General features: G+C 40.0%; 2 protein-coding genes across 5 annotated transcripts; one reads left to right on the top strand and one right to left on the bottom strand.

Annotated features, from left to right (window-relative positions):
• Positions 1 to 28,152: 28,152 nt before the first annotated feature.
• On the top strand, positions 28,153 to 149,870 carry FYB2 (FYN binding protein 2). The gene is made up of 20 exons (XM_059135254.1): positions 28,153 to 28,543; positions 55,901 to 56,642; positions 59,727 to 59,894; positions 63,054 to 63,087; positions 94,466 to 94,566; positions 104,852 to 104,886; positions 107,469 to 107,500; positions 112,037 to 112,145; positions 114,708 to 114,867; positions 121,796 to 121,910; positions 121,999 to 122,039; positions 123,766 to 123,829; positions 124,854 to 124,952; positions 129,441 to 129,469; positions 131,609 to 131,669; positions 142,781 to 142,867; positions 145,785 to 145,866; positions 149,149 to 149,305; positions 149,430 to 149,463; positions 149,701 to 149,870. The coding sequence occupies exons 1-20, from the start codon at positions 28,307 to 28,309 to the stop codon at positions 149,720 to 149,722; spliced, it is 2,409 nt and encodes an 802-aa protein (XP_058991237.1). The 5' UTR covers positions 28,153 to 28,306; the 3' UTR covers positions 149,723 to 149,870.
• An 11,870-nt stretch (positions 149,871 to 161,740) lies between these two features.
• On the bottom strand, positions 161,741 to 234,469 carry PRKAA2 (protein kinase AMP-activated catalytic subunit alpha 2). 4 transcript variants are annotated; one of them, XM_059135255.1, is made up of 9 exons: positions 234,285 to 234,469; positions 205,211 to 205,352; positions 186,962 to 187,055; positions 185,764 to 185,908; positions 184,017 to 184,104; positions 182,430 to 182,654; positions 172,632 to 173,136; positions 170,892 to 171,018; positions 161,741 to 169,454 (listed from the first exon to the last, which is right to left on the bottom strand). In XM_059135255.1, exons 1-9 carry the CDS (start codon positions 234,376 to 234,378, stop codon positions 169,216 to 169,218), a joined length of 1,659 nt encoding a protein of 552 aa, XP_058991238.1. In that variant the 5' UTR covers positions 234,379 to 234,469; the 3' UTR covers positions 161,741 to 169,215. The 4 variants fall into 4 exon arrangements, with proteins under 4 accessions (XP_058991238.1, XP_058991239.1, XP_058991240.1 ...); XM_059135256.1 differs by lacking the exon at positions 234,285 to 234,469 and adding an exon at positions 229,931 to 230,123; XM_059135257.1 differs by lacking the exon at positions 234,285 to 234,469 and adding an exon at positions 218,021 to 218,089.
• Between the last annotated feature and the right edge of the window lie 4,899 nt (positions 234,470 to 239,368).

Genomic DNA, 239,368 nt, shown 5'->3' with positions numbered 1-239,368 from the left:
AAAGCATGGGAGAGCTCCCCACCCCCAGGCCCAATGAGGGATTATCTGGCCCCAAATGTCAATAGTGTCAAAGTTGGAGAACACCACCCCACAAAAAAGCTGGTCTGCTTTCCCCTGATGCCTGGGATTCTGGGGAATTCATTTTCTTCTTTTTACATGTGGATAACATCATCTTTTTTCCCAGACCAGCTCCTTCTTGAGATTTCCCTGATGGCTTTTCTCTTCACCCAAGACTATAGTGGCCTTCCTTAACCACTGCTCACCTCTCTCATTCTGCACCCCTCAACATGGTCCCTTAAATTCTGTCCTATTTCCTCTGCAATGTTTTTCCTCCAAAGCTTCCCTCCTTCATTCTTACCCTTGGATCCATTTCATAGCCTGGGGTCTTCCTGAAACTATCACGACAGACTCCTAGTGGGCCTCTGTTTTTCTCCTCAGACTAGATCTGCCTGTGCATTACCACTGGACTCATCATCAAGAAGACAGCTCCTGACAACCTAAATCTCCTGCTCGGAAACCTTCAGTGGCTCCCCCATCATCTATCAAATTAGAAGTCCAAATTCCTCCACACATGGATCCAAAGCTATCCTTGCAACCTTCATGAACCATCACCCTCAAATTATTCCTGACATTCTTGGCTAGATTCTCCTGACCTTCCTCACACTTTCTCACTGCTGTGACTGTGCATGCTCGATCCTTACCTGGACTACCTTTACCCATCCTCTCGTACCCTTCTGCCAAGTGTCTTCTCAAATAGCATGCCCACCACGGATCCTTGGCTGATGGTCCCATCTGGAAAGTAACTCCATGTTATCTTTGAATCTTGCAAATATATACCAGCATTTTCCAGCTTTGACTCATACTATGTTTTTCTAGGAGCATGGGGTACATCTCAGTAATGAAAGTTTCTCTAGGGAAAATCCTGTGTCTGATCCTTCTCTGTAATCACCCATATCACTTAACACTGAATCTTTAATAAGAAATAGTATTCGATTGAGTGAACCTGTGAATCAACTAAAGAGAGTTTACTATTCATAATACTTTCAGGTATATTTTCTCATTTAATCTTCAAAATAATCTTGTGAGATAAATATTATCCTCAAGAGAATCCTGACAGAGAGATAGTGATTAAGAGGGAAAATGGAAACAAGGTAGATAGAGTATCAAACCCTGTACCTGACACTTTACATGGTTTTTTCAATAATCTTTTTCAATCTATTTAATCTTCACAGTGATCTTCCAAGGCCCATAGTCATGGTGCTATTTTAAAAATGAGGATATTGAGTTCAGCCTGCTGTCACACAGCTGGTGAATCTCAGAGTCACAGATTGATAATCTTTCCAACTTCAAAACCTGAGACCATTTTGGGGTCTGGTCACAGAACGACCATGTGGCATATCAGGACAGGGCTTGGGTCTTCCAGCTTTAGGTCCTGTTCTCTGTCCATTATGCCTCAGCTCTGAGAATGAGTATCATTTCCCCGGGGATGAAGAAAGCAACCCAGAGTGAATGGAGGGATAACCACAGAATAGAAGCAAGAGAGAAGCTAATTCAAATGGGATCGTGTCATGCCTCTATGACTCTGTGTGTGTGTGTGTCTGTGATCATGATGATCTTCTGCCCTTTCGCTGGAGAAACCTACAAAATATTCAACACGACATCAGGCACAATGTCTGCAGACAATGAGTGAGCAGCCCCAGTCCATTGGCTTTCCTTCCCCGACCTCCTCTCTCCATCCTTGGTGAGACCCAATGTCTGTGATGTTTGTTTTCCTTCCTGATCCTTTCATCAGGCCAGGCCGGGGCTGCAGCCAGCAGACAGCGGTGGGTTTTCAGCTGGAAACGAAGTGGGGCTGGTTTAAGTAATTGATCTCAAGAGAGGCTTTATAAGGGGTGGGCTAATGCGTGCCTCCTGCTTCCCACTTCATGTCCACGCTCTGCATTTGCATTTAAGGGGTGGGATGAGAAGGAGCCATCGTCGGGCTCATTAGCATAGAAATGCAAGATCTTTTCTCAGGTTGGAAGCAGCTCACGCCAAATCTGGGTGGTCCTTTGGGAAATTCACGAGTGTCCATTTTACACCTGAGCCAGTTCTCCAGGCTCCATGGTTGGATCCGCTTCCTTCTCTGTGATGCCTTTCCCCCGAGCACAGTGTGAGCCGTACCTCACCTCCATTCCCCCTGCACCCTGGCCACAGCTCCCACCTGGAATTTCTTCCCCCGCCCCAAAGATTTCATTTATTTATTTGACAGAGAGAAATCACAAGTAGGCAGAGAGGCAGGCAGAGAGAAGGGGGAAGCCGGCTCCCTGCTGAGCAGAGAGGCCAATTCGGGGCTCTATCCCAGGACCCTGAGATCTTGACCTAAGCCCAAGGCAGAGGCTTATCCCTCTGAACCACCCAGGCACCCCCGACCTGGGATTTCTGTGAACGCCTGGAGACAGGGCTGTGCTGGCCCAGAGTCCGTGTGCAGCAGATGTACAGGTCTGGGAACGGAGCTAGCTTTCCACAGCAGGCCGACCCCACGTGCTCCAGGAGCAGGCAGTGAGGGACTGCCATGTGTGCACAGATAGTAGAGACAATTCAACGCTCCATTCCTGCCAGCATCCCACTGAGGGATCAAGATAATTTCTGTTCCCCCAGCGCACTGGGAGCTTCAGGAGGACAGGGGCTGGTTTTAAATAACTTGTACCCCAGGGCTGGCACTACTAGATATTCCATACTTGGGTTTTACGAAGCCCAGTAGGAAAACTACAGCTTTCACGTACAGCATACCTGGATTGAAATCCAAATGCCACCATCGATCAACTGTGCCACTTCGGACATTCTGCCTTAATTACCCCTCCTGTATAATGGGCTTGATGGTTTCATACATACAAACATAACAAATATTTATATATTGCACACACATCATACCTAACAAATATTCACCATGGATGCCGTTTCTCTTTGTAATCAATCCCCTTACTTCCTGCCCTTTCTGTCACGGCCTGTACTCCATAAACACCCTCCTGGGGACATTCAGGAGCCTGTTCTCAGCTGGTACTCATGGCGCTGAGAAATTGGTAATGGAGAGAGGGTTGCTGAGAGACAGACGCAGTAGACATTCATGTGTGCCATTTCCCTATATATTTGAGGCATCTTTATGCTATCTAGCCAGGTATCTACTGCTTAACTGACGCTTCATAAAGATATTGTGACCTCTCAGCCTCAGACCACCAGTGACCAAGTGGACTGGTCCATCAGAACATAAGCGCTGGGGGGCTGACCAAGCCCATCTCATTCACCATCACGTAACGAAGTAGCTGCACATTCTAAGCAATCAGCTATTACATTGGCTCCACTGGGGGTTGGGGTTAGGTACAGGGAAGGGCACTAAATGCCCAGAGATGAAGAGAATGCAGCCCGGCACCCCCGTCACAGTGCATGCCCCAGACTGAGTACCATGGAGATCAGCAGGGACCACGTGGGGAACATCCAGAAACAGCTGCTTCCTGCAGTTTGGGCTTTGAAGGAGGCAGGGGCAGGTAGAAGTGTCTGCAGACAGAGGAAGGGAAAAAACAGCATGAGCAAAACCACGAAGATGCAAAAGGGACACCATCAGTCATCTGGTGAGCAAAAGGACAAAGACCAGGTTGGTTGGTTGGTTGGTTGGTTGCTTTTTTTTTTTTTTTTTTTTTTTTGGCCAAGATGATTTCAGTTCATTCCATTGCTGAGGATGTGGAGGAGCTGCTGAACAGACTGAGGCAGCAGAGCCCCATGATCCGCCTGTACTTGGCACTCTGTGGGGCACACTCTGGGGCAGGATGGAGAGGAAACAGAGAACCCAGCTTGGAGACGACTCCCAGATGCTGGAACTCCATGCACCAGACACGGAGGGGAAACGCTGGAGGACAGAAGGGAACAGTGGGAATCAGAAGCTCCCCCGTCAGGCCTGGGATCCGTGTGCTGGCCTCACCAGGATCACACCACATGACCTTGGTACGGTCATTTGACTTCTCCGGGCCTCAGTGTCCACACCTGCTGGCCGGCTCTTCTCCACTGCCCCCTGTAGGCTGAAATCCTGTGCACAGAGAGCCCCATCTAAGCCGCTCCCTCTAGAGCTGCAGCACTAGGAAACAAACAGATAGCTATTTCCAAACCAGGCAAGTCTCTCTTAATACTTTTATTCAGGACTTGTCTTCCCAGGAGACACTCCGGGCTGTCAGTCTGTAATTAGACTTTCTCCCGCTCGGAAAGCCGGGCTGTGCGGAGCAAGAGACGGAGCCGGATTAGCCCACTGTAAACAAATGTGGTCAGTCCCCTTCTCGCTGGTCTTGGTTCCAGCTGAGTGGATTTCTGCAGCTCCTGGGTGAATGTTAATGCCTCCAACGCAAACGGTTGCAAGAAAAGAATCGCGTGTGCCTCCCTATCTCGAGAACGCTTCGCGAGCATCTCTGTGATGCAGCGTGGGGCACGGGGGCAGCCAGCAGCGCTAAGAACTTAAAGGGCCTAAGGCAGGAGATGGGCACCTGTGTTTCAAGGGAAGCTCAGCCACTAATTTCCTTTGTAACCTTGCAAGAGTCACTTCAGCTCTCTGAGCCTCAGGTATCTCAACTGTAAAATGAGGCTGAGAACACCTGCCTCGCAGGCCTGCTGGAAAGTGTAATTGAGATAATGTCCATGAGAGCTTTTGGTAAAGCTCTGCAGGCACGGGGTCAGGGTCAAGGATGGCAGACTCAGCTTTCCAGCGCCAGGGGGCAGGGAGTCGGGGGAGGTACAGAGCAAGCGGGAGGACCAGGTTCCAAATCGTCATCAGCATCAGAGTCCTAGAGGATGGGGACAGGGGAGCAGAATCAATGCCCCCCTGAACTGCCCTCTGATGAAGATTGCCCTGAAATCAGATGCAGGTCCACCCCACCCCACCCCTCCCCCGCCGTGGGAGCAGAAGAAAGAGTGCTACCGCTTATGAGCATTTGCTCTTCCCGTAATCTTGACAGTGGCTTTAGAAGATAATGCTTATATCCACTCCACAGATGAGGAGGCTGAGACCAGAAAAAGAAGATGGGAGGGAGAGAAGGTTTGAGGCCAAGTTGCTCTGACATTTAGCCTGCCGAGGCTCCCTGTTTCTCAAATTATAAGCAGATTAGAATCGGCTTTAAATGGGGGACAGATATGTTGTAGGTCATTACCAAACATGAAACAATTGGGGGATCATCACGAATGTTTTCACAGAGCATCAAGGAGGATGAGTCCATGTCATGAACCATAAGCATCACGAAGGCAGGGGCTGTACTTGCTGCCAGAGCCCAGGACCAGCAACACTGCTGGGAACAGAGCAAGCACTCTATAAATACTTGTTAAATGAAGACACCACCTCTCTGAGACTTACTGTCATCCCCTGGGCTTTTCTGGGTGATCACAACAGTAAGAAAGGAAAGCAAGTCCTTCATATAAATTGCCTGCAGATTCTGTATGCATTTGTTCCACTGGCGTTTCCATTTCTACTGCTGTGTAACAAACCACCACAAAACTCAGTGGCTAGAAACACCATGGGTTTATTATTTCTCAGGATTCTGCAGGAGGTCACTTACGGATGGGGCTGCATTCAGCCGAGAGCTCAGCTGGGGCTGGAAAATGCATGCGATGGCGTCTCATCACACAGTAGTCTAGTCGAGGCTTCTTCCCAGCCTATCCGCTGACTTCCCAGAAAGAATGCTTATGCTTTCATCACACTTGCTAACATCCCATTGGCAAAGCAAGTCACATGACCAAGCCCAGATCAGTGTGGGAGGGGACTGCACAGGGTGTACAGATCTGGAAGTAAGGTTCATAGAGATCAGTTTGACATATGGATCTTCATGAGCTACACTTAGTAATTAACTTAAATACGTATAGCAGTTAGAAAGGTGCCTGGCACTTAGTTTGTACTCCTGAGGTATTAGGGATAGCTAAACCTGATTAATACCTAATTATAGTATATTATCATAATTATTATTGAGTTCCTTACTGGGACTGCCTTTATTTTTTGGAAAATGAAACGAGAGCCCCGTGTTAGGGATGCTTTGGTGTACCCTTCAAACTCTGAGCATATTAACCCTCTGTATTTCTGAAGCTCCACAACTGTGTTTGAGCAGCTGGGTCGGCAATGAAAATGAAGATGAATCCCTCTTTCTCCTCTTCCCCTGAGCCCTTCATTTTTACATGGTTTCCCTAAACCTGGGTATACTTTTAGCTTGTTCCTAAAAGTGCTGTTGGAACGTAAAGGAGGATTACTCATCTCTGGAAGAATCCATTCACTCACTCAGCATTTTCCTAAGCCCATCATGGTAATCTCCTTCCCTTTTCCAGGGATACATTTGGAGGCGGATGTGGGATCCAGTTCTGGCAGACGAGATGTGGATGAGCTGCAAATCTGTTGGGTAACTTCTGAGGAAGGATGCCTCCCTTGATCCAAAGAAAAAGGTATGTCTTGTGTCCCTTCCTACTTTTGGACATGGTTGCCTGAGGGTATAACACTTGGAGATACCTTTTATACCTGTTGTCATATCATGACAAGAATATGCTCTGGATAACCCTCTATTCCCAGAGGGAAAGAGACCCATGAACTGAAAAACTCAGCCAGCTTAGAGACCTTCAACTTGAAACAGAATTGTTTCATCAGACCCAGACTCACTCTCACTGTCACAGCTTGAAGCAGAGCTCCGTAGCTGACCTCAGAAAACTGTCGAGTTTGGGGATGGCTCTTATGTAGCATTATGTAACAACAGCTAACCAATACAGCGTTGTATCCCCCAGTCTGCTGTCAACTGAGCTGCAGCATCAAAGGTGTACGCCCAGGACCACCCTAGTATGGAAGGCAACGTAAGAGAAATTTTGAGAGAGATTGCCCTTGGCCTTTAGGAACCAGAGCAGCCTTGCAAGCAAGGTTGAGTAAGAGCCATGGAGTGGTGTGGTTGGGACCAGGAAGTTAAAATACTAGATTGAGTCTACCCTAATTGCTGAAACTAACCAAAAAGCTACGAATCCACCAATAAGATGTAAGAAACTCTATCTAAACATCTTAGCTGAAGGCAGTGACATAAAAATAGGTAAAACTCTATATCTGGTTTATACCCTTCATCCCAATTGTTCAGTAATTCTGCTCCACTTAGAAATTCTCTCTCTCTAAAAATCGGTGTTGCCTTTAACAGGGCAATGCCAGTCTAGGCTCTTTGCTCTAGACCATAACTAAAATTATGGACCTTCATCTCAATATAGCTCCCTTTTTGTTTCCATTGTATTTCCTTGTTTTGTATCAGTCTGTTGCTCATATACCTCGCTTTTGCAAGAGAAATTTTTCAAAGGATGTTTGACTCTATACATAATTTAAACCTTGTCTTATAGAAACTTTCAAGGAATATTAGGACTTTATTCAAGTGTGATCAAAACACTGTTACTGCTAAAATTAAAATGATTCATGACAGCGGTAGCAGCTACCATGTCCTGAGCACTTTCTACAAGCCTAGCTCTATAGAGGTGCTCTGTGTGCCATTTATCCAGTCTCATACCCATCAATTAGGTGGGTATGATTATCCCATGTTCTTCCAGTAATAATACAGCAGAATATGTCTGGCTCTGCCTCTACATTGGACATTGAATGGAGCCCTTTGCATGCCTTGTCTCAATGCCTTCCTACAACCCCGTCCTCTGGAATGGTAATTTTCCCATTTGTTAGAAGAGAAGGTTGATCCAGTGGGTGAAGGAGCTTTCTCACACCACCCAGTCAAGATGTCATAGTGTCAGGATCTGAACTGGTCTGCCATTTTCTAGACCCCTGTTCTTTCTGCTTCATGATTGTCTCCTAGACACAGAAGCCATGTTGCTATTCCTGCTACACCGACCTTTTGTCCCCAGTTGAGACTGGCTTGTGCATCTACTCCATAGATCTTTTCTAGCACCAAAAAGTTGGAAGGCAAGATTTGAGTGGCATCCCATGTAGATGAAATCTGGTGACCCCAGGGCAAAGGCAAACACAAAAAGAAAGGAAAAGCCCAATGACTTTTAGTTTATGTCTAACTAGCAGCCCCCTCACTTAGCCACACTGCCCCTCACCGCCCCAGCCTCCAGGCAGAGGGGCCCCTACCCTACTAATGGTAAGCCTTTGGGGAGAAGCCAATGGGTGTTAGCCAAAGAAACACAGACATTATTCTTTCATTCACAAAATTTAGAGTTTACAAGTACCTCATATCTATTTTGCATCCACTGTGTATGTCCTTGTATATAGTCTTGCAGCCACTCTGTGAAATAAACATCATCATGCCCAAAATATTGGCATAGCTCAGATTTCAAATTCAGCTCTCCTTTATTAGAGTTCAAGAATATGCCAGGGAACTTTCTGGACATTTTCTAGTATAAGACCTCATTTAAATCTCACCAAGCACCTATCAAGTCGAGATTATTATTCTCATCTTGAAGAACAGCAAATTAAGGATTTGGGTGACGGTGTGACACATTCACCGCTGCCCTTACAATCAGTGTGTTTGAGCCCAGGCCATCATTCAACAGACCTGTACTCAGTCCACAGCACGAGGACATGGCCGGCAGGCTCTGACTGGCAGCCTGGCTTCCACTGAGCTCTGCTGTGCTGATGGCTTGAGTCTGTCTGTCTCACTGTCATATGTGGAAGTAGATGACTTGTCTGTAGTTGACAGGACTTCTGAGCAAGAGGGAGCTGTATGTGAGGAACTGTATCCAAGGAGATTGATGACACCTCAGGCAGATTAGGTGGCAAGACCCTGAACATTGAGCCCGAACCTAACACCATCATGGGGTGAGACCTTGCGGGATATTGGGAGGTGCTGGGTCAAATTAGTAAAGAATTACATTAAAAATGTAAATAATTTGTTGCCAGTGGGCAGAACTGTGCCATGGCTGTTTTTAAACATAGTCCAACTTGTTGATAGACTTTCCTTAGGAGTAGAAAGAGTCTCTGTCCCCTCCCACCAAATCTGGACTCTGGAACTGCTTGACCGATGGACTACGATGAAGGGGGGGGGTTAGTTTCAGGGCGAAGATTTTTTTTTTTAAGTTTTTTTTTTAATTTATTTGACAGACAGAGATCACAAACAGACAGAGAGGCAGGCAGAGGGAGAGAGGGGGAGGCAGGCTCCCTGCTGAGCAGAGAGCCCGATGCAGGGCTCGATCCTAGGACCCTGAGATCATGACCTGAGCCACCCAGGTACCCACTGAGCCACCCAGGCGCCCCACAGGGCTAGGATTTAATGAATGGACAGTTTTCATTTCCTGTCTTTTGGGTCACCTACCCTTCAATTTAGCTGCCACACAGTGAGGAAACCCAAGCCACACTGTCGGGAGACCCACATGGAGGGGAGCAGACAGGCAGCTTTTCGAGAGCTGGGAGTGAGCTGTCTGGAAAGAGGTCTCCAGATCAGCCAACCCGGCCGGCACAGCATGGAATGGGGGTCTTGGCTGATCCCTAACCAAACTGCAGATTCATAAACAAAATAAATGATTGTTATAGTTCTACACCACTGTGTTTTGGGGTGCTTAGATACACAGCAATGGACAATTGGAATAGAGATGAGCCTGATTATCTGTGGAGTCTCTGCTATATGCCAAGGTCATACCGGTGACAATCACTTTGCATTCTTAGAGCAATGCACTTAGACGAAGAAACCAATGATCAGGAGGGATACAAGATTCACTTGAGATGCTGTGTCTAGTGAGTGGCTTAACATGGATCTGAATTCAATCTGGATAAATTCTCCAGTCCCCTGAACCATGGGGCAGCGAGGTAGAGACAACCCCTCTCTAGCCCCCGAACACCTTCAAGGACCTAAGTATAAAACAAGTGTACAGCCCATTCTGTTTTTAGGCTGCATGATGCTTATTTGGGAATAGTAAATGTATCCAGGTTTGAATTCCTGGCACAATTCCAAGGAGTGCCCCCCCCCACCCCAGGGTAGGGGATCAGCTAAGCAACTGTCCGGCTGGGCTCATCACTTAACTTCCCTGATCCTCAGTTTCCCCGTCTATAAGATAAGGACACAAATGCCATCAGCCTCATAGGGTTGTTGCAAGGATTGAATGAGGACATATTGGTAAATGACTTAATACAGTACCTTGCCCCAAATAGATAACTCAAGACATCCTATATTCCTAATATTGAGGACTCAGAGAGAAGGCTTTTCTTCACACATTCCTTCTGACCCTAAAGAGAGAGCTCCGTAGGGTCGTGATGAGACAGATGCATCCCACCCCTGAGCCTCATTTATTTTAACCTCCTCGAAGGCTTAGCCCTTGTGCCTCCACTCCTGCAGCCCCTCCGGCCAAGAATAAAGCTCAAACCACAGCCCGTACACTTTGCTCACAAATTCCTCCTTCACGACTGACTGAGCCCCGATACTGGAAAGAAACATTCTGTTGAATCATGTAAATCCCCACTCATCTCCAAATTGGGTGCTGGAGTGCCTCGGGGAAGTGATTTTACAACCTCACTGACTTCAGCCAAGGTAGACTCCAATTGCTCTTGCAAGATAATTCAGCCTGCGTCTGGCAACAAGACCATGCAGGGGCTTCGTCCCTTCTCCCCTGAACTGAAGGGGAACAGTTTCTTCCTTAGGGAGGCAGAAGAGGGAGATCTTAAACCTGCCCCCGCCAGTCCCCCTCTGAAGCCCTCTCCAGATGGCACAGGTGAAATTCAGAGACTCATCACTCGCTCACCCTCTCACTTGAACAAAGGATCTTGGATACCGGCAGGGGTGGGGAGGGCCATCTTGAGAGATGGCATCTGCACTATGAGGTCAAGTTTGCCTGCGCTTTCCCTGACAACCTCCTGGATTTCAGAGGCAGGGTACTGCTGTGATTCAGCTATCCTGACGTCCCCACGTGGGAAAATGCTTTCCAGTTGCTGTGCCTCTGGGGAGAACTGTACTCTTTTCTTGTACCCCTGCCTTTTTTTTTTTTTTTTAAATTTTTATTTTCAAATCTAGGCCTTGCAATAGATCATTCCACCCACAGCCAATGGAGCTGCACATAGTACACACCCAGCCCTGTCTATCCCAAGATGCCGTGACTGTGTGGCCACAGACGGCACAATTCCTCGGGCTGGTTTGCAAGATAACTGTCCTTCCAGTGGCCCAAATCCCACTGCAAATATTAGAAAAACAGGTCAGCAGTAATCATAATCATTGTCATAAAAATCACTATCTGTTTTTGAAAGCTCCATCTCCAAGGGCTTAATAACCACTATGTTATGTGTTTGTTGCTTCAGCTTCAAAAGGTAGATCTTATCGTCTGTATTTCATGTATGCAGAAAGAGGCTCAATAACCAAGTTATTTGTCGAAGGCCATACAGCTAATATGTGGCAGAATTAGAATGTTTTTACTGAGGGATAATTGACATACAACATTGTATTAGTTTTAAGTGTGCAACATAGTGAGTCAATATTCATATACATTATGGGATCAATGCACAGTTGTTAAAATATTATTGACTGTATCTTTGATGCTGTGCAGTATATCCCCATGACTTATTTATCTCATAACTGTAAGTCTGTGCCTCTTAATCTCATCCACCTATGTCACCCAGCCTTCCCATCCTTCTCCCCTCCAGTAACCACCAACCTGTTCTCTGTATCTAGAAGTCTGTTTCTGGTTTTGTTTATTTATTTGGTTTTTTTAGATATCACATAGACGTGAAATCATATGATTTTTGTCTTTCTCTGTCTGCCTTATTTCACTTAGCAGAATACCCTCTAGGTCCATCTATCTTGAAACAAATGGCAAGATTTCGTACCTTTTTATGGCTAAGTTATGTTCCATTGTGTATATATTCTCCATCTTCTTTGTCCATTCATCTGCCAGTGAATACTTGCTTTGCTTCCATATCTTGGCTCTTGTAAATAATGCTACAATGACCAGAGGGGTGCATATGACTTTTTGAGTTCATGTTTTCGTGTTCTTTGGAAAAATACTTAGAAGTAGAATTGCTCGCTCATATGGTAATTCTATTGTTTTTATTTTTTGAGGAACTGCCAGGCTGTTTTCCACAGTGGCTACACCAGTGTACAAGGCTCCCTTTTTTGCCACATCCTCTCCAACATTGTTAGTTCTTGTGGTTTTGAACAGGGATGAGTTTATTTCTCATTGTGGTTTTGATTTGCATTTCCCTGCATCTGTTGGCCATCTGGATGTCTTCTCTGGCAAAGACAGAGTCAGAATTTCGGGTCTTCCATTGTTGACCATTGATAACTATCTGGGGAAGGTTTTCTGATGGCTGTCCACACTCCAGAAGAACATGCTATCCAGACTGGTTGAGCCTTCCTCAGCCACGCTCAGCAGAAAGATCTCCAGCCATGGTTCACTTTCTCCATGTCCAGAGACGGTTCGGAACAGGCTCTGTCCTTACCAGCAGATGGTATCCATCATCTGTCTTGTAACCCCCAGCTCACTTTCTGGTGTGCTTGGGGACCAATGACCTCACCAAACCCAAATGACTACTATTTTGGCCCAGACTGCATTCCACCTGCTTTCTAGGTCCTGCTCGCAAGACTATAGGTGGATCAGAAGAATTTGTGAGAGGATTGACCCATGATAGAGACTCCCAGGAGCTTCAAGGGACCAGAATCCACAGACACTCACAAATCATTCACAATGTCTTATGAAGAGCATACATGATTTCCAGTGTCTTCCTTGCCCACTGTCCTCTTCTAAAGGCAGTGGCCCTGCCCGCACACAGCATGACCCCTGAGCTGCCATGTTTAGCATTTGACTCCTTGGTAGCTCCCAACTGTGCTAAGTGTGGACACGTGACCCAGGGCCAGCTATAATGTGCCCAATATGAAAAGTTCTGTCCAGAGAGAGGTGAGCCGGCCAATCAGATTTCTATTCAGGGAAACTGAATGGAAAGATGTAAGGAAATTACAGTTATTTGTAGCAGAAACCAAGGCTGGCTGGATGCCCAGAGAAAAGCTATCAGGTAGAATAGAGACCCTAAATAAATTAATATGATATATAGATTAAAATTATAACAATATGAAAACACAAGTAAGCAGAAGCTCTGAGGAAGACCAAGGACATGTGAGGAAACCAGTTGTTGGTGGGAAGAGAAAAAAAGGTAGCACTTGCATAGAGCTAAGTACTGAGATGGAGATGCGCTGATCCTTTCTGCCCTGGATCCAGATGCCTTGACTGGGAGTCCTGGCCACACTCTGGTTCCTGCTCTTGGACTCCCTGTATAGCTCCTTCTCATTTATTGCCAAGGGCATCCTTATGGTGACACCTGTCCCTCCTCCTTCCTTCTAATGCTGTCTATATAAGTCTCTTTTCATTATTGCTAAGAGAGGGTTACTAAGACTTCCATCTCTGCACACTTGTAGTTGTGTGGGGGAATAGGCTTATTTGTATGTTATGGACTCTGACCTTCATGGATACTACACCGTATCCACAGGCATTTGGGGTAACATAAGAGGCTACAGGTGTGGCCTGCCAGTAGTCAAGTGGCGAGGGGGTGATGCTGGGTAGTTTTCTTGGTTTTGTCTTGGCTTCCAATGTATGCGTTTGTTCCTGGTTTTTTCATTCTACTTTTACTTTTGGTGCTTTCACATTTGATACCATCTGATAAGCTCCTTTCTAAAACATGAAAAGTCAGAGCCCTGATGGAAAACAGAATTCCCCTCAGGTGACTCAAAAGGAGAGACTTGAACACGGGTCTTCTCATGGAGGTCTGGACGAGGTGGATGCAACGACCAAGGGATGTTGAGGTGCCCAGAGATTAGCAAGAGCAGGACATCATTATTGTCCAGACGGTTGGAGGAATGGAGAGGAAAGATAAAGACTGGAGCCCAGGGGGCTTTCCTTCTAGGACCGTCGGCTTTGTTCCCGTGGCAGAGTGCTGACTTGACCCCCCGCGGTCTGGCACTCCCCGAGATGCCCGTCGTTCATCCTGGGCCCAAACCCTCACGCTTCAACATCTCCAGATACTAGCTGAGCCTCTGGACTTGATCAGCTCCTGTCGTTCTGCTTTCCACACCATCAGGGAAAGGGTGTCTAAGAGGTTACTGCAGCTGGCAGAGAGCTTGGGGTATGTGTGTTCTCGTTCCTGCTCTCCGCTGCTTTGTTCCCCGTCCTTGAGAAAACACTTCTCAGCTCGGTGAAGTGCCCAGTTCTCTGGAGAACACGCACCTCCTCAGAGGGCCTGCCTGTATCCACACTAAGGGGTTCAGCGACACAACGTCCCCACACAGGGGGACCTCTCTGTCCCCCACTCCTCATTCCTGCCGTGGCTGCCACAGAGTAAATCTTCAGGAATCCAGACCCACGGATGCAGAATTTCTGAAGATGTAGACTCAGACTCAGTTTGAATTTATTTGTTGCAGTCTTTAGGCAAAGCAGAACAGATGAGATTATAAAGCTAATATTTATTGACCGGCCCTGACAGGCTAGGTGCTCGTGTATACCATTTCATTTCATCTTGATGTTCATTCTGTGAGATGAGTACTGTAGAAATGGAATAGCAGAGAGGTTAATTTGCCCAAACTCTCATATTTAATGCTCCACAGAGGCAAGATTCAGGCTTGGGCTCTCTGGAGCCAAGCCCCTCCAAGCCCCTCACTCATCCCATTATATCATACTGCTGTTTGGCAAAAAAAAAAAAAAAAAAGAAAAAAAGAAAAATATATATATATAAAATTAAAAAGGTGCTGATCGTTGGACTGGTTGGGGAGGACTCAAAGGCTCTTTCTCATACAGCAACCTGGCTTATTAAAGCTCCATCGTATCATATGTCTGCGGAGCTGAAAATCATAAAACTGTACTTCCTAGGGGCGCCTGGGTGGCTCAGTGGGTTAAAGCCTCTGCCTTCGGCTCGGGCATGATCCCAGGGTTCTGGGATTGAGCCCCATATCAGACTCTCTGCTTAGCAGGGAGCCTGTTTCCTCCTCTCTCTCTCTGCCTCCCTCTCTGCCTACTTGTGGTCTCTGTCTGTCAAATAAACAAAATAAAATCTTAAAAAAAAAAACAAAAAACTATACTTCCTAAAATAATTTTATAATGTTCATCATTCAGTTGTTTGGACAAGATTATTCTGACTCACCTCCCTTGTGCTGGGGAAAGAATAAGGATTCACGTTTACTGTGTTAGCACGCACACACACACACACACACACACCCTTCTCCAGCCACCTCCCCCACACCTATCAAATTCCACTGCCTCCAGGCAAATATCTCCTGCCCACCAGGGCCAGAATTCACATCCTCTGATTTGAGTTTTAAAGACAGAGATTTACACAGGATTACAATCTTTTTTGGGGGGGGGGGGGTTGTGGTTGCTTCCAATTTCCATTGTCTGAATCATAGCCATGGAATAAATTGAATCTTTTTCTAACATAGAATATATTACTCTTGAAATAGTAGGAAATGTTTATAATTGCCTTTTATTGGACTCACAAATAATTTATAAGTTGGTCCAGTTTGAAAAAAATATATATATCTTGGTCTTTTATTTCTTTGGCTTCTTCCTTGAGGCTAGAAGCAACCTCTAAAAATAGCTGTTTGTGCGGGATGGGCCTAGCGCTCCGCCTGGTGGCCATTGTTTGGCATTGCGGGCTCGGTAACCGGGCCTGAAGCTGCAGACCTAGCGTTTGAATAATTCTCTCTCCCCTAAGTACACAGAGAAATTTGATTTATTCTTCACAGTCATGTCTGCATTACAGAGCACTTCTCCTTAGAAAGTCCATCTGCTTTGAGGATAAGTAAATGATCAATCCCTCATATACATTATCATGCAGTGAACATTTCTGTGAGTTAGTAACAGCTTCTGTGGTTCTACCAAATGTCAGGGAGGCTGGGGGTTTCTTCTTCCCTTAAGAAGATACTGAGAAAAAAAATACAAATTGATCTTTACATAAGCAGGGTAGCTACTTACTAAGGGTATTAAAGAAACACGAATGTGTGTAGCGTGGGGGTGCGGCAGCGGAAGGGGGAGCAGAAGAAAGAGAAGCCCATGGAAATGCCTTGCTTAGCTTAGAATCCTGGCTCCACTTACAAGCTGTGGCAGGCAGCATGCTAAGATGCCCCTCCATGAGGGACACCCTCGCTGTTCCCCTGGGCACACTGGAAGGCTATCTCCCAGACCCTCTTGCAGCTAGGAACTGTGTGACTGAGTTCTGTGGGAAGGGATGGACCTTGCTCCTAAAGCAGCTTTAGTCATTTTTCCTACACTTCCCATCTCTGTGTCCACACCACTGGAAACAAAGTAATCCAAGATGTCACAGTCACACCAGAGAAGAGAGCCAAATCCATGACTCATCACATAAAGGACACTTGTCCAGGAGAGTCTCCCGCTTCTCTTCAAACTATGAAGTGAGTGAGAATATACTTGTATCTGCTAAGCCACTGAGATGTAAGGGCCATTCGTTACAGCAACCAGTGTTAATTACCCTATTAAAGCAAGTCTTAGCCACAGTTTCCTCACCTGAAAACAGGGACGTGCAGATTTGGTGAAACAATGTATGTGAAAACATTTGGCTAACTTGGGATTGATAAATGCTGGTCAAAGCAATTGGGTCTCACAGAAGCAACATTTTCATTCTGAAAAAATATTTTTATTGATATCCCGCAGGTTCCTGATGCACGAGAAAGAAGGCCCGACTCCAACTGGCAAACCAAATGGAGATTTCATAGGCTCCCAGAGCTGGAAACTTCAGGGGTAGGTTAAACCACAGGGCTGGTTGAATCCAGCCAGCAGCTTGAGGACCCAGGTCCTTTCCATGGTTCAACTCCTTCTTCTTCTGCCTGGTAAGTTTCATTCTAAACCTGACTCCTGTAATGGTCAAAGATGGTTGTCAGTAGCCCCTGCTACTACTACTGTATTTTCCTAGCTTACTCTGGGAGCAAGAAGACATCTCATCCCACTACTCTAAAGAAGAATCTTCTGATTTCTCTGATTCCGCTGGTTTGGATTACACGCTCACCCTGGAATCAATTACTTTGTTGGGTGGAAAACATGCTGATAACCTGCCTATTAGGACCCATGCCTAGAGCCGGAGCTGGGATCAGCTTTCCTTGAATCACATAATCTGTTGGGGAAAGAATGAGAGCATGCTTTTTTTTTTTTTTTTTAAGGATGTTTTTAAGCAGAGGAAAGAAGGAGTAGGGGGACATGAACATTAGATAAGCTTCCAAACCTGTGGTTGCAATGGTTATATTTATTTCCTTAAGGCAAAAAACAAGTTGTACCGGAGCTTGGTGTTACTTGATCACTTTCAGCAATCCAACCTTTCAGAAATCTGTAAGTTAACTGGACATTATGGTTTTCAACTCCCTAACGTCTGACGTTGAGTTCCCTAAAATATCCTCAGATATTGACTTCTTGAAATATACTCAGATATTGACTTCCTGTCTTTCTTGACAGTGCAGTGTTAAAAAAGAAAAAAAAAAGTCTCTTAAGAATAATTTGCTTTCTCCCTCTTCTTTCTTTCCCTCTCTTTGTTTCTTTGTGAGTCCCTTCGATTTCGTGCAAGCATTTTAGAAAGCGTAAGATGCTATACAATTGGGAGGGATTATTTTTTTCGTCGGCTCTTCATACCTAAAGTGAATCATACGATACATAATCATAAAATAATGAGACAGATTTCAAAACCAACTACGTAGCTGTTTGAATGTGTGCTGCTCTTCTGAGCAGTCACCTAAAGATACACTTTTCGTATTTCAGCGATGCAGCTGTAGCTCAAATAGTATTGATTACACCTCAATTTTAACCAAAAAAGTGCAGCGACTTGATCGACCCATGCTATGTAACCAATTCAGTTCTCAGTCCCTTCTAAGACCTTCAACAAAATGAATCTATCTTCCAAGCAAAGATTTGTCTTTTCAAATGACATAGCTTGGGATCAGAAGATAATTGTTACTGGAGGATTGCACACCTATTCTGAATAATCAGTAAAGAGTGAATACTGAGGAGAGCACGTGAGATTTACATGGTGGTTCTGCTCAGGCCATCGCCTACCCTGACCTCCTCCTGGGTTTGTGTCAGATCTGTGTCTCATTCAAGACCCAGCTCATCTCTCCTCTCCAAAATTGTTCTTAATCCTTTGCTGCCACAATAAAAGGACTTTGTTGCTCTTTCTTTTCTGATCTTGTTGCTTAAAAAAAAAAAGTCCATATCACTCTTACTTTTTCTCTTATACTATTTTCATTGATCATATCTGCTTGGCCTAGGACAGATTCTCCACAGATCCATTGTTCACCCCAGCCCAGCAATTTTCTGTGTGGCAGGACGACCTGACCCCTGTAGGCTGCATGGCTCAGGCTCCTGGGTCAGCTGGCTGTGCCTGGATTTGGCCAGTGGGAGACACTGGAAGGAGACTGAAGGACGGGAGGAAGGGAGACGACTGAATATTTCGTCCCTTCTCAAGAAGCCCCAGGAGCTAGATGTGCTCATGGCTTGTTCTCTCCTCCAGTGGTTCTAATCTCCTCTAGGTGGTCCCAGCTTCTGGGCTTTGGTGATACCACCTCTGCTTTGTCCCTCCAACCTAGTGGCTTCCAGTTGTTGCTAGTCCTCCAATTGTTGTGGCAACTGTTTCCTCACAGTTGGAGGAACTGTTCCTTACTCTTGGTTCCTTACTTGGTTCCTTACTCCTCCATCCCTGATGAGACCAAGCCTCTGCACTAAATCCCTTCTGTTTCAAATGTTTAGAGTGATTTCTGTGGTCCTGACTGGACCCTGACTAACACATCAGCTCTTCTCCCCCACGTAACAGTAGAGGATGGTTGATTTCAGGTATGATCGATCCGTAGGGATAGAGAGCCATGTTTACATGTCATACGCAGTTTTTATATGTCTGCTTTCTGAGATATTTTCATGACTCGTCCTGTCTATCTCTTTTTTCCTCCCATGGATAAAACTATCTTTTCCCAAGCTCTATCCACTTTTCCTAGCTGGATTTCCCAACCTCAGAGCCCTGGTCCAAGTTTCCCCATACTCGAGTCCTACATGGCATCTGCATTACTGACAGATGGTGAAGACATTGGGTCCAGAGTGAAATCATCAAGATTAGAGCAGTTGCAGAATCCAAAAGCCGAGGTTGTTGGCTGCTACCCACAGGACAATGGTGAAGGATTCATTATCTTTCCACTCTTCAGGTCTGATATATGACTTAAGCCAGAGCCAGGCCAATTTACAATTATTCCCAGAGCCCAGTGCAATTTGCAGATAAAAGGAGGATTCACATTTGTGGCCAAAGTGGAAGATGTGAGTATTGGACCGGGTGCTAAAATGCTCCCCAGTGCGTAAGGCTAGCCCACAGCCTGATGGTCTCCACATTGCTGCCCAGAGCATTACTTTATTTCCACAATCTGGACGCCAGGTGAATACAAAATAGCATTTGGAACGGATCTAGGAATGGCTGGGGGTTAAAGTTTCTGCTCCAGTGAAGAAGATGGTCTTCACTGAAGAGGATGGTCCGCCCAGCTTTCTGCCTCCTCCCGCCCCACGCATCTCTCCCCTCACCTTGACTCCTCCTGGCCTTGGCCATAAATGAGGTTGAGCAGCTATTGAGAAGACTCTTAGCACTAATGCAGGAAAAGGAAAATAAGACAATTTCTTGAAATCTCACCTGAGAGGTAACACATTTATTGTGCTTTGTACTGCGTTCGATACAGAGGATTAGAGTAAGTAAGAACCAACTCTTGCTCTGCTGTCTACTGCTGAGAGACAAACACAGACAGAGGGACAAAGGCAGGTTGATGGGCTGACCCAAAACCCAGATGATCTTCATGACTTTAACATCTCTGAGTCTCAGCTTTCTCATCTCTAAAGGAGGATTTAGCCTGCCTCACAGACTGTTGTGAGTGCAACATGAGCTTAAGCACAGAAAGTTCTTCATACCTTGTCTGATGCAATGTGAACCCAAGGACACTGATGTCCTCATGAGAGGCCCCCTCGATGATGGTGGTAGTGAGACTCCACCAATTGCTTCATGGGCTCTGGACATTGCAAGGAGGAACCAGGGCTGGAAAGAAAGACCACGGGGATATCCAGTAGTGACTGTGGCTGACAGCCTGCTTGGTGGGCACGTAGGGAACCCCTTTTGAACATCCTCAGAACTCCTGGGAGCATGAGGAATTTATAAAGCATTCAGAGATATTATCGCATGGACCTAAACTGGACTAGTCGTGTGGTCACGGTCGGGTTACGAGATCAATGATGCAGGAATTATGAGAACAGAGGCTTGAGTAAATCACCTGGCCTGCAATTGTCAGGAAAGGCTCAAAGCCAACTATGACCTGCACCAGTTCTGAAAGGTTCGGGGGAACGCATGGGTGGATGGCAGGCATGTCAGGGCACAGCATTCCAGCCCGAGGAAATGGGAGAGGCAAGTTTCCAGAGGCAAGAAATGGCAGTGCGAGCCCAAGAACGGAGAACTTCAGTATGGCAGGTGTGTAGGGAGTCAAGTGACAGGGGCTAAGGCTGGAGAAGCTCCACGGGGCTAACCAAGTCTGAAGAGCCTTGCGAGTCCTGGGACAGAGTCTGGGCTTTTCGCTGTGGCATGAGAGAGTCAGAGGAGGTTTTTAGTGGTAGAGAACACGGTCAGATTTGTGTTGGGAAAGATCTCTCTCGGGTAACACTAAGAAGGCCGATTTGGTGTCAAGTGGGAGATGGGAGGCAGGGCACCCCAAGCCTCAATGGAGGCTCCTAGAGGCAACAGGGAAGCAAAGTGATCGAACAGAGGTTTCAGAGTAGTCTGGTCACTTCCTGAGGTGAAGCTAAACTAGAATTGCCTTGATGGAAAGAACTATACCTCTTCTGTGCCAGAGGTCAGGTGCCCCACAGAACGGGCGGGGAGTAAAGATTTGCTGAAGATCCCGGGATGAAACATTGCCGGCTGCATTTGGGAGGTGACATTGAAGGACTGATGGGGGTTGGGAAAGTCCAAGGTTCGTTTGGGGAAATGGATGAGCTTGGTTTAGGAGATCAAGTCGTTGGTTCAGTTTTGGTTGTGCTCGAGTCCGAAGCGTCTCTGGAAACCGCATGTGAGCGGTCCAGCGGTAGTTCTGCGGACACACACCGTGAGTCCTCACCACAGAGAACACGTCCTAGCTCAACGCACTGAATACGTACTCGATAAATACTCGTTGGCTCAGCGAATGAGTGAACGGGTCTGGAGTTTAGGAAGGACCTAGACTCCTTGAACACCTTCTACAGAGCAGGGACCCTTGTCCTACTATTTCCTGCCATTTTCCTTTGTAGTACTCACAGGTGTGAACGATCATGCAAGGGCTCACCGGTGTAATGCCTGACTAACTGTTTCCCTAACTGAACTCGTTAGCTACGTCTTGGCCTAACCGAGCCCATGATAGAGATTAGGTGAACAGTTGTCGAATCAGTGAAGGGCTAGGTGCATGGACGTGTGCATGGGCAGGATGGAGACAGAAGCCGAGGGAATCTATGGGGCACGACAAGCTGGTGACGGGATCAGGCGTGGGGCTTCTGCGTTCCAAGTGACGTGTTCGTTCCAGTCGTCTTCAAATGTCACATCCCCCGTCCACCTCTTCCACGCGCCACATCCCCAGAGTCCAACCTGGAGGCAGTTCTCTCGAGTCCCTCTCTGAGCGGCTGTTCTGTCATCAGTGAAAGGGGGATTTATTGCATACCCTTCCCCACTTTACTAGACGGCCGGGAGCATTAATGAGCTCATTCCGTTCAACAAATGTTTACGTAGGTGGTTAAATGCCACAGTGATAAATACCTTAGAATAAAGTCCTTGACCTCCACACTCCACCCCACTTGGCTTGGAACAGCATCCTCTGCTCTGGGAGGCAGTGGGAAAGAAGATCTCTTTGACACTCACCACCTTCCTTCCCTGGAAGCCCTTCATTTCAATACAAAAGACCCTCACTCATTCTGCAGCAGGAACAAGGGCCAAATGGCCTGTCCCGTCCAGCAGTCCAGCACTGTATTCAGAGCTGACCGAGATCTGTCCCTCCGGGGCCGTGCTAGTGGGGCCTGGCTCCCTGCAAGCTGTTGCCCCGGCTCCTGGCAGCTTGCAGCCTGAGCTGCTGGACACTCTGGTAATGGGGCTCGCAAGCACAGAAAGTAGACCCTTAAAGCCCAAAAGGATGCACAGCCCCAATGCCTGCTGTTGGGTCAATGAAGGGTCTGGGACAGCGACTCCTGCAAACAGAGACCATGTTTCTTAAAATTTTTATCTCCCTGAAGGGCCCCCTTAGACTTTATTGTTGATGGCAGCTCTTTGCACAAGCTGTTCTCTCCCTCTGGCCTACCCTACCTCCGAGGACTTCAGGACGAAGATCCAGCCTTGTTCCCATGATGAAGCCTCTCTTTACCATCTGGGCAGACACAGACACCTCCTCTTCTATGGACAGGAAAGCGGGGACCCATCCAGGCTTTACCGAGTGTCAGTTAGGTGTCGATGACTCTGTGTGATTCTTCATATACCTTCTACCTGTTTCATACACAGAACCATCGGCAAGGTGGAGTTTGCTGGCCCCATTTTACAGATTGGAAAGCTGAGGGTCAAAGACACAAGTTGCTTGGTCAAAGATATACCTACTGAATGGTGGAGCCAGGATTGGTCAAAAATCATAGATACACAGTGTTGACACAGCTCTTTCTCTGTATTTCTAATTGGGCGCTAATTGTGTGGTTTAGTGAGGGTCTCGGGGCAAAGATCCTCTTCTGAGGTTGCTGCCAAAGGGGAAGAGGAGAAGTAGACAATTGAGCAGATCTTGGCGGAACATTCATTCCTTCTTCCACAGCCCATGGACAAGAACATGATCACAGAGCCAAGTCTAATCACAATGGAGGTTGGAAAACAGAGTCTTATCATATACCCAAGAACTGGGACTTGATGAGCACAAAGCATTTTTCGTCCATCTAACCTCCATTAATAAAACAGCCTCCAGAAGCCTGGTGAGGAGAGGTAGTGGTGCCTCGGTGAGCCTGAGGCTCCCATCAGCTCTCCTCCATCTTGTCAGCCCTGTGGAGTCTCTCAGGAACCCGTGCTGTGGCCAGGCTGACCTCAGAGGCTGCTGTTCTCCCTCTGTCTTCATCTAAAAGTCCATCCTAAAAGTGGGCCAAGCTACTTCCTTTTTCACTCTGCCAGAGCTGAGGTTAAATGTCTTATTATATTAGATTTTACCAAAGATCAGCGAATGATATGTGAGGAACAGACAGAGTAAGCTATAGTTGCTAATTTGCTTATTATTTTAGGATTTTTTAAAAAAGATTTTATTCATTTATTTGAGAGAGAGAGCCTGCATGATCAGGGATCAGGGGGCAGGGGGTGAGGGAGAGGCAGACTCCCCACTGAGCAGGGAACTGGACCTAGGACTCGATCCCAGGACCCCGGGATCATAACCTGAGCCAAAGGTAGATGCTTAACCGACTGAACCACCCAGGCGCCCGCACTAGTTTGCTTATCTTTTTTAATAGAGTCTATGCATCCTCAGCTTGAATCTTCCGTAAGACCTCCTACCTGCCACATTCCTGTCCTTTAGCCCAGCTGAGAGACCCCTGACCCCGACTACACAGGAATGCCCACACATGTGTCTTAAGCCCACAAAGCATAGGCATGATGTTTACAAGGGAGCAGTTAGAGAAGGGGATATACCCCTGGGTGAAGGAAAGAAGCTGTGCCTCCCTTACTCCTTGCAAGGAAAGTGGTTCTAACTCTTCTCCTTAAATAGACCTTTCAGACACATAGGAAATCAGCTCCCCAAATCAGGATTCACAAGTCACATGCCAGTTGGCCTGGAGATTTCCTGGGGAGACCTACCTATCCTCTGTCCTAGTACTCTGAGCCCCCAAGCACTGCAGTCATATAGTATTTCTGTGCCTTCAAATCTTTACCCAAGAAAACAAGATCCAAAGACAGAGAGAGAGAGATCCCTGCTTGAACTTCCCATCTGAGGACCCACTTTTCTGAATGATGGGACGTGAAAGTGGTTGATCTTGGGGATGATCCCATACTTTCAGGCAAGCCCCGTCTCCTTCCTACAGGGGAGTGGCCTTCCTTCAATCTCAACAAGATAAGCACATCAGAAAACATCTTAATAATTCATCTGAGTGACACATACATAATGTAATGGCTTTAGTGGAAAAGCCGGTTCCCTTACAAGAAACTGAAGTGTTGCTACAACCCCAGCTCCAGACACAGGACCTGGCACAGAGTAGGTGCTCAGATCCTTGGTTCAAAGGCTGTTAAAAGGAAAGCAGCTTGCCTTGGTCATGTTTGCTTAGCATCCTTTAAGAGAGCTCTTACTAAATCACAATACTCGATTAATACGATTACTTAGACAAGCACAGAATTGAGATGGGAGCTTCCTTCAAGGTGAAAGAAGAACCAGCTGGACTATAGTTTTCATAAGCTGGTAAAAAGGAAAGAGACCCTTTCTTGAGCTCACATACCTCCTGAGATAATTTTAGGCATTTTATCCTTAAATAATTTGCCTTCCAGTAGCTGTATGCCTTGCAGTAATCATTCCTTGTCTCTGTGCTGTTTTTCCACCCCTTCCTAACCTTCCTATCCGCTCTGTCCTGTGTGAGGCTATCCCTTTCAATTTCAACAATCCTACTGTACTTGACCTTGTGTTTCCCACTCCCTCAAGTCCTTCCGGGGGCAGCACGGCGTGGAGGAAGGAGCAGTAGATGAGGGCAGGGCAGATTGGAGCCGAGAATCAGACCCGTACTCTTCATGGCCAGGGCGTCTGCCTTGGCCATCCACCTTGACCGTCCTGAGCTCCCTCGTCTCCATTCATCAGCTAGGGCTACATCGGTGATCTCACCCCGTGGGCATGAGGAGTACAGGAAAATACGTGCAGACCAGGTACCTTGTCACACGACAGACTCTCCATAAATTTAAGTTCCTCTCCTCCTTCCTTCTCCTTTTGAAAAGAGTCAGGAGATAAATTGTACATAGATAAATTACATGTTACACTGGAAATGCTCAGAAATGATCAATGTAACCAATAATAATTTTAATATTAATAATAGGTTACTTCGGCAGCGCTGCCCTAATTCTGACCATCAATCTACGTGCTTCAGCTCTGCCATCACAATAGCACGTAGTGGTCACAATTTACCCTAGAAAGAGCTGAGTGCCCCTAATTTCCCATTTCCAGATATGTTTTTTTTTTTAAGATTTTATTTATTTATTTGACCGATCACAAGTAGGCAGAGAGGCAGGCAGAGAGAGGAAGGGAAGCAGGTTCCCTGCTGAGCAGAGAGCCCAATGCAGGGCTCAATCCCAGGACTCTGGGATCATGACCTGAGCCAAAGGCAGAGGCTTTAACCCACTAAGCCACTCGGGCGCCCCCAGGTATCTTTTAATCCTCCTTTTCTACATCAGAGTATTCTGCTACAAACCATTACTTGTGGGGCAAAGTGTAGGCACTGTTTTTGCCAAGAAATGAGTGACACACATGAATGGGAATACTGCAAAGCCACAAGCAGTACCTGAAACCCAGTGTAAGGTTGGGAAGCATCAAGAATGTGCTGGAAACACAGATTTCTCTGGCTCAGCGGACTAAGCAAGCGGACCTCATTGGAGAGGATGGCACACCATCGCCATTCCCAGAAGCAAACTGAAACCAGGCCCTTGAAAGACAGAAATGCCTAGAAGTGTCTGCTGAGTTTCAGCCCAAGGATCTGCTAAGCTTTCTGCCGACTTCTTTCAAACTTGAGTTTGGGGAAAACGGCTAGAAGAAACCTTCAGGCTTCTAGATTTGTGTGTTTATTATTCTGTATTTCTCAAACATGTAAATGGGGCGGGGATGGGCTCCGGAGTCAGACCGCCTGGGCTGGAATATTTGTCCTTACGCTTGCTAACTGCATTTCCCAAAATCAGTGATGAACTCTGATGCGCCTCTGTTGTCTCAGCTGGACAAGGGGTGTCATGAGGACAGCGCGAGGAGGCTGGGGCATGGTCCTCGGGGCCGTAGACAAGTCAGTCGGCCATTTCCTGTCCATGATGAAGTGGGGGGCACGGGCAGAGTCCTCCTGGTCTGAAGCCAGAGGCAGGCCACCAAAGCCCCTTGTGTCTATAGTAGGATCTTTCTCTTCTTTATTCAATTCAATTCTTTTTTCCTATGGTATAATGAGATCTGTCTAAACTTAGACCGAACCCCTGATCTCACAGCCAGAGCCCCCCACCACGTCTGTACCTTGTAACTGCCTTTCCTGTCCCCATCCTCCCATGACATGTGTCTGAGCTCCTGCATCGAGCTGGAGGCAAGGACCTGCTACCAAGGGGTGGGGACCATGAGCAGAATGGGATCCTTAGAGGGCAATAAAACAAAGCGACATCTGTACCCTCAAGCATAGCATGTGCATGGGGACAGTGACACAGCCACCATGAACTGAGGACAGAGGGAGGGGGGGAGGGGAATGGGCATTGTTGGTGCCTATTTCATGCTCAGCGTGGTAGAGAGACTCACATGGCCCATGAATCCTTGGGCCAACACTGCCAACCCTCTTACCTGGTTTTGCAGATAAGGAATGTACATCATCTCAGAGATGGCTGTTAACATCCCCAAGGCCAACAGTGAGGGGGAAACAGAGTCTAGCACGTAGACTCATGAGGTACGAACAGGAGATCCTATGAGGTTCCATGAGTCACGGTTCTTAGGCCTGCTTGTAAAACTCTCCAAACAACTACCAATATCTGGCGTCTCCTACATCCTACCCCCTACCATTGGAGCTTGTCCTGAACCAAACCCAAATAGCACAGAGCTCATGGTCCCTCCAGGTGCAAGGAGGTGAGAACCCTCCCAACCCACTCTCCGCCCCCAACCCATCCTCCCCTTCAACCTCCACTTTTGTAGGCCTGTCTGAAGCCATCGGGGGAGCCCCTGAGTAGAAGCAAAGGCAATTTGACAGCCCCCATGGCCAGCTGCTGTGGGGAGGAGGTGCCTCATTCTTTGGAGAGCTTCCACCATCATTGATAGCAGTTGCAGGACCTCCTTGCCTTGAACTGCAGTGAGAAGGGTGTGAGAGGCAGAGCTAGAGTCTTCAGCCTGTGCTGCGTGGAGCTCTAGGGCCTCCGATCTGACTGTGAGGACAGCAGCAGCGCGGGTCAAAGAGAGTCACGAAGTCAATACAGTGAGGTGTGCTGACCGTAGACGTCTCCAACCGAGTGTCACATCATGGCTCAGAAAAGAATGGAAAGGAGCAGCGCGATCACCCCCATAGTAAGAGTGATTCTCATTTTGAGAAATTTGTATTTTACAGATTTTAGGATCTGGGTATGCATGTGTCTGTGCATCCGGTCATGATGCAGAAAATTTCTCTTCTTGCAAGTCATTAATTATTAAAACAAACCTGCAAAGCTTACTTAAAATCCATATTTCCAGGTCCTAGAATAGAACTGATTCTTATCTGCCCTGGGAGCTTGGAACCTGTATTTTTCCTAGATCCCCAGGTCCCGGTGGTGATCAGCCAGGTATCTATGAGAAATACCTGTGAGAGGTCATGGGTCCACAGATGGGCTTTCCTCACCTGCCTTCTACCTCCTCTTCTCAGACAGCTTCCCACTTGAGCTGAGCCCTAACAAGGTGGGAGAAGTCACAGAGACCTGGCCTAGAGCAGCTCAGGCTGGTGCCCTGCTGGCTTCCAGTCCCAGGACAGCCCTGAGCTCTTAAGAACTGGGAAATGAGGCTTGGGTTTCCAGCACCAACTGTCCAAAACACAAAAGCAAAAAAACCAAAACAAAAAAACCCTTCCCCGACAACCCCCACCCCCAACACCTGCACCAGAAAAACAAAACTACTTTACAGTCAGCCAGACCTAGGTTCAGGCCCTGATTCTGGGGACCACAGGCAGGTTATAGGATTTCTATGAGCCCCAGTGTCCTCACCATTTAAACGGGAATAATAGCTTCTCCCAAGTGTGTGGCAGGATTTAATATAAGAACATGTCCACAGGCTTAGATAGGGTCAGCCCCCAGACAGGTGCTGTGTTATAGCAGCTCCCTTTCTGGCCCCCACTGTACTGTCCTGCAAGCTTAGGGACGCTCTGTCCCCTGTGGGAGCCTTGGGTGAAGTTAAGTAGCCATCTGAGGGGCGGGGCGGGGCCAAGGCTGTTATTCACGGAGATTACATTGTCCAGCCTGAGCATTTTGTTCTAACAGGAGTCCTGCCACCCGCTTCTTCAGCAGCTCCCCCGTGCCTCAGGCACAAAGTAAACTCCTCCAGAGAGTGACTGTTGGACCAGCCTGGGGTAGAGCCGCTTGCTGCAAAGGGCGGGTTTGGTGGGTCCTAGGTGAGAGAGGACCCCTTCCCTGCTGCAGCTGTCCGGCAAAGTTTGGCAGATGGAGTGTGGACGGTGCCCAGCCAGTGCTGGGAAAGCTCCAGTCCCCAGAGAGGGAGGAGCCGCTCCCCAGGTGGGGCAGGTGGGGCACCTGAGCTCAGGTGTGTCCCGGGCTCTGGGAGGTGATTGCTCCCTGGCTAGTGCCAACAAACCAAAGCGGACTCTTGGCCCCAGGATACAGCTCTGGGAAACTGCTTTTGTCTCACAGACTCTGCCTCGGAGGAAGGCCATGGAAGGGGTAAGGCGGGTCAGTTCCATCTCCGCTTTCTCTGTGTCCTTTCTAGAGCCTGCCCACGGCTGTGGGAAAGGGCTGCCTCTGCCTCCTGGAGAGGAGCAAACACATGTGCTGCTTGTGCAGTGCAAGGTGGTTCGCCCTGGCCTTGCTCCAGGGTGAGGGGACTTGGGGGGTGGAGCGTGAACGGTGTGCCCCCTGCCACCTCCGGGGGTGAGGGAGCTAGGGCCTCTGGGGAGTGGTGGCATGAGGGGTCCTAACTCTCACTGCCCTTCCCCCACTGGGTTTCAAACCTATCCCCCCAGCCTGGGGCTATGTGCCTGTTGGATTTTCTCTGTTTGTTTGCCCTTGTGGGCCCTGCTGGTCCCCCTGGTGATCAGCGGGTTTCCTGGTCAGAGGGCCGGGCTGCCCCGTGCTCTTTGGTGGCTGTGGCTTTACCGTGAGCTCTGTTCCTCATTAGCTGTGTGGTCTGGGGCAAGCGAGTTCCTCCTCCTGCGTCCCCTGTGTTCCTCACTCATAAAATAGGATGACTATTAGAGTAACTAGTTGGTGAGATTATTGGAAGTGCTTGTAAAATTAGAGATGACCCTGGGCTGGTGCCCAGCGCCAAGCCAGGTGGACCCGCGTTCCTGCACGGCGGTGCGCTGTTGGCGTGGTTGCAGAATTCCTCAGCAGAATGCCCTCCTCTCTTTCCTTCTCCAAGTCTCTACTCCCCTCTTTTCCCTTCTTCAAATTCCATTTCTTTCCAAGGTGGGGGGCAGGGAAGTGTTTTTTTCATATGTTCTTTATTAGACATTTGGAGTCAAGTCGTTTTCTCCCATGAATCATCTGGATTCCCTTCCCCGAGGTTTGGTTTGAAGTTGGGGGGTGGGGGAGGGACACATCTCCTCTGTCAGCCATCAGGAAACAGCTCCCTTTTGTCCCGCCCGGGGCAGGAGACCCGTCTCTCTGGCTGATCAGTCCAATCAGCTGAGTTTGGAGAAGAAGGAGCAAGGGCACGCTGGTATTCCATCTCCCTTCTGAATTCTCTCCCCCTAACCTGTGGCTCAGCAACGGCTGAGAAACTCCTCCTTGATGTGGAAATGTCAGGCTGAATGGAGTTAGTGTGGTCGTAAGAAAGAGAAGGTGACATATTTTGCCCTCTCTGATCTACTGAGGTGTGCACTGGCATCCGTTGGAGTCTATCTACATATTAGCACAGTTAGATCAATACCATTGGCCCCATTTTGGTGGTGGTTGCTGTTTGGTTTTTGCCAAGAGAGGAAACTGATGGTCAGAATGTCACTTACCCCGCATCCTACAGCGAGTTGGTAGCAGTGCTGGAACAGGAGGGGGGCTGGTCAATAACAAATATGGAGTGCCAGCTGTAAGCCAGGGATCGCAGGCCAGGATTCCAACAGGCCAGCCAGTGAAATGTTAGGCAATTGAGAAAAAAAAGTACAAAAGGGCATGTTAGCTAATGTCGTGATGCAACTTTTTCTGCTCATGCAAAGGAAAAAAATATCAGAGCAATATGGGTCATTTCTCATCTTGGAGGATTTTGTTTTGTTTTTAAGAAGTTGACAAAATATTCATCAGTGCCACCTGTGTGTACCGAGCCCCTGCACTGTCAGGTGTTGGTGGATGAAGCCGTGAGCCAACCAAAAATGCTGCCTTTATAAAACCTATTCTAGCAGAGGAAACTACAACAAATATATATATTTATTTTTTAAATCATACACATATATATTAAATATATATTTAAATATACATAAATATATGTCATATATAACACATTATATATAGCATACATTATGTAATATATAATATACATTACACAACACACATTATACATAAAATACATATTATGCACATATAATAGGTGAAATGGCAGTGATTACAATGTAGAAATGGAAAGCAGGGAAGGGTTTAAGGATGTTGAGAGAGCAGGCAAGGCTATTTTATTTGTTTAAAGATTTATTTGTTTTAGAGAGAGCGTGTACACGAGTAGGGGGAGGGGATGAGGGAGAGAGAATCTCCAGCAGAACCCCCAACCCCCAACTGAGTACAGATCCCAATGGGGGGATCCTGAAATCATGACCTGAGGTGAAATCAAGAGTCAGATGCTTAACCCACTAAGCCCCCCAGGTTCTCCCAGGGTAAGGCCATTCATTGTAAATGGGATCGTTTTGAGAAAGGCATCCACAGGTGACATTTGAGCAGAAACTGAAGGTAGTAAGGGAGTTGGCCATGTGGGTGTCTTAGGGGAAAACTTTCTACAGAGAGAGAACAGTAAATGCAAAGGCCCTGAGAAGCTTGTCAGTGTGTTCAGGGGTAGCAAAATGTCCTGAATGGCTGGCCTGGAGGAAGCAGAGAGTGGTCAGATCATGCAGGGCCCCGGCACTTCTGCCTTTCCTCTGGGAGCGGAAGCTCTGTCTGAATGTTGTGAGTGCTGTAATGGAATGGTCCAGCTTGGATTTTCAAAGGATCACCTGGTTGTTGTTTTGAAAATAGATGAGAGGGAGAACAAGAGCAGACTCTGGCTGACTTGTGAGGAGGTGATAGCCCTCCTCCAAGCAAGAGGGCGTGGTGATGCAAGCCAGGGTTTTCGCAGTAAAGGTGACCAGAAATGCTCATGTTGGGGGTACAGCACCAACGTAGGGTCAGAAGAATTTACTGATGGAGTGGATAAAAAAATGTGGGGGGTGGGCGGGGAAAGAGGACTCGTCCATGACTTCAAGATGCAAAGCCTGAGCCCCTGGAAGAATCTGAGTGAGTTGACTTAGGATGGAACCTGTTTGCAAGATGTCCAAGAGTTCGTTTTACTTTTCCACAAAATTGTGGGATATGGAGAAATGACTGTTGCTTTGGGCAGCTCAGTTTGGGAGTGGTTTCTTCTGCGTCAATAGATATCTGAACGATGAGATATCCTTCGCTGTTTTTAGTCCTAAAAAAAGTATCCTTCTCCCCCATAGGTAGAAGTCTCGAGAGAATTCTGTAAGAATGTGCTTTATTATACAGTTTAGGCATCCAGACAGAAAGGTTGAGGAGTCTTCTCCAGAGCTGTCATGAAAGGATGCCTCGGTGATCTCCCCCAGCCACAGAGATTTGTACTTATGCACGGGGTCTTGGCAAGAGAAACGCTTGCACAGCACTTTTTGTTTTTGTTTTTAAAATATTTTACTTATTTATTTGACAGACAGAGATCACAAGTAGGCAGAGAAGCAGGCAGAGAGAGAGGAGGAAGCAGGCTCCCTGCGGAGCAGAGAGCCCGATGCGGGGCTCAATCCCAAGACCCTGGGATCATGACCTGAGCCAAAGGCAGAGGCTTTAACCCACTGAGCCACCCAGACACACCTACAAGAGCATTTTGTTTTTTGGGGTTTTTTTTGTTTTTTGTTTTTGTTTTTTTAAAGATTTTATTTATCAGAGAGAGAGAGGGGGAGAGAGCGAGCACAGGCAGACAGAATGGCAGGCAGAGGCAGAGGGAGAAGCAGACTCCCTGCTGAGCAAGGAGCCTGATGTGGGACTCGATCCCAGGACACTGGGATCATGACCTGAGCCGAAGGCAGCTGCTTAACCAACTGAGCCACCCAGGCGTCCCTACAACAGCATTTTGAACTGGGAATGCTTTTCAGTCAGGATGCTTACCAAATGGCACTTGAGTCTTGATGAATGAGCCTTGAAGTTGTAGTTGAAAGACCTGTATTGATGTTTACCTCTGCCTCTTACTAGTCAAGTGATTTCAAGCAAGTCCTTGAATAATAAAAGGTAGGATCTGGGAGATTTCTCAAAGCCCAAGCAGACTAACAACTCCCATTTCAGAGATGGGGAAGCTTGGGGCCCACGGGGAAACGTGGCCACACCCGTGGTGACCGCTTCCTCACTGTGCCACACATACAGTGAATGCCCCATGACTGTTCTCCTTGGTTTTGAGGCATCAGTCACAGCAGCCATCTAGTCACTCCAGTCTTGCAAGAGAGAATGTCAAGAAAACAGACAATTTGGGTACTAAATGAAAAGCGGAGTGATGAAGATATCTAAGTTTTGACAGGAAGCACTCAAAATGGATGCTTAACCCAAAGTGGGGATCATCCCAGGCTCATTAGAAAAATTGGTGAGAGATGGAGGAAGGAGAGATGGGGAGGAGGGAAGGGGACATGAGAGGGTGGATAGATAGGGAGAGGGAGGGAGACAGAGACAGGGAGACACAAAGACAGGGAGAGACAGAGACAGAGAACAGAGCCAGAGCCAAATTCCCAGAGGGCCAGATATCCAAAGACTGAATAGCATGTTCTCTTTGTCCTCTAAGCCAAGAGCGCCCGGAAGGGTCTTCACCTCCAGGATGGGAAGAGTGAACTAAATGTCACCCTTGACGTTTCCTTGCCCTCTGACATTCTGGCACCACGGGGCTTTTTCAGAGTCAAGGGTGGCTTATTTTTGACAGAACTGAGTCTAGAACCCAGTTCTGAATGCCTGTAGAACTCCTTCGCAAGCCCTCAAGTGCAACTTCAGCGGGGTTTTATTTTGTTTTTTTGTTTTTTGTTTTTTTCCTGGATCATCTGATTTTTAATGAGTAAGTCACAAGACAGGGTATGTGTTAAGAGAAGAAAAGAAAAAAGAAAAGTGGCCCAGCCCATGGAGAGGGATAGTACTGGAAAGGACTGTCTCCTATTAAGAGCTTGTTCTGGGGAGAGCAGAGTGCACTGGGGATTAAGATCAGATTGCCAGGGTGAGGTTTCTTGTGAGTTCCAGAAGAATCTCTGCAAAGGGGAATAGGGAAGCTCACTCCGCCATTCACAGTTCTGCAAGACTGGCCCCATCACTTCTGTCTATGCACTCCATCCTCCTGCCCCTCCCCCGGCCCCTTGTGCCCCAGTCTGGCATCTCCCCATGTACACATTTCTTTCCAGAATGCTGATTTCTACTCTAAGACTCTACACAGCTAACACCTCCCTGAGAAACCTGCCCCAGACCCTTGGTCACAGATGGTCTCTCCTCACCTTGCAAGAGCTCAGCCCTTGAAGCAGACCCCATCCAGGTCTGGACTAGGAGCTCCCAGAGAGCAGGGATAGGTTTTACTCACAGACGCAGCAAGGCACGGACCCCGAGCAGCCTGACTGGTCTCCTTTTCTGGCTCTGCCATTTACTAGCTGTTTGGCCTCGAGCAAGTTACTGAATCGCTCTGTGGCCCCATTACCTCACTTGTAAAGGGACATAATGGTATTGACTTCTTAGCGGTCAACTAGGTTTAAATAAGTTAATACATACCAAGAGCTTGAACAGCTCCCAAAGGCAGGTGATTCTACACACTAAAATATTAGTTATCATCGTAATGAACTGCTGTGTCTTGAATTGCGTCCCATCCTCCAAAATCCATACCTCGAAATCCTAACCCTTAGTATTTCAGAAGTGAGCTTATTTGGAGATTGGGTCTTTACAGAGGTAAGTGAAATTGAGGTTATTAGGGCAGGCCTCCTCCAATATGGCTGCTGTCCTTATAATAGGAAGAGTATGGACATAGAGAAAGACCCAAAGGGAAGTCAGGGAGGAATCCATACAAGCCATGGAGAGAGGCCTGGCAGGCCTTCTCTCGAAGCCCTCAGAAGGAACCAACCCTGCCCACAGCAGGGTCTGGGCCTTCTTCTAGTCTCCAAAACTGTGAGGCAGTCAATTTCTGTCTCTCCAGCCGTGTAGCCTGGTGCACCTTGTTAGGGCAGACCCACCACACTCCTACATGGAGCTTCTCAGCTAATTAACTAAGAGGTAATGAGGATACTCTGTAGCCTCCCCTTACCAATCTGGGAGGTGTTTTGCACCATGTTGTTATTTTGACCGCTCTGTAAACAGCAGCTGTGCTTAGCTCTGCGGAGAAGAAATCTGAGAAGTATTTATTACCACTCGGCATGGGAAATGGACGGCAGGGCTCCGGGGACCATGGTCACGATTCCTCCCTGATCACTGACTCGTGGATTGGGTTTTTCTCGTCTGTAAAAATCTCAAGTGGCAGACTCTGGGGATGGTTTTTAAAGATTAACCCTAACCTTCTCTGAGGAAGCACCAAATACAAAAAAGTTACAAATACTGTGCTTCAGAAACAATAAGCAATTTTGGGATCCTAATACTGGAAAAACTCAGTTTTTCTTATTGCTCTTCCCTATTGCTATGAATACTACTGTTTCCATCTCCACTTCATCACTGAGACAGAATCAGGAATTGAACTCCTACTTGACTCCAGAGACCCAACTGTTTACCTAGTATTGGTGCAGGACCCACCAATGTATGCATTATTTCATTTAAACCTCACAGGACACATGAGCTAGAGATGATCCTCATTTTAGAGGAAGAAACAAGTTCTTTAGGGTTGCATGATTTCATCATCATTATTAATGGTAGCAGCTGACCCTGATTGCTTCTGTATGTTAGGCATAATTCTAAGGGCTTTATATGTATTAACTCACAGCAGTACTAGAGTAAGCACTGCTGTTGGAGGGTGTGTAGTTTGCTGAAGGACACACAGCCAGTCGGTGACGACCCTGGGATTCCAGACCAGAGCTGGAGGTTTCAAGGATGCTTTCTGCAAGGGTTCCTCTTTCCCCAGAACCTCCTGGATATTGGTATCATGCTGCCGAAAGTACAGAGCTAGCTAAAAACGGAGAGGCACCTAAGGCACCAAAGCTATTAAACCCAAGAACGCAATTTGCCTCTGAGTGTCCGCTTGGGAGGATAAAACAACCCACAGGTAGAATGACCTAGTCAAACCGTTCTTGCTGTCCCTCAAGACTCTTTTTCATAAAAAGCGCCCTCCCTTCATGCCATGAATTCACAATAAAAACCTATGAGAACTCTCCCAGCAGAAAATCAGAGCCTGGCATCACCCTTCACATGAAAGGTCACTTGAAGTCTCGCTATAGCTGTTGGGCACCTTCCCAGTCAACACTGTGAGCTACCAACAGGTGAAGCTACCATCAGGGACTATAAACCTCCCATAGCTTTACTGTTGCTGTGGAAGTACTTAACTGACTTTTAGCTTCACAAGACTGATGTGGAAAAACATATTCAAATTCTAGACTCCCTGTTGGGAACGTTTGCCATAAAACTCTGTGTTCTGCCCCAACCCAGGAAGGCAGTATGGGCTGGGGTGGGGGGCGCTGTGAAGAATCCCACGTCTTGCCCTTCCATACCCCCAGCACTGGGCGAGATAGGGTCCTATCCTCGCAGGGGAAACTGTGTAGTACAGGTGAGGTCATGGACAGGGCTTCCACAATTTCAAGTTTAGGCTCCACGTCTTGGGATACGAACCATCAGATCAGATTTCCTGCGTGAAATGTTAGATTGCCAATACATGGGTGTATCTTATTAAGATCATTCAAAGGTTTACAGGAAAGGCCTTTATCTCATTCAGTTCTCCCACCAGACAGGTTGGAAAAGTCCTGTTTCAGGAACCAGTCTTGGCAGGTTGTCCCTGTGACTTGGGGCAAGTCTCCAGAATCTTCATCTGTAAGACGATGGGTGGAATCAGAGGGTCATCAAGCACCACTCTGAGCGCTGACGTTAAAAGATTTTATACCTGGAGATGTATGGCTCATGCGGAGGTCAAGAAAATGAGTGGTGCTTGTTCTATTTGCTGGTAAACCCAAGGTTTTACTCCAGGTAGAATTTGAGACAACTTTTGGCTTAATTGTCTCCATGTTTGTTTATGCTTCTCTGGCTAGTGAGTTCAAAATGGAGTCTGATGGTCCTGAGTGTCTAAGAGCCTCAAGTCAAGCATTTGGTTCAAATTCTAGCTCCTTGACTTTCAAGCCATGTGTTGAGTCACGAATGGAGAGCCCTGAGTAAGCATAAGGAAGCAGAACGCCCTCCAGCTCCCATTAGGCTGTTAAAGTGTGTGTGTGTGTGTACACGAATGTGTGTGTGCACAAGAGCAACCTTTAGGTTAAATCACGGAGATTAGGTGTTGCTAGGTTACAACAAAACCAAACCTAACCTAACCACTATATGCTGCAAAGTTTTGTTTACAGAGCAAGTATGTTAGTTTCCTATTGCTCCTGTGAAAAATGACCACAAAGTCATTTGTAAGTAGCTTAAAGCACCACAAATTCATTCTCTTACAGTTTGGGAGGTTAGGAGTCTCCAGAAGGTCCGTAGCGCTGCGCTCTTGGAGGCTGTTGGGAGGAATCGTTTTCCTTGACTTTTTCAGTTCAGAAGTCACTCACATTCATGGGTCTGTGACCCCTTCCCCAGCAGCAGAGCACCATCTCTTCTCTCTCACTTCTGCTTCCATCCTTACATCTTCTAAGACTCTGATCTGCACCCCCCCTTCCTTATAATTACACTGTCCCCACTTGGTGCTCCAGGAGAGTCTCCCCATGTTGAGAGCTTTAATGCTATCACATTTCCAGATCTCCTTTACCATATAAGGTAATCTACCCCGTGTTCTGGGGATTAGGGCAAGGACATCTTCGGGAGAAGGCATTATTTAGCCTCCCACATTTGTAGACTATCATGACCATCATTCACCCCAAAGCTATCTTATTTTTCAGAGAGTGTGCCACATTTGTTTAAAAAAAAAAAAAAGGTATGTAAATAGCTAATTTCTTCCATTTCAGATCATAAATTCCATAGGAAGAGACCATGCTTATTAGTCACTGTTCTCTCTGGTGATGTCTTGAATTGTTAACAACAATGATGACAATGGATAGCACTGTAGGGGCTAGGCCCTGTGCTTAGCTCTTCCTATGAATAATATAATTTAATCTGCATAGGGGTGCCTGGGTGGCTCAGTGGGTTAAGCATCTGACTTTGGCTCAGGCCATGATCTCGGGGTCCTGGGATCAAGCCCCACATTGGGCTCCCTGCTCAGTGGGGAGTCTGCTTCTTCCTCCGTCTCTGTGCTCTCTCCCTCTCTCTCAAATATATAAATCTTTAAAAAAAAAATTTTAGTCTGCACAGGGGTCTGGCAAGGAGATGAAACATTACTGTTCCTGTTTTCAGGTGGAGAGATTAAGCCTATGTAGGTTTAAGGCCACACAAATATGAAGTGATCAGTCCAGTGGGCTCTCTGACCCCAGAGAGCTTTCATTTAACAGGCAACGCACTTGAGGCCTAGGAAGTAAAACATGATTTAGCCCTCCCTCAGATGGCTGAGTTTAAAAGGAAAGATGTACAAAAATAATATGGTGTGATAACTTTAATGTAATATGTGGATAATAATGTCCGTATGTTCAAGTAACTGGCAGAGCTGAGAGGAAGAATGTTATTAGAATGTTTTCACTCAGCTTGGGTGAGTCAGAGAAGACTTTCACAAGGGAGATCATTTTCTCTCCCAGTTTTAAAAGATGAAAAGTGGGGCTCTGGGTGATTCAGCCATTAAGTGTCTGCCTTCAGCTCAGGTTATGATCCCAGGATCCTGGAATCGAGCCCCGCATTGGGCTCCTTACTCTGTGGGAAGCCTGCTTCTCCCCCTCCCCCTCTCCCTGCTTGTGTTCCCTCTCTTGCTGCATCTCTGTCTGTCAAATAAATGAATAAAATCTTGAAAAAAATAATAAAAGATGAAAAGTGTTCACCAAGCAATAGACAATGGGGAGGGCAAGGCATTCCAGGCATAGAGAATAGTACATGGGAAGAAACCTACGGGGGGAAACAGCAGGGCATGTGTGGGGCCACAGGGACGGGACAGAAGAGAGACGTGGAGGGTCCCGTGCCTCTGCTGAGGACTGCATGCTCCACACAGTGCTGGACAGGTACAGGGGTGCAGAGTGGCTGGCAGGAAAGATACACTTGGGGCAAACTTCACTAAGCCCTTCTCTTCCTCATGTGGCTCATGAGCCTGTGGGTATGTGGTTAGAGAATTGCTTAATTCCAAAGTTTGAGATAATTTCACAGAATCGTTATAATGAGCCCTGCTTTAAACCACTCCCCTCCCTCTCCCTTCCCCCCACCAAATCCTGGCTCCGGTGAGATTTACTCATCCATTCATTAATTATGTATCATTTGAGTACTCTCCATGTGGTAGGTGCTGTGTGAGGCACTGCAATCCAAACTCCTTCTCTTTGGTAAACCAGTTCCAAGGGTTAACCAAGCTTCCCATCTGGAAAATTCTTGTGCTGTCCGGCATTTATACATATTTAAGATAATGTCTTCAATCTGTGTTGGATTCTGTTTTTGTTTTTGTTTTTCTTGTGTTTTTTCTTTTTCTGGTCAAAGTTTTGTCATATTTGATATCTGTGAGAACCTTGTGAGGTAGACAGGACAAATACAATTATTTATATTTGAAATGTTACCGAAAAAAGAATTGGATTTTATATCTTCAATTCATCAACAAAGATTTTCACTAATGTTCTCAGGTCATGATAAGTTCTGCAAGAAATAATTTCTGTACAGTTGTATAAGATTGAGGTTAATGAATTTCACATATGCATGTTTGTGTAAAATTGCTGCTTCCTCTGACAGGTCACAAGCTAAACTCAGCGATTTCTAATCCTTACCACAAGTTTTCAAAACCAGACGGTATCCCATTCTATAAATGAGCAAATTGAGGCTCTGAGAAGCTGGATGGGCTCTCCAAGATCACAGAGTGACATAGCAGATATTCAGATCCTGAGTTGATTCCAGTATTATTTCTATTTTCATTTTAGCCTCAGTGAGCCAAAGGCTTATACACTCTTCTTGAGGACCCAAGGTTACACATCTTACAAATAAGAAAGCTAGAGTACCTCTTCATTTTTCTTTCTTCTCTCAAAGCTAAGTAATCGCCCATGTTTTTTTTTTTTTATTCTTTTTGCCAGCATCCTGATGTTAAAGCCTTATTATTTCTTCTTGTCACTTCACACAGAGAAACCTCATTTAATGTTCCATGAAGCCTTGCAGTCTCATCAGCAGAGCCTGACTCAGTCTGCCCTTCAAGTATTTTGGCTGTTTGCAGCAAGCTAGTAACGAGCTAAGTAACAAAGTCTGAACTGACACCCATAAGATCAATTCAAGACCATATACATCTCATTGCCTTTGTCATTTTTTTTTTTTCCTTGCTGGGGTCCCCTTTGGTATTTTCCAGATTTAGCTGACAATAAGCTAAGAGAAGCCTCCAGGAGTGAGTGCAAAATTGGGTGCATGAGTTAAAGGACAGCAGAACTAAATGCATAAAAGGGTGGACCCTGTGTTGCTGTCCATTGTTTTGAACTAGTATTGTTGACTTTGCTGAGTACAAGGTGGGAAAATGGGGTGGGTAATAAGGGAGAGAGGGCAATTTCATAGGATCATTTCACAAAATGAGTAGGACCAAGCAGTAGATTGGAATGTAAGCTCCAAGAAGGTCTATAGATACTGTGTGTCAGAAGAAGAGGAAGGCCAAAATGGAAGTATCTCCATTATTGGAAACCAAAATGGCCACCTCTCAGAACAGATACAATCTGTTCTGTATACAAAAGATTGTATCTGTTCTTTCCCATCTGAACCCACCAGACCAATTAATTCTGTGCATATTTCCTAAGTGTGTCCCCCTGTCACAGATAAGCATTTCATCATTGTCAGAATCACCTTGATAATCAGGATCATCATCTTTATCCTTGTCCCTCTCCTCCTTTTTCTCCTCCTCCTTTGTCTCCTTATCCATATCCCAATGGTCCTCATCAAAATTCCATTACTGTGGGCCTCCTTCGTGCCAGGCACCTGGCCGGCACGATGTCATGGCAGTCCTAGGATGTGAAGAGTTGTGTGCCCATTTTATTCATCAGGAAATAGCGGACAGTGAACTGAAATAGTTTTGTGAAGGAGACAGAGTCCGAATTCATAGGGCTAGGATTCCGATCTAAGACTTTTCAACCCCGGAACTGAAGTTCTTAATCCCATTGCCACACTTGAAGTAGCTCTTAGTCTAGGGAGGAAGGGAAATCATAAAATACAGGAGAAATGCAGGGCATCTTGGAGCACAGGGGAATCACCACCTCTTCTGCATATCTGATGGATGGTTTCCTCAAGGAGTTGCAACCGAGCCCGGTCAAGCAAGACAAACATTTTTCATACAATGAAAAGGGAGATGAGCACTCAAGGCAGTGGGTGAAATGTGTGCAAAGGCACGGAGGCATACATTCCTCCAACAAATACTTCCTGTTTCCTCTGCTCCAGGCACCATGTTAGGAAACCCGAGGATGAGCAGAAGACAGAAGAGTGCATCCAGTGTGGGACATGAACTAGGGGGGATAAAATGGAAGCTTCAAGAGCCAGTGGACAGTATCTAGAAGAATGATGGGAGGAAAAACAGCTATTAATAATGTTTCTGTATGATGGTTTATGATGCACCTTCACTTGCCTAGATCGTGACCTATTACATAGTAGGCAGTCAATTAGTTACTGAATGAATAATCTCTGTTGACCTTTATTTTTTTTTTAAAGATTTTATTTATTTATTTGTCATAGAGAGAGAAGCGAGAGAAAGCACAGGCAGACAGAGAGGTAGGCAGAGGCAGAGGGAGATGCAGGCTCCCTGCCAAGAAGGAGCCCGATGTGGGACTCGATCCCAGGACACTAGGATCATGACCTGAGCTGAAGGCAGCCGCTTAACCAGCTGAGCCACCCAGGTGTCCCTCTGTTGACCTTTAAAACAACAGATTTGCTTATAATTCCTTGAGGATGGAGAACACTCGCTCATCCCATCACCACTTGAATCTACAGTGGGACTCCTGAGTCCCACAACTCCAGGGGAAGCAGGTCACATGGTTGTCCATGTGACCACAGTGTGACTAGTGTCCCTTCATACAGCATGGGGGAGCAGAGTCAGATCTGGTTTAGGAGATTAACATTTGTGGACTGAATAAGCCACTGAATGAAGACGGCAGGAAGGATGGCGAACAGAGATCGCTGTTAGCAGTTAACTGTGCTGTGAATCAGCATCTTTTCCCCGCTGGGTGGAGAAGAGACCCACAGCGCCTGCCTCAACACCCCAGGTAGTGAGAGCAGGAGCCAAAGGGGACCCGGGGCTTTCTTGGTCAGTGCTTTTATACCACAGCACAAAGTTTCTCTGGGACTTCCATCAGTTCATGGTTCCCTCCAAGAGACGGAGGGGGCTGCTTTCCTGGGAAACAGCTGGACTGCAGAGGGTGGTCTTGGCCCCACACAGCTGGCAGCCTCCCAAGACTATGGTGACAGCAACGGTGATCTGGTTCCAGATGCTCAGAGACAGCATGCTACTGACTGGTGCTGTAAAGCTCTCTCACAAGTGGCTCTGGCTTCTCTTGTTCTTTGAGTAAAGAAGATTCTGAAGTTTAGTGAGTGGATTAGCCTAATACTTATTCAGAAAGCACAAAGACTTTTGAGCCTCAATTTTGGCTGAATAAATTTTGTCATAAAGATAAAAAGGTCTTGCCTCCCAAACGCTCTTCGGCTACATTTTTTTGACTGTTGGCAGGCAACAACTGAGGCTGTGTTGGTGTATTCGTAGGAGCTAGGGGAGTGAGGTCAGAAGGTCTAGTGGGTCAGCTAATACGCTCCCTAGCTATAGGCAAGCACCTGGGCCCCCCAGCTTTAATGTCGTCGTCTGTGAAAGGAAGCCACTCACTTCTCCATTGCCCATGGAAAAAGAGTAGACAAAATGGTGCATGAAAAAGGACTAACCCAATGTGGTAATTAATACAGAGCTTCAATTTTGGAATCAGACCTCATTTTAAAAAGTCCAAATTTACCTATAGTAATGATGCAACTTCAACTAGAAACAATAACAACAATAATAATGAGAGTCATGGTAGTCAGCTAGCATTTGTAGAAAATATACTATATACCAAGCACTGTGCTAAATAAAGCTTAACACGGTTTGCCCAAATACACAGGCAACAGTAGTATAAATGTTGTTACTGTTGCCATGTTATTGACAAGAGCTGAGGTAAGGCAAGTATGGCTTAGTCTCCTGGTTAAACGTGAGAAGGCCAGGATCTGAACACTGACTCTGAAGTCTACAGCATGGTTTATTAAGCTCTAAGCTAAACTGCTTGCTCTCCAGGCCTCCGTTTTCTTACCTATAAAATGGGGCTAGTAACACCTGCCTGGCCAGGCTGTTAGGACAATCTGAGCTTCTGTCCGGAAAGCACAGATTACAGCAGTACAAGCTCAGTGAATGGGGTGGTGGGTGTGGTAGGGGGAGGCTGATGATCCGTAACAATGATGACAAGGGTCCTCCACACTCAGAGATGATGTCCATTACTTGTATTGGACAAGGAAGGTGCTGAACAGACAAGAGACCAGACAGAAGCTGCTTTCTCTTATTTGAAAAACAAAAATGAGGGCCATCTGGGGGGCTCAGTCATTTAAGCATCCAGTTCTTGATCTTAGCTTAGGTCTTGACCCCAGGGTCCTGAGTCCAAGCCCTGCACTGGGCTCCAGGCTGGACGTGGAACCTATGTAAAAGAAAGAAAAACATCTAACACCTGTAAAACTGTCCCACTTGCCTTTAGGATGGTGTCTTTGAATTCTTTAATTGTTGCTTCATGCAACTGGGACTTCAACATGAAAAGCAAACCTAAGAAATTAAAATGGCCCTACTGGCTAAGGGGTTTCCATCATAAGCTGGAGGGGGGTGAAGGCAGTAAAGTAGCTCAACAAAGTTCTCCAGCCCTTCACTTTCCAGCTTTCAGTAAATTGCACTTTAAATAAAACTGTCATGAACCCCAAGGACACCAAGTGGCCATTCCGTCTGGAGCCCGAGAGGGAAGCCCCTTCAAATGACACTCTGTATGCAACTTATTCTAACTTGCTGGCAGCAGGTTTCGAGGGAAGCCTCTTGGTTCTTGCCCCAAGTGACAGTGCCCAACGAGCAGAAGGGAACGTGATGGGAGGCCAGTCATGGGGAGCTCGAAGATGGGCCCATGTGCAGAGATCATCCATTCTGACCTGAGGACCTGATCTCTATCTGCTAACCAGTCCAACAGGAGCCCTTTTGCTGGGAGCCATGTTTTGAACTTAGCATCTGAGAATGTATAACCCAGCTTTCCTCAGAGACCCTTACCCCCACCATAAAATGCCATTGGTCAGCAGCGTTTTCAAATCTTAAAGAAATATGGGACCCACTGTGGTTTTTTGTTTGTTTTTGAGATATTGAGGATTTTCTATATACCCACTTCCCTTTTATTTCCACTGTGCTTGAGGGTTTAGTGTCTTGATTGAGGGAATTTGGAAGATGCAGAATACCGATTCCTAATTCACCCTCTCCCTCTACATTCTGTGACAGTGTTTTGAACCAGAAAATGTGAATGTGTGTTGAAAAGTCTTTTTATTTATTTATTTATTTATTTATTTATTTATTTGACAGAGAGAGGTCACAAGTAGGCAGAGAGGCAGGCAGAGAGGGAGAAGGAAGCAGGCTTCCCACTGAGCAGAGAGCCCGATGCGGGGCTTGATCCTAGGACCCTGAGATCATGACCTGAGCTGAAGACAGAGGCTCAACCCTCTGAGCCACCCAGGTGCCCCGAAAGGTCTTTTTTTAATGGCTTGCAGGGCCTTTCAGGTGGAGCCCGATTCTCTCCCTCCCCATGTCACCATCTAGCCACAGGCCCACTCGGGAAGGCCATACTTGCCACCCTTTCTCACAAATTTTCTCACAAATGTCTCCTATCTGTCGTGCACCCCCACTTGTTTTCCACATCTGGCTTTCTCCGGGAAGGTCTCAGTGCCCCCCAAGCCCAGTTCGGTTTCCCCCACTGCCTGCACCCAGTGCTGTCCCGTCACAGCCGTTATTGTGTTTCCCTGTCTGGCTTTTCCGTAGGACTGTGGACCCCATCATGGCAAGGCCTATACATCTCACTCATTTACATGACCCATGGTAGGCACAGCACATGATTGCTGGATCCATTTGGGAATGAGTGAATGAAGATTTGTTCCTGGAGAAGAGGCGTGCCATAGCAGAGTTCATTTTAATGTCCCTAACCCCTGTCCTCGGTGCCACTCGAAGCCACTTGGGCGTCATATTATCCACCTGGATGAGGCCACGGGGAATCCTTTCTGCGGCTTCTCTTTAAACCTAAAGTTACTCCAAATAAAGAGGTTTATTCCAAACAACAACGACAATAAAAAAAATAACAAAACAGAACCACCCAGGCCTTGGGCATCAGGGCTGAGTTCCCTAACATTAGCTCAGACACTCATTAGCCATACAGAATGTTGATGCAAAAGGAGCCAACCTTTTTACAAATTTTAAAGCAAAAGGAACAAAGGTGTATTTGAACCCAAGTTAGGATAGCCCAGGATACTCAATCTTCACAAAGAAGAAGCTCCAAGGAAGGAACATTTGGCGCAAGGTTATTGATGTGTCTTGTTTTTGTTTGTTTTTACATGAAGAGTTACAAATCATCCTGACCAAAGATATTCCAGAAAGTTACAGACTTGATGCTTTCAGCATGTGCAAGGCTATATAACTTTAATCCTCTGGGAATCAGGGAGCTTTTCTCTGTATGTTTGGAATGTTTCTTTTTGGTTATTTTTTTAACGAAGCAGATGTACAATGTGAGTCAGGGCAGAAATAGAACCCACGCTTTGAGGTTTGGCAGAATCATTTTAACCTTGGTAAATATTCGAATATTTTCTTACTAAGAGTAAATGTTCATTCTGGGGCCCGTGAGCTCTGCAAAGATAAGTGTGTTCTTCTACCTGCCTTCAAAGAATTCACAGACTGTTGGGGAAGATGGGGCATCTACTTGAGTAATTGCAGTCGGACCCGGGAAGTGGTGAGAGGCATGAGGCTATTAAGAGATACGCTGTTGAGGTGCTGTAAGACATGTTTCCCAATCGATTCCTTGGACCAGGTGCTCAGCTGACCATACAGTAGGTCCTCCAGGTGATTCATGAAATAGAGACTCCCCGGAGATTCTCCTTCAAGGGGGCAGGTTCAGAAATCCACAGGACATTCCAAGGCACAGACAGACCTAAGAATATTACCAAATGAGGTCTGAGAAGGGTGACATTTTAGGCTACAGCAGAGACTAGCCAGGGAAGAAGTATTGAGGCCCAGGGACTCATTTGGTGGAACCAGCGATCTTCTAGAGACGGGGAACCAGAAGAGGCAAGTGGGTGAGAGACAGGATGGTGATCCAAGAGTTGGGTCCTTGAATTTGATGTGCTGGAGATGGTCCACTTATCGGTAATGACAAAGACTAAGATGGATGCATGTTGAATGGCGGCTGAGATGGGGAGAGACAAGATCATTAGGAATGAAGCCATCCAGTTGGGAAGGTTATCTAAATGGATTCTAAATCTGCTTACTGTCCTGGGAGTGGTACTAGATGGAAAGGAGTGTAATGGGCACTAAAAACTTCAGTAAATGAAGGATAGTGGCCAGGAATATGAAAGACCTCTTCAACAGGGAGAAGTGGGTTGGTGGGTATACCATTAGTAGGAGTTGGTGTCTGTGAAGAGGAAATGATGCAGAAGCCACAGCGAGGAGCTAAGAGAACACTTCATCACCCCTCCCCGCCAACACCCTGGCTCAGAGATAGAGTAGTGTAGAAGACAAAAGCCATGCTTGGGAGAGCATCAGGGGAAGCTGGGTCTTGAGAGGCGGTGTGAGTTTGAGTTAGAGCAAAGAGGTGGAGAACATTAGCAATTTTGCTAACCACTGACTGAGTTCCAGATAGCTACATGGAAGTGTTGCGAGCTGAGGGAAGGGTGAGAAATGGGCTTCATTGGGGGCATTAAAGAGGCCTGTGGGAGATGGGGCCCTTTGTTAATGGACTAACTTGGCTTTCTGGTGATGACCAGGGTACAGAGATGGGAGGCATGGTGGCTGTTGCTTTAGGGAAACAGGAGTCCTTGGTTCACCAGTGCCACTAGTAAGAAGTGGGGGCTTCAGGCAGCTCTAACAGTAATGCAGGGGGTGCTGTGGGGAGGGGGGCTTGGTGGTTTCATTAGGACCACGCAGGACACAGGGGCTTGCTCAGAAAGTCAGCAGTGGGCATCGTCACAGTTGAACAAGGAGGGATTTTACAGGTAGCCCGGGGAGCTCTGGCTCTTTCCTTCCTGACATGCAGGGTGGAGGTCACCACTAGAGGAGAAGCAGGCTTACCAAGAACACCTGTCGGGGGCCAGACGCTCATGAGGCTTTGAGAGGCCTGGGAACTGAAACCTGACAGTCCCGGTGGTGGGCATCATTAGTCCCATTTTACAGATGCGGAGAGATTCAGTAGTTTGCTCGAAGTCAACATCTGGCAGAGCTGGGACTCCTGCCCATATGTAAACTGAAGGATGGAAAGTACTAATTTGGTCTGATAGGAAATGGGGCGGGAAATAACTGATTCTTACACCTTTACAATGGAAGCTTTTAACGTTTCTGTCCTGAGTTTGTTCAGAGGGCGAGTGGGAGATTCAGACAGTCCTTCTCTGCTCTCTTGTTCCTACCCCTTCCTTGGGGGCTTTGGAATTAATCACTGGTACCAGGAACATAGGCCGTTTTGCCATCATTATAGCTCTTGTAGTGGTGAAGGTTGGATCGAAGCTCTTTTATTCATAAAGGATGACTCAGATGCTCTTCTTAATCGACTTTTCTTTCTTTCCATCTTAGGAAAGGTTTGACAGCTATTACTGCCTCTTTTTCTGAGCTCCTAATTTCTTAGCTTCTGCTGCCTTTCTCTGGGCTTTGGGTTTTGAGTCTGCATTTTTCCTTAAGGCTCTTTCAGTTGCTTATCAGGAGAAGAATGTGCAGTGTATGGTAAACTCTGGCCATTGAGGCTGCCATTGTCCCTCCCTCCGGGAAGGCAATATTCAGCAATTTGCAGACATTCAGAGATGAGTCACTTTTTTTTTTTTTCTTAAATCAAGAAAAATGCATCAAAACAGTGTCTTCTCTCTTTGGAACTTATTTTGTGTATATTTTATGACGGAGACTGCCAAGACAGGAAACTCCAGGGAGCGTGTAGCAGCTTTCTGTACTCTTTTTGAACCCCGGAGTCAGAACGTGGGATTCTCATTTGCAGATCTATTTTGAAAGGGTGTAGCACGGAACTGTATTTTGTTGCCTGGTTCTGCATCTTCATATCACCTTTAAATTATGTTACGTCAGAACTACCTTGAAAATGCAAGACACACAGTCACGACGTCCTAGAACGTTAAGAAATTTTTAAGATCCCATTAAAGCCATGCGTTATTAGATCCAATGTTTTGCTCATCTCTGTATAAATAACAAAATGTCTTGAGAGAGTGAATCACTTTTTGGATTTGCTTATTTATTTATTTATTATGGAGAGAGTGTTTTAAAGGCAAATGCAGATTGGTTCCTAGAATTATTGTTTGTTAAGAAATATGATTAGAAGTACATTTGTTATATCATTTCTAACGTAAGTGTGACATAGGCAAAATTGATTATGAAATGTCTCTGAGATAACAGAAGAGTTGTAAATTAGACGTTAATTTATAAATAAGGCATATTAGCAGAAGAGGGAAGAACAGTTCTACAGCCAAACAGACTCGGATTCAGATTCCTAACTTCTAAGTCTGTAAACTAGGGAAAGTTTCTCAATTTCTGTGTATCTATCTGCCCATCTGTGAAATGGGGCAATAGCAATAGCTCTGTAGGGTTATTGTAGAGATTATACAGAAGAGTCGTTTAATAAGGATGATAGGGATAGGAGAAAAAGTGTAATTATCAATTCTCTGAAACTGGCAAAGTAGAAAAAGACTTCCCAGGAAGCTAATAGCACAGTATGTATATTCTTTTGATCAAATATTAGTTTGTCTCTAAAAAAAAAAAAATTAGCAAAAAAAATTCTAAAGACAACAACAAATTCTTGGCTTTAAGGAGTCCAGAATAGAGCATGGTTGTGAACCCAGATTGTGTGAGTTTGAATCCCAGCTTTGACCATTCCGTACTGTGAACTTGGACAGGTTTTGTGGGCTTTCAGTGCCTCAATATTCTGGTCTGTATCTTAGGAAAACATTGGGCTAGACATAAGGCTTAAATGAGTTAAGTGCTTAGAATAGAGCCTGGCACATGGTAATGTCATATTAAGTGTGTGTGTGTGTGTACTAGACATAAATGCCTACTTTTGTTATAGTTTCTTAGATTTGTTTAAAATAAATATTGAATGAGAGACATGTGTCTGCTGGAGTCTTGTCCCCTACTTGGGCTAAATATATTCATGTAAATATAATAATACTGCATTTAAAGAACCGACATTCAGGCTTGTAACTGTCTCACACTGGCCTCCTGATGTGTCTAAAATAGCATTATCTTTGTACTCTTGGCTGGTTGCTACCTCCTTGGTCAATTTCCATATCAAAGAGATAAACCCATTGTGTTTCCAGGACACCCCTATCTTTTATCTCCGGTTGTTCCCACAACATCTCTGAGATTGTTTTGGCCTTTGCCTCCCTGATGAGGTATTTATTTGAAGTGCTCCCAGTCTAGATCTCAAGTGCCCGTGCTGTCTTCAGGGCTATTTTCAGGGTCATCTTCTAACATTACAGCAACTGGAGAATTTGTTTCTGTGAGCCTTCTAAGCTGCTCTTAGCTAAAAAAACACACACAAACAAAACAAAACAAAACCAAAAAATTTTGTGTAGTTACAGCTCATGAATTACATAAACCTGCTAATTTTTTAAGTGTTCATTCACCAATTAATTCACCAAACATTTTGTGAGGCCCAGCGCTAGTAATGGGGGTACGAAAATAAATAAGGCACTGTCCCCATCTTGAAGGGCTACTGAAGGATTTGTCTGTCAAGGATTCATTCTTTCACCAAATTTTTACTGAGCACCTACTATGGGCCAAATATGCTTCCAGGCACTGGTGCTAAGGCACTGAACAGTCCTGACAAGGCTCCTGTCCTCTGGGAGCTTACAACCTATGGAGGGAGATGAGCTGTAGGTCGGGGGCTGATAGGTGCTATGAGGAAAAACCAGAATGTATTGTTCAGTGTTTTTTGTTGGAGACAGCCAAATCTGGTGTTGCCAGTTTGAGCAGAAAGGGGTTTATGATAGGTTTATTTTAGGAATTTCCAGAGGGGCTGGGGAGGAGCTCATATGCTGTGGGTTAGGGAGAAGTCTCAGGTGTATGTGGGATTATTCCAGTAGGAACACATTTGGGCTGCTGCCCTCTGCCCAGCACAGGAGCATCTGTAGCTGCTTTCCCGAGATCTGCTCTCCTGTGAGCCGCAATCCCCTCCACCGCTCACCCCCCACTCCTCCCTGGATGCCTCTGCTTGGCAGAGTTCTAGCCAAAAGAGCTCCTGGGAAGTGTAGTTCTTAGCGTTCCAGGATCTGGCTTAGGGGAAGATTCACTAGAAAGAAAAATTAATTAAAACCTTGCATTGACCCCGAATCCCATTCTAATTATCCTCTCTCTTTCTTTGGTCATGCCAGCTTCCTAAAAGCAAAAAAGTCAGTCATTTATTTTCCCCTCCCCTCCCATCACTTCTGGGGGCCCCTGCACTTAGGCTGCTGCAGTGACATTCTTTGGCCATGTCCCTGTAACGGTTTCCATCTTGACCAAGTCCACCAGACATCTTTCCGTCTTTATATTCCTTTTTTTTTTTTTTTTTTTTTTAAGATTTTATTTAACTATTTGACAGAGAGAGTCAGAGAGCACAAGCAGGGCGAACAGTGGGGAGAGAGAGGGAGAAGTGCACTCCCTGCCCAGCTGGGAGCCTGATGCGGGGCTCGATCCCAGGACCCTGGGATCAGGACCTGAGCCGAAGGCAGATGCCTAACCATCCGAGCCACCCAGGCGCCCCTCCATCTTTATCTTCTTAGAACCTCTCTGCTATACCACTGCTGGGCACTCATTTCTCATTAATACTGTCCACCCCATCTCTTATTCTCTTGATTAACTCTGACCTCTTTGTGTCTGCTCAGACTTTTTTCTTGCCCTCTGCTATTGTCCCTTGGCTCTGATGCCAGGACCGATTCTCCTAAGTGATCCCATCTAGCCCTGTGGTCTCGACAACCACCTAGAATAGCCAGAGTTAAAGTTAGTGGGCACCTATTATTGCCTTCTGATTGCTTTATGTGTACTTAATAACTGAATCCTCCTAACAGTTGTATTCATTGCCAGCATTGTTCTGCTGTACCAAGTGACCACAAATTGAGTAGTTTAAAACAGAACAAGGTTATCATCCTACAGTTGCAGAAGCCAGATGTCTAAAATCAAGACATTGACAGGACAGCATTCCTTCTGGGGGCTCTAGGGAAGAATCTGTTTCCTTGCCTTTTCCAGCTCCTGGAGGTTACCTGCATTATGGCTTCTGGACCTTTCCTCCATCTTCCAAAGCAGCACACAGCATGTTCAACCCCCATTCCCTCATCTCTGTTTCATTGACCCACCTCCTTGTCTCTTGCATCCCACTTATAAGGGCCCTTCTGATTATATTGGGCCTACCCAGGTCGTCCAGGATCATCTCCCCATCTGAAGATTCTTCGCTTAATTATGCCTACAGAGTCCCTTCTGGCTTACAAGGTGACATTAAATTTCAGGGATTAGGATGTGGCCTTCTTAAAGGGGCCATCATTCTACCTACCACAACAACCCTATGAGGTAGGGTATAATTACTATCCCAGAGAAGGCAACAAATGCAGAGATGTTAGGTCACTTGCTCAGTGTCCTAAAGACAATCAACGGCAGGATTGGAATTTAAACTTAGGCAGCTGGACTCCAGGGTTCATATTTTTAAGCTTCATGCTCACCAAGAAATGAATAACTACCAATTTAAATTTCTAACCCCCCAAAGATTACATACATAACTAACTACCTGTTAGATGGCTTCCCTAAGAAGGTAAACCACATCCAGAACTGGGCTGATCATCTTTCCCCAGTACTGTTGTCTTCTTTCTGTCCTTAGGCTTAGTTTCAGGTACCAACATCCATCTTCTCTCCCAATTTAGAAACCCGGGAATCATCCTGGAATCCTCCCTCCCCTCTCTGGGTCTGGCTCATACCACCCCCTGCACATTTCTCTTCTCCATTCCTGCCAACACTGCCCAAGTCCCATCTTTCATCATTTGTACTTGGCCCTTCGAGTTGTCTCCTAATGTGTTCCTAGTCTCTAAAATGCATGAAGCGTAAACCAAAGTCTGTCCTAGCCCTGTGTCAAACTCATCAGTAGCTCTGCATCACCTCTGACGATTAAGCCCAATTACTTTATGAAGACTTGCCCTTGACTTTCTTCTCCAGCCTTCCACTCCGAACACTGGGGCTTTAGCAACATGGGCTTGCTTATTCCGGTCTACACGATGCTGCTTCAAACTGCCAAGCCTTCTCTGTTTCGGCTCTTCTTGATGTTGGGGTCACCTTTCCTGCCACCTTCACTTGCCTGCCTCTTCCAGCTGAGTCATCTTTAGGGAGCCTTCTTTGCACCCCCACTGGCATCATGACCCATTCTCCATGTTCTCACAGATGTCACACTGTGTGTCTGATAACTGTCTCTCCTATAGGAAAGTGATCAGGTTGTGTCTTCTCCTTTGTTCCACTAGCTCTGGAAGTTCAGGAACACCTAATCATCGTGGTAGCCCTCATACCTAGACATAGTGGGAAACCAATGAACACTTTGAGGTGACGTGAGTTAAACTGTGAATAAGCAGGAAAGAGCTAATTCCAGAATTTGGGAGAGAGATGGGCTTTCCACGCAGAAGAAATAGTACACTCAAAAGCCCAGGCATGAAAAAGCAGAATGGGTGGGAGAACGTGGCTACTTCAATGAGGTCAGAAGGAAGGAAGCATGTTGGGGAAGGACCGGCTATCATGGCCAAAATGAACAGAGTTGGGATTTGGAAGGGCATTATGTGTAAGCAAAAGAGTTTACATGGATGTGAAAGCTTTGGGGAAGCCACACTGAAGAACTTCGAACAAGGGACATACCTGATCAGACGTATGTTTTTTTATCCACTTTGTCTAATAGCTGGGGAAGTAGTGGATTGGAGGGACGCAGAGTAGAAGCAGACAGACAACGAGGAGACTATGGGTCATTGCAATGCATGAGGAGGACTCAGAGGCAGGGACCATGGCATGAAGAGGAGACAGGTTAGTGGGCAACTTAAGAGCTGACATCTGTGGGGCACCTGAATGGTTCACTTGGCTAAATGACCTTACCATCATTATATTCCTTTCAATTATCCTTACATTCCCTTAAAAATATTAACTGCTGACCACATCACACCTTTGTGATGGCTGCTGTAAAAATACTATGTTACGAGAAGGTAGAGCAGTTGGAATACTATGTACTATGTAGGAACACATAGGAATACCATGTAGGAGTAATGTAAGATGGTACAGCTGTTATGGGAAACAGTATGGTGGTTGCTCAAAAAAAATGAACATGGAATTACCACATGACTCAGTAATTCTACTTCTGGGCAAACACCCAAAAGCATTGGAAGCAGGGTTTCAAAGAAAAATTTGCATATCCATCTTCATAAGAGTGTTATTTAAAGTACCTAAAAGGTGGAAGCAAGACAAGCCTCCACCAACAGATGAATGAATAAGCAAATTGTGGTAGATTAGATAGATAGATCTAATAGAAATATAGGTAAATATATACAAATACTATTATTCAGCGTTAAAAAGCAGAAAATTTTGCCACATGCTACAACATGAATGAAACTTGAGGACAGTATCCTAAGAAAAATAAGCCAGACACAAAAAGATAATTATTGTATGATTCCATTTATATGAGGTACTTGGAGTAGTCAAAATCATAGAGGCAGAGGGGCACCTGGGTGGCTCAGTTGTTAAGCCACTGCCTTCAGTTCAGGTCATGATCCCAGGGTCCTGGGATTGAGCCCCACATCGGGCTCCCTACTCAGTGGGGAGTCTGCTTCTCCCTCTCCCACTCCCCCTGCTTGTGTTCCCTTTCTTGCTGTCTCTCTCTCTCTCTGTCAAATAAATAAATAGAATCTTTAAAAAAAAATCATAGAGACAGAAAGTAGAACAGTGGTTGCTGGCGGTAGACCGTAGGAAGAGTGGAGAATTATTGTGTAATGGCTGTGGAGGTTTTTTTTTTTTGCAAGACAAAATGTTTTCTGGATATTTGCAACAATGTGAGTGCCCTTAACACCACTGAATTGTATGCATAAAATGGTCAAGATGGTGAATTTTAGATTATGTGCAACTTAACCACACAAAACCACAGTTTTAAAAGTACGGACACTGAGGTATGCATAGCTCTTTCCTTGATCCTTATAATAACCTTGAATGGTTAGAATGGTCCCATTTTATAGTGAGGAAAATAAGGCTCGGGGAAGTAAAGTGAATTGCCCAAGGCACATAACTAGAAAATGGGGAAACAGAGCCTCATGCTTGGATCTCCTGTTTCCGTGCCCAATGCTGGCTTCCCTCACATCAGGGGAGAGAAAGGATAGTTGAATTAATTTGACCTCTGGTTGAAATACATGCAAGAAATCAAGACTTAGCTATTTATGGAGGGAAAAATACTAGAATGCGTGTGTGTGTGTGTGTGTGTGTGTGCGCGCGTGTGTGTTGGAGGGAGGGAGGGCAGGCAGGCGGACTGGGAGAGAGAGCATATAAGACAGCTCCCAGACACCTGCCTCATGCTTCTTCAATTTCCCTCCCTCCCTGGATCTTCAGAAGGCAGGTGTGAGTCAACTGTAAACACGGTGAGAAAAGGTCACCCGGCATTCCCTCAGATGACAAAATGAGAAGTGACTGGTGTGGATTGTCTGTCTACATGAAACTCAGCCCTGTAAGATGACCAGGAGAAGACAGTGGCTCTCTTCGAAATGGCTCCATTAGCTGTCCTCTCACACCCTACTTCCACCCCTGCCTAGCTCCTGGGGAGATGAAAGATGACAAAATGTGCTTATAAAACTAAATCAGACCTAGTAAGAGAAAAGGGGAGCAGCAGGAGCAGCTCTGAGAAGGAGTCAGGCACAATCCTACTTGCCCAGACCACGAACTCCCCGTGTAAGTCCGAGCACATCCTTCCTCAGCCCCAAGGGTTGGGCTGCTATTCCTACCACCATTTTCCATTACTGGATTCATACTAAATTTAGAAGGTAGAGCACACTCTCCCAAGGGGAGTAAAAAATACAAAAAGGATCAGCTAGCCTTTTCAAAATAGCTCTAGTTCATCACGGGTTTACTGGCATTGTGATGGACACTTCACGTATATTAGCCCTAACCTTTCTACTACTTGAAAACTTTTTATCATGAGACTATACTGAGAGGTATTATCATATTGCCCAGAGTATTTGCCTAGAGGATAAAGAACAGAGTTGGTGTTTGTCTAGTTCCAAAGTTAAATTCAACAGCCAAGTTATATAGAGCTATGGAAGCATGAGGAGACAGGGAAGAAGTTAGCTCTACCTATCAACCCCTGGGAAAATCTGCATGGAGAAAGGTGGGCACCAAGGTTGCATGAAACCAATCAACAAGGAGACAGAGGGTGCATTTTGTGAAGTAAGTACACTTAAGCAAAGTCAGGTTGGTGGAGAATACAGATTCCTAGAAAATGGTAAATAATCCTATTTGGTTTAAGAGTAGTTGTGTTGGGCTGTGGTTGGAGACCAGAACTCCACAAGATGATGAAGAACTTTGAATGCTGTACTAAGAGGGTTAAAACTTACTTTTTTTAAAGATACTAATACATTTATTTTTTAAATATTGTTGTTATGTTACAACAAAATTTAAAAAATAAATGTATTAGCGTATTATTGTATATTATTGTAATATATATATGTGTATAGTGTAATATTGTATAGTAATGTATATTAGTCACCATACAACACATCATTTGTTTTTGATGTAGTGTTCTGTGATTCATTGTTTGCATGTAACACCCAGTGCTCCATGCAATCCGTGCCCTCCTTAATGCCCATCACTGGGCTTACCCATCCCCCCACATCCCCTTCCCTCTAAAACCCTCAGTGTGTTTTTCAGAGTCCACAGTCTCTCATGGTTTGTCTCTCCCTCTGATTTCCCTCACTTCACTTTTCCTTTCCTTCTCCTAATGTCCTCCATGCTGTTCCTTGTGTAGAACTTACTTGTGTAGGCAACAAGTCACAACCAAAAATTTGTATCAAGGGATTTATCTACAATGATCAATATTTATAAGTTTATAAGTATTTTTATAAGTATTTGTTACATGTTATGAAGAAGTTAAACATATCAGAAGTGTTTATTTTTGTTGTATCTTACATAGGCCATTGCATCACCAGCTGACAGCACCTACCGGGTGAGTGATGGATGGTTTTGTACCCGCGTTGAGAACCCCTTACATGCACAGTGACGTCAACTAACCACACCGGTTCAGCTGGCCTTTTCAAAATAGCTCTAGTTCATCATGGGCTTACTGGCATTGTGATGGACACTTCACGTATATTAGCCCTAACCCTTCTACTACTTGAAAACTTTTTATCATGAGAATAATGAGACATTTTTTTTGTTTGTTTTCTCTGATGCTTTAGGAAGGGTTAAGAAACTTCAAGGAACTTCGAGCCAAATTTCAAAAGTTTGACATGCCATTGCCTCCAGGACCTATTAAATTCTCAGCAGGTGTTTCTCAAAAGGGTAACATTGGAAACACACAGTCAACAAGAATTTTGGCCAATGGGAAATCCCTCTCATCCAGCCACAGTTTGCTCCCATTATGTTCTAGTGCTGAATCCCAGCTTCTTAAAGACCAGGAAACGAAGCTGGCCCAGAGAAGTGAGATTCAGAAATGTTCGAATTCCCCAGGATCTCTGGAAAGGTCCTCTGGTCCTGCAGTAAATTCCCAGAAAAGTTCTCCACTGTTAGACAGGAACCCGTCAAATGCTGAGATAACCAACAAGAGGAGAGTCACCATGAATGAAAGCTTCAAAGATAAGCTCTGGAACTGGGAGAAGTTTTCATCTCAGAAAAGTGAGTCGTCTTCAGCCTCTCTCCTTGCCAGGTGTGCTTGCAGGATCTGCCACGCGGAGGAGCAGAAAAGCAGAGGGCTTCTTCCAAAGGAGCCCAGGATAATGCTGGAAATAAAAGGAACACAGACCTTGCCTTCCCAGAGGCATTTAGTGGCTCAAAGAGAATCACTTACCTTTCCTGAAGATCCCACTTTTCTACTTTTTCAACATGGCAAGAAGAGCCTAGAAAACCCTCTTCCTGAGAAGAGCCCGGTGAGGGGCTCCTGCCAGCTTGTCTATGAGAGTGAACTTTCCAGTCAGGCCCCAGGTGAGATGTACTCCCTGTGGTCCCAGGGGAGGGGCCACTACATTCTTCTAATTTAGACCCTGCTAATGGTCATGTATGATCTGGGTGAATTTTGCTCCAAATGCCAGGGCAGGTTTGGGTAAAGTGCTTACTCTCCTGGAATTCTATTGAAAGGCAATTTGGGCAAGCTTGGGTTTGAATCCTAGCTCCGATTCTCACAACATGAATGAACTTGGGCAGTCTATATCGTACAGCCTGTTCTGCTGTCCTATAAATCGGATGTATCACCAATCTGCCCCAGCTTGGTAAACAGCACAGCCATCCTCCTAGTTGCTCAGGCCAAACACCTAGGAGCCATGCTCTATCCCTCTCTCCCCCTCACTTTTTGCATCCACTCCATCAGCAAGCTCCTGGTTCTACCACCAGAATATGTTCTGTATCCCTCCTCTTTGGTCCATTTCTGCCCTCTGTCCTATCTATACCGCTGTCATCTCTTACCTGGACCACAGTGGTGCAGCTGGTTTCTTTGCTTCCAGCCTCTTGCCCCTTCCTCCTGGCAGTCACAGTGATCCTCTAAAGCACAAATTAGATCACACCACCCCCCCTGCTCAAATTCAACCCAAGCCATCTTACACCAGCTGATGCCATTTGGCCCTTCCTACCTCTCTTACCCTCTCTATCACATTGGCCTTCTTGCTTTTCCTTAGATAAACCAAGCTAGTTCCACCCCAGGACCTTTGTACTTGCTGATCACTCTGCCTGGCACATGTTTTCCCCAGGTCTTTGATATCTCTCTCCCTCACTTCATCATGGCCTCTGTTGAGGGTCACCCGTGATGAGTGGAATTTGTAAGTCGCCAGCTAAAATAACCACCCCACCCCCCTGAGTCTCTGTCTCTTTATGTTGCTTTAGTTTTTTTCTTTACAGCCCATCCTTACCCAGTATATTGTTACATATCTGTTTGTTTACCTCAGTAAAATGTAAGTTACATAAGGATAAAAACTGCCTTCTTTATCACCATAAAAGCACCTAAAAGACCAAAGCCAGGTTCAATAGGTCCTCAAAAACTATTTATTAAAAATACCTGATTGAATGGTTGGACAGATGGGTGGGAGGAGGGATCTCCTGCTTACAACCATGTATGGTTTCTCTCTGTATTTGGAACAGAATCTAAACCACTGACTACTGATTTCACGGCTCTGCACATTCTGGGCCCTGCTTAGGCATCTTACTTACTGCTTCCTGTCTCTTCCTGCTCCCGAGTGGACACACTTGGTTTCTTGATATTCCATGAAGAGACCTTGTTACACTCAGAACATTTCCATTAGCTCTTCCTCTTCCTAGAAACTTCCTCTCTGAGCTTTCTGTAGCCATGTTTAGGTCTAAATTCACATGACTTTCTCAGATAATCCTTCCCTAACCTCTTTATCTAAACCCACTGCTTCACCATCTGCAGGTGACAGTGTTTCCTATCAGCCTGTTTTCTTTCTTTCATGGAACTGACAGGTCTCTGTAATTATCTGGTTTGTGTGTGTGTTTCTCATCAATCGCCTGCTATTAGCATGAACATTCCTGAGGGCAGGGCTCTATCTGTTCTTTTGTTTGTTGGTTCTTGTTCTTAACTCTATACCCAGCTTCTAGACCAACGCCTGGACTTGAGTAGATACATTGTTACCAAGGAAGGGATAGGAGAGAAGGATGAATGGGAGGAAGGAAAGAAGGCTGGATTGCCTGCCTGACAGAGCTGTTGAGTGGATTAAATGAGATGACCCATGTCCATCTCTTGGCACAGCACCTGGTAAAAAAAATTAGGAACCAAATTAGTAAGGGACCATTCATTTTCACTATATTTTCTCCTTAATTTGACAAAGACTGGAATTTCTGACATCAGGACTTCTAATTAAAGCCTAAGAAGAGAGGAGCTTAGTCCTGACTACTGTAACCCCTGCTGGAGAGGCAAGAAGGAAGCTTCCCTCCCTGCCTCTCTCCCCCATTCTGGCTCCCACAGGGCAGCAGGGCTCTGAGGAATTTGAACTGAGGAACTTGTAAAACACTGGCCAGTATCTTTATTTTTGATCTGGATGGTCCATGCAGTATTACATGAACCCCAAATCAAGGCGTTTGGATCATATAAGGTTTTGTGCTATTTTCTGTGTAAGAGGCAGATATGATTTTCATATATAATATTGGAATTTCTGTTGGAGTTTAGCTTCTGAGTACAGAAGGACGAAATGTATGAAACTGAGACTGTCCTGGAAAATTCCAGGACACAAAACCGCAAAACCCACATGTGCCATGTACCTCAAAGTTAGCCTTAAAGCTTGTCCCAGGCTATGAGTCCTGGAAACCAGAGATCAACTCATCCTGCTCTTCAGATCCCCCATGTAATTTGTATGTTCTCAGTGCTTAAAGCATCCTTTTGGGGGATAGTCACCATCCCTTTTCTCGGAAGTAGGCACTGTGCTTGATGCTGGCAGCCATCACTCAATGGGAGGATGGATTCACCCCTCCAATATGCCACAACCCTGATAGAGAGGTGTTCATGATACATCGTCATGGGGGTACCAAACAGAGAGTGATTAATTCTCCTCTTGAGTTTGAGAATGAAAGCTTCCCAGAGGAGGTGTCTTTGGAGCAGGGCCTTAAAGAATGAGTCTAAGACAGAAGTGAGGGGACATTCCAGAACCAAGAAGGGCATGAACAAAGTCTTAGATATACGATGGCTTTTTAAATCCAATTTGGAGAACTGAGAAGCCATTGGTGTGAGTGAAAGATATTTGGGTTTAAGGTTGGGAAAGTAGGATGGTAAAGTGTGGTAAGAGAAGGATCTGGAAATGTGGATTGGGGTCACGTAATATTTACATGCCAGAGGCTGGAGTACATACATGGATGTCATGCCAAGGAAGCCAGGCTTCAGCCTCTGGGCAGCAGACTGGTGACATGATCAGCTTTGTGTTTTGATCAGGGCACTTTGGCCAGTAGGAGGATAATAGATTAGAGGGGAGAGAGATTGAGGCAGGCACTGGTCAGTTTCATCTGAGAAATCACAAAATGGAAATAGTAATAACATGTTTTTGTTTTTGTTTTTGTTTTTTTCTTATCCAGACTCAGAGAAACAGTCTGTTGATAAGCATCAACAACTTCTCAAAACGAAACCACTGCCTTCCATCGAATCCCTGGGGCCTCCTCCCCCAAAGCCTCCGAAACCCCCAGTTGTGAATCTCCAGGCCTTCCAGAAGCAGGCAGCTACAATTTCTAAGACCCACACAGAAGGTAAGGAAATGCACCAGCCAGCCAGCGTGAGTCACAGCCCCAATGCCCATGTCCCCACTATTACCTCCCTCTCCGCGTCAACTCCCAGGTGATAATGCCCAACTGCTTTTCCACGGGACCGGACATCCATCACTGGTTATTTCACATAGAGGCTGTGGCAGCTTGCCCGTGAAATGACAAATCTGCGGGAATTGGCCCCTTATCGCTCCCGGGCCAGCCTGCTTCCCCTGAGAGCATTGCATTTGATCATTGGGAATCTGTCCAAGAGGAAGAAAAAGAAAAGTAGTCGAGCAGGGAGCAGGCAGCTTTTGTGTTTCCTACAAAGCCTGTGTTGTCAACACAATTGGTGCAGTAGAAGAGGGGAGGGAGTGGAAAGGGAGGAAAGGCAGTGTGAACTTGACCTGTGATCTTAATGCGGGTCCCTCAGGTCTCTGTGACTGGCCTTTAGTAATTAGTTGAAGGGCCCCCACCCCCACCCTCACTGGTCCTTTCCAGAAACTAAAGCTTCCTTGCAAGCTTCCTTTTTCTGTGTTCTTTTTGTGTCTTCCTCTGCAACTAACTTCCTTTCCAGAAACTAAAGCTTCCTTGCAAGTCCTTTTTCTGCGTTTTTTTTGTGATTTCCTCTGCAACACCTTCTCGTTCCCTCTCCACCCGCACTGTGGACACTTCAGATGCCTTTGCTTATGTTTGCTCTAATGAGACATGAGGGGAGCACACACTTTGGGGTCCTATGTAAGTGCTAACATTGATCTTACTGGGCCCACGAGTGCCAGCAGATGGTATGCTCAGAGAGCTAAGGCCATCTTGCATTGTTCTTTTTTTTATTTTTTTTTTAAGATTTTATTTATTTATTTTACAGACAGCGATCACAAGTAGGCAGAGAGGCAGGCAGAGAGGGGAGGGGAAGCAGGCTCCCCACTGATCAGAGAGCCTGATGTGGGGCTCAATCCCAGGACCCTGAGATCATGACCTGAGTCTAAGGCATAGGCTTAACCCACTGAGCCACCCAGGCGCCCCTGCATTGTTCCTTTGACCGCTTCGAACAACCTCATGGTTGTTACATTTCTTGAACTCACTTGGTGGTTCTCACACTTCAGCCTGCACCAAAATCACCTAGAGGACTTGTCAAAACACAGATCCCAGGACCCCATTCCCAGAGTTTCTGATTTATTTGGTCTGGATTGGCTGCGTAAGAATTTGCCTTTTTAACAATTTCCCCAGGGGGATGCTGATGCTCTCTGGTCCAGGGACCACACTTGAAGAACCACTGCTGCAGAACATCTAAAGTCTTATCCTAAAAGAAATTCTATATAATGAAATAGAGTTCTGGCTGCCACCTTGTGTCCCCTTGTGCATGCACCTAATCTCAGTTGGTTTGACCGAGACCCCTGAGTGCCAACTCTAGGCCCATTTCCGCTCCACCAAGATAAGAGAAACTATCATGAACCAGGAGAAACTCACCAGACTGTAAACCCAGGTGCGCATTGGTAGAAAAGGAACAGCTGGCTGGAAGAAGATGGCTCATAGAATGGTTACAGCAGATGATAAAACCTTAGTTCTCTCTTTCATTTAAAGATTTTACTTATATATTTGTGTGAGAGAGAGAGAGAGCATGAGAGAGCATGAGTGGGGCGGGGCAGGGGCAGAAGGAGAAGCAGACTCCCCACTGGACAGGGAGCCTGATGAGAGACTCAATCCCAGGACCCTGGAATCATGATCTGAGCTGAAGGCAGATGCTTAACCGACTGAGCCACCCAGGGACCCAAACCTTAGTTCTCCTTATGGAAGTTAGGGGTAAACAGTATCTCTGGTATTGAAGAAGTGAGTAAGTTCACAAACCAGGGAACCATGATCCTTTCCCACAACCCGAAAGTCTAGGCATCGGGGGCAGCGAACGCTTTCACCATCACAGGCCATGCTGAGAGGAAGCAGCTGACAGGAATGCTACCAGTGTCTTAAACCAGCTTAGTGCAGGAGTCCGACTAGTCAGAGAAGACCGGCTGAAGCTCTGGCCACACAATGCATGGATGGGACCACACCACTTGCTACCAGAGAGGAAGAGGGGGATAAGGAGGAAGAGGAAGAAGTTCCAGATCTTGTGGAGAATTTTGACAAAGCTTCCAAGAGTAAAGCAAACAGAATTAAGTCAATTTCTGAAGAAGATGGAACTTGAAGAGGTGACTAGAGCTGTTGTTTTATATGATGACTGCTTTTTAAAATTTTGTTAATGGATCTGGTGGACTCTAGAGCTCTAGTATTTTTAAGCTCACCCCCTTGGACACAGCAGCACTTTCCAGTTTTTGCTTAGACACTATTCATTCTTTGCAGCTCATTAAACTGAAGAAGCCTGGGAAGTTTGAAACAAGGTTCATGAAGTTCTTTACCTGGTTTTAAAAAAAAGAAGAAGAGAAGAAAAAGAAAAGAAAATGAAAGAGCTCTCTTATAAGTATACTTGAATAATAGTTTGGACACCTCCCTAATGGGGAAGACTAAGTATGATTTTTATAAACATTAAATAATTCAGACCTTAAACCCTCTTTCTGGAAGCGAAGAAGATTGTCAGAGAACATAGAACAAAGCACCAAGTCTTCTGTCATAAAATGGCCTTTATAAATCCTAGCCTCTCCCCTCCCCCACTAGCTATTTAAGTTTGCACATGTTACTTACTGAGCCTCATTGTCCTTATCTGTAAAACGGGGGTGAGAGTAACACTCCTCTCTCAGGATTTTTGTGAGCATAAATGAGATGAGTCACGGAAAGGGTTTAAACAGTGCTGGGCACACCAAGGAAGTGCTCAGTAAATGCACGGTGATCAGTTATCCTTATGGAAAGCTTGTGTTGAGCAGCTATGCTGTCCTTGCCCTGGACCCTGTGATGGACACAAGAGTTAAAGAGAGAACCCCCACATCAGTTCTGGTGCTCCAGAAGGTCAAAGTCTAATCCGAAAGCTCAAGCTTGTCTTCATAATGAAGCACCATATGGTGTGGGTGAGCGCTGCACTTCAGGAAGGATGGAGGGTCTCCTAGGTGCCGGGGTGGGCGGCACCAGTGAGTTACCACTCCTCATTTTGTCTCTGGGGTCTGGGCATTGCACAAACAAAGGCTGCTTTCATCAGGCTGCCGCCTACACCCCTTTTCACTCTACCTTTTGCTCTTGCAGCAGCTGTGGAAGAGGGCTGCCTGCCTCCAGAGAGGTGAGTACCTTTTTATTTGTCGTGGGGGAGCACAGCGCGTGGAGCATTGACAGGCTGCTTAGCCAGCCTGAGAGCAGGCAAAAAGCCCAAGCCAGGTGTCTGGGTATCTCAGAAGGGTTGCCGGAAGAACAGATTTATAAGCAACAAACTGCAACTTTTGTTTTAGAGGCGAGATTAAATAAACTCCATTTAACTGCTGTGCTGACATTAAGTTGCAAAGATGGTCCTCTGAGGTACTTTTATTTATTATACAGCTGGGTTTGGTAAATTGAAACATCAGCTTCCATAGTAATAAATCGAATTAGAGGCTACAGAATGCCGTGGGCAGCTGGCGTGACATTAGAACTTGATAATGGGACAAAGGACCTTCTGTTTTTGCTGTACTTGTTCTGAGAATTTTGCCATGGAATCATCAGTCCGTTAATTCACTCAACCAAATACTATCTCTTGAGCCCTTTGATGTGTCATGCATTGAACTGGCTACTTTTTACACATTTTCTTACTTTCTTTTCTCAAGGCTGGAAAGTTGCTGCTGCTGTCCTTATTTTGTAACTACAGACTTGGGCTCAGAAAGTCTGGCCACTTGCAGAACCATGATTCCAACCCAAGTATCCCTAAACTATTTTTTTCTTTTGGCTATAAGGGAAACATAAGATTGTGTAAGTTTGAGATATACAAGGTGTTAGTTTGTTGCCTTTACAAATCACAGTATGATTACTACAGTAGTGTTAGCTAACCCCTTGATCACCTCACATAATTCTCATTTTTTTGTGTGTGTTGAGAACAGTTAAGATCTAATCTCTTAGCAAACTTAAAATTTATAATACATTATATTTTTTACCATAATCACTCTTTGTACATTGGATCTCCAGAATTTACTTATCTACTATTACTTAAACAATCTCTCTCCAGTTCACCCACCCCTCAGCTCCTGGTAACTATGATTGACTCTGTTTTTATAAGGTTTGGTTTTTTAGATTTTGTGTATAAGTGATACCATACAGTAATTGTTTTTCTCTGTCTGACTTATCTCACTTAGCGTAATGCCCCCAAGGTCCACCCATATCATCACAGATGGCAGGATTTTCTTCTTTCTTGTGGCCAAATAACTTTCTATTATATATATACTTCACAACTTCTTTATTCATTCATCTGTTGATGGTCGCTTAGGCTGTTTCCATATCTTGGCTCTTGTGAATAATGCTGTCATATTAACATGAGTGTAGTGGTCTCTCTTTGAGATGCTGATTTCATTTTCTTCAGATACATACCCAGGAGTGCTGGGTCATGCGACAGTTCAATTCTTAATGGAACCTCTCTACTCTTTTCTGTAATGACTGTACTAACAGGTATGACCAAACTGTTTTGATTGTATCATGTCCCTTCCCTCAGAAAGATATTCCTCTTCTCAAGAAGGTCAGCCTTCAAAGAAGTAAACATAAAAACAAATAATCCTATTATTTACTAAATTTTTATAATAGTAGAGTGTGTTTAGTTTTCTAATAGAGGAAATATTGTGCAAATAGGGGAGTGATCGCCTGTCCTTGGATAGGCCAGTGAAGTGTTGATAGAAAATGTATCTGTTATCTTTTGCTACAATCATACCACATAATAAGCAACAAAATAGCAATAGCACACAGCAGGAGTGTGGGGTCTGCTGGGCTGAGCTCTGCTGGTATTGCTAGAATGTTGCAGGATGCCAAACTTTACCTATAGGGAGGCAGGGATCCAGGCAGGAAACATTTGCAGGGAGTACCAAGGATAGACACGGGCTGGGTGACATAGGGAGGGGCGCTGTAGGCAGAGGTGGGAGGTGTAAGGAAGCAGGTCCCAACAGGGAAAATCAGAAATAGCTAAGTAGACTTGGTGTGGAAACAGTGGTATGAATGGAGATAAAAGCTATCACGGAGGAAGACAGGAACCAAATCTTGGAGGTTCTTGTCTAACAAGGACTAGATACGATAATCTTGTTCCCCAAGGGACTGACCGTGTGGTGTTGGGCATGGTTCATGTGTCCCAGGATCTCCTAGTTTAGTCACCCATTCAGAAGAATAAAATGACAGCACAGCGTGGGTCACTGAAGCCACATGCTATGTGCATTTATGTGAAAGAGAAGATTTAGACAGCTAAGACAATGATTTGCACTGTTTACTTAATGAGCATGGGCCCCCCAGGGTGACAGTTTCAGTAGACACTATAATTCTGCTGTACTCTGAGCCAGTCTCGGTTCCGTCAGGACACACATTCTGTGAGCCTCTCAGCATGACTACTTGTGTGCTATGATTGTAGTGTATGACTAGATGGGTCTTCTTCCTACCATTTGGCTCTGAACTAAGCTGACCTCTTCTCTGGCCCTTTATTCAAAAATAGCCGTCTGTCTCCACATGGAGGACAAAATTGCTTGACAGGCAAGTATTGGGAAACAGTGATGAGTCTCCAGTGTGACAGCTTCTTCCTAAGGGTTGTGGAAGGGCAGTTGGAATGTTGTGTCATTTCACACTGGCTCTAGAACCTAATCGTCATTGGAAATGAGGTTCGTTGTACCTCAGATTTGATATGGACCGTAGTGTTGTCAGAGTACAAAGCAAAACAGACCAAGGGGGACCCGGGATACTTAGGGGTGGCTTCATGGAGGATGAAAGATCTTCAGATGTCTTCTGTGTGAGGTGTCTGAATTAGTAGTTTTACTTATTCCCTTTTGTGAGACTATACGGTAGGTGAGGGCAGGACATGGTTCCTGGAAAGAACCATATTCCTGACTTATCATTGGTTAATGGATGATGGATGGACCAATGGATGTTCAGCGCAGAGACAGACCATGACTGAAAGCAAGGTGGTAGTAAGAAAGTGGAGGACAAACAGACACAAAGTATTCTGATGTGGAAGAATAAGAGAGAAGGTTGGATCCTAATGTTAATTAGGTGCCATGCTGAGTAGTTAGGACCATGAGCTTGCATGAGGTAGTTTAAATGAGTAAATGCCATGATACTGAGCAGCCTTAGAAACAACTTCCATGGAAACCAGTGCTTGTTTGGAAAGAACATCTCCTGTGTTCATGGTATTAATCTTCAGTACAGATACCAGATTAGAAACAGAATACATCAGGTCTGGAGGGGGACCTGGCAATTATTAACAAGTCTGGTGTTTTTTCATCTGAGCCCTACCACTTCACACCTATGTAACCTTGGGCAAATGCCTTAACCACTGCAAACCTTAGTTTCTACTTACATAAAATGGGAGGCTGATAGGACCTAACTCATATAGTCGTGGTGATGTTAAATGCAACAGTGATTGTAAAGGGTCGAGTGCACAACTGAGCATCTGCAAAGTGTTCCGTAAAGCTTGCTTAGCTTCCTATAACCCCTCTAAAGGCAGGGATCCATGATCAGAACCTTAATCTCTTCTAAAATCCTTGAAGAAGGAGCTCATTCCCTGAACAATAAGAGATATGAGGTTGGATCCTAAAGTTAATTAGGTACCATGCTGAGGAGTTGGGCCTATAGCTTGTAATGTTGAGTTAGCTTAAACAAGTAATGTATTTGTCCTTTTGGGGTAGATTTTATTCATTCAACATTTTTTTTAATTTAAATTCAATTAGCCAACACACAGTATATCATTAGTTTCAGAGGCAGTGTTCAACAATTCATCAGATATGTATTCAACGTGTATTTACTGACAGTGTACTATATGTTAAGGCCTCTTATGTACACTGAGAATATAGCAGGGCACACATGCACACTTATGGGCACACATGCATTTGTTTTATCTATTCAAATGTCCCAATTGAACTGGGACCAAAAACTGGCATCCCTACCCCAGACTTCCAGCTATCTGTCCAAGATCTGCTCATTGGTTGAGTAGACAGGATCTTTACCCTTCCTTACCTGGTGGCTCTTAAAACATCTAGGGACTGCATTGTGTTAAATAAAACTGTCATCATTTTCAACCACTATTCCCCAAATATGTTATATGTTTTTGCCATATTTTTATGGATATATGTTTTTAATCATCTTGTCAGAAATTCAGTGCATTTACAGTAGCCACTTTCACCTTTGAACCTCTTCATATCCTCTATTAAATATGAGAAGCAGCATTGTGTCCTGCAACCAGTACAGGTCTGGAGTCAGACTCCCATAGAGCCAGACCTCCTCCTCTATGCCTATGACCACTCAGAGCATTGATATACACATCTGTGAAGTGGACACAATAGTACTTCCTTGATTGTCATGAAGACGAAATGAGATAAATTGCATAAAGCATGTAGTATACAGAAGATGCTCGGTGAGTCTTGGTGTCCTCAACCCTTGACCTCTCCATCCCTTGTTATCTCTGGAATAAATATCTTGTTAGTTCCCAACAGTGCAATGACTCTTTGGAGATTCTTCTTTGTCATCACTCTTTCATGCAAACCATGCTGGCTGGCATCCCTCTTGAATAAGCAGCCCCTACTTGTGTGAGCAAAGCAGGTTAGTCCCAGGGCAGCAATTAGCGCTGGGTCTCTGTCAGTACTTAGCAGAGTCGGCTAATATTTTATTCATTAGCTATAAATATGGCTTTTCTCCCATTAAGCAATGTCAGAGGCTAGTCCTGACTCAGGAAATCTCTGACTCAGACACTAAGGAGAGAAGAACCTTATTTTAGAAGAGAAGACTCCTACGGATTCTCAGACAAGGATTCTTGGGTGGGTTCCAGGAGTCCACCATTTTCTCTTCTGAACTTTTTAATTTTGGGTCTCATCTTAATGACAGTCTTTAAAAGATAATATAAGTTTATTTTGAGTCTTTCAGATGATCTCACTCGACTCAATATTTTGGGACACGCTTTTGTATTTGTGTTTTGATATTTCTACCTCCTGCAGAAGGAAAAACACAGATGCCTCCCCGGGCTGGGTGGATTTTGTGACTCTGTGTAGAACCCATATTAGACAACGGGAAGGAGAGATCCTATGGAAATGGGAAGAAATGCCTTACCTAAAGCATTCAATTAAAATATTGATAATAGGGGTGACTGGGTGACTCAGTGGGTTAAAGCCTCTGCCTTCAGCCCAGGTCATGATCCCAGAGTCCTGGGATCGAGCCCCACATTGGGCTCTCTGCTCAGCAGGGAGCCTGCTTTTCCCCTCTCTCTCTGCCTGCCTCTCTGCCTACTTGTGATCTCTCTCTGTCAAATAAATTTTTAAAAAATCTAAAAAATATATTGATAATAGCAGAACAACAATACTTGGTAAAACAAAATGCATCTCTTATCTTCACTTGAATGGTGGTAAGTGCTATAAAGAGAGTGTTTTAAAGAGCCTTCAAATAGTAACTGGGGATGGGGAGTGGCATAAAGGACGTGTCAGATGATCAGGCCTGAGGTCATGACTTGTGATTTGAGACCTGCATGATGAGGCCTCAGTCATGAAAGGTCTAAGAGATGGACATTCCAGAAGAGGGACCAGCTGGAGCAGCGTCTCAGGGGAGAACAGTATTGGCACACTGAGGTAACTAGAAAGGAGGGGGGACAATAGCTAAGCACAGTGCACTGACGGAATGGGATTGTACTGAGAGCTGTGGAATCTGAAGGCTGCTCTCTAGATATGTTGGGAAACCACAGGAGTTTTAAACCAGGGAGTGACGTGAGATGACATTTATTTTGTAAAGATCACTTTGGAGGCTGCATAAAAAAAATTAGTGTGGAAACAGGTAGAGACAGCTTTAGAAGCCACTGCAACAACAGAACAGTAACAATAAATATAGTGATCTGCACTCGTATTGATGGTGTTCTACGCACTTTAAATATAGGGCTCCATTTATGGCAATCCTAAGAGATAGAGGGTATTGTAATTTTATAGATGAGGAAACTGAGTCACAAAAAGGTTTAATCTCTTGATATGGACAAGGTGGTAGAAATAGAGGGGGTTTTCTTGTTGTTGTTTAGAAAAAGAAGGGACTCAGGTTGTATTTTGGAGGGCATGCAGTGATTGTGGGATCAGCTGTGGAGAATGAGACAGGTGGCAAGAGAGGACTATAACGCCCTTTCCAGGCGCTTTGCTGTTTCCATCATTGTGGGCTTCTGCACGTGTGGAATGTTTGATACATGGTCAGTGCTCAGTATAAGACTGAAGCTCCCCGAAAACTATTTGGGATTGTTTTTTTACTTAAAACAAGCATGTCTTACATGTGCATGTAGGACCAGAAGCTCTTAGGACTAGTTTTTAATTTGTTTGGACCAACAGCATTCTTTCATAAATGGCTACATTTCAGGTAGTCAAGACTGGTATAGACCAGCTCTGATTGACCAACAGCAAAACAGGTTCCTCATGATGGTATCTGGGAGGTGAAGGTGGGCCATCACATCCCAGTGTGCTAAACTCAATCACTACGGGGCAAGAAGGAAGACTGGGGATTTTTTTAAGCGTGTGCCTTATAAAGGTTTAGACTCAGAATATTCAGGTGGCTTCAGCTCAAGCCACTTCAGTAAATTCTTATTACCCCTTTTGAATTGGCTTCCAGAAACACAACAAGGCTACTGTTTGGCCTGTCTTTCCAAGGGCAGTGGCGGCTAGAATGGTACATTTATTTGGGGGGTTTCTTTCATATTTTCAAGGATTTTTCCTTCAAAAAGTTACCTTCCTTTAAAAAGTTCACCTAAGTTTCTGTGTGTTGAATACTTACCATAGACAAAGGCTTGTTCCCTATACTTAATGTCCCTCTCTCATTTTCCAACTCCCAACCACAACCACTCCATGAAGTTGGTGGCTAGTGGATGCTCTGACCACAGAGTCAGGTTAAGGAACCCAACCTGATGCCTCTGTGCCATCACTCTTGTAGAGTCTGACCTGGTCAGTGTGGCTCCAGAGCTTCACTTCTCACCCCCCACTGCAGACTGCCTTCCTGAGGATTCATGTTGGGGCTTTGCCTACAACAAAGGCGGCCAGGGTTTACCAGACTCCTGGTCTGCTCTGCAAGTTGAGCCGAGACATTCTCCAGGCAGGTATTCTTGAATACCTCTCCTGCCGTAGGATTTCCTTTTCTGTCTGCAGAGAGATCTGTGTGAGGGAGCCTGGCCAGGTTGGAGCTAAAGCATCGAAGCATTTGGAGCCAATTCTCAGCTTTTCTCTTTTGTTGCATTCACATGACAAGCTGGAAAGACTCATGAGTTAGGAAGAAACCAGGCAGTAATGTTGCAGAATTGGAGCCCCTTTTGGTACATAGGTTTGTTCAGAAAGGTTGACTGGAAACTAATCTTTGACTATGGGCACCGGCTAGGCATTGCTTGGCACTTTCCATCTGTTAGACTCATTTTAGTCCCATGATCATCTTTGGAGGGCAAAATTAATATTCCCATTTTGTAGAGGAAAAAGCAAGGGCGCAGAGACTTTTCATGACTTGCCTTAAAGTATACGATAGTACAGAGCTAATTGAGGATGTGAACTCAGGACTGAATGTTTGTAAGAATTTGCAACTGCACCGTCCTATCTCAGAATTTTCCCAACATGAGCGATTTGGGGAGGTTATCTGTTAGATTTTAAATTCCATGATTGTCTGTCTCTCTCACCTTTCTCAGTTACCAGAAAGTAGATGTGCAAATAGTAATTATTTAATGACGAAGTAAGTAATGGACCAATGGAGTGACAGATTGAGGGAGAAGGATAGACAAATAAAATGATACCACCTTCCATGAACTTTTATATAAATAAAGCATTTCTAGGCTCTGTCATCTGTATATGTTGCATTGAGCTACCTGTCCAGTATCATGTCCTTCTAATATGAAACAAAGGCAAATAATCAGGACAATCTGAGCTCTTCATTTGCCCTTGTGTGTCACGGAAGGACTCTTGCCTTGTAAAGATGTGGACTCCCCTGAGAGCTTCTCTGTCCTCTGTTCCTCCTCAGTCTGGCATTCAACTCCGAGTGAGCCTGCCACGAAGCTCATCCTTATTATTCTAGCCGTCCCGGAAGGCACTCCCCTCTCGTGCTCCATTCTGTAGTTATTTACTCAAACTAATCACTGAGCACTTCGCCTCCATTTTACATTCAGAATTAAAATTCAGGAACCCCAAACTCCATACCAGGGCCAAGAGGGCCCTACAGGTTCTGGCTACTCCTACAGGTTCTGGCTACTCCTACAGGTTCTGGCTACTCCTACAGGTTCTGGCTACTCTGTGCTCTCTCCCCGGTTCACCGCCTTCAGCCCCCTGGCTGGTCTTTTGGCCTCTCCTCAAACACAGCAAGCATGTTCCTACCAAGCACACATGTTGGCTGCTTCCTGGGAAGGAAGGAGAGTCATCTCCTCCCAGACCTTTAGCTGATGGTTTCTTCTCATCGTGCAGGATTCGTTCAGTCCGTGAGCTAGTCAGTGAACGTTTATTGAGTCCAGCTACGTGCCAGACATGGTTCTAGATGCTGATAAAGCGAAGTCTCTGCCCTCGTGAATATACCTTTTAGTTGGGAAGAAAGACAGAGAAGCAAATAATGATAAAATGCAAGGCAATGGTAAATGCTTACATGTCTACTTCCTCAACCACACCCGTGTCTCCTGTCCCAAGGCACCATCTGTTCCATGCAAAAGGCCTGCTTAGCTCTTCTGTTAGTACTTACTAACGCTTCGAGTAATAATTATTCTGGCTTCTTTTCTTGGTTATTCTACACCATGAGAGTCTTGAGTTCAAGGACCTTGTCTATTATTTGCTTTTATATAATGGCACAGTACTTGGCACTGAGGAGCAGCTCAGTGAAAATGTTCATGATGTGATATCATCTGTCTGTGTAGGAGTTTTTAGTGTCAGCGTGAGTGTCAGAGGGGGTTCTAGACAACTGGGAGCCTATAGCGTGCCAGGCATTGTATTTGTCACCAGGGGCCCAGCATTGAATGATCCATAAGATTGCAGAGCAAAAGAAAAAAAATTAGGGGCACCTGGGTGACTCAGTCGATTAAGTGGCTGCCTTCAGCCAAGGTCATGATCCCGGGGTCCTGGGATCAAGCCCTGCATTGGGTTCCTTGCTCAGCAGGAGCCTGCTTCTCCCTCTCCCTCTGCCTGCCATTCCCCCTGCTTGTTCTCTCTCTCTCAGATAAATAACATCCTTTTAAAAAAGAAAATTAGAGTAACAAGATTTAAAGATGAGGACAACTACTAAGTATAATATAAAGCAAAAGGTTATATAGTTACAGATGGTAGGGAAGAGGGCTATTTGGAAAAGGAAGTAGAAGGATTTTCTTGAAGGCATCCTATAAGGGGAGACCTCATGGTTGAAAAAGAGCTTGGCATACAGAGTCATTCCAGGTGGCAGGAAGAGCCTTTGCAAAGTCCTCGAGGTAGGAGAGAGTGTGGCATCCTTGCAAGACAGATGGGAGGCCAGTGTGGTCAGAGTGTCATGGGGGAGGAGAAGAATGGTTGGACAGGAGTTTGGAGAGGTTGCTTGAAATAAGATAATGAAGGGGAGGCTCTTGATGGTTTTGCTGCTGTTTTTCATTAAGAGTCATAGGAAGGGCGTGCCTGGGTGGCTCAGTCAGTTAAGCATCCGACTCTTGATCTCAGCTCAGATCTTGATCTCAGGGTCATGAGATGGAGTCCTGTGCTGGGCTCCATGCTGGGCATGAAGCCTGCTTTAAAAAAAAAAAAAAAAAAAAAAGAATCCTAGGAAGCCTCAGAAGACTTAAGCAGCATTGTGACAAGGTTCAGATCCTCTTTTTAAAAGATCATGCTGACCACTTTGTAGAGAGGTAGACAATAGATTATAGAAGGAACAAAGAGAATGACACTTACTTTGTATTTTAAAGAAGTCAAAGTTGGTGAAGAGGCCATTGGTGGTAAGGATCTGACAAGCAGAAGAGTCACATATATGGAAACTAAGGGTCAGGAGGCACTCTGGTGTGTTCAGGAACCATCACCTGACATGTTTAGAATGGATGGTGGCAGGGTGAGTGTGAGGCAGTGCAGCACGGAATAGTTCATTAAATGTTGGCTGAATTAGATGGCACTTTGTGTACCTAACTGCGTATGATTATGTACAATCTGTTTTTGTTACTTCCCAGCTTCTCGGGTGTCCCCCACCCCAACCTTCCTGTCTAAATTAGAAATTCTTTGAAAGCAGGGAGAGGATCTGCCACCTCTTACCAGCTGCGTAACTGAAGTTTGCTTAAATGGAATGCTTTTGCAACCCTTGAGAATTAGAAGATCCAGGGAGTATGTTGTAAAGGGTTAAGAACAGAAACTTTGGATCAGATAACCTCAGATTCCTATTTTGAGCTCTGCACACAAGCTGTGTGATCTTAGGAAAGTAATTTAATATCTCTGAGTCTCCCATTTCCTCACATGGGGGATGGTGCCATCAATAAATCCTACCTCCTAGGATTGTTGTGAGGGTTGAGATAAATATCTTTAACTCCACAGCATGCCCGGCAGTGTTGTCAACACTTGATAAATGGCCACTCTTCGTTGTTTGTTGGGAGGAGTGGGGTTTGTCTGTAACAAGGTCTAGTGCACAGAAGGACTGGAGTCTGCAGACAGGGCTCCAACTTGAAGTCTGCTGCTAGCTCTGAAGATGACCTGCTCTCCCTCTCGGTGAAACAGGTGGGGTTGGATATTGTGGCCACCTCAAAGAGACACCCTGAAATTTGACATGCTGATATGTTACAAGCTGACCTTACTACTGAAAATGAGGGCTTAAGGTTATTTTTTTTCAGGCTACAGAAGTGGCCAGTATTTAAGACTCTGCTTTAGCGGTGGCATTACAGAAGTCAGAGTGCTTTAAGAAAGTCATGCATGCCTAAGGGGCTCCTGGATGGCTCAGCTGGTTGGGCGGCAAACTCTTGATTCAGCTCAGGGTCATGAGATCGAGCCCGGCATTGGGCTCTATGTTCAGCAGGGAGGCAGCTTCAGGATTCTCTCTCTCTTCCTCTCCATCTGCCCCTCCCCTGCTCATGCGTGCTCACTCATTCTCTCAAATAAATTAAAAAAAAAAAAAAAAAAAACGGAAAGAAATAACATTTAATTTGCACACCTTGTGGCCAGTCAGGTTAACACGTAGAATTATCACAGGCATCATAGTTTTGTGGCCCTTTATAGGAAGAATGAGGTTCTATATTCATAGATTAAAAACAAGTACCTAGTCTCTAGAGTGATGTTGGGGGCATTGAATTTGTTGTTTGTTGCAGCTGCTATTGAAACCAAAGGAGAATTAGGAAGGTCATCATTAGTAAGGTTGAGCTTACACACACACACGCATATATATGTAACTCTACAGACACACATATGTATATATTGACGTTTAAACCACATGTATCAGGGTGCCTGGGTGGCTCAGTGGGTTAAGCCTCTGTCTTGGGCTCAGGTCACGATCCCAGGGTCCTGGGATCAAGCCCTACATCGGGCTCTCTGCTCAGTGTGGAGCCTGCTTCCCCCTCTCTCTGCCTGCCCCTCTGCCTACTTGTGTTCTCTCTCTCTGTTGAATAAATAAATAAATCTTAAAAAAACAAAACAAAAACACATGCATCATATACAGAGCTATGTATGCACAAGCGTGCTTGTGTGTGTTCTGTTGAAATGGAGGAAGTGGTCGAGGTAGGGACAGTTGAGCACCAGTGGTAGGAGTGTGGAGTAGTAGAGTAGTAGAAGAGGAAACGTAGAGGACAGGGTTTCAACAGCTTGTGAAAGAAGAGTGTCCTTAAAAATGTATCGTGTATTTTTGTGAACCTGGTATAAACACATTCCGAGATCCGTTGTAGCATCTAGTCCTAGTCTTTTTTAAAAAGTCTCATCCGCAGTCACTTAACTCAAGAGGAGGAGTTCTTAAGGTGAAGCCCTGTGGGCAGAGTAGTCTTACCAAAAGTTATTTATTGGAGATGGAACTTGCCCAGTTTGGGATGTTGAAATAATTGACAAGTCAGATGGTCTTCTACTTCCCTGTCACCAGGCACCAGCGGAATGTCACATAGAGCCATGCCTGGCTAAGCTACTCCTGTTCTTATCTGCAAAATGGATAGCCCACTGAAAGGAGAAGTGAAAGAAGCTGGGCTTTCTACTTTGCTTTACCTCCCTAATAAAATAAATACAAAAGTGCACCTAACAGGCTTTGCTGTTCAAGTCTCAGCTTTTCCACCTAATAGAAGCTCTTCTTTAGATTTTCCAGAGCCTTCTTGGTCTAGAAATTTTCATCTTACCCTCTTGTCCTGTGGCCACAGGAGAAGATGAGACAGAATATGTCTCATTGAGATTGTTGTCAGGCATTGACCACATGTTAATGGAGTTATTCCTACACTAAACCACAGTGAGCCAATGAAGAAATTAAGGTTCTGGGATCTTAAATGACTGCCTGAGACCCACACAGCCAGTAAGAGAGGATGTGATGAGTCTAAGTACGGCCCCTAACACATGGCAAACCTTCCACAATTGTAGCTAATAGTGTGGTGGATCCTTTCACCATTCCACTGAGTGATCAGATGTTGGAATGAGCTGTGTGAGTGGCTTCTCGAGAGCTTACAGCCTCATGGAGTTTGACTAGATTATTTTCCAAAAGAAGGCTGTGGTCTAGGGGTTGACATGGCAAGTGGAAACAACTATCAGAGGAGGTCACAGCCCATGATTTAACCAGAGACCCCCACTGTTCAAAAATTGATTTTGAAAATAGGATTCCAAGAATAATTCAAACATAATTGGAAAATTTCTTTTGTAAATCATCTGTGACACTAAGTCTGCATTTACAGAGCTACTGGTTCTTCTCGAACATACATAACATTGAAGATATCATTAAGAGACAATGTAATACTTAAGTTATTAGAGGTTTTCTATGAGAAAGTCAGAAAAGAGAGAAAGTTGATGCTCTATTATATATATAATAAATATAATAAAAAATATATAATAAATATAATAAAAAGAACTTTCAAAAAAAACTTTTTCAGTTTGGTATAATTGACATGTAATGTTACATCATTTTCAGGTATGCATCATAATGATTATTTGTATATATATTATAAAATGGTCATAATAAGTATTAACATCTGTTACTATACAGTTACAATTTTCTTCTTGTGATGAGATCTTCTAAGCTCTACTATCTTAGCAACTTTCAGAGATTTAATATAGTATTAACTGTAATCAATATGGTGTACATTATGTCCCTATGATTTTATTTATAACTGGAAGTATGTACCTTTGGCCATCACCCTTCACCCATTTCTCCAAACTCCACCCTACACCTTTGTCAACCATCATTCTGTTGTTCTCCATATCTATGAGTTGGGAACTTGCTTTCTTTTCTTTTCTTTTTTTTTAGATGACACATATAAGTGAGATCAGATGGTGTTCGCCTTTCTATATCTGCTTGTTTCACCTAACATAATGCTCTTAAGGTCCATCTGTGTTGTTACAAATGGCAAGGTTTCTTTTTTTATGGCTGAATGGGTGTGTATGTTTGTATTCATTGTATATATATGTACCACATTTTCTTAACCATCTATCAGGACATTCAGGTTGCTTCTCTATCTTTGCCGTTGTAAATAATGGTACAATGAGCATGAGGGTGTTCGTATATCTTTTTGAGTTAATGCTTTCTGGTCCTTCAGATAAGAACTCAGAAGTGGAGGCACCTGGGTGGCTCAGTGGGTTAAGCCTCTGCCTTCAGCTCAGGTCATGATCTCAGGGTCCTGGGATTGAGCCCCGCATCAGGCTCTCTGCTCAGCGGAGAGCCTGCTTCCTCCTCTCCCTCTCTGCCTGCCTCTCTGCCTACTTGTGATCTCTGTCTATCAAATAAATAAATAAAATCGTAAAAAAAAAAAAAAACTCAGAAGTGAAATTGCTGGATCATATGGTTGTTTTATTTTTAATTGTGGAACCTCCATTTTGTTTTCTGTAACAACTACATCAATTTACATTCTCATGTAACAGCTCACAAGTGTTCCCTTTTCTCCACATTACATTAACATTTTTAGTTTTTGTCTTTTGGTAGTAGTTATTCTAACTTATATGAGATGATATCTCTTTGTGGTTTTGATTTGCATTTCCCTGATTAGTGATGTTAAGCATCTTTTGAAGTACCTATTGGCCATCTCTATGTCTTCTCTGGGAAAAAAGTCTATTCAGATAGTATGCCCATTTCTTTTTTTTTTTTTTTTTGACTTAATACTTAAATGATTTATTAATGCCTATGAAAGCCAAATACCCACATGTAATATAATAGGAGGATCAGTTTTTTGTTAGTTCAAATAAAGAAGAGTGATGGAGAATTGAATTACCACCAGAAACACAGCAATTTTGGCTTAACAAACTCAACAGAATCTGTGTCATGGTAGTCAATACTATATCTGGGTTTTTAAAAAAAATGTTTTATTGTTTTATAAACATATAATGTATTATTAGCTTCAGGGGAACAGGTCTGTGACTATATCTGGTTGTTTTTTTTTTTTAATTTTTAATTTTTTATAAACATATATTTTTATCCCCAGGGGTACAGGTTTGTGAATCACCAGGTTTACACACTTCACAGCACTCACCAAAGCACACACCCTCCCCAATATCCATAATCCCACCCCCTTTCCCCAACCCCCCTCCCCCCAGCAACCCTCAGTTTGTTTTGTGAGATTAAGTATGCCCATTTCTTAATTGGATGGTTTAGCGGTTTTAGTTACTGAGTTGTAGAAGTTCTTTATATATTTTGGATCATGACCTCTTATCATAGATCTGATTTGTAAATATTCTCTCCCATTAGTAGGTTGCTTTTTTTATTTTGTTGATGGTTTTCTTCACTGTGCAAGATTTATCTTTTCAGAGAATCAGATCTTACATTTGTTGGTTTCTTCTGTTGTCTTTTAATTTCATTTATTTCTTCTTTGATCTTTGTAATTTCCTTCCTTCTACTGACTTTGAGCTTCATTTGTCTTTTTTTTCTAGTGCCTTGAGGGTTAGTGTTGGGTTGTTCATCTGAGATTTTTCTTGTTTCTTGAGGTAGGCATTTATCTCTATGAACTTTCCTCTTAAAACTGCTTTTGCTGCATCCCATAAGTTTACGTATGTTGTAGTTCCATTCTCATGTCCCTCAAGGTATTTTTTGATTTCTCTTTTCATCTGTGACAAGTAACATGTTGTTTAATCTCTATAAAAATATATTCATGAGTTTTCTGGTTTTCTTTTTGCAATATCTGCTTTTATGCCATTGTAGTCCAAAAAGATCCTTGATATGATTTCAATATTCTTTAATTTGTTAAGACTTGTTTTGTGGCTTAACATGTGATCTATCCTGGAGACTGTTCTATTCACAATTGAGAAAAATGTATATTCTGCTGCTTTTGAGTGGAATGTTCTTATATATCAGTTAAGTCCATCTGGTCTAATGTGTCATTTAAGGCCAATGTTTCCTTATTGATTTTCTCTTTGAATGATCTATCCATTGGTGGAATTGGGTTATCAAATTCCCTTACTAGTATTATATTACTGTCTGTTTCTTCCTGTAGGTCTGTTAATGTATGCTATCTATATTAAGGTGCTCCTGTGTTGGGTGCATAAATATTTACAAATGTTGTTATCTTCTTATTAGATTGGCCCCTTTATCATTATGTAATGCTTTGTCTCTTATTACAGTCTTTGTTTTAAAGTCTGTTTTTTCTAATGTAAGTATAGCTACCCCAACTTTCTTTTGGTTTTCAATTGCATGGACTATCTTTTTCCAACACTTCACTTTCAGTCTGTGTGTCCTTAAATCAGAAGATCAGTCTCTTGTAGGTAGCATATAGGTGGGTGTTCTTTTCTCATTCATTCAGCCACTCTTTGTCTTTTGATTAGAGAATTTCACTCATTTACATTTAAATAATTATTGATAAGTTTTTCTTGCCATTTTGTTAATTGTTTTTTCAGTGTTCTATAGTTTCCCTTTTTCCTTTACTCCTCTTCTTTCTCTTTCCTTTTGTGGTTTGAAGACTTTCTTTAGAGGTATGTTTAGATTTCCTCATTTTTTTTTTTTTTTTTTGTATATACAAGAGGTTTTTGCTTTGTAGTTACCATAAGGCTTACATATAGCAATTTAGATTTATAAATTGTTTTAGATTGTTTTTAACATTCATGTTGGCTTTATGTGATTAATCCACTACCTTATTATATATTTATCTTTACCATATAGTTACCTTTACCTATACTTTTATATATTTTCTTGTTACTAATTAGTGCCCTTCCTTTTCACATGAAGAAGTTCCTTTAACATTTTTGGTAAAGTTGGTTAGGTGGTGATGAACTCTTTTACCTTTTGCTGGTTTGGAAAATTCTATCTCCCCTTCAGTTCTTAACATTAACTTTGCCAGGTGGAATATTCTTGGTTGAAGTTTTTTTCTTCTAGCACTTTGAATAAATCATGCCATTCTGTTCTGGCCTACAAAGTTTCTACTGAAGAAATCTCATAGTTTTATGTGTGTTTCCTTGTATGTAACAAATTGTTTTTTTCTTCCTGTTTGCAGCATTCTCTTTTTCCTTAATTTTCAACATATTAATTATAATGTGTCTTTGTGTGAGTCTCTTTGAGCTTATTTCATTTGGAATTCTCTAGTCTTCCTAGGGGTGTGTGTGTGTGTGTGTGTGTGTGTGTGTATGTGTGTGTTCTCCAGGTTAGAGAATTTTTCAGTAATTATTTCTTTCTGACCCTTTCTCTCTTTTCTCCTGGGAACCCTATAATGTGAACATTAGTCAGCTTGATGTTGTCCTATTAGTCCTTTAAGCTTTCTTCACTTTTTTCCATTCTTTTTATTTTTTACTTCTCTGAGTGAGCGAGTTCTAGTGTCTTGTTTTTGAGGTCACTGATCCTTTGTCTTGCTTCATCTGCTCTGCTCTTGAACCCCTTTACTATACTTTTCAGCTCAGTTGTGTTCTTCAACTTTGTGACTTCCATTGGTACTATTTACATTTTCTCCTTGTTGGAGTTCTTCCTGAGTTCATCCATTCTTCTCCTAAGTTCAGTAAACATCTTTATGACCATTACTTTGAACTTTTTATTAGTTAGATTGTTTATCTCTATTCCATGAAGGTTTTTTCCCATGGTTTTATCTTATGAGGTTGTTTTGTTTTTTTTGTTTTTTGTTGTTGTTTTTTTAGAACATATTCCTCTGTTCCTTCATTTTGCTTGACTCTCTGTTTTGGTTTCTGTATAGTAGATGAAACAGTCACCTCAACCAGTCTTGAAGGAGTGGCCTTGTGTAGGAAATAAACCTTATCATTCATGGCCCTAGCTCTTGGTATTCTCAAACTTTTCTGATCATCCAAGTAGCCTATTATATGTTTATATTTTTAATAGCTCCCAGTAGTGAGGCTATGCCAAGAACTGTCAGTGTCCCAAAGGAGAGAGCCTCAGTTAGCACCCAGATTTAGGCTGATTAGGAGCCAGACCCTCTGGCAGAAGTTTTCAGAGTATGCGAATATCTGCAGTCTTGTGTGACTACATACATAATGCCCCACTGGCTACCAGAGCTGGGCAATCTGAATGTGTTCCCTGGGTGACAGTCAGAACAGTCCGGGCTCCAGATGGGTGTATAAGCTCCTTTCTGGAAGACGCATGTGAGTAGTAGCAAGGCAGAGGGAGAGTACAAAGATGTTAGCCACTGACCTATGTTCCCTGAGAGCCCTTCAATAGGCCTCTAGATATATGGCACACCTGAGGACTGTCCTTCAGGGTGAAACTCCAGGATAAACAAATGGGCCTCTTTTAGAGAATGACTGAGGTTGTGTTTCAATCTGATGTTTATATAATACTCTAGGGGTGACAGCCTGCCAAGAACTGTCTCTCCAATTGTTCAGCTCTGTGGGACACAGGTACTAAGCCCCTCTGGCTGCCTGAATCAGGTGATCAAGGAGCATTTTCTGGATAGCATCCACAAAAACCATGGCACTAGACTAAAAACCAGGGCATCAGGTATGTGTAATAGCTCCCCTCTGAGAGATACTCACATGCCTGGAGCACAGCAGAGCAAGACTAAGAAGATAGTACCCACCCTCCAAGGTTTTTGGAAGGGATCACAGTCACCCATTAGATGTATGTCAAAACATTTTTTTTTAATATTATAATTTCTGTCTTCCAATATAATAATATTACTAGCACACTTTATTGGAATGCTTGTGTGCAGAGAGCAAATATTTCATTCAATATCCACATTACACTTTAAATTAGATTTTATTATTACTGTTTTATAGAGTAGGAAACTGAGATTAAGGTATTTATTCAGTACTTTATAATTAGAAAGTAGAAGAGCTAAGATTCAAGTTTATATCTGTCTGACCCCAAGTTCTAAGTTTGTCTATAATCCTGTGCTGTCTCCCAATAATGTCTATAGTCCTGGAGACAGACTATAGACAGAAATTTTAATAAATGTGGAAACAAAAAATTGACAGAAAGATTTATTTAAATCACAGTTATTTCTTCTCTACAATCCAAGTTCTTTATATTGACCCAGGCTGTATTAAATCACAGCAGATTTCAGATCTGGTTTTAATGGACCAGGAAAAGGATAAAAGATATTCTCAAGTATAAAAAAGGAGGTTTAAATACATCCACAATATCTTTTTTCATTTTTAACATTAATCCTGGGACTACCCCTCTGTAAAGACAATTGATTTGAAAGATGCTTTCTTTTATATTCAGTTGAAATTCTTTTTGATCATCTAAAGTCAGATACTTATTCATTTCTGACAAAAGTAGTCCAAGAAATTGATTAGACATATTCTTTCAATTTTTCCACAAATTGTTTCTTATTAATAAAGTTAATTTACCATAGACCTGATGAGATTGTTAGGTCATTGGAGCATGAGATACATGGCATAGTCTATAATTTAAGAAAGTTTTTCTCGATTACTTTATGATAGGGGAGGGAAACAAAATAGAGGAGAAATTACTGATGCATTAGAGTTCATAATTTTTCCTTTTCAGCAAAATGAACTATTCATACATCTTTAGAGAATATGATTAAAAAAAAATCTGAAAATACCCAAGCTGGTCAAATGAGGGAAAACAATTGGATAGAATGTGGTTGTAATAATAAATGGGGAAGGGGGGGACAATAAAAGAGAGAACGCCAGCCTCTTCATTATCTGTAACTGCAAGTAGACAAATATACCAATAAATGGATAAAATCAGGAAGAATACCAAAATACTAAGACCTCACTTGTGTTAAGGTAGAAAGATCACAGGTGATTCTTTTCTTTTCTCTCCTATGCGCCACATTTAGTGAAGTAGTGATTTTCCATTTGCTACAAATACAAATGAAGTCCCCTTCATTTCACTCCCTAAATTCATTCTCCTCCTTCCCAGCAGCAAATTGTAATATGGATATAAGAATGTGTCCATTTAGTGTATATCTTATACTTTAACTACAAATTCATATTTGTTAATAATACAGTATTTTACATTCTTTAATAAATGGCATCTTATTAACCTATTATATGATTTTTCCCAGAGCTGTGTTTTCATATTCTATCTGCATTGATGCATGAGTCTAGTTTATTCAGTATAATTGCATATTGTAGACATTCCATCATATGAACATAATACATTTCATGGGTTCCTTTACCAAGGGACATTCCAGTTGTTTTGAATGGTCACCCTTTCAAATGATGCTATAATAATCATCTCATATATGTGTAACCAGGTTTCCCTAGGTTATTTTCTTAGAAATAACTCCTAAACAATAGTAAACAACTTCAGTTTTACTCTATATTGAAAAACTATATTCCAAAATGGTCATGCCAGTTTATGTTCTCCAGCTAGTGTGAAGTTCCAGTTTCTCAGTGTTCTTGCCAAATGAGATATTATTTTCAAACTTTGGGATTCTTAAATTGGTGGGTGTGAACTAATTCTCATTGTCTTCATTCCACTTCCCTGCTTACTACATGGTTGTGAATTTATTTTTAATTTTTTTGGTGTGAATTTATTTTTATGAGCTATTCAAAATTTCTCTCCTGTGGTATCTGTAATATCCATTTGTCCAATTTTCTATGAGTTTCTTTTTTTCCTATAGCAGAAGTTTCGAGTGGAGCTGAGATATTAACTCTTTGTTAGAGATATTAACTCTTTGTTAGAGTTCACAATTAAGATATTTGTTGGAGATTAATCTAGTTAAGAAAGTTTTCACTTTTAACATTAATCCTATCTTATTTTTAAACTTCTACAAGTTAGTCATTTTTACAGTTGATATGTACTTATATTTACCAAGAGCTTTATTAATTTATTTCTTTTTTTAATTAAAATATCATGAATACACAGTGTCTTATTAGTTTCAGGTACACAATATACTGATTCAACAATTCTATGTTATTCACTCACCATACTGTTATTACAATATTATTAACTATATTTCCTGTGCTGTACTTTTCATCTCCATGACCTATTTATTTATAACAGGAAGTTTGTACCTCTTAATCCCTTTCACCTGTTTAACCCATTCTCCTGCCAACCATCCCTCTGGTAACCACCAGTTCTCTGTATTTATGAGTCCATTTCCTCTTTGCTTGACATTTGTTTGTTTTTTAGATGCCACACTTAAGTGAAATCATATGGTATTTGTCTTTGTCTTTGACTTATTGCATTTAGCATTATACCCTCTGGGTCCATCCATGTTGCCACAAATGGCAAGATTGCATTCCTTTTTTATAGGTAAGTAATGTTCCATTGTGTATGTATACCACTTGTTCTTTATCCATTCATCTACTGATCACACTTGAGCTGCTTTCATGACTCGGTTATTTTAAATAATACTGCAATAAACATAAGGGTGTGTATACCTTTTCAAATTAGTGTTTTCATTTTCCTTGAGTAAATACCTAGTGGTGGAATTACTGGATTGTCTGGGAATTCTATTTTTAATTTTTTGAAGGAACTCCATACCTTTTTCCACATTGATCATACCAATTTACATTTCTACGAACAGTATATGAGGTTTCCTTTTTCTCTACATCCTTGCAAACACTTGTTATTTCTTGACTTTTTGGTTCTAGCCATTCTGACAGGTGTAAAGTAATATATTATCATGGTTTTATTTATTTTTTTTTTAATTTTTTTTTTATTTTATTTTTTATAAACATATATTTTTATCCCCAGGGGTACAGGTCTGTGAATCACCAGGTTTACACACTTCACAGCACTCACCAAATCACATACCCTCCCCAATGTCCATAATCCCACCCCCTTCTCCCAAACCCCCTCCCCCCGGCAACCCTCAGTTTGTTTTGTGAGATTAAGAGTCACTTATGGTTTGTCTCCCTCCCAATCCCATCTTGTTTCATTTATTCTTCTTCTACCCACTTAAGCCTCCATGTTGTATCACCACTTCCTCATATCAGGGAGATCATATGCTTGACTTATTTCGCTAAGCATGATACGCTCTAGTTCCATCCATGTTGTTGCAAATGGCAAGATTTCATTTCTTTTGATGGCTGCATAGTATTCCATTGTGTATATATACCACATCTTCTTGATCCATTCATCTGTTGATGGACATCTAGGTTCTTTCCATAGTTTGGCTATTGTGGACATTGCTGCTATAAACATTCGGGTGCATGTGCCCCTTTGGATCACTACATTTGTATCTTTAGGGTAAATACCCAATAGTGCAATTGCTGGGTCATAGGGCAGTTCTATTTTCAACATTTTGAGGAACCTCCATGCTGTTTTCCAGAGTGGCTGCACCAGCTTGCATTCCCACCAACAGTGTAGGAGGGTTCCCCTTTCTCCGCATCCTCGCCAGCATCTGTCATTTCCTGACTTGTTGATTTTAGCCATTCTGACTGGTGTGAGGTGATATCTCATTGTGGTTTTGATTTGTATTTCCCTGATGCCGAGTGATATGGAGCACTTTTTCATGTGTCTGTTCGCCATCTGGATGTCTTCTTTGCAGAAATGTCTGTTCATGTCCTCTGCCCATTTCTTGATTGGATTATTTGTTCTTTGGGTGTTGAGTTTGCTAAGTTCTTTATAGATTCTGGACACTAGTCCTTTATCTGATATGTCATTTGCAAATATCTTCTCCCATTCTGTCAGTTGTCTTTTGATTTTGTTAACTGTTTCCTTTGCTGTGCAAAAGCTTTTGATCTTGATGAAATCCCAGTAGTTCATTTTTTCCCTTGCTTCCCTTGCCTTTTGCGTTGTTCCTAGGAAGATGTTGCTGTGGCAGAGGTCGAAGAGGTTGCTACCCGTGTTCTCCTCAAGGATTTTGATGGATTCCTTTCGTACATTGAGGTCCTTCATCCATTTTGAGTCTATTTTTGTGTGTGGTGTAAGGGAATGGTCCAATTTCATTTTTCTGCATGTGGCTGTCCAATTTTCCCAGCACCATTTATTGAAAAGGCTGTCTTTTTTCCATTGGACATTCTTTCCTGCTTTGTCGAAGATTAGTTGACCATAGATTTGAGGGTCTATTTCTGGGCTCTCTATTCTGTTCCATTGATCTATGTGTCTGTTTTTGTGCCAGTACCATGCTGTCTTGATGATGACAGCTTTGTAATAGAGCCTGAAGTCCGGAATTGTGATGCCACCAACGTTGGCTTTCTTTTTCAATATCCCTTTGGCTATTCGAGGTCTTTTCTGGTTCCATATAAATTTTAGCATTATTTGTTCCATTTCTTTGAAAAAGATGGATGGTACTTTGATAGGAATTGCATTAAATGTGTAGATTGCTTTAGGTAGCATAGACATTTTCACAATATTTATTCTTCCAATCCAGGAGCATGGAACATTTTTCCATTTCTTTGTGTCTTCCTCAATTTCTTTCATGAGTACTTTATAGTTTTCTGAGTATAGATTCTGTGTCTCTTTGGTTAGGTTTATTCCTATTATCATGGTTTTAATTTGCATTTCCCTGATGATGAGTGATGTGGAACATCTTTTCATATGTCTGTTGACCATCTGTATGTCTTCTCTGAAAAAATGTCTATCCAGGTTTTTGGCCTATTTTTTTAAAAAAAACTTTATTTATTTGTTTGAGAGAGAGAGAGAGTACAAATGAGAGAGCAGAAGCAGGGGGACCAGCAGCAGGACTCTATCCCAGGACCCCTGAATCATGACCTATTCTAAGGAGAAGTGATTAACCAACTGAGCCACCCAGGCACCCCTCTCTGCCCAATTTTAAATTGGATTATTTTTTCAGTGTTGATGTGTATAAGCTTTTTATATATTTTGGATATTAACCCTTATCAGATGTATCATTTGCAAATATCTTCTCTCAGCCTTTTTAAAAAAATTTATTTATTTTCAGCATAACAGTATCATTATTTTTTCACCACACCCAGTGCTCCATGCAATCCATGCCCTCCATAATACCCACCACCTGGTACCCTGACCTCCCACCTCCCCCACTTCAAACCCCTCAGATTATTTTTCAGAGTCCATAGTCTCTCATGATTCACCTCCCCTTCCAATTTACCCCAACCCCCTTCTCTCTAACTCCCCATGTCCTCCATGCTTTTTGTTATGCTTCACAAATAAGTGAACCATATGATAATTGACTCTCTCTGCTTGACTTATTTCACTCAGCATAATCTCTTCTAGTCCCGTCCATGTTGCTACAAAATTTGGGTATTCGTCCTTTCTGATGGAGGCATAATACTCCATAGTATATATGGACCACATCTTCCTTATCCATTCATCTGTTGAAGGGCATCTTGGTTCTTTCCACAGTTTGGCGACTGTGGCCATTGCTGCTATAACCATTGGGGTACAGATAGCCCTTCTTTTCACTACATCTGTATCTTTGGGGTAAATACCCAGGAGTGCAATGGCAGGGTCATAGGGAAGTTCTTTTTTTTTTTTTTTTTAATTTATTTATTTGACAGACATAGATCAGAGAGTGAGGAGGAAGCAGGCTCCCTGCTGAGCACAGAGCTTGATGCGGGACTCGATCCCAGGACCCTGGGATCATGACCTGAGCCAAAGGCAGAGGCTTAACCCACTGAGCCACTTAGGCGCCCCGGGAAGTTCTATTTTTAATTTCTTGAGAAATCTCCACACTGTTCTCCAAAGAGGCTGCACCAACTTGCATTCCCACCAACAGGGTAAGAGGGTTCCCCTTTCTCCACATCCTCTCCAACACATGTTGTTTCCTGTCTTGCTAATTTTGGCCATTCTAACTGGTGTAAGGTGATATCTCAATGTAGTTTTAATTTGAATCTCCCTGATGGCTAGTGATGATGAACATTTTTTCATGTGTCTGATAGCCATTTGTATGTCTTTATGGGAGAAGTGTCTGTCCATATCTTCTGCCCATTTTTTGATATGATTGTCTGTTTTGTGTGTGTTGAGTTTGAGGAGTTCATTATAGATCCTGGATATCAGCCTTTTGTCTGTACTGTCATTTGCAAATATCTTCTCCCATTCCGTGGGTTGCCTCTTTGTTTTCTTGACTGTTTCCTTTGCTGTGCAGAAACTTTTGATTTTGATGAAGTCCCAAAAGTTCATCTTCGCCTTTGTTTCCTTTGCCTTTGGATACATATCTTGAAAGAAGTTGCTGTGGCTGATATCGAAGAGATTACTGCCTATGTTCTCCTCTAGGATTATGGTGGATTCCTGTCTCACATTGAGGTCTTTTATCCATTTTGAGTTTATCTTTGTGTATGGTGTAAGAGAATGGTCGAGTTTCATTCTTCTACATATAGCTGCCCAGTTTTCCCAGCACCATTTATTGAAGAGACTTTTTTCCACTGTATATTTTTTCCTGTTTTGTCAAAGATTATTTGACCATAGAGTTGAGGGTCCATATCTGGGCTCTCTACTCTGTTCCACTGGTCTATGTGTCTGTTTTTATGCCAGTACCAAGCTGTCTTGGTGATCACAGCTTTGTAGTAAAGCTTGGAAGACCATTCCATGCTCTTGGATCGGAAGAATAAACATTGTTAAAATGTCTATACTGCCTAGAGCAATCTATACTTTTAATGCTATTCCAATCAAAATTCCACCGGTATTCTTCAAAGAGCTGGAGCAAATAATCCTAAAATTTGTATGGAATCAGAAGAGACCCCGAATCGCTAAGGAAATGTTGAAAAACAAAAATAAAACTGGGGGCATCATGTTACCTGATTTCTCTCAGCCTTTTTGTTTTGTTGATGGTTTCCTTTGTTGTGCAAAAGCATTTTATTTTGATGCAGCAACATAGTTTACTTTTGCTTTTCTCTTACCTGAGGAGACCTATCCATAAATATATCACTAAGGCCAATATCAAAGGGATACTGTCCATGTTTTCTTCTAGGAGTTTTATGGTTTCAGGTCTCACATTTAGGTCTTTAATCCATTTGAGTTTATTTTTGTGTATGTTGTGAGCAAGTTGTCCAGTTTCAGTCTTTTGTATGCAGCTGTCCAGTTTTCCCAGCACCATTTGTTAAATAGATTATCTTTTCCCCATTGTATATTCTTGCCTCCTTTATCCTAGATTAACTGACTATGTAAGCATTGGTTTATTTCTGGACTTTCTATCTTGTTCTCTTGATCTAGGTGTCTAATTTTGTGCCAGCACCACATTTTCTCGATTATTACAGCTTTATTGTATATCTTGAAATTGGGGATTGTGATACCTTTAGCTTTATTCTTGTTAAGATTGCTTTGACTATTTGAGGTCTGTTATGATTCCATATAAATTTTATCATTTACATATTTTACGTGCTATAAATATTTTACCTGCATTATATTAATTTATAAACAATTATTCTAATTCTATGAAAAACACTATTGGTCTTTTGATAGAGATTGCATTGAATCTAGATTGCTTTGCATAGTATGAACATTTTAATAATATAAATTCTGCCAACCTATGAGCATAGTATATCTTTCCATTTGTCTCATCTTCTATCTTTTTCATCAGTGTTTTATAGTTTTCAGGTACAGGTCTTCATCTCCTTGGTTGAATTTATTTCTAGGCTTATTCTTTTTGGTACAATTGTAAATGGAATTATTGATTTCTCTTTCTGCTATGCCATTATTAGTGTCTAGAAATGCAAAAGATATCTGTATACTCATTTTGTATCCTGCAACTTCACTGGCCCATTTATCAGTTTGAATAGTTTTTTGGTGGAGTTTTCGGGGTTTTCTATATATAGTATCATATCCTCTGCAAATAATTACAGTTTTAGTCCTTTGTTACCAATTTAGATTGCCTTTTATTTCTTTTTCTTACCTGATTGCTATGGTTAGGATTTCCAGTATTGTGTTGAATAAACGTAGTTAAAGAAGACATCTTTGTCTTCTTCCTGATCTTAGAGGAAAAGTTTCAGTTTTTCACTTTTGAAAATACTGTTAGCTGTTTTTCATATGTGGCCTTTATATGTTTGGGTCTCTTAACCCGAGATTTTTTTTTGTCGTAAATAGATGTATGGGTTTTTTTTTTCTTATTTTTTTGATGTATTCTGTCAAATGCCCTTTTATTTTGCTTCTGTTGAAATGATCATAAGGTTTTTATCCTTTCTCTTATTAAGGTGATGTATCATACTGATTGATTTCCAAATATTGAACCACACTTGCATCCTGGAATAAATCCTACTTGATCTTGATTTTTTTTTTAAGTGTATCGTTCAATTTGGTTTGTAAGTATTTTGTTGAGTATTTTTGGTATATCAGAAATATGGGCCTATAGTTTTCTTTTTTTGTAGTGTCTTTGTTTGGTTTTGGTATCAGAGTCATGCTGACTTCATAGAATGAAATTGGAAGTTTGCTTTCTCTTCTGTGTTTTTGTTATAGCTTGAGAAAAATAGATATTAACTCTTCTTTAAATATTTTGTAGAATTTACCCTGAAACTATCTGATCTTAGACTTTTGTTTGTTGGGAGTTTTTATTTATTTATTTATTTATTTATTGACAGACAGAGATCTACAAGTAGGCAGAGAGGCAGAAAGAGAGAGAGAGGAGGAAGCAGGCTCCTCTCTGAGCAGAGAGCCCGATGTGGGGCTCAATTCCAGGACCCTGGGATCATGACCCAAGCCAAAGGCAGAGGCTTTAACCCACTGAGCCACCCAGGTGCCCCTGTTGGGACTTTTTTGATTACTGATTCGATATTGATTACTGATTACTAGTAATCAGCCTGTTCAACTTTTGTAATTCATCCTAATTTATATCTCTAGGACCTTATCCATTCCTTCTAGTTGTCCAATTTTTTGTCATAAAATTGTTCATAATGGTCTCTTATCATCCTTTGTATTTCTGTACTGTCAGATTTTACTCCTCCATTTCTGATTATATTTACTTAACTCCTCCAGTTTTCTTGTGAAACTTGGCTAAAGGCTTATCAATTTTGTTTATCATTTTGAAGAACTGGCTTCTTGTTTCATCAGTCTTTTTTATTGTGTTTGTTTGTTTGTCTCAAGTTCATTTATTTCTGCTCTAATCTTTATTATTTCCTTCCTTCTATTAGCTTTGTGCTTTGTTTGTTGTTTTCCTACCGTTTCCAGGTGTAAAGTTAGGTCATTTATTTCAGATTTTTCTTGTTTCTAGAGGTAGGCCTCTATTGCTGCAACCTAAAGATTTTGGACCATTGTGTTTCATTTCCATTTATCGCTGTGTATTTTTTAAATTTTTTCCTTTATTTCTTGTTTGACTCATTCAGTGTTTAGTAGCATATTACATAGCCTCCTATAGTTGTGTTCCTTCCAGATTTTTTCTTAAAATTGATTTGTAGTTTTATGTTGTTGTGGTTCAAAAAGATTCTTGGTATGATTTCAGTTTTCTTAAATTTATTGAGACTTCTTTTGTAGCCCACTGTGATCTGTCCTAGAGAATGGTCCATGTGCACTTGAAAAGAGTGTGTATTCTCCTCTTGTTGGGTGAATATTCCGTATATATCTTTTAGGTCCATTAGGTCTAATATGTGCTTCAAAACTACTATTTCCTTGTTGATTTTCTGTCTGTAGGATTTATCCATTGATGCAAGTGGGTGCTGAAGTCCCCTAATATTGTATTACTCTCAATTTCTACATTTAAGTCTGTTAATATTTGCTTTATTTATTTAAGTGCTCCAATGTTGGGTGCACAGATTATTTTTTATTGTCTTAAATTTTAATTCCAGTATAGTTAACATACAATGTTATATTGCATAGATATTTATAATTGTTATATCTTCTTGTTGGGTTGATCCTCTATCATTATGTAGTGCCTTTCTTTGTCTTTTGCTAGTCTTTGTTTTAAAGTTTATTTTGTCTCATATAAGTATTGTGGCCCTGGCTTCTTTTTTTTTCTCCACTTTCATTTAAATGGTATTTGTTTTCTAGACCTTCACTTTCAGCCTGTATGTGGCTTTAGAACTGAAATGAATCTCTTATAGGCAGTATATACATGGGTTTATTTCTATATCCATTCAGTCAACCTGTGTCTTTTGATCAAAGCATTTGGTCTATTTACATTTAAAGTAATTATTGATAGGTATGTACTTACTGTCATTGTGTTAATTGGTTTCTGTGTGTATGTGTAATTCTTTGTTCCCTATTTCTTCTCTTACTCTTCTCCTGCGGTTTGATGTCTTTATTTAGTTTGATGTCTTTATTAAAATTTATTTAGTTTATTTATTAAATTAAACTTAATCTAATTCAATTTACTTGAATTCCTTTCTTTTTTATGCATTAAAGGTTTTTTTTTTATTAGTGGTTACCATTGGGTTCATATATAACATCTTATGTATATATAAGTCTTTATTAAGTTGATGGTCACTGAAGTTTAAACACATTCTAAAAGCACTAAATTTTTACTCCCATTCCATGTTTTTTGTATATGATATCGTATTTTACATCTATTTTGTGTATTCTTGATTATTATTTGTAGATATAATTGATTTTACTACTTTTGTGTTTTAATCTCCATATTGGCTTTATCAGTGATTAATCTACTACCTTCACTCTATGTTGCTTTTATCTGTGAACTTTTTTCCATTAACGATTTTGTTCTATTCATGGCCTTTTCTTTGCTCTGAAAGTATTCCCTTAAATATTTCTTATAAATCTGGTTTAGTGGTGACAAACTTTAACTTTTGTTTGAGAAATTTTTGCCTCTCCTATTCTGAATGAGAACCTTGATGGGTATGTTATTTTTGGTTGCAGAATTTTTTTTTCTTCAGTAGTTAGATATATCATCTCATTTTTTTTGTCCTTTAAAATACCTGCTGGAAAATCAGCTAATAACCATATGGGGTTTCCCTTGTATGTAAATCTTTTCTCTTGTTGCCTTTAAAATTCTCTCTTTATCATCGCTTTTTGCCACTTTAATTATTATGTGTCTTGGTGTAGACTTCCTTGGGTTAATTTTGCTAGAGTCTCTCTTTGCCTTCTGGATCTGGATTTCTGTATACTTCCCCAGATTTAGGAAGTTTGCAGCTATTATTTCTTCAAATCAGTTTTTGCCTCTCTTTTTCTCTTTCCTACTCCTTCTGGGACCCCTGTAATGTGAATGTTTTTGTAATAGATTATGGCAGTGAGTTTCCTTAATCTATTCTCATTCTTAATTTTTTTTTCTTTTTGCCATGCAGCTTGGGTGCTTTCTATCCACCCTCTCTTACAGATTGCTGATCTTTTCTTCTATGTCCTCTAATCTGTTGTGGATTTCCTCTCATGTATTTTTTAAGGAGGTGAAGGACAGAGGGAGCGGGAGAGAGGGAATCCTAAGTAGGCTCTGTGCCCAGTGTGAAGTCCACTGTGGGGCTCAGTCTCACAATCCTGAGATCATGACCTGAGCTGAAATCAAGAGTCAGACATTTAAGCAACTGAAACACCCAGATGTCCCTCCTCTCATATATTTCTCATGCAGTTCAGTTATTGAATTCTTCATCTTTGACTGGTTCTTTTTTTATATATATTTTACCTCTTTATTGAAGTTCTCACTGAGACCATCCACTCTTTTCTCAAGTCCAGTGAATGTCTTTATGACCATTACTTTGAATTCTTTATCCGATATACTGTTTATCTCAGTTTCATTTAGCTCTTTTATTGTGATTTTTGTCTTATTCTTATATCTGAGACATATTTCTCTGTCTCATTTTATCTAGCTTCCTCTATTTGCTTCTGTATATTAAGGAAGTCAGCTACATCTCCCGGTCTTAAAAGTAGTGGCCTTGTGTACAACAGGTCCAATCATGTCCTGTAGGACAATCCTTCTGGGTCACAAGAACCAGGCATTCCAGGGGTGCCCCCCTTATGGGATGTGTGGGCCTCACTGTTGTATCTGAGCTGTGATTGCCTTCAAACCAGCTTGTTGAAATGACCCACTTTCCCTATTGTGAGCACACCCCCAAGGTTTGGTCACTGAGCTGTTGAGAGCCCTGTCTGTCTTCCCCACTGTTAACTTCTCTTTTAATATTTTGCATCTCTTCATTTCTCCATGCTACATTCTGGGTGTCTTCCTTAGATCTAAGTAATTCCCATATTCTCTCTTCTGCTGTGTCTAATCTCTTTTTCAACCTCTACATTAAATTTCTTTATTATAAGAACTAATGATTTTTGTACTCCTTTCTCTTGTCCCTAAATCTATGTTCTTTTTTCACATTCTTGAAAGTGTTTTTTGTTTGTTTGTTTTGTTTTTTACCTAATGGATTTCATTCTTTGAACATTTAAAAAATAGTTATTTTAAAGTCACTTTCATGTCATTCTGTTACTGAATCCTTTCATTCTGTTATATCATCTGACTATGTGTGGTAGCTCATCTCTATGTGGTTTGCTTTCCTTTTTTTACTATAAGCTTGTTTTAAGTGGAAATTGTTTCTTTTGCCTACTGTACATGTCTTGGGTTGTAGAAGCAGCTTTACAGAATGATTTCAGATTTACTTTACAGTGGTTAGATTACAAGCACCATTTTGTCTCTGTGTCTCTGAAATACACAGTGTATATTTAGAGCCTCACCTATACTTGGCTTTCAAGTTCCCGATTTCTCATGGGTGATTCTTTTAGCTCCAGCAATCATACATGTATACTAAGCTTCCCTGTTATTCCCTGGGAAAGTGTACACATATCTTTTACAGTTTGTTTTACAGATCAAATGGCATTTTATGACTCTGAACTTTATGCTGATAGCTTGGTTCTAGCTTCCCATTCAGATGAGGCCTGTGGCTCAGAATTAACTCCTGACTCAAAGTAAATCCTCAACCATCCAGTCATTAAGATTTTTCTTTATCTGTCTCACTTTTCCTTTGCATGTAATTCTTACTTACATGTTTAGTTTTGTTTTCCTCCCTATATCTGGCACCTGGAGATTTTATTGATTTCTAGATGAGTTATGTATTTTTCATATAATTCTTTGTGTTGTTGTATTTTTCAGAATTTCTATATGTTTAGAGTAGGGGCAATGTCTTCCATATCTGTTTAAATCACCATATTTGTCAGATATATTACTTCTCTAATGAAGAAAAAATACAAAAAGTTTTAAAATATGTTTAAAGCAATGTTTTATTTTAAGTAACCTTTTTCTCCATGCTTCTCAGTGCTGAATTTGAAGAGCCACATAATTATGAGGCAACAATTTCATATCTGAAACACTCTGGCAACTCCATTAACCTGTGCACCGCAAAAGAAATTGCTGATTGTAAGTCTGCTAAGCCAATTAATATTGTAACCCTGTGTGGAATGAAAATGTGGCAAAAATGGTATTTTCCCTCTAGCTAACTATAAGTTTAAAAATTCAAAGCCATGCTGCTCTACCATCTCATTTCTTTTTTTTTTTTTCCCCTGCCTGGTCTCTTAAAAATATAAATAAATCCAGTTGGGCATCAATGCTATCTCACAACTCCTAGTGCTGCCTTCTCTCTACCACTTCTATTTTCTCCTTCACCAATCTACTTACATGCCTTGCCTTCTGTAGATATGTGGGAGGGAAAATCAAGATACGATAATCCATTTTTCTTCCTTCTCCTATAGAAATTTCATCTCTCTTCTTGTGGTGTCTTTCTTGAACTCCCCTGGTAACTCCGTGTGTGGAGAGGGAGATAACAGACTATGAGAATTAGGTCCCTCTGTTTAGTCTGAATAGGAGCAGAGAATTCATTTAATGGATCTGACCATTGGTTCAGAGCTAAATCTTCCCGCCTCTGGTATTACCAACAAAGCTCAGACCTTTCTATGAAGAAAAGAAACCCTGTCAGGTAAGAAAATGAAGAAGCAGGGACTCATAACATTTCTACAGTTTCTGTGTCTTTGTTCTGCCTGTAGGATCAGCTGGTTCTCTACAAAAGGCATGAACATTTGTGCTGGAATAAACATTAGTATTTTGTGAACATATGCTATGGGTCACAGTTCAGTAGTAGGTTCTGTGTGTGCATCCCTGCTGATACAGCTTTTATTAGCCCACTTTTTGAGACAAGAAACTGAGGACCAGAGATGTTGAGTTGTACAAGGTCAGACGAGGAATATATGGTAAAGACATAATAAGAAATAAGCTCAGACTGCCACTAAGATGCATGCTGTTTTCACCGTTTTATGCTGCTTCCCATTCAAGGATGCTTTGCTTCCCTGGAGGGAGGGTTAGAGAGAGATCATCTGATTTATTTTCTTTATTGTATGGAGAAAAAGCAGAAGAGTGTGGGAGAAGTCATTTGTCTGAGAATACATACATAAAAGATTTGTGAGGTAGGAGTTAGGATCCATTGAAATTTCCCTCCCCTTCCCAAGGCAATAAAGGGTTGAAGAACTACTGGAAAATCTCCCTCTCTCTTTCTCTTAGACTAGGCAAAGTCTCGATTCTCCCATATGGCTTATAAAATACTAGTCATAAGACAAGCAACTCCTGTCCCTTCTTACCCCCATAAGGCAACATTGTTCCAATCTTGGAGCATCTAGGCACCTGCATCAGAATATGATTTCTCAAATTCTAACACTTAAAATACAAATCATCTGGGGATCTTGCTTAACATATTCTGGTTCAGAAGCTGTGTGGTTGGGCCTGAGAGTCTCAATTTCTAACAACTTCCCTGGTGGTGCTGATGCTGCTGGTTTATAAACCAGCCTTTGAATAGAAAGGCCATGGGCCCTATTTGGACTAAATTCCAACTGTATGTCTTTCTGCAAAGGCCTCATAGGGCTATTTAGATGCCCTTGTTGGAGCCTATATCTTCCCTTTCTGGATACAGGAGACCCCCAGAATGCTCCTCCCAAGAGACTTGGGTCTCTTCCCTAAGTCCCAGGACAGAATGGGCTGCAGAGAGAGCAGTTCATGGGGGGTGGTGTGCTTGGGATTTGGACCTATGCAAGGCCCCTTTCCATGTAGGATGAAGCTGTGGATTAAAAGTGGGAAGCTGGACCAGACTCCTGTATTTGTTCTTCCCAGGTCATAAATGCTCAAAGTGGCCTGCCAGGGAAAATCACCTAAGGTACCCAAAGAAGGAGCCACTAACTCAAGCCTCTCTTGTCTTTCACTGAGGGATTTTTTGTGTACTTCATAAAGAGGCAAGTGTCTTTGGCTGAAAGAGAAAGGTCTCAGAAAATAAGCCACTGACGCAATTGAGAGTAACAGAGCATGGAGTAGTGGAAAGGGAGGAAGGTGGGAGACAGGTGAGGGTGGTGAGGATGTCCTTTGCCAGAGAGAACATCTTGGTGGGATATAGGAATAGACCTACCAGGGCTAAAGAAACTGAAGTACTACAGTCTGGGATCAAAAGGATCCTGCCACATGTCCCCACCCATTTCCTTCTTCCTCTTTAAAGGATCAAGATGCAGTTAGAAAAAACAAAAACAATAAACAAACAAGAAGGGGTTGAGCTATTTTCCCCCCACTTGTATTTATTCACTTGACTCTTTCTTCATTTATCTTCCAAGTATCTTTATACCACTTACTAGATGAATAACATCTGAGCCTCAGTGTCGTCATCTGAAAAGTGGGTATAATATCACCTTCATGGCTTTGTTCTGAGAGTTTGATAAAACAATACATTTAAATTCAAGTGAAATTCTGCTTCTGGAAGGATGGAACATGTGTATTCTTCCTTATTCCTTCTGCTAAGTACAACTAAAACTGTCGGATATCATATGTGAAACAAACACACGAAAACTGGGAGATTCTGAAAAGTTAGAAATAAGAAGGTATAGCAGCTAGAGACCTAGAAACCCAAGTAAGAATAGGTGAGTTCCTTGGGATTTCTTCTTGTCTCATATATCCCAGACTTGGAGCCAAAGAAGCTGGCAATCCAGAAACACCAGTGGGTACAAACAGAAACATCTCCAGCAAAAGATTGTTCTCTCTAGCCTAAGAACCAGAAAAGGGGCAGTCTAGAAAAACAAAAAGCCTTAGACAATAACTGTTCTGTTCTAGCCAAACATTACAGTAAAAACTATGGCTCTACCCCACCAGCCAGTGATCAGTGAGGATCTTAGACACCCACCCTTATCAGGCTGCAGTTATGTACTCCAGCCCCTTGGCTGAGGTGGTGCAGAGAAAGCTATGTCAGAAGCTTGGACTTTCAGCCCTTCCAGGAGTAACAAAACTCCACCTATAATGAAGACCGCATGAGGAGCTTGTATTCCTGTCTCCCACCCAACAAAAGTACCCTTCTCCTCTCTGTTGGTCTGTTATTAGAGAAGACTCATTGGAGAATCAGGACTTTCACAACTACCCAGCAGTAAGTAGGACAAATGGGGAGCAAAAACAAGCCCTCCTACCACCAGGATGTTATCAGCAAAAGCTGAGTGGGGAACTGGAGTTCCCACCCTTGACCAGGAGCAGTGAGGAGCCTTGCCCTCAGTTGGATATTGGAAGGCCAAGAAGTGGAGAACCTAGATGTGTACCCTTTGCTGACAGAAAAAAGTCATCCCATTTCTGTCACCAGAAAAGCCAACTAAAACAGAAGTTTAAATAATATCCAGCCTCATAAGATAATACTTAAAATGCCCAGATTTCAACAGAAAATTACTCATCATATCACAAATCAAGAAAGTCTAAACTTGAATGAAAAGAGATAATCAAAAGATGACAACATTGAGACAATTGAAATATTAGCGTGTTCTGAGAGACAATTTAAAGCAGCTGTTAAGACTTCAGTGAACAATTATGAACATGATTGAAGCACACAAAGAATAGTTTCACTCTATTTTTAGAAGAAATGGGATGCCTCTGCAAAGAAATGGAAGATGTAAAGAAAAAGAAATAAAAACTTAGAAGTGAAGAACACAATAAGAAAAATAAAAAGCTCACTGGATGGACTCAACAGCAAAATGGGGAGAATAGAAGAATTCATAAACTTGAAAGAAATGATAGAAATTGCCCAATCTAACAATAAGGACAAAACAGATCAGGGGAAAACAATGAACAGAGCTTCAAGGATCCATGGGACTATAATGAAAGTCTTAAATTGTAGTACTGGAAAGAAGGGGGAAAGAGGATGCTACTGAAAGTACTTGAAGAAATTGAAAACTTTCCTAATTTGGTAAAAGACATTAAACAAAAGATTGAAGAAGCCAAGAAAATCCCAAGCAGGATAACCCAAACCACACAAAAACATAATCAAACTTCTAAAAATAAAAATAAAAAGTAAAAATCTTGAAAGCAGTAAAAGAAATGATACATTACCTACGGGTGAAGAACAATTTAAATGGCTGAATTTCTCATCAGAAACCATGAAAGCCAGAAGAAACTGGCACAACATTTTTCAAGTACAAGAAGAAAAGAACTATCAATCCAGAATCCTATTACCAGTGAAAATATCCTTCAAGATTGAAGGGGAAATCAAGATATTCTAAGATGAAGGAAAACTAAGATAATTTGTTCTAGCAGACCAATCCTAAAAGAATGGCTAAAGGAAGATTTCTAGACAGAAAATAAATGATGAAAGGAAGTACTTTGGACTTTCACTTCAGGCGAAAGAAAAAATGGAAAGAATACAAATGTGAGTATGACATATTTTCTTTCTTTTGATTTTTTTAAAATTATGTTTGATGGTTGAAGCAAAAACTCTTAACATTATCTGATACAGTTCTAAATGTGTATAAGAGAAATACATAAGACCATTATAATGAAAGTGTTAAGGAACATAGAAGGAAATAAGGTTTCTATACTTCACATGAACTGATAAAATGTCCATACCAGTAGACTGTGATTTACATGTATTTATAGTGTAATCCCTGGAAGAACCACTAAAACAGATATACAGTGAGATATTTAAAAAACATAAAACAAAAAACTATAGGTAAATAAAAAATAATTCTAAAAAATATTCAAGTAACCCACAAGAAAGCAGGAAATATATAACACAGAGGCAAAAAAAAAAAAAAGAAAAAAAAAAAACCTAAAGAGAAAATAAAAAATAAAGGCCAGATTTAAGCTCTAATATATCAGTAATTGCATTAATTACATTATATGTAAATTGCCTAAATATGCCAATTGAAAGAGAGAGATTGGAAGATGTAAATTTAATCTAAAGAATATTAGTGTGACTATATTAATAACTGAAAAAGTAAATTTCAGAGCAAAGAAAATTACAAGAGATGCAGAGCGATATTATGTAATGATAATAGGGTCAATCCATCAAGAAGACAAAACAATCTTAAGTGTGTGTGCACCAAGCTCCAGAGCTATAATATATGTGAAGCACAAACTGAAAGAAAAAATAGACAAATGGACTCATAGTTTGAGACTTTAACACCCCTCTGTCCACATTGACAGAACACCTACTCAGAAAATCAGCAAGGATAGAGAAGAATTCAGCAACACCATCAGCAACAGGATCTAATTGATATCTATAGAAGGTGCACGAGGAGCAGAATATATATACTCTCAAGCATTCATAAACACATACAAGATAGACCTTATTCTAAGCCTTACAACAGTGCATTTTGAAAAATTGAAATCATAGTGTATTTTTTACCACAATGTAATCAGGCTAGAAATCAGTAACCAAAGGATAACAGAAAACTCTCTAAACACTTCGAAACAAAAGCCCACGTTTCTAAAAGGAAATCAAAATACATATTGAACTGAACAAAAAATGAAAACATATAAAAATCCTTGGGACAGAGCCTAAGGAATGCAGAAGAGAAATTAATAGCACTAAATGCTTACATTAAAGAGGAAAATCTTTAAACCTAAGATCCTACCTCAAGAACATAGTAAAAGAATAGAAAAATAAATCTAAAGCAAGTTGAAGGGAGGAAAGAATAAAGATTAGGAACAGAAATAAATAAAATTAAAAACAGAAAAGCGTAGAGAAAATCAATGAAAGCAAAAGCTTGTTCTTTGAAAAGATCAATAAAATTGACAAACCTCTAGCAAGACTAACAAAGAAACAGAAAGAAGACACAAACGAACAATATCAAGAATGAAACAAAGATATCATTACAAACTTTGCAGACTTCCAAAGGACTATAAGAGGATATTATGACTAAATCTACACGTCTAAATTTGACAACTTCAGGATGGAAGAATTCCTCAAAAACTCAGATTACCTCAGATCACTCAATATAAATCATTTTGATAGTGCTGTAACTGTTAAGGACATTGAATCTGTAGTTTTAAAAGTAAAACAAACAAACAACAAACAAAAAACTTAAAACACTGTATGTTAACTATACTGCAATTAAAATTTATAAATAAATTAATTAAGAGAAAATAGAACTCCGAAAAAGACCATCTCAAAGTCCTGGGAGATTTCACTGGAGAATTCTGCCAAATATTTAAAAATGAATTAACACTAATTCTGTACAATCTTTCCAAGAAAAATGGAACAGGAGGAAACCCTTACTGATTCAAGAAGCTGGTATTACCCTGACAGCAAACCAGACAGAGACAGTGCACAAGAACACTACAGATTAACACCCTTCAGGAGCAGAGTCATAAAAGTTCTTTGCAAAATATTAGTAAATAGAATTCAGCAAGACGTAATATGGAATTATACAACAGAATGCTGTTTATTCTAGGGATGGAAAGCTAGTTCAATATTCAAAGATCACTCAAAAAAATCAATCAATGAACTCTTTATTGACAGGCTAAAGAAGAAAAATCACACAATCATAACAATCTATGCAGGAAAAGCATTTGACAAATTTAATACCCATTTATGATTAAAAAAAAAAACTCAGAAAAATAGGAATAGAGGGCCACTTTCTCAACTTGAAAAAAAAAGAGCATTTGCAAACAAACAAACAAAAACCTATAGCTAGTATACTTAATGGAGAAATATTGAATACTTTCCCCTAGAGACTGGGAACTAGGCAGGATGGTCACTTTTTTTTTTTTTTTTTTAAGATTTGATTTATTTATCTGACAGAGAGAAACAGTGATAAAGGGAATACAAGCAGGAGGAGTGGGAGAGGGTGAAGCAGGCTTCCCGCTGAGCAGGGAGCCTGACAGGGGTCTCAAACCCAGGACCCTAGGATTGTGACCTGAGCAGAAAGCAGACACTTAATGATCAAGCCACCCAGGTGCCCCAGGGATGTACACTCTTACCACTCCTATGCAACACAGTGCTAGAACTTCTAGCCAATGCAGTAAGTCAAGAAAAGGAAATCAAATGAATACAAATCAAAGAATTAAACTGCCCTTATTTGCAGATGACAGGATTGTCTAGATAGAAAATCCCAGGGAATTTACCCAAAAAAAAAAAAAAAAAAACAAACAAACAAGCTTAGAACTAACAAATGAGTTCAACAAGGTCACAGGATACAAAATAGAATTTTAAAATCCCATTTCTATATGCTAGCAATGAACACACTAAAATCAGAAAATACTACAACATTCACAAAAGTTAAAGAAAGAGAAATTGACTTGTGTTTAACAAAATGTTACAAGACTTAAATTTGATAACTACAAGTTGCTGATGAAATAATTCAAAGGAAACCTACATAAATAGGGGAGATATACCATATTTATGGATTGAAAAACTGCATATAGAAAAAAATATTCTCCCTTACAAAATTGTAAAAGGAAATTTAATGGAGGAAACATTGCCTTTCATGATGTTGGAGCAGTTGGATAGCCATAAATAAAAATCATCCAATCCATCAATCAATCTTAATATAAGTCTCACATCTTCTATAAAGATTAACTCAGAGGGGATCCTTCTTTCATTCTCTGCCCACCAAGGGTGAAGAATCTAAGTATTACGTTTCTGGAGGAGACGGGGAGAGAGAAAGCGGAAAATAAGGGGAAAGATGAGGTGGTTAGCTTTCACTGTCACCGTTGTATGAGATTGTCCCTTAAACAATGCCAGGAAAACAAAGACCATCCCTTTGGGGTGCATAGTTCATCCTGGGTGCCTTTCTGAGGCTTTGCCCTTTTATATAGAATGTGGGTAAGCAGGATTTAGGCTGTTCTGGAAGTTCTGCAGAATTGTCCTCAGAGGTCATCTAGACCACCCATTCAGACCGTGCTTCCTAGGCCCTAGGGCTGTCCTGAGGGGTACTGGAGACTTTGAGCGAGACATCAAGCAGAGAAGTTTTATGTGTGCCCGCGGGCAATATTCCACTCAAATGAATTATTCCGTAGCTGGGAGGAAGTTTGAGAGCCATTTGCTAATGGAGTGACCTTGGGCAAGTTACTTCACTCTTTGGGCATCTGCCTCCTCATGGGTGAAATGCCAGTGTCAGTAGTGATCACTGAGTGAATTAAGTGAGGTCATACATTTAAACACGTAGCACAGTTCCTAGTATTTGTAAGTATAAAAAATGTTTGTTGCTTTTTTTTTTAAAGATTTTATTTATTTATCAGAGAGAGAGGGGGAGAGAGCGAGCACAGGCAGACAGAGAGGCAGGCAGAGGCAGAGGGAGAAGCAGGCTCCCTGCTGAGCAAGGAGCCCGATGCGGGACTCGATCCCAGGACGCTGGGATCATGACCTGAGCCGAGGGCAGCTGCTTAACCAACTGAGCCACCCAGGCGTCCCTGTTTGTTGCTGTTGCTTTTTATTACTGTTTTTATATTATTAGTAACAGTGCTCTCGCCTCCTAGTTTTCCAAGGTCACACAGCGAGTTAGTACTTGGAGAAAAAGCCTGCAAGCTGCGGTCATGTAATGGGGCCAGCAGTTGGAGGGTACTAAGGACCATCTTGTGATGAGTATCCTTTTCCCCCAGCTGGAACAAAGCTGTCAGTGGAGAGAATGGGCTCCAGTGCTGTGGGTCATATCCTCCAGATAGGATTCCCTGTCCTTTCCTGACCCCATGGGGTAGAATCCTTTGTCTTTTATATTCCTTCCATTGGAGCAAGTTGTGATGGCAAAACTTTGGAGAACGTCTGGTTTGTTAAAAAATCATAATCAAGTTACGAATGCATTATTAATTCAGTGTGTATTTTTGTGTACTAGCCTTGACAAGTAAGCTTCCTCTGAGCCTTGGTTTCCCCATTTCTAAGAATAATATCTCCCCTCTCCCCAGGTGACAATGAGAAGCAAAAAGATCATGATGTGTTATTTCTTTGTAAAACAAAGAATGATACCTCAATTGAGGAAGGAGATTATCATTTTTAAAATTGGAAAGGAGACCCATATTTGGAATAGATATGGAGCAAACTGCAACAAAAGCAAATATTCATTGTGTATTAATAGCTAAACAGAGGCTTTAAAGTAAACTGGCAAAATAATACATTTTGATTAAAAAATCAGTAAAAAGAGAAGTGTACAATGGCTTCCATTGAAGTGCATGCTATGAATCATCCACAGAGAATTTTAGGTCTTTGTGTCAAGCAATCACGTGCAGGCAGTGCCTATAGAAAACCTAGGATTTCCTTCGTTTTATCAATGGATTTTGTGTGTAGAATAACAATGACCTTGAAACGCAACCTGGCTGGTTCACTTAGTTAAGCATCTGACTCTTGGTCTCAGCTCAGGTGTTGATCTCAGGGTCATGAGATTGGGCTCTGCTTTGGGCCCCACAGTGGGCATGGAGCCTACTTAAAAAAAATAAAATAAAACATGTTTCTTGGTCACTTTTCTAAACTACAGCTTCAGGAACCTAGCAGCAAGAAAGAGAAGAAAAACAGGGGGGAGTCCTACTTATTATGCATGCATATTCATTAACAGTAGGGGGAAACTTTTAGAGATGACATTTCAGCAAAGAAAAGTCAAATAAGTAATTTTATCAAAAACCCATCACTTTCTATACAATATCTGGTGCTCTGCTAGGCATGTCCCATTTTTTTACATCATCTCCTTTAATCTCCCCATTAACTGTGTAAGACAGGTACTAATTGACTGCATTTCTCAAGTGAGCAAACGGAGACTCTAGGAAATGAAGTAATTTGTCTGCAATCCCTCAGGTAGGAAGCGGCAGGACTGGGCTTTGAACCCGCATTCTTGCCACTACTTGTGTTTGTTATTAATGAAGGTCAGTGTCACATCATTCAATAAAATCCACAGAACAATCAGAAAAAAATCCAAAAGGAACTCAAACCTCAGTTGGTGGCCAGTCTCCTCTTTTCAAGCTGTGCTAGGGAAACAAAACAGTTAAGGAACAAAAACACTTGTGAGTGTGCTGTGGAGTTCATTTTGTTGAAGTGGGATCTAGGCTTTTTTTTTTTCCTTTTTTTTCTTTTTTGGAGGGGGGCTTTTTTCCTCTCCTTTCCCTTTCATGTTCCCCTTCTGACTGCAAACCACTAAATTTCAGCGCTGTCTCTTCAGCATGGAGTATGTATATCTATTTACTGAAACAGGAAACTGAAAATTGTTTCACATGTTTTCACTGATCATACATTCCATCCTGGAAATCCCCACAGAGATAAAAAGCCATGGTCAGTGACCCGACAACTCCCCACACAGACAAAGCCTCACACCGTTCCATTTTCCGGAGGCTGAGAAAACTGAACTCTGCCATCCTGCGTAATTGCTTGAATCCTGGGTGCTGTAAGAAATGGGTGAATAAACGGCCTCTGACATCATTTTTTTTTTCATGTTTATTTTAGCAACTTATGAAGTCGAAATTGAAGAACCCCAAAAGGTATTGTTCCCTCTTTTTACCAACTTCATAACTACAACAGGTATGCAGAATTGACGGTAGAGTGGTTTCTTTTAGGAGCCAGGAGGGAGGTCTTTGTTTTCAGTTTTCTCCCAATTCCTGAGGCTTTTCCAAGACTCCAGCTGCTAAGATTCTGTCGCCTGTAATAACAGAGATAGAAAAAGTGGTGTGGGGAGGAGGGAGGGAGAAGCTGGCCCTAATCCACTCCCGGCCTGTTATCTGTGGCGAACAGCATCAGCTGGCCTTTAATAACGGTCCCTTCAAAGAGGGGAGTGCTGTGGCCCAAGCCAAATTTGTACCTCCTGCGCTTTCGGGAGGATGGCCCGCCCTCTGAAGGCACATTTTCTGGCTCCTGGTAAGCCCAGTGCAAAGTGCCCCTTGGAGCCACTTCATTAGAGCCCAAGCAGAGTCCCTGCTGGCCCCAGTCCCAGCACCTGACCCTGTGATCTCAAACCTCCATTTCCTCACCTGTAGGATAGAGATAGTAGAAGTATCCACGTCTGGGTCATTATGGAAACGAGAGTGAGGTAAATTCAGGGAACCCGTGTGATGGTAAATGCCCGTACCTTTCCCAGACATTTTGCCTCTCTGGGCTCCTGCTGGGTCTTCTGGAAAATGGCGTCTTCTCTGCGAGGGCAGGAAGCAGATGCCCTGTGGTGACCGCATTTGCTGTAGTAGATGCTCAATAAATAAGGGGGTTTGTACTTGTTTCACTGAGTTGCTGAGAGAACTCAAAGTAGCTAAGCTCCCAGTACAGAGCCTGGCACACAGCAGGGCCTCCCCTCATGTTTCAGCTCGGTCAATGAAGGTCACTTTTTTCACACAGAGTTCATTTCGTCCAGATCTTTCATCTTTCTGCTTGTTTTCTTACACCTACTGGAAAGGCCTGTTCATTTGTGGTACACTTTCTAGCTAGAAAACTATAAATGATTATTCTTATTAATGAAAGTAGAAACATTCTATTAAAATGCTTCAATTATCTGGCAATATCTCCAAAATAATAAACTTTTCTGTACAAGTAAACTCTGTAAATAACTAGAGTTTATCCCATTCAAAGGGAAAAAAAAACACAAAAGTATTTTTAACATGTTTTAAAAACATGTATTTATTTGAGAGAGAGAGAGAGATGGTGGGGGGGGAGGAAGAGGGAGAAAAAGAGAGAGAATCTCCAGTAGACTCCTTTAAAATTTTAAAATATATTTTTAAATTTTAAATCTTAACTTTCAGACATGTATTGCGTTCATCTCCGTGTTCTTGTCTCGGCAGGTGGAATCTGATCTTACTCTGTCTTCATGATGTGGAATCCTCTGTAACATAAGGGATTGAACAGCTACAGTTCAAGCTCTTCTTTATAAGATGCTGCTAGTTCCTTAGGGTGCCTGGGGGGTTCATTCAGTTAAGTGTCTGCCTTCCGCTCAGGTCATAATCTCAGGGTCCTGGGATCGAGCCCCACATCGGGCTCTCTGCTCAGCGGGAGCCTGCTTCTCCCTCTCCCTCTGCCTGCCTCTCTGCCTACTTGTGCTAAATCTTAAAAAAAAAAAAAAGAAAAATAAAGATGATGTTAGGTCTTTCTCAGGTGTTCAGAGTTAGCTGTCTTTCCACCAAACCAAGTCTGTCTGCTGTCATTATTTCCTGTTCTCTGACAGTTTCGACTTCTCTATCAATATCTTTGTGTTGAGCAGGGAGTCTTTCACATGGGTAATTCTGTACCAAGATCTTGTTGCATTTCAGGCACTTGTGCAAAGGTGGGGCACTTCATCCTCCATGTTTCCCGGTGAGCTAGTATCACAACTTGCCTCTTATAGGTGAGGACTGGAGGCTTAGAGAGGTTCAGCAACCTGTCAGTAATGTAGCAGGGGTCCATCTGACCTGTCACTCTACCATCCATGTTGTTAGAATTATACGGGAGATAAGAACTAATCGTCCCTGAGTGAAGGCCTGCGGGGCCCTCCTCAAAGGAGGGCAAATGAGCTTTTAGGCTGGTCTTGGTCACAGCATGTTCAAGGCTTAGCTATTTTCTGTTTTCTTCAACATTGTTGTCTAGATTCAAAATAATGAGTCAGATCTATGTGATGACTGAATCAAAGAGTAACGTTGTGGTCACTGGGACATAATCTTAATGGAACCAAATCTAGATTGTCTGGGAGTAAATTTGGGATCAGGGGGTGTGTGACCAGCCAGGGAGAATTCCCAGCATGACTTACACATTTGTGTTACTGACTCTGCCCACTGAAACATTGCTCTGATAGCCCAAGTATGTATTTCCCCAAATGATGGAAAGCTTTATTCTGCAAACATGTTCCTGGAACAGCATGCAGAAAACAATTTATACTTCTAAGTTAGATTATACATTCCCTCTGGCATGCTGCTTTTCCTTTTAAACTGACCTTCAGTTCCACCGGCCAGGGTTTCTGGAAGTTTCTGTTGTCCGTGTCTACCTTTGCTCCATCCTGAGACCTCACCTGTCTGGTCTTCTGGTCAAGTCTCTAATGATCTGTAATCACACATCAAAGGCATGGTTTGGATTGATTTATGAAAATGACCATTTTCCTCTTTACTTTCAGCCTAGGAAGAATGGTCTCCATCAAGAACTTAGGTGAGTTTTATCTTCAAATGTTAAAGCGTTAGTCCAACCTCTGTTGACTGAACCAGTTTTCTTAGATGGGTCAGCTATGCTTGCAGACACTGAGCTGGTCCAGCTTCCCCAGTGCCTAGTGAGGTGCCTGGTACAGAGAAGGTACTCAAGGGTCCTGCCTGGCCTTTCCCTCCTGCCTTGTTCTAGGCCACACCACCCTCATTGGTAAACACTTACTGAGTCTCCAGCATGGGCCAGCCACTTGCTAACCACTGGGGGAGCAGCAGTGATGGCAACCTGGCTGCTACCCTCAGGGGCTCCTGGCCTGTGGGAATCACACAGTCGAATAGGTATATAACCATCATGTGACTGCCAAAGGACTTAGTTTCCAAAATGCACCATGCTGTTTTAAATCTCTGTGCCTTTGCTGCCTTAATTCATTAATTCATTCCAACTTAATGAACCAGTAAATATTTAATGAGCATCAAACATTCCCACCTGTAAGAAGCCTTCCTAATTCCCCTCCTTCAAAGAAAAGTAGCCAGACCCTCCCACCCACCCCCACCAAGGTACACAAGTTTGCACTAACCTCACTGCATGTCATTTGTTTGCTAACGTGCCAGTTTATCCTGACTCTCCTTCCCTTCCCTGCTTCTTGTGTGTGAGTTCCTTCTGAGAAGGGCCCGTGTTTCTCGTTCTTGGTGTTCCTGACACCTCTCATACTTCTGGGTCCAAAGCAGGGCCTTGGCAAGGCTGTGCTCTGACCCCCCTCTTCAGAGTCTGTGTCTATCATTCTTCTCCTGGAGTTACTTTTTTTTTTTTTCTTGTCCCAAAACCATCACTTTTTATTTTTTTTTTTAATATAATTTTTTATTTTTTTTTAAACATGTATTTTTATCCCCAGTGGTACAGGTCTGTGAATCACCAGGTTTACACACTTCACAGCACTCACCAAAGCACATACCCTCCCCAATGTCCATAATACCACCCCCTTCTCCCAAACCCCCTCCCCCCAGCAACCCTCAGTTTGTTTTGTGAGATTAAGAGTCTCTTATGGTTTGTCTCCCTCCCAATCCCATCTTCCTTCATTTATTCTTCTCGTACCCACTTAAGCCCCCATGTCCTGGAGTTACTTTTAATGCATTAGAGGAAACATGGTTGGTGAAGTCTAGAGAGGCAAGTATCAGAATTCCCTGGCTGAGGTTAAACACTTAAGCAGTGGATCATGAGGGAAACCATGTTTCATGTTTGTCCTTGAGTTCTGGTCTGCCTCGATTCATGCCCCCCACCCCGCCCTGTATCTGCCCTCTAGCATCTAGCGTGGTGCTGGGTGCTTGAAAGGTACATGTCACATGGTTAATTCAGCGTTTATTGAGATTTTACTCTCTCAGATGCTGCTAGATTCTGAGATACAAAAATGAATGGAGTATATTCTCTGCCCTTGGTTCCAGATGGGCAAGGAGGCTAGAATGGATGGGGGAAAGGGGCTATTTGGAGCGGGGGGAAATGATCATCTTAGTAGGAAGTTACAATATAATCAGTGATAAGTAGTTGTAGGAACACAGAGATGAGGCTCCAGGCATACTGTCTTGAAGAGTTGACAGCTGAATTCAATCTTTAAAAGACCTATAGGAGTTGTTGTAATGATTGTTCCAGGCATAAAGAAAAGTTTGAGCAAATACATGAGGTCGGTCAAGGACTCCCCAAACAGGGATCATGCATGAGCATGAAGTGCAGTGTGGAAGCAGAAGGAACAAAGCCACAGGGAGTATGCAGAGCTGGGTCCAGGAGGGCCTGCACCCCCTAATTTACAATGAGACCAGCTCCGTCCAATGGAACTGTAAGGTAAAGCACAGATGTCATTTAAAATTTTTCTAGTAGCCAAATGTTAAAAAGTAAAAAGGAAACCCAGCTTTTGCATCAACTTGGACAGGACTGGAGGAGATTATGCTAAATGAAATAAGTCAAGCAAAGAAAGTCAGTTATCAGATGGCTTCACTTATTTGTGGAACACAAGGAAAAGCATGCAGGGCATTAGGATAAGGAAGAGAAAAATGAGGGGGAATCAAAGAGGGAGATGAACCAGGAGAGGCTGTAGACTCCAAGAAAGAAATTGAGGGTTTTGGAGGGGAAGAGGGTGGAGGATGGGTGAACCTGGTGGTGGGTATTAAGGAGGGCATGGATTGCATGGAGCACTGGGGTTTATATGCAAACAGTGAATCGTGGAACACTACATCAAAAACTAATGACATACTGTATGGTGACTAACATAACATTAAATTAAATTTTAAAATGTGAAAAGAAACAGGTGAAATTAATTATGTGTTTTATTAATCCCAGTGTATCCAAAATATTGTCATTTTTTTTAAAGATTTTATTTATTTATTTGACAGAGAGAAATCACAAGTAGACAGAGAGGCAGGCAGAGAGAGAGAGAGAGAGGGAAGCAGGCTCCTCGCTGAGCAGAAAGCCCGATGTGGGACTTGATCCCAGGACCCTGAGATCATGACCTGAGCCGAAGGAAGCGGCTTAACCCACTGAGCCACCCAGGCGCCCCAAAATATTGTCATTTTGACATGTAATCAATATAATAACTATTACTGAGGTATTTTATAGTCTTTTTTCTCTAATTCTTCAAGATCCAAATATATGTTATACTTATAGCTCAGTCTAGACCGGATACATTTCAAATGCACAATATCCATACATGGACAGTGGCCGCAGGTGGAGAGCACAGATTTAGACTTTATATTCTAGGTCAGGGGGAGCCACAAAGAGTTTCAAAGCAGAGATAACGTACTCCATCGCCTCATAGTATTCCTAGAAGTCACCATATTGAATTTAATTTGATAATTACTTATAGAGATCCAGTTATAAGTTACTGGATAAGACCTGACAAGATAAGATGGATTACCAAGGGCATGTACATCAACAAGGATTTATGTTTTAGGAGAAATACCAACAATGTGCAATGGGGAATAAGAACTGGGTAATTCTAACACAGCAAATGCTTCCATGAAGACAAGGATCCCAACAATTATTGCAGGTCCATTATGTACTCTGAACAATGCTGAGCTTTCAACATTTTTCTCACATTTCATTCTCCTGGCAACCATGGACATTGGCATTGTGACCTTTCATTTATGAATAAGAAAATATGATTTTTTTTTAAAGGTTAACCATGGACTCGCAGAAAGAGGGATATATAGTGGAGATTAGAAGCCAGCCCTCCTGGGGTGCCTGGGTGGTGCAGTGGGTTAAGTCTCTGCCTTTGGCCAGGGTCATGATCTCAGGGTCCTGGGATCGAGTCCCTCATTGGGCTCTGCTCAGCGGGGAGCCTGCTTCCCCTTCTCTCTCTGCCTGCTGCTCTGCCTGCTTGTGATCTCTCTCCCTCTGTCAAATAAATAAAATCTTTAAGAAAAAAAAAAAAAAGAAGAAGAAGAAGCCAGCCCTCCCCCACCGCCCCTGATCATCATGGAACTGGCAGATGGCCTTACTGGTGGGCACGGTGCTCAGTAATTACGTGAATGAATGAAACTCCTGACAATTCTTTCCATTGTCTTTCAGAACAGTACTGTCTCTGGTGCTTTTCCTCTCTTGTTGACCTCCTCTTCTGAGTTTCTTTGAGGGCTCCTCTTTTTCTGCCTTCCGTATGAATGTGGTTGTAAGTCTAGTTCACTGTGCCAGAACAGAAGTCCTCATCTCCGAGTTGATGACTCCTCCGCATTCATTCTCTCCTCGGACCTCAGGTTTCTCCTGACACTGTCCACCTTGCCTCTCTCTCATACTCTGTCCAATGCAGCTGTGGTGCGTGGTGGTCCTTCATTTCCTTAGGGAAGACTGTCTGAGTACCTGCCAGGCCCCATGCTGTTGCTACTCTAGATCACACAGCATTGGTGCTAGGAATACATACAGAAATAGTGGAGCTCTGCCGCTTTATAAGTTGATTGTTCGTTTACAAGGCAATTGGAAGAACTGGAGGCTGATCCATAAACAGTGTTTTATAATACAAATAGAAGGACAAAGTGTTGGGGCAGCAGATAAGAAGGTATGACTGGGAGAATCAGGGAAGGACTCTCAGAAGTAAGATGATTCAGACAAATTGAGAAGGGTTTGATGTTCGCCAGCAAGATGCAGAAGGCATGTCTGTCAAGGGAAATGGCAACTAAAAAGGGAGAGTTGCTCAAACAAGGATGGTTGGTTTGGGGAATGTGAGTCTAGAGCAAAAGTTGAGGGAAGGAGTAGAGGGAGGTGGGGTTGGAAAGAAAGATTGCAACCACATCACGATGGGTTTATATTTTAGCCTACAGGCAATGGGGAGTTGCTAGGAGATTTTAAGCAGGGATTCCTTCTGGCATTGATTGGAGAGGGTAGAAACTCAGTGAAATGATCTAATGGGTGACCTGATCCTCATCTTAGAAGAAGGTAGGGAGAGAAGAGGAACTATTCAGCTGTTTACATTCACTTTTTCCATTCCTTTCTTTTAGGATTGGGTAGTACACTATGATCTAAACACTCTAAACCTCACTTTTCCCTTGTTATCTCTTCACATCTAAGCCCTAAATATGAAGATGAAGATGAAGATAAAAAGGAGAAGGAAAAAGAGCCATGTGAATTGCAACCTCAAAAACCACAAAAAGATTTACCTTCAAGTCATCTTTTCAAGGTATCAGTGTTCTAGGGTTCAGGGCCAAACAGTAAAAGTCCAGGGGTATCATGGGAGTATTTCATGGAGTGACTTTTTAGAGCCTGAGACAGCAGCTCTCTACAGAGAGCATCAGAAGACCCTGGGGTGTTGGGTGTTTTCTCAAAGAAATGAACTTGACAGTAACACTGAGCTCTAGCCTCAGGTGTCTACTTTTTAGCCATGAAGCAGGCCTTAGGGGTGGGGCTGGGTCTAGTATGAGTTCAGCAAGGCATCCAGAGGACAAAACATAGACACTCATTTGGGTGTTGTACCCTGCAATTGAACAGCCCCAGAAGGAGGGCCTCCTTAAGGTGTGTGCTTGAGGGCCCTACTTAGAAGAACAACTTACCTCTGAGCTCAGTCATTTCATCTGTAATAGAAGAACAAATCATCCCTACTCAATTACCATCCGCAGTCCCACCCTGATTCTGTCTGGTTTATGTGGATAAGATAATGTATGTGAAAGTGCTTTGTAGACCATGAGATACCATAAAAATGTAAGGTATTCTTAATTATTACTTATTAGTAAATACTAGATTCATGTGTATACTCCTATCCAATCAATTGACATTGTCCCCCTCAGAACAACTAGAGTGGTCAGAGGCTTAAATTATCGATATCACCAGTGCTGCTAGTAATGCTCACAACATTCTGAAAACCTGTTTGAGTTGTGCCTATCGTAGAATATCAGATTGCTCCAGTCCCAGCTGCAGGGCTTGGGAAAATCAAGCAGCTTGGTGGTGTTTGTGGGCCTGAACTGGTGGGCAGGCCGGAGTTAGGGAAGGGGCATTGCATCCTGAAGCCAGAGAGCAGACAAGGCCATAAGTGGGTGATGGGGCCAGAGATCAGAAAGGGGTTATCAGGACCATGAGAAAGATAAAGGGGAAGTCACAGTTATGGACATTAACCATGAAAGAGAAAAGCAGGGATATGTTCTTTATCAGTGCTGGCCATTTGACAAGAGCCAGGCTGCAACCAAAGGGACATATTCCTGCTCTTTGATGTGGATTTGAGTTTTGGAAATTGTTGTAGGTGATTTGGATTATGTTAGGTAAAAATAGTGCGTGGCGTAGCTGGGCAGTGCTATTTGGGGTCAGGTGTAAATGGAACATCAGTAGATACAAATTCAAACTGACCCTAGGAAGCATTCCCAAGGACAGGACAAGGGGAACCCACACACAGCCTTATTAGGGGCCACAGTGAAGGAAGGCAGTCACTGCATTTATGTGAAACTCTGACTTATTACTTTGTCATTTTTCCCCATTAAAAAATTGATTCTTGGCTGTGTGACTTGAAAAAATGCCCCTCCTTTTAGTTTGTCCAGACCACATCAAGAGCTCAGGAAATCCCATACTTTATAACTGTTAAGTACTTCGGCTTCTTCCGACTGCTTTCAGATATATTGTCATAGTCAGTGCTCCTGTCCACTTGCCATCGGAAGGACGATAATCTCTCTCCTATCGCCATCTGATAAATAGCCAGAAAGGCTGTAATTCCCCTTGGTTTCCGGTGTCTATTCCGGAAATCCATCCAGAGCTTTCTGAAATGCACATCTGCTCCGATTGCTGCCTGGGGTTCAGTGAGGCCCCCATTGAACCTTGCACACAAGACCCTGCATTTACTCAGCCTCATTCTGTCACATCTTTCTCACTCGTCTTTTCAACCTGTCCCTTCCAGTCTTCCCTCAGCATCAGCTTCTGTACACCCGTCTGAGGACCCTAACTTCTCCAGATACCCATGCGTTTGCTCGTGCTGATTTGTCCCTTTATCTCCTTGGTCCATCTCTTCCTTTCATTTTAAAGTACTCTTTAATAAGATCTGCTCTGGAAGTCTTCCTCCACCCTGTCTCCCAGCAGAGAGAAAGGACCTCCCCTCCTCCGTTTCTGTCTCAGAGAACAACACAGCTGCAAACGGCCCTTGCCACGTGGTACCTTAAGGTTTGTGTGTCTTGTCTCCGTGATCAGTGTGTAGGCCACCGTGCCCATGGTGTCTCTCTATCTCCGGAACTCAGCATTCATGTCTGACCAACACTGCAGAGAGGGAGTGGGAAAGGAAGTACAGAGGAACAGAATGGCAGGGGGCCAGAAGAACTATCAGGTGAATGGAACACAGCCCCCCCTTGGTGGTCAAGAGCACAGGGCTCAAGTTCTGTCTTAGTAGACTACTGGCTAGGAAACCAGAGGATTTGGAGACCTGTTATTTAACCTTTCAAAACTCTTTATCATGTGGTCTAGTGATATTTTCCCAGTGGGGGGGGGGGTCCTGGAGATGAGGTGAGATAAGATATTTGAAGAACATTCTCTGTTACATGCTGCGGCCTCCTGTGGGGCTGCCTCCCCCGGGCATTCGGTGGCCGTTCAGAGGTGACCCAAAGACTTGGTGTGCATCCTTGTGAAACTTTGTCTAGGGGGACTGCGTTCAGTACCACAATAAGTCCTTGCTGTCTGTGAAGCACGAATTACGGAAGAAAAGCACAAGTAAGTGGGCAATGGAGCAGGTAAGTCAGAGCTCTATAGCACTCTCCCTATTGCGTGTGTTTAGGGGGCCACGCGTGGAGGGATGCTGGGAAGAAAGCAGGTGATGAAAGTCCTCGGAGGCCGCAGGAGCATGCTGCCCAGGAAGCAGGGCCCTGTGAGCGATGCCACCCAGACAAAGGCCTGCCTCCAAGACCCGAAGCTGGCCAGGCACTCCCTAGGCCACTGTGAGTTGCCTTTCTTCCTGGTTCTGTTCACCGTCATCACATGATTTACAAGTTGTGGGTGTCTAAGATGTTACTTTCTTTTATAAATATTTATTGAACATTTATTATGTGCCAGGAAACTTACGCTCATGAGGCAGTTGTGCAGTCATGGAAAGAGCACTGGATTTAGAAGTAGAAGACCAGAGAGAAATAGGTATTGGTTACACAAAGAAAACAGATACCACTGCAGCCCAATAAGCCATGGCAGACCACTGACATTTCATGTGTTACTAATCAGTTATAAGAAGAATAAATATGCAGTGATCATAAGATGAACTCCAGGTCCCTTAAAATATGCCTCTGGGCTAATTGGCCACATCCTTGCCTCGCAGGTCCTTCCCTGTATACTCTGCTGTATTCTGCATATCCTGTCTTAAGTGCTTAAATGTCCCTGTAATTTCACCTGATCTCTGTCTGGAATTCTCTACCTGCTGAAGTCCTAGACATCCTTTAAGTTCTATCTGAGAAGTCACTTCTTCTGAGGTCCCCCTTACCTCCATCCATCCTCCTCTTCCCTGCTCCCCAGGGACCACAATTCCTCACTCTTTCTGTTTCTGTGGCACTGAAACAGCAACCAAGTGACCGCATCTCCATATTAGGCTTTACAGTTAAGCATTTCTGGGACCCTATATACTAAGCCCATCATCTTAGAAAACTTACAGGGCTTCATGTACAAATGGGGTTGATATTATTTTCCAGGGCTATTTGTCAATGTTTGTAAACTGTATATTTCATGTGATCACTAACTGTTTGTTCTCTTCATTTATTTCCTTCTCTAAAAAAAAGTATAGCATACCTTACATTATAATACATGGGGTACGTGTTTGTCTCCCATGGTACACGGTGGGTACCATGTGATCAGAGACCATTTGGTATTTTTCTCTGTATTTCTGCAACCTGGCACAGTGTCTGGCACACTGGAGATCCCCCAACAAAACTTTGTTAAAGAAAGGAGTAAAAGAATAAATCCAGCTTCAGTGAAACTATGGTAGATTTGACAACATGAATTATTCTCTTGACTAAGAAAAGTAAAGAATAGATTTTTGGAAAATGTTTTAAAGTATCATAGAACAGATGTAAAAAGAAAGCATCCATCTACTCGCAGGAACCAGGAACCCTGGAAGGTGAGTGCCAGAGCTACTCTTGCCCTCGGGGTTTTTACTGAGATCTGAATCTCTTGAGCTCCTGTTTTGACTGTGTGATGTGCAGAGGACAGGAGCTGTATCCCAGGGCCTGCCCCAAGTGAGTTTATAATTGGGAACTCCTGTATGAAGTCAGGACCTCACAGGATTATGTCTACACAGAATGAATAAGACTGTGCCTATAGTAAAAAATACCATATTATGTACTTATAAATTTGTTATAAAAAGATTTCAAGCGTTCTGAACACAAAACAAGTTTTTTCAAAAATAAATGGAAAAGGGAGGAAAAGACATTTTGATACTAATGACACATGAGAAAGCATAAAGGTGGCATAAAATAAAAAACCATGCCTTAAATTGAGAAGTAGGTAGACTTAATCTGGAATACGGGGCGGGGGCAGGGGACAGAAGTAAGACCAGGTGAAGTGAACTAAAGAGTTACAGGAGAGCCTTGGATATGGGGCTGAAGGCTATTTTCATGCAATTGTGTACTGTCTGTGAGGAGTCACAATAGATTTGGAGATTATACCATGAAGAAAATAGTCCAAAGAGGATTATTCTGAGTAATCTGTACATGCTGCTAAAGCACAAAGGGAGTTGCTGAGTCCATCAATAGTTCTTTGCAGTACTTGTTTGAGTAGCGCAAAATGTCTAGTCAAGGACAGTGGGCATAAAATCAGAAAGTTTTGAGAAGCAAAAATACAATAGAGTCTTTCTATACTCCTTCTATGCAAATAGACCTCTTGGAAAGATGAATGAAATAAAAGTATCACTTCTTTTCGTTGAAAACAATTAACACAACATAAACCCTTGTAATCAAAGGAAACTTGGTGCTGGGCAAAGAAAAAGGAATGATTACCATAAGCTGATCCTCATATCCATCAGCAGTTCAAATCCCCACCACTATGTGTGTGGTCCAAAAGAAGACCATCTAACGTGATATCAGCTTGGTAGCTCTCCCAGACAACTGGTAGAAGCAAACAAAATCCTCTTTGATGGAACAAACTTCTATCCCAGGTTTAAATAATTCCACAATATATACTTCTAAAAATTAACAGTTCATAGACAGAAATTACTGAACACACAAGCAAACAAGTCACAGTGACTGAAAACCAGTGGAACAACAGACTCTAGGACCCAACCTGCAAGATAGTACAGATATTAGAATTATTAAACACAAAGTATAATATTTAATATATTTTAAAAATTAAAAAATATGAATAGGGAATAAACAGATTTGAAAAAGATAAATAATTTGATAAATTTGATGTAAAAATGAATTAATTATATATCAGATTAGATACAGGAGAAGAAATTAAGGAATAAGAAGATAAATCTAGAGAAATTATTCAAAATATATTCCACAGAGGAAACGATAGGAAAGAATGAAAGAGAGGATAAGGGTCCTCCAGGATAAAAGGAGAAGACTTAAAATAACATCAAATCAGAGTTCTATGAAAGGATCCTAGAAAGAGTGGAAAGGAGGAAAAAATAGATAATGCCTGATAATTTTTTAGAATTGTTGAAAAATATCAATTTGTACATCCAGAAGCCCTTAAGTTCTCAAGCAGCACAAATAAAAGAACTCCACACCTAGTTATATCTTAAAGAAATGGAAGGATATTGAAGAATAAGAAAATATCTTAAAATATCTTAAAAGCAGACAAAGGAAAAGGCCAGTCAACCAGAAAGAAACAAGCAGGCTGATTGCTGAGTTCTCAAAAACAAGAGTGTGTAACTTGAATACAACAGTGCTGTTGAAAGACATTGAATGTCTACCCAGATTTGTATAACTAGTAAAAATGCATGTCAGGAATGGAGGAAAAAATATGATATTTTCAAACAAATAAAAAGAGATTTTAATCACAAAATAAAACCTTCTGATGGAGATTCTAAAGTGTTCAGTTCAGGCAGAAAGAAGATGATCCCAGATGGAGAATTTTGGATACAAGAAAGAATAGCAGAAGTGTCAACCGAATAAAACAACATCAAACTATGGAGAGGGGGAAAAAAATAGAGCGTTAATAGCACATACTTTGGGAAGGTGACTCAAAGCATTCTAAGGTCTTTAATTGTGAGTAACAATAGTAATTTATGCAAGCTTTAGAAGAGTAGCTAGAATATATTCATCAAAAGATACCAGGGTGAAAAGCAAGGCGCAGAGTGGGAGAAGTTACTTGATTTATACATATATTTGACAAAGGATTCCAATATGGAATATATAAATCTTCTATAAACATCACTTTATCCAGAATATATAAAGTAGAAATCAGAAAAAGAAATTGAGAGACATTGGGAAAAGAAGAGATACTTCACTCAAGAAGATACTCAAAAGGCAAATACATAATGGAGGAGCTGTTCACCTTCATTAAGTCTCTGGGAAATGCAAATGAAACCTACAATGTGATATCACTACCCGCCCACCCAAACGGCTAAAATAAAATCCACTAAAAATATCAAGTCTTAGAGAAGTTATGGAAGAACTAGAACTCTCCTACATGGCTGGGACTGTAACTGGGGTAATCACTTTGGAAAACTGTCTGGCAGTATCTATTAAAGCCCAGCATATGCATATCCTATGACTAGCAACCCCATGCCTATTCTTATACCCAATAGAAATGCATACTTCAATTTACCAAGACATATACAAGATGTTCACAGCAGAACTTTTTATAATAACCTCAAACTGGAAACCATCCACATGTCCATCTAAATTAGAAAGGATAAATGTAGCATGTTCACACAATGGAATCGTTACGGGAATGAACAAATTACAGCCATGCGCAACAGCACGGATGAATGTCACATAGTATGGAAGAGAAGTAGGCAACACCAAGAGAACATTCTGAATGATTCTATTAACATGAAGTTCAAAAACGAGCAGAACTGACCTCTGATATTAGGCGGTACCATGGTGGCTCCCGTTGTGGGAAGGAACAAGGACTAGAACAGCATGGAAAGGGCTCGGGGGAACTAGCAGGGTTAGGTTTTTAGATGAATATGTTAGATTTGGGAAAATCCACTGAGCTTGACCTTTAAGATTTGTGCTTTTTCCTGTATGTTACCATTAAAATTTAAAACACACTAGGATATCGAGCTCTTTGCTTGGCAGGGAGCCTGCTTCCCTTCCTCTCTCTCTGCCTGCCTCTCTGCCTACTTGGGTTCTCTGTCAAATAAATAAATAAATAAATAAATAAATAAAATAAAAAATACTAGGATAACTATTAAAAGATAGCACATATTCCTTCCAAACAAACAGAAAACAAGAAAGAGGAAGATGAGGGGGGAAAATAGAACATACAAAAAGTATGTAATGAGATAGCAGGTGTAAAATTTAATATATCAGTAAACGTTATTAACTCAATACACAAAACACTCTAGTTAGAAGATGTACGCATTCAAATCATCCAGTATTAAAAAAATATGGGAGTGCCTTTTATGTGCCTGGCCCTGTTCTAGGTGCTGGGGTTACAACGGTAGACAAAACTGACCAATATACCTATGCTTATGAAGGTTGCATCTGATCAGAGGAGACAGATGGTAAATCTGTAAATAATGAAATACCCAGTCTGTGGAATGGCATGGTAGTAAATGTTATGGGAAAATATAACATGAGGAAAAAGCATCAAGCAAGTGGAGGCAGTAGCAGTTGCAAGTTTAAAGTTGTTCACAGGTGACTCCAAAGATGTCAAGTAGATGAGAGCCAAGTGTGTCTAGGATAAGAATGTTCTGGGGAGAGGGGAGAAGACATGCAAATACCTGAGGCAGGAACCTCCCTGATGTGGGGGCAGAAGAGCAGGAAGGCCGTGCAGCTGGCGCAGGGTATATTAGGAGATGAGGTCAGAGACATGACAAGGGGCGGGCCAAATAGCGTGGGGGCTCCTGTAGACCATTCCAAGAACTCTGGCATTTCCTCTGACAGATTTTTAAGAATGAATGAGAGGTTTTGAGCACAAGAACAGAATGATCCGATTGTATTTAAAGAATCATCCTGGCTGAAGTCATGAAAGAAGAAATGCGGAGGGATAAATCAGGGACCCGTTAGGAGCTCGTTGCGGTAACATGAAAGAGACGATGGGAGCCTGGAGGAACATACCTGGTAGACTTGAGATGCGTTTGGATTCAGGATAGCATTTGGAATTAGAGAAGGGACTCAAAGATATCTCTGTGTTTGGGACCCGAACAACTGAAAGGACGGGTTGCCACTTTTTATTGAGATGGAATTGACTTCAGGAAAAGCAGATTTGCAGAGAGAAACTGTCAGTTTGGTTTGGAGCATAATGTGTTTAGACAACCAAATGGGAGTGGTGTGAAGGCTGATGGAGTATCTAGAATTCGTGAAAGATGTCTAAGTTAGAGATGTAAATTTGGGAATTGTCTGTGTTTTTAAAAAGATGCCATAAACTTTTACATATGCTGCAGCCAAAAGGAAGGATTAAAAAAGAAAAAAAAAAATGTCTTGAACTAGGAATTAAGCACCTGGGTGTTTAGCATCTCTACTTTGTGCTGGAGAAATTTACTGGTGAAATTTACTGGTAACTCCTTAAGGAAAAGGAGCACTTTATGGGATAATAAGGAGGTGACATGCTTGAGATGGTTCAGGGTCTGCCTGCTAACTGACTTCTGATGAGGGGGTAGAACGTTGTTGCTTGGTTCATTTAACTGACACAAGGCAATTTGCTTATTGCTTATTTCTCAGATGTATGTATCCCTTCTTCCCGATTAATAGTTCAAAAATGGTTCTGAGTCAATATTCAAAATATTAACCTATGCCAGTTGATAAAAGTGTGGCAGTTTTATGGTTATGACAAGTTTACAGCTCTGTAAAATAAACCAGCACCTGCAACTAGCTACTTGGGCCAACAATTCCTGTACATTTTTCAACCTGGCACACCATCTTCTGGCTAATTCCCTCACTAAGAAATAAGAAATGTTAACATGTTCAATCAACTCCTCTAAGAAATTTGAAGAAAAAAAATGCCACAAAACTGGATGAGTTCATCTAGATTTAAAGAGAGAGAAGAGGTGCCTCGGTGGTTCTGTCTGTTGAACATCTGACTCTCGGTTTTGACTCAAGTTATGATCTCAGTGTCGTGGGAAAGAGCCCTACATCATTGGACTCTGCCCTCAGTGGGGAATCTGCTTGAGATCCTTTCTCCCTCTTCCTCCTCTGCTCCTCCTCCCATGCATGCGTGTGTGCTCTGTCTCTCTCAAATAAATAAATAAATCTGTAGAAAAAGGTAGAAATTCCAGGGCTGTACCCTGGAGGATCTCACTATCTGAGGTCATAGATTAGAGAAGAGCCATCCAAAAAATTTACTGGTCAGCAGGGTAGGGGTAGGGTGGCTGGGTTATGGACATTGGGAAGGGTATGTCTATGGTGAGTGCTATGAAATGTGTAAGCCTGATGATTCACAGACCTGTACTTCTGGGGCAAGTGATATATTATATGTTAATAAAAATAATTTAAAAAAAATTACTGGTCACTCTTCATAAATACATATTCATCCTTGCCACAGTCCTATAATAGTTGGTGTTATTATTGTCCCAACTTCAGAGAACCATAACTGAGTCTCTGCAAGGTGAAGCGGTGTGCTAAAGAAGTGTACATACCGAGATTATAACCCAGTTTCAGTGTATGAAATCTGCTTTTCCTATTCTCGCCTCCACCGCCATGGCATATGGAAATGCATTTATGGTAGCCGTGGATGAGTTATTCTTCAGGACTGTCTCTGTTTTCTTTACAGGTGGGTATGTGGAGACCTTGGAAGACACTACAGAAATGCCAGATGGGGGGGCCTGTAAGCCTCACTCCAACTCAGAGGAGACATATGATGACATTGAGTACCCTGGGAGAGCGGGGTAAGTGTGGTGAGACTGGAGATGACTGTGGAGAGACTGAAGGTACGACACAACAGGTTAATGGTCTTTGCATTCTTTCTCCTTGCAGACCACAGTCAGACCTTTCTAACTCATTTGCTTCTGATAATGGTAAGTATAAGAAGACATTTGGAACTGTCAATAGGAATTGCTGAGTGCTTCTGCGGCTGATTAGTGTAAGGTGTCTCTTATCTATATGTACTTTCAATAATGCCAGTCGGGCAGGGTGATAATAAGCTGGGTAGGAGAAGTGGTCCAAGGTATGTGTTAACAAATGCACTTAGAATCATGAAGGTGAAGATGCTAATAATGGGGCTCTTGTGGCAATAAATCAACTTCACTATGAAATGTCCTCCTTCCTGACTGCTTCACAGTGCAGGTCTGATGATAGGAATGCTTTTTTTTTTTTTTTAATTTAAATTTTGTTAGCTAATATACCATGCAATATTGATTTCAGCGGTATGATTCAGTGGTTCATCATTTACATCCAATACCCAGTGCTCATCATAATAAATACCCTCCTTAGTCCCCATCACCCTTCTAGCCCATCCCATACCCACTTCCCTTCATCAACCCTCAATTTGTTCTCTATCATGAAGAGTCACTTATGGGTTGTTTCCCTCCCTCCTTTGTTTCTTTTCCCCTTCCCATATGTTCATCTGTTTTCTCTCTTAAATTCCAGGAAAGTTGCTTACTTAACACAGAATCATGGTTTCCCAATACTTTTAAGATCAACTTTTGCATGGTCTAGAGCCTTGAGTGGTTTGCCTCTACTTGCCATTGAGGACTCTTCACACCATACTCAGTCTTCACCCTCGAGATCCATTCTTGCCTTCTTCCTTTTAGCTTCTCTGACTTGCCACGCTCCACCACAGGGTGTTCTCGTGCTTTCCTCCTTCTTCCCTCCCCTGGGCCCCTTTGCCCATGTGACTCTTAATATTTCCTCTAATCCCAGCTCCTTCGTTATTGCCCCAGAGAATACTACCCTTGGTACACAATCTCATCGGTCTCCTAGTACCTAGGCCCTCCCTCTTAGCACTTTACAGTTATAATTTTGCATGTATGCAATTCTTCCATTAATAACTATCTTCCCTCCTGGATTGTCACTTTCTTCATGCTTGCTACTTTTCCTAGCCCTTAGCATAATGCCAGGCACATCTGAGACACACCAAAACTACCTACGGAATGTGAATGGATAAAGAACTAGAAAAGGAGGATAATCAAATGCCACTCTGGTTGCTTTTGTCTTCCTCAGAATGTCAGAATTTTAGGTGGTAAAACCACCTCAGAGATCATGAAATCCCGTACGCCAGTTTAGAAAGGAACTAAGGCATGGAGAAGTTAAGGGACTCTCCTCGGCTCACTATGTGTGAGTCACATTGTAAACTTGAAAATCCTCCATTGCCGGGTAGCCTCAAAGTGTATCTATATGCTTTAAGCTCATGCGTTGGGCTAGGGGACAGGTTATTCAAGATGCCTTCTTTTTCTCCATTATTGCCCCAACCTTCAACACAGCGTGTGATGTTTAATAGACTTTGAATGTTCTATATGAAATATGCAAAGGACGAGGGTAGAAAGATAAAATCTGTTAGTAAACCCACTTTCTTTTACTACAACAGATCAGACTTGGAATCAGGTGGAAGCCAATGTGAATTTTCATTTTGTACATACTGTTATAGAGGTTTAATTATTTCTTACCATATGCTTATTAAAAAAACAAACAAACATGTGCTTGACATCATACCTAGCACCTGGTAGGTATGCAGTAATTTCTTATGAAATATGAATCTGAACTATTGTCATTATAATAAATGAAAATCATTTTTTTTAATTTCAGAAGAAAATAATGAAGAAATGTATGAAGAGGTCTATAAAACAAAGAGCAACTACCCAAAAATAGAGTGAGTTTCTGTCTTTCTCAGCTTTGTAGCTAATGGTAGTTCCCTGTGAGTGTAAGAAAACCAGAGTTCAAGAAACAACCCCCTTCCCTTGACCCTGTCATCCTTAGGGAGGATTTGCATCAAAAGGAAAGATAAGATATTCTAATACTATATGGTGATGAATAAGAGACTTGTGATTGTATACGGTCATATGCTATAATTTTTAATTATATTGCTTCCTCTTTTGAGAAAATGTCCACCTCTCAAAGTATAGGGCTTTCATATTGTGTTAGGACATAAGTGAGAAAGGAGAAGTAAATATCAATAAAACTTGCTTCAGTTCTATCATAGCAGTTCCAGGAAGAAATCAATGGTTATGACTTAACTTGTGTCTTTGCAAGTTATTAAGACTGTCTCTAGGATTTGGGCTTAATTTAATATCCATGTTATCAGGAATACTTGTTCAAATGGGCATTATTCATCAATTTTAGTTAGTGGGGCACTTTGTGGAAATGAGATAGCAATGGTTGAAAGCAAGAAGGATGAGGGTTAAAGGGAAGAGTAGGAATCCATACTGCGTGGGATGCTGTGGGTGTATCATTCCCTCTCCCTACCCCCTAAAAAACCTGAGAGTATATCTGGAAGAATTTTAATCCTTAACTGGGCAGTAAATATACCACCATTGTTGTGACATCATTCAATAAATTAAAGGTCAATGACATAGATTTCAGGAGCTAGGAATTTCAAAACATATTTCCAGTATAGTTTATAAACTATGCTTCCCTAACTCATCTTCCCTAAAAGGAAGACCTTGCTTTGTATCCTCAAAATAGAGACCATTTGGGGTAGATGAAAGTTTGTACTGAAGTATAATCCCCTTCAAAGCTGGCTGGTATGTGTTAATTCATATTGGTATCTAAACAAAGAGGAAGAGCGTGGATGTTCCTGTCTCTTCCTGGAGTGGAGTTGTGTTCTGGGATGAGCCTCTTCCATCTCCAGGACTCTCTGAAATGCCATGTTATTTATATCCTCTGATTCCTCTTAGTTTAGATGGAAAAGAAGCACTGAAAAGACTGCGGAAATTCTTCAAGAAGGAAAAGGATAGATTTAAAATGAAGAAAAACAAGTTGAAAGAAAACGTAAGGTAAAAAGTCTTTCTTACCCCCCCCCCCCACCAGGGGAGGCCTAGCTGTGCTAACCTGGTAGTTTTATATCCTATTCTCAGAAACAGAGCAGAGGATATCTGAACTAAAACCAAAGGCACTAGTTAACACCTGCCTCCTTCTTTCCAATTTGTGAGTGAACCATACTAATAAGACAGGGACCACATCCCTTTAGGAAAAAAAAAAAAATTGATAATAAGTGGTTGTAAACAAGAATAGAAGGAAAGTCTTAAGCAAAGTCTAGACAGTAAATTTTTTCTATCACCTTTGGCTTATATTCCTGGAGCACTAACTATTATTAATTGTATCCTTTTATGCCTTCTTAGCCCTACAAGTTCCAGTGGATTTTGTTGTCTGCACTTGGTATTCTAATTTGCCTCTCTGGAGTGAGGCCGTGTGTATAGAGGGGAGATGAACTTTCCAGCTAAGTGGTTCATGTATCTCAAGGTCTTAGGACCCTCCCAGATCTCCCTATCTAATTACCAACATTTGAGAAGGTTACAGATTTACTAGCAGTAGAGATGGGAAGCCTGAATTCTGGATTCTAGTTTCAGCTCTGCCATTTTTCATTGTGCAGTCGGGGGCAAATCATGATCCAGCCCACATTTCCTCTTGCATACAAGGGAGACTCAGAGGTACTTCTCTAATATGTAGAAATGGATCTGTTTTATGAGGCAGGGGATGATAAAATAATTTCCCCAGTGTCATCAGGTATACTGGCATGGGACTGTTACTCTTCCCTGAAGTTCTTGTCAATTATAAAACCTCAGAGTTACATGATTTTAAGTCCAAATGTCTGCCTGATCTAGATCTACCAAGAGAGCCAAAATAATATGAGGTTCATAAATCATAGTCCTGACCATGAAAATAGAGCTGCAGTGGTCAATAAGAACTATGCACAAAGGCAATCTCTGGGCCTAACAGGTTAGATGCTTCTGACAAAAAATTATGATGTCTGTGGTCCCTTAGAAATTTGATCCAAGTGAGGGGCACCTAGATGGTGTAGTCAGTTAAGTGTCCAGCTCTTGGTATCAGCTTAGGTCATGATCTTGGGGTCATGGGATCAAGGCCCACATTGGGTTCTACACTTGCCATGGAGTCTGCATGCAGTCCCCCAAAGGGATTCTCTCTCCCTCTGCCCCCACCCACTCACACACTCTCTGAAATAAATAAATAAATCTTTAAAAAATTGATCTAGGTGAGAATGCTAATATTTTTAAATGCAAATCTGATTTCCTTTTTCTTAGAAATATTCAGTGAGTCCTTACAACCTTAGGACAAATATCCAGTACCTTCCCATGGCAAGTAAATACTTTACGGCCACTCCCTTCTTACCTGTGCAGTTTTATCTCTCACTCAGATTTCCATGCTCTACCATGCCCTATAAATGCCCCACAGATCTAACTGTACCATCATATTGCGTGCCTCTTGCCTTCCACCAGGACATTCCTTTGGTCTTAAATGCACCTGCCCTCCCCCAACCTCCTTTGATTAGACTTGAAAGTTGTAGTCTTCCCTGAAAATATGGCCAAATAGTGTCCCTTCCAGGACACCTTCCCTGAACCTCCCTACCCAAACCTGGATCTCCTGTTTCTCCTGTGTATCTCTCTAACATCTAGAGCATGTCTTATAACATCTATTAATACTCTGAAAAACCCTTTTTCTTAGAGTCAGAGAGCCTCAGGGTAACAAGAGAAATCCACATTATGTAGTCCAACCCAGTACAAAAGCTTCTCTGGAAACTTCCTAAAAAACCAAGTATCTGTGCCTGCACACCTCTATAAAAGCAAGTTACCACCTGCAGAAAAAGATGTTTCATCTTTAAGAAGGTCTCTTAAGATTTTTTCCCATAAATTTTAGCAAAATCTGCCTCTCGGCCTTAATTGTTTCATTTAATAACATGTAGCTATAACAAGGGAGGACAGAAATTTCATTATCTTCTGCTGAGCCTTTTGATTGAGGGCTCCTCTTTTGAACACCAACTCCTGTTGATTACTTTGCCTTCAGAGGGAAGTTGTAACCATGGGAATGTGACATTTAAAAGGAGTAAGGTTCTTCCAAAACCAAAAACCAAAACCAAAACCAAAACAAAAAAAGAGTAAGGCTCTCCACCCTCTCTTTGTCTCAGACATACACACTGCCTATTAGGATAGTCATTAAATGGCTTGATTTAGGTATAAATAAGTCAAGAATTAAATGCCACCAGACGTAGCTATACTACAAATTTTATATGGGAGTTAGTTGTTAAAGCTGATCTCACTCCCTCTCCTCCAGATGCGCTGACTTCCTTGCTTTTCTTTTAAAGACCAAGCACACCTCTGCCTTAAGGTCTCTGCATTTGCTCTTCCCTTTCCCAGAACACTCTTACTCAGATAACCATGTGGCTACCCCCTACTACTCCCTACTACTCCCCTACTCCCTTCAGGATTCTGCTCAAGTCACCTTACCAGAAAAGCCTTCCCTGACCATCTTCTGAAAAATGGCAAACCAACTTTCAACTGCAGCTCTCCTGCCCCTTATCTTGCTCTACTTTTTTCAACTGTATTTATCTCCTCACATGACCCAATGTAAATTTCCTTGTTTTGTCTGCTTCACCCTACCGGAATCCATGAGGGCAGGGATATTGACTGTCTGGTCCATTGCTAGATCTCCGACATGAAGAACCATGCCTGGGACATGATAGGTACTCAATAAACGGCTATTGAATGAACAAATGACCTAAAGGAAGGAAATATTCTAGATTTTTTGTAGCCTGAATTTCTAGGTTTAAATAGGCGCTACATCCACTCTGGCCCAACTGAATCAGTGTTAAGAAAGTCTCCGTTGATCGAGGAGCCCTTGAGTGGAGAAGCCAAGGATATGTGCTAACTGGGCCTTGAGGACAAGGATGGTGAAGTGCTTCACATGCGTTTTCTGTCCAATCTTCACAATGACCTCATGAGATAGAAACTCTTCTCTGCATTTCACAGATGAAAAATTAAGGCTTTGAAAAGTTATGTGACTTGCACAGGGTAAGTGGGTAAGTGGCAGAGCTGAGAGTTGGATTCAGCTGTCTAACTCCAGAGATCACGTGCTGCTTCTCCTCTATTCTGACAGCACCCAGTCTGGTCATACAGTTACTGACATCAGGACCAGTGAACACCCTCAGCTCCTTGGCCAGGCACATCCACTTGGGTACACCCCACCCAGCTCTAATATTAATATTCACCCCGTGAGACAGAGCTGGTATGCACTTTAGAAATGAAGAAACCAAGGCTTGCACAAAGGTTAGCTGGTTTTTCCTAAAAGTGCTGTTTCTTTGGACAGTCCTGTATTGTGTTCCTATCACAGTGTTGTACTAACTTACTTTAGGTCTCCCTCATTAAACACTAAGCTACTTCAGGGTAGAAACTTGGTCTGATCATTTTGTATACACAACACATGGGCCTGGACCATGGTCATTGTCCCCTTAATACCTGTAAGGCTGAACTTAAATTAATTGCTTAAAATACATGAATTTTTTTCTACCACACCATACTTCCTTTCAGCTCCTTAACTGTGTAACCAGTCTACTTGGGCCAAATGTCCTCTCCCACTTAGCAATCTGCTATCTTCCATTTCTCCCTGGCTTGGAGCTCTGTTCTCAAGATATTCTTTTGGCTTAACCATATACAAAGGCAGGGTCCTGTGTCTGCAGAGGGTAGTTCTCTTTCACCATATTTATCCTACAGGGGATATCCAGCTGCACCTCAAGATATTGTGGGTTGGGTTTTAGACCACTATAGCAAAGCAGATGTTACAATCAACTGAATCAGATTTTTTGATTTCCCAATTCATAGAAAAATTGTATTTACACTATAGTGTGGTCTATTAAGTGAGAACAATGTCTAAAAAAATGTATATTACTTAATTAAAAAGTAATCTAGTGAGTCATAATCACTGATCACAGATCATCATAACAAATATAATAAAAGTGAAAATGTTTGAAATATTGTGAGTATTAACAAAACATAACAGAGACACAAAGTAATAAAATGCTGTTGGAAAAATAGTGCTGATAGATTTGCTTGATGTAGGGTTATCATAACCCTTCCATTTATACAAACCACAGTTGATGTATGAAGTGCGGTACAACCAATTACAATAAAATGAGGCATGACTGTATTTGGTAGGTATCTGGAGAGGTTAGAAAGCAGAAACAGGATCTTGTGGATGGACAAAGGCAGGGCCTGAGGTTGTCTAGTTAGGAAAGGGGAGCAGATAATGGGTGGTCCTTTATGGGATACATAAGCTCATTTTTAAATGGTGGTTTGGAATCGAGGGGAAGGTTAATCAGAACAAAGCTGTAGGGAAGTTTTGCTTCACAACTTTGCCTAGGCACACCTGCATCAAGAAAACTAGTCATCAATAGGTTATTTGAGATGGATCAACTAATCTCTCTGAACCTGGTTTTTTTCTGTAACCCTTTTGTGTCTTTTGTCAATCTACAGTGCATTTTCAATTTCGCTGCCTGATTTAGGTAAGTGACGTTCACTAATTGCTGGTACAAAACTATGCAGCATTACCATATTCAGGGGCAAGGAGAGAGGAGGAGTCATTCTTCCTTCATTCTACATTTAATGAAAAATTGATACATAAAAATCAAAGATGTTTTACACAACCTTATTCCTTACTTTGAGGAAGATGAGTAACGAGTAACGTTTCTTAAATAACTACTGTATACCAGGCCTCTTAAATTCCCAGAAAAATAGGGATAATCTTTTCAGGGAGGCTTAGACCCACATCCATACTTCAGTGATTTGAGATTTGAGATTTGTACCCAAATCTCTCTGATTACAAAGTTTGTGCATTTTACAGTATACCACATATCCTCTTGAAGGAATTGACAGCCAAATCACCCTAATTAAGACATAATAAGCTGGGCAGGATCACATTGCAGTACACATACTAATTGCATCAAGAATGGGTCATTGGAATATTCTTTGCTTCAATATGAAAAACTACTGTTTTTGTAGTGCACAAATTAGCATATTGCCTGATATACAGTATGATCTCAATACATGTTCAGTAAGTTGAATCTGTCAATAAAAGAGGGCTGAGTTGTTTCTCGGTTTTTGTTTTTGAGCTCTAGCCATGATGGTACTTTGAGTTCTCTCTGATTAGACAATTCAAATGTATATTATATTTCAGAAATATGAGTTCGCTGTTCTAAACCAATGAAGGCTATATAAATAAACCTGGTAAAATCACAGGTCTCCCAAAATTCCCTTGGTCCAAATAAAAATCTAAAAAGCCAACTTAAATGGTATTCATTAATGCCCACAATAGCCAAACTATGGAATGAACTTAGATGTCCATCAATAGATGAATGGATAAAGAAGATGTGGTATATATACACAATGGAATACTATGCAGCCATCAAAAGAAATGAAATCTTGCCGTTTGCCACAACATGGATGGAACTAGAGGGTATTATTCTTAGCAAAATAAGTCAATCAGAGAAAGACAATTATCATATGATCTCCCCGATAGGAGGAAGTTGAGAGGCATTGTGGGGGTTGGGGGGTAGGAAAAGAATAAATGAAACAAGATGGGATCAGGAGGGAGACAAACCATAAGGGACTCTTAATCTCACAAAACAAATGAGTGTTGCTGGGGTGGGGGGTAGGGAGAGGATGGTGGGGTTACGGACATTGGGGAGGGTATGTGCTATGGTGAGTGCTGTGAAGTGTGTAAACCTGGCAATTTACAGACCTGTACCCTTGGGGCTAATAATACATAATGTTTTAATTAAAAAAAAGAACAGGTATGCATCGTACTGCCACCTAAATTTATGAATAATCAAATATGTATTATGAATAATTATACAAGAAGTTCTCAGACTCAAGTGGTGAATCACTTAAATAAACATTATGGATTCTGGGGCACTGGGTAGCTTAGTTAAATGTCTGACTCTTGATTTCAGCTCAGATCATGATCTCAGGGTTGTGAGATAGAACCTTGTGTTGGGCTCCACAATTGGCCATGGAACCTGCTTAAGATTCTCTCTCTCTCCCTCAGCCTCTGCACCACCCCCACCTGTTTAAAAAAATTGTGTAATTCTCTGTCGAGCTCCAGGAATGTGAATATCCTAAACTGAAAATGTCTAATTGTGATTATGCACTAAAATTCAATTTTATGCAAGATTATTATAGAAGTGCGGTTGCCTATGGTTTGAAAGAAAAATAATGGAAGAAAAATCTACATGAATATTCTCCTTAAACTGTCTTTTTCCCAGGAATTAGGAAAAGCCCTCTTACTATTCTAGAAGTAGAATATCTTTGTCCAGCTCCAGGATGATGGGAACCTACTCTGAAAATGATCCTTTCAGCAACGCATATTTTCTGAAAATCTGCAGGAAATTAAATTGATATAAATATATGTCTGTGTTTGAGACATTAGGGCATGCTACTGTTTTTTAACCTCTCATTTAAATTTCTTCTCAAATGGAGGTTGTTTTTGTTCTTTGATCCTTCCAGCCTATCTGCATTCTATGATAAGATTTTGATAAAACAGTTGTGGGGATACACCTGGATAACTGGGTTTTGTGGATAATTTGTAAAGTGAGGGATTGTATAAACCACACCTAATGACTGTTTTGGTCCTGTCTTGAACCCAGAACTTAGGTCTCAGGAAGCTATTATCTATGATAATGTGGACATAAGTGAAAAAGAGTCAAGGTAAGTCATTTTACCTCATTGGTCATCCCTACTGATATGCAACATATATTTTCCAATGCTTTGTTAAATATGGTCAGAGGGCCACCTTTTCAGAGACGTAGAGACTGGATGAAAAGTCAGCCCATGATATAATGTAGACAGTTAGTAGTAGTCTGAATCACCTAACATTAGTAGGTGATTCAGAAGTTACTGGCGCTTTTCAATCTGTTTCATATCTTCAAATCTAGAGGCTTGGAACTCATTTCAATGTAACACACCATTATTTAATAGCCTTTTATGTACCAGGCAGCCTGGAGGATAGCAAGCACTGTCTGACAGAACCTCTGGTCTCAAATATGAAATAACTATAACATATCGAGAAACTGTCCTGAAACTCAATAACCTCTCTCTAGCTATTTGTTATCTGTGCTTTCTATCTGAACTAGATGACTAAAAATAAAGGTCTCCTGTGCACATTTTTTATTAATATAGGGTTCTGAATTTTTTGCACTTATAAACACTATTGCTATAAATATTCTTACTAATCTCTTCTATGACTATGTCCAAGAATTTGTCTAGGAGATACTTACGGGAAGGGAAATGCAAATTATGTAGAGAAGGCAAATTTATAAGAAAAAGGCCAACCTGATTTTCCAGGTTGTTATACCAATTTACAACCTTCCTAACCATTTCTAAGGGGAATATTGATCCACCTTCTCACCAATACTTACCACAGAGGAAATTCTTAATTTTCATCAATTTAGTAGGCATAAATTACTTAGTGTTGAGCCCCTTTTAATATGTTTATTCACCTTTCATATCTTTCTTTCTGCAGGCCTATTGACACTTTTTTCCTATTTTCCTATTGAGCTGATGGTCTTCTTATTTATTTGTAGATTTTTTTACTTTCTGAAAAATTATTATTAATACATAATGTATTCTTTACCCCAGGGGTGCAGGTCTGTGAATCATCAGTCTTACACACTTCACAGCACTCACCATATCACATACCCGCCACAGTGTCCATTCCCCAGCCTCCCTCTCCACACCCCTCCCCCCAGCAACCCTCAGTTTGTTTTGTGAGATTAAGAGTCTCTTCTGGTTTGTCTCCCTCCCTATCCCATTTTGTTTCATTTTTTCCTTCCCTACCCCCCACAACACCCCACTCTGCCTCTCAAATTCCACATATCAGGGACATCATATGATAATTGTCTTTCTCCAATTGACTTATTTCGCTCAGCATAATACCCTCTAGTTTCATCCACGTTGTTGCAAATGGCAAGATTTCATTTCTTTTGATGGCTGCATAGTATTCCATTGTATATATATACCACATCTTCTTTATCCATTCATCTGTTGATGGACATCTAGGTTCTTTCCATATTTTGGCTGTTGTGGACATTGCTGCTATAAACATTCATGTGCATGTGCCCCTTCGGATCACTACATTTGTATCTTTAGGGTGAATACCCAGTAGTGCAATTTCTGGGTCATTCGGTAGCTTTTTTTTTAATGTATTTTAGATACCATTCTTTGTCAGTTACATATGTTGCAGACACCTTCTTGTACATTGTAACTTGACTTTGCAGTGTTCTTCCTAGTCTTCTAATGAATAGAAATTCTTAAGTTTAATGTATTTGAATTTATCAATTGAGTGTTGCTTTTAAAATCTTTTAAAGAAATCTTCATCCTAAAATCATATGATATTCTCCTGTATTTTCTTCTAAAACTGCTAAAGTTTTTGCCTTTTATATTTAAACCTTAGACTTATCTAGAATTGATTTTTGTGTTTTTGTATTATAATGAAGTAGCTAGAAATCCAATTAAATTTTATACCATATGGATAAATGCCCTGTGTGATTAATTGACTAGTCCCACCTTTCCCCATGGAGGTACAATGCCGTCTTTGTCATACTAAGTTTCCATATGTCTGAAGGTCTGTGTCCACGCTCCCTGTTCTATTGTCCTTTCCATCTTAATTGTATGGTGCTCTGAAACATATTAAGATATTAGTAAGTACTAAATAATAAATACTAAAGTAATAAGATATAGAAGCATGGATAAGATATTAGTACACTGAGAGAGTAGTTGATATTAGTGCTTTTACATGTTCTAACATGTGATTTATGCCTAGTGTATGGTCAATTTTTATAAACGTTCTTTGAACATTTTAGAAAAACATGACTTCTCTAATTGTTTGGTACAATGATCAACTGATGTTCTTTAAAACATTCTCTTATTAAAAATCTATTTATTTGTGCACTTTAAGATGCTTTACCCATCAGTATTTGAAAGAAATGGGTTGAAATCTTAAATAAACATGGTAGATGGGTCAGTTTCTCCATAAACGTGGCTACTTTGCATGTCACACCTTGGTGGGTAAGGTATTAGATTGAGAAACCTAAACAGCTCTAGATAATGGTCACTAGATATTCCAGACCTCTGCTTTCATTTCCTTTTGTTCATTAGAATGTCTCCTAGAGACTTAGCAAGGGTAGGAAGAAGATGGGGATCTTGAAAAGGACACTGGTACATTTTCTACAACATGGCATCCATGGGACTTGTAGTATATTCTCTTAATTCTCTGAACCTTAGTTTCTTAACCTATGATTTGGTAATAAAAATCCTCATGTAGTGAAAATAAGGGCCATTTGTAGCCCAATGTTCATAGCAGCAATGGCCACAGTTGCCGAACTGTGGAAAGAGCCAAGATGCCCTTCAACAGATGAATAGATTAAGAAGATATGGTCCATATGTACAATGGAATATTAGAAAAAACGAATACCATCAGAAAAAACGAATACCTAACTTTTGTATCAACATGGACGGGACTGGAGGAGATTATGCTGAGTGAAATAAGTCAAGCAGAGAGAGTCAATTATCATACGGTTTCACTTACTTGTGGAGCATAAGGAATAACATGGAGGACATTGGGAAAAGGAGGGGAGAAGTGAGTTGGGGGAAATCAGAAGGGGAGACAAACCATGAGAGACTGTGTACTCTGAGAAACAAACTGAGGGTTTTGGAGGGGAGGGGGATGGGGGTTTGGGTGGGCCTGGTGGTGGGTATTAAGGAGGGCACGTATTTCATGGAGCACTAGGTGTGGTGCATAAACAATGAATCTTGGAACACTGAAAAAAAATTACAGTATTAAAAAAGAATGCCAGCATAAAACTTGACATGTAGGTGCTCAAAAAGTATTATTTCCTTCTATAATACTCTCTCCCCTCTCTGCATCATTTTTTAATGATCTTGTTAAAATTTTTTTTGTTACTGAGAATTCCAAATGGAAAATTGCATAGAATCTTATAATGAACTCATATATACCCAATACTCAGCTTTAAAAATTACTAGTTTGTGACGAACCTTGTTTACACTGTCACCTACCTCCCCATCTCCAGTATTTTTAAATTAACATAAAGTATTATATTAGTTTTAGTATAGGGATTAGTACAATATAGAGATTCAACAATTTTGTATATTACATCATTTTCAAGTACTCTTAATCCCCTTCACCATTTCAACCATTCCCCCCACCAACATTCTGATGGGTGTGAGGTGGCATTTCAGTGTGGTTTTGGTTTGCATTTCCCTAATGATGAAAGATGTTGAGAATCTTTTCATGTGTCAGTATGTCTTCTTAGGAGAACTGTCTGTTCATGTCTTCTGCCCATTTTTTAATTGAATTATTTAGTTTTTTTTGGTGTTGACCTTTGTGAGTTCTTTACGTATTTTGGATACTAACCCTTTATCAGTTATGTCATTTACAAATATTTTATCCCATTCAATAGGCTGCATTTTGGTTTTGTTGTTTCCTTTGCTATGCAGAAGCTTTTAATTTTGATGTAGTCCCAATAGTTTATTTTTGCTTTTATTTCCCTTGCCTTAGGAGACATAACTAGAAAAATGTTGGTAGGGCCAATGTCAGAGAAATTACTACCTGTTCTTTCTTCCAGAGATTTTATGGTTTCAAGTCTCAAATTTATGTCCTTAACTTTATTTTTTCAGTGTTCCAAGATTCATTGTTTATGCACCAGACCCAGTGCTCCATGCAATACGTGCCCTCCTTAATACCCACCACCAGGCTCACCCAACCTCCCACACTCCTCCCCTCCAAAGCTCTCAGTTTGTTTCTCAGAGTACACAGTCTCTCATGGTTTGTCTCCCCTTCTGATTTCCCCCAACTGACTTCTCCCCTCCTTTTCCCAATGTCTTCCATGTTATTCCTTATGCTCCACAAGTAAGTGAAACCGTATGATAATTGACTCTCTCTGCTTGACTTATTTCACTCAGCATAATCTCCTCCAGTCCCGTCCATGTTGATACAAAAGTTAGGTATTCGTTTTTTCTGATGGAGGCATAATATTCCATTGTACATATGGACCATATCTTCTTAATCTATTCATCTGTTGAAGGGCATCTTGGCTCTTTCCACAGTTCGGCGACTGTGGCCGCTGCTGCTATGAATATTGGGGTACAGATGGCCCTTTTTTTCTCTACATCTGTATCTTTGGGGTAAATACCCAGTAGTGCAATTGCAGGGTCATAGGGTAGCTCTATTTTTAATTTCTTAAGGAATCTCACTTTTCCAAGTGGCTGCACCAACTTGCATTCTCACCAACAATGTAAGAGGGTCCCCCTTTCTCCACATCCTCTTCAACACTTATTGTTTACTGTCTTGTTAATTTTGGCCATTCTAACTCGTGTAAGCTGGTATCTCCATTTGGTTTTGATTTGAATCTGCCTGATGGCTAATGATGATAACATTTTTTCATGTGTCTGTTAGTCATTTGTATGTCTTCTTTGGAAAAGTGTCTGTTCGTGTCTTCTGCCCATTTTTTGACGTGATTATCTGTTTTGTGTGTGTTGAGTTTGAGGAGCTCTTTATAGGTCTTGGATATCAGCCCTTTGTCTGTAGTGTCATTTGCGAATATCTTCTTCCATTCTGTGGGTTGCCTCTTTGTATTGTTGACTGTTTCCTTTGCTGTGCAGAAGCTTTTGATCTTGATGAAGTCCCAAAAGTTCATTTTTGCTTTTGTTTCTTTTGCCTTTGGAGACATGTCTTGAAAGATGTTTCTGTGGCTGATGTCCTTATACTATTTTGAGTTTATTTCTGTGTGTAGTATAAGAAAGTGGTCCAGTTTCATTCTTTTGCATGTAGTTATCTGGTTTTCCCAATACCATTTGTTAAATACACTTTTCCCCTTTGCATATTTCTGCTTCCTTGTCAAAGATTAATTGACCATATAATTGTGAGTTTATTTCTGGATTTTCTATTCTATTCCATTGATCTGGGTCTATTTTGTGCCACTACCATACTGATTTAATTTCTATAGCTTTGTAGTATATCTTGAAATCCGAGATTGTGATGACTCCAGTTTGTTCATCTTTTTAAAGATTGCTTTGCCTATTCAGGGTCCTTTATGGTTCCATACAAAGTTAAGGATTGTCTGTTCCAGTTCAGTGAAAAACAATATTGGTATTTTGATAGGAACTGCATTAAATTTCTAAATTTCTTTGGGTAGTGTGGATACTTCAACTATATTGATTATGCCAATCCATGAGCATGGGATATCTTTCCATTCATTTGTGTCATTTTCAATTTTTTTCATCAGTGTTTTGTAGATCTCAAATTATAGGTCTTTCATCTTCTTGGTTAAGTTTATTCCTAGATTATTTTTTGTGCAATTATACGTGGGATTCCTTTCTTAATTTCTCATTCTGCTGGTTCATTATTAGTGTATAGAGGTGTAACAGATTTCTTTATATTGATTTTATGTTCTGCAACCTTACTGAATTCATTTATCTGTTCTAGTAGTTTTTTTGGTGGAGTCTTTTGGGTTTTCTGTATAGAGAATCAGATCACCTGCAAATAGTGTAAGTTTGTTATTTGCCAATCTGGATGCTTTTTATTTCTTTTTTCTTCTTTGATTGCTGTGGCTAGGATTGCCAGTACTATGTTGAATAGAAGTGGTGAGAACGGACATATATGCCTTATTTCTGATCCTAGGAGGAAAGCTCTCAGTTTTTCACCAGTGAGGATGATGTTAGTTGTGGGTTTTTTTTTGGTTATGTCCTCTACTATGTTGAGGTATGTTCCCTCTAAACCAACTTTGTTGAGAGTTTTTATCATGCACGGATGTTGTAGTTTGTCAATTTTTTTTCCTGCATCTATTAAAATTATCATATGGTTCTTATCCTTTCTCTTGTTGATGTGACATATCATGTTGATTGATTTGTGAATATTGAACCACATTTGCATCCCAGGAACAAATCCCACTTGATCGTGGTGAGTGATTTTTTAAATATATTGTTGGATTTGGTTTGATACTGTTTTGTTGAGGATTTTGTATCTATGTTCATCAGAGATACTGGCCTGTAGTTTTCTTTTATTGATGTGTCTTTATCTGGTTTTGGAATAAGGATAATGCTGACCTCATAGAATGAATTTAGAAGCTTCCCTTCCTCTTCTATTTTTTGGAATAACTTGAGAAGAAGGGGTATTAAATCTTCTTTGCAAGTTTAATAGAATTTACCTGTGAAGTTTTCTGTTCCTGGGCTTTGTTTCTTGGGAATTTTTTGATTATTGATTCAATTTCATTGCTGGTAATCAGTCTGTACAAATTTTCTATTTCTTCCTGATTCAATTTTGGTATTTCCTTTCCATTTCTGTGGTATCTGTTGTTATTTCGCCTCTCTTTTTTTCTGATTTTGTTTGTGTCTTCTCTTTTTGTGAGTCTAGCTGAAGTTCTTATCAATTTCATGGATCTTTCCAAAGAAGCAGCTCCTGGTTTTATTGATCTGTTCTATTATTTTTAATTTTTATATTGCTTATTTCTGCTCTGATTTTATTATTTCTTTCTACTGGTTTGGATTTTCTTTGTTCTTTTTCTAGCTTCTTCATGTGTAAGGTTGGGTCATTTGAGATTTTTGCTTCTTGTGTGGTTATAGACTTCCCTCTTAGAATAGCTTTTGCTGCATCCCAAAGATTTTAAACCCTTGTGTTTCATTTTCCTTTCTCTCCATATATCTCTTGATTTCCTCTTTGATTTCTTGGCTGACCCATTCATTGTTTAGTAGTATGTTATTTAACCTTCATGTATGCGTGTTCTTTTTAGATTTTTTTTCTTGTAGTTGACTTCTAGCTTCATAGTGTCATGATCAGAAGACACATGGTCTGACTGATTTTTTTTTAATTTATTGAGGCTTGTTTTGTGACTTATTCCAGAGAATGTTCCTTGTCCACTTGAAAAGAATTATATTCTGCTGTTTTAGGATGGAATGTTCTTAGATCCATCTGATCCAATGTATCATTCAAAGCCACAGTGTCCTTGTTGATTCGGTTTAGATGATCTGTCCATTGATGTAAGTGGGATGTTAAAGTCCCCTACCATTATATTACTGTCAGTTACTTTCTTTACATTTGTTATTACCTTTTTCATGTATTTGGGTGCTCCCATGTTGGATGTATAAATATTTACAATTGTTATATCTTCTTGTTGAATCATTCTCTTGAGTATATAGTATCTTTTTTTATCTCTTGTAACAGTTTTTGTTTTAAAGTCTATTTTTTGTGATAAAAGCATTGCTACCATGACTTTCTTTTCACTTCCATTTGCATGAAAAATGCCTTCCCATCCCTTTATAATCAATCTGTAGGTGTCTTTAAGTTTAAAGTGTCTCTTGTTGGCAGCATATAGATGGGTCTTGCTTTTTTATCTATTCTGTCACCCTGTATCTTTTGATTGGAGTGTTTAGTCCATTTACATTCAAAGTAATTTCTGATAGGTATATATTTATTAGAGTTTTGTTACTTGCTCTGTGGTTGTTTTGGTAGTTTTTCTCTGTTCTTCTCTTGCTCTCTTGTCTCACAGTTTGCTGGTTTATTTAATGATAGATTTAGATTCCTTTCTCTTTATTCTTTGCATATCTATTATTGGTTTTTTATATATGGTTACCATTAGATTTATGTATAACATCTTCTGCATATAGAAGTCTGTTATAAGTTAATGTTTGCTTAAGTTTGAACCCATTCTTTACTCCTTTTCTCCCCACAGTTTAGGTATATGATGTCATACCTTACATCCTCTTATTTTATGAATGCCTTGACTAATTTTTATAGATATTTTTATTGCTTTTATGCTTCCTATTTTTCTTACTCCTACATAAAGTCTTTCCTTTCCACTCAAAGAATCTTCTTTAATCTTTCTTGTAAAATTGATTTTGTGGTCATGAATTTCTTTAACTTTTATTTGTCTGGGAAACTCTTCATCTCTCCTTCTATTCTGAATGATAGCCTTGTTGGATAGAGTATTCTTGATGGCAGGGTTTTGGGGGGTTTTGTTTTGTTGTTGTTGTTGTTGTTTTCTTCCAGCACTTTGAAGATATCATCTCACTCCCCTCTGGCCTACAAAATTTCTGCTGAAAAATCAGCTGATAAACTTATGGAGTTTCACTTGTATGTAACTGTTTTCTTTTCTCTTGCTGCATTTAAAATTCTCTCATCACTACTTTTTGCCATTTCAATCGGTATGTGTCTTGGTGTGGACCTCCTAGGGTGATTTTGTTGGGAACTTGCTGTATCTCCTGGCTCTGAATGTGTTTCCTTTTCCAGATTCTGGAATTTTTCAGCTATCATTTCTTCAAATAAATTTTCAGCCCCCCTTTCTTTCTCTTCTCCTTCTGGGATCCCTATAAAGTGAATGTTAATGTATCTGATGGTGTCACTGAATTCCTTAAGTCTCTTTCCATTTTTGTTGTTGTCGTTGGTGGTGGTGGTGGTCTCTCTCCTATTCAGCTTAATTCCTTTGCATTACTTTGTCCTCCAGGTCTCTAATCAGTTATTCCACTTACTCTAGTTAACCCTTTATTCCATCTAGTTTATTTTTTAAAAAGATTTTATTTATTTATTTGAGAGAGAGAGCATGAGCCAGGGGAGGAATAGAGATAGAATCTCAAGTAGACTCTACACTGAGCAGAGAGCTTGAAGTGGGGCTGGCTCTTACCACCCACGAGATCATGACTTGAGCCAAAACCAAGAGTATGATGCTTAACCAACTGAGCCACCCAGATGCCCCTCCATCTAGTGTATTTTTAACTTCAGTTATTGAGTTCTTCATCTCTGATTTTTTTTTTTTTTTTTGGTCTTGTTTTCTCTTTGTAAAGGGTCTCACTGAGGTCTTCCACTCTTTTCTCTAGTCTAGTATCTTTATGACCAGTACTTTATGACCTACTATGCATACTATTTATCTCCATTTTGCTTAGGTCTGTTGCTTTGATTTTGTCCTGTTCTTTCATTTTGGACAATTCCTCTGTCTCCTACATTGTCTAACTCTTTGTGTGTTTTTGTGTTACAAAAGTCACCTACATCTCCTATTTTTGAAAGTAGGAGCTTTATGAAGAAGTCCTATAGTATCCTGCAATGTAGTGTCCCCTGTTCACCAGAACCTGGTGCTTCTGGAATCTCTCCTATGTGTGTTGTGTGGCTCTTGCTATTGTGGCTGAGCCACACTGGCCTTTAGTCATCCCAATGGCTCTCTAACCTGTTGCAGGCAGGGTTTGGTTCCTGTGTTACTAGTGGGCCAGTCTGAAACTGCCTTGGGTTTGAGATGACTCAGACCAGGTATTTGCCAGAGGTGCAGTAGCACTCAATTGCAGGGCAGTTTCCCTGTATTGTTCCCTAAGAAGCTTTCATTGGTGGATGGGACCTGCAGCCAGACCAGATGTCTGCCCTCAGGACACTGCTGGAGCCACAGTCTGACCTATGTGTATGACTGTCTTTTCCTCTCCTGGAAAAGGAATCACCCTGCAGTGGTGATGGTCCCTGCCGGGGCTGTTTGCACACTGCCAGGCTTCAGCCAAGTGCATATGGGGGGGGGGGGCATGTTCACAGGAGAAGGGTAGGTGCAGTGCCAGCAAGGTCTCCCCCCTTGCGCCATGGGAGGGGACCTGCAACCTCTAGGGTGAGGTAGGAGAGGTTGGAGGGGGTGGATCCCCAAAAGTGCATGGGGGCAGGTGAGTGGTGTTAGCAAACTAGGTGGAGAGTGTTCACAGCACTGGTTCCCAATGGTGTCAAAGCTAGGGGGCAGGGGAGGAAATGATGCCTGCCTGCTTCTTTGTTTCTGGAGAAGATTCTTATCCCTCCAGTGCCTATTCAGATATTGATAAACAACTCTCCCTCCTGCTTGCCCTAGGCATTTTTCAAACTGCTGCTTCTAGCCTATATCTCCTTGGAGCTGTTTGTTTTGCTTTCTTTTTAAGGGCAAGGACTCCACTTACTCTAGTCCTTTTGGTTCTCCCAGATTGAGCCTGCTGATTTTTGAAGTTCCAGATATTAAGCCCCACTGATTTTAAGAACTCATGAAATTTAGCCTCTCTGGTTTTTAAAGCCAAATATTGGGGTGTGGGTTCACCTTCCCTATTGCCTGGAGTGTCTGTTTCTTTCTTTTCTCCATGCCTATAGCATCTCTCCCTCCTGTGTACAGTCCTAAGGGTCTGTTTAGTTCCCTACAGTGACTCTGACCTGCCTACACTCTTCAGTATGGGTTTTTCTTTATGTTTAGCTGTGAAGTCTGTTCTGTCAGTCTTCAAATTATGTTCTGGGTTATTTACACTTATGTAGATGTTATCTAAGTTGATCCATGTGACAAGGTGAGCTTAGGGTCTTCCTACTCTGCCATCTTCCCCAACTCCTCCCTCTATCCTTTTCTGCGAGTGCTAAACACTAGATTTATCTGATCTCAAGGTAGTGGTTAATATTATTCCTGTTTTAGAGGCAAAGACACTGAGGCTCAGGAGGGGAAATGTGATTATAAGCAGGTTGATCTTGCTTCTGGTTTCAAATTTGGATCACCACACATCAGGGGTCAGCAAACTATGGTCTATGGGCCAAAACAGCTGGCCACTTGTTTTTGTAAATACAGTCACAATAGCAGAGTTTAGTGGTTACCACAAAGATGATATATTACAAAGCTTAAGATATATACAACCTGATCTTGACATGGATTATCCAAATATACTTCTAGGTGATGTTTTAACTTTTTTTAAATAAAGCCTTATTGTCCAAAAAGTACTGATGTTTCCATAAAAGTTTCAATTAAATATTTACTTGCTCAAAATGTCTTTCTCCTTAGAGATGAAAATAAACTAAAAACTTGGAAACCCAAGTTTTTGATGGCAAAGGAAAAGAAAGAGAGAAAAGGTGCTGAAGAATCAGAAAGGTAGGAGCACAGGTATACTTAGATTACTGCTAATCTGCTGAAATTTATACCTCTTAGAGCTGTGTGACTTTAGGCAAGTCATTAAATTTGATTGTCAAGTTCCTGATCTATAAAATGAGAATAATAGCACCTACCTGACTATAGTTGAAAGGATTAAAAGAAAAAAAAGAAAATGTAAAGTGCCACACACATTTCTCTTGTCATCATCCAGACTTTGGTAGATAGGGAGTAGGAAAGATTTTAAGCCAGCCATTATCAAGTGATGAAAAAACTTTATCTTCTTTTAGGCTGTATGAACTTTTCCCCTATAGATGGAATTTAAATAATACACCAGTTGGAACTTAAACTTTGAGAAATACGATCATATAACAATACTAATTTCCCTAAAACACAATTTTAGTTATGACTATATTAATGTTAGAATTTAAAAAAGAATGTTTTATCAACTCATGATCAAACCTTCATTCTTGTGATTCAAGTTTCCAGCTGACTGTTGCAGGAGGTGCTGTTTTTACTGTCTCAGGTGGTTACTATGTGATCTGTGCTCTGGAGCACAGGGCACAGGATCTGAGATACTTTTAACAGTTGTCTTGGGGAAATCCTTGTTTAAATAGCCATTGAACTGGGAACACTGTGTGGTCCGTCTGCTCTGGGAAACCTGTTTAGAAAAGTTTTAAAGGGGAAGCCCAAAAGAAATCAGACAACTGTCTATAACATATTTAAACACAGGGGATGGCACAGGATGGCCTTTCCCATAACCTTATTTTCTTTGGGCTTAGACTTGATGTAATTTACTTTCCCCAAGTTCAAAAGATGTAGACTACAAAAGCATCTTCCCACCTTAAACTTCATAATTTTATATAGCATACCAAAACAGAATTTCAAGAGAGAAAATATCCATGAAATTTTTGACACTTCTCCAGAAAAAAAAACGTTTAGTATTTCAATGTACACATACGTCTTTCAGGAAACAATTTTCTAGTGTTTTTTTTCTTTTCTTTTCTTTTTTAAAGATTTTATTTATTTATTTGACAGAGATCACAAGTAGACAGAGAGGCAGGCAGAGAGAGTGAGAAGAGGAAGCAGGCTCCCCGCAGAGCAGAGAGCCCGATGCGGGGCTCGATCCCAGGACCCTGGGATCATGACCTGAGCCAAAGGCAGAGCCTTAATCCACTGAGCCACCCAGGTGCCCCTAGTGCTTTTTTTCTTATAACAAACTGATATTATAGTTTACTTTTACTTTCAACTGGATAAATTTTAAAATATGGCAAATTTTGAAATGTGATATTGGAGCTATCATATTCCTGTAGATTGTTATATCAATTTTGAGTGCTTTTTGTTCCTTTTAAAATGGTTTTTTTTTTTTTTAAGATTTTATTTATTTATTTGACGGAGATCACAAGCAGAGAGGCAGGCGGGGGGGCGGAGAGCAGGCTCCCCACAGAGCAGAGAGCCCAATGTGGGACTCAATCCGAGGACCTGGGATCATGACCTGAGCCAAAGGCAGAGGCTTTAACCCACTGAGCCACCCAGGTACCCCTTAAAATGGTTTCTGCCATAACATGTTCCACCAGTAAGAAATGCATTCTAGGTTAGTTCAACCCTTTTATAATCTTTTTATGAAACAAAAACGACAAATTTTCAGAGAAGTTGGAGAAGGATATCCCAGCTACAAAGGCATAGAAACGATAGCCCACTTTCTAAGATGTTCTAACATAGATGTGTGTGTGTGTGTGTGTGTGTGTGTGTGTGTGTGTGTGAGAAAGAGACAGAGAGGGAGAGAGAGAAGCTTGAAAGGTAGATTGGGGCTAGCTTATAAAATGCCATGTGTATCACGCTAAGGAATTTGACTTTATCTTGTGGGCACTAGAGACAAAGTTTTAAGCAAAAGCGTGACATCAATTACATTTTAGAAAGATGGCTCTGGAGGCAAGTATGCAGATGGATTTGAGGAAGGAGAGGCAAGAGGAAGAGGTATTTCAGGTAAGAAGTGAAAATGTGGCAGTGGCTATAATCTTGGGACAGAATGAAAAAGATGTAGGAGACACTTCTGAATAAAACTAACAGGACTTGCTTTTTTCCTTCTGTCAATATATTGAACTGCTACAAAAGCACCAACCCCCATGTGAAGAATAGGAAGGAAGAAAAGGGAGGATTAAGAGTGTAATCGGCCTCTGCTGTAGGGTTATCTATCAACTTTTACGTGCTGATAATTTTGCACTTATTTTGTGGTATCTTACTTTACTTTTCTTAATCTTCTCCAGAACCATTCAGCAAATAGAACAGTTCTCTGATTGAAGTACAAAGATTTATGATTTTTTGAACAAGCTAATTATACTTTGAATCCTGATTCAGAGGAGTTTTTTGTTTAACTTAAATTGCTTACCCAATTTCATTTTATCCCTAATTATTATCTTGGTATTAAAAAAACCCCACAACATTTTTACTTTAAGATTTCATTTATTTATTTGAGAGAGAAAGAAAGCACGAGCAGGGTGGGTGGAGAGGTAGAGGAGAAGCAGACTTCCTGCTTCACAGGGGGCCAGATGTGGGGCTTGATCCCGGGACACTGGAATCATGACCTGAGCTGAAGGCAGATGATTAACTGAGCCTCCCAGGTGCCCACACAGCCTTTTTAACTATAGGAAAAAGCAATTGGTATTACTTATGTTGTTCAACTGTTCTGACACTCTACTCGAAATATGTGTTATATACATAATCATCTACAAATACCCATATATATATATATATATATATATATATATATATATATATGATTTTATATAAAAGTATATACATACAAAATTATACCTGAATTTATCCTGAAGTAGCATGAGTTTACAGATTTGGGAACTTAGGAGTTTTATTATGGTACACTTAACCTGACCTGCATATTTCTTGCCATTCTATGTTCTAGAAATTTCTTCCGAACCAAGAAGCAAAACTTAGAAAAGATGAGGATGGAAAAAGAAGAAAAACGTTTTAGAGAACAATTTGAGGTATGTTCTCCTCTGAAGGTAAAAGTTATAAACAGAAATTCCTAGCTTTTAATATTACTAAAGATCCTACAAGTGTTGCACCTCTGCCTCTGGTATAGATAGGACCCAAACTAAACAGCTGATAACGTTTTTTCCTGATGCATTCTTATATTATCATGCCTTTATACCTGCTATCCCCTCTGTCTGGAAAAACTAAGTAATTCTTAAGGCTCTGTTCAACTGTCACCCACTCTTCTTGGGAAAGTAATTAAGCACATTTTATCTGTTAAACACATATCTGTTCTAACACTGGTCTGTTTATAACACAGCCTGTGTATGTGTGTGTATTCTGAGCTAAACTCAAGTACTGTCTGAGTAAAGATTTTGTCTCATTCAAGTTTGCTCCTACCTCCTGACATATCTGGACACATAGAATTCAGTGAGTGACTGAATGACGAGATAAACAAATGAAACAAGTGAATGAAGGAAGCAGTATCTGAAGTTTCTTAACTTCTTCTGTCATTATGAATCCATGGAGTATTTCCTCAATTCCAAGGTTCAAACAGTCCTTCCTTATAATTTCATATACTGTCACCATGAAAATTAAGAAACATATTGAATAGCTCCCAGGTCCCAGATACTGGATTGAGAGAGAGAATGTGGACATTCTGTTCACAGAATTTCTCCACGTCACTACTGCTCCCCATTATGAAATGGGTCAAGATTAGGCTTCTTAACATGATATAAAAAGCTCTTCATTTCATAACTTCTTGTCTTTCAGGTTTTATTTCCTGCTGTTCTTCACCTTGCACTTCAGGCTTTGGCAAAAACTCTTCAGTTCTGTCCCTTCTGTGAACATCCACTACAGTCCCTATCCTGCTACTCCCTTCCTCCAGGCATTTACTTGGTCTGCTCCAACTACCTGGTGATACTCTTACTTTTCCCCATCTGACTAGCTTTCATTCACTTATCAACACCCATCAAGGCATCTCCTCTCCTCCAGGAAGACTGACCCACATTTCTCATTAAGGAAATTCCTCTTCCTCTATATTCCTCTATATCTGAGCTTATCATAAGCATTAACATTATGGCAATTATGTGTTCACCAATTAAACTATGAGCTCTTGGAGGACAGGGTTATCTTTATATCCATGTGCAGAGCAGAATAAAAGTACCTTTGTAAATGTCCAAAAATGTTTTTGGACTGAACTAAAAAAGAATATACACAAATCCCTCATAATCATTAATAACTCTTGCTTTGGACCAAAGCTGATTAGAGCTGTTATATCTAGAAGCCATGATATGAAATTATTTACTGCAACTGTGATATTATTTTTTATAAAGATTTTATTTATTTATTTGACAGAGAGAGATCACAAGTAGGCAGAGAGGCAGGCAGAGAGAGAGAAAAGAGGAAGCAAGCTCCCCACTGAGCAGAGAGCCTGATGCGGGACTCGATCCCAGGACCCTGAGATCATGACCTGAGCCGAAGGCAGAGGCTTTGACCCACTGAGCCACCCAGGCACCCACAACTGTGATATTATTGAGAAGCATTAGTGTAACAATTACTTGCTGAATTGACCTTACATTCCATTTAGTGCTTTTCTCATTTTGTGACTGTCTCATATCTCATGTGTATGATTCCATTCTTCCTTATTACCTATGGTGACTTTTTCTTATATATCATTAGAAAAACTATGCCACATTAGTAATTTTATTCAGCTCAAATCACAAAAGTTTAGTGCCTCATTTGTGCTAGGCATTAAGAGTACAAGGTTGTGCGGTGCCTGGGTTGCTCAGTGGTTAAACCTCTGCCTTCGGCTCAGGTCATGATCTCAGTGTTCTGGGATCGAGCCCCGCGTCGGGCTCTCTGCTTGGTGAGGAGCCTGCTCCCCCCCTTCTCTCTGCCTGCCTCTCTGCCTACTTGTGATCTCTGTCTGTCAAATAAATAAATAAAATCTTAAAAAAAAAAGTACAAGGTTGAATAAAACTATCTTCCATTTTCATTTTAAGATAATATGTTTATTAAATACTGTAATAGGAGTATATACAAAGTATAGTTAAACAGAAAATTATACATTGCTGTTGTTTAAGTCTTCATGAGAAGTGGTTTAAGAGGAAAAAAGTGTTTTGGGCAGAGAAAACCACATGAGCATTGGCCGGTAAGTATAAAAGTAGCTGGTATATTCAGGACCATCATATAGCTTGATGTGACTTCATAATGGGACAGAAATGGGAGCATGGGAAATGACCATATGCCAAAGAACCTGAATGTCAAGCTGAGAATGTGGATCTCATCATGAAAGCAATGAAGAATCTTTAGAATTTGACAAAAAGCAAAATGACCTGATTAATTTTCATTTTAAGAAATCACTGTATTCATAATGAACAATGGCCTGGAAAAGGGTAAGAAATCAAACAGTGAGGAAGCTATCACTTTGTTAGACAAAAGAAAAATCTATCTTGTGGATCAGATCCCATTTGGTATAGAATGATGTATTTTATCATTCAAACTCCGCACATTTCTGAGAGTGGAAAAAGGCATACCTAATCCTAATTCTAAGTATGTGTAGAGACACTAAATATAAGCAGACTGTCCTGAGCAGAGGGAGATGTCTGGCCACCCTAATTTGGTTAAGTACACATCTGTAAATATAAGCTTTGTATTGTGGAATTTTTTCTGAGTCAACAGATATCAGTCCATTAGAAGGTAATATACCTAGAGTTGTATAGGCTGGCTAGTTTATCATACAGAAGAAAACCTCCTTTAAGGTCATAAATTGAATTTCTCATCAGTTTTTTCACAAATGCCTGTCTCTGACACCAGAAGAGTGGGAATTGCCCCCTATACCTTCTACTTTATATATAAGCCCACCCAGAGAGGAAGAATAGAAAGAGGGCCACTTAAAAATGCTAGGTATGTAAGGACATTATAAACTCTAAAGCGCTATACACAAGGAGGTTTTTTATTTCCCTCTTTTTTAAACTTCCCCATTCCTGAGTGGGGTGGTATCCTTATTACTGGAACACTTAACATCCATGGAAATTAATATATACCCATGTTATAAATATCTCATCCACTGGAATTCATTCTGGTACAACTAGATAAGAAGTATGAAAACACTTTGAAAATATGACTGTGCCAAATTAAATGTAAGATTGTAGCATTTTACTACTATTTTCCTATTCCTTTAGAGGTTATTTAATATTTAGTATTTTGAGTTTGAGGTTACTATCTTACATCCTCCATTAATTTTGTTAGAATAAAAACTGCACAGTCTGATTAGTAATTTCTTCTTTCAGTATGACAAAGAGATTACTGTCATCAACACAGCAGTGGCATGTTCCAGTAATTCAAGGAATGGAATATTCGATTTGCCAATAACCCCTGGAGAAGAACTGCAAGTCATTGATACCACTGAAGAAAATCTAGTGATTTGTCGCAATTCCAAAGGCAAATGTAAGTTGCTGGCTTATCACCCATAAAATATGTCACTGTTTAAAAGAAAAATATCAAAGCATTCTTGTCTTGCAGCATTCTGGCTATAACTTTCAGATTAGTAATGTGACTTTTGTTTCTACAGATGGATATGTACTGATTGAACATCTAGATTTCAAGTAAGTGGTTTGCTTTTATACTACAAATCATGAATTCTAAAAAACTTAATGCACTGTTGTGTACATTAGTCTCAAAGGAAGACTACTGAATTTATTTTAATTTAGGAAGTTTTAGGGATGACTTTGGAAGAGACTTTATTCTTGTCTCCTGAGTACATTATGACTTCTCTACAGAGTAAACTGGGTAAGAAATTGCCACTCATTACTCCATTGGCCTCTACTTTTCTGTCTTCTCAGGCATCAAGGCTGGTCACCTTAGGAAGATCAAGCTCCAATGGCAGGGGCTGCACTAGTAAGGACTAGTCTGAGAGCTCAGACCTGCCTCACCTCAGGTTCAGTTGGCATGTCAAATGGGATGGGGGATCTGTGGAAACGGAGAAGAGAAAAACAAACCCTCCACATTCAGATGTTGGTTTTACTCCTAAATGGTTATCTTTCAATGTCTACATCAGTCTCTGTTTCACTGCTGACTCAAGAGAGTATGAAACACTGTGTGTTAGCATTTGAGCATCTATTTAGTGAGCCATAGCCCAAGTTGGAAATCACGCCTTATGGCACCTAGGCAGCTGTGCAGATGGTTAGTTTCCTTCTAATATTAGCACATGAATGTTTATAATTTCCAGAAGATATTGTGCATTTAAATTGGGTGCAATTTACTTCTGAGAAGTAAATAGTGTAACCAAGGTCTTTAAAATACTCAGATTTAAGGTATAATCTTAAAATGTAATTATGGCTCAGTCTATAAGTATCCTTAATCAAAAATATCAATGCTGTTCAATATTGGCTCCTTTTGGGAACAGCATGCTAAATAGTAATTTATTCCAAAATGAAGAGCCTGAATATATTTAACACAATTTAAATAATATACATATGCTGTCAATTTAAAACATCCTGTTGTCCAAAGTAAGAAAAATAATTCTATGCCTGAACACCTAAGAAAAAACGAGATGGAGCTGTAAATAACTGCCTAGCCAGGAGATACATTCTATGGGGGCATACAGCTGTTTTAAAAAATGTTGGCATTTTCAACACTGAAAAACTGAACAATTTTGCTTCATTTTTTTTTTTTAAGATTTGTATATTTTAGAGAGAGAGCACAAGTGGGAGAGGGAGAAAAATCTCCAACAGACTCCAAACTCAGCATGAAGCCTGACACAGAGCTCTATCTCACAACTATGAGATCACCATCTGAGCTGAAACCGAGTCAGATGCTTAACCAACGAGCCATCCAGGCACCCCTTTGCTCTGTTCTTTGCCTTCAAGGGATGGAATTAGTCCCATGACCTCATTCTTTATACTGTGAGTCTTTTAAAAATTTTTTCTTAGATTCAGTTAACATACAGTGTATGTTTCAGAGGCAGAGGTCAGTGACTCATCAGTTGCATAGAACACTCAGTGCTCGTTACAGCACGTGCCCTCCTTCATACTATCGCCCCACCCACCTCCCCCCCAGCAAGCCTCAGTTTGTTTTCTGTAGTTAACAGTCTCTTAGGGTTTGCTGTGAGACTATTTTTTAAGTTTCTAGGTACTTTTATCTTCTTTTTCATGTTCCAAATGGTACTCACCAATAAAAGCCAAGCAGCAGAAGTATTCATAGAGGACTGGGGAATATGGCAGAATACAAGAACTCTAGGCTTGTTTCATCCCACGAATACATCAACCTAAATACCCCAGAAATCCATCTGAAGACCAGTGGACAAATTCCACAATTAAAGGTAGAGAAGAGGCCACACCAAAGAAGGTAGAACATATGGAAACACAGCTTGGGAGAGAAATGGATCATGGCCTCTGTGGTGGGGAGAGAGTCACAGTTGTCTTGTCAAAAAGTGCAAGATGAATTTCCAGAGCAAGTGGCTTGGAATGGGAGTGGGGCCAAATTCCAGCAGGGCTTAAAGCCTGGAGTTTTAAAGGTCAGTGTGCTTGGCTCTGAGAGAGCATGGAGGACACTGGGGCTTCTCTTGGAGAAAGGGTGAGACAGATAGCTCAGGAGCAGTGTGGAAACAGCCATCTGAAGAGCACCTGGGGCACACAGTAGGGAGGTTAGTTGCTTAGCTCTAAGCATGTCTCAGGAGAGCATTCAGGGAAGACCCCTCCAGGGACAAAGGAACTGATACAGCCATTTCTCTCTCCCACCCCTCAGCATAAGCACAGAGCCACCTGCAGGAACCAGCACAGCTCCATATTCACTACCTAACTTGCTTACACCAAGTCCCCCCCACCTACCCAAGCTTGGAAGAACTACTTTTCCTAGTCTGCTTGCCTCAGTAGGGCGGCAAGCCTCATCCCCCAGAAGACCAGCCCAAATCCCTGGCAACATCCCATCTCCCAACCTGGGAGTTTTGTGAGACCTCAGTTCCAGTGGCAACAGTGACAGGTCTCATTTCTAGTTAAAAACACAACATTCAGCCCAGGGCCACAGCCCACAACAGGCAAAGAGAACCTCTGCAGACAACTGGCCTGAAGATAAACCAGCCAGAGTTCTGGAGACACTCCCAGAAGCACCAGGCCTAGGGAACAGGGGATACTATACTGCAGGACACTACAGAACCTCTTCTTAAAGCTATTACCCTCAAGAACAGGAGATGTAACTGACTTTCTTAATACAAAAACAGGCATAGAGACTTAGACAAAATGATTAGAAGAATCTGTCCCAAATAAAAGGACAAGCCATGGTTGGAAATCTAAGCAGAAGAGATACAAGTAACATGCCTGATAGAGAATATAAAGCAAAAATCATCAGGATACAGGACTTGAGAAAAGAGTGGAGGACATCAGTGAGATCCTTAACACAGAGATAAGGAATAACACAGAAGGGATAAAGGACTCAATAAATGAAATGAGAAATAGGCTTGGTGGAATGAACAGCAGGCTGGAGGAAGCAGAGGAATGTATTAATGACCTAGAAGACAGAGTCAGGGATAGTAATCAAGCTGACTACAAGAAAAAATACACAAAACAAGAACAGACTTAGGGAACTTAATGATTCCATCAAACATAGTAACAGTCATATTTTAGGAGTCACAGAAGAAAGAGAGAAAAGGAGGTAGAGAATTTGACGAAATAGCTGAAAACTTCCTTAATCTGGGGAAGGAAATGGGCACAGAGAACCACCAACAAAAGCAGATCTATATCAAGACATAATGTAATTAAAGCTCGTAAAAGCAGCAAGACAAAAGACTTACATACAATGGAAACCCATGAGGCTATCAGTGGACTTTTTTTCATAGAAACTTTGAATATATCATGCCATTCTCTTCTGGCTTGCAAAGTGCTAAATGGAAAAAATCTGGAGCCAACAATTCTCTAACCAGCAAGGCTATCATTCAGAATAGAGGAGAGAGTTTCCCAAACACTAAAGGAGTTCATGACCACTAAATCAGCCCTGCAAGAAATATTAAAGGGGACTCTTTGAGCAGAAAGACTAAAATGACAATATGAAGGTAGGAAACACAAAAGTGGTAAAAATGAATATTTCTGTGAAAAACTGGTCAAGAAATTCACAAAATAGAAGGATGTACAGTAGGACAACAATACCTAAAACATGGGGAAGAAAGGGGTCAAGAATGGGTTCAAACTTTAAATGACAATCAACGTAATGTAGACCCCCTATGCAGATATTACACACAAAACTAATGGTTACCACAAATCAAAAGCAACTAATAAATATGCAAAAAAAAAAAAAAAAAGAAATCCAAATATATCACTAAAGAAAGCCAGCAAATTCTGAAAGACAAGGATCAGAGAAATCTTCAGAACCAACGGCAAAACAAGTAATAAAATGGCAATACATATCTATCAATAGTTTTTTGAATGTAAGTGGACTAAACAAAAAGCACAGGATGACAGAATGAATAAAAAAATTAAAAACACCCAAGACCTGGGGTGCCTGGGAAACTCAGTCCATTAACCTGCTCACTCTTGATTTCAACTTGGGTCATTATCTCAGGGTCCTGGAACTGAGCCCCATGTGTGGCTCCTCACTCAGCAGGGTGTCCACTTCAGGATTCTCTCTCCCTCTCTCCCCTCATCCAAATAAATAAATCTTTTTTTTTAAAAAAAAAAAAGACCCATCTATGTCTTGCCTATAACAGATTCATTTTAGACTTAAAGACACCTGCAGATACAAAGCGAAGGATGGAGAAACATCATGCAAGTTGATGTCAAAAGAAAGCCAGGGCAGTCATGCTTCTATCAGACAAAATAGACTCTAAAAACAAAGACTGTAACAGGAGACAAAGAAGGACACTACAAAATCATAAAGGGGACAAACCAACGAGAAGTTACAATAATTATAAATATTTATGCACCCAACACAGAATCACCCAAATACATAAAACAGTGAGTAAAAAACATAAACTAACCAATTCAATAACAGCAAGGGACTTTTAACACCCCACTGACATCAATAGACAAATCAACAGAAAATCAAGAAGACAATGGTTTTAAAGGACACCGCAATAAGACAAAAGAAAGAAATAAAAGGCATTCAAATCAGTAAGGAAGAAGTAAAACTTTCACTATTTGCAGATGATACAGTGCTATATATAGAAAACCCAAAAGAGTCCACAAAAAAACCTGCTAGAACTGATAAATTCAATAAAGTCACAGGATACAAATTCAATGTACAGAAATCTGTAGCATTTCTATACACCAGTAATGAAGCAGCAGAACGAGAAATTAACAATCCCATTTACAATTGCACCAAAAATAATAAGATACCTAGGAAGAAATCTAACCAAAGAGGTGAAAGATCTGTACTCTGAAAACTATGAAACACTCATCAAAGAAATTGAAGACAACATAAAGAAATGGAAAGACATCCCATGCTCATGGATGGGAGGAACAAATAATGTTGAAATGTCTATACTACCCAAATGTCTATACTACCCAAAATACTACACATTTAATGCAAACCCTATCAAAATACCAACAGCATTTTTCACACAACTAAAACAATCCTAAAATTTGTATGGAACCACAAAAGATCTCAATTAGCCAAAGCAATCTTGAAAAAGCAAAGCAAAGCTGGAGACGTCACAATTCCATACTTCAAATTATATTACAAAGCTGTAGTATAACAAAACAGTAACAAAACTGACACCAAAATAGATACATAAATAGACAATGCAAAAGACTTCAGCAAAAGTTTGCTACTACTGCTACAGGAATTCAGAAAGTCGCAGGACATAAAATCTATACACAGAGGCCAGTTGTATTTCTATACACTACCAATGATGCAAAAAAAGAGAAATCCAAGGAATCCATCCTATTTAACAACTGCACCAAAAAACCAAAGAGGTAAAGGAACTCTGAAAACTATAGAACACTTATGAATGACATTGAGGAAGATACAAAGAAATGGAAAAACATTCCATGTTCATGGACTGGAAGAACAAATATTGTTAAAATGTCTATGCTACCCAAAGCAATCTACACATTCAATGCAATCCCTATCAAAATACCATCACCTTTTTTCACAAAGCTGGAAGAAACAATCCTAAAATTTGTATGGAACCGGAAAAGACCCTGAGTAGCCAAAGGAATGTTGAAAAAGAAAACCAAAGCGGAGGCATCATAATTCTGGACTTCAAGCTGTATTACAAAGTTGTCATCATCAGGACAGTATTGTACTGGCACAAAAACAGACACATAGATCAATAGAACAGAAAATTGAGCCCAGAAATGGACCCTCAACTATATGGTCAACTAATCTTTGACAAAGCAGGAAAGAATATCCAATGGAAAAAAGTCTCTTCAACAAATAAGTGCTGGGACAACTGGACAGCCAAATGCAAAGAATGAAACTGGACCACTTTCCTACACCATACACAAAAATAAACTCAAAATGGATAAAAGACCTAAATGTGAGAAAGGAATCCATCAAAATCCTAAAGGAGAACACAGACAGCTACCTCTTTGACCTCAGCCACAGCAACTTCTTGGTAGACATGTCTCCAAACGCAAGAGAAACAAAAGCAAAAATGAACAATTGGGACTCCATCAAGATAAAAAAAAGCTACACACATTCAATGCAAAGAAAATAGTCAACAGAACTAAAAGGGAACCTATGGAATGGGAAAAGATATATGCAAATGTCTTATCAGATAAAGGGCTAGTATCCAGAAATCTGTAAAGAACTTATCAACAACTTATTGCCAACACCCCAAAAACAAAAAAATCCAGTCAAGATATGAGCAGAGGCCTCAACAGACATTTCTCCAAATAAGACAAATGGCCAACAGACATATGAAAAAATGCTCCATATTACCCGGCATCAGGGAAACAAAATCAAAACCACTGTAGGAAAAAAAACACACACACATACACACACACAATGAGCTACCACCTCACATCAGTCAGAATGGCTAAAATCACTAACTCAGGAAATGACAGATGTCGGCAAGGATGTGGAGAAAGGGGAACCCTCTTATACTGTTGATAGGAATGCAAACTGGTGCAGCCATTATGGAGGCTCCTCAGAAAGTTAAAAATAGAATTACCTACGACCTAGCAATTGCACTACCAGGTATTTAACCAAAGGATACAAACATAGTGATTCGATAGGGCACATATAACTCAACATTTGTAGCAACAAAATCCACAATAGCCAACTTATGGAAAGAGCCCAGACATCCATTGATGGATGAATGGATAAACATATGGTCTATATATACAATGGAACATTACTTAGCCATCAAGAATGAAATTTCATCAAAGAATGAAATCTTTCCATTTGCAACAATGTGGATGGAACCAGAGGGTATTATGCTAAGTGAAATAAGTCAGGCAGAGAAAGACAAATGCCAGATGACTTCATTCATGTGGAATTTAAAAAAAAAAAACAAAAAAAACAGATGAACACAGGGGAAGGGAAGGAAAAGTAAAATAAGATGAAAATAGAAAGGGAAGCAAACCATAAGAGATACTGAACTCTAGGAAACAAACTGAGGGTTGTTGGAAGGGAGGGGTGGTGCATGGGGAAAGGAATAATTGAGAGACAAGCATTAAGGAGGGCACTTAGTATGTTGTATGCAACTGAAGTTGTTGTATGCGACTGATGAGTCACAGAATTCTACCCCTAAAACTAATAATAGGTGTATGTTAAATAAATTGAATTTTAACAAAGAATAAAAAAACAGACACATAGATCAGTGGAAAAGAATATAAAATCCAGAAATAAACCCAACAATTACACGTTCAATTAATCTTCTACAAAGCAGGAAAAAAACATCCAACAGGAAAAAGATGGTCTCTTCAACAAATGGTGTTGGGACAGCAACATGCAAAAGAAAGAAACTGGACCATCTTCTTCTTATTATTTTTTTTTAAAGATTTTTTTTTTTATTTACTTGGCAGACAGAGATCACAAGTAGGCAGAGAGGCAGGCAGAGAGAGAGAAGAGGAAGCAGGCTCCCTGCTGAGCAGAGAGCCTGATATGGGGCTCCATCCCAGGACCCTGGGATCATGACCTGAGCCGAATGCAGAGGCTTTAACCACTGAGCCATCCAGGTGCCCGTGGACCATCTTCTTATACTATACACAAAAATAAACTTAAAATGGATTAAGGACCTAGATGTGAGACCTGAAACCATAAAAATGCCAGAAGAGAGCACAGGCTGTACTTTCTCTGACACTGGCCATAGCAACTTTTTTCTAGATATGTTACTGGGGCAAGGGAAACAAAAGCAAAACTTAAACATTAGGACTACATCAAAATAAAAAGCTTCTCCACAGTGAAGGAAACACTCAAAAAAACAAAAAGGCAACCTACAGAATGGAAGAAGATATTTACAAATGACATACCTGATGAAGAGTTGATACTCAGGGGCACCTGGGTGGCTCAGTCGGTTAAGCCTCTGCCTTCAGCCTAGGTCATGATCTCAGGGGCCTGGGATAGAGCCCCATATCCGGCTCTCTCCTCAGCAGGGAGCCTCCCCCGCCCCACTCTGCCTCTCTGCCTCCTTGTGATCTCTTTCTCTCTCTGTCGAATAAATAAAATCTTAAAAAAAAGTTGATATCTAGAATACATAAAGAACTAATAAAGTCACCCCCCCAAAACCAAAAACAAATAATCCAGTTTAAAAATGGGCAGAAGACATGAACAGACATTTCTCCAAAGAAGACATACAGATGGCCAACAGACCCATGACAGCATGTTCAACATTACTCATCATCAGGGAAATGCAAATCAGAACTATAATGAGATATCACTTCATACCTGTCAGAGTAGCTAAAATCAACAACACAAGAAACAACAGGTGTTGTTAAGGATGTAGGGGAAAAGGATGCCTCGTGCACTGTTGGTGGGAATGCAAACTGGCGCAGCCCTTGTGGAAAACCGTATGAAGGTTCCACAAAAAGTTCAAAATAGAATTACCGTATTACCCAGAAATCACACTACTGGATATTTACTCAAGAAAACAAAAACATTAAATCAAAGGATACATGCACCCAACAGCCAAATTATGGAAGAAGCCCAAATGTCCATCAATGTCCATCAACCAATGAATGAATAAGGAAGGGGTGTGTGTGTGTGTGTGTGTGTGTGTGTGTGTGTGGTGGATATTACTCAGCCAAAAAAATAAAAAAATCTTGCCATCTGCAATGATGTGTATAATGCTAGGGAGTATAATGCCAAGTGAACTAAAACGAAGAAAGACTAATACCATATGATTTCACTCAAATTCACTCAAATTTGAGAAAAAAAAACAAATGAGTGAAGGGGGAAAAAAGAGACAAACCAAGAAACAGACTTTCAACTAGGGAACAAACTCATGGTTACCAGCAGGGAAGTGGGTGGGGGGATGTGTGAAATAGGTGATGGAGATTAAGGAGTGTACTTGCCATGATGAGTACAGGGTAATTAAGAATTTAAAAAACAAAGTATTCAAAGTTCAGAGAAGAAAATAGGCAAAATTATAAATAACAGCGATAACAAACAAGATATGAATGAAATGCCTACAAGATTAAGGTATGTTTTACAGATAAAATGACACTGAAATTTAGTCTTTATATGCAAGTATGTTCGCTGGACAAGGGGCACCCCCAGATGGAAAATCCATGCTGTGTCTGGTGGGAGATGGCAAGAGCTGCAATGGGGTAGAAGTTGCAACTACAATATGACAGAATTCATTTGGGCTTTTTCCTTAGAGTGAGGAGCCAAACAAAGATCTTAAGCAGGAAAGCAGTGTCCAATGTTTAGAGAGGAAGGAAGAAAAACTATCACAGCAACACAGGTGATAGATTGAAGAAACTAGTTATTTTTGCAATATTCTAGACAAAAAGCCTTAAGTTAAGATAGCAGCAATAGAACTATCTAGTATAGGAGCCCCAATAGAAGTGGTAAAGAGACAGAATGTCAGGGCACCTGGATCGGTCAGTCAGTTAAGCATCTGCCTTCAGCTCAGGTCATGATCCCAGGGTCCTGGGATCAAGTCCTGCATCGGGTTCCCTGCTCAGCAGCGAGACTGCTTCTCCCTCTGTCCCCTCCCCCTCTGCTCCTGCTCACTTTCAAAAATAAATAAAATCTTTAGAAGTACAAGTGGAAGAGAGAATTAGGGAATGACTCAGATTTCTTTTTTGAGAGATAAGGCTGGTACCAAAGACTGGGAATATATTTCTGCTTGGACCTCCTCTGAATTAAATCTGCTACTCAGTGCAAGTGTAGCCCTCTCCCATACTGCAAGAAAAGACCTGTTACAGTGTGCACTGTAGATTAGGCTAAGTATGGCCTGTGGGCAAGGTGGTAAGTGAGAGGCTAAGCCAAGACCTTTCTTGCAATAATCCTGTCCAAGAGTAAGAAACCATGAATCACTTCTTGTCACCTCATCACAGGGTCTCTTGTTCTAATTTAATAGCTCAGCTCCAAGTCTCAGTTTCCTCAGTAAAACAGGGCTAGAAGCACTCAACTTGTCTACTTCGCAGTGTTGTTATCAGGCTATAATATATAAACAAAATATAAACAAAAATGTCTTAAAATCCTTAGTATGTAATGCCGTATAATTATTATTTAATACCTGGTCTTTCAGTAGTTGGAAGATGTTAGAAACAAAAATACAATTTTGACATTCAAATCTTAAGACCTGAAAGAAGGGCTGGGATATTATAGGTAAATTGAATATTTTCTCTGTTTTTAAAATATGAATCATTTGGTCTAATAGAAGCTAGTATCTAATTACTATTGATTGATATGGATAGGTTTTTTGGAAGAATAGCTGCTTCTATTGATTCTATCTATAATCAATGTGGTTATAGGTCTATTTCACTGATGTCAGCCACATTTCTTCCATTCTTTAAATCATGGCATTAAACTAAACTTCTCACTAATGTATCAGGTTTTTAAATGTAAACACTGTAATGTCGCTGCTGCCCAAGCAGATGCCATCTGTCTCCTAGAAACTGTAACCTAGCATAATACTTAAAGATGGACTTTTAAATTTTGTATAAAATATATCTTTGTATATATTATATACAATAATTGTATAATATATACAAAGATAAATAGATAAAAACATTCAAAGGAACTTGATCCTAACAGAGGCTAACACGGGCACACTCCATTTCATTTATAGGGCCAGGCCTCCAGCAACCTGTAAACGTGTACCAACAAAACCTTCCCTTCCTCCTCCTTTTTAAAAAAAGATTTTATTTATTTATTTGACAGAGAGAGATACAGTGAGAGAGGAAACACAAGCAGAGGGAGTTGGAGAGGGAGAAGCAGGCTTCCCGCGGAGCAGGGAGTCCGACACAGAAGTCGATTCCAGGACCACTGAATCATGACCTGAGCCTGAAGGCAGATGCTTAACAACTGAGCCACCCAGGCGCCCTCCCTTCCCCCTTTTCAGTATCTCTGTGAAACACTTAGCTCTTCCAAGATGACATAGCATTCTCTTGACAAGGCCCTCTCCTGCACATCTTAAGAACATTTAAACACAGATTCTGGGGCACCTGCGTGGCTCAGTCAGTTAAGCATCTGCCTTCAGCTCAGGTCATGACCCCAAGACCCTGGGATTGAGGCCCATTTGAGGCTCTCTGCTTAGCAGGGAGCCTGCTTCTCCCCCTCAGTGGCTCCCCCTGCTTGTGCATGCACACTCTGTCAAATAAATAAAATCTTAAAAAAAATAATAAAGCATAGATTCTAAGGGGGAGAAAAGGAAGAGAAAACAATGACCATATAATGGCACTCCTAGAAAGTGCTTGTTAAAGGGTAGGAATGATATTTTCTTCAGTTTCTTCCAACATCCGTTTTCTTTTCAAACTTCCTATAATAAGCATCCATACCCATGCAATTTAGGAAAAAAGGAAAAACATTTTAACTAATCAAAACAAATATCTTTAAAGTTTGCATTAAGCAAATTGAAATCTTTACTTATATATGTTTTTAATGAGGGTTAGAGTACAATGTTTTTTAGATAGTTTCATTTAGATAAGTATGAATGGTGTATCATTATAAGTACATAGACTCACATCTACATTGTCCATTCTCTAGCGTAGGCAGCCCTTAGTGTGAAGTTCTACTTTTAGTCTGAGGTACTTTTCCTTCCTATTCTCTGGCTATGGTAGACAGATTTTTTTCCCTCTGTGGTCCTTGTGCCCTGGTGTTATTCCTGTAAACATGTGACTTAGCAAATGGGACTTTACAGATGAAATTAAGGTTGCTAGCCAGTTGACCTTAAAACCGAAAGATGATCTGGGTGAGACCAATTTAATCACAGGGGCCCTTCAAATCCCAAGAGTAAAGCAGAAGAGTCAGCTCCCCAGTCAGAGAAATATAGTGACAGAAGAGGTGGGAGAGATTCAAAACATGAGTCCCCTTTGCTAACCTTAAGGATGAAGGGAACCACAGGCCTCGGTATGATGGTGCCCTCTAGAAGCTGCAAATGAGCCCTAGCCAACAGCCACAGAAGAAATGGGACTTCTATCCCACAGCAGTGTGGAACTAAATTTTGCCCATAACCTGAAAGAGCCTTGAAACAGACTACTTCCCAGAGCCCAACCCTACCAGTGCTTTGGTTTTCAAGCCTTGTGTGACCTGAAGAAACAACACCGAAGTTCTGACTTACAGAACTGTAAGATAATAAATTTGTGTTAAGTCACTAAGTTTTTGTAATTTGTTATAGCACCAATAGAAAATATAACAGCTAAAGATAGAAACTGCAATGTATGACAAAAGTTAATTCTTCAAGGAAACCTAGGCAATATTTTTCTACAAAAGCTTTCTCTGTAACTATTAACTGACATGTAGAATATTAGCTTAATGACTCAGCAGAAACAAAAATAGCTTTCACATTAACCAGAGACTTTAATTTGATTTTGTGAAAAAAGCTTATAAGCAATCAAGCTGTTTTTCTCTTTTGTTTGTTACCTATAAGTATGCACAGTGCAAATATTAATCAGGGAGAACCTGCAACTATGAAATGCTATGTTGTTCAAGATGACATCTTTACCATGTGGTTACTGGAAGACAGAGCCTTCCCACTGATCATTTAACACCCACAAAAAATACGTAACAAACAAAACTGAAATTTGAATCTATGGTTATTAAAACACAAAAGCATTTGAAGTCGGGGCTTTTTTCTTTTTTCCTGAAATAAATTATAAAGAGTGATCCCAATTTCAAAGGTTTTAAAAAAGATTTTAATAGATATATATCAAGTGCTTCAACAGGTGACTCAGCCTATGGAGTATTTTTTCTTTTTCAAAAATAGGCTAAGAAAGAATGAACATAGGATATTCTTGAAAATGTTTTGACTAATATCCAATCTTGCATTTTCTTATGATTGTCATGGTCATAACCTAATGGCTATCAACTTTCAGTTTTATTTGTTGCACTCAAAATTCACTGTATGATATTTAAGCATACATGACAAAGAACACAGGCATTCTTCTTAAAACAATATTTAGATTACTCTGCTTAGAGTTCACAGTTCTCTAACAATTTTACATTAAACACACAAAACATTGTACAACCAGAGAGATTTGTGAACAGTCTTGAGAGAAAGCTGTATTTTGGTACATTAAGGCAGACTCAGCCAACAACTTAAGAAGTTCTGGATATTTGTTGCCACAAAAGACAAGTTCAAAATTTGAATATTTGATGTTTTCAAGAAATTTTAAGTCACTTAAAATAAGAATACCATAATTCGTGAAACTGTGGTCTTAAACATTTTTACCACTATATTCTTACCACATTAAACTTCTAAAATCAAGATAGTCATCCTATCAGTATCAAAGATTTCTATTAAAAAGAAGAAAGGAAGGGATTTACCTTAAATATGATGATAAACCTGTATTTAAGTAAGGGCCCTCAAACAGTTTCTCACACACGTCTGTGAGGTAGGTTATCGTCCACATTTTGTAAAAGAAAATCCAACCAAACTGAGAATCACATTCCAAATTAATTTTTGTTCTTTGCTCTGCATTATTTCTTGCCTTTACAAACATTTGAACTGTAAAGATTGTTAATCACTGCATTCATTTTAAAAACATGAGAAAGCAGCCAAAGTTTCACCAAAGTGACTTAAGAAGTAAAACAACATAAAGGCAACAGAAAAATACATCCAGTGAACAGCTTTTGACAGTATAGGGTGAGGTATAGTCAAAGGAGCCTGAAAACCAAACAGGCAAAAGCAAACAATGTAACCATCTGTGGAGGGCAGAACTGAGGGAAAACAAGAGCAATTAGAAAAAACAACTTCAGACAAATTTTTGACTAATTATTACTATTCCTATAATTTGAGAAGGCACAATTAAGGTGTTTTGTTTAGAGCAATTAATCTATTTTTTTTCCATTCAGGAAAATGTTATCCATCTAGAAGAATGGCCTTTCTTTATAACAAAATTAACTTAAAAGGGATTTTTAGTAAGAAATAAACTCTTATAAGCAGTAAAAATTAACTATGTAATTCACTGGGGCTAGACCATTCCTGTGCCTCCTTGAAATTTTAAATCAACACAAAGCAGTTAACCTTGCAAAATCACACAGATAAACCTTGTCAAAATCCTGTGTATGTTCAGAAAAGTTTTCATGCTAAGATACTCTACAAATACTTCAGCTTTTTTTCCTGGAAAGAACACACTATTCTGGGGTTTCCTTAATTGCACTTTAAATGTAACTGAAATTTACCTATCTTGTTTGTCCAAATACTCATGAGCTACCTCCGCAAAACCTAAACTGCTTTGAATATAAACAGTAGTTACCCAAAATCCCATCACAGTCACGGCTGCAAAATGACACTGCTCTGCAAGTGGGGCAGTAAATAAAATACTGGCTCACTACGTTAATACCGGCCCACAGTCTGGTAACTTCTAGACTCAGGCTGACACTTACCAGGTTCTGGCTGAAAAGTTTAATTAAAACTCAGTCCAGTCTCAACTGTGAGTCTGGTTCTTTATGCTCTTACTGTTTACTTTATGCTATTACTGTTCAGTGGCATAAAATCCATCAAGATTATATGTGGAAAGGCTAGTAAGGAAGCCAGGAACTTGTTCAAGTAACGTATCATTTTTTTAAAGCTCATCAAACATTACATTTCTGGGAGAATATCAAGCCAATAATAATTAGGTAGTTCGTGAACAGAGATATACTCTATGAAAACAGTGTTTATCATCTAAATACCCATACAAAATGAAAAATTATCAATGTGTACATGAAATTTAGATAAACCTAATTCAGATAACAGTCAAAAACTATTATAATTTAAGATAGGGGCTGCAGCTAGTTTTACTTTTTATAAAAGACTGTGCTACAAGGATCAAGTAAATAAAATTAAAGGAAGAATCATGCTTAAAACACCTTCAGTATTTTATAAGCACCCTCAATAATTCAAAAGTACTGATAAATATCAATATACTAATCATAAATAATTTTAGTTAGTATAATCAACCAGTTCCAATAATTAAGAAATATTCAGTTAAGACTACTTTATGTCACTCAAAGACTTGAAAGCAATACATCTGGGTTTATCTTTATTACTCAACTCCTCAGATGTTTCAGTGATTCAGACTGCTCTCCCCTTGAGGAAGGTGGGACAGAAAGAGCAGTGATCACTGCTGAATACTTGTATGGCATTAAAGCTTTATGAAGAGCTTTGTGGTCCTGCTTCCTCAACTACAAAGTGGTTATACCTCACAAGGTTACTGTAGTGTATTAACTATATTAATAGACATGGTCTCTGGATCTAAAAATCACTATAAAAAAGTATGGAACACTTCTAATACTTCAAATCAGTAATATTTTGCTTCTGCCAAGTGCACATGATGTTTTAACACGTTCAGTTTTCTAGATGACTTTTGCCATTTGTATTCTAGAGGACAGCTGTATTTAAATTTTTTTTCAAGTATAAACCTTTAAAATGCCTCACCAAACAAATACAGAACATTGACACTAGTATAAAATCTCCAAATATATAAAAAGTGAACACTAACATAATCATACAAAAAAGGCAAAGACAGAACTTTAAAGCTCAAATGTACCTTGGAAGCCTTTTAGCCTATCCTCCCACTTTAGAGGTTACAAACTGAGGTCCAACATAGGTGTGATTTACTAACAGATTGCACATATTCCTCATCTAGAATTTCTAATAGAGCCTCTGAGAACGATTATTAAAATAAATTACCTTCCCTATTTAAAAAGTCACAGAATGACAGAATGACCAGGTAAAGATATGCCAGATTGAAAAGGTGGAGTTCTTTAAAAACAAAAACAGACAAAACCATGAACATGGTTTGCATTTAGATATTGAGATTTCACAGCCATCAACAGGATTTAAATTATTAACCAGTGGCAGACAAAGATACCGTGTCTGTGGGAAGCATATTCTAAGCTTTTCTATTTTATAAGTGGAAGGTACAGTGCTGATATTAACTCAGTATACTGCACATTAATAGAAGCAACAAATAAATTCAAACAGTCAGAAAACCTGTAACAGTTGTCTATGATTATTTTCTTAATTATGTCTCTTCCAATATAAAAACAAAAAAAGTCTATGTTCCCTGAGTACAAACTGGCTAGAGAATAAGAAAAAGCAACCCACAATTATGCAGCTCTTATGGGAACCCTATTTGCAGAAAATGGAGAATTTCTGTAAAACATACAGCCAATTCTCTGACAGAGAAATACTGGTACTTCCAATTAATTTAGGCTCCTAGATTCTTGTTATAGCAGACTAATACCAAGGAACAAAACACTTGAGGTTACAAAAGTGTGCCAAAAGTTTGTTGATCAAAACAAAATCCAACTTGAAATAGGTTTGCCTACCTCCCCATTCAATTTATCTGTTCCTCCATTAAAGATTACAGGAATTAGATCTAAATATGGTGTCCTGTATTTAGAAAATGTTCATGGACTATACAGTTTGAAAGTGAGAATCAATGTCATAGACTCATTGCCTACAAAGCCATAGAGCCATAATAAGCATTAGTCACTAGTTTCTTAGGCCTTTTTTTTTTTTTACAAGTAATCTGCTTTAAGTTTTCTCAGCTATCCATTCAACACAACAATTAATAAATTTTGCTCCCAAACAATACCACAACCTGGTTAAGAAAATCAAGGTGCTATGAAACACATCATAGACACAAAATTTTGTTTAGGCCAGCATTTGCTCAAATGAGTATGTCCACAGGTTAAAATAAAATTTTTCTGATTCTGAACCATATTCTCTCCAGCAACTGGTAAGAAGATACCTTAATTCTATTCTTTCCTATGTTAATTATCATTATATAATTACATATATTATTATATATATGTAATATATATATTACATATATATTATAATTAATTATAGCAACCTGGAACAGTAAGTTTCCTAAAATAGTATTTTCCAAATTTGCCTTTTCCCATGGAATATTAAGATTAAAAGTAGTTAAATTAATTTGGGGAAAGCAGTGTTAAAGTTTTCTTTTTTTCACTGAAGGACTTTTCAAAGTCTTTAATTCTCATATCCACTCCATCCTCAAGCAAGAGTGTGACATATAACACTTTCCAAACTTCTCAATGGACTCGTTTTTCAGCACAGCACCTCAGGGATACAGTGTGGGAAATGCTATTGTAGAACCTTATGGAGTTCATTTCCATGATGTAGCTAACTCTTTATAACCTAATAATAGAAGCTCTCCTCCAAAATCTTAACTTGAAGAAATTCTTCCCACCACAGATCTAACAACCACATACCACACCCCTGATTAACCAGCTTACAATATTGAAATGTGGGAATTTAGCAACTGATTCTTTCCCTTTTCCTGCCCATTAGCAACAAAAGCCTCCTCTGATATTATTCCGGCCCCTATTATGCCATACTGAGCCTCCTGAAATCTCCTCAATATAATGTAATTTACTGTACCTTCTAGATTCAGAGTAGCTGTGCTTTAAAAATGTAAGCATAAGAGAACTGAAACTGCAACCCTGGTTCTCCTAAAATTCAACAGATAGCCATCAAAATGTAGATATTCACAAATACTGGCACGAATGAGAAAATAGCATATAATATTTTTAATTCTCAATAAACATGATAATCACCAATATAAAGTATTTTTATATGAATAAGTTCTTAATATCTGATTTATTCGACTAACAAAGCTAAAATGCCACTGTATTCCTTGCTGTTTTTCCACCTTCAAAATTGTTAGGGATTTTGTCATTAGGGATAAGGAATCATCAGAATTCCTATTTCTAAGATCAATCATAGTAAAGCAAATCGTATGAGGTGGACCTGTTCTTCCCAAAAGAGGTATTTACACATTTGAAGACGTTAAAATTATGCCCTATCTATAACGCACGGCAGAACGATTATCCCTCTAAAAACAATCACAAAAAGTACCCTTTGGTGCCACTAGATGGCAATCTTTCAAAGGTTTAAACTTAAAAAGAGTTTAATGCAAACCCACACTTTTTCCCAAATTGGTGAGCAAAGATTCCTTTAGATATTATGAAGTCAGACTTAAAAGTTACTTAACACTATTTTTAAAAAGTTCTATAAACCAATATGATGTGACACACTGCAAACTCCTGACTCGAAACTACTTAAAGACAGACATGCTTATCTTCCAAAAACATAAGAGAAACTTGGCCAAAGATTTTCATTTGCTTCTTGGTAGAAAACATTATTTTTGGCAAACAGAAACCTGTTTTCAAGAGCTTAATCTTATCTAGGGTAAGTCAGGTGAATGAGAGTGTAATTATAACACATTAAACAAATGAATAAATACAAATTAGATAAATTACACATAATTGAAAAATTAAATACTTTGACTAAAACAATATAAGCAATGAGCTATTATCTAATCTGCTGTATATAGGTTTCTTTTTAAACTTTAAAAAAAAAAAACCAGCACAAAGCAAAACAAAGAAACTGCTTGGTTTTTCCTTTAAAAGCACTGGTGTGTGAATACATATATGTATATATGTAAACAACACATACATTTATTCAAGAGAGAATTTTTTTTTTTTTTAATGTTTAAGGCTTCCCTAGCCTAACAGCCTCAACAGGTAAGGTCACAACCCACTAAGCTTTGGAGGTACAAAAAAACCCTTAGGGCCAGAACAGTGTTTTCAAACTGGATGGCTAGCAACCAAGATTCAGAACAAAGAAAGGGAACCAGAAAAGATTTAAAAGCTAAGTAAATCAGCCACTAAGGATCAAACAACAAAGAAACTGGTGGTGGGAAGGTAGGGGCGGGGGGGGGGGGGCGGGAGGGGGAGATAGATGGCTGTGATAATAAACTTGAACTTTAGATGAAGAATTAGCATTGTGGGATGCAGGGGGACATAGGCACACACTCCCCACCACCACATACATTAAACCAAAGGTAAAAGTTCTATTTTAAGGGACTGTTGGTATTTTGCTTTGTTTCATTTAACTATTTTATCATGCTTGTGAAATACAAAAATAAATAGAGGCAAAAAGAATTTGAGAAAGGTAGTTTCGAAGGCATGTTTTTAAATGATGTTAAGTTTAAAAAAATGTTTTTTATGAAAAACCAAAAATTGTAATTTCAGATGTTCTAATACTGAGTAGAACACCGAAGACTCTTAAGTAAATATATTATCCAAGGAAATCTCAAATAAAATCTCTAGCTGGTTATAAGCTGTTTTTTTTTTTTTGTTTTTTTTATAAGCTGTTTTTAAGGAACCTAGAAACCAGTTATCTGTTTCAGGACCACAACCCTTCTGTTAAACACTAGGCAGTATTTTCAAAACCTAAAACTACTAGAAGAACTTGGCTTCTGAAATTCTGGGGGCCAGCCTTTAAGATTTCAACATTTAAATACCATCTTACTAATGGCTGTGTTAATTTTTTCTTAATCTTGTGCAAGAAGACTGGGTGCATAACACAGCTTAAAGCCTGCTGAACTTTAGGAAATAAACTGGATTTACCTACACTAAATAGTAGAGCAAAGAGGTATTGCCAAACCACCCTTTGACTGAGATGACTCACCAGTGAAGGTGTATTAATCATCTGTAGTGAACTCACAATTTTAAAGTAACAATACTCTTCATCAATGTTCACCAATTAAAGATACTGCCTCTATGAATTTATCATAGGCAAAACAGAAGTATAGACGTCTATATGTAAATAAAATGTCGGAGTTTTTTGTTTTCAATAATTTCAATGTCATTGAGTGTCCCCTGGAAATACTCACGACTCTCCATCAGTATTCCAGAGTGTATGATATCCATAAGTAAAATAATAATTTTAAGAATCTATCTGATTTTCACAGTGCTATAACAGAAAGACAGAAACTAAAGAAACATCATCAACGGGCTAAAGTAGTGATAAGACTGGCACACATTTCAAAAAAATCCATGGTGTGACTGCCTAGACGGGGTGGAACTGAAGACAATGTGCTTCCAGTCAAAGAGCCAGTGAGAGAGCCAGAAAGTGAATGGCTCTCCGCAGTTACAGAATCAAAACTTGATCTTGGTCTATGTAAGCCAGCAGCAGAACAGGAACGCTGAGGTGTTGAAGAACCAGACCTCTGCTCCACCACCTCATCTGAAATGGATGAAAGAAGAGCAATTTATATGAAATGTGTATTTGCCCAAGCCCTTCTTATGAAGATGCTATATTCAGAAAACTGAGTAAACATATCTGAACAAGGGAAACTTCATGGATGGCATGTTTCAGAGTTTTAAGAGCAGGGGTAGCAATACCCCTTTCCTCTCACAATTATAACAGACATCACTCATCAACTACAACACTAACAGTCAAAATGTCACCCCTAAATCCTTCTCAGAATAGTATTTGGCATCTGCCTTGAATTTAAACTGATATCCCATCTGAAGACAGAATATCCCTGAATGATTATTTTTCTTGCAGCATATCAACAACAAAAAACAAACATTAAAATAAAAAGTTACCATTATACAGTGGTTCTGAACCTTCAGTACACAATGGTGGGGATGGGGTAAGGAAATCTTGTTAAAAATAAAGATTTCCAGGGGCGCCTGGGTGGCTCAGTGGGTTAAGGCCTCTGCCTTCAGCTCAGATGATGATCCCAGGGTCCTGGGATGGAGCCCCGGAGTCAGGCTCTCTGCTCAGCAGGGAGTCTGCTTCCCCCTCTCTCTCTCTGCCTGCCTCTCTGCCTGCTTGTGATCTGTCTGTCAAATAAATAAATTAAATCTTTTAAAAATAAATAAATAAATAAAGATTTCCAGTTTCCCAGGACTCACCTCTAGAAATAAATTCTGATTTGGTAGATCTAAGGGTAGTTCCCAACAATCTGCATTTTACTAAGAACTCTGGGTAATTCTGATGACAGGCAGTGATAGCTCAGAATAAAATTTAACTGTTCTGTTGAAAACAACTTCCCTAACTGTGAACTCAGTTCTCCTCTGGTTCTGTCCTGCACCTGACCCTTGGTTTACTGTTTTTATCCCACTTGGGCCTCTGGACTGAACATATGGTTCATGAGGGTTTGACTTCTGGCACCCACTAAACACTTAGACACAAACCACAGCCACCTTCCTGATTCCTTCATCTCCTAAATGATTGGGGCATCAAAATCCAACCTGAATACAAGGAGAGACTCATTTGGCCAACCAGGATGAGGAAAGCTGATGAACAGAGAAGTTTAAATACTACAATCCTAACAATAAGAAAATATGAATGAAGAAATGTGACAAAGAACCGGACAGCATCATGTAATATTAGGTAAAAACTGCCTCCCTGTTATTCCTTACTTTAGCTCCACAACGAACACTGCAAGCGCGTTTTTTATGCCAAGGAGGCATGTCTTTTGAAGAAGTGCTGGGTTAGAGATATTCCACGTCTTCAATACTTTTCATTTCACTTGCATTTTTAGTTAACTCTAGATTACTTTAAAACCAGCATAGAAGACCCACCCACCATGTCTTTGAGATGATTTTAACATCTTGTCAACTAGTGCCAAGTTTTATCTTCTCAGAGCTCATGCCTGCATAGCTTCCTTACCATCAATGCTTTTAAAGTCCAAAAGATAGCTTCTATTGTCAACCAGATAAAGTTGTAAGCTCATTTTCACATAATTGCCAGTCACTGGATTTTTTCTTCTTACACGAAGATGGTATGCATTCACTACCTAAAATGAGAAACATTTTTAAAGGAAAAATGTTAAAAATAACAAGCTACAGTGTCTCCCTTATTCTTATTGCAAAGAATATTGAAATAGCTGACAGGTGGGGTAGAGAAGGAATTCCTGAATCATCTTCTAATATTACATGACACTTTAATATTTATTTAATCTCCACTAATAGAATTGTCTGTGCAGATCACCAGAAATTTAAAGGGAACTCAGAGATTATAGAGTCCAACCTTCATTCTAGCTATACCTTTGCTCTAAATGTCAACAACAATTCTGGTCACCCAGACTCAACTTGAATACCTTTACCTATTAATACGGAGTAGGAAGAATAAAACAGAACTAACGTTAATAGTTTGCATTAGGCAGTATAAACAGGTACTGTCACAAAATTTATTATAATTCTGTGAAGAAGTATTATCTGCCCTTTGAACAGAAGAAAACTGCAGCGCAGAAAAAGATGATTCTGGATTTTCAAAACATCTATCAAAGGAATTTCAGGGCACCTGGGTGGCTCAGTCGTTAAGCGTCTGCCTTCAGCTCAAGTCATGATCCCAGAATCCTGGGATCAAGCCGCACATCCAGCTCCCTGCTTATTAGCATGAAGCCTGCTTCCTCCTCTCCCACTCCCCCTGCTTGTGTTCCCTCTCTTGTTGTGTCTCTCACTGTCAATTAAATAAATAAAATCTTTAAAAGAAAAATTAGTTCCAAATTTTTTTCAGTATGGAATTTTAAAGAAATTAATGCCTTTCTTTTAACTAAATTGCTTAGGAAAAGCATATCTGTTTTTAAACGGTTTTAATGAACTATTATCTTGTTTATTCATTTCTTGTACAAATAAAATGAAAATGAAATGATGTTTCAAACATGTCAAATGAATATACACAAGGTATATTTGAATATTTTTATTCTGTCATTAAAAATACATTCATAGTCCTCAAGAAAAGAAGAGTAAAAGATATCTGAAATGAAAAAAAATGCTTTCCTTCCTACATATACTCAAACAGAATTGCAATGAATTTGAGCACTAATTTAAAAAAAAGAAAATTGGGAGCTAAGAGTAAGAAAAATATACCATAACCAAGGATTAAAAACACTAGCCAAATTAAAGAGATTTTCTTAACCTAGAGAAAAGTATTTGTTGACTGAATAAATATGTCCTGATGGTATCACTTGTATTGACCCCTAGCTGTTATAGCTAGTGGGAAAAAGAAAAGAGAGAAAAGTAAAACACAGCATCTTCAAAGACACATGACTTTGTATTGCTATGATGCAGACAGAAATAGGTGGACTATTTTCTCAGGTGATTTCAGGTTGATTACTTTTTGTTTCTTGGCCAAGACTGCTAGTCTCTAAAAATATTGTAGGTCCGCAGCATTAACAACTCTTCATGCTTTCAGAACTGTGTTTAGTTTGGAATGCACTTGGTATATTAATGGAAAAAATGGGGTTTATCATCCAGAAACACCAAGACCACTAAATTTGTATCTAAATCAAAAACAACTTTTTTAGAGACCTAAGTACTCAACTCAGTAGATCAGAGCAGCTTACTATACAAAAAAAAAAAAAAAAAAAAAAAAAGCAAATGATCTTAAGATATTACAATTTCCTACCTTCCATTCAAAATCCAGCTGCTTCATAGCTCGGTAGACTTCAGCCATAATGTCATACGGTTTGCTTTGACTTCTGATTCCAAGATGCCACTTGGCTTTTTTCACAGCTAAAGATTTGGGCTTAGTTGTATTCAGTGCATCCAATGGACATCTCGCTTTAGGACTGTCTGCTATAAGGGGTGGCATCCTTTCTGGATGAGGTTTCAGGCCTGGGGGAATATGCATGGTACTATCATCCATAAAAGAACCAGATGGGGGACTAGAGGCGAGGTAGAACTCACTGGCTTGGTTCATTATTCTCCGATTGTCAATGATAAGATGATAAGCCACTGCAAGCTGGTCTTGAGGGTCACCACTATATAAACTGTTCATTACTTCTGATTCTGTACACTCAAATTTTTCACACACTTCTTTCACAGCCTCATCATCAATGACGTTAGCATCATAGGAGGGGTCTTCAGGAAATAAGTAACTGGGCAAATCTTGTTTAAACCATTCATGCTCTCTAGGAAAAATACCACAATACACTATTGTAAGAACATGCTTTGGCAAGTCCCAAATAATTTAGACATGGGGCAATAAAATATAACAGAATCAGAAAGACCTGTTCTCTATATGATCCTGAATGAGCTAATTAAACCCCACCCTTGAATAACTATGATTATTCAGACTTGGGTACTTGGCTGACATTTCTGAAAAATTAGTAAAATGAGCCTGTCACTTCAAAGGAAACGACTAGCAGTATTTTTTGCCAATGATAAAGTTCAACCTTTCAAGCAAAATTTTAGAAATTTATATAATTTGTATCTGCCTCCATGAGTTTGACAGCTTCCTACAACTTTAAGACTTTTCTAATAACTTTATAATGGTAACAATGAACATGGTTTTTAATACTTTATAATGAACATGTATGTCACCATTTGGAAAATCTTTTTAACTCAATAACCCGGTATTTTCAGAATGACCAAGGTAAAATATCTACAAGCCGGTATTTTCAGAATGACCAAGGTAAAATATCCACAAAACACACACAAAAAAAGACCAGTGAATTTTAATTAATAAAGTACAAATATACACTGAGATGTTTTCTAATTTATACTGTAACTAACAAGTTAAGCTTTGGCTTAAGATTAAAGAAAAATATCCACAACTCTCTGAAAGACTGTTAAAATGTTCCTCCTTTTCCAACCACTTATTTGAGTGGTATCAGATTTTCTTCATAGACTGCAACCAATACAAACATACTGCAACAGACTGAAGAAGTAGACCTAAGAACCTAGCTGGTGTCTCTCTTAGTAAGCCCAACACCTAAGAGACTCTGAAAAATAATTCTACTCTTATTACCATTTTTTAAATTTTTCATAAAAAATGTGTTATTTAGATTAACATGTAGTAGCTTTACTGTTATTTTTAAGTGAATTAAGTGTTTTTTTTTTAGGTTTCTCAGTTTCAAATTTTTATATGACAAATACTGATATGACCTGCATTAAACAACACAACTCTTTGGAAGCCTCAATTTTAAGACTATAAAGGGGTACTAAAACCAAAAAGATTGACAATCAGTCTCCTAAATCTTATTTTATCACACTTCTGAGCTTTTGCACATCCAAGAACATCCTGCCTCTTTTCATCTGACCAACTATGTATTATTCCTTCGAGACTACACAAACACTGCTACATGATAGAACTGGGCACCCTCTAAACTAAATTCAGATCAATCTATATTTTGCTTCAATGCTTTCTATTGACTGATTGTTTCATTTATGAATTTTAACTTAGTATAGCAAAAAGACATTCTTCCTCTCAGATTATATTCTAGCAGAATACAGATAAATATTCACAAAAATAAATATATAGTTTCAAATATACAAATATGAAAATCCTGTGATAAAGATTATAAGAGGAAAACATAGGGTAAGATAAAAATATATAAATCAGAACGGGAGCCATGTAATTAGGGAGCTATGGAGTAATATTTAAGCAGGTATCAGAATGATTAGAAGTCAGCTGGGAGCAAAGAGCTGGGAAACAGGTATTCCCAGCACAAAAAACAATGCAGGTAAAGACTGAGACAAAGAGTTGTGCCATGTTCCAGAACAGGACTGAGGCCATGAAACTCATGAAAACAGGAGTTATAGGTTGGAGGGGCAAAAGCTATCAAATATTTCTGACAGCTATAGGCTAGAAGAAAGATTCTGGGACTAGATCCTATGCTTGATGAAAATCACTGAAAGATTTTACAGAGACATGGGTGACATAATCTAATTTGCATTCTGTAAAGATAATCTTGCTTGTGATACAGAAACTGAAGAGACAAAAATGATGATGATGATAATGCTGATAAAATAGTCCAACTAAGAAATGATGGTGTGCCAGGCCTTGAGGATGAATCTTCTACAGCTTCTAGTAGATCTTTCTATGTAACACTCACACTTTCTTATAGGTATTGATTTTTTTCTTAATCTTACTCACCAAACTCAGAGCTCCTTGAAACAGAGACCATGCCTTATTTAGTTGTATTCAACTACCAAACACAATGTATATGTTCAATAAATGCATAATAAATAAGTGACAAATACATAAAATATGAAAATCAAAATTAATCCATTAATGTGTTTATTTCCTATATCATACTAAGCACCAAAGGCTTGGTAATAAAGATGCGATATATTAATTTCTCCCATAAAACAGGAGACATTATATATCTAACATTTTAAAAATATTAGTGACAAATAGGGAAGATGAGCATTTCCAAATGAACTCCAAAAATTCACTCTTCCATGAAATCATTCAGAGTACTAGCAAAAATCATCAAAATCAGGGTACCTGGGTGGCTCAGTCATTAAGTGTCTGCCTTCGGCTCAGGTCATGATCCCGGGGTCCTGGGATCGAGCCCCGCACTGGGCTCCCTGCTCAGCAGGAAGCCTGCTTCTCCCTCTCCCACTACCCATGCTTGTGTTCCCTCTCTTGCTGTGTCTCTCTCTGTCAATTAATAAATAAAATATTTTTTAAAAATATCATCAAAATAACTTTCCTAAAACCATGGAAATTTACCAAAAGCCTGCAATAATCTGAGAAGTGTTTACTCAAGAAAATAGCTGATCTCAATAAAAACACTGAGATCTGAAACATTTTAAGTTGCCTTATACCCATCTTCCTTTTCCCACTTCTATGGTAGCCTTGAAAACCAGCAGTCTCACAATCATGGTAGCCCAGAACACCTAATAACCTAATAACGGCCTAACAACCACTAAAGGAAAGATAGGTTTAGAATTAGAGCAGAATAGGTTTAGAATTCTCCAAAAGTCCTAGCCTCAGGAAACTGTAATTATTTGACACGTCTGGAAGTTCCCTTCCAGATTTCCCTGGAAATCTCCATTTTGGATGCCTTGTCTTTTTCTGACCTGATTCAGAGTTCCCTCACTGCAAATAGCCTTCTCCCCAGGACATTTGTCAAAAACAACCAATGGCAGGCACCTGGGTGGTTCAGTGGGTTAAGGTCATAATCTCAGGGTCCTGGGATCGAGCCCTGCATCGGGCTCTCTGCTCCGCAGGAAGGCTGCTTCCCCTTCTCTCTCTCTGCCTGCCTCTGCCTACTTGTGATCTCTGTCTGTCAAAGAAATAAATAAAATCTTTAAAAAAAAAAAAAAAAAAAACCAACCAATGGTAACTGTGACATCTCAACTGACTGAAGAGGCAGTAAGATTTGGGGCAAACAAGAAGCTAACCATAAACCTTAAAATGAAAAGTTCAGGAATAATAGTTCCACTGAGGTCTTTGAAATACTCTGATATATTCCTGGGACTCAAGCAGCCCAGGCATATATTATGCAGGGCTGTGTGCTTACCTAAGAAAGACCCTCATTTCTAATCACTAGCTGACTTTGAGGCTCTCTGCTAATGTGGAATAAAGACTAAATCAGAGTTAAAAGCTTCTCTTTGGAGCAATGAAGACATACTCCAACATGTACACACAATCACTTAGCAAAGGCTGTGAGACTTATTAGATCAAGGCATTTAAGGAAAACTAATAATAAGATGACCATTAAGCTAACTAATCAGAGATTTCAGTGGCCAACCATGACAAAAAGTACAAAATCTGGGGAATTAATTCAGTAAAATCACTAACAAAAGGAACAGCAACAAGAATTACAAATTAAAGGCATACATCCAAAAGAAATGGAAACATGTGACCATAAAAAACTTGTACATGAATGTGTATAGCAACATTATTCTTAAGAGCCCCAAAGCAGAAATAACTCAAGTATCCATTAACTGATGGACAGATAAACAAAATGTAGTGTATCTGTACAATGGAGTATTTTTAAAGAACAAAGGAATAAAGTACTATACATGCTACGCCATGAATGAACAGTGAAAACATTATGCTGTGTGAAAGTAGCCAGATTCCAAAGGCTACATGCTACAGGATTCCATTCATATGAAATTTCCAGGACAGACAAACCCATAAAGGCAGAAAGTAGATTACTGGCTTCCAAGGCATAAAAGGAGGGGGAAATGGGTAATAACTGCTAATGGGTATAGAGTTTCCTTAAGCTAATTAGAAAATGGTGATGACTATACAACTTTGTAAATATACTAAGAACCACTGAATTATACAATTTGAAGGGACAAATATACAGTATGTGAATTATATCAATGATATAAATGCTTAAAAAATGATAAATAAGGAAATAATCTAAATATTTATTTCTAATTCATTCATTTGCACGAAGGACCATAATTCTTTACCTTAAGAAAACTGCCAATTAAAAAGTCATAGTCAGCTTTTGTTTTCAGGAACAGTTTCTGAATTAACTCTATCAAGATAAGCAGTAATCAGAATGTTTATGAGAGTTGGCCTGAGACAATATCAGTTCATTTCCCCATAAGAAATTAAGTCTTTCTATCACTATTACCTGATACTCTATTTTGGTACTTAAGACTAAATGACTTAAATGAGTTATGGAAACACATGAAAATGAGAACACAACAATCCAACATCTTCGAGATGCAGCAAAAGCAGTTCTAATAGGGCAATATATAGCAATATAGCCCTACCTCAAGAAATAAGAAAAAGGTCAAATAAACAACCTAAACTTGCACATAAAGGAATTAAAAAAAAAAAAAGAACAAAGTCCAAGGTGAGTTGAAGAAAATAATAAAGAATCAGAGCAGAAATAAATGACATAAAAATTAAAAAACAATAGAAAAAAATCAGTAAGAGGCACCTAGCTTGCTCAATAAGAAGAGCATGTGACTCAGTCTTGGGGTGTTGAAATCAAGCCTCACATGGGATGTAGAGATACTCAAATAAATAAATAAATAAATAAATTTAAATAAAAAATAGAAGATCAATAAAATTGAGAGCACCACTTTTATTCAATATGGTCCTGGAAGTCCTAACTACAGCAATCAGACAAGAAAAAGAAATAGAAGGCATCCATACTGGTAAAGAAGTTGTTAAACTGTGACAGTTTAATATCCATTGAGTATGGATGCCTTTGCAGATGACATGACATTCTACATAAAAAATCCTAAAGACTCCACCAAAAAACTACTAGAATAAATTCAGTGAAATTGTGGGATACCTAGAAATCAGTAGCATTTCTATACGCTAATAACAAAGTACTAGAAAGAGAAATTAAGAACATAATTCCATTTACAACTGCACCAGAAATACTAAAATATAACAAGGAGGTTAAAGACTATATTCATGGATTGACAGAATTAGTATTGTTAAAATGTCTATACTGCCCAAACCTATCTGCAGATTCCAAGCAATACCTATCAAAATACCAAAAACATTTTTCACAGAACTAGAAAAAACAATCCTAAAATTTGTATGGAACTATAAAAGACCTCAAATAGCCAAAGTAATTTTGAGAAAGAAAAATAAAGCTGGAAGTATCACAATCCCAGATTTCAAGATATGCTATAAAGCTGCAATAATTAAAGCAATGGTATTGGCACAAAAATAGACACATAAACAGAACAGAACAGAGAGCCCAAAAATAAACCTATGCTTATGTGGTCAATTAATCTAAGACAAAAGAGGCAAGAACATGCAAAGAAGAAAAGACAATCTCTTCAATAAATGGTGTTGGGAAAACTGGAGAGCTACATGTAAAAGAATGAAACGGGGGGCGCCTGGGTGGCTCGGTGGGTTAGGCCGCTGCCTTCGGCTCGGGTCATGATCTCAGGGTCCTGGGATCGAGTCCCACATCGGGCTCTCTGCTCAGCGGGGTGCCTGCTTCCTCCTCTCTCTCTGCCTGCCTCTCTGCCTGCTTGTGATCTCTCTCTATCAAATAAATAAATAGAATCTTTAAAAAAAAAAAAAAGAATGAAACGGGACCACTTTCTAACATCATACACAAAAAATAAACTCACAATGATTAAAGACTTAAATGTGAGATCTGAAGCCATAAAATTCCTAAGAAAAACACAGACAATAATATCTCTGACACCAGCCTTAACAATTTTCTAAATATGTCTCCTAAGGCAAGAGGAACAAAAGCAAAAATAAACTATCAGAATTACATCAAATAAAAAGCTTTTTGCACAGTGAAGGAAACCATCAACAAAGCAAAAAGACACCCTACTAAATGGGAGAATATACTTGCAAATTATATATGCAGTAAGGAGCTAAAGTCCAAAATACATAAGGAATACAACTCAACACCAAAACAAAACAAAATAAAAAATCCAATCAATTAAAAACAAGCAGAGGACCTAAACACACATTTTTCCAAAGAAGACATGTAGGTAATCAATAGACACATGAAAGTATGCTCAACTCCTGTAATCAGGGACATGCAAATCAAAGCCACAAGGAGATATCATGTTACACAATTAACATTGCCAAGGACTAAAATAAAAAAGACAAGAAATAATAAGTGTTGACAAGGATGCAGAGAAAAAGGAATTCCACACTGCTAGTGGGAATGTAAATTGGTAATAGTCACTGTGAAAAACAGTATAGAAGTTCCTCAAAAAATTTAAAATAGAAATACCATATGACCCAATAATTCCACTACTGGGTTTTTACCCAGAGAAAATAAAAACACGAATTCAAAAAAATATAAGCACTCATATGTTTATTGCAGCATTACTTACAATAGCTAAGATATGGAAGCAACCTAAGTGTCTATCAACAAACAAACGGTAAGGAACATGTAGTGTACATATACAATGGAGTACTGCACAGCCCTAAGAAAAGATGAAATTGGGGGTGCCTGGGTGGCTCAGTGGATTAAAGCCTCTGCCTTAGGCTCAGGTCATGATCCCAGGGTTCTGGGATCGAGCCCCACATCGGGCTCTCTGCTAGGCAGGGAGCCTGTTTCCTCCCCTCTCTCTCTCTCTCTTTCTCTCTCTCTCTGCCTGCCTCTGCCTACTTGTCTGTCAAATAAATAAATAATCTTTAAAAAAAAAAAAAAGAAAAGATGAGATTGTGCTATTTATAACAAAATGAATGGACCTAGAGGGTACTGTGCTAAGTAAAATAAATCTGAGAAAATAAATACCATATGATTTCACGTATAGGTGGAATTTTTAAAAAAGATATGAAAAAACAAATAAACAAAAAGCAGCATCAGACCTATAGAGAACCAATGACTGCCAGAAGGGGGGTTTGGGGGAATAAGCAAAATGGGTGAAGGGGAGAGGGAGATGCAGGCTTCCACTTATAGAATGAATAACTCACAGGAAGCATATCTAATTTTCTTTCTTTTTTTTTTTTTTTTTTTTTTTTTTTTTATTTTTTATTTTTTATAAACATATATTTTTTATATACATATATTTTTATCCCCAGGTCTGTGAATCACCAGGTTTACACACTTCACAGCACTCACCAAATCACATACCCTCCCCAATGTCCATAATCCCACCCCCTTCTCCCCAACCCCCTCCCCCCGGCAACCCTCAGTTTGTTTTGTGAGATTAAGAGTCACTTATGGTTTGTCTCCCTCCCAATCCCATCTTGTTTCATTTATTCTTCTACCCACTTAAGCCTCCATGTTGCATCACCACTTCCTCATATCAGGGAGATCATATGATAGTTGTCTTTCTCTGCTTGACTTATTTCGCTAAGCATGATACGCTCTAGTTCCATCCATGTTGTTGCAAATGGCAAGATTTCATTTCTTTTGATGGCTGCATAGTATTCCATTGTGTATATATACCACATCTTCTTGATCCATTCATCTGTTGATGGACATCTAGGTTCTTTCCATAGTTTGGCTATTGTGGACATTGCTGCTATAAACATTTCAATGCCTAACCTTCTACTTGCTTATTAAAGTGTGGAAATACAGTTTTATGATTAAATAATATATTTGCAATAGTTCATAAAATAAAGATGATTTATCTATGTGGTGTTGAGTGGTGTTGTCTAATTTTCTTTCTAAGGAAAAGCCAATTAAGTGACTGAGGCACCTAGCTAGTTTGGTCAGTAGAACATTTGACACTTGAACTCAGGTTTGTGAGTTCAAGCCCCATGTTGGGTGTAGAACTTATTTAAAAAAAAAAAAAGAAAGAAAGAAAGAAAGAAAAGAGAAGAAAAGAAAAGAAAAGAAAAAAAGAACTGTGAACACAAAAGATTTTTTTTTCCTGCTAAGCACATTTCTATAACTAAACTTGGTGCTATATACAATTACACATTTCTTTTATGTAGGAGGCCTGGAGCACTTAAGAAAAATAAACCCCTTCTTGCAGTCTAAGAGATAGGCAGCAATCACATAAAAAACCATGTCATCATTTAAACATTCCAGGAGTCATAGTGTCTAAACAGCCATTCTGGCTTATGAAGATAAGAGGAGAGATTCTAGAAAGATGGCAGAAGAATGTGTTTGTAAATGAATAAATGATGAAATGTTAGGTAAGAATTAAAAAAAAAAAAACCTCTAAGAAACATAACCTGGTAAGTAAGGAGTAAAAGGCAATGCATTATCGTGGCTTGTGTATGCTATATAAAGGTCATATTCATAATAACACCAGCCACTGCAAGTTCCAAGGTTTCTCACATAACAAGAAATCCTTCACAGTGCTAGCAGCTATTTTTGGATTCAAAATCTTAAAAAAACTTTTAATGTTTCATTTCATCAACCATGTGTAAAATACATAAAAGTCAGTCTGTATTACACATAAGATTTATTCAGTTTCTCAGCATATACTACATTCATGGGCCATCTAGCATTGTGTGTACTAAGATGAGTAAGACACTCTCTCTACCCTTATGGAGTTACAATTTAGGACTGGAAAAACACACACTGACATTTGAAATAATAATGAAAAAAAAATAAACAAAATGTGAAAATCACAGAAGTGGAAGCAATTAACTTTGCCGAGGGGAATCCAAATTGATTTCACAAAGGAGGTCATATGTAAGCAGAATTTTAAAGGATGAATGGAAGTCTGTCAGGTCAAAAGAGACAGAAATGGCATCAGAGGCAGTAATATAAATTAGAACATCAAGGCATAAAATACATGTTATGTTTGATGAAGAAGGAAAAGCTGAGTATAGCTGAAGTGGGTGTGGTGGTAAGTGCAGGAGTGAAACCTCAGAGTAGGAAAAGGAGCCTGCTTAGGAAGGGCCTTAAAGGATTTGCTACCTCAAGGAAAAAGTATGGGAAACAATCTGAAATATTTAAAAGATAAGTGACATGATCAGGTCTGTGTAAAAAGGAAAGCAGAATTCCTATACAATAAGTATTAGAGAGTCTAACATAAGGCAGGCACTCAATTAGTGATACAATTATTAATATTATAAAATGTACATAACAGTAACAAAAAGAAGAATCACCTTATATCTTTGATGGTTGCTCGTTTCAGGGGATCAACCTGCAGCATATGCATCAAAAGAGTGGCAACAGAACGATTGAGATATTCTGGGATATAAAAAACACCCCCTCGGATCTTCTTAAATAACGTAGGTACATGCTCATCATCAAATGGGAGGGTGCCACAAAGAAGGGCATATAAAATAACACCACAGCTCCAGATATCAACCTCAGGACCTGCATACAATCTAAGAGAAAAGAGGACAACACCAACCTGAAATGCAAGTGCCATTTGTTCTCATCCAAGTATACCTGCTTTTGTACACACATGGTGTAGACTCGGTGTATATTCATTTGCAAGCCTTCAATGAAGTCCATGTCACACCTCAACACTCAATGCTTGTTCGCCATAAAAAATTAGTCTCGGCAGTTACTATTCAAGCTTTCCAAAAGAAAATGTTACTTTGTCACAAATTCACAACTTACTATGGTTGGTTTTCTTTTAAAGGAAACATCAAAGTAAATGACCATAAACTTGAAAAAATACTACTATAGTGTTTAGGCTAAATCCTTTTATCACAAAACTATAAGAAACAAAATTGCATATAAAATAGAATTTTCATCCCTGATGTGCCTGAAGAATTAAAGAGTTTCTGGAGAATTAAAGTGCTGAACTAGTCCTGCAGCAATCTCTTTGACAGTATTTGTCCTGTATCATGTTATCCTGAGTATGACTTTTATTCTAATCACTTGTTAGATTAGCTCATGGAACTAAGATTAGCTTTGTTCCACATAACCTATGTCTAGAATATTATTTCTTTTTTCTCTCACCTTTCTGCAGTAGTAAAATGCCTCTGATACCCCACTGACAAATTCAAACCTGGGTCTGAGGTAACAAAGGAAATCTCTACAATTCCAATTAAAAGAATATAAGCCATTTCAAAAAATTGCTGCCCCTCATTTATATCATTTGTGGTACTTGTCCAAAACTCCTATACCTGCTCCTTGCAATAATACCTTTTCTTTATTTTCTCTCAGCGAATTCGGTTAACTTTTTAAATCAGACATTGGTCACTGTAAAAGTCTTCTGTTTACCACTGCAATCTGTGTAAATATTTTTTGAATATACCAATGAGTAAGTTCCAATCCCTACTTAAACAGTTTAATTTCAGGAATGACAATACTATCCCTGAAAAAACTCATTCTTCTCAAGACAAAACATAAAATTATACTCTATACAGTACCTTATAAAAGAATATATAAATTATTATTTAAGGACAGTGTCTGGTAAGTAAATGATGACATTAAATTTAACAAATGCTTTCTCTTATCCATACTTTTCCAAAATGAAGAAAATCATGATTTGTTTCAGTCATTTTTTTTTTAAATGGAAGAACTCCTTAAATATACTCATAAAAAAATCTAAACCAAATGTTTAAAAAATTGTTTAATATAATTGTTCTCTCTTCAACAATGGAACAATTAAAGGCACAATTTGTTCCTATTATGTTAACAATCTCATCCTCTGAACAGAACATATTTTAATTAAATGTTATTAGAATGAACAAAAGATTATAAAGAGCTTACTCTCTCCACTGATCTACTATTACCTGCCTGAGATGACTTCAGGTGCTGCATAATTTGGAGACCCACAACTAGTTCGCAGAAATTCACCATCTGACATCATATTAGACAATCCTGAAAATAAGAGTAATATTTACTTTGTGCTAGATATTTTTATACATAGACATAGATAAATGCATGAAGAAAAATGTCAAGTCTTCAATGTTTTGTATATCATATTTTATAATTATTTTTAAAACAGTGGCAAGCACTTGAGAGACTAGAAGAAGACTATTTCAGAGTGCTTACACTCTGAAAAAAAAGATAATGCACATCACGAATGATTGGAATTAATCCTTATCTAACTAAAAATGTTGATTCACTTGGGTCACCTGGATGGCTGTTGGCTGAGCATCTGACTCTTGGTTTTGGCTCAGGTCATGATCTCAGGGTTGTGGGATCAAGCCCCATGTTGGGCTCCATACTCTCAGAAAATCTGCTTGGGATTCTTTCTCTCCCCACTTCCAAGGCCCTTCCCCCAACTGGTGCTCTCTCCAAATAAATTAACCTTTTTAAAAAAATGTTGATTCAGTTCACAAATATAAGGTTATTCTAAATTACATGAACTTTTCCAAACATAAAAGCATCAAAATATTATTTATCCATTTCTACAGTTGAAAGAAAGAAATAGAGACCATTACTTTTTATCCTGTACTTTCAAAGCCTTTTAAAACAATCTCTAAGTAGAAAACAGACATGCTCCAATTTATAAAAATTACATTCCAAAAGCTTTTAGTTTGGAAAGCTTTAATTCAACATAGAAAAAATAATCTATGGGGCGCCTGGGTGGCTCAGTGGGTTGAAACCTCTGTCTTCGGCTCAGGTCATGATCCCAGGGTTCTGGGATCAAGCCCCCGTGTCAGGCTCTCTGCTCAGCAGGGAGCCTGCTTCCCTCTCTCTGTCTCTGCCTGCCTCTCTGCCTACATGTGGCCTCTGTCTGTCAAATAAATAAATAAATAATCTTAAAAAAAAAAAAGAAAAAATAACCTATGGAACCAAAAATCTAGTTGAAGTATCATACTAAAGAGTTTTGTGATTTAGAGAAGGAAGAGAAATAAGAAAACTAGTTTCCTAGTTTTTAGATTAAAGACAAGGTACAGACAAAGAGTTTACATAAGCAACACTGAACTCGGCACATTTCCATCTGTCTTTCTATAACCTCTTACTTCCTAATCCTTTTGCCAAACACCCTACTATGGTACTCTTTCCAGGAATATTTACCCCAGAAACTGTTTGGTGCATTTAAATTTACATTTTGTTTTTTGTTTTATACCTGACAAAAACTCCTATTCTTTCTAGCAAGTAGTTAGATTTTACACTGAAGTCAACCCTTGATCAAATGGGAAAGGCTGTAAGACTTCAAAACTGCACACAAATTTTCAGGTATTTCTCTTTAAGTGCATTCATCAAAGGAAGTGCCCATATTTTCATTAGATTTTCCAAAGAGTTTGTGACCCCTCCCCCCAAAAAAGACAGGTTTTCCTTTAAGAGAAAATGCATATTAAATGGACGTACCTTGAAACTGGTCCTCTAAACTTCTCTAGAACCATGTGAATTTTTAAAATTGTGTTTAAATGAACCTAACAAACCAACATGGAGACTGTGCATTAACCCCTTTTTCATGGTATCAGATTTATAAAATTGAAACTGCAAGTTCATAGTTCTTCAATAGTTGCTACTGACACACTTTAAAAGGCAACTAGTTCATTTCTGAACAACTATGGAGTTACATACCAAAATCAGCTATCTTGGCATTCATGTGAGCATCCAACAGCACATTCTCTGGTTTCAGGTCTCGATGAACCACCATATGCCTATGGCAGTAATCCACAGCTGACAGAATCTGCTGAAAGAGCCGCCTTGCTTCCACCTCTTCAACCTAGCAAGTATAAAAGAAGCTACACTAAGAATATTTGAGACATGTACACAGCAAGAGTTTTAGTTTCATAATCAGCCCAAATGTAACTGAGCAAGCTAATTAAATCAGGCTAGAATTCTCAACAAATCAGACAAAGAAATCAGAAACTTGCATTAGAGTTCAACATGTCAATCAATAAGGTTCTTTTTTTGCTCCTAGGCTAGGAAGATTTAATTTTCAATTAATATTACTAAATTTGTACAATGTTTTAGGCAATCAACAAGTAAAACATAATGTAAAACAGAACTTATGTGAAAGTGCTAAGAAAAGGAAATCCTCGAAGCTTCAACATAATGTTATGGAACAGATTTTTCACTGACATCATGTTGGCAATTAAGTGGAATATGTTCCCTAAAATCACTATTTTTTTTAAAGATTTTATTTACTTGCCAGAATGATGGCAAGAGAGGGAATACAAGCACAGAGGTGTGGGGGAGAGGCAGAAGCAGGCTTCCCTCTGAGCAGGCAGCCCCATGTGGCCTGGGATCATGACCTAAGCCAAGGCAGACACTTAATGACTGAGCCACCTAGGGTCCCAAAATCAGTATTTTGAAAGGTATATATGTATATTTTTAAGATTTTATTTATTTATTTAAGAGAGCGAGAGAGCAGGGGGAGGGGCAGAGGGCAAAGCAGTCTCCTCTCTGAGCAGGAAACCGGACAACCCCCGGATCATGACATGAACCAAAGGCAGATGCTTAACCAAATGAGGCACCAGGTGCCCCAAAAGATGTATATTATTTTAAGATTTTATTTTTAAGCAATCTCTATACCCAGTGTGGGGCTTGAACTTACAACCCCAAGTTCCAGAATCTATGCTCCATCAATTGAGCCTGCCAGGCACCCCTGGAAGGTATAATTTTTAAGAAAGAAAAAATGTCTAATATTCTGTATCTTTAGTTGGTCTTTATCACAGAAGCAACCCTGACTTTGAAGATATCTTTGTGGTTTGCTATTTCCTACTATCCTCTTCTTAGCTTAGGGGCTTACTGTACTAGATAATAAATTACTCACCCGTCCATGTTTACAGATGTAGTCAAATAATTCACCACCAGACACATATTCCATTACCATAAAAAAATCTGTTGGAGTGCTGATCACCTGGTATCTTTTTTGTAAATGAAAAAAATGATTTAAAAAAATGTTAGTTTTTTAAAAATTAAGCTGGTAATATTATTGCTACAATTTTGTATTCCAATGTTTTATAATATTTTAAGACAGCAACAAATTATGTTATCAAAACATGACAGAGATATAAACACAGCCTTACAAAATTCTCTGCTTTCTGAGGTTTATGGACTTCTCTTCAGATCCTTCCTTTCATGTTTACAAAATCTTTAAAATCCTTCATTCTTCAACAACTAAGCATTCATTTCTCCATTTATACAAAAAAATTTTTATGGTCCATAGAGATCAGGTATCATATTTAAACATAATTTAAAAATATTCTTGCTAAGCCTAAATGATACCACAAGAGATTTAATCAGTGAAATGCAGAAAGTGGTCAAATGACATTTTCTCCAACAAACAAAATGTGAGGGAAGGAAAGGGGGAAGGGAAGCCATAGATTTACAGTAAATCAAGAGACATACTGACCTACTGTCAAGAGACATACTGACATACTGATGAGTTTGCAGATTAAAATAGTAATATTTAGGATTTGCTTCAAAATAATTTGTGATGGGAGAAGTGGGAAGAAGCAGATAAAACAATACACTGGCAACTGCTGAAGCCAAATGACAAATACATGAGGCTTCATCACTTTGCTTTTGTATATATTAAAAACATTCCATAATGGGTGGGCCATATGGGTGGCACAGTCAGTTAAGCAACCAACTCTTGGTTTCAGTTCGGGTCATAACCTTAGGATCCTGAGATCAAGCCTGGCATTAGGCTCCAGGCTCAGCATGGAGTCTGCTTCAGCTTCTCTCTCGCCCTCTGCCTTTGCCCCTCCCCTGTGCTCCCTCTCACTTTCTCTCTCAAATTAATAAATCTTAAAAAAAAAAAAAGTTCCATAGTAAGAAATTAAGTAGAGAGATGAATGTATTTTTTTTTAATTTACTTCTAGGCATTTAAAGCTGAGACCATTAAAAAGTGAGACTCAAAAAAAAAAAAAAAAAAAAGGACTCTTAGCTGTATTTGAAAAAAATTTTATTAGAAGACAACTTCCCGGGGCACCTGGGTGGCTCAGTGGGCTAAATCCTCTGCCTTCGGCTCAGGTCATGATCCCAGGGTCTTGGGATCGAGCCCCACATCGGGCTCTCTGTGAAACAGGGAGCCTGCTTCCCTTCCTCTCTCTTTGCCTGCCTCTCTGCCTACTTGTGATCTCTGTCAAATAAATAAAATCTTTAAAAAAAAAAAAAAAAAAAAGACAACTTCCCGGGGCGCCTGGGTGGCTCAGTGGGTTAAGCCTCTGCCTTCGGCTCAGGTCATGATCTCAGGGTCCTGGGATCAAGCCCCACATGGGGCTCTCTGCTCAGCAGGAAGCCTGCTTCCCCCTCTCTCTGCCTGACTCTCTGCCTACTTGTGATCTCTCTCTCTCTCTCTCAAATAAATAAACAAAATCTTAAAAAAAAAAAAAAAGACAACTTCCCCCCATATATCCAATTTTACCAAAGTTTTAAAAACAAATTAAATACAATTAATGTTTTAACTGAAGGTTACATTTAACACACATAAATGAACAACTGACTGACTTTTTAAATAGTTTGCTTTGTTTATAAAGGATTATCTATAATCTAGTTGATTATAAGCAATATCTAACTTATACTGAGTTACTATTTAGAGACACGAAGTATGTAGTTTTTGCATGGCTTACAGGCACCCAGTGAAGGCAGAAAAGGAGCTGAAAAGTGACCCTGATGTTACCCTTTAGAAGGTCTCAGAAGCAAGAGACCTTTGTGGTAAATTAGTCCACCCAGAAGGGGTACCTTTAATTAATATGCACAACAGCAATTTTGTGCTATATGGTGGTTCTGGTTACTATTAAAGAGGAAAGAAAAAAGGGCCAGGTCGTTGGTGATATAACTACATATTGCACATTTTAAAAAAAGACACATCATGTATGAACACTTAAAAAAAGCAAAATATTAAAGGTATAGTATGAAAATGATTATAGTTTCAGAAGAAATACTTCTAATAGCAATCTTCAGTCTTTGGGATGAAAAATGACAAGGTAACTCACTTTATATAAAATAAACTAACATAAATGAGTAATAAGGTTGAAATTACTTCAAATGAACTATGAAAAGGGAATTTTACCTAAGAACTCCAGAAGAAATTGTTCTATAAAAGCAATCTCACCAGGCACCAAACTCTAATTGAAAAAATTGAATTGTGCCAAGCAGGAGTACCTAGTCACCTTAATGTAGGCTAATATGATTTATTAACAGACTTCTCCATCACTTTTCTACCCTGTTACATCTTTGGGACTTATGAGAAAAACAGTGATGAAATTTTAATATATTTAGCTGCTGATTCTTTCAAGTATATCACAGGTCTTCAGTGGATACTGTTGGACTGAACTATTTCATGAAACCTCTAACTCCACAGTAGCCACTGTCCATGTCACGGGCCAATCTAGAGCAATGAAAATCACAGCCAGCCTTACTGACTTGCCATGTGCCAGACACTGAGCTATTAAATAGTGCTATCTACTCTTTGTTGAAAACCTACTTGTCTTGTACTTCATGAGATTGACAGCTCCTCTTTCTACTTGTAGAGCCTACAGCCATTCAGGAAGACACATATTAGACAATAATTCTTTTCAAAAGAATCTGTTCTTCAGTAGTCTCCTAATCAAAAACCAAGAAAACAAAGAGGCAACCCACGGAATGGGAGAAGATATTTGCAAATGACAGTACAGACAAAAGGTTGATATCCAGGATCTATAATGAACTCCTCAAACTCACCACACACAAAACAGATAATCATATCAAAAAATGGGCAGAAGATATGGACAGACACTTCTCCAATAAAGACATACAAATGGCTATCAGACACATGAAAAAATGTTCATCATTACTAGCCATCAGGGAGATTCAAATTAAAACTACATTGAGATATCACCTTACACCAGTTAGAATGGCCAAAATTAGCAAGACAGGAAACAGCATGTGTTGGAGAGGATGTGGAGAAAGGGGAACCCTCTTATACTGTTGGTGGGAATGCAAGTTGGTGCAGCCTCTTTGGAGAACAATGTGGAGATTCCTCAAGAAATTAAAAATAGAACTTCCCTATGACCCTGACATTGCACTCCTGGGTATTTACCCCAAAGATACAGATGTAGTGAAAAGAAGGGCCATCTGTACCCCAATGGTTATAGCAGCAATGGCCACAGTCGCCAAACTGTGGAAAGAACCAAGATGCCCTTCAACGGATGAATGGATAAGGAAGATGTGGTCCATATACACTATGGAGTATTATGCCTCCATCAGAAAGGATGAATACCCAACTTTTGTAGCAACATGGACAGGACTGGAAGAGATTATGCTGAGTGAAATAAGTCAAGCAGAGAGAGTCAATTATCATATGGTTTCACTTATTTGTGGAGCATAACAAAAAGCATGGAGGACATGGGGAGTTAGAGAGAAGGGGGTTGGCGTAAATTGGAAGGGGAGGTGAATCATGAGAGACTATGGACTCTGAAAAACAATCTGAGGGGTTTGAAGTGGCGGGGGGGTGGGAGGTCGGGGTACCAGGTGGTGGGTATTATAGAGGGCACGGATTGCATGGAGCACTGGGTGTGGTGAAAAAATAATAATACTGTTATGCTGAAAATAAATAAATGAAAAAAAAAGATTAAAAAAATAGAACTATAAAAAAAAAAAATCTTCAGGGGGTTCCCATTGCTCTTTGGTCCCAAGTAAATCATGCCCCTGCCTGAGTCTGTATTGTTTCCTCTTTGATGTCCCACCGTTGCCCTGTGTATTTCTTTCTTTCACTTAATTGTACTGCATTTCCTTCTGCCACAGAATCTTTGTATAAGCAGTTTCTGCTAACCTGAATCCCATACCTGACCTGTACTCCGCCCTTTAACAGTCTGCCAGTCATCCTTTCTAGCTTCGCTTAAAGGTCACTTCTTTAAGTCCAAGTCAGCCCTTTTTTGCTTGCACAAAAGCATTTCGTTAGCTTCAGAACATGTGTCTCAGTTTGTGATTAGACAATGATTGGGTGTGGACCTAGCAAAGTATCTGTAATCAAGTAGGCATTTAAGTAAACATATAAAGAAGCACTTTTAAATAATGTGAGCAGATTGGAGGAAAACCAGAATAATCTGAAACAGAAATTACTGCAACAATACGACAAAAATTCAATGAATAAAATGTCAATTAACCAGAATGAGGCTGAGACAAAAGGAAACATGATTTTTAAAATAAAGAAATCCAAATCCAGCTTCATATTGGGACTTAGGGAAACCAGGATTATGTTCTTAAATCTAGCCAAGTAAGCCAAATTTTTGTGCCCTCCAAAATAATAATAACATTGAAGCATTATAAGAAATCCAATAATGAAATTCATATATATAATACACTAATAAACTAACATGCTTTAAAAATTTTTTTCAGAAACAAGTATTTCTAATTAATAAAATAAAATTCAAATATCCACAAAAACCTCAAGCATTCTCCAGCTGACCAAGTTATATGCATCTTTAGGCAATATCCATTTATATAGCATATAGAACTCGGGAAAAATCTTTCCAAAGTTAGGCAAAAGTCAGTATTCATGAGTATGCCTTTTTGATGGTTATACCCATAGAGATTTCAAAATATTATTTCTATAGCTTCATATACAGAATAATATGTTTCTTTATTTAGAAATCAGTTATTAAAGAAATGTAATCATTATCCTTGGTTCATGGCACCTGTCTTTACTGGTCCTTGAATGGCATACTTTTATTTAGTTAATTACTATTTTTAATATTATAATAAGCACCTACAAACCCATCACCCAAACAAAAAACCTAGGACCTCAACAATACCTTCCATCTAACCATACAATGGAGTTGTCTTCCCCCTCCCACTGCTTCTCCTCAACCAAGTTACCCATCATCCTGAATCCCCTTCCTGCTTCCCTTGCTTTCTCTTTTATACAGTTTATATATATATACATATGTGTGTGTGAGGGTATCCCCCTGTCTTCATATATATGTAAAATTCATATTCTTATGTATATTTTTATTTTAATTGCTCTTAGCTTTAAAAAAGGGTATGATGTGGGCCCCCTGGCTGGCTCAGTCAGTTAAGTGTCGGACTCTTGACTTCAGATCAGGTCATGATTTCAGGGTCCTGGGATAGAGGAAGTATTGGGCCCCACACTCACCCCAGCAAGGAGTCTCCTTAAGGATTCTCTCTCTCCCTCTCCTCTGCTCCTCCCTCCGCTTGCATGCCCTCTCTCAAATAAATAAATCTTTAAAAAAATAAAAATAAAAAAGAGTATCAGGATATATGTATTATTTGGGGACCTGTTTTATTGAGATTCATCCACATTGTTGTGTCTGCTAGTTATCTGATGTGACCAATGTATAAAATTTCATTGTATTTATTTATCTACTCTCCTGTTAACTGAGAAGCTATTTATTCTTTCAATCTAGGGCTATTTATTCATCCAATCTAGGGCTATTTATTTACCTACTCTACCACTAGAGGGTAAATTGTTGCCACATTTTGCTATTATAATAGTGCTGCTGTAAACATTCATGTATGCGGCAAATTTTCTCTTTGATATATACCTATGAGTGGAATTGCTGAGTCATAGTTCATGTGAATGTCCAATTATAAGAGGTAATGCCAACTATTTTCCAAAAAGATTTGAGTAATACTAAAATCCTTACAAAGTTTGTGGATTTATATTTTCTCCAACTCCTGCAAAATATCATACACATTTCTTATTAAATGCTCACTCCTGCATCCTGTCCATTTTTATTAAATTGATCATGCTTTATTTATGCATGGATATACAGAATAAATCAGTATCTTTTCTAACACTCTAGAGTACAAGATTATTAATATGCCTTGATGATTAACTTCATAAAAAGTACGTTTTCAATCAATTCAAACTGAATGTGGCTTTCAGACACTCTGTAAGGAGATCTGTATATATCTCTAAAAAATAATCGCCTTAGGGGCGCTTGGGTGGCTCAGTGGGGTAAAGCCTCTACCTTCGGCTCAGGTCATGGTCCCAGGGTCCTGGGATCAAGCCCCACATCAGGCTCTCTGCTCAGTGGGGAGCCTGCTTCCCCCTCTCTCTCTGCCTGCTTCTCTGCTTGATTGTGATCTCTGTCAAATAAATAAATAAAATCTTTAAAAAAAAATCACCTTAAAAAATGTATGTGTATATACCTGTGCATACTACTATCATGTACAAATGTAACAAATCATGAATGTCATCATATATCCCATCAGGTTTCCTGATTAGCTTTTATAATGCTTTTCTGGTATTTGTTTTAATATTTTGATTGAATTAGGATCCAACTATAATCTATACATTGTAATTGATTGACATATCTCATGTTTCTTTTAATTTATAGGGCTGATCCTCCACCAGTTTTTTTTTTTTTTCCTCATGCATTCATTTGTTGAAGAAGCCGGTTGACTTGTCCTGCAGAGGATTCCATGGTCTCATTTGACTGATCCATCCTCTATGGCAACATAAGGTACAGTTTATAGCACCCTCTTAGATCTACAGACTAGATCAGATTTCATTTTGATTTTTATTTTCCTTTGAAAGACTAGATGGTACTGGGCACCTCCAAGCAAAGGCATATAATGTCTGTCTTTATTTTTGAGGAATTAGCAGCTATTGCTGATCAGATCCTCAATTTATTAATTCACAAGGAAAATTTAAATGCTGGCCAATTTGCATAGTCTGATAATATATTATGATCTAAAGGAAATCCTCACTCAAAATCTCCTTCCTCAAAAACTCCACTGTCTCTGAAGTACAGGCCATCGGATTACACACCCAATACCTTTTTTTTGTTATAGTCATCAACCTAACTCTCCCCACTCCCTTTCATTCTGACTTAATGTCTTTTTCCCCCATTGCTACTGTTGTACATGATACACACATGGATGACCTGTACAATATATGGCCTCTAGTTTCCTTGACCGCTTCATCATCCACCATACCCAGCCACTCACACCATGGTCACTTACTATCAAACAATAACTCTTCCAATTATTCTTCCCACCTACTAAAGGACTTGGTTTCTACAATTAGCTCTTCTTTCTCCTGTACCAGTCTCTCCATCTTGACCAAAGTATCCCCTTTGGTGTACAAGCATTCTATAACATCTTTCATCTTAAAAAAAAAAAAAAAAAAAAGACAACAAGCCCTGTTTAGAACCCACATTTCCTCTCATTACCACTATTTCTCTCCTTACCTTTTAATAAAATTCCTGAATTGCATATTATTACTAAGTCCCCTTCTTCAGCTCAAATTCTCTCTTAACCCCCTCAAAACAGGATTTTGCTTTCATCATTACAATAAACTGGCCCTTTGGAAAGACACTAGCAACCTCCACCTTGCCATATCTAATGGGTCAATTCTCAATCTCATCTTACTCAATACTCAGCAGTATAAGGAACAGCTAATAATCTTTCTTTCTTCAAATATATTCTTCACTTGGCTTCAAGATACCATATTCTCCTGGTTTTCCTCCAGCCTCTGAACTGTTCATTTTCATTCTCCTTTGGTGGTTCCTCCTCATCTTGGACATCTTAATATCATTACGCCCTAGAGATCAATCCATAGACTTCTTGTTTATCTATACTCACATCATTGGTGAGTATTCAGTCTTCAGACTCTAAATATCTTAAGTACCACCTACATGCTGATGACTTTCAAATTTATCTCTATCTTAAACCTGTCCCCTTAACTCCGGAGTCATATATTCAATAATCTATTTATAGCTCTACTTAGATGCCTAATAAGTATCTCAACGTCACAAAACCAAAATCAAATTCTTGATACCATCCTCCAATACCCCACACCTCAAACTTGTTTCTCCCATAATCTTCTCCATTTCACTTAATAGCAACTCTATTCTTTTCTCCCCAAGCCAGATAACCATGGAGTCAATCACTGCCTTCTCTTTTTTCACAACCCTCATCTAATCTCTAAGCAAATAATGTTACCCTACCTCAAAAGTATATAGGGAAGATAGTTACTTCTCAACATCCTCCAGACTTTGCTCTATTCTAAGCCAACAACTCTTCTACTCCACAGTACTGCAACTGACTCCTAATTGGTTTCCCTGCTTCAATATAAGTCAGGTCATATCAGACCTCTGACCAAAACCTAATGGCTTCCCAGTTGGCTCAGAGTAAAAGCCTAAGTCCTTACAATGGTTTATAATACCCTACAAAATCTGGTTCCCCTTTATGTCTCTGTCCTCATCTCTTAGTACAATCTCTTAGTACAATTCCCCCTAGATCACTTTGCTCCCTTGATCTCTCCACCTCAGAGCCTTTATGTTCCATTTGTTATTTTCCTCCTCCAGATAATCTGCATGGCATATTCCCTCACCTTTTCATGGTCTAACTTACAATTTATTTTACTAACTTAAGTTTCATTGTCTACCTACTCATTGCCTCTCCCCCCCCGCCGCCCCATTATACCCATACACGTGAACAGAAGCTCCAGAGCAGCAGAGATTTTGCTGTCATCTTTTTGTTTGCCAGTATATCCCGAGTGACTCAGTGGTGTCATTTGCTAAATGAAGGGATGAAAAAGCTAAATTTCTGGCCTCGCCTTCCTCCATTTTCCTACACATATTCTATTGGCCAGCCAAACAAGACAGCTGCTCCCAACATAGCATGTTCTTTATATTTTCATTATTTTGCTCTTATTGTCCTCATAGAGCCATCAGGGCTTTGTTCAATTGGCACCTCTTTACTTATATATGCTGTAAGTAATTAGTAAATACCTATTACTGTACTAGGTGCTAGGGACATAAAGATGACATCTAAGATCTCCATTTAGACGTCTAATAGTATTCTCAACTTAACATGGCTAAAACAAGTATCCTTAATATCCACCTGTACCCCAACATGACTCTCCACCATTCTTCCTACCTCAAAAAATAGCCTCATTATCAGCACTTAGTTGCTCAAGCCAAAATACAAAATCCCATTGCTTAGCCTCCCTCTTAAAAAACAAACAAACAAAAAAAAACCCTGAAAACCTCAGTTACTTTATTAACCTCAGTAACTCATTAACTTAACCTACAAAATATTTATATTGAATCCATAGATTTCTCTCCACTTAGACCAGTGGTATCAAATAGAACTTTCTACAATGATAGAAATGTTTTAAATAGCCTTACAATAGTCATTAGCCACACATTGCTATTAAACACTTGAAATATGGTTTGTTTAACTAGAGAATGAAATATTTTAATTGATTTAAATTTATGCTACATGTAGCCAGTGGCCACTGCACTGGACAGCACAAATCTATAGACTGTCACTTTGGTTAAAGCCACCATAATCATAATCTCTTAGTTGGACTACACGACAACAGATTCCTAACTGGTCTGGTTCCACTTCTGCCTCCATACCCATTCTATACTATAGTAACATCATTACACTAGATGGCTAGATCTTAATAATCTCTCAGGTTTTAGCTCAAACTCTACCCCCCACCCCAGTGAGGCCTTCCCACAACTTAATCTGAATTAGGACTTACTGCTTGCTAGTCACACCCTAGAACAGTAGTACTACCTTTCATTCTCCTCAAAGCACTTATCACTGCCTAAAGTAATGCTGTTAACTTGCTTACTCACTATCTAGAACTGTTAGATAGATCTAGAACAGAGGCTCCATAAAGGCAGAAACCTTGTCTTTCACTATCATATGCCCAATGCCTAGAACAGTTCCTGTTAGATACTAGGTAATCAGTAAAAGTGTGCCAAATAAAAGAAAAAACAAACATAATTCCTGCTTCTAAAGAACTTGGTCTTGTGGGGGATACTAATAAAAACAAATGAGCAAGCGCAAAATAATGTCTAGGGCCTTAGAAAGGCTGACTACTGTGGTACACAGACAATGATGCCTAACACAGACTTACAGAGTCACCTGTAAAGGCTAAGACCTAAATGGCAAATTGGAATTGGAAGCTTAGGGAAACGTGTGGGAAAAGCTTTCTAGGCAGAAACAATAGCTGAAGGACAATATGCAAAAGACAGTGGTGACAATAAAAGCAGAAAGAAATAGACTAAGAAGATATTTAGGGAAAGGGGCTGCAGAACTCAATGATTAATTATATGTACAGATGAGAGAAACAGAATTAAAGATGAGCCCCAAGTTTTAGGCTAGAAAATTGCATGAATGGTATTGTCACCCAAAACAAAACAAAACATTGGGATGCCTGGGTGGCTCAGTCATTATGTATCTGACTTCAACTCAGGTCATGACCCCAGGGTCCTGGGATTGAGCTCAGCCTCAGGCTCCCTGCTCAGCAGGAAGCCTGTTTCTCCCTCACCACTCCCCATTTAGGTACCCTCTCTCACTTCTCTGTCAAGTAAATAAATAAAATCTTTAAAAACAAAACAAAACAAAACAGAACAGAAAAAGTCTGGGAAAGAAAAAAAAGTTCAATTTAGTTTCAAATGATTCTATGACTTAAGAAGGGAAACATTCAATAAAGAGTTCAGTAAGTGTGTTCAGGATTCAGGAGAAATAGCTGGCTCAGAAATAATAGTTTTGGAAATCTTTAGCACAAAGATGACAAAAGACAACTATCATAATAGATGGGGTCAACCAAAGGTGATTCACTAACATTACTCTAGCTCACAATGCTGACATGCATCAAAATTTAATGGCTATGAAGATAAAGAGGCCCATAAAAGAGAGTCTTAAGAGGAGAAGAGAATGAAAAAAGAAAATCAGAACACTGTGATGTTATAGAAACCCAGAGAATACAACATTTTAAGGAGGTGATGGTGAACAATGTTAAAGAGCTGTCTACAGGTTGAGTAAGATAAAACTTTAAAAAAAGTGAACAGACAAAACTAGGTCTACCAAATAAGTAAGTACTAATCTTCTGATTCGTTGAAGTGAAGTTCTCTAAAGCTGGAAAAGAACAGCAACTAAAACCTAAACGCAGCAGAAGAAGAGAAATGATAAAAATCAGAGTAGAAATCAATGAAATAAAAAGCAAAAGAACAGCAGAATATCACCAAAACTAGAAGCTGGTTCTTTGAAAGATTTAATGAGACTGATAAACCCCTGGCCAGAATTTTCAAAAAGAAAAGAGAAAGGACCTAAATTAATAAAATCCTGAATGAAAGAGGAGTGGTGCCAACCAACACCACAGAAATACAATTATAAGAACATATTATGGGGGGGGCACCTGGGTGGCTTTGGGGGTTAAAGCCTCTGCCTTCAGCTCAGGTCATGATCTCAGGGTCCTGCGGTCTAGCCCCGAATCAGGCTCTCTGCTCAGCAAGGAGCCTGCTTCCCTCTCTCTCTATGCTTGCCTCTCTGCCTGCTTGTGATCTCTGTCTGTCAAATAAATAAATAAATAAATAAGAACATATTATGGGCAACTATATGCCAGCAAATTAGACAATCTGGAAGAAAAGGATGCACTCCTAGAGACATATTAAACTACCAAAACTGAACCAGGAAGAAATAGAAAACCTGAACAGACCCATAACCAGCAAGGAAATTGAAGCAGTCATCAAAGACCCCCCAATAAACAAGAGCCCAGGGCCAGATGTACAAAACATTTAAAAAAGAATTAATACCTATTCTTCTGAAACTGTTCCAAAAAACAGAAATGGAAGGAAAACTCCAAAATCATTTTATGAGGCCAGTATTACCTTGATCCCAAAACCAGACAAGGAGAATTATAGACCAATATCCCTGATGAACATGGATGCAAAAACTCTCACCAAAATACTAGACAATAGGATCCAAAAGTACATTAAAAGGATTACTCACTACAACCAAGTGGGATTTATTCTGGGCTGTAAGGTTGGTTCAACATCCGCAAATCAATCAATGTGATACAATACATTAATAAAAGAAAGAACAAGAACCATATGATACTCTCAGTAGATGCAGAAAAAGCATTTGACAAAGTACAGCATTCTTTCTTTTTTTTTTTTTTTTAAAGATTTTATTTATTTTTATTTGACAGACAGAGATTACAAGTAGGCAGAGAGGCAGGCCTAGAGAGAGAGGAGGAAGCAGGCTCCCCGTTGAGCAGAGAGCCCGATGCGGGCCTCGATCCCAGGACCCTGAGATCATGACCCGAGCCGAAGGCAGCGGCTTAACCCACTGAGCCACCCAGGCGCCCCGACAGCATTCATCTTGATCAAAACTCTTCACACTGTACAGAGAGAAGGTACATACCTCAATATCATAAAAGCCATCTATGAAAAACTCACAGCAAATATCATTCTCAATGGAGGAAAACTGAGAGCTCTTCCCCTAAGGTCAGGAACACAGCAGGGTTGTCCACTATTACCACTGCTATTCAACATAATACCAGAAGTCCTAGCATCAGCAATCAGACAACAGAAAGACATAAAAGGCATCTGAATTAGCAAAGAAGGAGTCAAACTCTCACTCTCTGCAGATTTTATGACACTTTATGAGGAAAACCCAAAAGACTCTACCCCAAAACTGCTAGAACTCATACAGGAATTCAGTATCAGGATATAAAATCAATGCACAGAAATCAGTTGCATTTCTATACACCAACAATAAGACAGAAGAAAGAGAAATTAAGGAGTTGATCCCATTTACAGTTGTACCCCAAACCATAAGATGCCTAGGAATAAACCTAACCAAAGAGGCAAGGAATCTGTACTCATAAAACTATAAAGTACTCATGAAAGAAATTGAGGAAGACACAAAGAAATGGAAAAATGTTCCATGCTCATGGATTGGAAGAACAAATATTGTGAAAACGTCTATGCTACCTAGAGCAATCTACACATTTAATGCAATCCCTATCAAAATACCATCAACTTTTTTTCAAAGAAATGGGACAAGTAATCCTAAAATTTGTATGCAACCAGAAAAGACCCCGAATAGCCAGAGGAATGTTGAAAAAGAAAAGCAAAGCCAGTGGCATCACAATTCCAGACTTCAAGTTCTATTACAAAGCAGCAATCATCAAGACAGTATGGTACTGGCACAAAAACAGACACATAGATCAATAAACAGAATAGAGAGCCCAGAAATGGACCCCCAACTCTACGGTCAACTAATCTTCAACAAAGCAGGAAAGTATGTCCAATGGAGAAAAACAGTTTCTTAAACAAATGGTGTTGGGAAAATTGGAAAACCACATGCAGAAGAATGAAACTGGACCATTTCCTCACACCACACACAAAAGCAGACTCAGAATGGATGAATGATCTATATGTGAGACAGGAATCCATCAAAATACTTGAGGAGAACACAGGCAGCAACCTTTTTGACCACAACCAAAGCAACTTCTTCCAGACCCATCGCCAAAGGCAAGGGAAATAAGGGCAAAAATGAACGATTGGGACTTCATCAAGAGTAAAAGCTTTTGCACAGCAGAGGAAAACAGTCAAAACCAAAAGACAACCAACAGAATGGGAAAAGATATTTACAAATGACTTATCAGATAAAGGGCTAGTATGCAAAATCTATAAAGAACTTATCACACTCAGCACCCAAAGAACAAATAATCCAATCAAGAAATGGGCAGAAGAGGCGCCTGGGTGGCTCAGTGGGTTAAAGCCTCTGCTTTCAGTTCAGGTCACGACCCCAGCATCCTGGGATCAAGCCCCGCATCAGGCTCTCTGCTCAGCGGAGTGCCTGCTTCCCTTCCTCTCTCTGCCTGCCTCTCTGCCTGTTTGTAATCTCTGTCTGTCAAATAAATAAATAAAATCTTTAAAAAAAAAAAGAAATGGGCAGAAGACATGAACAGACATTTCTGCAAAGAAGACATCCAAATGGCCAACAGACACAAGGAAATGACAGATGTTGGTGAGGATGTGGTGAAAGGGGAACCCTCCTACACTGTTGGTGGGAATGCAAGCTGGTATAGCCACTCTAGAAAACAGTATGGAGTTTCCTCAAAAAGTTGAAAATAGAGCCACCCTATATTACCCAGCAACTGCACTACTGGGTATTTACCCCAAAGATATAAATGTAGGGATCCAAAAGGGAAGTTTCACCCCAATGTTTGCAGTAGCAATGTCCATTATACCCAAACCATGGAAAGAGCCTAGATGTCCATTGATAGATGAATGGATACACACACACACACACACAATGAAATATTATGCAGATTTCAAAAATGAAATCTTGCCATTTGCAACAGCATGGATGTAACTAGCTGGTATTATGCTAAACGAAATAAGTCAATCAGAGAAAGACAATTATCATATGATCTCACTGATGTGTGGAATTTGATAAACAAGAGGATCATAGGGGAAGAGAGGAAAAAATGAAACAAGATGAAACCAGAGAGGGAGACAAACCATAAGAGATGCTTAATCTCAGGAAACAAACCGAGAGTCGCTGGAGGAAAGGGTGGGTGGGAGGGATGGGGTAGCTGGGTGATGGACATTGGGTAGGGTGAGTGCTGTGAATTGTGTAAGACTGATGAATCTCAGACCTGTACCCCTGAAACAAATAATACGTTTTATGTTAATTTAAAAAAAAAAAAGTGAAGTTCCTTAAGAACTACAGGGAAGAAAAGAAAACGAAGACCAAAATCAACAAATTCTAGTTCATGGGAAAGTTTGGAGTTTCCTTTGATTCCTGTTTACTCTTTTCAATTTTCTCCCAGTGGGATTGTACAATTTGAGTTAATAGAGAAATCATGCAATAAATATCCTACATTCTTGGTTTTTGGTTTTCAAGCTTTCTTGCTAGAGAAACTAGAGGCCCATTCTGTAATAAGGGACTATTCTTGGCAGTTAGTCCAAGACTGCACAAAACAAACAAAACCACTAAAAGGATCAGGTCTCTCTCCCTGTTTAAATCACTAACACTGTTAGAGGCTATGCCAATAAGCTTGTTCTATAGCAAGGATACATGAGTACTTTTTCCTTTAATTCAGTCCGCAATTAAAGAGGCAATCTGGCTGAATGGATTAAGCCCAAGGCTGGAAGCCAAAAGCTTTAAACATTAAATTCACCTCTGCTAATTACTTTCTGATCAACCCTGAGAATGTTCTACATCTCCCTCACAAAACAAAATAGCAAATAGTTAAATAATTCTAAACCAGAATAAGATAATTAGCTAAACCAAAATTTGAAATAATAATTACAGAAATGAAGTCAAGAAAACACTGGTAGATTTGACATAAAAAATAAGCTTTTAAATCCTCATGACAGTTGCAACTGCGTACTTACAAAATTTGATTTGCATTTATAGGAACAGAACAGAAACTAGGGCTCATACTCTAAGTGGGCAAAATTTCTCTGGGGTCTTTCAGGGTTGGCATTCTAAAAAGGATGAGGTCAAGAAACAAGACAAACACAGAGATCTCTCCCTTCACACTCATTCTGGCATGTAATACTTTTAGGCTGGCTTTCCAGCTTTCTCCTCTTATAGAAGTGGCTGCTCAGTAAGGAAGAGCAAAGAGATTTAGCTTAGAAGCCACTCAGTAATCAGAATCAAGTCATTATTAACATGGAGTCGAAGTCAGATATGAACTGTTTTGAGTAGGGGAAAAACAGTTTAGAATCCTGCAAGTGGACTGAAGTGAACTGAAAGCTTGTAAGTTACCTATTCCTACTTTAAGCCGATTGTCATCAAATACCAGGCATTATACCACTGCAGACACATCCCCATTTTAAAATTAAGGAAACAAAGAATAGGAGAGGTGGGTGACCAAGCTAGTAGCATAATTCTTATGCTAATCTTAAAAAGTCTGCATATACATTTTCTGGATCATCTGGAATATAGGTCCTAGACGATAAGCTTATAATCAATCATGCACTGCCATGATCAGAGACCTCATTACTTGTTTATGTTGATGAAGTGAACTTCATATGAAGAGGACACTGAAGCTAACTGTTAGAATCCCAGCTACCCAACAGCAGAACAAGCCCCTCCAGAAAAAGCCTTCTTGAACAATTAGGCACATATATATATTGTTGGTAAAATGCACTGAACATACCAATTTGCAACACTTCACTAACAATAAAGGTAGCTAGTATGAGTAAAGACTAAACACATGTTCCCAATCCGAGCAATAATTACTGGATAAGCCACTTGTTTAAGGATTTCAGGAATGCTCCCATATTAGTTTCCTACTGCTGCCATACTTCAAATTTGGTGGCTTAAAACAACAAAAATGTATTATCTTGTAGTTTTATATAAGTCTGACATATCTCACTGGGCTAAAATCAAGGTTGGCAGCAAGCCTCTAAAAGAAATAATTTTTATTTTCTAATTTTTAGAGAGCCTGCATTTCTTAGCTCATGGCCCTTTTCCTCCATCTTCAAAGTCAACAACAGCCAGTTGCATCCTTCTCACATTTTATCACTCTGACCTCACTTCACTCTCAAATCTCCTTCTGAGCCCTGACTCCCTCTTTCACTTTTAAGGACCACTGTGATTCCAGTAGAATCAGCACACCCAGAAAAACAAAGAAAATCTCCCTATTTTAAGATCAGCTGATTAGCTACTTTAAATCCATCTATAACTTTAATTCCCCTTTGCCATGTAATGTAACATATTCGAAGATTCTAGGGATTAGAATGTCTTGTGGGAGGGGAGCATGATTCAATCTACCACAGCTACTATGCTAGCCTTGTCCCAAGGCAAATAATGTACCTCTGCGGATTACCTAGCTGTTCCTTGTTGACACTGACATCCAAAGACTGCTCACTAACAAAGTTTAGGCTAAATATAATGTCTGATTATAATGAACTAGCAAACAAAGCCTCAGGGACATTAATGATTTTTTTTCCTTTAAATATTATTTGAATCAAAACATAAATAAGGATGTCCTTCTACTATTTAAATAACAATGATTTGGTTTTTGAAAAACATTATTTATCACATTATATTACAGATACTACTTCGAATTTCATTGACTTCATTGTCTTATATTTAAATTGTGAATTTATCTTGGTTTCATAATTGTGTCAAAGCTCTAAGGATATGGAGTTTATTACACCTAACTTTTACTAAGTATACTTAATATACTTAAGTATATACTTAAGTAACAATATACTAAAAATAAATCAAAACCAGGGATCCACAAATTTATTTTTTTCCCTAAAAGGAATTCATATAACTTTGTTTTGAGAAAGACTGGAGTACTGGAGTAAAGCATTAATAGCACAGCATTTGGAGTCAGATAGGAACTCAACTACCAGCTCCTCTACTTACTGGCTCTTTGACCTTGGATACATTGCTGATACTCTTTAGATATGCAATTTCTTTACTTATAAATGGAAAACAATAATACCTACTCTATAGGTATCATGAGGATAAAGTGAAATTGCATCTGTAAAATACTCAACACAGTTCCTAGCCACAAGCAGGTACTCAACAAGATTAATATTTATTTTACAAAACTCTATTCAAGCTTTAAGATTAAAAAGAAGAAAATTTTCAGTGTTTAGCATATTACATTTTCTCACTAAATATTATACTACAACTTTAAATGATTTCTAAGAATACTATTATATACTCAGTATCTACTTTCTCGAGGCCTAATAAATTTTAAATTATTTCTTTCAATATAATTAATCAGCTTTATCAATCTCTTCATATTACCTTTTAAGTTTGTAACTTGTCCTATCAAAAAAAAAATTCACCTGCCTTCCTAAGAGCTTTGCTATCTAGTAGACACAGTAATTACTGCAGTTTTGGAAGTAATATATGATGATGGATAATCTTAAACAGTTACATTTTATCTTTTCCTAAAAGAAATCATTGTGATGCTAATGAAAAAAAGATTTAAAAAGATTTAAAAAGATGTAAAAAGAAAAAAAATTTAAAAATGAATTTAGGAATATCAAAGTCCTAAGTGCCCTTCGAAGTAAATACTAGAATAGAGTCAACTTCCAAGGCTGCATTCATCTCTTGAAAACAATACCAATTTTGAAAAATGACTTTTGTTTATAAACTAAAAGTATGCAAGAAAGGATTGATGGAGGCTAAATGAATTAATATTTGCTGAATGTAAATACTAAGATTTATACTTTCGTAACAAGTTAACTAAAGATACACAATTTTTTGTGAATTCATAGGAAATATTTCAAGACAGTTTATCTTTTGCATTTTCAGATACATAAATACTTACAGTTTGATAATATGAGGATGACGAAAGAGTTTTAGGTTTTGAATTTCTCGTTTTATTTTTCCAACAACATCTAAACTGCGAATCTTCTGTCTATTTAAGATTTTAACTGCCACTTTATGGCCTGTCAATTGATGTTCTCCAACTAAAGAAAAGAAAAGGAAAAAACTTGCTGTCATAGCAACATAATCACTTATTCATTCTTCCTTCTACTGTAACCCCAAATCTCTCTACTCATACACACCACTTTCATATAATCTACTGCATAGAACTTAAGTTCTTTTTACTTCTGTTTCTTCTACTAGAGTATGCACTCCCTGAGGAAAGAAACTACATCTTGGTCTTCTCTATATCCTAGGTACCTAACAGGAGATGTTCATTAAATATTTGTTGAAAGGATTACTGAATTTTTTAACACTACAAAAAAATAACCAAGTTTGGAACATCTTTCGGATAGAGCAGAATTCACTGTTTTATTAATCTCTTAATTTCTTCATTTCTGGTTAATGCTAGTCATTGTATATGAATAAATGACTTCTATAATAAATTAAAAACTTAAAACTGGTTTTATTACTTCTTTATCAGAAAATATACATGTAGCCCTTATTTTACATATTTTTTGTCTTTTCCATAAAGATTTCCTATTTCCTCCTATTTAATGGGGTCCCTACTTCTTTCAAACCTTTATAGCATGTTTACAAAGCTCATGTATCATTTTTCATTTTTAGGCTATGGTAAACATTTGTGATTTTAACAAATCATAAGACATGAGCTATGAACACATACCCATCCCGACCTTAAGTAAGGCAGTCAATATTCATTTGACTCTTCCGGAAGGACAAAGAACAGTATTTTGTACATAATATATGCTAAATAAATCTACATGGCATTAAATGAAACAATAGTCCTTCCCCTTTCATGTAACACATAGTATCCACACTACTAGTAATATCCAAATACTGCTCAGATGAAAAAATCCCTCTATCAGAAAACAAACTTGTCAGCCTCCCCTTCTACTTCCCTCAATTACTATTCTAAACATTGACCATTCACCTTACAACACATAGTCAACCATCTACTCCTTATAGCAAATTCCCCTTTCATTTCTTTGGGGGCAATCACGTCCATAGGAGTGATTTCCTCTATCTTAAAGTCTTGGTTATATCCACATTTCTCTTCGCTCCAGTCTTAGATGTTTTCACCCTTCTCCTGTTCAAAGCCAGTATCACCAACTTGTGGCCTTGAACTCACCTCTTCTACACTCTCCTGACAATCAACCACTTTCTTTTCTAATAGCTCCTTTTCCTTAGCCCATCAATATCCCGTCCATCTTCCTCTAGTTTTCAACATTTGTCTCACCAGCATTTCTCAAAACAGCAGTGTACATTTATTGTCTGTGCCTCCTCCTCTTTCACCCTTCTAACATCACTGCTATCTGGCTTCTGCCTCCACTCCTCTATTGAAACCAAAGGTTCACAAAAGACCCTTTAATTATCAAGCCATGTATACCTTCCAGTTCTCAGATCACTGCAATCTCTGTTGCAATAGACAACATTGATTACTCCCCCTTTTTGGTGGCACTTCTCACTCCAGTTTCTTCTACTCACTCTCAGATGGTATGCTTTATGGCTTTTACCTATTCTTTAAAGTTTAGGGTTCCCAGGTTTCTAATCTATAACCAAAGTAGATCCTTAAGTTATCTAGCCCATCTCTCATAGTTGTAATTATCAACCATGTGCCAAGGACTCTGCCCTTTTCTTCAAATTCATGTATCTCAGTATAGTATTGTTCCACAAACACCTCAAATTCAGCATGTTCAGAAGTAAACTCAGCATCCTCTTTCCCTTCCTTTACCAAACCCATGTCCTCTATTTCACTTGATGACACACAGCCTATATGCTAGAAATCCAAGAGCCAGTTGACAATCTCTTAACCATTTCTTGGAGTCAAGTTCCACAATCATTAAAACAAATACATTAATAATAATAACAGATGTGACAACAACACTTATTGCTTATTCTGTGCCAAACATTATTCTAAGTACTAACTACTCTGCTCACTCAACCCCACAACTCTATCAAGTGTTACTGTCCTCCACTGTAGTAATGAGAAACCTGAGGCACAGAGAAGTAACTCAACAGAAGTGATGCAGTACAAGCTGTCACAACATCTGATCCCAAGTTTCCTCACTTCAGTTCACAGGAAGCATGGTTAACTACATATAATAATGCTCCCAGTGAGAACAATTCAAACATGAAATGGGCTGACCTAGAAAGAACTGAGTTTCTTGTCACTGGAGATTATTTTTACCTTTATAACTTTCTCAAGTATTAAATTATCATCTCAAAAACTTTAGTGAAGCTTGAGAGTTATTTTACCTACATATAAAATAAACTGGTAGCCATCATATCAAGTTCAAGCAATCTATCCTAACATTCCAAAATACGTTTCTAGAACTCCAGAAAAATATCAATTTCAGGGACTTCCTTTTTCAGTTAATTTTTTAAATTCCAGTGTAATTAACATACAGTGTTATATCAATTTCAGGTGTAAAATATAGAATTCAACAATTCTAAACATTACTCAATGTTCATCAAATTAAGTGTATTCTTAATCCCCCTCACCTATTTCACCCAACCCCCCACTCTCCGCTCCCCCCGTAACAACCAGTTTGTTCTTTTTATATTTAACAGTCTATTCTGTTCTTTTTCTTTGTTCATTTGTTTATTAAATTCCACATATGAGTGAAATCATATGGCATTTATCTTTCTCTGACTGACTTCACATAGCATTGTATGCTCTAGGTCCATCCATCTTGTTGCAAATGGCAAGGTTTCATTATTTTTTATGGCTGAAATCAATTTCAGGGGATTTCTACTCAATTAAAATAACCTAAGTGGTTTCTTGATCCCTGGGTAGTTTAGTACTCACTTTTGGGAATTTCATAAAACCCAAACACTTGCCTACATGGCCTAAAAAATAGGTCTCTCTCCTCAAACGCCAGACAACCTCAATGAAAGTAACCAATGCTGCATCTCCTTGTCAATTAAAAAAAAAAGAAAAAAAAAAGAGTTCAATTCCTCTTTCCCCATTTGATAATTGAGAATACTGACTACTGAGAACATATATGCTCTTTCCAGAGCAAAGAGTGTAAGAGCAAAGACTGTAATAGTCAAACAGATGGATGTTTTGTTTTTTAATGCGATATGCATAAACCAAACAACAAAGAAACCAGAAAGTGAATGAAATTGCTCAAAAAAAAAAAAAACCAAACAAACAATTTAAAGATGAAGTATTACTGGGGCACCTTGGTGGCTCAGTTGTTAAGCATCTGCCTTTGGCTCAGGTCATGATCCCAGGGTCCTGGGATTAAGCCCCACATCGGGCTGCCTGCTCAGCAGGAAGCCTGCTTCTCCCTATCTTTCTCCAAGCACTTTTGTTCCCTATCTTGCTCACTGTCTCTCCCTGTCAAATAAATAAATAAAATCTTTAAAAAAAAAAAAAAAAAGATGAAGTATTACTTTGTCAACAAATTCAGTAAAGCTGCAATATACAAAGTCAATATACAAAAATCAGTTGTGTTTCCATACACTAAAAATGAATTATCAGAGAAATGAAGAAAACCTTACAATTATATCAAAAGAAAATAATACTTGATAAATGTAACCAAGGTGAGAGATCTGCACACTGAAAATTTTAAGACACTGATAAAAGAAGACACGATACATCACGCTCCCAGACAGAAGAACTGATAATGTTAAAATATCTCTAAAGACAAAGCAGCCTACAGATTCTACACAATCCTCATCAAAACTCTAATGACATTTTTCACAGAAACAGAAGAAACAATCCTAAAGTTTATATGGAACCACAAAAGACCCCAAAAAGTCAAGGCAATCTTGAGAAAGAACAACAAAGTAAGAAGAATCACACTTCCAAACTTCAAACCATATTACAAAGTGATAGTAATCAAAATAGTCTAATACCAGCCTAAAAACAGACACACAGGTCAACAGAATAGGACTGAGAACCCAGAAATAAACTTATGCATATATGGGTCAATTAATTTACAACAAAGGAGTCAAGAACATATACAATAGGTAAAGGATAACCTCTTCAATAAATGCTGCTGAGAAAACTGGATAGCCACATATCAAAGAATGAAACTAGAACCCTATCTTACACATTACACACACATCAACTCAAAACAAATTAAGAAACCATAAAACTTCTAGAAGAAAACATAGGTGATAAGCTCCTTGAAATAAAGCCTTTACAACTTTTTTTTTTTTAGATATGACAAAAAAAAAACAAGAAAACAAAAGCAAAAATAAACAAGTGGGACTACATCAAACTAAAAAATTAAAAATTTTTGGACAGAAAAGGAAACAAAATGAAAAAGCAATCTACAGAATATGAGAAAATATTTGCAAATCATCTATGTGATAAGGCGTTAATATACAAAATATATAAAGAACTCACACAGCTAAATAGCAAACCAAAAACAAACAAAAAAAATGATTAAAAAATAGAGAAACTGTATAAACATTTTTCCAAAGAAGACATACAAATGGTCAACATATACATGAAAAGGTGCTCAACATCAATTATCACCAAGGAAATGCAAATTAAAAGCACATCTGCTAGAATAGCTGTTACCAAAAAGACAAGAGGTAACTGTTGCCAAGGATGTGGGGGGGAAAAGGGAACCCTTGTGCACTGATGGTGGGAATATAAATTGGTACAACCATTATAAAAAACAGTATGGAGGTTCCTTAAAAATTTAAGAGAACTACCATATGATCCAGCAATCCCATTTCTGAATATGTATTTTAAAAAAATGAAAACAGGATATCAGAAAAATACCCCCACTTCCATATTCACTGCAGCATTATTCACAACAGCCAAGACATAGAAACTACCTAGGTGTCTGTCAACAAATGCATGAAGATATGATACACACATACACACAGAGCAATATTTGCGACACCATGAATGGACTTTTGAGGCATTATGCTTCTGGCTTATAAGCCAGATAAAGAAACACTGCATGGTATTGCTTATATGTGGAATCTTTTAAAAAACGCAAACTTGTAGAAAAGTGGAGCTTGGTAAAAACACACAAACTTTCATCTATAAGATGAATAAGATCTGAGGATCTAATGTAAACTTAGTGACTACAGTTGAAAACACTGTGTTGTATAACTGAAATTTGCTAAAGAATTTAAATGTTCATCTATATATAAATATAAAGAATATATATACATATATATTATTTTCATGTGTACTTTTACATGCATAAATAAAAAAGAGGTGACAGGTGTGTTAATTAACTACATGGGAGAAATCTTTTCACTATATATTATATATATCAAATCATCATGAGGTACACTTTAAGTATCTACAATTTTATCAGTCATACCTAAATAAAGCTGAGAAAAACTTCTAAAAGTAATTTTTTTTTAAGGCATGGCTTTTTGACATCTGAGAAAACAACTGATTCATCTATCTGAAGAAATTTTTCTCCATGAAACACTGGAAAAGAAATGACATTATCTCTTGAAACAGGAATGTTGATATGTTAATTGGATATCTAATATTGAGTCAAATGTACTGGGGGAGCCTAGCTGGCTCAGTCACTGAACCTACCGACTCTTGATCTTGGGGTTGTGAGTTTGAGCACCATGTTGGATATGGAGACTGCTTAAAAATAAAATCTTTAAAAAAAAAAAAAAAGAGTCAAATATATTATGAATCCCTCTTCTTTTTGCTGAACTATATTGCCCCTATTGCCTAATAACATAAGTGCATAAGCGAATTAGTACTTTTAATAATTAAATCCAAATTCTCTCATCATCATATTCTACATGAAAGCCAAATGAATATTCCTAAAAATATTGTAAGAAAAACAGATTTAAGACCAAGAATTTCTTCTGTATTACACCCATAAACTCTTCTAAGGAAGTAATTGAAAAAAAGAAAAAGACTTGGATTCATCAGTTTTATTTCCATTCATTTATTCAATCTAAAAAACATTTACTGAATACTTTCCACATACCAGGACTATGTTGATCAAATACACATGAAAAGAGAGGTTTCACAGGACTCCAAATTTTAGTAGGGGAAAAAATATCAGCAATAAAGGAGCTAAAATAAATTAGCTGGTATTAAATCTGTCTGCAGGCTATTAGGAATACCTTCTTTGTAAAGGAAGAACACAGATAAGAAAGAAGATTTTTTAAAAAATAGCAGGGATGGACAAATTTGCCATAATTTATCATTACTCAGAGTAAATATCCAGATCAATATAAGCAGTAAGGGATGTCTATTCATGGAACAACTATTTAATGAATGCCTACCATGGTAAGCATTGCACTAAACACATGAAAAGTGAACCAATTAGTTGTGTCATACCCCGTATTTATTCCATCCTTCCTTCCCAGACATAAAGACTCCTGAATTATACCCAAGCACATGGCTACCCAGAGTAGAGACTGCATCCTAGCATCTCTTAACTAAATTTGGCCCTATCACTATATTCTGGCCAATAATATGTAAGTAGAATGCCCCTCCTAAGCTTATTCATTCCTTCCTCCATCCTAAAGCCTGGAATGCCAAAGCCACCACCTTGAACCCTGAGGACAGGATTAGGCAGGTGGGAAGCAAAAGAAGAGAGAAACCCATGTTTTTTATGTCACTGGGTACAACAACATTCTGTCCACCTACTCAGATTGTTTTAAGAGAGAAAAATACTCTTATTTAAGCCACTTTCCTGAAGCTGTCTACTATTCAGCTGAATAGAATTAATTCACTATTTAACATACTTTAAAATTCAAAAGGTGTGAACTTATTTCAAATGTTCAGTTTTGCTGAACTATCATCCCTGAACTAACAGAAATAAATTTATAGCCCACACAATTTCTTGGATTAAGTTCTACAAATTTACCATTCATTCGTGTTTCATTTTGCTTTTCCTCAATTATAGCCAAATTACACAAAATACTCCCAAAAGCCATGGAATTTTATGGGAAAAAATCCATACCTACACTATCTATGCCTTTTAGGATTTTTACATTTGATGAGATGAAGAGCTGTCATACAGAAGAATGAAACTCATTTATATTATTCAAGAAGGAGAGCTGTGATTAACTGGAGCACCTGGGTGATTCATTAAGCGCCACCTTCAGCTCAGGTCATGATCTCGTGGTCCTGAGATCAAGCCCCACATTGGCCTCCCTGCTCAGTGGGGAGTCTACTTTTCTTTCTCCCTCTGCTGCTCCCTCAGCTCGTGCTCTTTCACTTGGACTCTCTCTCTCAAATAAATAAAATCTTAAAAAAACTGATAGAAATTCTTTCAAAAGTCAGCTGCTCTAGGAATCCTCTCCACACCTCCCTTTTCACCACTCCAACCTATACTGAAAATTACCTCCACACAAAAAAATTTCCCACTTAACAATGTAGCCTGACTATACATTTTTTAAGTCATTTTATTGAAGTTTAAAATTTGCCCCTCATATAGTACCATAATTTTGGCAAACATGTATGGTCATGTAACTACTACTAAAATCAATTGTAGCTTACTTACAACATCACATAAAAATTCCACCATATCCTTTCATAGTTAGTCCCTTTCCTCCACCCCAATCCCTGCCAACTACTGATCTGTTTTCTGTTACTGTAGTATTTTTCTGAATATTCTATAAACAAAACCATACAGCATGTAGCCTTTCAACTCTGGCTTCTTATATGTTAATACTTCTGAGATTCATCCACTTTTGTGGATTTTTTTCTTTTTCTATACACCAATTTATTCTATTTTATTGCTGAATAATGTTCCCTTGTATGTGTATCTTACAATTATATACAATAAATATATCCATTCACCAGTTGATGGACATATGGGTAATTTCCAGTTTTTGGAGATTATGAATAAGTCTGCTATTTGTGTCTGTGGTGAGAGTATGTAGGTGAGGCCAATGTGTCTTCATTTCTTTTGGGTAGATTTCTATTTCTATCCAGTATTGGATTGCTCGGTTGTGTGGTAAGTTTATATTTAAATATAAATATAATAAATTTATAAATATAAAATATATATTAATTATATAAATATGTATCATATATTTAAATATATGATATATAAATATATTTATATTTAAATAAACTTACAAACAAGTCTATATTTAAACTTTCCCAGCTTTGAACTCTCACCAGTGGTCTATCAGAGTTCTAGTTCAGGGATGCTGAACTAGATGCTGGGTGTTCCAGTTAGTTAACATACAGTGTAATATTAGTTTCAGGTGTACAATATAGTGATTCAACACTTCCACACACCACCCAACGCCCTTCAGAGCAAGTGTCCTCCTTAATCTCCATCCTCCCACTGACTTCCCCTAAGGTAACCATCAGTTTGTTCTCTGTAGTTAAGAGTTTGTTTCTTGGTTTGCCTTTCTGGTTTTTTTCCCTTTGCTTGGTTGTTTTGTTTCTTCAATTCCACATAATTGTGAAATCATATACTGAGTGTTCCTTTCCTATAGGCTGTGCAACACTAACATTTATTTGATTCTCAGTTCATCTCTCAGTGGCAGATAGGAGGGGCTGGACATCAGATCCCCTGTAGTCTTCACCCACTGCAAGGGATAAAGCTACTACCAATAAGCAACAAGCCTGGAAAACGCAGCACAGAGAGGTTAAGAATTTTCCACAGTTGTTCAGCTATGAAGTGGTTAAGGCCAAGATTTAAACCCAGCAGCATGTACTGTCCAATACTCAAACAAAAGAAGCTCACCCATTTGTCAGGATTACCATTTGATAGACTCCGGCATTAAGTTACAGGTTGGACTAGAGCAAGTCTAATTCCCCTTCCAGCTCTAAGATTTTTCTTTTTTTCTTTTTTTTTTTTTAATTTATTTTCAGCGTAACAGAATTCATTGTTTATGCACCACACCCAGTGCTCCATGCAACACGTGCCCTCCGTAATACCCACCACCTGGCTCCCCCAATCTCCCACCCACCACCCCTTCAAAACCCTCAGATTGTTTTTCAGAGTCCCTAAGGGTCATTCCACACTGAAGGATGTAAGTCTTTTATGCCACTCTACTCTCCTGATGATTTTAGTTGCCATTTCCTGGATGTTTTCCAGCTCTACATTTTTCTGGATACACAACATTTAGGACTTCATATAACTGTGTTATGTAGTTGTAAATACATGACTGTTTGTAGCAAGATGAAATAAACTGTTCAAGTTTCTAGTCTTACCCGCAATAAAGTCTAGCATTTTTTACAAGCATAGACCCTACAATTTTATCAAGTATAATGGGAAACACTCTCTTCCTATACATTATTCCATACTATTCATAGTAACTACTTCCCATTCAATTTTAATATATCATGTAAGATTACTATATCCAGCCAGTAAAACAAAGAAAAAGAACAATTACAAAATAAAAGTATTATTTTAGGCCTGAATTATGATCCTTTTCTCTGCTAGGCTCAAATAAAAGCCAAGGGTTGTCAAATGTCCCTCTGCTGTAAAGGTCATGTACATATTATATAATAATTTGAACTATGTCACCAAAGACAAAGCTTCAGTCCACAAAAAATTTATTTAATTTTATATACTCCCCAGGCCCAATAGCTTCATATGATATTTCCTATCCCTATACAAAGTCCTGACCAATGTACAAAATGTGTAAGTTTTTCTGACCCTTGAAAAGTATCACCTCATTGGAACATGACAGTGCTATGCTCCACATGTAGTGGAACATGTAGTGCTATGCTCCCACATGTAGTGCTATGCTCCCATTTTATTAGCCTAAACAAATAAAATCAAGTCTATCACCATATTACTCAGTGTAACTAAAGAAGTTTCTAAAATTTTCATGGTGCATTTGGGATGACCTGACTTAAAATTTAGGCTACAAAAATACACTAAATCCCTCAGGAGGGTCTCTAAGTGAAAGCACGTTGACCAAGTACAAAAGAGATGGGCATTATTCAGTCCAGGTGACCCATGACTACAGCTTTTAACTGCAACCCAGATCTTTCTCAGAAGCATATACAAACTTCAGATAGCAAGCTCCTGTGTGATTTTTAGTGGGGATTATTTGAGGATAGCTAATGGTTCTTTCCCACTAATCTGGGAAGGACAACTAACAGCTGTATGTCTATATATATCCACACATGGTAAACATTTTTACATACATTACTTCATTTTAACCTTATAAGAACCCCATGAGGAAATTTTACAGAAAACTGAGGCTTACAGACATTAAAAATGACAAGTGATAAACAAAATCAGTCTTTAAGAAGCGTATGGGTAGCTCAGTTGGTTATGCAGCTGTCTTCAGTTCAGATTATGACCTCGGGGTCCTAGGACGAGCCCCGACACTGGACTCTCTGCTCAGCTCAGTGCCTGCTTCTCCCTCTTCCTCTGCCCCTCCCCCTGCCCCCTGTGCACGCGCACGCGCTCTCTGTGTGTGTCTCAAATACATAAATCTTTTTCAAAAATCCTTACTTAAATCCAAGTCTGTCTGATTCTAAAACCTAGGTTCATATTGATTATATATTGATTACAGAGTATATTGCGTCCCATGATTACCCAACAGATTTCACTCATGTCTAAAATAATACTACTGTTAAAAGTACTATAGAATCTAATACTGTATATAATAATGACTTGGGGTTGGGTACAGTGGTACTCAGAATTCCAAGTTGAGATGCTAGGGACATAGCTCTTCTAGTTAGAGTAGGATTTTTCAGTGCCTTAGCTACAAGATTCCCTTCATGGCCTAGCAATCTTAGGGTGAGACCTTGAAACCGACCCTAGGTTTAAGGAGCAAGGGAGAAAATTTGGGGATACATTATGAAATATTCAATAGCAAGAAAGATCAGTCTTCTGTACACCCTCCAATGCAGATAAGGCAAGATGACTGAAATAAAAAGCAAAGGGAAGATTCAAGAACTTTTTATAATGGTGATGGACAGAAGTTCTGAGATAGATCAAATTATGGTACCACACAAAATGGAGGTTCCACTGATACTACTAGTAAGCTAAAACCTATCCTAGTATGTTTTGTGCACATAGTTGAAAAACTGGAACAAGGAGGTAATTTGAATGACTAATAGTAGAGGCTTCATTTTGTTTCATAGATAAGAAAAGCACTTATGTTATACATAGTTAGGCACCTGTGTACCTTTCCAGTATCATCTTTCACCATTCCTTCAACTCAAATGGTATACTTCAGTCATTTAGAACCATTTTGAATTCCCCATCAGGGCTGTGCTTTCTCTAATTTCCAAGGCTAACAATATATCTAGATCATGATAAGCATTCATTAAATTTAAGTAGAATTTTGTTGAGTATAGTAAATGAATTCTGTTAAACATGTGAACCATTTGTGTCCCTGATCATCAATCTCCAATGTCTCACTTATCCAAGTTTCATTTGTCTTTTGAAGTTTACCTCAAGTACCATTCCAGTTAGCATTCCTGAAACACCACTCGCATTCCCCCATCATTCCAACAACTCAACTGCCTGGATTAAATGACCCTCCAATGCACAACTGCACTCCTCTCCATGATGGCACTTAACATCAAGGGCTATAATTACCTATCTAGTTGTTGCTATTGATCTCCCTCTTTAAACCAATCAGCTCCTTCAGAGCAGGGTCAGTGTCTCATTTTACTTTGTATTGCAGCATCTGGCACAGTGTTTAACATACAATTGACGTTCAGTAACTACTTTCTGTATGGATGGAATGCATGACTGACATTAATGGTTGTTTGAACATATAATTTAGGTTTCATATACTACTTGTATTGCAGCTTTAGAATTTGAGAGGGGATTTCAAATTGGGTGTGCTAATCTCTCATATATGAGAAAAACCAACAAATATCTGTCAGAGACAAAGTATAAAAGTATTATCTACACATTCTAAGTTCCAAGGAATCCCTTGTGGTACTACATTCCAGGAACTCCTAAATGCGGAAAAGTATTAACAGAAGAAATCACCATCAGCACCAGGACTGCAATTTATTTAAAGTCTAGGCATTTCAGAAGAAATCAAATGTCTTCCAGGAAAATAAATTTGGTAAAGAGGAGATGTAGCTAGTCAATAAACACATAAAAAGGTGCTCAATATGTTTAGTCACCAAGGAAATGTAAATTAAAACAATATAATACAATATCACAATATGCCTACTCAGCAACAATTAAAAAAGCAAACAATACCAAGCCCTGGTGAATATACAGAGTAATGAACTTCTATATTGCTGGTGGGAATATAAATTATTGCAAACACATGGGAAAAGTGTAAATTGGTGCAGAATATGCAGTAACTACTAAAACTAAACATTTATACTCTGGCTCAGTGATCCACTCCTAAATTTCCGCTATGTATATACAGCAGAAATGTATACAGAGTTATCAAGTGCTTTGAGATCTTTATAAAAAGCTATTGTCCTGGTCCATGGACTTATGCTTTCAGTACCAAAGATCCAAGAAATGGAAGGAAAATTATAGGGTGCTGAGGAAAGGAACCAGCGGGGTCTCCAAAAGCAAGGCAAAAGGAGCATACAAGTTCAGGGCTCAGGAAATAAAGGAATTTGGAGAAAAGTGGCTATGATATCAATAGGAAGAAAGGTATTTCTCAAAGGCATAAGATAATAATAATGAGTAGTTATAGCACACTGGGCACTTCATATATACGTGTGTGCCTACAAGTGTGCCTACAAGTACTTTGTATACATTTTCTTATTTAAACACTACAAGGACTTGTGGGGAAAACTGAGGATCACAGAACTTAAGAAACTTACCCAAATTCATATAAGAAATTAATGCTAGAGCTGTGATTCAAGTATCTTGCTATCTCCAAAGCTATTCTTGGGGGGGCAGAGTTTGTTTCTTTCTCATTTTTCAAGAGTCCTAAAGAGTTCTGTTGCCACTGGCAAAATGACTGGAAACAGCACGTGGACTAAAAAATAAAACAATACAACAAAATCCTTTTCTCAAAAAACATACCACATATTCCAAATAAAACTTGATTTTTTAAAACCAAAAATTATACTTCAGAAAAAAAGAGATTCTTCTCTCAAACTCAAGGTCTCATAAACCTTTCATATTTAGAAAGATTGCTTCTAAATTATTTTGAACAAATAACTATGTAAAAAAGACACATTTGCCTAAACATGTATCAATCATTAGCTGAAAAAAAATCACTTGACCAAATTAGTAGACAACATAAAAGATGTTTATCAAGGATATGATAATATGACAATTATTCCTGAACAGTGATTTCATACTTACAAATGTAGAATATCTTAAATAAAATAAGCCTTATCAAAGTTTTTAAAAAGCAGTATACTATGTGTTTACAACATTGTGAAATTCCTAAGTATAACTCTGTAAGAAAAATGAAAAACCCAAAGCTCTAATGTTATGTCAGTGGATACCTGTTTACAGTATTGTTCACAGATTCAAAATAACTTAAATAAAAACGAATGGGTGCTCTAGAAATCTATGGTTGATGATTCAAAAAGTGGCCCTATTGGGTGCCTGGGTGGCTCAGTCTGTTAAGCATCTGCCTTCAGCTCAGGTCATGATGCCAGGGTTCTGGGATTAAGTCCCGCATATGGCTTCTTGTTCAGCAAGGAGCCTGCTTCTTCCTCTGCCGGCTGCTCCCCGTGCTTGTGCTCTCTCTGACAATTTAATAAATAAGGTCTTAAAAAAAAAAAAAAAAAGTAGCCTTAGTAATGACAAAAATCTGAAAAGTAGGAAAAAACATTATTTCTAAAATATTTAAAGGATATGATTTTGAGTATGTATGCTTACCCATACAGCAATATGCTATGAATAGAAAAAAAAGACATGTATAGGAATGTGTAAAGCATAGGCTCAGTCATTAAGTGTCTGCCTTCAGCTCAGGTCATGATCCCAGGGTTCTAAGAGAGAGCCCCGCACAGGGCTCCCTGCTCCACAGAAGACTGTTCTCCCTCTCCTACACCCCCTGTTTGTGTTCCGTCTCTCGCTGTGTCTCTCCCTGTCAAAAATAAATAAATAAATAAAATCTTAACAAAAAAATGTGTAAAGCAGCAATATTCATAATAAGCAAAATGTAAGAATTACCCACAGGCCTGTCAGTATCAGAATGGAAAAAAAGGGGCACCTGAGTAGCCTCAGTGGGTTAAGCATGTGATTCTTGACCTCAGCTCAGGTCATGATCTCAGGGTTGTGAGTTCAAGCCCCTCCACAGTGGGCTCCACACTGGGAGTGGAGCCTAATTTAAAAAAAAAAAAAAAAAAGGATAAATAATGGTATAGTCTTAATGTAATAATATACAGCGATGAGAATTAACAAATTACAACTAAATGCTGCAATGTGCAACAGACACAAGTTGAAGTGAAAGAAGCCCGTCACAAAATAGCTACTGTTTCTACAAAGTTTTTTGTTTTGTTTTTTTTTTTTAAATATTTTATTTATTTAGTTGTCAGAGAGAGAGTTGTCACAAGCAAGGGGGAGCAGCAGACAGGAGAAGCAGGCTCCCTGCTGAACAGGAAGCCCCATGTGGGACTTGATCCCAGGGCTCCAGGATCATGACCCAAGCCAAAGGCAGACACTTAACTGACTGAGCCACCGAGGTGTCCCTCTACAAACTTAAGGTGAAACTAATTGGACAGTAGTTACCCCTGGTGGGGGTGGAAGATGGAAAGAGTAACTAAAATGGGGCTCAAATAGGGGCTTTGTGGGATGCTGGTCATTTTCTGTGTCTTTAGTGATTTTATGTGTCTGTTTAGTTTGTGAATATTCACTAAAAAAATCACTTAGAATGTATGTATCTTTGTATATGTGGTAGAGCTTAATAAAAAGGTTAAGAAAGAATGTTTGGATAACATTCTATCCATACTTAGGCTCTGACAAGTCAGCAAGCAGGGCCTTGACAAGCAGCAGCCATCCTTACTCAATTGTATCAAGAGCTTTCACTCTGGAGTCAGGAGAGTCATCTGAGGCACATATGTTCCAACCTCTACCATCTCCAGACTTCTGCCAAAATAACACAAGGCTCCTTTCTTCTTCACCCATGGTGAAACAAAATACAGACTCATTGCTTTTCTCCAAATTTCCTTTCCCTAAAAGCCCTTTAAAGTTCTCTAAAGAATAGTTCTGAACAGGAAGCAAAAAGACTTTATTCCTTTTTATCCACCACTGATTAAACAAGTTCTGTTAAGTGCTTTATATGTGTCTTATTTAATTCCCAGAACACTATAATGTAAATATTATTACAACCAGTTTAAAGAAATTCAGAATTAGACAACAGTGAGTGGCAAGATGCTATACCTGCCTGCAGTGCCCAAGCTCAAAATTCACATTCTTTTACCTCCCAACTATCAGCCTCTCTTGATTATAACATCACAAGAGTGTTTACTCCATGTTAATTGTTTTAACTCCAGCGCTTGAGTTGAGAAATTAGGGCAATGAAGGAATGAAGCTTAATTGTGATAGGCTAAGGAAGGAGGGACAAAGGATGAGAAGAGTCAAGTAAGGAAAACTGCTGTGTTCTGACAAAATGCAGGCTGGGGTAAGGCTGTACCCTTCGCTGTGGATCAGACAGGTTAAAGGTATTTATCAAGAGCTGCCAAATGTCAAGAAAATCAAACATGGACTCAAACAGTCCCATAGTACAGTATGTAACATTCACTCATATTTTTATTAAGAGAACAAACTCCTATACTTGAAGATCTTTTTCTCTTAGTTGTTTTTACCCTCTGAGCAGCCATTTGTTCATTCATTCACTTGACAAATATTTTCTGAGTACCTAATGTGTACTAGGAATTCCTCCAAATGCTGAGAAAACAGGTATAAATGGAACTTATATTCAGGTGGAGAATACAAACAAACATAATGGTAATATAATGGAGAACAATGAAAATAAAGTACCAAATGAGTGACAGGCTGGAGGTGGGAAAATGTGCTATTTTAAATAGATCAGGAAAGCCTGAAGGTGTGAATTTTTGGCAAAGGCTGTTCAGCTAACTTCTTTGAGAACGGATTATGTGATATGTTGTATTCAGCTTCATTTTTAAAAGTAATGTTTACACTGGCTTTACACTGTAAAAGTGTTCAAGTATTTCTCAATAGAGCTTATATAAAAAATAAGGTAAAACTGTGGAATGACTTAGCATTCCAAAACAAAATGAGAACCAAACTAATTTTTTTTTTTTTTTTTTTTATCCCTAAGGCCTTTAAACTTTCATTTCAGTGGTTACCCTAGAGATTACAACAAGCATCTCTGGCTTACCAGAAATCTAGTATAAATTAGTATCTTTACCATTTCCTAGACAATCAATGACTTCAGAACACTTTGGCTCTGTTTCATCTCCCACTTTTTCTATTGTATTTTACTCCTATATATGTTTATATCACACAAAACATTATTATTTTGTATAGTCAGCATCTATTTAGTTACCCCATATTTGACCCTCGAGATGTTCTTCATCTCCTCCTGCTTCCATCGGAGGAAGCATGTTTTTGTTCTGTCTTCATGAAAGAATGCCCTTTGATGCTCTGTTTACTGTGGGTCTGCAGGTGACAAGTTCTCTCAAATTATGCTAATCTTAAATGTATTTTGCCTTTAATTTTGAAGGATATTTTTGTTGGGTACAAAATTATAGGCTGGTGGTTCACTTCTTTCACCTCCCTGAAGATACCATTCCATTGTTTCCTTGCTTTGTTGAAAAAATTGGCTTATTGTTCCTTTGAAGATAGTATCTCCTGGCTACTTTTAAGATTCTCTCTTCAGGGGGGGCCTAGGTGGCTCAGTGGGTTAAGCCTCTGCCTTCGGCTCAGGTGATGATCACAGGGTTCTGGGATTGAGCTCTCTGGTTGGCAGAGAGCCTGCTTCCCTCTCTCTCTCTCTCTCTCTGTCTGCCTCTCTGCCTACTTGTGATCTTTCTGTCAAATAAATAAATAAAATCTTTAAAAAAATAAAAAAAAATTCTCTCTTAACATCTTCTCTCATTTCTGCATAGACAGATTCAGTCCACTCCAGTATAAAAAAACCTCAAGCAAAGGGAATTATTTTCCTCTATTTTTTTCTGCTTAGGTTTCACAGAGTTCTGAATCTGTGGCTTGACATGCTTATCAGTTTTGGAAAACTTTCTGCCATTATCTCTTCAAATACTGTTTCTTCCCCATTCCCTCTCTCCTCCCTCTGGAAATGCATAGTGTCCAAATCTGTATGATCATCAGTAGTCTTGGGTTCAAAATAACATGCATGATCACAGGGCACAAGAGGTAGTGATCTAACACCAGTTTTACTTAGTGTTTTAGAAAGATTTGGGACTAGAAACACAGCATATCAGTATGGCAGAATCAAACTCATCTTTACCAGTTCTTAAAACATCCAATCCTTGCCTCCAGACCCCACATCACACACGCAGAGTAGGTTGTGGGGGATGACACTCACATGAATGGATACCATCTATTCCAGCATTTGTATGTCTCAAACAGTAAGCACATCAAATAACTGCCCATTCATGAAGCTTCTAAGCCTCCCACAAGGGGGTGCACTGAGTCAGAAGAGACATCATAAAGGGAAGCTGGAATATCTTTTTCTGTACAAGTTTTATAATCGTGGAATCATGAAGTAGTAATACAGTTCCTTGGAGTATTACATGTCCCTTAAGAGACCTCTCAGTCCAGCTGTAATTTAATAATCACAGGTTATTTTCAAAATAAATATTGGTATTATGGTAATAGAACTGAGAAACCACATTTATCTTGGAAACTTTCTCAAAAGAAGGTAAACCTTCTTTTGTCATCTTTCCATAGGGGAAAAGGATCCTAAGCCTATAAGGAACTGTTAACCTATAGGTTCCAATAATACATGTTAGACTTTTCACTCTTTTTCTACAGGTGATTTTAGACTGTTTTTCTGTAAAGGTAGACTTTACACTGTTTTTCTTATACTTTCTATCGTTTTGCCTCCCTTTGTTTCAGTCTGGATATTTCTTCTGACCTATATTCTTGTTCACCAATTCTCTCTTCGACAGAATCTAATCTGCTGTTAAAGCATCCATGGAGTCCTAACTCAATTATTATATGTTCCAGTCACAAAATTCCTTTATTTATTTATTTTTAGAGATTCCATATCTCTGCTAAAACTCTCCATCTTCAACACAATAATCCAGTTAAAGTGCACAAAGTGCATGTCTAGTAATTTTAACATCTGATTCACCCATGAGTCTATTCCTATTATCTTAGTATCTCCTGGAATGTTCAACATTGTACATGAAAAAGCTTTAGAAGCTCCAGCTGGTATGATCTTCCTCCAAAGAATAAAAATAGGAGGCGTATCATCTTAATAAGTGTGTAATTAACCTGATTCTAAAAAGAATTTCAGTCCTCAGAGGGCTGCAACCAGAAACCCAACTGTTTACCAGTGGCTCTCATCCTTAATTAGTTGTGAACTCCAACAGCTTTCTCTCCAAGACTCAACTTCTGCTTATCTCCTTTGCCTTTCAGCAACTGCTGTTTGGCTTCTTATGTGTATCATAATTACAAATTAGCAAATGGCTCAAACAGAAAAGCCAAACAAAAAGCAGACCTGCTCTAGTGCATTTTTCTTCTCACTGGGAAGATGTTGACCACCCAAGTCCTGGCTGACTTCAAACAGATTTTTACATTATCCAGGTTTTATAATTTTTTTAAAAGATTTTATTTATTCATTTGACAGACAAGAGATCACAAGAAGGCAGAGAGGCAGGCAGAAAGAGAGAGGAGGAAGTAGGCTCCCTGCCCAGCTGAGAGACTGATGCAGGGCTTGAACCCAGGATCCTGGGATCATGACCTGAGCTGAAGGCAGAGGCTTTAACCCACTGAGACATCCAGGTGCCCCTCTAGGTTTTATCATTTTTTTTAATTGTTCTTGACTACAAGGTTGATTTAACACAAGTCTGAAGTCATAACAGGTGTGGAAATTAATCACATCAGAAAAACTATTTTTGCAATATTAGAATATTAAAGTTTAAAAAGACTTTATAAATTATGTATGCCAACCTTCCACTCAAAACTGGAATTTTGTGGGGAACCAGGGTGTTTCAGTCAGTTAGGCACCTACCTTTAGCTCAGAGCATGATCTCCAGGTCCTGGGATCAAGCCCCACATCAGGCTTCCTGCTCAGTAGAAAGTCTTCTTATCCCTCTGCACCTGCCCTCCCCACCCAGTCATGTTCAAGTGCATGCACTCTCTCTCTCCCTCAAATAAATAAATCTTTTTTTAAAAACTGAAATTCAAAAAGTATATAAATAAATAAATAAAAATTGAAATTTTGTAGTAAGAATCTTGATGACCATCTAGAATATAAGTAAATATGTCAATGACAGAAATCTTACATCTTTTTTTTTTAATTTTATTTATTTATTTGAGAGAGAGATTGTGAGAGTGGAGAGGTCAGAGGGAGAACAGACTTCCCACTAATCAGAGAGCCCAATATGGGACTCGATCCCGAGGCTCCAAGATCATGACCTGAACTGAAGGCAGTTGCTTAACCAACTGAGCCACCCAGGCGCCTTTTTTTTTTTTTTTTAAGATTTTATTTATTTATTTGAGAGACAGAGGGGGGGGGGATACAAAGGAAGAGGGAGAGGCAGACTCCCTGCTGAGCAGAAAGGCCAATGTAAGACTCAATCCCAGGACCCTGGGATCATGACCTGAGCCGAAGGCAGACCAACTGAGCCACCCAGGTGCCCCAGTGGTACCATTCTTAAACAAGTTCCTTGACAGACAAATCCTCATTATTCTGGATAATTTGCCCCCCTAAAATATTTACCCAATAGTCACAGCTGTATCCTTCAAAACATCACTGAATATGGTGACTCCTTTTCTTAGATGATGGTACGTTAGCTATTCAAAAACTGCTATTACACTTAAAAATACATGTTCTAATAGTACAAAAAATGTTTGCTTTACACTATCTCATACAGCATTCTTTTGGGGCTCGCCTTATTGGTCATTCTCTCAATGAAATATAATTGGCCAAGTTTTTCAAATTGTAGCATCAAGAAATGAACTCAATATTCAAACTTAAGCTTAATCCAAACTACAGCAAGAACTATGATCCCTCTAAAACTACCAATTAATATACATCTATTTCCACTCCAATAACAATTTTTACATTTGAAGCATTTAAAACATATACTTCCTAAGCTTGTGGTAAGTTAAAACCCCAGCATCTCAGGAACTACTATCAACTGTTCTACTTTTATGTGCCTGATTTTTGTTTTTAACTTAAGTGCTAGATTTGACACCTGTCCTTATTAAATTTCAACTTCTTGGATTTTGCCTAGCAATCCAAGAGTCAATATAAATTTAAATTCTGCTTCTGTAATTTGTCTATTAATTACCTCATCTAGCTTTGTACCATCCCCAATAAGAAATATTACTATCATTATTAAAGTAAATGTCCAAGATTTCCCTTTAGGATGACACCTACTTTCCTTGGGAATAGTTATTCAGCAGCAATAAGCCACAAAGAGCACATTTCTTCATCTTATCCACAAAGCTACTGTAAAACATAAAGTCAAATTCTTGCTGAAATCAAGTTTACAGCATACAGTATACCTGTCATGTCATCTAACTGTGAATTAGTAAAGCACTAAGGACAGCCTGGTGTAAATCTGAGTAAAAGGTAGATTTATCATATATTTGGCTTCAAATTCAAATGTGAGACAAGACTGAGTTAGGTAAATTCTCAATGATTACTTCCCACATTGTTTTAAATTAGTAAATCACCTATAGTAGTATCACTGCCACATTTTTAACTCTGGTAAAAATATTTTGCTTTAAATCCAACATGACTAAACACAGTAAATGTTAAATATATTTTAATTTTATTATCTCATTAACTAAGTCTGGAAGAAGTGAATTATGGAATAATTTATACTGCCAAGTCATACTCAAACATATTTAAGAAGAAAGTGAAGTTAACTAATATTTATGGTATGTATCAAGCAAAGTAAGAATTTGGAAAAAAATTATAGTATATTTAAAATTTTTAATTCCAGATTTTCAATTATGACAGCTAGATAATTACCTTGTTACTAATTTGAAATGTAGGAATTGAGTGATGTTAAAAGAGAGCACATGAGTCGTGTTTTTAATACTACATAAAATTATATGAATAATATGAAGAAAAAACTCTGAAAAAAGCATTTTCATAAGTCAATACATTGGCATTCACAATGAGACATGTTTATTGCATGATTTGATAATTTCTTTAACCATATAAAAGGTTGTTTAAAAGCAAATCTAAGGGCAGAATTAAAAGGATTATTACCATTCTAAAAACAAAGCCACCAGTTAAAGAAATATGGTGAAATTTATCAGAGGCAAGGCAAACATGGTTAAACATAAGACAGCACTTAAGCAAGAATACTGTCCCCTTGAAGGGGTGAAAACATTTCTATTATTAGCAGAGATAAGAGCTGCCTGAAATTCTTTCCTTCATACACTATACTAAAAATAAATGGTTCACTACATTTCAAAATAAACACACTGCTTTATATATGCAGTTCAGTCATTTAATAAAATCCATAAAATCAACCTGATTCAAGGTGCTCTTGTATTTGTATCTAAGACATACCAGGTAGATTTGCTCTATTTATAACATATTCAATATTTTAGGAGTCTTGTGCCACCCACTTACTCATTACCTCTTAAAGGATTTGAGATTAGATCTTCTGCCAGGTCAAATTAAATTATCACCTTGACTTAAAAAAATTAACTACTTTATCTACAAAATATTTTCCCTATCATCAAGGAAACTACAGGAATCTTGGAAGAATAAATGGGGCAGTGTCACCATTACAAATACTACCAATACTTTAAGGAAAACTGACATGGATGACAAGATAAGTGAATATTTTGGCATATTTTTACCAAAATCAAAACCAAACAACAACAGCAAAGACAACAGCAAAAAGAAACACACCTAGATAAAGCAGCACTGTGTCAGCACTGGAAATGGATCAAAGTCCAAAAAACTAAGGTAATTGAGATATATGATCAAACTTCAAAAATCCTAACTTATGTAGATATATTAAGAGAAGTTTATTAGGAAGACATCTTTAGCTCAAAGTACATTTTCTCTAGTTAAAAAAAAATGAACTGTATAACTGTGCTTCTTCTCTAAGTAGACAGGGCACTGAAAATGACCCATAAATAAAAACTGCCTGCTGCTGCTCACATTCTCTTCCTTCTAACTTTTGCTTCTTCCTTTCAGGAGATCTGTGATTGCTAGCATAGGATCTAGAATAGAAATTACATGTTCACACACATGCATTGGGAGCAGTGTATGGGAGAGGGTGACAGTGAGCAGCATCTAGAGACTGAGAGTTTTCTGACCATATCAGGATGAATTATAAAAGGAGACCAGAGAAAAACAAAAAGCATAAGATAGTAAACTCTTCCTACCCTTCATTAAATAAATTTTGGTCTCAAAACCAGATCACAGGTTATTCTCAGAATTCAGCTAATTGTGAGTTTAAGTACACAGTAAGTACATAATTACATAAGATTACATAAGAGTTAAGTATTTATGAGTATCTTTTCACCTACATTTTTTCATGTTCTTCTCACAACAGTGTAAGAGAACATATGTTATTATTTTCTTTTTTACAGATCAAGTCTAGTTTAAGGCCACACAGCTGGTTTACAACATAGCAGAAGTTCCACATCAGGTCTTCCAAATCCATTGTTCTTTGTACTATATACAATGTTGTCTCTGTGGACTTACCCTGAACTTATCCCCCATTTATAACATTGTTTCTTATGGGAAAATATCTTTTCAGAGTCAGTGAATTGATTACACAAAATGAACAAAATCCATTCAGAAATTAAGGACCAAATTACCTATGTTGAAATCATATTAATGATATTTAAGTCAGCAAAAAAAAAAAAAAAGGCTTTATTAAGAGCCTTTTGATTTGTGATTAGATCTTCTATAAGTCAAATTAAATTATCATCTTGATTTAAATTAACTACTTTCTCTACAAAATACTTTCCCTGTCATCAAGGAAACTACAGGAATCTCAGAAAAATAAATGAGGGCAGTGTCACCATGACAAATACTACCAAATATTTTAAGGAAAACTAACATGGATGACAAGATAAGTGAATATTCACCTAATTTTTGAGAGAATCACTGAACTGATTTTGATTCAACACTAACCTTCTAATAGTTGAGAAGAAATAGAACTTTACTACTCGGAACTACTATTTAACACTCATTTAGAATTTGCATAATTTTAAAAGTAAAATCAATTCAGCTAATAACTTAAATGAATATTCATTTTTTAAAAGATTTTTGAATATTCATTATTATTTCCCTTTCACTCTTATTCATTTTTCAGATGGGGGGGATTACATGACTTATCCAAAAAGGACTAGCAGATTTTAATAAAAAACTAATAATTAAGTATTACGTAACAACAAAAATAAGTTAGTCATTTAGAACTTTCTTCAATGCACACATGCAAAACACAATGGCAGATTATTAGAGCTCTGTCTCAATGTTTCCATCAGAACTGAAGGCATTTCTAAACACAGCAAACATTTCTTAACACTTAACACATGGTACAGAACTGACTCACAAGAGCCATGTACATAGTTATCTCCACAATACTGCCACTCACCTGTATGGCAATTTATCTTTAAAAAAATCTAGAAGGAAAAATTAAAAATATCCATTTGGGGGAATTAAATCTTTTTTAAAATCAGTTTAATGATAAAGGCCCTAATATATTATTTGTTCTAGTGCTCTCCTTCAGGAGAAAAAGAAAACAAGCCCCAGGGAGGTTAAATGTCTGTTCAGGGCTATGACACTACATGGAATCAAAAAACAATCATAACAAGGGCCCAATATGCCACATTCAGGTCCCACTACCAATATACAACATTCAGATCCACCAACTGACCAGATATTTGTCAAATTTTCAATTTATCATTTAGAACTTGGTATTTACATTTCAAAGAAGGTAAAACAGCTTGTTTTTTTAAAAAAAATGTAATAAAAATTCCATCAGTTTATCTTTCTTATTATATCTCAAAAATAAGTGAGGAATTAGTAAAATAAATACTTGATTTATTGAAAGCCAATTCTGTGGGTCATTCAAGTAACTCTGAAAAACAGAGAAGGTAATTCCTTGATGAGACTTTACTGGCTAGAAAGAGGCTAGTGTGATTGCAAAGTATCTCTTGGTGTACAATTCTGATGAAGAATAAATATTTCATAAAGCAAATCTATCAGTACTCACCTTGAAAAAGTAGGCTTCTTTTTAAATAAATAATTAGCATTATATTACGTGTATTTTTTCTTGAACCAGTCTTTTCATAACACAAGGAACAAATCTATTCTTCCAGCATTTCTATCACCTTTACTATTTAGGTAAGAACTGAACAAGTCTAATTACAAGAGCTCATAAATAGCAGTTCTACCCTGTCCTGAAAAGAGTATGACCTAAATCAATGTGGAGAAAAAATTTAAGTAAGAAAAAGCATTACTTTTAAATCCTAGCAGCCCCCATAATTTGTTTTGATAGCACTCCTCTGGAAATCTAACAGAATAACAGAACAATGAAGAAAATCAGTTTAGAACATTTAAAATAAGCCTTCCATTATTTAACACCAAATAGAGGATTTCTACATATTTTTTACATATGATTTCTACATACTTTTAAAAAATAACTGGAGGGGCACCTGGGTGGCTCGGTTGATTAAGTGGCTGCTTTTGGTCATGAAAGTCATGATCTTTCTGGGTCCTGGGATCAAGTCCTGGTATCTGATTCCTTGATCAGTGGGGAGCCTGCTTCTCCTTCTCCCTCTGCTACTGTTCCCGGCTCGTTCTCTCTCTCTTTCGCTCTCTCTCTCCCTCTGTGTCAAATAAATAAATAAAATCTTTAAAAAGAATAAAAATTACTTGAAATGAGTGCAATCAAATGAAAATTATGCCACTCTGAATTTTCACTTATTGTACCTAACTTCAGTCTATAAACTGGTACATCTACAAGGGAAGTTAATTTTTTCAAAATCTACAATTAGCCTAACAGTTAAGAGAAAAGGCAAAAAAAAAAAAAAAAAAGCCTATTCATTCCCCCATCTCCATGTTTTTACAGCCATATAAAACTAAATTATCTATGGGATGTCTGGGTGGCTTAGTTGGTTAAGTGTCTGCCTTTGGCTCAGGTCATGATCCCAGGGTCCTGGGATAGAGTCCTACATCAGGCTCCTTGCTGAACAGGGAGCCTGTTTCTCCCTCTGTCTGCAGCTCCCCCTTGCTCGTGCATTCTCGTGCGCTGACAAATAAATGAAATATATATATATATAAAACAACTAAATCACCTATTACATTTTTTAGTAAAAACTAACTTTACAAAGTCTAAATCTATGTAATAATTAAAAGTGCAAGTGTTTTCAATACATACATTTCAACACATACTATGCTGGGACAACTGGATAGTCATTCAAAAAGCTGATCTTAGAACCTCATCTTATACCATACTCAAAAATCAACTCAAAATGGGTCATATACTTAAATGTAAGGGCTGAAACAATAAAAATGAGAAGACTTTTAGAAGACAACTTAAGAGAAAATCCTTGAAACCTAAAGCAAAGATTTCTGGGCTGTAACACCAAAAGCAAGGTCCATAAAAAGAAAAAAAATCAATAAATTGGACCTTATGAAAATTCAAAACTTTTATACTTCAAAAGACACCATTAAGAAAATGAAAAGTCAGATTAGTAGAAAATATTTACAAATTGCATCTAATAAGGGACTCGAATCCAGAATTTACAACAAATTTTTATAATTCTTCTCATGAGATAAGCAAAAGATAGGAACAGACATCTCACCCAATAAGATATATGAATGGCTAATAAGTACCTGAAGATGTTCAATATCATTACTCATTAGGGAAATGAAATTAAAGCCTCATGGGACATAATTTCACACCCATTAGAATGCCTCACCAACAAATGTTGGTGAGGATGTGGAGAAAGGAGACCCCTCATTCACTGTTGGTAGAATTGTAAAATGGTAGGACCATTCTTGAAAATAGTTTGCAGTTTCTCGAAAAGCTAAACAGGAAACTACGATATGACCCAGCCATTCTTCTCCTAGGTATCTAACCAAGATACATAAAAACATGTGCCCAAAGACTTGCATGCAATTAGTAGTGGCAGCATTATTTATAACAGCCCATAAGTGAAAACAACTGGTGAAGGTATAGACACAGGTGGCATATCCACACAATGGAATATCATTCAGCAATAAAAAGGAAGAAACTCTTGACACATGCAATCTCATCCATAAACCTAAAAACACTGTTAAAGGAAATATGAAAGACTCCATATTGAATGATTCCATTTATCAGAAGTGTCCAGAGAAAACAAGTTTATACACACAGAAAACAGATTAAGGGTTTCCTGAAGCTGCTGGTAGGAACAAAGATGAACTATAGCATGAAGGATCTTTACTGTGGCAATAAAACTGTTTCAAAATTGATGTTTGTTCCATCTACGGTGACGGTTGCATCATTTAGTAAAGTTACCAAAAAAATCACTGAATTGTACATTTGGAATGGGTGAAAAATATGTAAAATATACCTCAATAAAGGTGTACTTTTATTTTTAAAAATACATGTTCTTTTATTTCTTGTCCCCTGAAAAATTAAATAACTGAAATGTAGCAACTTCCATCATTTTTATTGAACAATGGTACTAATTCCAATCTTGGTAGGAAATCATAGCATAAATTAGAGGGGCTCTAACATAGTGTTAAAAACACCCTTCTGACTGGTTGCTCGCTAGACTGGGTCCTCCAGGAAAAAGATTTCTCATAAACCAATGTGCCTTCCATTGGTTTATATTTTAAGAAGCCAATGCCTGGACGCCGCACAAGAATATATGCAAAAGAGATTTACATCGGCCTTTGACAATGGGCCAATTGATCTGATGGGTGTTTTAGTCTACATACAGAGTACAGTAAAAGAATTCAAAAAGACAAACATTCTAACACCGTTTGAAAGGATGTAGGCAAAATTATGTAATTTTGAGAGTGTACATACCCAGATGGCAAAGGCACAGTTTGCTTAAGTATCTGTATAATATGGTAACACAGTAGTCCTCAGTAATGATATTTAATGACAGGTAACCTTCCAGGCATAATGCCTGGATCTTCCTATATTCATTCTGAACAGATTCTCTTAGCTATCCACTCAATTTATGAAGTCTTTTATAAATACCCCAGGACTTTATCGCCCACATAGGACTTCAAAGACTTTAATAAACTTAGCAGGGTTTTTTTTAAGTTTTTATTTTCATTTTTTTTTAAGATTTTATTTATTTGACAGAAAGAGACACTGCGAGAGAGGGAACACAAGCAGGGGTAGTGGGAGAAGGAGAAGCCGGCTTTCTGCTAAGCAGGGACACGTGCAGGGCTCAATCCCAGGACCCTGGGATCATGACCAGAGTCAAAGGCAGACACTTAATGGCTGAGCCATCCAGGCGCTCCAGCTTTTCAGGTCTTTACACAAATACCACCTTGACTGTGAGACTTTGCCTGACCACTTTACTGAAAATGGTTAACTCACAAAACTCATTCTCCCTTCCCCCACTCATTTTTCTCAGTAGCACTAAACATACTACATATCTCACATACATATTCTGATTATTTTTTTGTGTTCCCCTACTGGAATACGCGCTCCACAGAAGGAGAGATTTTAATGTGGTTTATGTTCCTTACTGTATACCCACTGCCTAAAACAGCGTCTAGCACAATGTAGGTGCTCAATAAGGGTTTTCCAAATAGAAGAGCGTCAGCTATGTGGAAGTAAATAGAAGCTGATCTCTGCCATAGAAATGAATGAATCCCTTCTACCTATTCAGCATGCAAGGCTTGAGGCTAAAATACGAGTTTTAAAAGGAAATAGAGGCCTGAGAGTAAAATCTCCAGAATGCCTACCCAACATCTTTACAACAAAAAGAAAAAAAAAAGGGGGGGGGGAGCTAACGTTTGACTTATAATTCTGAATTTACAACAATCAAACGTAAAATATTAATAAGCTGGCTCTAGTTCAGAAGACAGGGCCAATTAATTAAATCCCATGTGACTCATAAACAGCCAAAAGGGGAAAAGTTCAATACTTAACTAGTAACAAGTTAAAAAAAAAAAAATTTTTTTTTTTTAAACAAGCCTGTTTTTCTACACCCAAAATGGGATCCCATCACCGAGACCTCAGCAAAGTATGTCTTAGCAGTTCTGGCGGCCTCAGTCCCGAACGCTCCCAGGTCCAACCCCAAGGAACCTCTCCCCATCCCAGAAGGCTTCCTAGGCTTCCTTCCACAGGCCAAGCCCCCTTCAGACCCACAGCTCTTGTCAAGGCCTGAGCCCATACAGGGGCCTTCCTGCGTCCACGCCCCCACCTGCAGGCCCCCGGAACCTGCCCCAAAGCGTCGGCTCCAGCAACCCCGCCGGAGTGCTGGAGCACGAACGAGTCGGACGGCAGAGCCGTCCCCGGCCTGGCCAGAACTGGAAGACATTTTACACTTCATCCTGGTTCTGCCCATTTCTGCGTGACCTTGGGTACATTCCCAAGCCTCTAGGGGTCCGCGTTTTCTCACCGTCAAGGTGAGGACAACACCTGCACGGAGCGGCTGTGGGGATTAAATGAGATCCCACGCGAAGCACCCAGCGGGGCGCCTGGCGCGCTGGAGACTCAGTCACGAGCGGCGGGTACTACCCCGGCGCTGCCCACACCGTCTCAGCGGGAAGGCGCTCTGCCCAACAGCCGGACCTCCGGCTTCACGCTCCCGGGCTCTCAGGTCCGCGAGCGCCCCGCAGACCCCGGGACTCCCGTCGTCCCCGCCGCCGCCCTTCCCCGCCCCGCCGCCCTCGCGGGGCTCCCGGGCCCGCTCCACCTGCCGCCAGGCCCGTGCCCGCCCGCGGCCCTGGGAGCCGGGCTCCCGCCGCTCGGCCCGGCCTCCCGCGAGCAGACAGCCCCGCGCGGCGGCCTCGGGCGCGTACTCAACTCTTCACTTTGCCGAAGGTGCCGACGCCCAGCGTGTCGCCCAGCACGTAGTGTCCGATCTTCACGCGCCCGTCGTGCTTCTGCTTCTCAGCCATGTTCGGCGCGCGCAGCCTCGCTCCGCCGCGGGCTCCTCAGTGCGAGTGCGAGTGCGGCCGCCGCTGCCGCCGCGGGCTCTTCAGTGCGGCCGCCGCCTACCCACAGTGCAGCGGGCTCGCGGGGGAGGGGGGGCAGGCGGGGGAGGCCCGAGACGCCGAGGGGCGCGAGGCAGACTCAGCGCGCGGGCGGCGGCGTGGGGGCGTCCGGGCGCGAGTGGCGGCCTCGGCGGCTGTGGGCCGGGCGGGGCGGCGGAGGGGACGAGGAGCGCCGGGGGCCACCAGGTGTGCGGGGGAGGGGCGGCAAAGGGACCGCCCCTCCACCTGCGGGGTCGCCGAGCGCGGGGTGGGCTTCGGGGCCAGCTGTGAGAAACGGAGCGGAGCGGACGTGGGCGCCGAGAGGGCCGGAATTTCGGCGTGCGGCGAGGTGGGAGTGGAATGTGAAGAGAAACGGGCCTGCCGCCGGAGGAGAGAGGGACGTAAAGACTAAAATGTGGGTGTACGGGGAAATCAGGGGCAGGCGGCGGTGGGGAAGGGCCCGGAACCGAGGTCAGCCTGGGAAGCGCGGCGAGGAAGTTTCTTGAGTCACGGGCGGGGTATTTCTGCTGCAGGTCCGTGGCACAGGGAGGACACGACCCTGTGCTCTCCCCCGTTCTCCTCCACGTAGAATTCTCGGTTCTCCCGTCGTGTGGATGCGCGAGCCTCCCCCCCCCCCCGCCCCCAGCTCTCCATTCTAATTTGCGCTAAGTTCTGCAATAAAGTACAGTCACGAAATGTGCTCAATTGTAATTTAGCACACGCTTGTAGAAAGTGTAGAAATAGCTTGTCCTAGAGCTGCGCGAGAGGGAAGTAGTGAAAGAAACGAGGGAAACAATGTAGTGAGCAAAGCAAATCTATAGAGAGCACAAAGAGAATGGTAAAGAGCAAGGGCAATAGAAGGGCACAGTTGAAGAGAAGCAGAAGTCGGGAAGAACGGGAAACGTGACGCCCAGGCAGAATATTAAAAATCGACCAGAAATTCGTAATGAATTATCACTTCCCACTCTCCTTTCCTTTCTTCCTTCCACCTTGTCCTAGTCTTCAGTGTTGCCTTCCACGGCTCAAAAAGTATTTGCGGATCGGAAATAAATGTTTAAGGATTAGCTGAACATTTTTAACATTGTACATGACCCTAGAGTTTCAAGGTCCTGTTCCCCGAACAAGAAGCCTCTTATCATACTGTTTATGTATGAAGAGAGAAATGCATTGATCAGGAACAATACGGGATGATAGAAGTTTGTTTTCTGAGGAGTGATAAATATACAAATGGCAAACAGACATCCCTTCTTGTATAGACACCGAGACAATCTGATGAGAGATGATCACAGTTTATAAATTATAAATATCACAGCTGTTGAACAGAGGCTATTTTTGTTCATTCTTGGGATCATCTTTCTTGCTGACAAGAAGTATCATTTAAGAATCACTCTGCCTAGCTGGCAATTTGGAGAAAATAGCCAGTTATTTTTGATGATGAACCTTCATTGGTTAAGGGTCTCTCCTTCAGTATCCATTCAAGTGAGTAAGAAAACAAAATACCTATTTTTGATTTTGAGATATAAGACATATGTCTGGGGGCGCCTGGGTGGCTCAGTTGGTTAAGTGTCTGCCTTTGGCTCAGGGCTCAGGTCTCGATCCCAGGATCCTGGGATTGAGCCCCACATTGGGCCTCTGTTTAGTGGGAGCCTGCTTCTCCCTCTCCGTGCTGCTTCCCCTGCTTGTACTCTGTCAAATAAACAAAATATTAAATTAAAAAAGAGTAGCATGTCTGTTTCTTGTTCTAATATACCTTTAAAAGACATTGAAAAGTCTTGGATTGTTCCTCGGATAGACCTGAAGGCAGATTATAAACAGATTTTTAAACCATTTTACATGCTATCTTAACTATTCACTGATAATTACAACTTAAGTTATTATATACTTCATAACTGTGATCCTTACCTAGCAACTGTGAACAACCTTGTAGCTTTAATATGCCAACAAAAATATGACACTTTGTTGATTAAAAAGTTCATTTAGGGTGCCTGTGTGGCTCAGTCGGCTGAACATAAATATCCGCCTTCAGCTTAGGTGATGATCGCAGGGTCCTGGGATAGAATCCTTCATAGGGCTCCTTGCTCTGGGGAAGTCTGCTTCTCCCTCTCTCTGCCCCTCCCCACTGTTCGTGAGCTCATGCTCTCAAATAAATAAAACCTTTTTTAAGTTCATGTAAACACAATTACCTCATTTGATTGCCATAAAAGAATCTTATTATTGCCCCCATTTTATAGATGATAAAATTTAATTTTTCACTTTCTGGCTTACCCAAGGCTAATCAACTAAGTGGTAGACTCAGAACTCATTTCCAGTTCTGACTTGTCCTTTTGTTTTTCTACTATACCACCGCTGCCAAAGAAAAACAAACAAACATGGTGCTCTAAGAACATTTAAAATTTTCACAATAATAGTCTCATTCTCGTAGTTATTACTTCTAGGGCAAGCCGACAATGTATACTTTAAGCTTACATTTTTAGCTGTTTTTCTGACTTCTGTTAGCACGATTGAATGCTAAAAGGGCGAGAAGGGTGGGAAAGAACCCTTGTCACCATCAGGGGCAGCAGGCAGCCTTTTCTTGCCCACACATTTCAGATGTGATTCCCTATTGCTTCACCCTACTCAGCATTAGTTCATCAGAACATATATCGTTCAGTGCCATGCCCCTTGGAGGTCTCACCTCCACTACCAGAGATGTTCTGGTAAATATCATATTTCCCTTTTCATTATTTTTCAGTCATGTTGTACTGTCCCTGTGTTCTTTAGTACCAATCTCTATAAGCAGTGCCCCAGGCGGCCATTCAATTCTTAACCCTATCCAACTGTTACTGCTTTCCCCACTAGTATAGGGTCCTTGGGGTTATTTTATTTCAAATTCTCTATAGCAGGATCTGAATAAGAGAATAATGGAGTGCCACTAAACTAATATGCTACACTTGATTCCACCGATATTCTCAATAACCAGTTCCTTCAAGTCTTTGCTCAAAGTCACTGTCTCCATAAGACTTCCCCACTCTGACCACCTTATTTGATACTGCCATTACAGCTCACCCACGTCCCCTGCCCTGCACACTCCAACCTCTTAACCCTTCACAACTGTTTTCTATGGCACTTACCTTCTAATGTACTATTGAATTCCGCTGTTTGTTATGTTTTTGTTTTTTCTAACTATAAGCTTCATAAGGAAGAGGATTTTTTTCTCTGTTTTGTTCACTGTTGGATCCTTAGCCCCTAGAACAAGGCCTAGCATTATAGGCACCCAAGTGGATTCAGGCTATGTGGCATCTGAGGTTTATATAATGAGGAGGACCTGTTTAAGAAAAAAAAATACAAAACTGGGTATGGGGAGTGAATATTTATTTGAAATAAGAGGACATAACTATAAGTTTTTTGAAGCTGACAAATAACACAAACATCCTGAAATCCAGAAAAATAACATTTTTTATGAGTTAACATCCCATATACCTTTATAATACTTGTTTTTACAATTTTGATAGTACATTCTTTGATTGTCTCTTCATATTTTTTAACATTCTTTATAAAGAATAGAAAAAGATAATTCTGTCCTTCCTCTGACATTATTGATCAAGTATTACTTTTTTTTTTAAGATTTCATTTATTTATTAGAAGGAGAGAGAGAACAAGCAGAGGGAGCAGCAGGTAGAGGGTGAGGGAGAAGCAAGCTCCTTATTGAGCAGGGAGCAGAACGTTGGTCTTGATCCCAGGACTCTGGGATCATGACCTAAGCAGAAGGCAGATGCTGAACCAACTGAGCCACCCAGGTGTCCTATTGATCAAGTTTTTGATTACATGTTTCTCTTCAGGGTGCCTTTAGGACCTTCTTCATACAGCTAATATAGCATCTATCAATTCTGTAACATATATTAATATCTCATACATTTTTCATATATACTTATATATAAATGAATATTTCATAGACATGTATAAAAATCACATACCCTCTCAGCTGTTCCTGAGCCTAACATGTTGAGGCTGAAATATGTGTTGAATTGAAATAAACAAAATATCACTAAACTACAGAATCAAGAAATAAGAATACAGGGCAGAACATTTTAAAGAAGTTGGGTGGAGGCACCTGGGTAGCTCAGTCGGTTAAGTGTCCGCTTTTGGGGGCACCTGGGTTTTAACTAATTAATTAATTAATTAAAATTAAAATAAAAAAGAAGTTGGGGCAACCTGGCTAAGTCAGAAGAGCATGTTACTCTTGATCTCAGGGTCATGACTTTGAGCCCCACATTGGGTGTAGAGATTACTTAAATTAAAAAAAAAATTTGGGCGCCTGGGTGGCTCAGTGGGTTAAGCCGCTGCCTTCAGCTCAGGTCATGATCTCGGAGTCCTGGGATCGAGTCCCGCATCGGGCTCTCTGCTCAGCGGAGAGCCTGCTTCCCTCTCTCTCTCTCTCTGCCTGCCTCTCCATCTACTTGTGATTTCTCTCTGTCAAATAAATAAATAAAATCTTTAAAAAAAAAAAATTTAAGATTTTATTTATTTGACAGAGATCACAAGTAGGCAGAGAAGCAGGCAGAGAGAGAGGGAAGCAGGCTCCCTGCCAAGCAGAGAGCCCAATGTGGGGCTCAATCCCAGGACCCTGGGATCATGGCCTGAGCCAAAGGCAGAGGCTTTAACCCACTGAGCTCCCTGGGGCTCCTTAAATAAAAGAAAAAAAAGTCAAAATTAATAGCAGTTTTATGAAAATGCATATTAAATAAAAAGCATAATTTTCCATCTCGGTGCAGTAGTCATTAGTGAGATTGAAAATAGGCATAAGGGGTGCATGGGTGGCTCAGTGGGTTAAGCCTCTGCCTTCGGCTCAGATCATTATCCCAGGGTCCTGAGATCAAGCCCTGCATTGGGCTCTCTGCTAGGCAGGGAGCCTGCTTCCTCCTCTCTCTCTCTCTGC

The sequence above is a fragment of the Mustela lutreola genome, chromosome 10, assembly GCF_030435805.1.
Source record: "Mustela lutreola isolate mMusLut2 chromosome 10, mMusLut2.pri, whole genome shotgun sequence".
Classification (NCBI taxonomy): domain Eukaryota; kingdom Metazoa; phylum Chordata; class Mammalia; order Carnivora; family Mustelidae; genus Mustela; species Mustela lutreola.
The sequence above is the reverse complement of the archived record's forward strand: the minus strand, read 5'-3'. Positions and strand labels throughout refer to the sequence as shown.

What these genes read in the sequence shown, in the direction of transcription:
- FYB2 (XM_059135254.1), top strand. Translation starts at nt 28,307, where the DNA reads ATGGAGTGTGGACGGTGCCCAGCCAGTGCTGGGAAAGCTCCAGTCCCC. An exon ending in AATTTCGCTGCCTGATTTAG is followed by an intron (nt 129,470 to 131,608) that starts GTAAGTGACGTT and finishes TCTTGAACCCAG; the next exon opens with AACTTAGGTCTCAGGAAGCT. An exon ending in TCGCAATTCCAAAGGCAAAT is followed by an intron (nt 149,306 to 149,429) that starts GTAAGTTGCTGG and finishes TTGTTTCTACAG; the next exon opens with ATGGATATGTACTGATTGAA.
- PRKAA2 (XM_059135255.1), bottom strand. Translation starts at nt 234,378, where the DNA reads ATGGCTGAGAAGCAGAAGCACGACGGGCGCGTGAAGATCGGACACTAC. An exon ending in TGCCAAGATAGCTGATTTTG is followed by an intron (nt 184,105 to 185,763) that starts GTATGTAACTCC and finishes TCTTATTTTCAG; the next exon opens with GATTGTCTAATATGATGTCA. An exon ending in GGACTTTAAAAGCATTGATG is followed by an intron (nt 169,455 to 170,891) that starts GTAAGGAAGCTA and finishes CATCCATTTCAG; the next exon opens with ATGAGGTGGTGGAGCAGAGG.